This window comes from Scyliorhinus torazame, chromosome 13, assembly GCF_047496885.1.
Source record: "Scyliorhinus torazame isolate Kashiwa2021f chromosome 13, sScyTor2.1, whole genome shotgun sequence".
NCBI lineage: Eukaryota > Metazoa > Chordata > Chondrichthyes > Carcharhiniformes > Scyliorhinidae > Scyliorhinus > Scyliorhinus torazame.
In genome coordinates, this window is record NC_092719.1 from 196528378 (window position 1) to 196761217 (window position 232840).

General features: G+C 47.8%; 3 protein-coding genes and 3 non-coding genes across 12 annotated transcripts; 3 read left to right on the forward strand and 3 right to left on the reverse strand.

The window, feature by feature from the left end:
• Positions 1-8120: 8120 nt before the first annotated feature.
• On the forward strand, positions 8121-8192 carry trnap-ugg (transfer RNA proline (anticodon UGG)). Its single transcript has one exon. It is a non-coding gene; the product is annotated as a tRNA-Pro (tRNA).
• A 169-nt stretch (positions 8193-8361) lies between these two features.
• Positions 8362-8433, reverse strand: trnap-ugg (transfer RNA proline (anticodon UGG)). Its single transcript has one exon. It is a non-coding gene; the product is annotated as a tRNA-Pro (tRNA).
• A 208-nt stretch (positions 8434-8641) lies between these two features.
• On the reverse strand, positions 8642-8713 carry trnap-ugg (transfer RNA proline (anticodon UGG)). The gene has a single exon. It is a non-coding gene; the product is annotated as a tRNA-Pro (tRNA).
• Positions 8714-12042: 3329 nt separating this feature from the next.
• On the reverse strand, positions 12043-81421 carry tada3l (transcriptional adaptor 3 (NGG1 homolog, yeast)-like). Of its 5 annotated transcripts, none has more exons than XM_072472775.1 (9): positions 81267-81421; positions 37163-37399; positions 28208-28458; positions 27296-27401; positions 25321-25462; positions 22561-22658; positions 20521-20630; positions 18729-18914; positions 12043-14230 (listed from the first exon to the last, which is right to left on the reverse strand). In XM_072472775.1, the coding sequence occupies exons 2-9, from the start codon at positions 37367-37369 to the stop codon at positions 14038-14040; spliced, it is 1293 nt and encodes a 430-aa protein (XP_072328876.1). In that variant the 5' UTR covers positions 37370-37399; positions 81267-81421; the 3' UTR covers positions 12043-14037. The 5 variants fall into 5 exon arrangements, with proteins under 5 accessions (XP_072328876.1, XP_072328877.1, XP_072328872.1 ...); XM_072472776.1 differs by lacking the exon at positions 81267-81421 and adding an exon at positions 45715-45735; XM_072472771.1 differs by lacking the exon at positions 81267-81421 and adding an exon at positions 39511-39580.
• Positions 40074-65459, forward strand: arpc4l (actin related protein 2/3 complex, subunit 4, like). Its single transcript, XM_072472777.1, has 6 exons — positions 40074-40124; positions 42818-42933; positions 45075-45186; positions 47137-47232; positions 50956-51126; positions 64166-65459. Exons 1-6 carry the CDS (start codon positions 40122-40124, stop codon positions 64169-64171), a joined length of 504 nt encoding a protein of 167 aa, XP_072328878.1. The 5' UTR covers positions 40074-40121; the 3' UTR covers positions 64172-65459.
• A 145-nt stretch (positions 81422-81566) lies between the features above and the next one.
• Positions 81567-232193, forward strand: LOC140388491 (uncharacterized). 3 transcript variants are annotated; one of them, XM_072472769.1, is made up of 15 exons: positions 81627-81704; positions 106082-106190; positions 121990-122050; positions 128814-128918; positions 138138-138250; positions 148479-148662; positions 158662-158720; positions 165144-165263; positions 169038-169152; positions 192443-192568; positions 204320-204509; positions 215050-215198; positions 219548-219791; positions 221264-221699; positions 229614-232193. In XM_072472769.1, the coding sequence occupies exons 3-15, from the start codon at positions 122020-122022 to the stop codon at positions 231423-231425; spliced, it is 3684 nt and encodes a 1227-aa protein (XP_072328870.1). In that variant the 5' UTR covers positions 81627-81704; positions 106082-106190; positions 121990-122019; the 3' UTR covers positions 231426-232193. The 3 variants fall into 3 exon arrangements, with proteins under 3 accessions (XP_072328871.1, XP_072328870.1, XP_072328868.1); XM_072472767.1 differs by having other exon boundaries at positions 106082-106172; XM_072472770.1 differs by lacking the exon at positions 106082-106190 and having other exon boundaries at positions 81567-81704.
• Positions 232194-232840: the final 647 nt, after the last annotated feature.

Here is a 232840-nt window from a genome sequence, read left to right on the forward strand (position 1 = left end):
GTCCATATAGACCACATCAAATACACTACCCTCATTAATGCTTGGTTACCTCCTCAAAAAATTTGATTACATTTGTCAAACAAATAATCTTGGAAGAATCAGTCCACACTCGGATCTGTTCCAAAAGTCAAAAGGTTTATTGATTACACCAGTGGGGAGTAAATGTTTGGTCAAAGCCAGGCTTCTCTCCACAGAACAAAAGAAAACATCATCCTTTATACATTTTCAAATAATTAACAGCCCACCGTGGTTGGACATGATCCAATCATTGTGATTATAGATTACATACATTGACTATTAGATCCAATGAAAGTTGTTATTAGGCAGCCTGGGCCTGCCTGATCAGCTCATGGACAGTTGGAAACTCGTGCATGGTCGTCTGATGTTTTCCAGACCCCCTTATCTACTGTCCTTGTTTCTTTGTACGTACACTCCCCCAATCGTAACCTTGTTCCTGACTGGAACCATTGTCCGTATTCGTAACGGCTGTCTGGGGATTGCTGATAAGGGATGTTTGTCTGTGTTTCTGTATAAATCTGCCTTCCTAAAGAATGTGGCCAAGTTAGCTGGCTAGTCCCATTATGACTCGCGAACATTTCACTGTTAACAGAGATTTGTATGCTTATATTACTGTTATGCTTAAAGAATACTGTTAGTACTTGCTGCAGGTGCCTCTGTCCAGGGAATACACTTCCCTCAACAAATCCATGCTAACCATCCCTGATTAATCTGTGTCTATCCAAGTGCAGATATATTCCGTCCCTCAGAATTCTTTCTAGTAACTTCTCCACCACCAAGGTTAGACTGACTAGTCTATAATTTCCTGATCTATCCTGACCTCTCTTTTTTTAATGGTGTTTTTTCATAAAATTTATAAAATTATCTTTTACACACATGGGATGAGGTCATCAGTCGATAGGCCAGTAATAATTGCCCGTCCCTAACTGCCCTTGGGAATGTGGTGGTAAGCTGCCATCTTGAACCGCTGAGGTCCTGTGGTGTAGGTATATGCAGGAATTTGACTCAGCGACTGTGAAGGAATGGCGATATATTTCCAAGCCAGGATGGTGAGTGGCTTAGAGGGGAATTTCCAGGTGGTAATGTTCCCATGTGTCTGCTGCCTTTGTCCTTCCAGATGGATTTGGAAGATGCTGTCTAAGGAGCCTAACATTGAACCATAGAATACCTGCAGTGCAGAAGGAGGCCATTCGGCCCATTGAGTCTGCACCAACCCTCTGAAAGATCACCTTGCCTAGGGCCACCCCGCCCACCCTAACCTGCACATCTTTGGATACTAAGGGGCAATTTATCATGGCCAATCTATTTAACCTGTACATCTTTGGACTGTGGGAGGAAACCGGAGCACCCGGAGGAAACCCACGCAGACACGGGGAGAAAATGCAAACTCCACACAGTCACCCGAGACCGGAATTAAACCCGGGTCCCTGGTGCTGTGAGGGGCAGTGCTAACCACTGTGCCACCGTGCCATCCCATGACTGTTCAAACTTGACATAAGGCGCAAACCAAATCAGCTTATGTTGCTACATTAATTAAGATGAATATCAAACATCTGTATTTACGATGGAGAAGGACGATGTGGGTATAGAAAGCAGGGATTGTGATATAACTGAACAGATTAGCACGGGCTGAAAGTAGACAAATCCCCAGGCCCAGGTGAGATGTATCCTAGGCTGCTGTGTGACACAAGGGAGGAGCTTTTAGGGGCTCTGATGCTAATTTTTAAATCATCTCTGAATACAGGAGAGGTGCCGGAGGACTGGAGGACAGCTCATGTGGTGCCATTATTCAAGAAGAGAATCAGGGCAAAACCAGGCCAGTGAGTCTAACATCAGTGATCGGGAAATTATTGAAAAACATTTGAACGGCAGGTTTAATCTCCTCTTGGAGAAGCAAGGATTAATCAAGGATAGTCAGCACGGCTTTGTCAAGGTGTGATCATGTCTAACAAATTTGATTGAATTTTTTGAGGAGGTGATTAGGTGTGTAGATGAGGGCAGTGTAGTTGATGTAGTTTACATGGACTTTTGACTTTTGACAAGGTCCTGCATGGGAGACAGATCAAAAAGGTAAGAGCCCGAGGGATCCAGGGCAATTTAGCAAATTGGATCCAAAATTGGCTTCGTGGCAGGAGGCAGAGGGCAGTGGTCGAAGGTTGTTTGTGCGACTGGACGCTTGTGGTCCAGTGGTGTACTGTAGGGAGCGGGGCTGGGTCCCTTGCTCTTTGCAGTGTACATTAAGCATCCAGATGTGAATTTGGGAGGTTTGATCAGTAAGTTTGCAAACGACACAAAAATTGATGGTGTGGCAAATAACGAGGAGGAAAGCCTTAGATTACAGGATGACATAGACGGGCTGGTCAGTTGAGCAGAACAGTGGCAAATGAAATTTAACTGTGAAAAGTGTGAGGCAATGCATTTTGGGAGGACTAACATTGCAAAAGAATACACAATGAACGGTAGGATGCTGGGAAGTATAAAGAGTCAGAGGAATGTCCAAAGATCTCTGAAGGCAGCAGGAAAGGTAGATAAGATGATTAAGAAGGCATATAGGATACTTACTTGCCTTAATTAGTTGTGGCATAGAAGATAAGAGCACATAAGTTATGATGGAGTTGTATAAAACATTCATTAGGGCACTGCTATGAAATGAAATGAAAATGGCTTATTGTCACAAGTAGGCTTCAAATGAAGTTACTGTGAAAAGCCCCTAGTCGCCACATTCTGGCGCCTGTTTGGGGAGACTGGTACGGGAATTGAACCTGCGCTGCTGGCCTTGTTCTGCTTTAGCAAGCCAGCTGTTTAGGCCACTATGCTAAACCTGCCCCAGGTACAGGAATTGAGCCATGCTGCTGGCCTGCCTTGGTCTGCTTTAAAAGCCAGCGATTTAGCCCAGTGTGCTAGAGAGTACTGTGCAGTTCTGGTCTCCGAACTATGGGAAGGGTGTGTTTGCACTAGAAAGGGTGCAGAGGAAATTCACCGGGATGTTGCCTGACCTGGACAATTTCAGATATGAAGACAGGCTGAATAGGCTGGGGTTGTTTGCCTTAGAGCAGAGAAGGCTGAGCGGGGACCTGATTGAGTACAGAATTAAGAGGGACATAGATAGGAAGAAACATTTCCCGTTAGAGGGGTCAATAACCATTGGGCATAGATTAAAGCCAAGGGGCAAGAGATTTAGAGGGGAGTTGAGGAAAACCTTTTTCACCCAGCGGGTGCTGGGAATCTGGAACTCAGCCTGCAAGGGTGGTAGAGGTGGGAGCCCTCACAACACTTAAGAAGCATTTAGTTGAGCAATTGAAATGCCGTAGCATACAAGGTTATGGATCAAGTATTGGAAAATGGGATTAGTGTAGATAGATACTCGATGGCTGGTGTAGACATGGTGGGCCAAAGGGCCTCTTTCTATGCTGTAAAACTCTATGACGATAACATACAGCCTGGGGCAACACGGTGGCGCAGCAGTTAGCACTGCTGCCTCATGGTGCTGAGGACCCGGGTTTGGTCTGAACCCTGGGTCATGGTCTGTGTGGAGTTTGCACATTCTCCCTGTGTTTGTGTGGGTCTCACCCCCACAACCCGAAGGATATGTGGATTGGCCATGCTAAATTGCCCCTTAATTGGAAAAAAAGGAATTGGATACTTTAGATTTATTTTTAAAAAACATACAGCCTAGGAGATTTTACTCAGTTTCCAGGGTTAATGATTCCAGCTAATGTTATTAATGGACAAATCAGATCCCAAGATGGAATCTGGCTTGATAGATCCTTTGCTTAGATATTTAGACTTCACAGGACTGCTGATGAACTCTTAAGAAAAGAATAACATTTATTAAACAAGAATAGATGAAGTATAATGCCCCCATTATACCTCTCTCGATATAGAACATACAGTGCAGAAGGAGGCCATTCAGCCCATCAAGTCTGCACCAACCCACTTATGCCCTCACTTCCACCCTATCCCCGTAACCCAATAACCCCTCCCAACCTTTTTGGTCACTAAGGGCAATTTATCATGGCCAATCCACCTAACCTGCACGTCTTTGGAAGGAAACCGGAGCACCCGGAGGAAACCCACGCAGACATGGGGAGAACATGCAGACTCTGCACAGCCAGTGACCCAGTGGGGAATCAAACCTGGGACCCTGGCGTTGTGAAGCCACAGTGCTATCCATTTGTGCTACCGTGCTGCCCACAAAAATGGGGCTAATCTTGGATTTGAACCCAGAACCTCTCCGACCCAAAGCAAGAATCATACCCCTCGACCAACAAGTCGCTGTTAAGCCCAACAAGCCGCTGTTAATAATAATAGTTTATTGTCACAAGTAGGCTTTAATGAAGTTACTGTGAAAAGCCCCTAGTCACCACATTCTGGCACCTGCTCAGGGAGGCTGGTACAGGAATTGAACTCGCACTGCTGCCTTATTCTGCATTACAAGCCAGGTATTTAGCCCAGTATGCTAAACCAGCCCCTGTTGTACTCAAAGTTGCCACCCAGGTTGATAGGGTTGTTAAGGTGTATGGTGTGTTAGCTTTCATTAACAGGGGGATTGAGTTTAAGAACCGCGAGGTTTTGCTGCACTTTTATAAAACCCTGGTTAGACCACACTTGGAATATTGTGTCCAGTTCTGTTCGCCTCATTATAGGAAGGATGTGGATGCTTTGGAGAGGGTGCAGAGGAGATTTACCAGGATGCTGCCTGGACTGGACGGCATGCAATATGAAGAAAGGTTGAGGGAGCTGGGACTTTTCTCACTGGAGCAAAGAAGGAAGAAGGAAGAGAGGTGACTTGATAGAGGTGTACAAGGTGATGAGAGGCATGGATAGAGTGGATAGACAGAGACTTTTCCCCAGGGCGGAAATGGCTGTCACGAGGAGACGTAATTTTAAGGTGATTGGAGGAAGGTATAGGGGAGATGTCAGAGGTAGGTTCTTTACACAGAGAGTGGTGGGTGTGTGGAATGCACTGCCAGTAGAGGTGGTGGAGTCAGAGTCATTAGGGACATTTAAGTGACTCTTAGACAGGCACATGGACAGCAGTAAATTGAAGGGGTGTAGGTCAGGTTGATCTTAGATTAGGATAAGTGGTCGGCACAACATCGTGGACTGAAGAGCCTGTACTGTGCTGTACTGTTCTATGTTCTATGTACAGGTTTGTAAAGATAACATAGGTAGTAACATTTATCTTAGACTCTAATGTTCTCAGTAAGCACAACTTCTGCAGATTACATCATTCCCTGTCAGATAATTGTCCCACTGCGAGCAAATTGTTCTCACTGGAACTCGGTCTTCCACACGAATGTTTCCAATCTGTGCTCCCGAAGAACACACCTTGGAATCTTCTCCAAAACATTTTCTCTCCGATGCCTTCACCAAGGGACACAAATTGCAAGCTTACTCCGATTAGCCAAACCTTATTTCTAACACTCACAAAAACAAATCTAAATTATTTAAAACTACTTCTATTTCCCGGCAAACATCAACTGGGCTGGGATGGGTTTTACCGTGCAGTCCCTCACTATAATGACTACTCTCTCAGGGGGTTGCTGCTTGGCATTTTGATACACAAATTCCAGATGGGCCATCTGGCCTGAAATGAGTCTTGCCCACGTGTGAACTTTCAACATCTTTATAAATCTGGGGTGGGGGTAGAGAGAGGCAGACTGTGACTTTTATTTAGCTTGTGTCATGATATGCAGATACACACATAATGATATACAGACAAGCAACTAATGGACACAGAGAACAGGACATGACCAATAAGCAGGCAGGACACTCAGGGGTGGGATCTGACTATAAAAGACACAAGGCACTCACACTCTGCCTCTTTCCACTGATGAACATCAAGAGAATCAGTCAAGGGTGTTGTTACAATCTCACACCTCCACCTCGTGGCTAAGAGCTAGTCTGGTTCAGTCAGACAGAGTAACCACACTTAAGTTAGCAGAGAGTCGAACTCACAGAGAACTGTGCTAACTGTGCTATTAGTTCAGTAAACCTGATTGAACTAACTTCAAGGTCTGGAGTATCTTTTTGATCTATGCTGCATCCAGTTGCAGCCAGTGTGATACCAGTGTACCTAACACGACAAGGCCCACGCAGACACGGGGCGAATGTGCAAACTCCACACGGATCGAACCCGGGACCTCATCAGTGTGAGGCAACAGTGCTAACCACTGCACCACCGTGCCGCCCTGTCAGTAAACCTTTTTAAATAAAATAAACAAATGGCTTCACGATAGGAGCAGAGGCATGAATTTCAGAGGAATATTTAATGAGGCAGATTTCCCTCTCTGAACCGCTGTGATCATTGGTAGATTGAGCGAAACCCACAGCAGAGAGGGCCGAAAGCCACCAAGAAACCCTGTCTAACTTTGCTCCATTCATCAAGGGTTTGTTTATTTTTTTAAATCAATTTCCTTCACAACCAAGGGACGAATTATGGGAAAATGTACAATCAATCATCGCTAGGAATGCGAGCATTAGCAGGTGATTAAATCTTTACAGATCCAGAGATGGGGTAACCCCAGGTTAAAGAGGTGTGAATTGTCTCAAGCCAGGACAGTTGGTAGGATTTCGCAGGCCAGATGGTGGGGGATGAATGTAATGTGACATGAATCCCAGGTCCCGGTTGAGGCCGCACTCATGTGTGCGGAACTTGGCTATAAGTTTCTGCTCGGCGATTCTGCGTTGTCGCGGGTCCTGAAGGCCGCCTTGGAGAACGCTTACCCGGAGATCAGAGGCTGAATGCCCTTGACTGCTGAAGTGTTCCCCGACTGGAAGGGAACATTCCTGCCTGGTGATTGTTGCGCGATGTCCGTTCATTCGTTGTCGCAGCGTCTGCATGGTCTCGCCAATGTACCACGCTTCGGGACATCCTTTCCTGCAGCGTATGAGGTAGACAACGTTGGCCGAGTCGCACGAGTATGTACCGCGTACCTGGTGGGTGGTGTTCTCACGTGTAATAGTGGTATCCATGTCGATGATCTGGCACGTCTTGCAGAGATTGCCATGACAGGGTTGTGTGGTGTCGTGGTCACTGTTCTGAAGACTGGGTAGTTTGCTGCAAACAATGGTTCGTTTGAGGTTGCGCGGTTGTTTGAAGGCAAGTAGTGGGGGTGTGGGGATGACCTTGGCAAGATGTTCATCGTCATCAATGATGTGTTGAAGGCTGTGAAGAAGATGACGTAGTTTCTCCGCTCCGGGGAAGTACTGGACGACGAAGGGTATTCTGTCGGTTGTGTCCCATGTTTGTCTTCTGAGGAGGTTGGTCCAGTTTTTCACTGTGGCGCGTTGGAACTGTCGATCGATGAGTCGAGTGCCATATCCCATTCGTACGAGGGCATCTTTCAACGTCTGTTTCTGGAACAGACCTCTTCATTCACCTGAGGAAGGAGCAGCGCTCCGAAAGCTAGTGACATCGAAACAAACCTGTTGGACTTTAACCTGGTGTTGTAAGACTTCTTACTGTGCTCACCCCAGTCCAACGCCGGCATCTCCACATCATGGAAACCTTTAGAGTGATTGGGGGTGAGGGGGTGAAATGTGTTTGTGTGGAGGTTACAAGGGGATTCATGTCAAGCTGCAAGCAGGCTTCTTCCTGTACAGGTCCGATTGGATGGCCTTTGCCCAATCAGACTCCAGCCTGCTGGTGTGTGTGTGACTCCATCCCTGTCTTTTCTGAATGAAATGTTGCAATTTGCAGCCGGGCGCCCCCTGCCGGCCCCGCTGGAGAAGTGGCGGCTTCCACTGGAAACACTCTCATTGAGGAGGGCTGCAGCTCTCAGGCTGCACCCAGTGCAGGGAACACCCCAGGACCCCCCAGCCCGCACCCCGCAGACCCCGCACCCCCAGCAGACCCCACAGCCGGCTGCATTTGTGGCTGTTATTCAAATGCTCGGTTGTACTGATCTGCGGCTCTTGCTCTCTTCCCGACTCACCAAGGTGCTGGAGGGGAATGACAGATGGATAAATACCCGAGGGGAGCTGCACTGAGAGGCGGCGGCGGCTGCAGGGGCGGAAAACAACAAAGTAGAAGAATTGTGAGGCTTGCGGGCCGGCAGCGGCCTTGATCTGAGTTGGTTCCGCGTCTCCCTCCCGTCGGCTCGTTGGTCTAGGGGTATGATTCTCGCTTTGGGTGCGAGAGGTCCCGGGTTCAAATCCCGGACGAGCCCTGTATTTTTTTTCTGCCTGAAACTTTTCACATTGTTCCTCTCCCCCCCGGTAAGTTTTAAGTGTCCAAAAAGGCTAAAATGGACGATTTTATAAGAAATGGGCGGCCCCATTCTGTTAACCTAAAATTGGTCTCCAACGTAAACAGCATTGGATCGTGCTGGAAAAGTAGGGCTCGTCCGGGATTTGAACCCGGGACCTCTCGCACCCAAAGCGAGAATCATACCCCTAGACCAACGAGCCTCCATACGAATGGGGCCTTCGTTTGTTTAGATGAAGTTAACCAGAACACATATTTTTAAAATTTAGTTTTTCCAGGCTCACGCTGCAAATTTTTCTTCCTTCGCCGCCACCGGGTTACCGACGCCCCTATTTCGATGTCCCATCGACCGATTATCAGCGGAAGTCACCCATCTCTTTTGCCAAGTATACTTCTCGCGTGATAAAAATGGGGCTCGTCCGGGATTTGAACCCGGGACCTCTCGCACCCAAAGCGAGAATCATACCCCTAGACCAACGAGCCGCTGTTGTTAAAGTTGAGAAAAGTTACTTATTTCATATATATTACCCATTTCAGTTTGGGGCTTCTGTCTCGTTTCAATCTCATACATTTCCCCACCTGCCTTTTCCTGACATCCACTCAGGAATTAATAGAACGTGTACTATAACTTAAATAGTAGGTAAACAGGTCAGCAGGAGGCCATTCAGCCCATCGTGTCCATGTCAGCTCTCTGCCAGAGCAACAGGGCATCAACTTCCTCACCTTTACCCACACCCTTGCATTTTATTTATTTTTGGATAGTTCAAGCCTCTATTGAATCTGCCTCCACCACACTCTCAGGCAGTGCATTCCTTATTCTAACTCATTGTGCAAAGTAGTTCCCCCTCAGATCATCAGGGCTTATTTTACCTTGGTAAGAAGTCTTACAACTCCAGGTTAAAGTCCAACTGGTTTGTTTCGAATCACTAGCTTTCGGAGCGCTGCTCCTTCCTCAGGTGAATGAACAAACATGTTGGACTTTAACCTGGTGTTGTAAGACTTCTTACTAAGCACCAAGGATAGCACTGTGGCTTCACAGCGCCAGGGTCCCAGATTCGATTCCCGCTGGATCACTGTCTGGAGTCTGCACGTTCTCCCCGTGTCTGTGTGGGTTTCCTCCGGGTGCTCCGGTTTCCTCCCAGTCCACAATTTGCAGGATAGGTGGATTGGCCATGATAAATTGCCCTTTGTGACCAAAAAGATTAGGAGGGGGTTATTGGGTTACGGGGATAGGGTGGAAGTGAGGGCTTAAGTAGGTCGGTGCAGACTTGATGGGCCGAATGGCCTCCTTCTGCACTGTATGTTCTATGTTCGTACTGTGCTCACCCCAGTCCAACGCTGTCATCTCCACATCTTTTACCTTAAATCAGCTTCCTCTGATCATCAATCCTTCCATCAGCCTGTGCAATCTTTCACATTGCTGGGTAGATGCCAATGTTGCAGCTGTACTGGAACAGCATGGCTAGGGGGCACGGCACGTTCTGGAGCACAAGCCTTCAACACTATTGTTAGAATACTGTCAGGGCCCATAGCCTTTGCAGTATCCAGTGCCTTCAGTAGTTTCTTGATATCAAGAGGGGTGAATCGAATTGGCTGATGACTGGCACCTGCGTTGCTGGGGTCCTCTGAAGGAGACCGAGATGGATCATCCGCTTGGTACTTCTGGCTGAAGATTATTGCGAATACTTCAACCTTGTCTTTTGCAGTGATGTGCTAGGCTCCTCCATCATCAAGGATGGTGATATTTGTCGAGCCTCCTCCAGTGAGTAGTTTAATTGTCCACCACATTCACGGCTGGATGTGGCAGAACTGCAGAGCTTCAATCTGGCCCACTGGTTGTGGGATCACTGATCTCTGTCTATCACTTGCTGCTTATGTTGTTTGGCACACAAGTAATCCTGTGTTATAGCTTCACCAGGTAGATACCTCATTTTTAGGTGTGCCTGGTGCTGCACATGGCATACCCTTTTGAACGCTTCATTTTACCAGGGTTCATCACCTGGCTTGGTGGTAATGGTAGAGTGGGAGATATGCCGGGCCATGAGGTTAGATTGTAGCTGAGTACAATTCTGCTGTTGCTAATGACCCATCATGGATGCCCAGTCTTGAGTTGCTGGATCTGTTCTGAATCTACCCCATTCAGCTCGATGCCACACAAGACAATGGAGGGTATCCTCAATGTGAAGACGGGACTTCATCTCCAGATTGATGGTGCTATAGTCATTCCTACCAATACTGTCATGGACAGATGCATCTGTAGCAGGCAGGTTGGTGAGCATGAGGTTTTTCTCTGCTCATGGTGGTTCTCTCACCATCCAGTCCAGCAGATATGTCCTTTAGGACTCGGCCAGCTCAGTCAGTAGTGGTGCTATCGAGCCACACTTGGTGATGGTGCCCTTGCCACCCTCAGTGCTCCCTCCATGTGGAGGAGTACTGATTTGTCAGCTGGCAGTAGATGGTACGTGATAATCAGCAGATTTCCTTGCCCATGTTTGACCTGAAGCCATGAGACTTCATGGAATCCAGAGTCGATGTTGGAGGACTCCCTGAGAAACTCCCTCCCAACTGTATACCACTGTGCTGCCACCGGGACAAGACATACCCATGGTGGTGATAGTGGTGTCTGGGACATTATATGTAAGTTATGATTTCGTGAATATGACCATGTCAGGGTGTTGCTTGACTAATCTGTGAGTCAGCTCTCCCAATTCTGGCAGAAGCCCCAAGATGTCAGTAAGGAGGACTTTGCAGGGTCGACAGGTCTAGGTTTGTCCATGTTGTTCCTGGTGCCGAGGTCGATGTTGGGTTGTCCGTCAGGTTTCTTTCCTTTTTATTAGCTTTGTGCAGTTTTATTACAACGGAGTAGTTTGCTAGATCATTTCAGAGGGCATTTATGAGTCAACCAAAATAGCTGTCACATGTAGGCCAGACCAGGTGAGGTCTGTTTCCCCTAAAGTTACGGGAACCAGCTGGATTTTTTTACAACAATGGTTTCATGGTCATCATCAGACTTCCCGGTATGGCAGGGGTTGAACCTGGGTCCGCAGAGTATTCCCCTGGATTACTAGTCTTGTCCAGTGACAACTATGCCACCACCTCCCCTCCCTTGTGTGACTAGAGCCATACGGCCCAAAATATATATATATTTTAATTTTCAATTAAGGGGCAATTTAGTACGGCTAATCCATCTACCCTGCAACGGACCCAAAATGTTAACTGTTTCTCTCTGCACATATGCTGCCAGACCAGCAAAGGGCATTTTTTAATGATGTAGACCTCTTATGACCTGCTATGTTTTCTAGTATTGTCTGTTTTATTTCAGATTTCCAGCATCCAAAGTATTTTGACTTCATATTATGTCTCATTACCAGTTGTTGTTATTAAAATTCTGATTGGAGTGACTGGGTTATGTATTGCATAGGAGAGTGGGTGAGTTCATAGGGAGACTGTTTTATTTTTGTGGGGGGGGGGGCAGTATAGCTTAGTTGGCTGGACAGCTGGTTTGTGATGCAGAGCGAGGCCAACAGTGTGGGTTCAATTCCTGAGGTTAGTCATGAAGGTCCCCTGCCCTCTCAACTTTGCCCCTTGCCTCAGGTGTGGTGACCTGCAGGTTAAATCACCACCACCAGTCAGCTCTCCCCCTCAAAGGGGAAATGGTCATCTGGGACTATGGTGAATCAAAATACCTTTTCCCCATTACAATCAAATATAACCAGATCATTTTTTACCTCACGCTTTGAAAAATATTACAATAATATTGCAAAGCTGTACTATACTGCCTATTTAATACATATTTCACACTGAAGAAGTGCAGGAATCAAGTTGACATTTATTGAAAATTCATTACCGGACCAGTTAATCATCAGTACACTACTGAGGATTTAACATCATGAATGATGAAACTTACACTTGCTTCATCTTTAACCCATAAATTAGCTAGTGGACGTCTGATTTGGGGGACATGCATGGGGTTCAGTGACTGATGTTTACCATTAGGATTCTGCTTATGGGTTGGGCTGCAGAATATGTCCGACTGATGATTGGGGCAGGTAATCAGGGTTGTTTTTATATGGAACTGGGATTACCAAAGGATGTTCAATCACAGCAAGGTAAAGATAACTCAAAGCAAGACTTGGGTCTTGGATTCTGCTGGTTCTTTGCACTTTACATTTAATAATAATCGCTTATTGTCACAAGCAGCCTTCAATCAAGTTACTGTGAAAAGCCCATAGCGCCACTTGTTCGGGGAGGCCGGTATGGGAATTGAACCCACGCTGCTGGCCTTGTTCTGCATTACAAGCCAGCTATTTAGCCCACTGTACTAAACCAGCCCCATTTCACACCATAGTGTCAGTGGGGTAAAATTATTGTACTTTTTGGAAAATATGTTTCCACCAGCACTTTCTCATTTCTCCTGTCAATTCCCACCCCCTCCAAACTTCTTTCTTTCTCTTTAATAAATACCGATTCATGGGTGTTGAGTCATGTCTCAAAGTGCTTCCGCAGCCCTCGGTTACCTTCTCCATGTCGAGATGTTTCACCCATAAATCCAGATCATGGGTTTTAGTAAGCTATTCAACAAGAAGGGGTACTGAGACTGAAACTGATTCTGTCCTCATCCACTAACTGGGAGGGAGGAAAGGCCATCACCCTTGGACTTAAACCGATCCTCCAGACTGTCCATTTTCCAGTTAATGTCCCAAAGACGAGTGGATTGCGTGATATATGGCAGAGCGCAATCGCACAGGGGCACGTAATCAGATAGTTTCCCTTTGTACTAACAAATTAAATTGCGGAATGGTCACCCCATACAAAACAAAAGTGGAAACAAATGTAAAAACGACATCCACTAATCCTGGAAGGCACCGGGTGTGTTAGGTGGCACCCACTGAATTGAAGGAGAAAACCTCTCGTAGGTATTGGCGTCACTAGCCAGGGACATTCAACTCAAACGGGCACCGTTGCCACTACTAAGCTGAACAACCAGCGAACACTGGAGAAGGAACCTGATTGCCTAAAATCCCAGAACACCAGACAGGTTGCTTAGCCAAAAGGGCACTGGCAAAATAGCTTGAATCTTTGCAACTGTTGTGATACCCTGAGGTTTGTAAAAAGGCATCGTACCTACTGCCCCCTCGGCTGCACAAATCTCAAGTGATTTTCTTTAAACTGTAAAAAGATTTCTTTTGCTCAAAAAGGTTTTTTTGACATCAGAAATTGGCAGTAGTTTAATACTTCTTCACAAAGCATCACACGGCCCAGAGGAAAATACAGAAAGATTTGAAATAAGATTACGAGCCCCAACTCGGGGCAGGTTGGATTGGGAGCGGAGGGGCAGAGAAGGTGTGCAGGGGGAGAGGGAAAAGGACAGACTTTGGGCACTAGAGATACCCCCACATCCATTTCTAGAAAATGTCATTGGGGTGGGGATGTAAGTGAAGAGAAATCTTTCGGAAAAGCTATAAAGTGTCAGTTGTTAATGTCACATTTGGAAGGACTGGCAATGGCACAGCTGTCCAGGAATGCTACACTCTATCGGAACACACAGCAGTAACACATTACTCTCACATACAGTACAAACCCAAACTAGCAAAAAACACAACATCCAGATTTCTGAAAGACAAACTTCCATCTTTTGCACACAAGATTAGCAAGTCCCAACAGAGACAGCCTGCCACAGTGGAATGTCACCAGTTGAAAACGGGCAGGTTTCAATATTGCTCCTTTTGTCAGTTCAGCTCGGGAAAGACGAACATTAAGCCAATTTTTCAGAAGTAACAGCGTCCAGCGTGTTTGCACAGTTGGGTTTAACTGTCCAACAACTTTAAGATACTCTCCCTCTCCTTCAGTGCCTTCCACGCTTGATCTTTCTCTTTCTTTGTAGGTGTGCGTTTCTTCTGGCGAGCTGCCATGATCTTTCGGAAAGCATCCATGACTTCATTGTCCGCTATTCTCACTCGCTGTCGTAACTCCTGTTTTTTCAACTCCTCTTTGGCAAGTCTGAATTTTAAAAAAAAAATAGTGGTCAGTGAGTAGGATTAGGAAGGAGGGCGAGGACACTTGGATCAATTCTCACCCATTGCTTCCCTCAAGACCTGGGCTGAACCTTTTTCCTGGAGGAAGGGGCGTTTGGGAGCGCACTTAACAGACTCAGCAAAGCGACTTGAAAATAATCTATTTTCCAAACAGGAATTTCTCAATATTGTTCAAATAGAAACATCATCGCATCAATTAATCTAACAATTCAAAGAAAGCAAATGAAGACATAAATGTCAGGTCAGACAGAAAGCTCCAAAGCCCGAGCACTGGTTATGTGTGACAAGTCCATCAATAACCTCCCTACTAGTCCCTTGTAATACGCCGGGAAGCATTTAGTAGCACAAGTCCAATGAATCATTTTTCACAACTTCAAGAGTAGGGCTGCCTTGCTCCAAAAGGAACAGCTGATCTTCTAGGTTTTCAATTGACCAAAGGCACGAACTTTCAAAAGGAATGGTCCGATTCAATCAAATCCCCCCAGGGATTCAACAGGAAATCCTATTGACAGCAGCGGGTCCAGATGATCCCGCCTCCGGCCAACAACAACGGCCGCATCCTGCCACTGAGAAACATACTGCAAGGGGCGTGGAAAATACCCCCAGGTGTTTCAGATTCCTATGAAGCCCCAAATCAGCCGAAACGTTAATTCACTTTCTCTTTCTGCTGTCTGACCTGAGTATTTCCAGCATTTCTTGTTTTTAATCAAGGAATACTCAACCACGTGTATGATGGAGGCAGAGCTTTAGACATGCATCAGATAATACACGGGTTTACAGGGCACGGAAACAGGCCATTCAGCCTTCCAGTCCATGCTAGCATTTATGCTCCACTCGAGCCTCCTCTCAACTGTCCTCATCTAGATCTATCATAACTCGCTATTCCCAGCTCCCTTATCGGCAAAAGAAAACACTTTTTATTTTAGATCGAGAGGAATTGGCTAAAGATTGGCTTTAGATTAGCAGCATCTAAGTCTTTCTTTATCTCTGCAGCAAATGAATGTGCAATATGTGAAACTCTCGCAATGCAACCGCATTTCAAAAGGAGTTATCGTATAGTCAGTTTCCCTTAGTGATTCAGAAGTTAATTGTGTCATGAAATTTCTTTGATGTCCAGAAGAGTTCCTTTGGGAGGTGGGAATTGGCAGAGTGGGGGGAAAGATGACAAAATTCATTATCTTTAATTTTTTTAAAAAAAAGTAAAATTAGAGTACCCAATTCATTTTTTCCAATTAAGGGGCAATTTAACGTGGCCAATCCACCTACCCCTGCACATCTTTGGGTTGTGGTGGCGAAACCCACACAAACACGGGGAGAATGTGCAAACTCCACACGGACAGTGACCAAGAACCGGGATCGAACCTGGGACCTCAGCGCCGTGAGACTGCAGCGCTACTCACTGCGCCACCGTGCTGCCCAAAATTCATTATCTTTAATGTCGGGGGCATCAAGTTATTGATGTGAAAGTGTCAAAAGCAAATGAAGCAGCATGTGATTCCTTACAAAACAATCACTAGAAAAGGCTTAGCTCTTAATGCCAGACCATTAGAAAGGATACTCTTGAACTTCAAATGAGCTTGCTTGAAACTTAATTCACAACTGTACAACATGCAGCTGACAGGAGTTCTAGTGCCCCAGTCCCTGCTTCGCACAGGGTTCTCCTACGCAAGGTAGCCTGAAGGGAGTCGTAGAAACTTGGAAAGATTGGCAGCTTGGAAAGAGGCCATTTAGCCCATCATGTCTGTGCTGGTCAAAAAGAGCCAACCAGACTAATCCCACATTCCAGCTCCATGTCTCTGGAGTCATTTCCCATGTAAATGTTTCAAAAGAGAGCATCAAGAAATAAAAATAAGAAATCTCAGTATTTCTGAGAAAGGAGACATGCTGTCAAAGCTTTTCATCTCGCACTCATCAGGACAGATTTACAGATGTCTCTTTTAAACATAGAAACATAGAAAATAGGAGCTGGAGGAGGCCATTCAGCCCCTCGAGCCTGCTGCGTCATTCATTATGAACATGGCTCATCATCCAACTCAATGGCCTAATCCCACCTTCCCCCATATCCTTCCCATTCACCCCAAGTGCCATATCTAACTGCTTCTTGAAAACAAACAATGTTTTGGCCTCTGTGGTTGCGAATTCCACAGACTTGCCACTCTTTGGGTAAAGAAATGTCTCCTCACCTCTGTTCTAAATGATCTACCCATTATCCTCAGACTATGGCCCCTCGTTCTGGACACCGCCAATATCAGGAACATCATTCCTGCATCTATCCTGTATAGTCCTGTTCGAATTTTACAGGTTTCTATATCATTGTTCTGCACTCCAGTGAATACGATCCTAACCGACTGAATCTCTCCTCATACATCCATCCTCCCATCCCAGGAATCAGTCTGGTAAATTTTAGCTGCATTTTTTCTATAGCAAGAACACCCTTGTTCAGATAAAGAGACCAAAACTGCACACAATATTCCAGGTGTGGCTTCACCAAGGCCCTGTACAATTTCAGCAAGACATCCCTGCCTCTGTACTTGAATCCTCTCACTATGAAGGCCTGCATACCATTTGCCTTCTTTACCGCCTACAGTACCTGCATGCTTCTCTTTAGTGACTGGTGTACAAGGACACGCAGGTCTTGTTGCACATTTTAGTTTATAGCCATTCAGATATTAGTCTGCCACACCGTTTTTTGCGATCAAAGTGCATAACCTCGCATTTACCCAAATTATACTGCATCTGTCATTCATTTTCCCACTCACTCAACTTGTCCAAATTACACGGAAGGATCTCTGCATCCTCCACACAGCTCACCCGCCCACCCAACTTTGTGTCATCTGCAAATTTGGAGATATTACATTTTGTTCCCTCATCCAAATCATTAATATATATTGTGAATAGCTGGGGTCCCAGCACCGATCCCTGTGGTACTCCACTAGTCGCTGCCTGCCATTTGGAAAAAGACCTGTTAATTCTTACTCTTTGATTCCTCTCTGCCAACCAGTTTTCGTCCATCTCGATACACCATCACTAATCTCATGTGTTTTAATTTTACCCTCTAATCTCTTACGTGAGACTTTGTCGAAAGCCTTCTGCAAGTCCAAATAAACCACATCCACTGGCTCCCCCTCTTCGACTCTACTAGCTACATACTCAAAGAATTCCAGTAGATTTCTCAAGCATGATTTCCCCTTCTCTGTTGACTCTGTCCGATCCTGCCACTGTTTTCTAAGTGCTCTGCTCTAAAATCTTTGATAATGGATTCTGGAAGTTTTCCTATTACCGCTCAGGCTGACTGGTCTATAATTCCCCGTTGTCTCTCTACTCCCGCCCCCCCCCCTTTTTTTTGTATTTCTCAGAAGTACTCAAGTTCTGTGCTACCAAGTGAAAAATAAACCGGTTAAGAGTTTAGGCTTTTTACTCATTTGCAACAGCTTACGTGGAATCAAATGTTTATTTCTAGCTTCTTCCTGCATTATTCTTCTGTGCAACTATATTACTGGTAAATAAATCTGGCTTTTAGTTTAAGCGTAAATGCAAACTCAAATGTGAAATGTGGCACCTTTTGGGAGTGAATGGTCCACCTGCGCTCATTATCCCATTCATACAAAAGGATGTAACCTTAGTGTACTTTTCAGTCTCAAATTGAGCTTCTAATCTCCACTGCAGATTACCCACTTCCTCTTCTGTATTAGCGCTTGCTATCACACTTCCCTCAGTCCAACTGTTGCTGACATCCGTGCCCTTGTCACCTCCATACTCAACAACTGCAATACTGCCCTCGCCAGCATCCAAAATTTCAGCTCACCTGAATGCTTATGCTGGAATCCTATCTCTGATTTAAGCCCCTCTCAACCATCACTCCTATCCTCGCTGACCTACATTGTTTCCTGGTCCTCTAAACCCTCTAATTGTGGGTTCTCATCTTAATGTGCAAATCACTCCACGGCTTATCTCCTTCCCATCTCTGGAAGTTCCCTCAGCACAACAAACCCTGCAAACTCTCCATTCTGGTGTGCTCCCTCTTACTACCACTGGCAGTTGTATCTTAAACCACTCAGAACCCATGTCTTCAAATTATTTCCTTAAACGCCTCCATCGCTCAACCTTCTTCTCCTCTTTTAAGATCTTTCCTAAATTCAATCTTTTTGACCAAGTTTTGTTAACTCATACTGTCCCCTACTTTGCCCTGGAGTCCAGGTTTCCCCCTGTGTCTCCACGCGTAATGTTTCTCCATGTTAAAGGCACAACATGAAAGCAAGTTATTGAAGCTGCAATAGCTCTCAGCTAACAGGAAATCAGCTTCTTATGGAACCAAATTTGTTGTCATTCCTGGAACAGGTTCACCCGAAAATGAAGATCTGAATAAAGGATTTGCCACATTAGATTGAATAAAAAGCCCATTCTTTAAATCTTATTTCTTATTCCAACTCATCCCAAACTATTGACCAGTTCTTTTCCCGTACCTGAGAAGTTCCTGCTTCTTTGCTCGATTGTGTGTACTGATGGCTTTCAATTCAGCCTGACGTTTGCGCAGTTCAGCCAGAACTTCATCTTCAGAGTCTTCAGTGGGTCGGTCCTCAGAATCTAGCAGACCCTGAGCAATTAGTTCTTCCTTAATTCGTGCTTCTAGAGACTTTGTGTGAGGTACGCTACAACAGAATAGATTGAATATTTTAAATACATCACCACCTGGAAGTTCCCCTCAATCCATTCAACTTCCTGACTTGGAAATATATCGCTGTTCCTTCTCTGTCACTGGGTCAAAATCCTGGAACTCTCTCCATAACAGCACTGTGCATGTACCTACACCACATAGACTGCAGCGGTTCAAGAAGGCAGCCCACCCCCACCTTCCCAAGAGCAATGGGGATGGGCAATAAATGCTGGCCTGGCCAGCAAATCCCACATGAATGGATAAGAAATAAAATAAAATGCATTACACATCAGCCAATAGATCAACAGGACAAGTAACTAATGCAGGTAATGGACAAAACAACTGCACCCCCTGGAGAAATCATGGGCCAGATCTTCCAGTCTCTGGATCGTCATGACCGGACATATGACACACGGGCTTACATGGGAATTGCCTGGGAATTCTTAAACAATTCCCCTGCTCCCTGGGACTTCCTTTAAATGTCTCAGACTCCAAGCTGGAATCGTAAACTTCAGACAGTTCCATGGTGTGTACCTGGATAGTTAACCAGATAGATGAAAACCTAGTCCAACATCTGGATAATCACACAATCGATGCTCTCCAATCCCCAACAACCTTCCAGACTTCCCCCCTGACTTCCCCAGACCATCCAACTAGCCCCAAACCCACCTGACTGCCCCCTGGCCAGACATGACTTATTTAATGCATAAGCTGCTCTCACACCACAGGGTCTGCAGCCGGTCCAAGAAGGCATCTCACCACCACCTCAAGGGCAATTAGGGATGGGCACCTAACACTGGCCCAACCAGAGAAGTCCACGTACCCATGATTGAATAAAAGAAAATAATTTTAAAAACACACCAATGGCAGGCAGTAAATTCAGGAGAGATTCCTGGTCAGCCATGTGACAGAAAGAAATTAGAGCCTCCACCATTGCGATCCATAGCTCGAGGCTACAACACTCTTGGAAAGTGTATGTTGCCGAAGCAACTCGGACTCGGTGGGCAGCGAGTTGGCTCAGTTGCCTGGACGGCCGATGTGGATCAGATTGGTGCCAACAGCAGGTGGCTCAATCCCTGTTCGGGCTGGGGCGGATTTGGGACCTGTTTCCTTGCCGTACCTGTTGGAGATCGTGGCACTGTGGGTTGGACCTGCCTTTGGGCAGAGAACTAGAGAAGAAGAAAGTTCCTCTGAAAGCAGGTGAAATGATCTGTTGCAAATAGGCAGAAAAATCTTTATCTCAGGCTGTTCATTAGGCTACAGAAGTTCCAGTTAAACGGTGACGAGCTTTCCATTATGAATTGTTCTATATTATGATATATAACCGGCCGTGATTGATGCTTCATGCAAGAGAGAAAAATTCTTCACTCATTCCTCCCCCTCCACCCCTCCCACACCCACCCCCCCACCCTCACCCCCACACCCCCACACACCCTCACCCCCACACCCCCACACCCCCACACACCCACACACCCACACACCCACACACACGTTATGTTTTCTCCCAGGGCATCAGAAAGCAAGAATGCAAAGGAACGTAGCAGCCCACTTGAATCTCTCTCGCCTGTGGTTAGTGCAACACTATGGTCCAGAGAGCTCACCTGAATGCCTTATTCTGACTTCGAGGGGAGGTGCTTGCTCCATCAGTTCCAACATCTTTCCCAGTCATCTCCGGTATGGGAGAATCTTCCATTGGTGAAATTATGTTCTCCTGGGAAAGGAGAGAAAAAATACAAAATCTTAAGAATGAAGGAGATACCAGGCATTAAGTTAGTCCTTAATGAAGGCAGAAGTCCTTTAAACATAATGAAAAAGTATGGAAATAAACCTTCTTTTGTACAAAGTTTGAGGAATCACTAATTAAAAATGGGATGGGGGGGGGGGCGGCACGGCGGCACAGTGGTTAGCACTGCTGCCTCACGAATCTGAGGACCCGGATTCAAATGCCCCTTATTTGGAAAAATTGAAAAAAAGAATGGGATGGGTGGCATGGGCAGCTCAGGGATCAATTTGTTATAAATAAATTATCATCAGAGTGTCACAACGGTCTAATTTCTTCAATTACACAGCTGGTTAAACCATCAGGGGCGGGATTCTCCGACCCCACGCCGGGTCGGAGAATCGCCGGTGGCTGGCGTGAATCCCGCCCCCACTGTGTCCCGAAGTCTCCGCCACCAGAGATTCGGCGGGGGCGGGAATCGCGCCGTGCCGGTCAGCGAGGATGGGAATCGCACCGCGCTGGAAGGCGGGTCCACCCCTGCCGATTCTCCGGCCCGCGATGGGACGAAGTCCCGCTGCTGGACTGCCTGTCCCGCCAGCGTGGATTAAACCACCTTTTGAACGGCGGGACAAGGCGGCGCGGGCAGGCTCCGGGGTCCTGGGCGTGGGGCGATCTGGCCCCGGGGGGGTGCCCCCACGGTGGCCAGGCCCGCGATCGGGGCTCACCGATCTGCAGGCGGGCCTGTGCCGTAGGGGCACTCTTTTTTCTTCCGCCTTCGCCATGGTCTTCACTATGGCAGAGGCGGAAGAGACCCCCTCCCCTGCGCATGCACGGGGATGCCGTGAGTGGCCGCTGACGCTCCCGCGCATGCGCCGACCCGCATCGCCCGGCGAAGAGCTTTCGGCCCCGGCTGGCGTGGCGCCAAAGGCCTTTCCCGCCAGCCGGTGAAGCGGAAGCCGCTCCGGCGCGGGCCTAGCCCCTCAGGTGAGGGCTTGGCCCCTAAAGGTGCGGAGACGTCCGCACCTTTGGGGCGGCCCGACGCCGGAGTGGTTCCCGCCACTCCGTTACACTGGAACCCGTCGCCCAGCCGGGTAGGGGAGAATCCTGCCGCAGGAAACAGATTTAAAAGGTTCCAGCTTTTAAACCCCAACCTGTTAATGTGTTTTTTATAAATCTAGAGTACCAAATTATTTTGTTTTTTCCAATTAAGGGGCAATTTAGCGTGGACAATCCATCTAACCGGCACATCTTTGGGTTGTGGGGCAGACACGGGGAGAACGTGCAAACTGCACACGGACAGCGGCCCAGGGCCAGGATTTGAACCCAAGTCCTCAGCACCATAGTCCAGTGCTAACCACTGCGCAGCATGCCACCCCCCCCCCCCCCCAAACCTGTTAATATAAGATAGGTATTTTGGGGGGGGGGGGGGGGGGGGGGGGGGGGGGGGGAAAGAGATGTGGACTTGGAATGTGTTTCTCGCATTCACTTTTTTACTATATATATTTTTTAATTATTGCAGTGCTTCTGATGACCTTGTTTCTGAGATTACACTGTATCCCTGCCATGTCTCACACATTGCAGAGTTACCATCAGACAGAAAACGGTTTTACTTTCGAATTCCTAGTCGGGCAATCTGTCCCACAGGGTGGTCCTGTGACAGCTTTCCCACCTCACTGAACTAGCAATCTAGTCAAGCCCAATGAAGCGAAAGTATCGCCTCCATCCCCACTCCCAACCTTGAGCTCTCCCTGTGATTCAGTAGGTAAATGCATCGTGTAGCGTGGGACAAAATTAAAGTTCAATTATAGATGGGCAGGATGGACCTTTGTCCTGGATGTGAGTTGACTGAACTTCTGTAAATATCCTTTCCTTCAACAGTAAAGATTATTCCGATTTGGGCCACATTGGTTTTGAGTCTCACCTCCACCAAAGCCTGGAGCAATCGCTGCGTGAGGGGTCCAAAAGGAGATCCATCCTCAGGCTGATCGTGCTGCTCTTTCTTCAACAAAGCATCCACGTCTAAACAGGAAAACAGCAAATTAAACATGCACAGTTACAACAAAAATGTGCATTTGTATAGTACCTATAAAGGCAAGAAATGGCGCATACCTTTCACAAAGAGAAGTAAATGAATAGATACAGAGTCGGCCAGAGAGAGGGTTGCCAAATATTTGGCCAGTTGGGGAAAGTTATTAAATGGTGTAGCAAGAGCTTGAGAGAGAAATCCAGTGAGAGGCTCCATCAGCAATACAGGTCCAAAAAAGGTTCAAGTACATAAGAAAGGGTCAAGAGAACAGCCCATTCAAGAATCATAGAACTGTACATCACAAAGAGGCCACTGGCACCACTGTCATCTCTGGTGTTTTTGAAAAGCAACCCAGTCAGTCACACTTCCTCACTCTTTCGCCATATCTGTACAATGTTTTTCGTCATGAAGTCTTTTTTATCCAATTCCCCTTTGAAAGCTCCCATACAATCTGCATCCACCACTCCACCACACTATCATGCAGTATATTCCAAACTCTAACCACCCTTTACACAAAAATATTTTTCCCCCGTATCATCTCTGGTTCTTTTGCAATCACTTTAAATCTGTGCCCTCTGCTAATCGACCTTTCAGCCATTTGAAGCAGTTTGTCCTGTTTTTCTCTACCCAAGCCTTTAATGATTTTGAATAGCTCTGTCAAATCCTTGGCACACTGTGGTGGCAATGACAGCTGTTGGCTCAATTTATTTTTAAAACGGCCAAATTAACCCCATCTACACTCGGACATCATACACAGCTATCCATGTGGGTCAGTTTTGGCGCAGTTGGCGCACTCTTGCCTCTGAGGCAGAAGGTTAAAGAGGATGACGTGAGCACAAAAATCAAGGTTCGCACCCCAGTGTAGTACTGAGGGAACGCTGCACTGTCAGAGGTGCCGGCATTCAAATGACTATTTAAACCCAGCCCCACCTGCCCTCTTAGGTAGATGTAAAAAACCAGAGGACACTTTTGAAGGCAGGCAAGAGAGTTAATCCTGTATCCTGGCTAATGCTTATCCTTCAATCACATCACAAAAACAGATTAGCTGGTCAATATTACATTGCTTTCTGTGGACTTTTGCTCTGTGCAAATTGCTGCCACGTTTCTTACGCTATGACAGGGACTGCATTTCAAAAAGCACTTGATTGGCTGGAAAGTGCTGTGGGGAATCCAGTGGTTATGAAAGGCACTATGTAAATGCAAAACAAGGAAGGGCAGCAGACACATGAGAAAAGCACCACCTGGAGGTTCCCCTGCAAGTCACTCACCACCCTGACTTGGAAATATATCGCCATTCCTTCACTGTCGCTGGGCCAAAATCCTGAAACACCCTGCTAACAGCACTGTGGTTGTACCTACACCACATGGACTACAGCGGTTCAAGAGAGCAGCTCGCCATCACCTTCTCAAGGGCAATTAGGGATGGAACAATAAATGCTGGCTTAGCGAGTGACACCCACATCCCATGAATGAATAAGAAAAAACAAATTCTTCAGTGCTACAGATCAAAAGCTAGACGGTGGGATTAGACTGCAAAACTCTTTTTTTGACCACCACATACACAATGGGGTTCTTTCAGTGTTGTAAATCTTTCTATGCTCTCTGTTAAGCATCTCTATTGAATCTCCACTTAACCATCTCTGCTCATTAGAAACATTCTAGTAAATCCCTTTCCAAAGCTATCATGTTCTTCCCAAAGTGTGGGGCCCACAATTAGACACCAGACCCCAGTTAGGGCCAAACTAGTGTTTTATACAGGTTTAGATTTGGTGCTAAATGCCTTGGTTTATAAAGCCCAGAAAACCATAAGTTTTATTGCTTAAATCAATGCTGCCACCTTCAATGATTTGTGCACAGATATCCCAATTCTTGCAACCCTTTCAAAATTGTATCATTTAGCATAAATGTGATACTTAGCAAGAGTCGGCACAGCATGAGGAAGGGTACAGAGATGAAGTGTGGTGAGGCTCTGGAGAGATGCAGAGATATGGATAATAATTTAACTATCTGTATGGGGAATCAATGTAAGTGAACAAGAAGGGGTAATGGGTGAATGAGACACATTGCAGGACAGGATATCATTGGCGCAGTCTTAGACAGTTTAGAGTTGAGGCAGAATCACTTAAGATGGTGGATGAGATTATCTGGCCGCCCTGCGGAGAGTTTCTCAGTGGTGGGATCTTCCTGGTCCTGCCGCGGTCAGTGGGATTTCCGACTGAATACCCGTACACCGTGGGGAAACCCATGGCGGGCTGCGCCATCAGTGGGACCAAGATCCCACCGGTGTGAACAGCTGGAAGATCTTGCCCTCAACTTTTTCCTAATTAGGAATTGAGGGGGAAAACAGAAAAAGCTTGGATAACGAGATTTGAAGGGTGACGCTGGTTGCCAGTAACTGGGTTGGGAATTATGTCAATCCCTGCTCAGTTCGTGGCAGTCAGCCAGATGCAGTCAGATGTATCAAGCAGAGTTTGGTGAGTTGGTAGGCCCGACAAGATAATTTTCCAGGAGACCATTTTAAAAACCAAACATGAATTGAATTCCCAGCAAGGAATTCAATAAACAGAGAAAGGAGAAGGACTGAGAAGCATGCTACTATTAAAGGTCCAAAATGCAATCCTGTGGTTTTATTTGAATGGAGGGCCCTTCATTCACCTTTTGAGTCAAGTTCAGTTAAAGCTCCCAGCATTCCTTTCTTCTTCTCTGCAGCAGCCGCAGCACGGGCACCTTCCTTCTGTTCCTCAAGGAGGTCCTCCTGCGCCCAACGCTGGGAATAATGCTTCCCTAGCGGAGGGATCTGTGTAGAAAGGAATTCAATGAAAAATGATTGAGATAAAAACAGAAGGGCTCGAATGTTAGTGACTCGCACTCCGGCAGAACATGTGCACAGCTGAGCCATTCCTCCTCAACCAACGTCATTCTTCTCTTGATCACAGCAGCACAGTGGTAAGTACGGGCCTTGGATGGCTGTCTGTGTGGAGTTTGAACGTTCTCCCTGTGCCTGCGCGGGTTTTCTCTGGATTTCCAGTTTCCTCTCACAGTTCAAAGATGTGCAGGTTAGCTGGATTGGCCATGATCAATGCACAGGGTTACGGGGATAGGGCGGGAAAGTGGATCTAGGTAGAGGGTCAATGCAGACTCAATGGGCCAAATGGCCTGGTTCTGCAAGGTAGGGAATCTATGGATTATGGTTTCGCTCTGTCATTCAAGATAATAATAATCTTTAACAATAATAATCGTTATTGTAGGCTTACATTAACACTGCAATGAAGTTACCGCAAAAAGCCCCTAGTCGCCACACTCCAGCGGGTACACGGGGGGAATATTCAGAATGTCCAAATTACCAAACAGCACATCATTCAGGACTTGTGGGAGGAAACTGGAGCACCCGGCGGAAATCCACGCAGACACGGGGAGTCCGTGCAGACACTGCACAGTGACCCAGCCAGGAATCGAACCTGGGACCCTGGCGCTGTGAAGCAACGGTGCTAACCACTGTGCTACCGAGCCACCCTAACACCTCTTACCATATGTTTCGTGTTCAGCTATGCTGTTTCACTCTGGCTACTTCTCTAATAACTACTTGGTTGCCTCATTTTCTCTCCTCCCTTGCCAAATATAATTCAAGAAGAATTATAATCGACAGTGGTGGGTTCTAACACCAAGAGTCCAGATTAGAGATTGGGGGGGGAGCAAGTACTCCTAACTTCCCTGTATATCATGGCATCATAAGGTATGTTCACTGGGAGTTTACTTGAGGTGGTGTGGAGGGGAATGTGGGCACTTCTTATTCCATGCTCTACCTCAGCTTTTAGCTCACAGTGGCTTCAACAGGGCCTGTCACCAGGATTCCAGCCTGCCTTCATCAGATAGGAATGGCGGCAAAAGGCGAGACACCATCTTTTATTTTGTTTTGATGCTTATTTAAAATTTTGGGGGTTGGTTTTTGGGGTGTAAAGCGAGTGGAAGCGGAGGATAACCATATCATTAATAGATGCTAAATCCAGTTCCCTTTTGTTGAGCTGATTCCATCATCAGCAACCAAAAATGAAAGAAGAATGAAAAAAGCAAGTAAAAGAGAGATTAATAATAACGATTTATAATCACTTTTAATCCAACAGTGGGAATTTGATTGTCAAGCACTTACATATGGCCCCATACATCTGGACCGCCCAAGCTCTTACTCTGGAGTGCTCAATAGTGCGGCTAATCCTCTGCCCAATAATTTTTATTTTTTGCCTTTTTTAAAATTTAGAATACCCAATTATTATTTTTTTCCAATTAAAGGGCAATTTAGCGTGGCCAATCCACCTAACCTGCACATCTTTTGGGTTGTGGGGGTGAAACCCACGCAGACATGGGGAGAAGGTGCAAACTCCACACGGACAGTGACCCAGGGCCGGGATTCGAACCCGGGTCCTCAGCGCTGTAGTCCCAGTGCTATCCACTGCGCCACCATGCGGCCCTCTTGGCCCAATAGTAGCTATGCCTCACAAACACATGTCTACCCTCATACCACATATATAAACCTTCCTCATCCTTCCCTCAAAGTGTATCTCGCCAAAAGCCTCTTTCAATACCGCTTTTGCCCAACGACCCTCTCTTTGCTGGATTTACATTGGTCATTCACCTTGTAATACTCTGCCTCATCTTCGGGAGGTTTCAGTAGGTCCTCAAGCACACGGATCTCCTCATTGGTGATGTCGGCACAGTATGGTTCTACCGATGCCCAAAACCTGCAGCGGAAGAGGCTAAGTTACTTATAACTTACTGCTGTCATCCAGTAATTGTGAAGCTGTTGTCCGAAAGGTTACTCAAAAATGGGCACGCAGCATCTCAAGGTCTTTAGATCCTAAACAGAGATTATTTTAACTTCTGTTTCAATCACTGATAAAGTCAAATTGAACAGCCGTATGGAGTTGTGTCACCCGTCCATGTGTCTACTACATGTCCATCTGATTAAAGGCAGCAATGAACAGTGAAAGGAACTACTGCAGGAAAATTGTGAGCAATGGCTCGTGGAATTGAATTAATTTGCATTAAAGTAAAATAGGATAAGAGCACATAATCCACATCTCAAAATGGTTAAGACCTGAATGATGTAGACACAAGTCATTTAACTGAAAAGATGGTTGCAGAATTGCAGGATTTCACTATAGCCTTAAGGGAGACAAGGATTCAGAATACAAGTGCATATTCTCCTCCTGCTGGCCACATCTGAGCAACTAGATTGTAATATAAAATGCAATGCGCGGGCCATCAATCCCAACACCTTGGAGGGGTTGGAAGCAATTTCAGACTTTCACTTGTTGCAATTATTCCTTGTGCTTGCTCACCACCCTCAGGAGATGAAATAATTTGGGCAGAGAGAAAGAGATTGTATAAACAGTAGACAGCTTGATGGAGTGTAGATATAGCACTGTTTCCTCCTGCGACATGTTCCAAATCAGAATGAAAGAAAGTTAAGCCTTTCCTAACCTGCAGTCCCAATCTGACAAAGATACAGGACGGAACATGTGCTACGAGTATAGTGCGATCCTACCTGTTAGGGGCATCATTCTTTGGAATTCTGGGAACATCTAAGGGATCATCTGTAAATTCATATTCCTGTATTTTGGGCTGCAAGTTTTTCGATTTGGGGCGTCCAGGGCCCGGTCCAGTTCCATGACTGCCTTTCCCATCGATTTTCTGCTTCTTAGGTTTTCCGTGTTTCTGTGGCGCTCCATGTTCGTGCTCCTTCCCAAATTTTAATAGCCTCTTATCTCCCTTTTTATCCTGCCAGTCAGTGAGGATCTGAAATTAACAGTTTAAAGGCTCTTGAAAGGAAATGAAAATGTATCAACAGACATTCATGACTTGGGTTCAAATGCACTCCCAACTTAGTTCCCTCAGTCAGAGAACACAGGTGTAGGAACGAGAGCTTTCACAGTGGTGAAATTGGGTGTGCTTCTCTGAAGCTGGTTAAAGGTTCAGAGTGAGCATTTTAAAAATTATTCGGCCATGTGGGCATCACCGGGCGGGCCAGCATTTATTTGCCATTCCTGAGGGCAATTAAGAGTCAACCACATTGCTGTGGGCCAGACCAGGTAAGGACAACAGATTTTCTTCCCTAAAAGACATTAGTGAACCAGATGGGTTTTTACAACAATTGACAATGGTTTCGTGGTCATCAAATTTTTATTGAATTCAATTTACCACCTGCCAGGGCGGGATTTGAACTCGGATCCCCAGAGCATGGCTCTGGGTCTGAATTACTAGTCCAGCAACAATGCCACTACGCCACTGCCTCCTTACCGTTCATCGCCCTGGTTAAAGTAACGATTCCAAACAGTACAAACAACTTCATTCTGAGGGTTGTGCAGGGGGCAGAGAGGTTAAGACAAGTGCTCCATCCACCTACTTCCCAAAAATGTTAAATGTTTGGCTTTACTATGCAAAACCAGAGGCAAATAGGAATAAGAAAAGGTATCTGCATACCTACGTTGCCCTTTTATTTCGGTCCAAGATTAGAGTGTGATGAATGTAGGAGATTTTAATATAGATTCCATTACGTATCTGTTGCAGTAATATTTTTTTAAATCCTGGTTTGGCATACAGGTGTCAGCAAAAGGGGCAATTAAGGTATCGTAAAAGTGAGTTAATCATTCATTCCACCATGTACTTGTTTACAAAGAGATGCCAAATGGAACTTTGTTTTGATTGTTGGAGATTCCCTGGAGTGTAAATAATTTAGACATTGGGCGAAATTCTCCATTTGCGAGACCAAGTGTTGACACCGGTACTGAATTACGTGCAGTTTGCATTCTCCTTGGGGCTCTATTTATAGAGAAATTTATGACTTGCTAATGGCCCAGTACTTTGCCCAAGTGAATCTAGAGCAACTCTCATTCCCATAGGCGTCAGATTCCACACACACTCTTAGTCCAGCCAAGAAGATGGCTTAGAGGAGAGGCCACCCCCTGTTTAGGATGCTAGAAGCAGTGGAGCAGAGGAGGCACACCCTCTTCCCCAGGGTGGGCAGGAGGCTCCAGCCTGCCATCATCAACCGGGCCTGGGCGGAGTTGGCCAAGGCAATCATTACTGCCAGCCTCACCAGGCAGACAGGCAAGCAGTGCCGAAAAAAAGATGAATGACCTCCTCAGGGCAGCTTAGGTGAGCCACCACCTCTGGTTCCCCTGACATCACTCCTGTCCCTCGCTCCTCACATCACACCCCCACTCCCGTAGAAGCCAATCAGCACACACTTGCACACACATTTGCTTGCATCTCCCTCACAGCACCCCCTGCACCAAACTCCAACCTGTATCACCCTCTTTGGCCAGGTGCCTTGCACACACATGCCACCAGCTAGAGACCCCCCGCCCCCCTGTGTAACTCACCTCAATGCATCTCACCATGTCCTTTATGGGTCCCCTAGGAAAAGAGAGGAGCAGGAGTAGACAGGAGGGGGTGTCCCACACCTCAGGGTTCTAACCGCCACAGAGCAGAGGGTGAAGGAGTTAGCCAGGGAGGTGCAGGAGAGGGCTATCTCCGAGGCGAAGGTCAGCATCCGTCAATGCAGAGTGATGCCCCAATAGCTAGTGAGTCACCCCTCTCCCGCAGACCACTCCTTCCCAAGATCTCACTTGTCTTGTCTTTTGTTTTGCAGGATCACCAATAAACCAGGCCGGCCTGTTTGGGGTACCTCACCCCCAGCATCCCCCCAGCATCCGCCCCCCCCGCCCCCCGATTACCAGTCCAATGAAGACATCGACTTCTCGCCACTGCGGTCACCTGAACCCTCCACCATCCCAGCTACTAGCTACTATCACCTCGGTGGGTCATTGTAGTGAAGAGGCTCTTGGGTCACCTTCTTATGCTGCAGCACATCGGGTGGAGATAGGGACAGCCAAGGGAACACACAGTCGGAGGGCTACCTGATCCCAGGAAGCAGCAGCAGTCCAGACAGGTATCGCGTATCTGGAAAGCATGATCCTGTCACTGGCGGAGGTGCAGACACCGAGCCAGGATCTATAGGAGGGGAATCAGCAACATTCCAGCCACTGCAGGTGCAGCTGGAGGTGTCCAAATGCCTTCAGGTGCAGTAGATTGTGCCGACAATGCGTAGTACCCAGGCCAACACTGAACGGTGCCATCTGCGGTGGAAGTCCTGGGTCAAAAAGTGACAGCAATGGGTCATGTGTCCAAGGCTTGGGGTACACCGTGTGGTCGATAGCTGAGGCTCCAGACAGGGAAGCCCAGTCACAGGCAGCCATGTACCGGGCCCACATGGACATTGCTGCCGTGCTCCAGAGCTTGGCCCAGTGACAAAGGGTCATGGCTGGGCCCCGTGGGATGGAATGACCAGCACACATGCATGGATGACCCGAGTGGACCGTGGAATGTAATCCTGAAGGCAGGAGTCAGACTTTGTCAAACGATGAGGCCCACCAGAGCTCTTCTCACAGCGAGTCGGCATCATCCTCTGTCCTGTGGACAAGACCCGCTACGGTAGCATTGTGGTTAGCACAATTGCTTCCCAGCTCCAGGGTCCCAGGTTCGATTCCCGGCTTGGGTCACTGTCTGTGCGGAGTCTGCACATCCTCCCAGTGTGTGCGTGGGTTTCCTCCGGGTGTTCCGGTTTCCTCCCACAGTCCAAAGATGTGCAGGTTAGGTGGATTGGCCATGTTAAATTGCCCTTAGTGTCCAAAAATTGCCCTTAGTGTTGGGTGGGGTTACTGGGTTATGGGGATAGGGTGGAGGTGTTGACCTTCGGTGGGGAGTTCTTTCCAAGAGCCGGTGCAGACTCGATGGGCCGAATGGCCTCCTTCTGCATTGTAAATTCTATGATACTGCCTGCCCAGGGCCAACACCCTGTAGTGATGCTGGTAGAACCCTCAGAGAGGGTGGGGGAGCTGGAGTGGTGGGATTCAGTAAAGGGAGGAGGGACAGGGAGGATGTGAGCAGCTATGGGAAAAGAGGCAACACGTGGAAGCGGATGGCGGGGGGGGGGTCTATCCTCGTCAGATGAGACCTGCCATTCTTTCTCCTTCTCCAACATGTCCGTCCTCTGTTGCGATTTGTGCAGGACACATCAGGCCAGCACAATGTCAGAGACCCTCCTGGGGCTATATTGGAGCACCCCACCTAAGTGGTCCAGGCATCGGAAGTGCATTTTGAGAAGGCCAATGCACCGCTCAATGGCACGCCTGGTTGCTGCATGAGCGTCGTTATAACAGGAACCTGTGTCCGTCATTAGCCAAGAACTCAGCAGGTAATCCTTGTCGCTCAAGAGCCAACCCCTCATCCGAGGAAGAGCCTCGAAGGCACCAGGAAACGATTAATGTGCCAGGATGTATGCGTTGTCTGGGTATCGGGTACAGGCGTGCATGATGTGCGGCTGGTGGTCACACACCAACTGCACATTCAGGGAGTATAACTCCCTCCGATTGATGAAAGGCATTTCCTGACGAGCCAGTGCCATCGATCACCCCCTGGAGTTAGGGCACGCCAGGGATGGCGGCAAATCCTGTTGCCCGGGCATCATGGTGTGCCTAGTGCAGACTTAAGTTTATATAGTCCGCTGCCCGGGCACATAGGGTATTCGCCACAGCATGGATGCATCTGTGTGCAGATGTCTGCGAGATCCCAGACAGGTCCCCGCTTGGTGCTGGAAAGACCCCGAGGCATTAAGGTTCAGGGTGACCATCACCTTGACAGCAACTGGGAGCAGGTATCCTCCTCCATACCCCCACGGTGACAGGTATGCCACCATCTGGTTTGGGGGGGGGGGCTGACAGGTATGCCACCATCTGGTTTGGGGGGCTGGTGGAACATATGGTATCTCTGTACACGGACGATTTATTGTTCTTTATATATATATATCTCAGAATATGATATCTATGATAACGGAACTTCTTCGAAGTTTTGGGTCTTTTTCAGGATATAAATTAAATCGGGAAAAGGGAATATTTTGTGATGTCGCGGCTGGGAGTGTGGGCTGAAGTGGGAGGGCTGCCATTTCACAGGGTGGCAACACACTTCAGGAATTTGGGGGTGCAGGTGGCGCGGGACTGGTTTCGGGGTGGGGGGGGGGGGATGCTGGCAATTAAAATGAATGTGTTGCCGCGCTTTCTCTTTCCTTTTCAGTGCCTGACGGACTTTTTGCCGAAGGCATTTTTTAAGGAAGTGGACAAGTCGATCACTTTGTTTATTTTGTGGGGGGGGGGACGGACGAGAGACAGGAGCCTCTGTTAGGAAGATGGTCTATGTAGGGGGTCAGGATTACGGCCGTTGGTAACAACGCCGCACTCAATGGCCCCGGGCAAGTACTCTGGGAGTCCAGTGGTGGTGGCAACACTGAATATTTGGAGGTAGTTGAGGCAGCATTTTAAGATGGGGACTGGATCAGGGGAGATAGCGATTTTATGGAACCATTGATTTGAGCCAGGGAGGCTGGATGGGAGGAGAGAGGGATCAGTGTTTTAAAAGATCTGTTCCTGGGGGGACGTTTTGCGAGGTTGGAAGAGTTGGGGGAGAAATATGGACTGCGACAAGGGCAAGGGTTTAGGTACCTGCAGTGCCGAGACTTTGCTAGAAAGGAGGTTCAGGGCTTCCCCCAAGCGCCAACTCCCTCATTGTTGGAAGAGGTATTGACAGCAGGGGGAAGGGAGAATGGGGTGGTGTCAGCGATCTACGGGCTGGATTTTGGGGAGGCTATGGAAGACTGTTTGTGGTGTGAGGTGCTCCGGAGGGTGAACGTCTCAAACTCATGCGCAAGGTTGGGGCTGATACTGTTGAAGTTCGTTTATAGGGCGTACCTCACGAGGGCGAGGCTGAGCCAACTCTTTGAGGGAGTTGAGGACGTATGTGAGCACAGTGGGAGGAGCCCTGCAAACTATGTACATATGTTTTGGTTCTGCCCGAAGCTGGAGAAGTATTGGAGGGAGGTTTTCAATGTCATCTCGGGGGTAATGCACATGAACTTGGAACCAGGGTCCCTAGAAGCCATTTTCGGGGTGTCGGACCGGCCCAGGCTGCAGGCGGGTGCGGGGTAGGTGTTTTTGCCTTCGTCTCGCTGATTGCCCAGAGGCGGGTCCTGTTGGGGTGGAGGTCAGTTTCTCCGCCCTATGCCTAGGCTTGGCGGGGGGACCTACTTGAATTTTTGACCCTTGAGGGGGTGAAATTTGAGCTGAGGGGGATGAAGGAGGGATTCTACAATTCATGGGGACTGTTTATTATGCACTTGTGAGAATTGGTTGCCATCGAACATTTGGGGGGGGGGGTTGGTTATTGTTGACTTTGATTACACTGTTTGCTGATTGATTGTTAATTTTGTTTTTTTACCTGGAATGTATGGGTGGCTGTATTGGTCTATATATTGAGCGGAGTGTTGTTTTTGTTTGGGGGATTATTATTGTATTTGTTTGTTATTTATTTGATGAAAATGTTGAAAATGAGGAGAATAAAGAGATTTTTTTTTTAAAAAGACAATAGTAGTGTGGTCATCATTAGACTTTTAATTCCAGAATTTTACCGAATTCAAATGTCACCACCTGCTGTGGTGGAATTGAAGACTGGGTCCCTAAAGTACCCAGAGTCTCTGGGTTACTAGTCCAGTGATAACACCACTATGCCACCACGTATATGAGATGTTATGTTATTAATAGAGACCAAATAATGGCATGTCTACGGTTTCCCTTTCAAGAGGTTCGCCCCTTTGTGAACATTGTGGTCCCCATCTCCCCTGTACGAATATCCCTTTAAGGGGCAGCACAGTGGCGCAGTGGGTTAGCCCTGCTGCCTCACGGCACCGAGGTTCCAGGTTCGATCCCGGCTCTGGGTCACTGTCCCTGTGGAGTTTGCACATTCTCCCCGTGTTTGCGTGGGTTTCACCCCCACAATCCAAAGATGTGCAGGGTCGGTGAATTTGCCACGCTAAATTGCCCCTTAATTGGAAAAAAAGAATTGGATATTCTAAATTTATAAAAAAAATTTAAAAGAATATCCCTTTAAGAACTTTGTTTCTCCTCCCCCCAACAATGTCACAGGGCTTGATCTCACTCATTCTTAAACGAGGGAAGGACCCGGAACATTGCGGGTCATACAGGCCGATTCCACTTTTAAACGTTAATGCCAAATTGCTACCTAAGATTATGGCCACAAGAATTGAGGATTGCGTCCCAGGGGTGATAGAGGAAGACCAGACTGGGTTTATTAAAGGCAGACAACTCAATACCAATGTCCGGAGACTTTTGAATATTATGATGCCCTCAGACGGAGGGGAGGCGGAGGTGGTAACAGCGATGGACGCAGAGAAAGCCTTTGACCGGGTAAAGTGGGAGTACCTGTGGGAAACGCTGGAGAGGTTCGGGTTTGGTGAGGGCTTTATTGGCTGGGTGAAATTGTTGTACCAGGCGCCTGTAGCAAGTGTATGAACAAACCGGCTGAGGTCGGGGTACTTCGAGCTTCACCGGGGAACGAGGCAGGGGTGTCCCCTCTCCCCGTTACTGTTTGCCTTAGCTATAGAACCGCTAGCCATGGTGCTGAGAGCCTCGAGGAACTGGCGGGGACTGGTTCGGGGGGGGTTGGAACATCGGATCTCGCTATACGCGGATGATGATTGGCTCCTGTACATTTCGGACCCTGTGGAGGGGATGGGGGTGGTTCTGTGGATCCTGAGGGATTTGGGTAGTTTTTCAGGGTACAAACTGAACATGGGAAAGAGCGAGTTGTTGTGATCCAGGCCAAGGGCAGGAGGAGAGACTGAAAGAGCTGCCGCTTAGGATGGTAGAGAAAAGTTTTCGTTACCTGGGTGTACAGGTGGCCAGGAAATGGGATGCCCTGCACAGGCTCAACCTGACCTGGTTGGTGGAGCAAATGGAAGGGGACTTTAAAAGGTGGGACATGCTCCCGCTGTCACTGGCAGGGAGGGTGCAGACCATGAAAACGACTGTCCTCCCCAGATTTTTGTTTGTCTTTCAGTGCCTCCCCATCTTCATCCCTAAGGCCTTTTTTAAGCGGGTGAGTAGGATCATTACGGGCGGCGTGGGAGCAGCTGGAGGCGGCGTCATGTAAAGGTACTAGTCTGGGAGCTTTGATAATGGCTCCTTTGCAGTTCTCGCCGACCCGTTACTCCACATGTCCTGTGGTGGCGGCGACACTGCGGATCTGGGGACAGTGGAGGAGGTACAAGAAGGTGGAGGGAGTGTCGGTCTGGACCCCGATATGGAACAACCACAGGTTTGTCCCGGGTAGGATGGATGGTGGGTTCCAGAACTGGCAGAGGGCAGGCACCAGAAGGATGGGAGATCTGTTCATAGACGGAAGCTTTCCCACTTTGAAGGCGCTAGAGGACAAATTTAATCTGCCGCCAGAAAACGCCTTTAAATATCTGCAAGTACGAGCCTTCCTGAAAAAACAGGTAGTGGCCTTTCCACCACTGCCGCCACTGAGGATACAGGACAGGGTGGTCTCCGGCACCTGGGTGGGGGAGGGGAAGGTGTCGGATATCTACCAGGAACTACAGGAGGCGGAGGAAACCCCGATGGAGGAGCTCAAGGGCAAGTGGGAGGAGGAGCTGGGTGAGGAGTTGGAGGCGGGTCTGTGGGCAGAGGTCCTGGACAGGGTTAATTCCTCCTCATCATGTGCCAGGCTCAGTCTGATTCAATTTAAGGTGGTCCACCAGGCACACATGACGGCAGCGAGAATGAGCAAGTTTTTTTGGGTAGAAGACAGTTGTATGACGTGCAAGGGCAGCCCTGCAAACCATGTCCACATGTTTTGGGCATGCCCGGAGCTTAGATAGTTCTGCCAAGGGTTCGCAAGGGCAATGTCCAAGGTGCTTAACACACGGGTGGTGCCGAGTCCAGAGATAGCGATGTTTGGAGTGTCAGAAGACCCGGAGTTCAGGGGGTGAAAGAGGCCGACGTCTTGGCCTTTGCCTCCCTAGTAGCCCGGAGACGGATTTTATTAATGTGGAGGGACTCGAAGCCCCCCCGAGTGTAGAGACTTTGGTTAACAACATGGCTGGGTTTCTCAGCCTCGAGAAAATAAAGTTTGCCTGAAGAGGGTCTACGCTAGAGTTCTCTCGGAGGTGGCAGCCGTTCATCGACTTTCTCGGGGAAAATTAAAATGTCAGCAGCAGCAATCCGTGGAGGTGGGGGGGTGAGTGCTTCATTGGGATGGTGTGGGAAGACTGAGTCGCTTGGGGTAATGTCTATTTAATTGTTAATGTATATTCTCTTTTTGCACTATGTTAATGTTCACTCTAGTTTGTTTTGTTATTATTGTTACTACTGTTTTATTATGAAAAATTCTGCAAAACCTTAATAAAAATACTTTTTTTTAAAAAAGAACGTTATTTCTTTTTCTGCTGGGAGCATGAAATTAATCAAATATTCAAGTCATTGTTTTGCAAACAAATTTTTTATGTGCAATATTCATAATCTGGCAGAAGAACTCTGGTCAGATAACACACAAACCAGTGGAGCCAAACAGGTTGCTGCACCATTCCTACCTGTGTTTCTGCCTCTAGGATACGCAATCGCCGGCTTGCCGAGGATAACAGTGTCTCCAGCTCCAGCTGTAATGTGTCCAGTTCCTCAATTCCAATTCCATCGTCCTCAGAACGCGAAAGCACAGCTGCATAACGGGGACACATCTTCACGTGGTCTACTGGCTTGAAGTCATGGAATTGCAGTGGGCAGTCTTTTAGTTCGCTCATCTTGAGCCAGTGGAAGGTTTTGTCTAAAATCTGCCACGAAAACCAACCAGACTCAAATTAAATACAGTATTTCTCATTAATAACTCATATAGCAGGTGAAAAACTGGTTATACACATGCAAGAAATAAATACTATTGTGAAAGATTCTTCAGCCTACCAGCGGAGCTGATGGCTTGCCAACAAATTGAAAATGCAGTAATTGAAATAAACTCTTCAAAATAATCCAAAAAGACCAGAGGATCAACAAGTATCCTTTGGCTCAAGGCCACTGTCTTGCTAAGTGATAGCATTATTAAAGTGAAGTTCCATTAAAAATACATTAGAAATGCCACCAATTTTGTTTTCTGTTTACTCCAGTAAACCTGTTTATTTGCAGAGTATTGTATCACTTACTTCAATTGGGCTTTCTTGTCAGTAGTTATATATACTAAACCAGTTTACCACTTTCTTTCATTACAAAGAACAAAGAAATGTACAGCACAGGAACAGGCCCTTCGGCCCTCCAAGCCCGTGCCAACCATGCTGCCCGATTAAACTACAATCTTCTACACTTCCTGGATCCGTATCCCTCTATTCCCATCCTATTCATGTATTTGTCAAGATGCCCCTTAAATGTCACTATCGTCCCTGCTTCTACCACCTCCTCCGGTAGCGAGTTCCAGGCACTAACTACCCTCTGTGTAAAAAACTTGCCTCGTACATCTACATCTCATTGACCCGAGATGTGCGTGCTAGCTCTAAGGTGCTTACGACCTCAGGTTGCCAGTGGCTCAAGATTTGCCTGCCTTCTGTTTCAGACCAATCATTCCTTTGTTTCAAGCCGACCATTCCATTACTTTACCTTCGGGATCTTTTCCATTGAAACAATTAATTCCATTTTTGTTTTTTAGTGATTTCTTGTGCTCATCAAAGGATGGAGATTGGAGCACTTTTTGCTATTGCAGGCACGCAATGTCAGCCTCTGATACACAGATCAAGTTTAGCACAGACTATTGCAGAACCAATTTCCCTTTACTCCAACAGTGTGTTAGAACATAGAAAAATACAGCACAGAACAGGCCCTTCGGCCCACGATGTTGTGCCAAACTTTTGTTCTAGTTACAATATACACACCTCGTGACCTCTGACTAACACATACAATTTTGTATTTTTGCCATTAAGCATGGGATTTGGACTGGTCAACCCATTTCACGTCGGATCCTTACAGTAAGCTTTCAAACTATTAGACTAGGTTAGATTTAAGGCAGGTTAAAGGAGAGTGTTAACCTATTCCACCACCCAAAAATACCTATTATTTAAAAATCAGCAGAACAAATGAAAAGTCAGGAACTCTCATCGAACCAAAAGCAAAATGAAAAACATTGTGTAAACATCAGATTAAAGTTAGAAACAAATTGCAAGCACAATAAAAAGCAGCAAATAATTCAGAAACAAGACTAGACTGTTTAAAAAAAATTAATGAGTTTGTTGCATAAAAATCGTGTGGAGATGTAAAATCACATTCGGTATTCATCTTCTAGCAAGGGATAACACCCATTCCAGACTTCTCAGCTGTTAATGACAGGAGCAGTACTGTTTCCCCTGTCCTACTTACTATCTATCTAACTTACAGAATAAGTCACCATCAGATACAGGAAGGATGGGGCATTAATGCAGCTGCAAGATTAGTTTTGTGTCAAAAAGCCCAATTTACAATTCCATCTCCCAAATACGCCTTGTGCTTGCCAGGGGTGAGTAACAGTGCTGTTCCCCTGGTCTTAACCATTAGATTCCAACATCTGAAATAAAGCCCTTTTTAAAAAAGAAAAATCCAGAATGCGCCCACCCCCGCAGTGACTGAGGCAAAAAACTACCTCTGATTTCAAGCTGCAGTGCAATGAGGAGCAGCAACTATGGGTTGCATTGAGGTAGCTAAGGGAACAGTCAGAGAGTTGGTTGCCAGGTCCTGGTATCCCTCACATTTTCACCCAGACTTTGTTACATTTACCTGGGAACAGGCTCCATCAGCAGCTTTACCACTGCTGAGGGGGAAGGAGGGGCGCCTGGCACACAGTCAATCACTTTCCCCGCACACAGGCAGCCATCCACCCTTTCACCCTCATCCTTTTCCAATTGTTTTACTATCAATATAGGAAACGTACCCAACAGAGAGCAAAATCGCCCGAACGGCGCACCATTCATCGGTCTCCCCACCTCGTCTCCCCCCCCGCCCACTCCCACCTGGTGGTACAGCCCACGTCCTTTTCCGGCGCTTCGGACCAACCCACGGTCGCACGCAGAGGAGGGGGGACAATAAACAAAACGGTGCTCGAAATCTGCCTGAGGTGTCAAGAAGCTAAAATGTTAGACCAAAACAAATAAAAAATTGTAATTGCATCTGCTGAAGCAGACCACAAGTGGTATTAACATAAAATCCATGTCCATTACATAGTTAAATTCACGGGTTCACCCCCATTCCAGTGTCAGTAAAGTGCATGTGAGCCTGGGGAGACAAAGAATCGACAATGTTCACAAAGAGGAGGGTCTCTCGAACGAAAAACCGAAGACAAGCCGTTATTTGGTTATAAACTTTAATATGTCATCTGCACATCGCCCAACTGAAATTACAGCAAATTACACACAGAGAAATATTAGATCATTGTTGCCGTTCCCCCTCCCCCCTTGGTAAGAGGCGGAATGGTACATCCCATAACCGGGGAGGGGAAGCTCAGCCGCGCATGCGTGCCACACATTTCCGCCTTCCGGGGAGACGATGGTAACCGGCGGGGGGGAGACGCTGAGAGGGTCCCGCGTTGGCGAGTCAGTGTGAGGGCGGCAGGGCCCCTTCTCGCCCCAGGGGAGGTGCGAGGGAAGCACCGGGGGTTGGGGGGGAACTCTGGAGTCAGCCGGAGTAACGGGTGGAGGGAGCGTGAGGCGGGCCCCGCCCGTCCCCCGAGGGCAGGGATGGATCCGCACCCAGCGCTTCCTGTCTGCAGGTTGTCACTGGGCTGGCGCTGATCCCCGGGCCGGGGATACTCTCTCGCTGTCTAATGGTCACTGTCACACCGCTGCAGCACACACCACCGGTGCAGCCGGCCCGAGATGCCTGGCCTTGGGCCAGCAATCCGCGACCTCCCCCGTCCCTGCAGCTTCCTCAGTGGAGGGGCGGAGGAGGGTCATTATGTGGCCCGTCCTAGTTTTATTTTTAGTATTTGGGCACAGTTAGCAACGCCTAGTTCCCAATTTACAATGTGTGCACCTCCGCCTGGGGATTGGCGATTCCCCCTTCCACTTTATGTCTGTCTTTCGGGGACTGTGTGCTTTGTCATGGTTCTTTGTGGTTTAGCATCTGACACCTAATTTCACAGGGCCTAATATAGGTATCAGGTTTGTATTTCCCGTTTGTGAAGCTGCGCTGGGGGTGATCTTTTGGTTGATGCTGAGTGCCCAGTTGATTGATAGATTGCAATTTAGTTTCAGTTATCACTTCATTAGTATAACGCAGGATATCGATGTTGCACTTGGCAGAATACTTTATTAATGTTCAGTTATAGTGAATTAACCATTGACTCAAGTTCTCGGTGCAAAACCACTTTGAGTGCCCAGATAGGTTTCCAACGTGAAGAATATGCTTCACATGTATGGCAGCAGATTGATTACGTTACTGGCATAGTGACCCAGAATCAAGGGCAAGAAAACTCCAGAGAATGTTTAAATCTCATTATCGCAGTTTGAGAATTTGAATTCCGCTTTCTTTTAAAACTGGAGAAAAATCTGATACTGGTAAATGTGACTCATTATAAATTTTCATTCATGACCTTCGGAAAAGTTAGCATTATAAAAGAGTAAAAATTATAGATAATTCATAGGTGTATCCAAGTTCAATTAAATTCCAAATGTTCCTAGTGTCCATATTGACTGTCTTGCTGGTCACTATTTTGTGACAGATGTACAGTGAGTGTTGGATGGTTTGCATTTGGGATATCTGCACCTAGGTTTCTAATAGGTTCTCACCATTACACTTTGTTATAGACTAGTTATAGCTAATTCTTACATCATTACTTATTGTGAAGTGTTTTAGAAAGTTGCTTTATACATAATTTATAGTTTCTTGGGTGTCATGTCAGCTGTAAGGGTAAGATAGAGGATTGGCTGACTGGCAGAAGGCAAAGGGTTAAAAGGATAAAAAGGTATTTTTCTGGATGGCAGCCGGTGACTAGTGGTGTGCCGCAGGGGTCTGTGCTGGGACCTCAACTTTTTACAATATACATTAATGATCTGGAAGAAGGTAATGAAGGCACTGTTGCTAAGTTTGCAGATGATAGAAAGATCTGTAGAGGGACAGGTAGTATTGAGGAAGCAAGGGGGCTGCAGAAGGACTTGGACAAGCTAGGAGAGTGGGCAATGAAGTGGCAAATGAAATACAATGTGGAAAAGTGTGAGGTTATGCACTTTGGAGGGAGGAATCTGGGCATAGACTATTTTCTAAATGGGGAAATGCTTCGGCAAGCAGAAGCACAAAGAGACTTGGAAGTCCTTGTTCACGATTCTCTTAAGGTTAATGTGCAGGTTCAGTCGGCAGTTAAGACAAATGCAATGTTGGCATTCATGTCAAGAGGGCTAGAATACAAGACCAGTGATGTACTTTTGAGGCTGTATAATGCTCTGGCCAGACCCCATTTGGAGTATTGTGAGCAGGTTTGGGACTCCTATCTAAGCAAGGATGTGCTGGCCTTGGAAAGGGTCCAGACGAGGTTCACAAGAATGATCCCTGGAATGAAGAACTTGTTGTATGAGGAACGTTTGAGGACTCTGGGTCTGTACTTGTTGAAGTTTAGAAGGATGAGAGGGGATCTTATTGAAACGTACAAGATACTGCAAGGTCTGGATAGAGTGGACGTGGAGAGGTTGTTTCCACTTGTAGGAAAAACTAGAACCAGAGGACACCATCTCAGATTAAAGGGACGATCCTTTAAAACAGAGATGAGGAGCCAGAGGGTGATGAATCTGGAACTCTTTGCCGCAGAAGGCTGTGGAGGCCAATTCACTGAGTGTCTTTATGGCAGAGATAGATAGGTTCTTGATTAATAAGGGGATCAGGAATTATGGGGAGAAGGCAGGAGAATGGGGATGAGAAAAATATCAGCCATGATTGAATGGCGGAGCAGACTTGATGGGCCAAGTGGCCTAATTCTGCTCCTATGTCTTATGGTCTCGTTTTGTTTACCTATTTTCATTTTTGTTCACTAACTATCTACCCATTAGTTAAAGGAAGGGGATGAAATGATCTAGTCCACTGCCTGACAGCAGTGACACTGCAATTGTGCTAACAAGAAAAGCGGTGTTTTATAATAGATTTTAACATACTGATTAAACTGGGGTGTTTCCAACCTAGAGTCCCTGAGAGGTGCATCTAAAGGATTTTCTAAGCTTCATTATTTTAACTTTATTTATCTCTCCTTTCAATAGGCGACACTCCGTCCGTACCTGAATGCGGTTCGTGCCACACTTCAAGCAGCACTCTGCCTGGAAAATTTCTCATCACAGGTGGTGGAGCGCCATAATAAACCAGAGGTGGAAGTGAGGTAGGGTACATTTGGCTTGTAAATATGGTGGGCTGGCTTTCAGATTTCTCAGATAAAGCACCATCTTGGGGGGAATAAGAAATCTGCAGTTCAGTTGGCCGTCTACTTCTCGGAATAAATGTGTGTACGTTTATTTTTAGATTGCCTGTCTATATGACTTTGAGATGATCGCCAGCAATACATTTATGCAAGTGAGAAGCTTAGTTCTCTGGTAGAGAACTGGAAACAAGATTTTCTGAATGTTCTGTTTGAGAATAATACATATGTACATCCATACAATTTTCAAAAGAAATTGTTGACACTCCGAATCATAGAATTGTTACGGTGCAGAAGGAGGCCATTTGCCCCATCATGTCTACACCAGCTTGCTGAATGAGCAACTCGCCTCATTCCATTCACCTGCCTTATCTCCATAACCCTACACATTCTTCCTTTGCAGATAACTGCCTCATTCCCTTTTGAATGCTTCAATTGAACCTGCCTCCACCACACTCTCAGGCAGTGCATTCCAAACCCTCGCTGCATTAAATAAAGTTTCTCCTCCTGTCATATTAGCTTCTTTTACTAATTACTTTAACCTATGCCCTTTCATTCTCGATCCTTTCGGGAGTGGGAACAGTTTTCCCCTACTCTGCCCCAGACCACTCATGATTTTGAATAACTCTTATCAAATCTACTCTTCGCCTTTGACGAAGAGTCATTCAGACTTCAAAGGTTAGCTCCGTGTTCTCTCCAGAGATGCTTATCAAACCTGCTGAGATTTTCCAGCATTTTCTGTTTCAGATTCCAGCTTCCAGCATCTGCAGTAATTTGCATTTATTTCCTCAACCTCATTTTCTCTAAGGAAAACAGTCCTAACTTCTCCAGTCTACTTACATAACTGAAGCTCCTCGTCTCTGGAACCATTCTCATCTTTTTTGCACCCTCTCATGCCTTCACATCCTTCCAAAAGTGTGGCGCCCAGAACTGGAAGCAATACTCTAGCTGAGGCCAAACGACTGACATGTATAAATTCAACATAACCTCCTTGCTCTTGTACTCTATTCCTCTATTAATAAAGCCAAGGATAATGTATGCTTTAATTGCTCTTGCAACCTGTCCTGCCACCTTCAATTATTTATGCACATATATACTCGGGTCCCTCTGCTCCTGCACCCCCTTTGAAGTTGTAACCATTTTATATTGTCTTTCCATGTTCTTATCAAAATGAATCATTTCGTATTTCTCTACATTGAACCTCACCTGCCACCTGACCACCCATTCCACCAACTTGTCTATGTCCCGTTGAAGTTCCACACTATCCTCCTCACAGTTCACAATGCTTCCAAGTTTCTTATTGTCTGCAAACTTTGAAATTGTGTCCTGCACACCAAGGTCTATGTTAATATATATCAGGAAAAGCAAGGGTTCCAACACAGCCCTGAGGAACTCCACTATAAATTTGCCTTTAGCAGGAAAAACATCCATTAACCACTCCTCTCTATTTCCTGGTGGTCAGCCAATTCTGTATCAATGTTTCTACTGTCCTTTTATTTCATGAGCTATAGCTTTGCTTACAAGTCTATACGGCAGTGTATCAAATTTCCTTTGGAGGTCCATGTACAGTATTGTCCTCATCCACCCTCCTTGTCAAAAAACTCCCAAGTTAGTTAAATATGAATATCCCTTAACCAATCCATGCTGGCTTTTCTCAGCTAACTAGCATTTGTCCATTGTTTCTAGAAGTGTGTGCGTGTCCACATTTAAATTGATTGGTTTGTAGTTGCTGGGCTTATCTTTACACCGTTTTTTGAACAAAGGTGTAACATTTGTAATTATCCAGTCCTCTGGCATCACCCCTGAGTCTAAGGTAGACTAAAATATTATGGCTAGTACCTCTGCAGTTTACACCCTCTTCCCTCTGCATTGTTGGTCCCCGGTACCTGATCAACTTTCAGTATAGATGTTATGGTACTTGCAGGAATGATAATAGATATGGTACTTGCAGGAATGATAATGCCTGTTGTATCATCTGTGCAGCGTTTAAGAATATTATTTCACAAACATCCTTAAACACAAATGTGTACAAGTAGTTGGTGAGATCCTAGGATACATTTTTATTATTTGATAGTGATGGACAACTTTTTCTTGGCCAATAACAGGAGCAGTAAAGAGCTGCTGTTGCAGCCTTTGATCATCAGCAGGAATGAGAAGGAGAAAGTCCTCATTGAGGGCTCAATAAACTCTGTACGAGTCAGCATTGCAATCAAACAGGTCAGTATCTAGTTTGGCTTTTAATCCATACTTGTAATTAGTAAGGCCTGGATGGTCATCTCTTGGAGTGGAAGCTAAGATAGTGAGTGACGATTGATTACCCCTCCTCAATGAGGGCAAGGAGGAAATAACATCTTTCTTGCTCTCGTGTCAAATGGTCAACAAAACTCTATTTAATGATCGATCAGATGTCCTGGAAATTTTTATTTGGTTACCTTTTAGGGGCTGGGGAGAAATTTGTCTTTTCCTTTTCAGATTTAAAATGGAGGTCCTTTAATGGTGCAATCTTATACCGGAAGCAATGAAAATAATCTATCTTCTTATTCCAACCCACTTAAATTTTCTAATTCCAATAAATTGACTCCCACTCTTTTACTTTTATTTTACTGTAGCAAACTATAATCAACTATGATTAAGGAAGATGATTAACTTGCTCCAGACCCCTGTCAATGGCTTGCTTTGTCTCAGTATTGAATCTGGTCACTTCTTTCAGTCCTGATCCCCTTGTACAACAAAGCATGAACTTACCAAAGTCAATTTGGAGGGTGGGGTGACTGCAAATGCCAGAATTCTGAAACCAGAGATAGATCTGGTGGAAATGCACATTAGATCAGTCAGCCACTATAAAGAAAAAATATGGTTTAATATTTTGATATAACCCCCTAGTCGGACATTTTCTAAAGTTTTAGCCTAAAATGTTAACTGCTTTGTGTCTTTGGAGATGTTGGCTTACTTGCTGTGTATTTCCAATATTTGCTGATTTAATTCCATGACCACATGGAATTAAAGTGTTCCAATGATGGGTTTATAGTATTCCCTAGCTTGAATGAGGGCACCTCCAACAACACTCCGGCTTGACACCATCCCCAGGACAAAGCAGCCCACTTGATTGGCACCCCATCAACAAACATTCACTCCCTCCACCACCGACACACAGTAGCAGCAGCATGTACCATTTACAAGGTGCACTGTAGGAATTCGCCAAGGCTGCTTAGCATCTTAAACCCACGACCACAACCATTTAGAAGGGCGAGGGCAGCAGATACGTGGGAACGCCACCACCTGAAAGTTCCTTTCCAAGCCACTCACCATCTTGACTTGGAAATATATCGCCGTTCCTTCACTGTCACTGGGTCAAAGTCCTGGAACTCTCTCTCCCTAACACAGTGGGTGTACCTACACCACAGGAACAGCTGTGATTCAAGAGGCAGCTCACCACCATCTTCTCGAGGGCAATTAGGGATGGGCAATAAATGCTGACCTTGCCAACGATGCCCACACCCCTTGAATTAATAAATTATCTGTACACCTCTGTTTGGTAGTAACAACTGTGTGATGATTCTCTCTCTGATCTTCCCTACTTCTGTTGCTACATAGGGTTGACTGAGTATGTGGCTAATGTTAGAAACTCAGTTTAAGTTGGAACCTGCATCCTCACTAGCACTAAATGTTGATTCTTCAACCTCTTAGTAATTTCACTGAACAGCGGCCAACATCTGTTTAAAAATAAATGTGGGAGAATATTCATTTTTTCAGATTTTAATTGTTTGGCTCTTTCTTCCCTTCTGTCACTCCCCATAATCCGTTTTCAGTGGCATATTGTGTGTGCGTGGGTTACCTCCGGGTGCTCCGGTTTCCTCCCACAGGCCAAAGATGTGCAAGCTAGGTGGATTGGCCATAATAAATTGCCCTTAGTGTTGGGTGGGGTTACTGGGTTATGGGGATAGGGTGGAGGTGTTGACCTTGGGTAAGGTGCTCTTTCCAAGAGCCGGTGCAGACTCGATGGGCCGAATGGCCTCCTTCTGCACTGTAAATTCTATGATAATCTATGATATTGACAATTCTGCATGTGGTACCCTTGTTTATTAGCTGCCCTCAAGTACTTTCAGTAATGAGCTATAGGTAGGTTAGAGTTTGTACCTGTTAAAAGTTTTGTGTTTTTAATTTTAGGCAGATGAGATTGAAAAGATCCTGTGTCATAAATTCATGAGGTTTATGATGATGCGAGCAGAGAATTTCTTCATCCTCCGGAGGAAAGCTGTTGAGGTAATGTTAATACACAGAACTTGCACTTTAGTTTAAGACGTATTTTCAAGTGGTATCTGTCAGTCCAAGACCGTATTATAGACCTGAGGCCATTTGGAGACTTTTGATCTGCAGATACCTGATGTTTGACATTTCCCCCAATTGTTCTCCATTCCTGTCCTGCTGGAGGCAGAGACCTCTGTCTATGTATGCTTCAGAATGTGGCAATGCAAGACGTTGCAGCACGCACTGTGCTGGTGTATGCATTTTAGAATGTGCTCAATGGGTCAAAAGTGTAAATAGAAATTTAACCAGAACATCCCATCCGTTACAGATCTCTTTCTTCCAGCCCATTTGAAAGTTCTTTTTTTAAAAAAAAAGAAATTTCTTCAATGTTGAGCACCTTCCATGAGCCCATTGGTGATATGCTCAGTTTTCTGAGTGAGGAAGTGGGCAGGCAAGAATCTGTATCCAGTGGTCTGCATGAGGTTTGAAATGAAATTTGAGCCTCATCCTAGGTATAGCCCATGTCCCGTCCCTTGATGTTACACTGTGAAAGTTTATCATTGAGATTTCAAACTTAAACACTTTTATTCATTGATGTGGGTGTTGCTGGCAGGGCCAGCAATTATTGCCCATCCTTAATTGCTCTTTCAGGTGGTGTTGAGCTACATTTTCTCGAACCGCTGCATTGAGACTAGTGAAATTACTCTTATTGTGCTATTAAGACCAGATGACATAGGAGCAGAATTAGGCCACTCGGCCCATTGAGTCTGCTCCGCCATTCAATCATGATATTTCTCTCATCCCCATTCTCCTGCCTTCTCCCCATAACCCCATATCCCCTTATTAATCAAGAACCTATCTATCTCTGTCTTAAACACACTCCGTGATTTGGCCTTCACAGCCTTCTGTGGCATGTTCCACAGATTCACCACCCTTGGGCCGAAGAAATTCCCTCTCATCTCTGTTTTAAAGGATCGTCCCTTTAGTCTGAGATTGTGGCCTCTGCTAGTTTTTCCTACAAGTGGAAACATCCTCTCCACGTCCACTCTATCCAGGCCTCGCAGTATCCAGTAAGTTTCAATAAGATCCCCCCCCCTCATCCTTCTAAACTCCAACGAGTACAAACCCAGATTCCTCAACCATTCCTCATACGACAAGCTCTTAATTCCAGGGATCATTCTTGTTAACCTCCTCTGAACCCTTTCCAGAGCCAGCACATCCTTCCTTGGATACGGGGCCCAAAACTGCTCACAATGCTCTAAATGGGGTCTGGCCAGAGTCTTATATAGCCTCAGAAGCACATCCCTGGTCTTGTATTCTAGCCCTCTTGACATGAATGCTAACATTGCATTTGCCTTCCTAACTGCCAACTGAACCTGCACGTTAACCTTAAGAGATTGTGAACAAGGACTCCCAAGTCCCTTTGTGCTTCTGATTTCCTAAGCATCTCCCCATTTAGAAAATAGTCAATGCCTCCATTTCTCCTTCCAAAGTGCATAACCTCACATTTTTCCATTGCATTTCAGTTGCCACTTCATTGCCCACTCTCCTAGCCTGTCTATGTCCTTCTGCAGCCCCCCTGCTTCCTCAATACTACCTGTCCCTCTACTGATCTTTGTATCATCTGCAGACTTAGCAACAGTGCCTTCAGTTCCTTCTTCCTAAACATTAATGTATATTGCGAAAAGTTGTGGTCCCAGTACCAACCCCGGAGGTACACCACTAGTCACCTGTTGCCATCCTGAAAAAGACCCCTTTATCCCCACTCTGCCTGCTGCCAGTCAGCCAATCCACTATCCATGCCAGGATCTTACCCTTAACACCATGGGCTCTTAACTTATTTAACAGTATCCTATGTGGCACCTTGTCAAAGGCCTTCTGGAAATCTAAGTAATTATGTAAGAGATTGCAAGATTTTAAGCCAGTAACAATGAAAGGATGACGATTTTTTCCCAAGTCCGGATGGTGTGTGACTTAGAGGCAGTTGGTGTTGTGTCCGTGTGCCTGCTGCCTTTGTCTTTCCAGGGAGTAGGGCTTACGTGTTTGAGAGGGCCTGTTAGGAGCTTTGGCAACATACAGTAGTGAATCTCACAGATAGTACACACTGCAGCGAATGTGGCTCAGTGGTGGAAGGAATGAATGTTTAAGGTGGTGTGTGGGTGGTCTGCCAATCAAACAGGCTGCTTTGCTCTGGAATGTTTTGAGCTTCTGAGTGTTTTTGGAGCTGCACTGATCCAGGCGAGTGGAGAGTGTTTCATCACATTTCTAACTTGAGCCTTGTAGATGGCGGTCAGGCTTTGGGAAGTCGGGAGTTACTCACCTCGGAATGTGGCAGGACTGCAGAGCTTTAATTGATCCATTGGTTGTGGAATCATTTGGCTCTAACTATAGCATAGCCATTTTATTTTAACATTCATGTAGTCTTATGTTGTGGCTTCATCGTTTCTAGGCACACCTGATGCTCTTGGGATGTTCTGCTCCACTCCTTATTGAACATCCAGGCTAGTCCCTCAAAGCCATATCCCTAAGGATATGCAATGTTCTGAGGTTATTGATTTTGGTGGAATGTAATTCTGCTGCTACGGATGGCCCACAGCACCTCATGAATACTCGATTTGAGTTTCCAGGTCTGTTCTAAATTTCTTGTGTTGGCATGATATTCCCTGTGTGAAGACCGGAATTATAGGGCAGCACGGTGGGGCAGTGGTTAGCACTGCTGCCTCACGGCATCGAGGACCCGGGTTCGATCCCGGTCCTGGGTCACTGTCTGTGTGGAGTTTGCACATTCTCCCCGTGTCTGCATGGGTCTCACCACACAACCGAAAGATGTGCAGGTTAGGTGGATTGGCCACGCTAAATTGTCCCTTAATTGGAAAAAAAATAATTGTGTACTCTTAATTTTTTTTTTTTAAAAAGACCGGAATTGTCTCCCTAAAAGTTATGCAATGGTTACTCCCACCAATACTGTCATGGTCAGACACATCTATGATAGGTAGATTGCTTAGGGGCGCCTTCTCTAGACCCAGTTATATCCTTGAAAGGGCCAGCTTAGTCAGTTGCGGTGTTACTGAGCAACTCATGGTGATGAGCATTGAAGTCTCTCACCCTGAATATATTCTGTACTCTTGTTACCTTCTGTGCTTTTTCCAAGTGGTGTTCAACATGGAGGAGCACTGATACACCAGTTGATGGAGGATGGCGGGAGATTTCCTTGTCTGTTTTTTATCTTGATGCCATAGAACTTGTGGGGCCCAGCATCAAATGTCGAGCTTTAAGGGCTGCCCTATCTGAGTGAGATAGCAGAATGTGGTCTTTATGTACTCCATATGCATAAGAGATAAATACTGAATGTTAGTTTGTTTTATTTTCGCATTTAGATTTTTAGATTTTCTTAAATATGGTTGAAGCGACTGGATTGTGAAGTGAGTTAGTATTACTAAGGTCTTAATGCTGTGTTATGGATCTGAACCCAGACCCAATTGGATAACGTATCACCTTGATCAGAATAATATTCACTAAAGACTTTTACGAAGGTTAATGCCAGAAATATTTCATAGGAAATTTCCAGAACTCAGCTCAAATTTTATATTTGGTTACTATGAAAATATCTATGAAGGCAAGTCACCAATTCTTTGATATTGGTTTGAGATAAGGTATTATTCCTGTCCCCTATGAATTGCCAGTCTGTAACTGATAAATGAGATTGACTATTGCCCCCTTGATTCCTTTTCCTGGCAGGGCTATGACATCAGTTTCCTGATCACCAACTTCCATACTGAACAAATGTACAAACACAAACTGGTTGACTTTGTCATTCACTTCATGGAGGAGATTGACAAGGAAGTCAGTGAAATGAAGCTGTCACTGAATGCCAGAGCTCGCATCGTCGCAGAAGAGTTCCTCAAAAATGTGAGTCTTTCCTTGTTCTTTCCCCACCACCAAAATCAGCAGATTCAGAGTATAGGGCTCAACTGTTCTCTATGCTAATGCTTTACTCAAATTATCAGGGAAGGAGAAAATTGCAGCTCAATTGTACGACGGTGTGAGGTTGTTGGGTCTGTCAGCATTGCATAATTTATCTTGATTCAGTATTTTCTGTGCAAATCTTATTTTGCAGTTGGTGGTTTTTGTTTCTCGGAAGAGGAGTTCCTCAAATGTGTTTGACTTCTTTAAATGGGGCTGCTTTTTTCCAAGCATCATTGCTTTTATATAGTGCAGTGACTTCATTAAAAGGGAAGTGTGTTGAACCAGTCCGCTGACTCCCTGCTTTCCTTTATTTGTTCTCAAGACGTGGCTGTCACTGGCCACATTTATGGCTTATCTCTAGCTACGCAGAGGTGGTGGACCTTCTTGTGTTACTCCAGTTCTTGTGATGAAAGCGTTCTCACAATGTTAGGCAGGGAATTAATTCCAAGACACTGAGCCAGCAACATCAAATCAATGATGGTATATCATCTAAAAACTAATGGACAGGAACAAAAAATTATGAAAAAGGCTAATGGAATGTTATCTTACAACTCAAGAGGACTGGAAAACCAAAAGATCGAAGTAACGCTACAGATGCACAAAACTTTGATTCGACTCCACCATCTGTATTCAGTTCTGGGCACCACATCTTAGGAAGGATACAGTGACCTTGTAGAGGATGCAAGCGCAGATTGACCAGAACGATCGCGGGGCTAACGGCATTGAATTGAGGACAGATTGCGTAGACTAGGCTTGTTTCCCCTTGAGCATAGAAGATTAAAGGGTGAAATAATTGAGGTATTTAAGTTGGTTAACATATCTGATAGGTTAGTTAGTGTCCTAGGCTGCTTTATCTTCAGCTGCTTTATCAGTGACCTTCCTTCCATCATAAGGTCGGAAGTGGTGATGTTTGTTCATGACTGCACAATGTAATAATAATCTTTTAGTGTCAGAAGTAGGCTTACATCAACACTGCAATTGAGCTACTGTGTTCAATATCATTCGCAACTCCTTAGATAATGAAGCAGTCCATGTCCAAATGCAGCAAGACCTGGACAATATCCAGGCTTGGGCTGACAAATGGCAAGTCACATTCGTGCCACAGACGTGCCAGGCAATGACCATCTCCTAGAAGAGAGGATTTAACCATCGGCCCTTGACATTCAGTGGCATTACCATCGCTGAATTCCCCACAATCAACATCCTGGGGGTTACCATTGATCAGAAACTGAACTGACTAGCCATGCCCTGTGTCTGCGTGGGTTTCCTCCGCGTGCTCCGGTTTCCTCCCATGATCCAAAGATGTGCAGGTTAGGTGGATTGGCCATGCAAAATTGTCCCTTAATGGCCAAAAGGTTAGGTGGGGTTACGGGAACAGTGGGGACTTGGGCTTAAGTAGGGTGCTCTTTTTGCTGGTGCAGACGTGTTGGCCGAATGGCTTTCTGCACTGTAGGGATTAGTATGATTACTATGATATTAATACTCAGGCTACCAGAGCAGGTCAAAGGCTAGGAATCCTATGACGAGTAACTCACCTCCTGACCCCCCCCCCCCAGAAGCCTGTCCACCATCTACAAGGCGCAAGTCAGGAGTTTAATGGTATACACCCCACTTGCCTGGATGAGTGCAGCTCCAACACTCAAGCAGCTCGACCATCCAAGACAAAACAGCCCGCTTGATTGCTCCTCCTCCCACAAATATTCATACCCTCCACTACCACCGACGAACAGTGGCAGCCATGTGTGTCATCTACAAAATGCACTGCAGTAACTCAACCAAGGGTCCTTAGCACCTTCAAACCCACGACCTCTACCATCTAGAAGGACAAGAGCAGCAGATACCTGGGAACCCCAACACCTGGAGGTTCCCCTCCAAGTCACTCACCACCATGACGTGGAAATATATTGCCGTTCCTTCACTGACGCTGGGGCAAAATCCTGGAACTCCCTCCCTAACAGCACTGTGGGTATACCTACATCTCAAGCACTGCAGCGGTTCAAGAATGCAACTCACCACCATCTTCTGAAGGGCCACTAGGGATGGGCAATAAATGCTGGCCTAACCAGCGACACCCATATCCCATAAATGATTTTTAAACATGTTAGTACAAATCCGTTTCCTCTGGAGGGGAAGTCCAAGACAAAAGGGAACAAAACCTTAAAATTAAAGCTAGGTCATTCAGGGGTAATGCCAGGAAGCACTTATCACAGAGTATCTAATGAAAAATTTAAAAACATTTCCTCAAAAGACTGTTGAGGCTAGGAATGTAGAATATTTTAAAACTTAATGATAGATTTTTGTTAGGTAAGTGCATTAAGAGATGCAGAGCCAAAGCAGACATTTATTTTATTCAAGGATGTGGGCCTCGCAGGCTCGGTTGGCATTTGTTGCCCATCTCTAACTGCCATTGGGAAGGTAGTGAGCCGCTTCTTGAATTGCTGCAATCTGCATGATGCTGTTAGGGGAGGAGTTCCAGGGTTTTGACCCAGTGACCGTGAAGGAACGGTGATATATTTCCAAATCAAGATGGTGAGTGACTTGGAAGGGAATTACCAGGTGGTCGTGTTCCCATGTATGTGCTGCTCTTGTCCTTCTAGATGGTAGTGATTGTAGGTTTGGAAGGTGCAGTCTAATGTGCCTTGGTGAGTTCCTGAGGTGCACAGACTTGTTACTGTGCATCAGTGGCAGGAGGGAACGAATGTTTGGATAGCCAATAAAGTAGGCTGCTTTGTCCTGATGGTGTGGAGCTGGAGTGTTGTTGGAGCTGTCAAGGAGAGAGTATTCCACTGCACTCAATTGTGTCTTTTGGATTATGTCAAGTACTGGGGAGTAGGAAGATGAGTTATTTACTGCAGGATTACTCTCTTCTGATCTGTTCTTGTAGCCACCGTATTTATATGGCTAGTCCAGTTCAGTTTCTGGTCAATGGTAACCCCCCCAGGATGTTGATAGTGGGGGATTCAGCAATTATGCCATTGAATGTCACGGGGAGAGGGTCATGTTTCCTCTTGTTGGAGATGGTTATTGTCTGCCACTTGCGCAGCACAAATGTTACTTGATACTTGTCAGTCCAAGGCCAGATATTGTCCAGGTCCTGCTGCATTTGGGCATGGACTGCTTCAGTATCTGAGGAGTTGTGAATGATGCTGAACACTGCAATCATCAGTGAACATTCACAGTTCCGGCCTTAAGATGTGAGAAAGGTCATTGATGAAACAGCTGAAGTTGGGCCTAGGATGCTACCCTGAGAAACTATGCAGTGATATGCTGGAAATGAGATGATTGGTCTCCAATTACCACAACCATGTTCCTGTGTGTTAGGTGTGACTCCAACTAGTGGAGAGATTTCTCACTGACTCCAGTTTGCCAGGGCTCCTGAATACCGCACTCGGTCAAATGCTGCCTTAATCTCAAGCGTAGTCACTAGCACCTTGCCTTTGGAACACAGTTCTTCTTTTCCATATTTGAACCAAGGCTGTAATGAGGTCAGGAACTAAGAGGCTCTGACAGAACTCAAACTGAGCGTCAGTGAGTACGTTATCGCCATGCAAGTACCAAGGGATTGCACTGTTGACCTCGTCCATTACTTTAATGAATGTCGGGTGTAGGCTGATGGGGTGGTAATTGGCCAGGTTGGATTTGTCCTGTGTTTTATGTACAGGACAAACATGGGCAATTTTACACATCACTGGATAGATACCAGTGTTGGAATAGCTTGGCTAGAGATGCAGCAAATTCTGCAGCACAAGTCTTCAGCATTATTATCAGAATAACGTCAGGGTCCATAGCCTTTGCAGTATCCAATGCGTTCAATTTCTTGATGTCACATGGAGTGAATCGAATTGGCTCAAGACTGGCATCTGTGATCCTGGGGACCCCTGGAGGAGGCCGAGATGAATCATTTACTTAGCTCTTCTAGTTGAAGGTTATTGCGTATTCTTCGGCCTTATCTTTTGCACTGATGTGCTGGGCTCCTCCATCATTGAAAATGGGGATATTTGTGGAGCCTTCCTCTCCCACTGAGTTACTTAAATGTCCTCTAACATTCATGGATGAATGTGACAGGACTTCAGGCCTTAGATCTGATCCGTTGGTTGTGGAATCGTGTAGCTCTATCACTTGCTTCTTATGTTGTTTGGCATGCAACTAGTCCTGTGTTGCAACTTTACCAGGTTGATACCTCACTTTTGGGTATGCCAGTGCTGCTCCTGTCATGTCCTCTTGCACTCTTTATTGAACCAGGGTTGATCCCCAGCTTGGTGGTAATGGTAGAGTGTGGGATATGCTGGGACATGAAGTTACAGATTGTTGCTGATTACAATTCTGCTGCTGCTGATGGCCCATATGCCTCGTGGTTTCCCAGTCTTAGATCTGTTCAAAATCTATCCTATTTAGCACGGTGGCCACACAACACGACGGAGGATATCGTCAATGTGAGGATGGGACAATGTCTCTAGAAGGACTGTGCAGTTGTCACTCCAACTGAAACTGTTATGGCCAGATGCATATGTGGCAGGCAGATTTGTGAGGATGACATCCAGTTTGATCCCTCACCAACTGTCACAGACCCATTGTAGCACCCATGTCCTTGGGATTCAACCAGCTCAGTCAGTTGTGGTGCTACCAAACTACTCTTGGTGATGGACATTGAAATCTTCCACCCAGAATATATTCTTCATCCTAGCTACCCTCCATGCTGCCTCCAAGTGGTGTTCGACATGGAGGAGTACTGATTCATCAGCTGACAAGGGGTGGTACCTGGTAATCAGCAGGTCTCCTTGCCTATGTTTGACCTGATGCCATGAGACTTCGAGGTCTGGAGTTGATGTTGAGGACTCCCAGAACAACTCCCTCCACTGTTCCACCACTGCTGGGTCTGTCCTGCAGTTGGACAGGACCTACACAATGGTGGTGTTGGCTGGGACATTATCTAAACGGTATGAATATGACTATGTCAGGCTGTTGCTTAAGTAGTCGGTGAGACAGCTCTCCCAATCTTGGCACAAGCCCCAGAAGTTAGTAAGGAGAACTTTGCAGGGTTGACATGGCTGAGTTTGCTGTTGTTATTGCCAGTGCCTAAGTCAATGCTGGGTAGTCCGTTTAGTTTCATTCCTTTGAGACATTTTAGTGGTTTGATACAACTGAATGTCTTACTCGGCCATTTCAGAGAGTAATGGAGTTTAGGTACAGATCAGTCATGATCTAATTAATTAGCAGAACAGGCTCAAGGTCGAATGGCCTACTTCTTTTTCTATGTCCAAGTCAGAGTGGTGTATGACTGGGAAATGGTGTTCTCATGACACTGCTGCTATTGTCTTATTTGTCAAAACCATTGTGGTTGAGCTGTTGCAGTACATTCTGTAGATCATCCATATTGCAACCATAGTGCACCAGTGGTGAAAGGGACGGACATTGATATCGGTGGTAGGGGTGTCAATTAAACACACTTTTGTTTTGGATGGTACTGAGTGGCATGATTGTTTCTTTTTATTAAACATTTTATTGAGGTATTTTTGGTATTATAGCAACAACAAAATAAACAATGTACATGAAACTATAAACATAGTGCAAAAGCCGACTCCCTCCTGACTGACCCAGCCTTTCCTCAATCTAATCTGGTCAGTTACTTTAAGGTGCGTCTCCTGCAACATTACCACATCCGCTTTCAGTCCCCTAAGATGCGCGAACACACGTGCCCTCTTGACCGGCCCATTTAACCCTGAACATTCCAGGTGATCAGCCTAGTTGGGGGGCTCATTGCCTCCCCCCTTCGCCGATCAGCTATCCCCTTTTTTGGGCCCGCCCGCAGCCCATGCTCCACGCCTCCACCGGCCCACCCCCAGGCAGCCTCCGCCCCCAACCTCCTCTCTGTCCCTTAGCCCAAGTCTCCCTCGTCAGCAGAACATTTCCCCCCTCTTTCCCACCCCCGCCCCAGTAACAACACTCTGTAAACCAGCCCCTTTAATAAACCTAACATATGCACACCCCCCCACTGCGCTTCCGTGAGCTAGCCCGCCCAGCTAGCTTGGTGGCCCCCATCCCTGGCACCAGATAGTCTCCCACCTATTGTTCCCTCCCCACCCTCGCCCCCGCTCATACAAACAAACTCCAACATCAAACAATCCCCACACAATTGCCCGACAGAAAAACACCAAGATCTAAACAGGCACACCTCCATCCCCCAACAATGCAAATGAAAACCTTAACTCACACTTTTTTTAAAAGAACAGAAAAACAAAAACAACATGAACGTTGCAGCAAAGTTCAAAAGTTCTCCGTCCACCACCAGTCCTTTCCTTTTCGCGAAGTCCAGCGCGTCCTCAGGCGACTCGAAATAAAAGTGCTGTTCCTCGTGCGTGACCCAGAGACAGGTCGGATACAACATTCCGAACTTCACCTTTTTCTTAAAAAGGATCGACCAAATCTGGTTGAAGCCTGCTCTTCTCTGGCCACCTCCACACTCAGGTCTTGGTAAACCCACAGGATACTGTTGTCCCACTTACAGCTCCATATCTGCTTGGCCCACTGTAGAATGCGCTCCTTATCCAAGTACCTGTGGAATCTCACCACCATTGCCCTCGGGGCGGGGCGGGGGGGGGGTCTCCCATTCGCGGCTTCCTCGTGAGTGCTCTGTGAGCCCTGTCCACCTCCAAGGTCCGGGAGAATGCCCCATCCCCCAGCAGCTTCTCAAAACATGTCTGCGATGTATGCCCCAGCGTCCGCTCCTTCGGACCCCTCCGGGAGCCCAACGATTCTCAAGTTCTGCCGGCGGGACCTATTCTCTAGGTCCTCCACCTTCTCCAGGAGCTGCTTCTGCTGGTCTCTCAGCATCTCCAACTCCACCGCAGTTTGATGTTCCTCCTGCTCAGCCAGCGCCTTCTCTACCTTCTGGATCGCCTGATCTTGGGTGTCCAATCTAAACTCCAGCCTCTCAATTGACTCTTATCGGGTCCACGCAGTTCTGTTTCTGCTTAGCAAAGCCTTCCTGAATGACTTGCATCAGCTGCTCCGATGACCGCTGGGTCGACAAACCAGAGGTCCGGTCCTCCGCCATGCTGTCTCCTGCTGCAGCTTCAGCCCAAGCCTTCTCTGTCTTTCTGTTTCTGCCTTTACGAGCACTTCTAGTCCTCCTCTCCATGCACCGGTGTGGCTCTCCATGCACCGGTGTGGGAATTCAGTAAACAATTGCCTCTGTCATCAGTTTTACAATTCAAGTCCGGTAGAAAGGTCCAAAAGTCCGACCAGAGTGGGAGCCACCAAATGTGCGACTTACTCCTTCATAGCAGCCACCCTAAGTCCGAGTGGTATGATTGTTGTTGCAAATCAACCCTTCCAAACAGTTGGTATATGTTTCATTATACTCCTGACTTTGTAGATGGTAGCGAGACATGGATGTGTCAGAAGATGTCATTTGTTGTAGAACAACCAGCCTATCTGCTCTTGTAGATATGGGTCCAGTTACCCTCAATAATGGTGTACAAAGATTGCTGGGTTTTTTAATATTCTTCCACAGAATATGCGCTTCGCTGGCTAGGCCAGCATTTGTTGACCATCTCTTATTGTGTTTGAAGGAGATGGTGAGCTTCCTTCTTGAACTGCTGCAGTCCATGTTGTGCACCATGGTACACCCATAGTGCTTTTCATAGAATTTGCGGTGCAGAAGGAGGCCATTCGGCCCATCGAGTCTGCACCGGCTCCTGGAAAGAGCACCCTACCCAAGGTCAACACCTCCACCCTATCCCCATAAGCCAGTAACCCCACTCAACACTAAGGGCTATTTTGGACACTAAGGGCAATTTATCATGGCCAATCCACCTAACCTGCACATCTTTGGACTGTGGGAGGAAACCGGAGCACCCGGAGGAAACCCACGCACACACTGGGAGGATGTGCAGGCTCCGCACAGACAGTGACCCAAGCCGGAATCGAACCTGGGACCCTAGAGCTGTGAAGCAATTGTGCTATCCACAATGCTACCGTGCTGCCCCATGGGGAGGCAGTTCCAGGATTTTGACCCAGCAACTGTGAAAGAACAGCGATATATTTCCAGATGAGGGTGATGTGTGACATCATAGAATCCCAACTGTACAGGAGACCATTCGGCCCATCGCATCTATACTGACCTCCAAATGGGCACTCTACCTAGGACCAGTCTCCCATCCTATTCCTTCAACTCCTTAACGCCCAAGGTCGCATTGGAACCCGGGTCTCTGGCGCAGTGAGGCAGCAGTGCTAACCACCGTGCCACTGTGCTGCCCTTGCAGGTGGTGGTGTTCCCAGGTATCTGGTACTCTTGTGCTTCAATGTGGTAGAGATCCCAGGTTCGGGATGTGCAATTGATGGAGCCTTAGTGAGTGCAATTGATGGAGCCCTGCTGAGTTCATAGAATCCCTACAGTGCAGAAGGAGGCCATTCAGCATCGACTCACCAATCCTTCAAAAGTGCTCTCTACCCATGTCCATTCCCCCATCCGCCCTACCTATCACCGTAACCTGTGCATCCCTGGGCACTAAGGGGAAATTTAGCACCGCCAATCCACCTAACCCGTACATCTGTGGACTGTGGGAGGAAACCTACATTGACACTGGGAGAAAGCCAGCAGAATACTTGCACAGCAGCTTAGGAAGAGGCGGCCAGGGAAATAGGGACGGTAGTGGACGGGGCAGGAAACCGGGTTGGAGACCCGGCAGGATTGAACAGGGTATTCAGGGACTTTTGCAGCAAGCTATAAACCTCAACCCCCCACGGGGCCGGAGGGGATGAGGCGCTTCTTAGATGGGCTGACCTTCCCAAAGGTGGGCAGGGGGATGGTAGAGAGGCTGGGGGCCCCGATTAGGGCTGAAGAAGTAATGGGGGGCCAGAAGGCCATGCAGTCGGGTAAAGCTCTGGGGCCGGATGGGTATCCAGTGGAGTTCTATAAAAAGTTCTCGGGGATAGTGGGACCGGTGCTGGTTAGGGTGTTTAACGAGGCGAGGGACAAGGGGGTATTACCCCCGACGATGTCGCAAGCCACCATCTCGCTGATATTAAAACGGGATAAAGATCCGGAAGCCTGTGGGTCCTATAGGCCAGTCTCCTTGATTAATGTTGACGCTAAACTACTGGCCAAGTTCCTGGCGTCCAGAATCGAAGACTGTGTACCGGACGTGATTGTGGAGGACCAAACGGGGTTTGTAAAGGGCAGGCAGCTGGGAGCCAACCTAAGAAGGCTACTCAATGTGATTATGATGCCCCCGGTGGGCAGAGAGGTGGAGGTAGTTGTGGTAATGGATGCCGAAAAGGCTTTTGACCGGGTGGAGTGGGACTATTTATGGGAGATGCTGGGACAGTTTGGGGAAGGCTTTGTGGGCTGGGTTAGACTGCTATATCAGGCCCCGGAGGCTAGTGTAAGGACGAACCGGACGACATCTGAGTATTTGTGACTATACCGTGGGACAAGACAGGGATGCCCGCTCTCCATTGCTGTTTGCGTTGGCCATAGAACCGCTGGCAATTGCTCTGAGAGCGGCATGGGGATGGAAGGGAATGGTGAGGGGGGGGGGGGGGGCGGGGGTTAGAACACAAGGTCTCGCTCTACGCGGATGACCTGCTTTTGTACGTGTCGGATCCAGTGGCAGGGATGGACGGGATTATGGAAATCCAGGGGAATTTGGCCGGTTTCCGGGGTACAAGTTGAACATGGCAAAGAGCGAGCTGTTTGTGGTGCAGGCGAGGGGTCAGGAGAATAGGCTGAGGGAGCTACCATTTAGGCTGATTGGGGAAAGTGTTAGGTATTTAGGGATACAAGTGGCGCAGGACTGGGGCAGGATGCATAAGTTGAACTTGTCTAGGCTGGTGGAGCAAATGAGCGAGTTTCGGAGATGGGATGCGCTCCCGCTGTTACTAGCAGGGAGAGTACAGACAGTGAAGATGACGATTCTCCCAAGATTCCTGTTTATTTTTCAGTGTCTCCCTATTTTCATTCCGCGGTCCTTCTTTAAAAGGATCAATAAAATCATCCTGGGATTTGTTTGGGGGGAGAAGTCCCCGCAGATAAAGAGGGGGATGCTGGAGCGGAACCGTAGCGGGGGGGGACTGGCGTTGCTGAACCTCAGCAACTACTACTGGGCGGCTAACATAGCCATAATAAGGAAATGGATGGTGGGTACGGGGTCGGTTTGGGAACGGGTGGAGGCTGCTTCGTGCAGGGGCACCAACTTGGCAGCCCTGGTCACGGCCCCTCTGCTGCTCCTGCCGGCCAGGTACTCCACCAGCCCTATAGTGGAGGCGGCTCTGTGGATTTGGGGCCAATGGAGGAAGCATGCGGGGGAAGTGGGAGCGTCGGTCTGGTCCCCAATATGCGACAACCACCGATTTGTCCCGGGGAAGATGGATGGCGGGTTTTGAGCGTGGCGGAGGTGGGAAGGATGGGCGACTTATTCCTGGAAGGGAGCTTCGCAAGCATGAGGGCGCTGGAGGAGAAGTTCGGGCTGGCAAGGGGAAATGACTTTCGGTACTTGCAGGTGCAGGATTTTGTACGTAGACAGGTCCCGTCCTTTCCGCGCCTTCCACCAAGGGGATCCAGGACAGGGTAGTTTCCAGGGGAGAGGTAGGAGAGGGGAGAGTCTCAGATATTTATAAGGAGCTTATGGGAGCGGAGGACACAGGGACCGAGGAACTGAAACTCAAGTGGGAGGAGATTGGTGGGGAGTTGGAGGAAGGCATATGGGCAGACGCTCTGAGGAGGGTAAATGCAACCGCAACAAGTGCCCAGGCTCGGCCTGATTCAGTTCAAGGTAGTTCACCGGGCCCACATGACGGTGGCCCGGATGAGTAAATTCTTTGGGAGGACAAGTGTGCTAGATGTGCGGGAGGACCAGCGAACCATGTTCACATGTTCTGGGCGTGCCCAAAACTCGGGGTACTGGCAGGGATTTGCGGACATATGTCCCGGGTACTGAAAACAAGGGTGGCGATGAGTCCAGGGTTGGCGATTTTTGGGGTGTCAGAGGACCCGGGAGTCCAGGTGGGGACAGAGGCCGACGTTGTGGCCTTTGCTTCCCAGGTAGCCCGGCAACGAATACTGTTGGCCTGGAGGGACTCAAAGCCCCCCAAAGACCGAAGTATGGCTGTCGGACATGGCAAGTTTTCTCGGCTTGGAAAAAATCAAGTTCGCCTTACGAGGATCACTATCAGGTTTCGCCTGGAGGTGGCAACCATTCATCGACTTCTTCGCGGGGAACTAATCGTCAGCACCGGGGAGGGGGAGGGGCACACTAATGTATATTGTTACTGTTTACAATGCCAAAAGTACCGCAATAAAATTGTTTGTTTAAAAAAAATAAGATTAGAATGAACTGTGTGACTAGTAACGCCACTCATTTACGAACAGCATAAATCTCTTTAGTATTGGCATGCTGAGCAGTTCAGCAATGGAGAAAAGGGGAGAATGTGAATTTTGAACAGATCTAATACCAAGGTACAGTATAAAAAGCATGACAAATACTGAGACAGGAATTAAGTATGACGAAGATAAAATACATTAAGCAAGACTTGCTATTAGCAAATATTCTAATGCATTGCTTTTAAGTCATACAAAATCTTGCTTCCTGTTATCTTTAGTTTGTCCTGTGTCTTTTTCTTGGTCTGTTATTTCTGGTGTCTTTATACATTTTTGCTTTTGTGTCGCTGAGTTTTGTTTTGCTTTTATTTCTTATGTTTTCTTTTCATTTATATTTTGTCTCCATACAATCTGCATTTTTGTTGTTGTTTGAAGTTGTTGGTGGAATGTATAGTGGCTGGAGAGGGATCCAAATAGGGCTGCAGGGACATTTTGGGTCACTAGCCCGATATGGATGGATGTGGCCAGGAATTCAAGTAACATAAGTGCGTAGCGGTCTCAACAGCTTTGTTCCATTTTGCTCTACAATCGTACAATTTATTCATACCCATAATTTTTCACTTGGTCACCTGCTCTACATGGCTGCTCTTCCTTGATTCATCTCCATTCTCAGCAATGCTTTTATTTATTGCTCCTTCATTGCATCTCATCAGTCTGTGGTATCCTTTTCAATGCTGCATATTCCCTGATTCACATTTTACCATTGGTACTCCCCTTGCCCATCACCTGTCGGTCTCCTTCAACTTCTTACATTCTTTCTTTCCCTTCATTCCCTTCCTGTCTTTTTATGATGTTCTTCTCTGTCCCTATCTTGCTCTCTATCTTTCTCATTATCTCCCTCCTCCACCCCTGTTGTTCCCCATTTTTCCTTCTCAATTTACTTCTTGCTTGTTCTATATTTACAATTCCATATGGAACATAGAATTTTCAGTGCACAAGGAAGCCATTCGGCCCATCGAGTCTGCACTGGCTCTTGGAAAGAGCAGCCCACTTAATTTCCAAACCTCCACCCTAAACCCGTAACCCCACCTAACCTTTTTTGGACACTTAGGACAATTTAGCATGGCCAATCCACCTAACCACATCTTTGAACTATGGGAGGCAACCGGAGCACCCGGAGGAAACCTATACAGACACAGGGAGAACATGCAGACCCCGCACAGATGGTGACCCAAGCTGGGAATCGAACCTGGGACCTGGGCGCTGTGAAGCAACTGTGCTAACCACTGTGCGGCCCAATGGAGTTGAAACTGTTTGAAGGGGGAAAGATACTCAAAGGTATAGAATGCCAGGAGCTTGTGCCTTCCAAATCACTGCTAAGTCCTGTTCTCAGCTGTGCCTCTCTAGAGGAAAACCAGGAGGGACAGCTATATTGTGCCACTTTTAATGACTCACCAAAGAGTCATTTGCAAAGTCAATAGTTTGTGCCCTCTACCTGATTTGAAATGTTAAGTTCACAGGAAAGTTGTTCTAAACCAGATGTGCGGCAAATAAAAGTGGCAGTACCTGGTACTGAAAATACTTTCGCCACCAAGCATTCTTCCTCTGTAACTCAAAGCATACTGAATGTGATAACAATACTGTTTTTTTTTCTTTTTGCAGTTCTGATCCTTGTTGCATTTGCTGTTATCGAACGAGACCAAGGTTACGAGGAACTATGTGAAACTGCACTGCTGGAAGGAAGCTTGGGGCGGGGGTGGGTGTAATCGTCTGCTGAAAGGGGACACATACAATAACCTGACCAGCCTGCTGGAAGGGGCTTGTAAAATAACCCAACCAGACTGCTGGCTTTAGTATTATCAGATCATTTTTCAACTGATACTGTATTTACAACAGCATAATTCCTGCTGTCATTAGGTCTTTCACAAATCGAAGGGACCGAGTTAATGCATTTGTATTTTGAAAAATAAAACAAAATTCCATTTGTAGTTTGTGTCACAGCCTCTCTGACTTTACTCCTTAATCCACATCTTTAAAAGACAGTACACTTTAACGTTTAAGGCAGTAAATGCATGCAATAAAACCTGTCAATAATGACCATCCAGAATTCCTGAATAATGGAAAGAGTGAAACCTAAAGCAAAATATTGCAGATGCTGGCAATCTGAAATAGCAAATGTTGGAAACGCAGTCGGTCAGACAGTATCTGCAGAGAGGAAGGTATGATTAACACATCCGGATGATGACCTGTCAGAACTGACGATAGGTCATTGACCTGAACCGCTTACCCTGCCACTGTCTCCACACCAATTGCCTGAGCAGCTAAGTGTTTCCAGCATTTGGATTCTACTGGTGCTTGCTTTGTCTTTCCCAAATTACACTCCAGTTTGAAACAACAGTCTCTAATTAATTCATCATTTGTATATTTCCACCATAGTGTCAATTAGGCAGGAAAGTCCACATTCTTAGTCATTTAGTTATTCTGTTTTTATTCCATTACTTGTATATTAATGTTTTAATTGAGGTAAAATAGATCATATTGTAACTGTGTTTGGAATCACATTATGAATTTTGTTATACTGTGAGTGGATGGAGATTTTGTCGCTTCTGTGACTTTTTATGGCAGCAAATGATAGATGACCACTGGAATGAGTTTCACAGTAATTGTGAAAAGGTGTCATTTCTACTGATCTAGGACACTTTGGCATTGAATGGTCAGGTTGCCATCTGTACTACTGCTCTTTACATTGGTCAACAGGGTGCTTTTAAACACATGTACTAGGGCAGCACATCAAAGTAAGATGGAGACTCTCACATGAGTTCCCAGTTTCAACTAAACCGTTAAAAAATTAATTGAAAGGGAAAAATTAAACCTAGATATGTTAATCTTATTGCTGTTATTGCCACTAATATGTAATGCCTTATGCTTTTCAATATTAAAAACCTTTTGCAGTTCATCTGCCCAGTTGTCATCATCTGTGGATTGTATTGAATTTTACCTGTTTGCTCTGAACATTGTAACTTTACATCATCGACAAACGCGCACATGAGTTTTAACAACATCATTAGTTTTGTGTGACTCTTGCTTCTGTGAAGTGTCTTGGAATGTTTTACTACTTTGAAGGTGCTTTATGAATACAAGTTATTATAGCTTGCGAACAGCAGAAGACCCAGCACTGATTCCCTGGAGTACCCTACTGCCCACTGTTGCCTGGTTAGAATTTAGCTTTTGAATGTTATGTTTTATTTCCTGTTATTTAATCAATTATCCATTTGCTTTCCAACTCAAACGTCTTCATTTTGGCACGAGTCACTTGTTATGTGCTTCTACTGCTTCACTTTAATATCCTTCGGAGATTTTCAGTGTAAATGTGAAGTTAATATGTCAAATTGCATGCTGTTGAGCTTTGTTTAAAATTAGAACAATAGCTTATTTTGAATTTTTTGTTAACTTTAAATGAATAAGTTGTGAAAGATTTCAGTCATTTTTTTTGGTTTCCTTCAAACTGTTGTGTGCAGCATTTAGTCATATCCAATGAACATTTAAGTATTCCAGTTTTTGATTATTAATAAACTAATAAAGGTAGGTAATTACATTGTCATGAAAGACGAGATAAGGCTAGGATGTACAAAACGAGCAAAATGGAAGATAAGCAAACAGCTGTAGTAATTACTGGGGTGGAGAAGATGGTAACAAGGTGGCAGTTAAATTACACCACAAATCTAATCATTCCCCACACATTCCATATCGAATGAATACCATTAAAATCTTGCTACTTCTACTGAGCCAACCGATCTCAGCCACAGCAGCTATATAGCCACTACAAAAGGGCAGAAAATAATTCAAGCCATCTAGTTGAATGGTGGAGCAGCCTTGAGGGGCCGAATGGCCAACTCTTATTTCCTATGCTCTTACTTTAGGAACAAAGAAACTAAGGGATTTCCCTACTCCTCTGGTGACCTCTTGAACATATATGTACACACGTGGGCACAGAATTAGATTCTGTTCTCATGGCATCAAATAGCCTACTAACACTGGTCCAGGATCACATGGATAACGGCCTCGTGCTTGAGGTACTGATGCCTATGGAACTGCATCTGAGTCAGAAGGCTGTGCCTTGAGAAGAAGCTCTGGATTTTTCTCTCAACTCGAGGTCACTGTGGCTAATTGTAACATATCAACTCATTCTAAGATCAGCTGCGGTTCAGCTTGGGTCACTGTCTGCGGAATCTGTATGTTCTCCCTGTGTCTGCGTAGGTTTCCTCCCGCAGTCCAAAGATGTGCAGGTTAGGTGGATTAGCCATGCTAAATTGCCCTTAGTGTCCAAAAAGGTGGGGTGGGGTTATGGGGATGGAGATGTAGGGTGCTCTGTAAATTCTTTGACTTTAGGAAATTCTACAGACTATACGAATCAGTATAGTGCATTTAATGTTAGACCATTAGAGGGGTTTATTACTTGGAAAAATTAGTAACATAAGTTGACTAGTGCTGCATTGTTCCCAGCCTTATGTGTCAATGGTTCAAGTGTGTATTAAAGCTCTAATTGCATTTTATCAAAGAGGACAATGTAACTCAGGTTCTTGTCAAAATTCCTCACAATACCACCAGAAACAAACTAACCGTCACATGGATACTCTAGCCCTATTATATCCATTCCCCTCAAATTGGTCATTGCCCTAGTACAGCCCTGATTTTTCTCCCTTTAGTCCATAAGGAAATTTGGCATGTCCACATTAACCCTTACCAACTTTTACAGATGCACCATAGAAAGCATCCTATTGGGCTGCATCACAGCCTGGTATGGCAACTGCTCGGCCCAGGACCGCAAGAAACTTCAGAGAGTTGTGAACACAGCCCAGTCCATCACATGAACCTGCCTCCCATCCATTGACTCCATCTACACCTCCTGCTGCCTGGGGAAAGAGGGCAGCATAATCAAAGATCCCTCCCACCCGGCTTACTCACTCTTCCATCGGGCAGGAGATACAGAAGTCTGAGAACACGCACGAACAGACTCAAAAACAGCTGCTTCCCCACTGTCACCAGACTCCTAAATGACTCTTATGGACTGACCTCATTAACACTACACCCTGAATGCTTCATCCGATGCCAGTGCTTATGTAGTTACGTTGTATATGTTGTGTTGCCCTATTATGTATTTTCTTTTCTTCCCATGTACTTAATGATCTGTTGAGCTGCTCGCAGAAAAATACTTTTCACTGTACCTCGGTACACGTAACAATAAACAAATCCAATCCAATAAGATGTGGACCTGAATCAATATAGCTAAAAGTTTAACTATTGACTACCAGATCTGGTTGCACGTGCAAATTGCTACTGGATTCTGATGATCTGCTGAATTTACCCAACCTTCCAAAATCATCTTGTAATGCAAAGATAACCCCCAGCTTCGTTTCTCTACCGAAATCCATCTTTTTAACCCCCCACTCCCACTGCTGCACTGTTTCCATCACCTTCAACAGCAAGGGCAAAATTTCCTTTCAAGTTCCACCACTGAGCCCTTAACATGTATCTTTCTTCAGTTTCTCCCCCATCTCCAATCATGCCCTCTCTAAGCTTACATTATCCATGAGACCCATCCTTTACATATTTGACCCTAGTCTCACTAAACTACTGACCAACTAATTTTCCTTTCTGGTTTCCATGATAGCCGTTATTAATGGTTCTCTCGGGTACTGACCCCATCTCCTTCAAACCTGCCAGTATCACTCCTCTCCTCAAACACCAACCCTTGACCACTCCGTCATGCCAAACTACCATCTCATTTCCTCTCAACTGCGCTGTTGGCTCCCACGTCCTCACACATTCTTCTTGAAATTCCATGTTTGAATTCCTCTGATCAAGTTTTTGATTCTGGATGGGTATCAAAATGCCTATTAACAAAGTCACAAATTACATTGATGTGACTGACAGTGTAAACTATCCCTCCTCATCCTTCCTGGTCTGTCTGCAACCTTTGACATGGTTGATCACAACATTCTCCACGACTGCCTCTCCACTGTCATCCAGGGACTGCTACCTGGTTCCATCTAATTGTAGCCAAAGGTTCACGTGCTTGTCTTTCTGCAGTGTTACATCTTGTGCTCCTTTAACCCCCTATTTCTCATATACATGCTGTCTCTCGGTAACATAATTTGAAAATAATGTCAGTTTTCAGATATACCTTAATGATTCCCAGTTCTACCTCATCACCTCTTTCAAACCCTCTACTGTCTATAACTTGTCAGATGCTTGTCCAACATACAGTACTAGATTTCTCCCACCAAATTCCACTCCTGAGAAACTGACTCCATCTCTCCTGGGCAAATGTCTGAGCTTAAATCTGATGGTTTGCAATATCGGTGTCACATTTGACCCCAATATGTACTTCCAATGACAGAATCTACCATAACTAAGAACATCCGTAACATTGCCCATCTCTACCCCTGCCTCAACACATCTGCTGCTGAAACCCACCTCCGTGCTATTGCAATCGAGAGACTTGCCTGTTGCATCAACCTCCTGGCCAGCCTCCCAGGTTCGACACTGTAGACTTAATCTCATTCAGAACACTGCTGCCGCTGTCCTAACTCTCACAAAGACCCATTGCCCATCTGCTCACTGACCTACATTAATTCCAGTTTAAGCAAAGCATTGATTTAAAAATTCTCATTCCCATTTACAAATCCATCATGGTCATGCCACTGCCTGTCTTTTTAAGCTCCAGATCACAGCCCTCCCCCATCTCCAAACATGCCCTCTCTGGGCTTACATTATCTGCACTCCTCTAAATCTGGCCTCAAGCTCTGGTTTTAATTTGATTCATAACGTTCTTTGTAGCTGAGAATGAGTCTGGATGGCTGAGTCACCAGCCTGGTGCCAGGGCTTGCAACATATGATCAGGGTTGAAGAAGGAACTTAAGGTGGGAGGGGGAGAATCCAGTCGTCATGGCCCACGTAGTGCCAACTATATAGGCATAATCAGTATGAGGAACTAGGCACCAAATTAAGAAGCAGAACCTCAAAGGTAACAATCTCTGAATTATTACCTGAGCCATGTGCAAATTGGCATAGGGTGAATAAGATTAGAGAAATGATTGTGTGGCTCAAAGACTGGTTCAGAAGAAGTGAGTTCTGGTTTCTGAGGCACTGGCATGGGTATCGGGGAAGGTGGCATATGTACCATTATGATGATTTTCACACCAGCTTAGCGGCACTCGTAATGGCACCTCTGCCGTTCTTGTCGGCGTGCTACTCCAAGTCCGGTGGTGGCGGTGGCACTAAGGATCTGGGGACAGTGGAGAAGGCACAGGAAGGTGGAAGGAGCCTCAGTGTGGACCCCGATACGCAACAATCACAGATTTGTTCTGGGCAAGATAGATGGAGGGTTTCAAAGCTGGCATAGGGTAGGTATTAAAAGGATGGGGGACCCATTACCTTCATCCAATGCCAGTGCTTATGTAGTTACATTGTATATGTTGTGTTGCCCTATTATGTATTTTCTTTTATTCCCTTTTCTTCTCAAGTACTTAATGATCTGTTGAGCTGCTCGCAGAAAAATACTTTTCACTGTACCTCGGTACACGTGACAATAAACAAATCCAATCCAATCCTGTTCAGAGACAGGCCTTTTCTCATCTTGAAGGAGAAATTTAATCTGCCCCCTGGAAATGCCTTCAGATGGCTGAGGGGGTGGGGTTGAGGAGAAAGGGGTTAGGAATTGAGGGGAATTGTGAGGGGTTTCAGTGACTGGGGAAATATCGGGGGGCCTGCGAGTATTGGGAACTGGGGGAGGGGATGGGGGAAACTGGGGGAGGGAATGGGGGAATTGGGAAGAGATGGGGGAACTGGGGGGAGGGGGTGGGGGAACTGGGGGGTGGGGGAACTGAGGGGAGGGGGTGGGGGAACTGGGGGGAGGGGGTGGGGGAACTGGAGGGTGGGGGAATTGGGGGAGGCAGTGGGGGAGGGGGTGTGGGAACTGGGGGAGGGGATGGGGCAACTGGGGGAGGGGATGGGGCAACTGGGGGAGGGGATGGGGCAAAAAAAAAAGGAAATGCCTTCAGATACCTTCAGGTACGCGCCTTTCTAAAAAAACAGGTGGTGGCATTTCCGTTGCTACCCCCACGTAGGATACAGGATAGAGTTCAAGAAGCGAAAGAGGCCGAGGTTTTGGCCTTTGCCTCCCTGGTAGCCCGGAGACGGATCCTTTTAATGTGGAGAGACTCGAAGCCCCCCGAGTGTGGAGACCTGGGTTGGTGACATGGCTGGGTTTCTCAGTCTTGAGAAAATAAAGTTTGCCTTGAGAGGGTCCATGATGGGGTTCTCTCGGAGGTGGCAGCTGTTCCTCGACTTTCTAGGAGAGCATTAAAATGTCAGCAGCAGCAGCAATCCGGGGGGAGGTGGGGAAATGTTTACTTACTGCATATTCTTTTTTTTCTTTTTATAATGTTAACGTTCACCTTGTTTTGTTAAATGTTGTTCATGGTTATGTAAAAATTTTGTTTCGATAAAAACCTGAATAAAAATAATTTTTTTAAAAGGATGGTTTTCACCTGAACCATGTTGCATAGCTAGGGAAGTAGAGGGTTTTTTTAAATAAATAGCACGGGAAAGGGATCATATTTGGGAAGATGTGGCATATCAAAGCAGAAACAAGTCAAGAGAGAAAGGTATTAATATGGAAAATGATAAAACAGAATGTGACAGGAAGGGATAAAGAGTACAAACCTAAGAGTAAATCAGCAGTCAAGTCTAGGTGTAACAAAAATAATAAAACTAAAGGCTCTGTACTTGAATGTACACAGCATTCAAAACAAAATAGGTGAATTGACAGCACAAATACGAATAAATAATACAACCTGATAGCCATTACAGAGATTTGGCTGCAGGATAATATAAATTGGGACCCGAGTATTGAAGGGTACATGGCACTTAAGAAGGTTAGGAAGATAGGAAAAGGTGGAGTGTGTCTCTGTTAATTAATGATAATTAAGAATTAATAATAATATTAGCATGTCAGTTTGAAAGAAAGATGTAGAAGTAGTTTGGGTAGAGATGAGAAATTATAAAGTCAAAAGATACAGGCCGCTAACAGTAACCACACAGTAAGATAGAGTATAAAGAAGGAGATCATGGGAGCTTGTCAGAAAGATACATCGATAATCAAGGGGAATTTTTCATCTATGCATAGACTTGAAAAATCAGATGGCAAAGGTACCTTGATGAGGAATTCTTGGAATGTTTTGGGGATAGTTTCTTATAATAGCATTTCCTGAATCAACCAGAGAGCAAGGCTATATTAGACCTGGCATTGTGCAACGAGGTAGGATTAATAGTGACTTCATAGTGAAGTTTGCGCTTTGTAGCAGCAATCATAAAATGATTGAATTTTACATGTTACAGAATTTTACAGAGTGGGTCCAGAATTAGTATTTTAAACTTAAATAAGGGTAATTATATGGGCATGAAAGCAGAGCTCACTAAAGTGAACTGGCAAATTAGAACATACAGTGCAGAAGGAGGCCATTCGGCCCATTGAGTTTGCACCGACCCACTTAAGCCCTCACTTCCACCCTATCACCGCTAACCCAAAAACCCCTCCTAACGTTTTTGGACACCAAGGGCAATTTCAGCATGGCCAATCCACCTAACGTGCACGTCTTTGGACTGTGGGAGGAAACCGGAGCACTCGGAGGAAACCCACGCAGACACGGGGAGAACGTGCAGACTCCGCACAGATTTCCCCAACAGGGAATCGAACCTGGGATCCTGGTGCTGTGAAGCCACAATGCTAACCACTATGCTACCATGCTGCCCTCATTAGATTAAAGAATAGATGAATAGAGATGCAATGGCAGACATTTAAGAGGATATCTCAAAATATACAGAATAGATACATTGCAATGAGAAAGAAAAAATTGAGGGGAGGACCAGCCATCCATGGTTAACTAAAAAGTTAAAGATCGTATCAAACCTAAACAAAAAGGCATATAATTGCGCATAGACTGGTGGCAGATCAAAAGTTTGGACAGAATATAAAAAATAGCAAAGAATGACTAAAAGATTGATAGGGAGGGGAAAACTAGAGTACAAGGGAAAGCTAGCTAGAAAATAAAAACAGTATGAGTTTCTGTAGATATTTTTAAAAGAAAAAAGTGAACAAAGTGAATGTTGGTCCTACAAAAAGTGAGTCTGGGGAATTAATAATGGAAAATAAGGAGATGGTAGATGAATTGGATGGGTCTTTACCTCAGGGTATACAAATAACATCCCAGAAATAGCTGTACTTCAGGAAATGGAAGAGAGGGAGGAACTCCAGAAAATTACAATCACCATGGAAGTGGTACTGAGTAAATTGTTGCTACTGCAGGCTGAAAAATCCACTGGTCCTAATGGACAATATCCTACGGTTTTAATCAGTGAGTGAGATAGTTGATGCATTGGTTTTAATTTTCCAAAATTCAGAGAATGTTCCATTAGATTGGAAAATCGTGAATATAACTCCTTTATTCAAAAAGAGAGGGAGACAGAAAAAAGGAAACTGCAAGTCAGTTAGCTTCACAAGCCTGTCAAATGAAATTGTTAAAAGCTATTATTAAAGATGTTATAACAGAAAACTCAGAAAAAATTCAAGGTAACCAGGCAGAGCCATAATAGTTTTGTAAGTAGGAAATCATGCCTAACCAATTTATCGGAGGTCTTTGTAAAAGTAACATGTGCTGTGGATAATGGGGAACAAGTGGGTGTACTCTACCTAGATTTCCAGAAGGCATTTGATAAGGTGCTATGTCAAAGGCTATTGCAGAACTTAAAAGCTTGTGGTATAGGGGGTAACATATTGGCATAGCTAGAAGATTGACTAGCTAACCGGAAACCAAGAGTAGGCTTAAATAGGCCATTTTCTGGTTGGTAAGATGTAACGAGTAGTATACCACAGTTTTCAGTGCTGGGGCCTCAACTGTTTACAATTCATATAAATTACTTAGATGAAGGGACCGAAGGTATGGTCGCTAAATTTGCTGACGACACAAAGATAGGCAGGAAAGTAAAAGTGGACATAAGGCTGCTCCGGTTTCAGGTTAGGTGGATTGGCCATGCTAAATTGCCCATTAGTGTCCAAAAGGTCAGGTGGGTTACTGGGTTATGGAGATAGGGTGGAGGCATGGGCTTAAATAGGGTGCTCTTTGGAAGGGCCAGTGCAGACTCGATGGGCTGAATGGTCTCCTTCTGCACTGTAAATTCTATGATTCTATACAAAGGAATATAGATAGGTTACGTGAGTGGGCAAAGACCTGGCAAATGGAGTGTAATGTGGGAAAATATGAAATTATTCATTTTGGAGGGAGAATAAAAAAGCATATTATCTAAATGGGGAGAGATTGCAGAGCTCTGAGATGCAGAGGGATCTTGGTGTCCTAGTTCATGAGTCGCAAAACTTAGCATGCAGGTACAACAAGAAATTATGAAAGCTAATCGAATGTTGTGGTTTATTATGAGGGGAATTGAATATAAAAGGAAGGATGTTATGCTTCAGTTATACAGGGCATTGGTGAGACCACATCTGGAGTTCTGCGTACAGTACTGGTCTCCTTATTTAAGGAAGGATCCAAATGTGTTGGAAGCAGTTCAGAGAGTGTTTGCTAGATTAACACCTGGAATAGGGGGGTTGTTGTATGAAGAAAGGTTGGACAAGCTAGGGTTGCTTCTGCTGGAGTTTAGAAGAGTAAGAGGCGACTTGACTGAAACATAAGATCCTGAGGGGTCTTGACAGGGTGGATGTGGAAAAAATGTTTCCTCTTGTGGGAAATCTAGAACTAGGGGTCAATGTTTAAAAGTAAGAGGTCACCCATTTAAGACAGCTGAGGAGAATTTTTCTCTCTCAGTAGGTTGAGTCTTTGGAACTCTTGCTGCAAGGGTGGTGGAAGCAGAATCTTTGAATATTTTTAATAATAATAATCTTTATTAGTGTCACAAGTAGGCTTACATTAACACTGCAATGAAGTTACTGTGAAAATCGCCTAGTTGCCACACTCCGGCGCCTGTTCGGGTACACTGAGGGAAAATTCAGAATGTCCAATTCACCTAACAAGCACGTCTTTCAGGACTTGTGGGAGGAAACCGGAGCACCTGGAGGAAACCCATACAGACACAGTGAGAGCGTGCAGACTCCGCACAGTGAACCAAGCTGGGAATCAAACCCACTGGTGCTGTGAGGCAACAGTGCTAACCACTGTGCTGCCGTGTCACCCATAAGACAGATAGATAAATTCTTGGCAGGCAAGGGGGTGAAAGATTATCAGGATAGGTGGGAATGTGGAGTTGAGGTTAAAATCAGTTCAGCTTGGGTGGCACAGTGGCGCAGTGGTGAGCACTGCTGCCTCATGGCACCGAGGACCCAAGTTCGATTCCGTCCCCGGGTTACTGTCCGTGTGGAGTGATGCACGATCAATGACCACTAAAGCGAGGTTGTATTCCAACTGAAGGCTTTAATAAGCTAGATGTTTCCCCCCCAGCAGCTCAGGAAAGAAGGCTGCTGGGGCAGCATGGGCTCTTATACCCCACCTTGCAGGGCGGAGCTACCATACAGCTTGACCAATAGGAAACATACAATATCTACCAATGGTGTTCCAGCATTACCAGGTACCGTAATACCTCTGAACAGACTACCACATTCACCCCCTGTTTTAAAAGAGTCCGGCAGGGGTGGTGGCTTGATATTACAACATGGTAAAATGGTAGAAAGTATAGTTATGGAGGTACTGTAATGCCTCCGTACAGCATTTTGTAACTATTTACAGATTCACAATTAACTATATGCAGTTTAAAATGAAGCAATCAGTCGATCCTCTGTGGTCGTCGAAGCTTTGGTGGTGACGTGGTGGAGGTTCAGGCGTGTGTGACTCCGGGAGCGTGGCTTCGATCTCTGTGGCAGCTTCAACACCCCTAGACAGCGCTGGTGGGGAAAACAGTTGACCTGGGAAGGGAGCGTCTGCGGGGTGCGTCGGTGGGTGGGGGGGCCGGCGGAAGGACCAATCCTCCTGTAAGGTGCACCGGTGGGAGGGAGAGTGGGACTGGTGGCTGGTGTGTGCGTGAGGATCTGGCGGGCGCCAGGTCTCGTAGGGAGACCGTATCTTGTCGGCCGTCGGGGTTCGCCACGTAGGCGTACTGGGGGTTAGCGTGGAGAAGATGGACCCTCTCAACCAACGGGTCCAACTTGTGCGCCCGCACGTGTTTTCGGAGCAGGATGGGTCCGGCAGCTGCCAGCCAGGTCGGGAGTGAGGTCCCAGAGGAGGACTTACTGGGGAAGACAAGATGTTCGTGAGGTGTTTGGTTGGTTATGGTACAAAGCAGTGACCGGATGGAGTGGAGGGCATCTGGGAGGACATCCTGCCAGCGGGAGACTGGGATATTCCTGGACCATAGGGCCAGTAGGATGGTCTTCCAGACCGTTCCGTTCTCCCTCTCTACCTGTCTGTTACCCCGGGGGTTGTAACTGGTCGTCCTGCTCGAGGCGATGCCCTTGCTGAGCAGGAATTGACACAGTTCGTTGCTCATAAAGGAAGACCCCCTATCACTATGTACGTAAGCGGGGAACCCGAGCAGTGTAAAGATGCTGTGGAGGGCCTTGATGACGGTGGTTGCGGTCATGTCGGGGCAGGGGATGGTGAATGGGAACCGGGAGTACTCGTCAATCACGTTCAGGAAGTACATGCTGCGGTCCGTGGAGGGGAGGGGGCCTTTGAAGTCCATGCTGAGGTGTTCAAAGGGACGGGAAGCCTTTATCAGGTGCGCTTTCTCTGGCCGGTAGAAGTGCGGTTTGCACTCCGCACAGATTTGGCAGTCCCTGGTGGCTGTCCTGACCTCCTCGATGGAGTAGGGCAGGTTGCAGGTCTTAATAAAGTGGAAAAAGCGAGTGACGCCCGGGTGGCAGAGGTCCTCATGGCGGGCTCGGAGGCGGTCCACTTGTGCGTTGGCACATGTGCCGCGGGACAAGGCATCAGGAGGCTCGTTTATCTTCCCGGGACAATACTAGATCTTGTAGTTGTAGGTGGAGAGTTCGATCCTCCACCGCAAGATCTTATCGTTTTTTTATCTTGCCCCGCTGTGCATTATCGAACATGAAAGCAACCGACCGTTGGTCAGTGAGGAGAGTGAATCTCCTGCCGGCCAGGTAATGCCTCCAATGTCGCTCAGCTTCTACTATGGCCTGGGCCTCCTTTTCGACTGAGGAGTGGCGGATTTTGGAAGCACGGAGGGTACGTGAGAAGGCCACGGGTCTGCCCGCTTGGTTGAGGGTGGCCGGCAGAGCTACATCAGATGCCTCGCTCTCGACCTGGAAGGGGAGGGACTCGTCGATGGCGCGCATCGTGGCTTTTGCAATGTCTGCTTTGATGCGGCTGAAGGCCTGGCGGGCCTCTATCAACAGGGGAAAAACTGGATTGGATCAGGGGATGGGCCTTGTCCGCATAGTTGGGGACCCACTGGACATAGTAAGAGAAAACCCGTAGGCAGCGCTTCAGGGCCTTGGAGCAGTGAGGGAGGGGGATCTCCATTCAGGGTTGGGGCCTATAACTCCATTTCGCACTACGTAAGATGGCTAAGCGGTCGGTGCTAAACACGCATTTATCCTTGTTATATGTAAGGTTAAGGATCTTTGCGGTCTGGAGGAATTTTCAGAGGTTGGTGTTGTGGTCCTGCTGGTCGTGGCCGCAGATGGTGACATTATCGAGATACGGGAATGTTGCCCGTAAACCGTACCGGTCAACCATTCGGTCCATCTTGCGCTGGAAGACCGAGACCCCGTTGGTGACACCAAAGGGAACCCTTAAGAAGTGGTAGAGCCGCACATCTGCCTCGAAGGCAGTGAATTTGCGGTAATGCGCGATCCTGTTTACCAGGTCGGATATGCGGGGGAGAGGGTACGCGTCCAGCTGCGTAAACCTGTTGATGGTCTGACTGTAGTCGATGACCATCCTATGCTTCTCCCCGGTCTTTACCACCACTACTTGAGCTCTCCAGGGACTGTTGCTAGCTTCAATGACTCCTTCCCTCAGTAGCCTTTGGACCTCTGACCTAATAAAGATCCGATCCTGGGCACTGTACCTGTCTGCTCCTGGTGGCGACGGGTTTGCAATCCGGGGTGAGGTTCGCAAACAGGGAAGGCGGATCGACCTTGAGGGTCGCGAGGCTGCAGACAGTGAGGGGGGGGTATAGGGCCGCCGAATTTGAAAGTTAGACTTTGGAAATTACACTGGAAGTCTAACCGTAGGAGTGTGGCCGCGCAGAGGTAGGGAAGGATGTAGAGCCGGTAATTTTTAAACTCCCTTCCCTGGACCGTGAGGTTTGCTACACAAAACACCTTTAGCTCTACTGAGTGTGAACCGGAGGCCAGGGAGATTTTTTTGATTAACGGGGTGGACGAGGAGAGAACAGCGCCTTACCGTGTCGGGATGTATGAAGCTCTCCGTGCTCCCAGAGTCGATTAAGCAGGACATCTCGTGCCCGTTGATTAGTACTGTTGTTGTAGCAGTTGAGAGTGTTCGAGGCCGGGACTGGTCCAGGGTCACCGAGGCTAATCGCAGCAGTTGAGTGTTCTCTTCCGGCGGTGTGCGGTCAGCCGAGTTGGGGTCCTGGGAGTCCATCCAAGATGGCGGCTCCCATTGGTCGCACATGGCTGGGGGTGCACAAAATGGCGGCGCCACTCCATCGAACGTGGCGTCCGCGGGACAAGATGGCGCCGCCCGGGGGCCGCACGTGGCCCTGGAGGAGGAAGATGGCGCCGCCCGTTGGCCGCACGGGGACCGTGGAGAGGTTTGTGGTGGTGGTCCGCATTCGCCACCGGAGACCGCGACAACCTCACGGGCCTGGCAAACCACCACGAAGTGGCCCTTTTTACCACATCCCTTGCAGGTGGATGCGCGGGCCAGGCAGCACTGCCGGGGGTGCTTGGCCTCCCTGCAAAAGTAGCAGCGGGGCCCCCCGGGGTTGCCAGGTCGCCGTGCAGCACAAGCTTGTGGGGGGACGGGAGATGTCTTGGGGTCGGCTGCCGAGGGGTTCCACACTGCCCAGGAGGCTGCCGCGTGGTCGGGAACGTAAGCACGGGCGTTTTGGGAGGCCACATCCAGGGAGCCTGCAAGGGCCCATGCCTCCTTGAGGCTTAGGGTGTCTTTTTCCAGCAATCGTTGGCGGATTAGGGAGGACAGCATACCTGCCACAAAAACATCCCGGATCAAGAGTTGTGTGTGGTCGCTCGCCAAAACTTGTGGGCAGCTGCAGTTCCTCCCCAACACCAGAAGCACACGGTAGAATTCTTCCAGCGATTCCCCAGGGGTTTGTCGCCTTGTTGCTAGCAGATGTCGGGCGTAGACCTGGTTTACCGGGCGAATATAATGTCCTTTTAGCAGCTCGTTTGCTGCATCAAAGTCGTCCGCGTCCTCGATGAGGGTGTAAATTTCCGGGCTCACCCGCGAGTGCAGGACTTGCAATTTCTGTTCTCCCGTGGGTGTGTTTTCGGCCGTTCCGAGATATCCTTTAAAACACGCCTGCCAGTGCTTGAAGGTTGCCGCTGAGTTTGCCGCTTGGGGGCTGAGTTGCAGACACTCCGGCTTGATTCGGAGCTCCATCCTTTTAAGTCTAGCTTATTAAATTGATGCTAAAGCGAGGTTGTAGTCCAACTGAAGACTTTAATAAGCTAGATGTTTCCCCCAGCAGCTCAGGTACATAAAGAAGGCTGCTGGGGCGGCACGGGCTCTTATACCCCACCTTGCAGGGTGGAGCTACCATACAGCTTGACCAATAGGAAACATACAATATCTACCAATGGTGCTCCAGCATTACCAGGTACCGTAATACCTCTACACAGACTACCACATGGAGTTTGCACATTCTCCCAGTGTCTGCTTGGGTCTCACCCCCACAACCCAAAGATGTGTAAGACAGGTGATTGGTCACGTTAAATTGCCTCTTAATTGGATTTTCTTTTAAATCAGGTCAGCCATGATCTTATTGAATGGTGGAGCAGGCTCAAGGGGCCAAGTGACCTACTCCTGCTCCTAATTTGTGTTTATGTATGTTCATATGTATGTAATCACTCCACCATTGGTGGCCATATAATTCAACAGTCTTGATACTATGAAATTCTCTCCCTAAGCAATTTCACCTCTCCATCCTGCTATTCTCCATGAAGAAACTCCTTACAAACCTCTCTAACCAAGCTTTTGGTCACATTCCCTAAAATCTCCTGATGTGGATTAATGTTATATTTTGTTTTATAAAGCACCTGTGAAGTTGTTTGGGACATCTAATTTAATTAAAGTTGCTATATTAATACAAGTTGTATTGCATCGATGCTTTTACGATATTGACATACAGAAAACAGGGGCTGGTTTAACACACTGGGCTAAATCGCTGGCTTTTAAAGCAGACCAAGGCAGGCCAGCAGCACGGTTCAATTCCCGTACCAGCCTCCCCGAACAGGTGCCGGAATGTGGCGACTAGGGGCTTTTCACAGTAACTTCATTGAAGCCTACTCGTGACAATAAACGATTTTCATAAGTGCAGTAGTTAATTAGAAAACAAAGCAATTCATTGGCCGATATGCTATATGCTTCCAAGAGAAGTTAAGATAGAGCAATGATGGTATTATAAAGTACAGCAAAAAGCTATTTGTCTCATTGCATCTGTGCCAGCTATTTGAAAGAGCTATCCAATGCATCCCATCCCTTTGTTCTTTAGCCACAGCCCTGCAAATTTCTCCTTTTTAAACATATGTTCAATTCCCTTTTGAAAATTACTATTGAATTTGCCTCCACCATCTTTTCAGGCCATGCATTCAAGATTATAACTCACTGCACAGCAGATATTTTCCTAATTTCACTGCTAAATTTAATTTCCTTGGTTACAGTGCTGGCTTGTGTAAAATAGCAGATACTCATCAGCTGTCCATGGAATACATGGGGATATATGCAGGCTTGGTAAGGTATCTGTGTAATTTACATTGTTTCCCCCATTTAATAACGGGGTTGTGGGTCTCAATTTTATAATTTGTCTGCGGGAGTCTCACCATTGATAGCAACACTGCCCAACCTACTGGCTTTCTTTTATATCCCCACCCTTGTTTGCTGTAACTACTGTATCCTGGTAATACCAAAACTAATAATCTTCCATTGTATTTTTCGTGCGTAATCCAGTTGTACCCACACTGCACCCATGTGTGTGAATGCTTGCCTTCATTTGATGGGCTTCATCACAACACATGGTGTAATGCCGACAGCTCAAATGAAGAATCCCTTCCTTGTCTATTCCCTTCCCAGATAGTAGTCGTCCGGCCTGCTCAGTGTACGTTCCCAGCCTTTCCTCTTCTATGCTTCAAATTTCCAACGATTCGATTTTTGTTTGTCGGGACAATAATAATCTTTATTAGTGCCGCAAGTAGGTTTAGATTAACACTGCAATGAAGTTACTACGAAAATCCCCTAGTCGCCACATTCCAGCACCTGTTCGGGTACACTGAGGGAGAATTCAGAATGTCCAATTCACCTAACAAGCACTTTTTTCGGGACTTGCGGTAGGAAACCAGAGCACCCGGAGGAAACCCACCCAGGTACAGGTAAAATGTGCAGACTCCGCGCAGACAGCCAGGAATTGTACCCGGGTCCCTGGCGCTGTGAAGCAACAGTGCTAACCACTGTGCCGCCCATAATTGCCTGGGTTGGAGCTAGGAGAGAAGGAGGGGGAGCAGGTTTTGCAATGGTGAGACACCTACCTTCCCCACCAACTAGCCTGTGTGACTCATGAGCGAACTCAAAATGGGGGGAGGTCGCTGAGACTGTCGTGTGAGCGAAGGTTTTCTCCTCTAGTGGCAATTGCCAGGCAGGGGGTTTGTCAGAGCGGGCTCTCCATGTTCTCCGGACCATTAAAGCACGTCGCGCAGAAAGTGCCACTGCGTCCGACGGGAGGTACTGGCCGGCAAATCACCGCGGGGAAAGCGAAAGGTTGAAGTTGAAGGCCGGCGGGTGTTTGACGTGAACAATGCCGCGGTTCCGAAGTGACGCTGAGCGGCCGCTCTGCTTCGGCCAGCGGCAGGCCTGAACAAAGATGGCGGCTGACGTCGGGCCACCGTCCCCATGGCAACCGTAAACAGACCGCCTCCGCGCCTGCGCAGTGGACGGCAGGCTGCAGGACGGTCCAGAGGGAGCCCCAGGTAAGCTGTGGGCGGGGAGGGGGGGTCAAAACCGCCAGAGAGGGCAAAGAGCCGCACCGAGCCCCCCCCACCCCCTGCCAGGAAGAGTGAGTACCTGAGGGGAGAGGGAAGGGAAGGGGGGAGATCACACATCGAGAGACCACGAACGGTGGCTGTGGTGGGGTGCTTGCATCAACAACACAAGATGTACAAACAAAGTACAATACAGTACAGGAACAGTCCCTTCGGCCCTCCAAGCCTGTACCGGTCATGATACCACCCTTGGCCAAAACCCTCAGAACTTCCTTGTGCCGTATCCCTCTATACCCATCCTATCCATGTATTTGTCGAGATGCCTTTTGAACGCCATTAATGTATCTGCTTCCACCAACCTCCCCTGGCAACGCGTTCCAGGCACTCACCACCCTCTGCGTAAACCTGCCTCGCACATCTCCTCTAAACTTTGCCCACGGACCTTAAACCTATGCCTCCTGGTGACTGACCCCTCCCACCCTGGGAAAGAGTGCCTGCCCACCCACTCTATCCATGCCCCTCATAATCTTGTAGACCTCTATTAGGTCGCCCCTCAACCTCCGGCATTCAAATGAAAACAGTCAGGGTCTATTCAGCCTATCCTCATAACTAACAGCCTCCAGACCAAGCAACATTCTGGTAAATCCGCTCTGCACCCTCTTAGCTGCAGTTAATCCACGCCTCTCCAAAAAAAAGGCTCGGCAACTATGCAAGGGGGTGGAAACACAAGTGGGGGCTGCTGCATGCATTCTAGACAACAAGTGGTGAGCCTATTTGGTAACAGATCAGTAGTCAATCGCTGTCTTAAATGTCGCCGACCTGCTTTGGAAACATGGTGTCACATTCGATCCTGAGATGAGTTTCAGACCTCAGACATGCATCGTCGCATACCCCCTGTTTAAACCTCATCCACAACTTTGCTGCCCCTGTCATAATTCAAATTGATCAACACTGTGCTCACTGACCTGCATTGACTCCCAGTCAAGTAATGTCTTGATTTTAACATTCTTATCTGCTTTCAAACCCCTCCAGGGCTTTTCACCCACCCACCACATCCTCTTATCTCTGTAGACTCCTCCAGCCTCACATCCCTCATAGATATCTGCACTTTTCTAAGTCTGCCCTCTTGAGTATCCCAATTTTAATCCTCATAATTGATAACTGTGCCTTTAATTGTCTGGGTTCTAAGTTCAGGAATGCTCTCTCTCTACACTTCTCCATTTCTCTACTTGATTTGCTCCTTTTAAGAGACTCCTCAAAACTGGCTTCTTTGACCAAATTTTAGTTATCTCCTCTAATATCTCACTTTGTGATTCAAAGTCATATTTTGTTTTATAATACTGCTGTTAAATATCTTGGGACATTTTATAATGTTAGAACATACAAACAAAGTCTCACGGCTCCGAGGACCTGGGTTCGATCCCGGCCCCAGATCACTGTCCGTGTGGAGTTTGCACCTTCTGCGAGTGTCTCACCCCCACAACCCAAAAAGGAGTGCAGGGTACGTGAATTGGTCATGCTAAATTACCTCCCAATTGAAAATAAGAAGTGGGTACTCTAAATTTATTTTTAAAAAATGAACATACGAACAAGGAAGACGAAGGAGCAGGGGCGTATCCGGGTAACTAGGGTGATTGGTGCCGGTGCCGGGGGAGGGGGGGAGCTAGAGGGGGGCATTGTCAGTGTCGGCAGCCGGTGCGGGGAGAGGAGTGTCGGTAGAGGGGGGGGTGTCGGTGGGAGAGTAGCGGGTGCCAGGTCTCGCAGGGAAACTGTGTCTTGCCTTCCGTCGAGGTGCTCGACGTAGGCGTATTGGGGGTTCGCATGCAGCAGCTGGACCCTCTCAACTAGAGGGTCCGTCTTATGGCTGCTCGCGTGCCTCCAGAGTAGAACTGGTCCCGGAGTCGTCAGCCAACGTGGAAACGAGACCCCAGAGTTGGACTTCCTGGGGAAGACAAACAAGCGATTGTGAGGGGTCTCGTTCGTGGCCGTGCAGAGGAGCGACCTAATGGAGTGTAGGACATCGGGTAGGACCTCCTGCCAGCGGGTGGTTGGGAGACCTCTTGACCGTAGGGCTAGAAGGACAGCCTTCCAAACTGTTGCGTTCTCCCTCTCCACCTGCCCATTTCCCCGCTGGTTATAGCTGGTCGTTCTGCTAGAGGCGATGCCCTTGTTGAGCAGATACTGACACAGATCATGGCTCATGAACGATTTACCCCGGTCGCTGTGGATATAAGTGGGGAAACCAAACAGGGTGAAGATGCTGTGCAATGCCTTGATTACGGTGGCCGAGGTCATATCGGGGCAGGGGACAGCGAATGGGAAGCGGGAGAATTCATCGATGACAGTGAGGAAGTAGATGTTGCGGTTGGTGGACGGGAGGGGCCCTTTGAAGTCCACGCCTAGCTGCTCACAGGGCCCAGAGGCTTTCACCAGGCGAGCCTTGTCAGGTCAGTAGAAGTGCGCACAGATCTGGCAAGCCTTGGCCATGGCCTTGACCTCCTCTGTGGAGTAAGGTAGATTGTGGGACTTGATGAAATGAGCAAGCCGGGTGACCCCAGGATGACAAAGGTCATCGTGGATGGCCCGCAGATGGTCTTTCTGCTTGTTGGCGCATGTGCCGTGGGACAGGACATCTGGGGACTCGTTGAGGTTCCCCAGACGATATGTAATATCGTACGCGTAGGTGGAGAGTTCGATTCTCCACCTCAACATTTTATCATTTTTTGTTTTGCCCCGTTGTGCGTTATCAAACAGGAAGGCTACCAACCGTTGGTCGGTGACGAGGCCGAACCTCCTACCGGCTAGGACCTCCAATGCCGCACGGCCTCCACAATGGCTTGTGCCTCCTTCTCGACTGCAGAGTGTCGAATTTCCGAGGTGGTGAGGGTTTGGGAGAAAAATGCTACTGGCCTGCCTGCCTGGTGTTGCTCGTTTTAGCCTTAGTTTACTTTATTCTTATTCTGTCACTTTTGCTCATGAGTCGCCAGGTATCTTTCTGATACTGCCACGTGGTTCAAGTCCAAGTAATGATTAATAATGCAACACACCGCTTAGTAAGAGTTAAATCAACGCTCATTTATTATATACAGCAATTGATACTTATACAATAATCTTACTTCTAGACTACTACCTACCACTAAAGGCCAATACTTAACTTTGGAAATGGCCCACCAGGTCAGGGAAACGAATGGTCTTTCGAATTGGTTCTGAGCCTGCGGGATTCAAAAGCTGGTACAAGTCGATAGTCAGGAGCGCCTATCTGGTAGCGATCGCTGGAGTAAGACTTACAGTTTTCTTGTAGAAGGGTCTCGAAGGTTGCGAATAGGAAGAGAAGGGTCGAGTTGAACTTGGCCCCTATTCTTATAGTCCCCAGGGGCTTCCCGCCTCTCGGGGCGGACCTTGTACCTGGTTCCAAGTGATTGGACTTGGTCCCAATCACTTGGTTCGACATGCTCCAATATTGGAGCGATTCCTTGATCGGGGGGTGGTCGTTTACCTTTCTTTGTGTTAGCCCCTGCTGGCGCCGAAAGGTCTGGGTCGGCTTTCAATTGCTAATTTGTAGCAATTGTTCCTGGGGATGGCTGATTAAAATGCAGATGGCTGGGCTGTTGTGATGTTGATGGCTGCAGGTATCGGTCTGGACTAACTTCCCCAGAGGCGAATACACTGTTTTACCTGCAGCTGTCCGTTTGAGTCCTGTTGGCTGATTGTCCCATCAGCCTCTTCCGTTCGCCATTTTAAATCGGGGTTTGACCATTCTAATCGGGAATCAGCCATTTTACGTGGCTACATTCCCTCCTTGTGATCCTAACGCGAAGCGTGAAGGATCACATCACTTTGTTACTTTCCATTCCCTGACCGGGGGGACACACCTCCTACATGGCCTCTGCTCTGACCCTAGCTATGCACAAAAATTTTACCTAACAATTCTAAGGGCGCTATGTCAGACAGGGACATGCATTACAAAATAACAAACTTGGAACCTCTAATTTATCCTTATTACACTACCCTCGCTAAACATTCCATTATTCTATCTTCCCTAATCATACAGCAAAAAAAAAATCCCAACATTTCATATAATCTTTCCTGGCTTGGCAGTCAAGCTCAGGATCATACATTTTTTTTTGTTCATGAAAAGGTTTGTACATCTCTTTATTTACAACAATAAACGCAAGTGAATGCACTTTATTATTTTATTATAGATCGCGGGGGTCGGGGGTCTGGTCGTAGCCAAATATAGGGGATCTGATCCTATAGACCGGGGTTCGAGCGCGGTACGCTCTCCTTCTCCATTTACGTAGGCACATAGTCTGCACTACACAGCAGAGTATCGCCAACACTAACAGTGCTTCGATCACGTAGGACAGGGAGTACCGGGTTTTGGACCTGGCACACCAGGAAGATGCAGTGTCACTGGTGACTGGGCTTTGGGTACTGCGGGGCAGTGAAACATTAACGGCTGGGAGGTTTGAAGTCATGGGGTTCGCGTTCCCGCGCAACCAAATGTCCAATAAAAAAATGTTGATCACGATGAAGGAAGTCCTCATGGCTATCCTCTTTCCTTTTCTTTCTTTGAGTTCTCTTTATTTTTTCCGATCCTGGAGCTTCTGGAGTTCTGTAAAAACAAGCATAGTATCTGAAACTATCTTTGTTTAATATCCGGTATGCTACTGTGTCTGTCCTTTGGTGCCAGTTATACCCTTATAATTGGTCACTATGTGTGACTCCCCCATTTTTTTTTCAAAAAACAAATGTTAGGACTCGGCACACTTCCCAATGACTGACCAGTGCTTATTTACCATCCAAATGATCCAGGATGTAAATAGCTGATGGCGGGCAACCTAAAGGGTCCCTAAACAAACCAAAAACTTTTTGAAATGAAAAATGTCAAATGAGGTGCGTATGGGCCGCGACGGGTAAGATTTGGATGGGGTCCCCGGGTAGGACGGCTACCAATGCCGTATCTCCCCTACCCGAGCATGATTGACCAACAGGGGGGTCCCCAGGCAGGGTGGGTCTCACGCCGTTTCTCCACTGCCTGAGCAACCGACAAGAACGGGCAAAAATGTAGTCATCGTGGTGGGGCTGCCATAGTGGTTCTATCCCTTGAACCAGAAGAGCAGTTACGATCGGGCGTCTGATACCCGAACAAGTATCAGCTGAAAAGCTAGTTCCACTGAACAAGCGTGTGGTCTCTTGACCAGTGTCTGTAGACAAGCTAGTTCCGCTGAACAAGCGTGTGGTCTGTTGACCAGGTATCTGCAGATAAGTTGGTACCGCTGAACAAGCAGCTGGAAAAAAAATTCTCCTGTCAGACGTACAAACATACGAAGAACATAAAACATCCTGCAGGTTCCATCAGGATAGGGGACATCGTAAATCACATTTGGGCTGGGGTGTAATTAGCATATGGAGGGAATGCAGCGTGACCGAAGAAGAAAGGAAGGAGGAGTGAAACAAAAATGAAGTGGCTTTGCTGAGGTAACGCTGCCATGAGAAGTGGTGGGTAAGCGCTCCCAGTTTGCATGGGGCAGCTGGGACCTTGTAGCTGCTGTGGGTGGTGTTCTCTTTCATATCTGGGGGCTAGTCTAGCTGGTGGGGGTCTCCTGCAATCTCGGGCGAAGTGTCCTGGCTGCCCACAGTTGTAACATGACCCCTGGGGCACATAAGGTGGAGCAGGCTCTCTGGTGCATTGTTCCCTTGGGTATGGTTCCCTGGGTGGGGGGTCGGGGCTGTTGGTGTCTTCGCTGGTTCGGGGGGCATTTGTGGGCTGATCCAGTTGCTGTTTCAGGGGGGCTTGACATTCTCGTGCGTAATGTCCTAATTGTCCGCAATTATAACATTCCGGTGGTTTCTGGGGGGGGGGCTGTTGCTTCCTTCGTTTACCCATGCGGGGTTCTGGTGCGTTTTAACTGGATGCATGCCTGCCTGCTCTTCCTCGGGTTCCCTAACTGTGGGTTTGTCTGCTTCTGCCTGCTGTTCTTCGGGATTTTTAACTGTGGGTTTGCTTTGTACAGACTGCTCCCAGGCGCGGGACAATCTTTTGAAAACCCATTTCTCATTGTGCGCTTCCTCTGAGGGGTCATAATTCGTACAGGCTTTTTGTCCTGCCTCTGTGGCATGGGAGATAAGGGTGCGGGTCCATTTGGCCATACCGTCTTGGGACAAATGGGCGCGTTCTAAATTACCGAAAACTGCTGTGAAACGCTGTCCAGCAAACGCTGTGGGGTGTTCTGTCTTTTCCTGCCTGCACTTAGTGAGGCCATCTACGGGGTCACCCCGGTTATACCCGATCGCATCCAGGATCGCGGTATGCATTTCTGCAAGGGTGCCTCCTACAGTCTGTGGGTCAGGAAGGGCTGCTGCAACCAACAGATCTAAACTTAAAACCATGAGCTTTATATGCTCTCTCTCATCCAGGCCGTACATGTTCGCCTGATGTCTAACTGTAGCAAAGAAATGATGGGGGTCTGCGGCGGGGAGGAACGGTGTGATCTTCTCGCACACGTCCCGTAATTGGGTCACTGTTAAGGGGGTGGAATATAGGTATTCCGCATCGTCCGATGTGGCCGTGCGGTGGGTGGTCACAGGGTTCATTGGAGCCTGAACTACCTGCTGTGTGGGGGGTTGGGGTGCTTTTCTCCTTTGGGGCTTTCCCTGCGCACATGTTCCCTGAACATATCTCTGCGCTGTTTCTTGTAACTCTTCCCAATCAGGGCCGTCTTCCTGGTCTAACTTTTCCCCAAAGGTTTCCTGAAATCCTTTCTGGACAGAAAGCAGTGATTGCAGGTCTGCAATCTGCTTCCGGCACTTTGCATGGTCTATTGTGCTCTGTCTTTGTTCTGTGGTGGCAGCGTGGAGCGCTCTCAAGGCTGCCTTGCGATCACTACATTGTTTCTGTAGCGTCCCCACCTGCTTTTCGGTTTCTTTCCTTACCAGGACTGCGCGCTGTGTGTCCTGATAGGCATTTTCGTACTGTGATTGGAAACTGCTTAAATGCGCCAGACAAGACTGGTGACCCCGTTTGGCGTCAGCCCCCTCTTCATCCTTTGCTGCCAATTTCCTCCTTAACTCTAAATTCTCTTTCTCAACCTCGCATACATCGACTTTACTCGTCCGATGTAGGCCCTCAACTTCTTTGCGGAGCGTCTTGACGACCTCCTCTGTGCCTCACAATTGTGCCAAACAGGACACGATTGCCATCGGCGTTTGAGCTTTCGCTAAGCTCTTTTTATGTATCTCACTCATGTTCTCCCACCGAGTATGCCCTATACTTCCGGGACCTGATTCGTTATTATCGCAGAAATCATTCCACATGGGCCATCCTTTGCCCTTGAGATATTTCCGTATTTCCTCTTCCCAAATGGGACACTGTCCCACTCTACTGCTGCTGGTCGCTGCGACCGCAAATTCCTCAGGGTTCATGAGGCGCTGCATTGCCTGCATGGCCATCTTTCCTATCCGCTTGCTTCGTTTAAATTTGGAACAAGGGGCTAAGGCGGTGTCGTAGATGCGGGTAAGGCTTGCGCTAATTTCCGAAAATACAGACTTCCGACAGTTTTGACGCAACAAAAATCTATCAGTTTTACCTTATAGCCCTGTTAGTTACGCATGCATACACACACTTCCGAATTATGACTATTAATCAGAACTGCTTGAACACTTGTGGTTTTTTTTGTTTCCAATTGGATTCTAATTCAAAATTTCTTGGGTTCTCCCGGAGTGGTTTTCCACTTCTAGATCGGGTCCCGTCAGGATGTCGCCAAAATGTTGCTCGTTTTAGCCTTAGTTTACTTTATTCTTATTCTGTCACCTTTGCTCATTAGTCGCCAGGTATCTTTCTGATACCGCCACGTGGTTCAAGTCCAAGTAATGATTAATAATGCAACACACCGCTTAGTAAGAGTTAAATCAATGCTCATTTATTATATGCAGCAATTGATACTTATGCAATAATCCTACTTCTAGACTACTACCTACCACTAAAGGCCAATACTTAACTTTGGAAATGGCCCACCAGGTCAGGGAAACGAATGGTCTTTCGAATTGTTTCTGAGCCTGCGGGATTCAAAAGCTGGTACAAGTCGATAGTCAGGAGCGCCTATCTGGTAGCGATCGCTGGAGTAAGACTTACAGTTTTCTTGTAGAAGGGTCTTGAAGGTTGCAAGCAGGAAGAGAAGGGTCGAGTTGAACTTATCCCCTATTCTTATAGGCCCCAGGGGCTTCCCGCCTCTCGGGCCGGACCTTGTACCTGGTTCCAAGTGATTGGACTTGGTCCCAATCACTTGGTTCGATATGCTCCAATACTGGAGCGATTCCTTGATCGGGGGGGGGGGGGGGGGGGTCGTTTACCTTTCTTTGTGTTAGCCCCTGCTGGCGCCAAAAGGTCTGGGTCGGCTTTCAATTGCTAATTTGTAGCAATTGTTCCCGGGGATGGCTGATTACTATGCAGATGGCTGGGTTGTTGTGATGTTGATGGCTGCAGGTATCGGTCTGGACTGACTTCCCCAGAGGCGAATACACTGTTTTATCTGCAGCTGTCCGTTTGAATCCTGTTGGCTGATTTTCCTATCAGCCTCTTCCGTTCGCCATTTTAAATCGGGGTTTGACCATTCTAATCGGGAATCAGCCATTTTACGTGGCTACACTGGTTGAGGGTAGCAGCCAGGGCAACGTCTGATGCATCGCTTTCTACCTGAAAGGGGATGGTTTTGTCCACCGCGTGCATGGCGGCCTTGATGATATTGGCCCTGATACGACTGAAGGCCGACTGGGTGTCAGCCATCAGGGGAAAAACCGTTGTCTTAATGAGTGGTCGGACTTTGTCCGCATATTTGGGGACCCACTGGGCATAATAGGAAAAAGCCCCAAGCACCGTTTGAGTGCCTTGAGGCTACGGGGAAGGGGAAGTTCCTTAAGGAGGCGCATGAAGTCGGGGTCTGGGCCTAGGACCCCGTTTTCCACGACGTAGCCAAGGATGGCTAGTTGGGTTGTGTGGAAAATGCATTTCTCTTTGTTTTAGGTCAGATTGAGGGCCCGGGCGGTCTGGAGGAACTTTTTTAGGTTTGCATCGTGGTCCTGCTGGTCATGGCCGCAGATGGTGACATTGTCCAAGTACTGGTCCACCATTTGATCCATCGCCCTTTGAAAAACGGAGACCCCATTTGTGATGCCAAAAGGGACCCCAAGGAAGTGAAAAAGCCGACCGGCTGCTTCGAAGGCCGTGTAGAGGCGGTCTTCCGGGCGGATAGGGAGCTGATGGTAGGCGGATTTTAGGTCAGCCGTGGAGAATACCCGGTACTGGGCGATCTGGTTAACCATTTCTGCTATGCGGGGAAAGGGGTACGCATCGAGCTGCGAAAAACGGTTCATGGTCTGACTATAGACCATCACCATCCGTTTCATTTCCCCAGACCGGACTACCAATACTTGTGCTCTCCAGGGGCTGTTGCTAGCCTCTATGACCCCTTCTTTCAGCAACCACTGAAACTTTGACTTGATAAAAGTCATATCTTGGGCACTGTACCGCCGACTCCTGGTGGCCACGGGTTTACAGTCGGGGGTGAGGTTCGCGAAGAGGGCCGGTTGTGCAACTTTAAGTGTTGCCAGGCTACATACTGTGAGTGGGGGTAGGGCTTCGCCGAACTTCAGTGTCAGGCTTCGGTGGCTACACTGAAAGTCCAGACCGAGCAGTAGGGTGAGGGAGGATATAAAGTTTGAAACGGGCGTATTCGGTGCCCTGGATCGCGTGGTTCGCGACACAATACCCCGTGATTTGGACCGAGTGGGACCTGGAGGCGAGGGCGATAGTTTGGGAGGCGGGATAGGTGCGCAAGGAGCAGCGCCTTACCGTTTCTGGGTGGATAAGGCTCTCCGTGCTCCCGGAGTCGAAGAGGCAGGGGGTGTCGCTCCCATTGATTTGGACCTGCATTATAGAGATCCGCAGGTGTCGGCCGTGATTGGTCGAGGGTGATCGCTCCCAGTTGCGGGTAGTCAGAGTCCTCAGCTGAGTCGGACTCACAAAATGGCCACCCGGAGTCACAAAATGGCCGCCGCCGTCGGTCACACGTGACAGCGATCTTGGCGGCGGCCAGATTTTGAAGATGGCCACCGCCAAGATGGCCACTCCCATGACTCGCAGGAGGCCGATGATGCGTCACAAGGCGGCGTGTCCGACCGGCGCGCAGCCGCGTTGCGGGGCCTGTGGGCCTGGGAGCTCGATTTTTGGGCCCGATGAGACTTTTGTTTCTGGGCCTTGGGCACCGCCAGGCAGACCTTTGCGAAATGCCCCTTCTTTCTGCAGTCGTTGCAGATAGCGGAGCGGGCTGGGCAACGCTGACGTGGGTGCTGGCCTTTCCCACAGAAATAGCATGGTGTGCCCCCGGCGTGAGCGGGTCGCCGCGCGGCGCAGCCCTGTAGCGTGGCCGAGTCTGGAGGGGACCGAGTGGGGCTCGCAGGGTCTGTGGAGTACGTGCGGAGATTATGGGGGCCACTTCCAGAGAGGAGGCGAGCGTTACCGTGCCTTGAACGTCTTTTGCTCCGTCTTCGAGGAGTCGCTGCCTGATGTATGTGGATCGTATACCGGACACGAAAGCATCTCGGATGTGCAAGTTCATATGGACTTCTGCTGTCACCTCCTTGTGGTCGCAGTTCCTAGCGAGTGCGGTGAGTCTTTCCACGTACTCGTCTAGCATTTCACCGGAGTGCCGCTGGCAGGTTGAGAGCAAATGCCGGGCGTGTACCTCGTTTATTGGCTTAAGGAAGCACTTCCGCAGGATTTCGACTGCCACCTCGTACATGGTGGCCTTCTCGATCGCAGAGGAGAGTCTGTGGGCCACCCGGGCGTGTAGTAGGCTCAGCTTGCGAGGTCCTTTGACTGTAGTGTCCGAGGAGTCCAGGTAGGCCTCAAAACACCAAAGCCAGTATTTAAACATTTCTGCGGCCTCCGGCAACCGAGTGTCCAAATTGAGCTTCTCCGGCTTTAGACCGCTGTCCATCTTGAAGTAGTCTGCTAATTAAATTGAGATACCCTCAATTACAACTCGAGAGAGATGAGTGGTAATACAAAGGCTTTAATTAGCAAAGAAGCAGTCAGCTACCGAGAAGTATGCTCACTGCACACTGCCTTATATATGGCTCCCTGGAGGGTGGAGCCAGAGGCGGAGTCCCCCAGGGTTCCAAACCCGGTCTTAAAGGGATCATTACATTAAAGGTGCAGTAACCATTCATCACACGTCTTAAGGCTGCTAGCCTTTCCTCTGGGTTGCTGACATCCTGCATGGCCTGGTGAAGACAGGTGGGCCGAAGAGAGTGTACTGGTCTAGTATTTAAATATGGCACTGGGACCTTCAAACCCATCAGCTAAGAGCGGGTGGACAAATCAGTTGCCGGCCCACCAGGAGAATCAGAAGGGAACTCACCTGTGCATAATTAATGAGGTTCCAAGTGCAAAATCTGGCGCGGGATCCCGCCATTGTGATTGGTGGGTCAGGCACTACTGGAGCCTGCCACCGCACTTAGTTTCAGAATGAGAGAATCCTGTCCAAAGACTGCTTCCACTGCCTTTTGAGGAAGGGAGTTCCAAACACTCAACTACTCTGAGGGAAAAAAAATTCTTCTCATCTCTGTTTTAAATGGGCAACCCCTTATTTTTAAATAGTGATCCCTAGATTCTCCCACAAGATAAAACATTCTCTCCACATTAACCCTGTTAAGACCCTCAGGATCCTAGATGTTTCAATCAAGCCACTTCTTGCTCTTCTAAAAGTGCTATGTGAGTATACATTGTTGTAGCGGTGATTAAGAATTATTGGGGTTAGTTAAGATTAGTCAATTTACCACTTTAATGATTAAAAATAAGACCACTCGATTAATGTTCCGAATACCAATCGATGTGATACAATGTGTTGGTGGCAGTAACAGCTAAAAGGGTAAAGATGAGCATATTTTTCACAGTCTCTTCTAGTCAGACTAGCCCTCAAACGCCTTTTTAATGCAAAAATATTTTCTCCCAATGCCAAAAGTACAAAACAAAAGCTAGGACCATAATTCTGCAAAGAACAAAAGTTTCCAAAATTGAATTCATTACACAAAATGCAGTGGGGGGAATAGCTGATACCAGTAAAATACATTTTGAAACTATGGGTTTACTAATATCCTCACGGAAGTAATCCAACTCTTCTTACCTGGACTGGTCCATCCAGATCCACACTAATGTGGACCGAACATCCTGTAGAAGTGATCGAGAAAGCAGTTCAGTTTTTATAAGTACCAGCTACAATTTCACAGTTCCTATATTGGGACAAAATACACAATGTGATTCTTTTTCTTTAATTTCAGGAAATTACTCTTTATCTTCACATGATTAAAATTTTATATTTAATTTCATGGGTTTGATATCCTCATATGGAGCTCCAGTATGAACCATGGGCGGGATTCTCCAAAAATGGGGCTATGTCCCCACTCCAGCGTGAAAACACGGGCGAACCACTCTGGACTTTCCTGGAGAAAATCCAGGGTGATTCTCCTACCTGGAGGGGGCTAGCAGGGCCCCGGAGTTGTCCCCATAGCTCTGGCTGCCGATATGGGGCCCTGCACTTCCGGTCGGGGTCCGTGCATGCGCACGGCGGCAGCCTGTGGCAGCCGCCCCGCGTGACATGACAGGCCCACACTGCGCACTGGCACCAAAAAGATAGGGCCCCCCCGAGATCACGCACGCCCGCGGATCGGTGGCCCCCGATCGATAGCCTGGCCGTCTGTGAGGCCCCCCCCCGCCCGGTGAAGAATCCCCCCTCCCCCACCAGGGCGGCCTCGGACTGAGTCCGTAGCCGCCATGCCGAGTTCCCGACAGGTAGGACCATGAGAGAACCACGCCGGCGGGAACTCGGCCAGTTACACTTGGAGAATCGGCGCAGGGACCGGAGAATCACGGGAGCGGCGTCGCACCAGATTTCGGCGTCGACGCCCATTCTCCACCCCCGCACCGAAAAAAGCTCGCAGAATCCTGCCCCATGTCTTTAAATTTAAAAAAAACATATACTAGACAAAAACATACCTATGTACAGTATTACAATATATGTAATATGTAAAATAATATGTAAACAGTATGTAGAGTCAAGAATTATTTAGAAGTGCAAAAAACAAAAAAAAACGAAAGAACAATGTCCAAAATGGCATACCCTTATTAGAGAAAAAGGCCTATACTGCACTAACTCCTTAAAAGGCCATGTGCACTTAGTATTGGCACAAGCTTTGAAGTTTATTGAGGTCAAAAAGCTGTCTCAGTGGCCTTGAGTAGTTATAGAACATAGAACATTACAGCGCAGTACAGGCCCTTCGGCCCTCGATGTTGAAGATAATTTCAGGATCAGGCAGCATTAAAGAAGATCTGTGGCGGCATGTGACACAGTGGTCAGCACTGGGACTGCGGCGATGAGGACCCAGGTTCGAATCCCGGCCCTGGGTCACTGTCCATGTGGAGTCTGCACATTCTCCCTGTGTCTGTGTGGGTTTCACCCCGACAACCCAAAGATGTGCAGGTTAGGTGGATTGGCCACGCTAAATTGCCCCTTAATTGGAAAAAACATGATTGGGTACTCTAAATTTCTAAAAAAAAGAATAAACAAGATCTGGATGAAGCAGGGAGGGAATGGCTTCCTTCATGTGGGGTGCAATTCAGTGACTGCGTTGCGCAGATCGGGGCACGCTGGGTGAATAGAGGGCAAAATCAAGATTTGGGGTGAGCGCAAACCATTTTGCGATTCACCATGCCCACTCCCGATGGCAAGTTCCTGATCACACCCTCATTTGCATTCATTCAACCTCATTAACGAGATTGAAGTCGAATGCATGGCCTCCTGGGAATTACCGACTCCCCAGCGGGAAGTCACGCGGGCTTCGTTTAGTACTCCTTTTCAAAAACGTGGACCAGGCGCAATGGCTGCTGAGGGGAAAGAGGAGGTGAATAGCCATTTCTATTTTACGGCATGCAGCTCAAGGAAAGGGGCGGGGTTGTGAACCCTATTAAGGGGGTTTGGTTTGGCCAGGGGCTGAAGCGTTCAGGTCAGGGGCCGTCCCTGGGCCAGGGGAGTGTGAGGTGATTTGCGGCTGTGAAGCTTGCAAGCCGTCTTCAAATGTTGTGGAGATCCATAACAGGACAACCATAGCTGCAGCCTGTCTATCCTACCAGGCTCTTCCAGGACTTGCTGTGGCTTCTATCCCAAAACTCAATTTCACTCCCTTTGACTGTGAGCAGCCTCTAGCTTCACAGCTGAAAGCTATTTCAAATGAGCAATTAGCCTTGGTAGTTGTGTCAGCACTTCATGCTCTTCAACTCTCAACTGCCTCCACGAGGGTACAAGTGCCATGTGCCAGAGGATGGTTAGTGCATTGCATGTCCAGCAACCTTTGATGCCTGAACAATGTGCCTGTACTCTAGGAGTGTCAGTACCATAGAGGAGGCTACCAACAATCAAACATTAAAGAGCAGGACTTCAACACTGAGGATCTTCTCGCGACCAAAGGGTAAGTGTGTGGATGAGCAGAGGGTAGCTGATCACGTCCTCCCTAATGCTCCCGGCAGAGGTCTGGGGTCCAGGAGCTCCTAATATGGCCGAGATGAGTGTGCAGAGTGAAGTTTGCCAGTACAACTGTCTCACTGGATGGCACTCTGAGAGAAGGCAGGACAGTCATGGTAAGGGTGGTGAGGAATAGTGGAAGTTGAGGATCCCGGGATGGAAGCCCTAACTGATTGTCGGTCTCTCTCCTTCTCCAATTCCTTGCAGATATAACTATGTTTGCTGGAGTTGATCCCATGGAGGCTGCCCTCGCCTTGCTTGTGGCAGCCGAGGCGGACAGACACCGTAGAAGGCAACAACAACAACACAGGCTGAATGCGGCACACCATGTGCAGGGCGCCTCCCCACACTCTGAAGACCCAACCACTCATTAAACTGAGGAGCGACCCAAAAGGGGACGCCAGTAACTGCCCAAGTTGTGTAGGCATCATTGGTTATTTAATGAGCTGATGGACACCCTGTGCCACAGAAGACTGCGTCTCAGAGGGAGAGAGTGCAGCACCTGCACATCCTTGCGGACATGATAATCCATGGAGGAGGAGGACACCTGCTCCCAGTAGCCGTGAAGGTTACTGCCCTAAACTTCTATGGCATCGTTCCAGGGCTCTGGTGGTGCATTGTAGTGTCCCCCCCCCCCCCAAGGTCCCCCGCTTTGTGGTGGTCTGCTGTGCCCTCCACAATCTGGCACAGCAGCAGGGCAACATGCTGGAGGTGGAGAAGGAGCAGGAGGAGGCGGGAGGCCATGCAGCCTTAACTGAGGAGAAAGATGAGATGGTCCAGGATGGGCTGGAGGAAGGGCCTGTGGAGGAGCCGGAGGATTGAGGATAGGCAGCAGCAAGGGTGGACCATGGAGAACCTCACCATCTCCAGATTTCCCTAGGACAATGCTGTGACTGTCAGCTCAACAACCCCCACCATTTCTCTCCCTCCCCTCCACGACCACCCTGATCGCCCTTCCAAGGGTCTGTGTAACCACTCCAGGGAGATGGGCCTGAGTCGGCACTGTCAGAAGGTCACCATACAATGCAGGAGAGTGATGATAACTCACTGTGAGGAAAGCTCTGGTGTCTCTCAGTTTCCGCTAAAGTCTGACTCCTGTTTTTCTGCTGACAGCACATTCACACACACCCTCTGAATTGGGTCTGCATTGAGGAATTTCGATCTTGGACACTGTGCCCGGGAGCCGACATACCGGTGTCCCTGGCACCACCCTGCCACCCTGTCCTGCCCGCTACCTTTGAGATTCACCGGTGTCAGGAGGGAGGGACTTGGAAGAAACTGAGACCGCCCCAGTCTCCTAGGTGGCAGGCCCCAGTTTGCCTCCAATGCTTCCTCCTCCTTCACGGTACTTTGGTGGATTCCATTGGGCAGAGGGACAGCTAGAGTGAGCTCCAGGACTAGCACGGCTAAATGGCTCAGAGGGAATGATCATTTTCTTTGACATGAATAACTCACTTGAGACAGGTTATCTGGGTGGAGGCAGTGGATCCTTATCTCTCTAGTGCAGGCCGACCTCGCTGTCGGTGATTGCTCTTTCCTAGGGCCTGTTTCTCTCAGGGGGTGAGAACTCAAATCTCTGGGATTCCTCCATCCCCGCCCTTCCCATCTTAGCCCTTTCCCATTTATTATGGGCTATCTTCTCCTGCTGGGACACAGGCAGATCATTGGGAGCTGCACGCTTGATGGATCAGGGGGGTCTGTAGCAGGTGGTATGCGTGAGCACCGCACCTGGACATGAAGGGGTTGTGCTGGTAGGTGCCAGGGAGTTTGCAAGCACGATGATCGGATGTGGGGAGGGTGCGAAGTGTCATCCAGTCTATTGGGGGGGGGGGGGGGGGGAGAGGGTATTTAGAAACTTGAGGGCTGGCAGGTGAAACTGATGCCAGGAGAGAGGTGGTAACTTACCCTTGCTTTGGGGCAGCACGGTAGCACAAGTGGATAGTACTGTGGCTTCACAGCTCCAGGGTCCCAGGTTCGATTCCCTGCTGGGTCACTGTCTGTGCGGAGTTTGCACGTTCTCCCCGTGTGTGCGTGGGTTTCCTCCGGGTGCTCCGGTTTCCTCCCACAGTCCAAAGACGTGCAGGTTAGGTGGGTTGGCCATGATAAATTGCCCTTAGTGACCAAAAAAGGTTAGGAGTGATTATTGGGTTACAGCGATAGGGTGGAAGTGAGGGCTTCAGTGGGTCGGTGCAGACTCGATGGGCCGAATGGCCTCCTTCTGCACTGTATGTTCTATGTTCTTGCAGTTCGTTGGAGGGCGCTCTCTTCCAACATTGGACACCGATCCTCATGTCATGCTGCCCATACTGATAGCCACTGCCATAGCCTCCCAAGCAACATTGCTGACCCTGCTGCTGGTTCTCCGACCCACTCGGGTGAAGATTGTGCCCCCACCCCTTCCTTCCTCCCCCCCCCATCCACATCATCGAGAAGTCTTGTGAGGTCGGCATCCCCACAGCGAGGAGCAGGTCTGCGCGCTGCCATGTTTATGCTGTGACAGGGAGTGAGTGGCGAGGGAGCGTTTAAAAGCAGCTCCCCCTTGTTAGCAGTGGGCTGCTGAGGCACGAGTTGGGCGAATCGGCAAGGGAACCAGTAATGTTGGGTATCTATTGGCGGCTCATTTTTGGCATTAAGTGCCATTGAATACAGGCAGCGATCTCGTCAGCGCAGCCGTCGTGAGACTTCCCGCCAAATGGGCCCAAAACCAGACTATAACTTGAGTCTGCTGAATCGCATCTGTGGTCATTTTCATGTTTCCTTGGTTGGGACCACACTATTGACATAGTCACTCTCCAACAATACATTTTCCTGAGAGGAATATAGATAGCTTAAATGGATGTGCTAAAAATTGCAGATGGAGTATAATGTGGGAAAATGTGAACTTGTCCACTTTGGCAGGAAGAATAGAAAAGCAGCATACTGTTCAAATGGTGAGAGATTGCAGAACTCGGTGGTATTGAGGGATCTGGGTGACCTTGTACACAAATCACAAAAGGTTGATATGGAGATATAAATAGAATGTTGCTCTTTATTGGAAGGAGAATGGAATCGCAAAGTAGGGTTGTTTTAATGCAGCTGTACAGGGCATTGGTGAGACCACATCTAGAATACCATGTACAGTTTAGGTCTCCTTACTTGATAAAGATCTGGTCCATAACTTCCAAGCTCCAGGACAGTGCATCTGTGAAGTACCCCAAAGATGCACTGGAGGACACCGCCAGAATTGGAACTATTTGCTTGTATCAGCATGGACTAGATTGTTTGAAATGCCCATTTTCATGCGGTAACGTTTATGTATTTTTATGTACAACCAGTGTTATGAGTGTGTGGGTTTTTTTTACAAAGAAAGATATACAATTTCTCATGCCTTTTTTTCTGGCTGAATATTTACTAAATTGTAATCCCATGAAGACAATTGAAGACTGCTAGCCAGCTGACTACACAACGTGCATTCTCCATCCTCTGGAAAGCGTGAAAAATTCCATCTCCTGTTCTCCTATTGACTTTTATATTTCTATTCCACAAAAGTTTCTGAAATGAGACATCAAAAATGTAATTATCTACTCTACAACACACCTCTGGAATATACAGCCAGCAAGACTTTTTCAAACTGTTTACCGAGCGAGACATTGAAAGGATATACTGAAAGGCTGCCATGAACCGTGTCTCTCTGCCTCTCTCTCAGAAGAATTGTGCATGAATATTGCAAATTAATCAATCTAAGAAGAGAAATGTACTTATCTTTTAGGGATAAAAAGTGGAAATCTGCTCCATTCAGATACAGCTGGGTAGATTATCGAACAAAACAGATGCAACATGCAATCACTACATCGAGACCATCCAAAGGACAATTAACTTTCTATTTCTTTGTTTATTTTCTTTATTAACTGTAATAAATCTTTGAGTCTATCCTCATATCCTATCGTCTGTACCACTATATGTGTGAGGCCCAGAGAATGTGTATGATGTACGAATGTTCAAATAGTAGGGTCAATAAACTTATCTTGATATTTGATTTAAACTCAGAAAACCAGTCCGATTAATTCTTTATAATCTGAAAGTGTACGTAGTGTGGCTCTTTTTATTCATTCATGGGATGTGGGCATCACTGACTAGACCAGCATTTACCAGTATTTATTGCCCTTGAGAAGATGGTAGTAAGTTGCCATCTTGAACCGCTGCAGTCCATATGGTGTATGTACACCCTCTGTACTGTTAGGGAGGGAGCTTCAGCATTTTGATCCAGCGACAGTGAAGGAACAGCGATTATTTCCCAAGTCAGGATTGTGTGTGGCTTTGAGGGGAACTTGCAGGTGGTGGTGTTCCCTTGTACCTGCTGTCCTTGTCCTTCTAAATGGTAATGGTCATGGGTTTTGAAGGTGCTGTTTAACGAGCCTTGCTGAATTCCTGCAGTGCATCTTGTAGGTGTACCCACTGCTGTGACTGTGCATCAATAGCTTTGGAAGGGAGGGGGGGAGGAGGAGACGGACTGTTCCTTCACACCTCCTGGATCGTAGAGGCTGACTAAAATTCTCACAATATAAGCCCAGGAAAATGATCCAGGGGTGGAATGGAGGTGGGAAACCCCTGGCACTCCTACCAGCCATGCAATATTCCAAACTGGTCTCTGAGCTCACTCCTGATGGGACCTAAAAATTCAGCCTTTTAACAGGCTGTGGTCCAGCATACAGTTCTCCTTGGCTGGGGAAGCTTCGATCCACTAATCCGGTTCTTCAGTTGATGCAACAAGTTCTGTTCCATTATCACTTGTGGTCTACATTGGCTCCCAGTTTGGAAAAATATATTTTATTCTAAATAATACAGAAAATTCCACAAACATATGAAATGCACTCAAATATATTACAGTTTGTCATTTTTGTTTTTATAAACTAACCAATTATAACCCCGAAGGGTCAGTATTGGGACCCTTGCTTTTCTTGATATGCATTAATGGTCTATGTGTGGTGTGCAGGGAGGAATTTCAAAGTTTCCAAATGACGCAAAACTTTAAAGTATTGTAAACTGTGAAGGGGATAGTGCAGAACTTCAAAAGGGCACAAACAAGTTGATGGATTGGGCAGATAGGTGGCAGATGAAGTTCAATGCGGAGAAGTGCGAGGTGATGCATTTTGGTAGGGAGAACATGGAGAACATAAAATAAGGGGGAAAAGTCTTAAAGGTGTGCAGGGGCAGAGGTACCTGGGTGTATATGTGCATATGTCATTAAAGGTGGCAAGACAGGTGGAGAGAGCAGTTAATAAAGCATATTCTGTGCTTTATTAATTGGAGCAAGAGCAAGGAGGTGATTTTGAACTTGTATAAGACACTAGTTAGACCTCAGCTGGAATATTGGGCGCGATTCTCCGCTCCCGTGCCGGTTGGGCGAATCACCTGGGTCGCCAGATTTTCCCGCGACGCCGGTCCGACACCCTCCCAAGCGACGAGAACGGCCCCGTCGGGTTCCGCGCGGCGCAGGCCGGAGAATCGCCGGAGACACCCTAAATGGCGATTCTCCGGCACCCCTGCTATTCTCAGGCTGGATGGGCCAGCGGCCAGCCCAAAACGGCGGGTTCCCCCCGGCGCCGTCCACACCTGGTCGCTGCCGGCGGGAACAGCGCGGGAACGCTGGGGGGGGGCGGCCTGCGGGGTTGGAGGGAGGATCCTGCACCAGGGGGGGGCTCAAATGGGATGTGGCCTGCGATCGGTGCCCACCGATCGTCGGGCCGTCCTCTCTGAAGGAGGACCTCCTTCCGCAGCCCCGCAAGATCCGTCTGACATCTTCTTGCGGGGCGGACTCGGAGAGGACGGTAACCACGCATGTGCGGGTTGGCGCCGGCCAACTCGCGCATGCGCTGGTGACGCCAGTTATGCGGCGCCGGCCGCGTCATGTATGCGGCGCCGCCTTTACGCGGCACCAAGGCCTGGGGCATGTAAATGACGCGGCGCCGCTCCTAGCCCATTATCGGGCCCTGAATCGGTCGGCATAGGGGCCGTTTCGTGCCGTCGTGAACCTCAACGGCGTTCACGACGGTGCGAACACTCTGCCTCCATTTCGGAGAATCCCTCCCATTCTGTACAGTTTTGGGCGCCACATGATAGGAAGGATGTGAATACATTGGAGAGAGTGCAGAAGAGGTTTAAAAGAATGGTTCCAGGGATGAGAAACTTAATTGGAGATTTGATAGAGATGTTCAAAATCTTGAAGTGGGGGGAGGGGCTGTTAGAGTATAAACTGTTCCAACTTATGAAAGGATCAAAAATGGAGAGCACAGATTTAACAAAATAAGCAAATGTGGTGTGAGAGAAAACTTTTTCACTCAACAAGTAGTTCAAGTCTGGAATGCACTGCCGAGAGTGTGGAGGCAGGTTCAATCGAGGCATTCAAGAGGGCATTAGATGATTACTTGAATAGAAACAATGTGCAGGGGTACAGGGAAAAGGTACGGGAATGGCACTAAGTCATGATCCTCGTTCGGAGAGTTGGTGCACCCTCAATGGGCCAAATGGCCTCTTTCTGTTCTATAGCAATTCCGTGATTCTTAAAATCCACCTCTGAGCTAACATCTACTTATGATAATAATAATCGTTTATTAGTGTCAGAAGTAGGCTTACATTAACACTGCAATGAAGTTATTGTGAAAAGCTCCTCATCGCCACACTCAGGCGCCTGTTTGGGTACACAGATGGAGAATTCAGAATGTCCAAATCAACTAACAGCACTTCTTTCGGGACTTGTGGGAGAAAACCAAAGCACACGGTGGAACCCCACACAGACACGAGGAGAACGTGCAGACTCCGCACAGACATTCTGCCAATCAAACCCGGGTACCTGGCGCTGTGAAGCAACAGTGCTAACCACTGTGGCTCAGTGTTGTACAATGCTTCTGCTAAAGTGTTGCGGGACGTTTCATTTTGTCAAATATAAGTACTTGTTGTTAATGCTGCTCGTCAAAACTCAGCAGTCTGCACTTCTTACTATGGCATACTTAACATATTATGGTAGTAGGTGACCGTATTCCTTTATTAAAAGCTTGTTTGTGGTGTTTTCAAGCCACCATTGCTGCAACATTGCACAGAAAAGCATATATTTCAAACTGCTTATCGAAGCTTTGTATATAAGGCTTTTATAAACAATGAAGTTGGTATATACATTGGTTTTACGGAAACATTGCTATGATTTGCATCTTTTTTAAATGTCAGTTGAAGTAAATAGTAGAGGTGTAGTAGAGGGGGAAGTAAGAAAAATAAATCTGTCATCTTTTCTGTCTCCATGCAGTTTTTTCATTTCCCATTTGATGTGTAGGTTTGAAAACCATAGCAACCTTATTTTTATCTTGAGGATATATCTACTACATTGACTTGAGGTGGCTTGACTTGTTACAACAGGGAAATAAAATGCTCCACATAATTTGTATATTCTACCATTTATCGGATGTAAATTTAGAATAAGGCCCTATTGTTTGTTGCCCACATTGTCCAGCACAATGCAGTAATGAAAATTATCATATAAATGCATGATTCTGTGCATACTCATTTTCTAACTGTGTCACATTTTAAAAAGATGACTGCAACTGCTTTGGTTATAATCCGTTGTTGTTCTTGGGGCCTGGCCGAAATATGACCAGCACTGGTGAAATGTGCAATGTAATTAAAATGCAGCTGATTGTTGATAATTCAAAGTTGTTCTTTTGCGCAAGGACTAAAATTATCCACCAATTAAGAAGTATAAAGAAAACTTCTGACTGGTAATTTAGAGCTGAATGTTTTAATTATCAGATAATTTGAATGAAACAACTTTACAATAAAAGTAGATTCTGTGTAATATAACTTGTTCTCGTTGCATTTTCTCCATAAGTTAGTGAACTGGTGAAATATACATTAACATTTGTGAATTTGTACTAAGGCTGTAAGGCAAATGTCTAGACTGCATTTTTCCAAATGGTAATAAATGGGTGTAGTCTTGAGTAGAGGCCTCAAAGTGTGAAATTGAAATAGAATAACAAAAGACTGAGGTTGCAACTAATGGAAACAGAATGTTCAACACAAATTAAAAATAAGACTGAAAATAACAAGCAACAGCAATAAGGAGAGAAACTAAGAATGGAGCGATAACAGAAAGATATCAATCTTCTGCAGATTAGTCTTCAATTCTTGGTAATTCCAAGACAATATGGGAGGTTCAACAACTCTATAACAAAAATGCATACCGATATAGGATATATTGTAACAAGATATGTTGCTCTTATTAGCCTTAGTTTTATTAGCTCTAATTCTGTCACCTTTGCTCACGAGTCGCCAGGTATCTTTCTGATACCGCCACGTGGTTCAAGCTCAAGTAATGATTAATAATGCAGCACACCGCTTAGTAAAAGTTAAATCAACGATCATTTATTATATACAGTAATAAATACTTATACAATAATGCTACTTCTAGACTACTACCTACCACTAAAGGCCAATACTTAACTTTGGATATGGCCCACCAGGTATGGGAAACAAATGGTCTATCGAATTGGGTCTGGGCCTGCGGGATTCAAAGCTGGTACAAGTCGATAGTCAGGAGCACCTATCTGGTAGCGATCGCTGGAGTAACACTTACAGTTTTCTTTGTCGAAGGGTCTCGAAGGTTGCGAGCTGGAGAAGAAGGGCCGATCTGAACTTGGCCCCTATTTTTATAGTTCCCAGGGGCTTCCCGCCTCTCGGGGCGGACCTCGTACCTGGTTCCAAGCGATTGGACTTGGTCCCAATCACTTGGTTCAATATGCTCCAATAATGGGGCGATTCCTTGATCGGGGGGTGGTTGTCTACCCTCCTTTGTGTCAGCCCCTGCTGGCGCCGAAAGGTCTGGATCGGCTTTATGTTGCTAATGTGTAGCAATTGTTCCCGGGGATGGCTGCTTAGTATGCAGATGGCTGGGTTGTTGTGACGTTAATGGCTGCAGGTATCGGTCTGGGCCTACTTCCCCAGTGGCGAATACACTGTTTTACCTGCAGCTGGCCATTTTAGATCGGGGTTTGACCATTCTAATCGGGAATCAGCCATTTTAGGTGGCTACAGATAGCACACAAGATTATCAGAGACAACAAAACTGGCATGTTCAATCCTTGTTTGTTAAACAGTAGCTGCAGCCATACCTCCTGGATTCAACACACAAAATGAAAATGACTGAGAACCTGTTGGGTTCAGCGATTGTAGGGAATATCTTCTAGTCAATATTAGTACTGGTTACCTGCGAAATAAACATTCTGAGCCATTTCTGAACACAGGTACAATTTATTATTTCTTTTTATATTGTTGACTTTAGTATTTACTTTTTCTGTTCCTTCCAGAAAGGGAAAGATTAGTTCCAGCTACAGGTTAGTATATCAGAACCGCCATGAATTAGCTAGCAGGGGTCTCGCCTATAGTTTGGTGAGTGAATCAGTACGGTTAGTGATTTCCCTGACCTCATCTAAGACACTCCACCAATGTGAAATGGCTTTCTATCAACGCAATAAAGAGCGGATGACACTAGCAGACAGACTGAAATGACGAAAAGGCATTGATGGGACTGAAGAAACTCGCTCACCCTGGCTGCATCAATTGTTTGCTTAATTTCCAGTTTCTTTTTATTTAAATCTTCAATATTTCATTTTGTTTTAAAATTACATGCAAATAAAAACTAATTTCCATATCACAAAACGTTTTCTCCACTTTTCTTTACGTTTGAATTTTTAAACTTGAGTTTTACTTTTTTATGTACATGTTTTCTGACTTTACTTAAGTAAGATAAATATCTTGTACTTGTAGGTAGTATACCAGAAGAAGATGAACGAAAATGCTGCATCCATATTGGACACCGTCACCGTGTCCAGCTGAAAAAGACACATAAAACCAAATGGTGTGAGAATCAAAAAAAGTGAGGTTTTTTGGGGGGGGGGGGGGAATTATGCGTGTTGAGAAATTTGGCAGTTCTCTGGATCTGATTGTACATACTGTACAATCAGAGATTTTATTAATAACTGAAAAGAAAATTCACAACTGAAAATGGTGAATCTAATTTGGCTGTCTGGTTTGATCCAGGGGCACTGTAAGGGAAGTCTATTTTCCTTGAAACTCAAACATGTATTCTATTGGCCATGCAGATCCTACCTAAATTGCAGCTCAGATTATTATGTATTTCGAAGGATGGTAAATGATTGGCAATGATTTCCCAACACACTCAGCCCTGCACTCCTGCACATTCTTGATTTTCATCACTCCCTCATTGACAGTCATGTATTAGGCTCAAAGCTTTGAAATTCCCTCCATAAACCTCTCCACCCCTCTCTCCTTACTAACTCTCCTGACAACCTACTTGGTTGGCCAACTTTGGTGACTCTGTGTCACATTCTTTTTGATAACTGCCTTGGCATGTTTTGCTACATTAAAGACACAAATTCAAGTTCCTTTTGTAGTTTACATCAGGTTCCTGCTCCCGATCAGCTAGTGAGTGTTGTGTTATGCTGCATCGGATAACACAGGCTGCTACTTGATGCAGACTTAACTAAAGGATGCTCCAGACTCTGAAATGAGTTCAACGTGTTTATTGAACTATTAACACAGTTCTCAAATGAGTTCGACTCTCTGCTAATCTAACTGTAGTAACTCAGTCTTACTGTACCAGCTTGCTCAAAGCTGGGGTGTGATGCTGCTAATCAACCCTGTCTAACTCTCTAGATGTCTGTCTGTGGAAAGAGGCAGGGTGTGAGTGCCTCATCCCTTTTATAGTTTTTATGTCATGCCCCCTTGTGGTGATGCCGCCTCTGAGTGTCCTGACTGCCCATTGGTTGTGTCCTATTACGAGTGTTCATTGGTTGCATGTTTGCATATCATGACAGTGAGTATGATGCTTGGTTGACTGTGAAGTAGGAAAGCAGTGACAGTAGCAGGCATGTCTCCAGCATTTTTCATTAGGTTTGTAGTTGCCATCGTCATCACCAAAATAATTCAAAGCCCAGAAATGTTGCGGGCGGGATTCTTTTTTCTGGGGACTAAGTCCCAACGCCGGCGGGAAACCCGGCGCGAACCACTCTGGCATCAACAGCCCCCGAACATGCGGAATTCTCTGCCCTTCTGGGGGCTAGATGGACGCCGGAGGGGTTGGCGCCACGCCAGCCGGCGCCGAAGGGACTGCGCGAGTCCGTGCATGCGCCAAAGGGCCGGCGTGGTCCCGCATATGCGCAGAACCGCCGGCGTGTTCTGGAGCATGCGCAGGGGTTCTCTTCTACGCGCCGGCCATGGCGGAGTCCTACAGGGGCCGGCACGGAAGGAAGGAGTGCTCCCACGGTATAGGCCCGCTCGCAGATCGATGGGCTCCAATCGCGGGCCAGGCCACCCTGGGGGCCCCACCCAGGGTCGGATCCTCCCGGACCCCCCTGAGGACTGCCCTCGCCGACTTATCTGCCAGATCCCGCCATGAGGGACGATTGTCTAACCCACGCCGGCGGGACTGGCCAAAAACAGACAGCCGCTCAGCCCATTGGGGCCCGGAGAATTGCCGGGGGGACCGCTGCCAACGGCAGCCAACCGGCGTGGCGTGAACCCCGCCCCCGCCCAAAAACCGGCGTCGGAGAATACAGCAGCCGACAGCGGGATTCGGGCCGCGCCCGGGGATTCTCCGACCCGGCGGGAGGTCAGAGAATAACTTTACAAAACATGAACCATATTTACAATCCAGTTTCCTTGCAGTCAGGGAGGGTAACCACTCCACGGCTACAGTATCAACTCATATCAGAAATACTGTCAACCACATACAAACATATGGTTGCTCATCATAATTCTCTGAACTGACTGTAAAGGAATCTGATAATGTGATTCGCCATTGAACACAAATGGTGTGTGAAATAGATCAAGCTTTAATCCTTGGGCGAAATTCTCCGGAAACGGCACGATGTCGGCCGACTGGCGCCCAAAACGGCGCAAATCAGTCGGGCATCACGCCGCCCCAAAGGTGCGGAATGCTCCGCATCTTTGGGGGCCGAGCCCCAACCTTAAGGGGCTAGGCCCGCGCCGGACGAATTTCCGCCCCGCCAGCTGGCGGAAAAGGCCTTTGGTGCCCCGCCACTGGCGCGGAAATGACATATCCGGGCGGCGCATGCGCGGGAGCGTCAGCGGCCGCTGACGGCATTCCCGCGCATGCGCAATGGAGAGAGTCTCTTCCGCCTCCGCCATGGTGGAGACCGTGGCGAAGGCGGAAGGAAAAGAGTGCCCCCATGGCACAGGCCCGCCCGCAGATCGGTGGGCCCTGATCGCGGGCCAGGCCACCGTGGGGGCACCCTCCGGGGCCAGATCGACCCGCGCCCCCCCCAGGACCCCGGAGCCCGCCCGCGCCGCCTTGTCCCGCCGGTAAGAGAGGTGGTTTAATCTACGCCGGCGGGACATGCATTTTAGCGGCGGGACTTCGGCCCATCCGGGCCGGAGAATCGCGTGGGGGGGGGGGGCGCCAACCGGTGCGGCACGATTCCCGCCCCCGCCGAATATCCGGTGGTGGAGAATCCGGCAACCGGCGGGGATGGGATTCACGCCAGGCCCCGGCGATTCTCCGACCCGGCGGGGGGTGGGAGAATCTCGCCCCTGGTTCAAGCAACATATGTATAACTGAGAATTTTAAATGTAGGTTCATGCAAACCACGAATTCAGCATAAAGAATCTTTTCAGATTATATGGCAGGTGTTGCCAAATGACAGAACAGAAAGGTAGCACCTCCCATTTTATCCACCACCATAATCTGAAATCTGATTGACGAGCTGAGAGGCTGTCACAAGTGAAATGGTTCTCAGTGTTGTTAGATAAACCCACACTGGGGTAAACAAAGAACAGAACCTGGCCCGTCGATACCATGCAGCCCTTTTTGTATCTTTACGAAATGTGGGTCAAAAGACTTTACTTTTTAAAAGATTTTTTATTTACTTTTTCAGCAAAGGTCCCTTCATGTTTAAGTTGGGATCTTGAAAACTACTTGAAAATCCTACTGGGTCCTCAGCAAAACCTCCCAGGTCCCACAGAAACGCAGCTTTCTGATGCTACTTTATATTAAGAGTGGTACACCATTGGACTAACAGGCGCTTATCCTTGACAGTGCTTCTTCGGCTGTTGTGAACCATAAAAACAGGCCTGCAGTTGTCCTGCGCCTAGCACTGTGCCAGTTTCATTCCCAAGCTAACAGGAAGAGCCCTTGTCTCAATTCAGCACACCCATATAGAAACAGATGTAGTGGGGAACTTGTAGCAGGAGTCAGAATCTTGTATCCGCTCATCCCCTAATACCTAATTTTGAAAACGTATTCCTCAAGTTCAGAACCTTGGTTGAAGAACCAAGATTCCGAGCACAGAAAACCACTAAGCTTGAAAAGAAGAAACAAGATAATGTGAAGTAAATTTCAAAAGTCATGATTGGGCCATATTATTAAATATTTCAAGGAGGCAGCATATAGGTCTGTTCTTCAAGCCTGCTTTGCCCTTCAACTCGGTCTTGGCTGATCTGGTTGTGGTCTCAATTCCACTTTGCTCCCCCCACAGTCCATTACCCTTGACTCCTTTGTCTAAAATTTGTCTAACTCTGCCTTGAAAAACTCAATAATCCAGCCTACACTGCTTTCTGGTGAAGAGACCTCCACACACGAGCAACACTGAGAGAAAAGATTTCACATCTCTGTCTTAAATGGTAAACCTTTTATTCTTAAACTGTGCCCTAGTTTTAGTCTCTCTCATAAGTTGAATCATCATCGGGAGGCAGTGGCTTAGTGGACTTGTCATTGGTCTAGTAAAGCAGAAACCCAGAGTAATCAAGAAGTGGTCAAGAAGGCATATAGCATGCTTGCCTTCATCAGACGGGGTATTGAGTACAAGAGTCAGCAGGTCATGATATAGTTGTATAGGACTTTGGTTAGGCCACATTTGGAATACTGCGTGCAGTTCTGGTCGCCACATTAGCAGAAGGATGTGGATGCTTTAGAGAGGGTGCAGAGGAGGTTCACCAGGATGCTGCCTGGTATGGAGGGTGCTAGCTATGAAGAAAGGTTGAGTAGATTAGGATTGTTTTCATTGGAAAGACGGAGGTTGAGGGGGGACCTGATTGAGGTCTACAAAATTATGAGAGGTATGGACAGGGTGTATAGCAACAAGCTTTTTCCAAGAGTGGGGGTGTCAATTACAAGGGGTCACGATTTCAAGGTGAGAGGGGGAACGTTTAAGGGAGATGTGCGTGGAAAGTTTTTTACGCAGAGGGTGGTGGGTGCCTGGAACGCTTTGCCAGCGGAGGTGGTAGAGGCGGGCACAATAGCATTATTTAAGATGCATCTAGACAGATATATGAACGGGCGGGGAACAGAGGGAAGTAGATCCTTGGAAAATAGAAGATAGGTTTAGATAAAGGATCTGGATCGGCGCAGGCTGGGAGGGCCGAAGGGCCTGTTCCTGTGCTGTAATTTTCTTTGTTCTTTGTTCTAATATCTGGGGATCCAGGTTCAAATCCCGCTACTACAGATGGTGAAATTTGAATTCAATTTAAAAGAAAATCTGGTTTAAAAGTCTAATGATGACTATGAAACCATTGTCAATTGTCGTAAAAATAGCACAGTGGTTAGCACCGTTGCTTCACAGCGCCATGGTCCCAGGATGGGTTTCTGTGCTGAGTCTGCACATTCTCCCCGTGTCTGAGTGGGTTTCCTCCGGGTGCTCCGGTTTCCTCCCACAAGTCCCGAAAGATGTGCTTGTTAGGTGAATTGGACATTCTGAATTCTCCCTCATCTTACCCGAACATGCGCTAGAGTGTGCTCAGTTTGTGTTCCGCCAGGGTCACTCAGCTCCTGACCCAGGACATCACTCTGCAGGAGTTGCTCAGGGTACTTCAACTGTTTCATCAATTACCTTCCTTCCATCATAAGGTCAGAAGTGGGATGTTTTCTGATAACTGCACAATGTTCAATCCCATTTGTGACTCCTCAGATACTGAAGCAATCCATGTCCAGATGCAGGAAGATCTGGACAATATCCAGGCTTGTGATGCCAAGAGGCAAGTAACACTCATGCCACACAAATGCCAGTCTATGACCATCTCCATCAATAGAGAATCTAACCATTGCCCCATGATATTAAATGGCATTCACATTGCTGAATCCCCCAGTGTCAACACCCTGGGAGTTACCATTGACCAGAAATTAACCTGGACTAGCCATATAAATACTGTAGCTACCAAAGCAGTTCAGAGGCTAGGAATTGTGCGGTGAGTAACTCAAGTGCAGACTGTTGTTGAAAACTCACCACTATTCTTAGAAGTCACCCTATACCAAAAAGGGCCGACATTCTAAATGGTGAACAGGGATTCTCACTCCCTGACTCCTATGCAGACATAGATGGGTGCTATTCAGGTCAAACTATGTTTTCAAGTTATCCCCCGGTATAACCCATATCATCTTAGAAGAATTTTACCTACTTACCACTTAGTAGCATCGATGTCCTGGGTCCTGCGTTGCTAAGTAAGTAAAGGAGGCTTAGGAATAACCACTGTTTCAGGTTAAAACTTTGAAGTTATTTTATTATTATATTTTTTCTTTTAAAAGCTGCAATCACTGTCTACACAGAAAGGTAAAAAGATCTTGCTTCTGGACCCTCCTGGTTGGTTGAAGAGGCCTTCAGGCCCACCTTGACAATCAATCTTCTTTGAAGTCTGGTCTTCTTTAGATGTATTCGCTGGTTAGCTCGGTTGCTATGTCTTATCGATCCCATGTACCGAGCTATGAGAGCTGACTCTGCTGACTCTGCCCTCTGCCTCTGAGCTGACTCTGCCTCCTCTTTTTAGCTTTTGGAGGTCTTTCTCAGATAGATTCACTGTTCCGCTCGGCTGCTTTTCTCTGTCCCTTTCCCATGACCGAGCTATGAGAGCTGACTCTGATTCCTTCTCTGCCCCTTTCTCGGGGTTTATATATTTTTCTAACATTTATTAAGTTTTTATGACTTTATTGTAAAGTAACTTTTATTTCACTTGGATTGTAAAAGGTACCTTTAATCTAAATGTTTCTAACACGACTAAGTATTCATTTTGGGCATGACCTCAGCCCATAGATGTGATTACATTGTGTCCTTTGTGATGCTCAAAATACTTTGATTTCAATAAGGGTGTGAATTTTGGTTCCTGTCATTTCTATAGTTTTATTATCGAATTGTGTCCCCAGCTCATAATTTTGACTTTGATTTGGGTCTAATTTGTGTTCTTGTAGACAGGTTGTCTCCAGTTTTCTTTAATTTACCTGATGTCAGCAGAGCTTCACACCTATACATTGTCACCTAATTCAACTGAAAACCTCATCCATTCTTTTCCAACTGCTTATTTAACTTCAATGAAGGTGTGAAATATTGCTTTTAGCTTTATACTAAAGATTCACTGATTGTGTCTTGAAAGACCTGCTTGGTTTGTTTGCTAAGCCTGCTTGACCATGGCTATCTGCATTTTACAATCTTCTCCTGGCAGCTGCTGTTAACCCATCGTGAGATTTTTCCCTACATTCTCTCATGTTTCTTAAATTAGGTATTGCCAGACTTCCATGTTTCAAATGACATATCTTTCCATATTTTCAATTACAAGACCCCCCAAAGCCTGTCAACCAATTACAAGACATAGATCAGGAGTGTGATGGAATACTCTCCATTGCCTGAACGAGAGCATCTCCAACAACACTCAAGAAGCTTGATGCCATGGGGCGGCATGTGGCACAGTGATTAGCATTGCTGCCTACGGCACTGAGGACCCGGGTTCAAATCCCGGCCCTAGTTCACTCTCCGTGTGGAGTTTGCACATTCTCCCCGTGTCTGCGTAGGTTTCACCCCCACAACCCAAAGATGTGCAGGTTAGGTGGATTGGCCACGCTAAATTGCCCCTTAATTGGAAAAGAAATAATTGGATACTCTAAGCTTATTTCAAAAACTCTACTGCATGTCTAACGTCCTCCCTTTTAACCTAATTACCCATTCACTTTAGCTAGGTCTGCTTTCATATCCTCCAAATTACCTTTATTCAGGTTTAAAACACTTGCCTTTGACTCACACATTTCTCCTTCAAACTGAACATGAAATCCTCTCACGTAATGATCGCCGTCAACTAGAGGCTCCTTTACTATGAGATTAGTGATTAATCAAGTCTCATTGCTCATTACCACCTCCAGGTTAGCCTGCTCCTTGGTTTCCTTTCGAACATACTGTTCCAAGAAATTATCCCAAATATGTTTTAAGACTTCCTGTTTCATGCTACCTTTGCAATCTTATTTGCCCGATCGACATGTAAATTAAAGTCACCCAGAATTATTGCAGTGCTTTCTATATGCCCCATTTATTTCTTCACATATATCCTGTCCTACCGTGTAACTACTGTTAGTCGGCTTATAAACTACTCCCAGTGACCTCTTTACTATTTCTTAACTCTGCCATAAATTGATTCTACGTCTTGCGCTTTCAAGCCAAGGTCATCTCTCACTCGGTACTAATAAAATCCTTAATTAACAGAGCTACCTCACTATCTATTCCCAGCTTCCTATCTTTTAAAAATGTCAAGTATGCTTCAGTATTTAGGTCGTAGTTTTGGTTACCCTGAAACTATGGCTCTGGAAGAATGAAAGGAGTGAGGAGTTCCACAAATTCTAAGTCTTGGAAAGAAATGTTTTATTTTTAAATTTATTCTCAATATGGACAGACTGCATTTATTGATCCTAGTTGCCATGAGATCGTGGTGATGAGACCTCTCCTTGAACTTCTGGTGCTTCCACACCCCAAGGGCAACAGACACATGGGAACACCACCACCTGGAAATTTCCCTCCAGGCCACTCACCATCCTGATTTGGAAATATATCGCTAATCCTTCACAGTCGCTGGGTAAAAATCCTGGCATTCCCACCTTAACAGCACGGTGGCATACTTACACCACATGAACATTAGGGGTTCAAGAAGGCAGCTTACCACCACCTTAATGGCAATTAGGGATGGGCAATGCATGCTGGCCTAGCCAGCGACACCCACATCCTGTAAATGCATTTACAAATGTAGTGTTAACTAGGGAAGATATTGATCCAGTGGCAATTACAGAATAGTAAGATGGGGGTCAAGTAAGGCTGGTGTGGTATGGGGAGGGACACTCGGATGTGATGGCTGTGGTAAACCACTGTTACACCTGTATTAGGTGATGTACGGTCGGACCTGTAGTACCAGTTCGCCGGTAATCCCTGCCTGCTGGCTCCGCCCAGGAGGCGGGGTATAAATATGCATGACCTCCAGCCAGCAGCCATTTCGCCAGCTGCTGTGGGAGGCCACACATCTGATAGCAATAAAGCCTCAGTTGGATTCAACTATCGTCTTTGTCTAATTGATCGTGCCTCAATTTATTGCTATCAGTTTCTAAGGATGGACCTCCGTATCAAACCGAATCGCCTGCAGTTGGATCCGTACTCAAGCGACGCCAGAAAGGACTTCCAGCACTGGCTAGCTTTCTTCGAGGCGTATATCAATGCGGCACCTACCCCTGTTCCGGAGGCTCAGAAGATTCAGATTTTATATTCCAGTTTGAGCTCCAAAGTCTTTCCGTTAGTCCAGGACTCACGAACTACGCCAAAGCCATGACTCTACTCATGGACAACTACGCACAGAAAACGAACACGCTCTTCGCCAGGCACGCACTCGCTACTCGCTCTCAACTCCCTGGTGAGTCCATAGAAGACTTCTGGCGGGCCCTAATCCCACTAGTCCGGGACTGTGACTGTTAGGCTGTTACGGCCACAGAACAATCAGACCTCATTATGTGGGATGCTTTTGTGACTGGAATTGGGTCAGATCTCATATGCCAGCGGCTCCTAGAAGGGGCCACATGCGACCTTGCAGAGACTAAAACGCTAGCGCTTTCCATGACGGTCGCCCTGCGCAACGTCCAGTCTTACACTCCCAGCCGCTCGGCCCACCCCTCCTACGCTTCATGGACCCCACAGACAGCCACCCCAGTGGGGGCGCTGCCCACCCAATACTCCTGTCCGCACGCCAGCCAGCAAACCCTGGGGGCCCCCAATGCTATTTTTGCAGCCAACAGAAGCACCCCCGCCAACGCTGCCTGGCCCACACTGCCCTTTGTAAAGCCTGCGGGAAGAGGGGCCACTTCGCCACAGTGTGCCAGGCCCGCTCAGTAGCCGCTATCGCCCCCACCCCCCTCGGTCAAGGACAATGGGCGCCGCAATGCAACATCCAGAGCCTAACTCTGAAATTCGGCGGGCCCTTACCACCCCTTACTTTGTGCGGCCTCGCGACCCTAAAGGTCGACCCACCGTCCCTCTTTGCCAATCTAACTCCAGATTGCAAACCCTTCGCCACCAGGAGCAGAAGGTACAGCACCCAGTACAAGACCTTCGTCAGGTCCGAAGTCCAGCGGCTGCTTCGGGAAGGCATCATCGAGGCCAGCAACAGCCCCCGGAGAGCTCAAGTGGTAGTAGTTAAAACTGGGGAGAAACACTGAATGGTCGTGGACTACAGCCAGACCATCAATCGGTACACGCAGCTCGACACGTACCCCCTCCCACGCGTATCTGACATGGTTAACCAGATTGTGCAATACCGGGTCTTCTCAACGGTAGGCCTGAAATCCGCCTACCACCAGCTCCCCATCCGTAAATCGGACCATCCATACACCGCCTTCGAGGCAGACGGCCGCCTATACCACTTCCTTCGGGTCCCCTTCGGCGTCACAAACCGGGTGTCGGTCTTCCAAAGGCAGATGGACCGAATGGTCGACCGGTACGGGTTGTGGCCCACCTTTCCATACCTAGACAACGTCACCATCTGCAGCCATGATCAGCAGGACCACGACGCCAACCGTGCTAAATTTCTCCACACCGCTACTCTCCTAAACCTCACTTACAACAAGGAGAAGTGCGTGTTCCGCACGAACCGCTTAGCCATCCTCAGCTATGTGGTCCATAACGGTGCTCTGAGGCCCGATCCCGATCACATGCGCCCCCTCATGGAGCTCCCACTGCCCCAAGGCCCTCAAACGCTGCCTGGGGTTCTTTTCGTACTACGCTCAGTGGGTCCCAAACTATGCGGACAAGGCCCGCCCACTCATCCAGTCCACCCAGTTTCCCCTGACGGCCGAGGCCCAACAGGCCTTTGCCCGGATCAGAGCTGATATTGCCAAGGCCATAATGCACGCTGTAGATGAGACACTGCCCTTCCAAGTAGAAAGCGACGCATCAGACGTCGCCCTTGCTGCCACCCTCAATCAGGCAGGCAAGCCTGTGGCATTCTTTTCCCGCACCCTTCATGCCTCAGAAATGCGGCACTCATCCGTCAAAAAGGAGGCCCAAGCTATCGTTGAAGCTGTGCGGCATTGGAGGCATTACCTGGCTGGCAGGAGATTCACTCTCCTCACTGACCAATGGGTGGTAGCCTTCATGTTCAACAACACACAGTGGTGCAAGATCAAGAACGATAAAATCTTGAGGTGGAGGATCGCGCTCTCCACCTACAATTACGAGATTATGTATCGCCCCGGCAAACTCAACGAGCCCCCAGACACCCTATCACGAGGTACATGTGCCAGCGCACAGGTAGACCGATTCCGGGCCCTGCACGACAGCCTTTGTCACCCAGGAGTCACACGGTTGTACCACTTCATTAAGGCACAAAATCTGCCCTACTCCATCGATGAAGTAAGGACAATCACCAGGGACTGCCAGGTCTGTGCAGAGTGCAAGCCGCACTTCTACCGGCCGGACCGCGTGCGCCTGGTGAAGGCCTCCCGCCCCTTTGAACGCCTCAGCGTGGACTTCAAAGGCCCCCTCCCCTCCACCGACCGTCACACATATTTTCTCAGTGTGGTCGACGAATACTCCAGATTCCCCTTTGCCATCCCATGCCCCGACATGACTTCTGCCACCGTCATTAAAACCCTCAACACAATCTTCGCTCTGTTCGGTTTCCCTGACTACATCCACAGTGACAGGGGATCCTCATTCATGAGTGATGAGCTGCGAGAGTTCGTCTCCAGCAGAATGACAAGCTATAACCCCCGGGGAAACGGACAGGTAGAAAGGGAGAATGGGACGGTATGGAGGGCCGTCCAGCTGGCCCTACGGTCCAGGAACCTCCCGGCCTCCCGCTGGCAGGAGGTCCTCCCTGATGCACTCCACTCCATTTGCTCATTACTGTGCACTGCCACTAACAATACACCCCATGAATGTCTTTTTGCCTTACCCAGGAAGTCCACATCCGGGGTGTCGCTCCCGACTTGGCTCGCAGCTCTGGGAACCGTGCTTCTCTGTAAGCACGTCAGACTCCACAAGGCGGACCCGTTGGTGGAGAGGGTGCACTTGCTCCACGCAAACCTCCAGTACGTTCTCCGACGGCCGGCAGGATACTGGCACCAGCACGGACCTGGCACCAGCAGGTTCCACCCCACACCCCCTCCCCCACTGGTGCCACTCTCCCCTCCCTCATCGCTCCCAACAGCACGCCCCCCAGGACCATCCGTCCTCCCCCTGCCCACACCCGACGATGAAGAGGATTTTGGCACGCTCCCGGTGCCACCATCGACCAGATCACCATCAACATCACCGACACCACTGCGTCGCTCCCAGAGAAACGTCAAGGCCCCTGACCGGCTAAACCTCTGACCGGTCCAGACATCAAAGGACATTTGTTTGCTCAAATCTTGTAAATATGAACTCATTGTTGTATATAGTTATCCACCACCCCCGCCGGACTCAATTTTTTACGGGGTGAATGTGGTAAACCACTGTTACACCTGTATTAGGTGATGTACGGTAGGACCTGTACTACAGGTTCGCCGGTAGTCCCTGCCTGCTGGCTCCGCCCAGGAGGCGGGGTATAAATATACGTGTCCTCCAGCCAGCAGCCATTTCGACAGCTGCTGTGGGAGGCCACACATCTGATAGAAATAAAGCCTCAGTTGGATTCAACTATCGTCTTTGTCCAATTGATCGTGCCTCAATGGCATTCGCACAATAATTGCCTGTCTTGTCCTTCTCAGTTATATGGGCAGCAGAGCTAATAAACATGGTGAATTGCTGCAGTTGATCTTGCAGATTGTACATACTGCAGCCACAGTGTGCTGTTCAGAATTCCATTCCAGTGGTGGTTACAGTAAAATATGGTGCAATGAATCTTGATTTCATTACAGGAAGGAAGAACTTGTACAAAAATAGTTTAACAGTAATTGAAGGGAAAACAAATGGAACATTGTGTTATATATGTAGAACAGAGTGGAGGTTTGATAGTATGCTGGAGAACTGCGTTCCAATTCTGGCCATCAAGTCAAAATAATAACGAGGAAGATTTTACAATTTATTCCTCCCAATGGAAGGCTTTAGCTGACAAGAATGCGAATTGTGAATTTGTGGAGGGCCAGTGTCCGATTTAATGTCTCAAATCGGTGTGATGGTGCATCTGCAAGAAGATTATATTCCTCTGAGATGTTCCGGCTGTTCACGCCGGCGGCGCACCCCCACCTCGGGTTTCCCGGTGACGAGGGTTGCATTCAATGGGAAACCCCGTAGACATCGGCAGGACCAGAAAATCCCGCTGGCGGGCCGACCCCGCCACCAAAAAACACGTAGTGGGTTGGTCAGTAAATCTCGCCCCTGGTCAAGCGCATGAGCTGCCTCCTGTGGTAAAGGACATAGAAGTAAATGAAAAAGGACAAATATTATACATGGTCTTGACGTACAGAAAGAAGGAAGAAGAGTTAGCAAGTTAGTATTTTGAAATGACAAGTGCAGATCCGGGAGGTTTGTGTTTTGAGAGATGGGGAAGAAGCAAAATGGAATGAAAATGGAAAAAAATCATGAATCAAAACTCAAAGTGAACAAGGAGCGCTGGAAGGAGCTGGTGGTAGTGCACGTTTCTACCATTTATCATCAGTGCATTGACTTTATGGTTATTTATTGATAAGGAACAGATTGATTCAACACTGCAGTGCCATATGGAATATTGAAAAACTTGGAATTGACATACTTACTGTGATACTGATATGGGATGGCTGGATTAATTGTAATTAATTACATTTTTTGAAAATGTTGAAATTCAGATTGCTGGTGCATGTGTCCATTTCTTTCTTTGCAAATCTTTAGTTGCACTGTGAACTGTATTTGTGTTTGTTTTCACAGCAATTTACCATACCTGTGAAATATTTTAGTATCATTCAACTTATTTACAGTAAACTCTGCAGGATGTCAGCAACTCACAGGCAAACCTGGAACACAATCACTGACCAAACATGGATTTTAGAAGCTACTTAGTTACCTCCCCCATCTCAGCCACCTGAACTGAGCCAAAATGTTTGACAAGTCGTAACAATCTCTTCCTCTCACATTAGTCTTATTAGGCACAAAAAGAAAGTACATTCTTGCTAGTGTTGCACAGAAAGTCAAGATCTCTAACAATTAGCAAAGTGTTTTTAAAGGAAGCAATAATTTCCTATCTTTCATCATACAATTATTAATTTAGCTGGCACTCTCAATCTGTAGCAAACATCCCTCAACCTGATCCAGCAACCCAGTTTCATTTACACTAACTGGTAGGAAGCCATAGGCTACTTTGGCAGGGTAGCACAGTGGTTAGCACTGTTGCTTCACAGCGCCAGGAACCTGGGTTCGATTCCCGGTTTGGGTCACTGTCTGTGCGGAGCCTGCACGTTATCCCCGTGTCTGCGTGGGTTTCCTCCGGGTGCTCCGGTTTCCTCCCACAAGTCCCGAAAGATGTGCTTGTTAGGTGATTTGGGCATTCTGAATTCTCCCTCTACCCGAACAGGCGCTGGAGTGTGGCGACAAGGGGATTTTCATAGTAACTTCATTGCAGTGTTAATGTAAGCCTTCTTGTGACACTAAGAAAGATTATTATAAGTCCCTTAGCCACCAATACTCCTTTCAGGAAGAAAGAGAACTAACTTATAACCGTAGGCTTCAGACTGTGCCATTGGATCTTTACATGTACTTAATCGACTGGAATAGAGCCTGAGAGCCTAGACTGACCTCTAAACTAAAAGAGAGTGGACCAGCTTATCACTAGCAAGGTGAGTAGCTAGAGATTTCCTGACTTGGCAGAAACACCTAGGTTTCAAGAGCTCTGTTATATTATGGGGAGGCAGTGGCATAATGGTATTGTCACTGGACTAGTAAACCAGAGATCTAGAGTAATGCTCTGTGGACCCAGGTCAGATCCCGCCACTGCAGATGGTGAAATTGAATTCAATAAAAATCTGGAAAAATCTGGCGACCATGAAACAATTGCCAATTATCTTAAAACCCCATAATCTGCTGTCCTTGCCTGGTCAGGCCTACATGTGACTCCAGATCCACAGCAACTTGGTTGACTCTTAACTACCCCCAAGGGCAATTAGGTATGTAAGAAATGCTAGTCCAGCCTGCGATGCCCAGATCCCAACAACTAATAAAATTAATTAAATAAAGTGAGGCCCGCTATCCCCAGAAGCAGATCGTCGGTGGTGAGTGAATGTCAAGATAGGCTGGTTAGTAGGCCGCTTGGTTCTCTCAAATTTTGTGCCACTTATTTTAGACCCTCTACACCCATTTGTAGATCTTCCAAAAATTGCAGTTCCTACAGCTCTTTAAAATGTCAATCAATCAGTAATCAGTACCACTTCTCTCTTGTTAATCTTGTCCAAATAAACATTCAGATATTGGCACAAGTGATTACAGAAAAATAAGTTATTATAACCACATAAAGAGGTCAATAAAGCAAAGCAAACCCTCATTCAGATGTCAAAATAGAACATCTGGGCTAATGCATCTCAAAGCTCAGTCATAATGGTCACATGTGGAGAACCCAGATGTCTGGCCATTTGTTACTACTGAAACATGATGCATACTGGGTAAATAGGCATGCACGGGACATAGAGGGGACATGAAGGTGGCATGGGTCCATGGAAGTAACATGGAGGGTATTTAAGGGGTCTTGGTAAGACCCATATTAATTTACCTTTCAAAAGGATTGAAATTCAGACTATCATTCATGATACCTCTCAGTGGCCATGAATGAATCATGGAGAAGGTGACCCAATGCCACAAAAATTGCGGAGGTCTATGACATGCCTTTCCCCACTTGGAAGTCTTGGAGCTTGAACCTCAGATCTTCTGACTTGGAAATGAGAACACTACCAGTGCTTGCAATCTACCACTTGCAGTTTTCTTTTCAGCCCATCCAGATTAATTCAGATAATGTACTGTGTAAACTATCAATTATACTAAGTACAGAATCTCAAGGAGCGCAGCCAAATTAGGACATTCAAGCCAAACAAGCCAGATTCTTCTACTGGACCTAACTAAAGGGAAGGTGCTATGGGTTTCTCGAATTAATATATCTTTATGGGAATGAGATGGGGTAACAGAGGTAAACATGCATGTGTGTTAAATAAACTTGAATATATGACCAATCAATTTATTTAATTAGTGTTTGACTGATGGCCCAAGCCTTTTTTTGGAGGAGAAATGTAGTAGTATTTAGCTAAATCTATTAAGAAAAACAATTACACTCAGGAAGTCTTTAGCTACCTTCCATTTTTGGACAGAACATTGTGACAAAAATTTCCCACGGAACACAGTTTCTTATATTATCAACCTTTAACGATTGCAGCAGTTCATAACTGTGACTAAGTTATGTTCCTTTTATAACAGAACAAAAATATCTACAGGATCAAGGACAAGATGGCCGGTGGCAGCTGTCCCCAAGAGAATGGTAAGATGCAAAGCATTGTGGTATGTTGCAATGTGGGTTTAACTGCTCTCTGAATTTATCAAAACATCACTTTGTTATTAATTCCACCATCAACCCATCAGATGTCTTTGGGAAGCTTTTGCAAAGTGTAAGTGCTGTACGGATTCAAATTAAAATCATTTTAAAAAGTAGAAAAAAATCATAAGCACAGCAGTATTTTGGTCAAGAAATTTTATTTTAGGTGATGATTCGGTCAACACAAGATTTCTACGACAGAGGGCAGCACAGTGGCGCAGTGGTTAGCATTGCTGCCTCACGGCGCTGAGGTCCCAGGTTCGATCCCGGTGCTGGGTCACTGTCCGTGTGGAGTTTGCACATTCTCTCTGTGTTTGTGTGGGTTTCGCCCCCACAACACAAAAGATGTGCAGGATTAGGTGGATTGGCCACGCTAAATTGCCCCTTAATTGGAAAAAATGAATTGGGTACTCTAAATTTATTTTTTAAAAGATTTCTACGACAGGCAAATCCAGAGTGGGATTAGCTGTGTGCTTACTGTGGTGGTTTTTAAACCGGGGAGAATGGTTGTTTGCACTGTGTTGTATTCGATGTGATTGCTTGCATTATCGTCTACACCATCCCTGAACCCAGCCTCATTTGAGCTCAAGTCATGATATTCAGATAAACATCATGGTGCAAACACACATGCACACTGATGGACAGATCAACGGACCAATCAACACACACGCAACATCACAGCAAATCACAAGCAAGGGCACATGCACTATAAAACAGGGAACACCACAGTTCCCGCTCATTCCAGCAGGAGACAGCTCGGGGCACAGAGCTCACAGCAAGCCACTCAGACATTCACCATGTGCTGAGTGTCTCTCCAAGATAGTGTTAGGGCTGGGTCCACAGGTTAAAGGGTAATGAACGAACCACAGTAACAAGTTTACAGATGTTGTTATTGATAGTAATAAAACAGAGTTGTACCATCTGCAACCGTGTTGGTTCGTCTGTGTAGCAGAGCACCCAACACGACATAGTACCAGGATTGGAACCCAGCAACTGTGAGACCTACCTACACATCTTCAGGAATCCGCCATCCTGCGCCATGGACACTATCAGCCCGCCGCAACCGCTCCAAATCACTGGAAACCTCGGCGTTAACTGGAAGCTGTTTAAACAGCACTTCCAGTTCTTCCTAGAAGCCACAGAAAGGGAGAATGCTTCGGACACCAGGAAAATTGCCCTCCTCCTCTCCACGGCAGGGCAACACGCCATCCACATCTACAACTCCCTGGTCTTCGTGGAAGGTGAGGACAAGACGAAGTACAAGACGGTCCTTCTCAAACTCGAGCAACATTTCAGCGTCGAGGTAAATGAGAGCTTCGAGTGGTGCCTCCTCCAGCAGCGCCTGCAGGGTAAGGATGAGCCTTTTCAATCTTTCCTAACACACCTCCGTATCCTCGCGCAGTCCTGCGGTTATGAGGCCACCTCCAATTCCATGGTTCGGGACCAGATAGTTTTTGGGGTCACCTCGGGCACCCTACACCAGCAGCTCCTCAAAATTAAAAGCCTCACCCTAGCCACTGCCATCGAAGCCTGCGTCCTCCATGAAAACGCGACCAGCCGCTACTCCCAATTCCAGGTGGCCAAATCGGCACAGCAGGGGTCCTACGCGGCCGAATCGGCAAGGTAGGGGTCCTACGAGGCAGAGCGGGTCCAGACGATCGAATTCCTCCCGGCCCACGGCCCGGATGAGGGCGGCCACTTTGCGCGCTTTCCGTGGCCTCCCGCGCCTGTACGCGCCAAAAGAGACGTCGACGCAGAGGGACGTGACGCGCAGGCGCGCTCTACGCAGGACCAAACTGTGCATGCGCGATGGCGCAACGAACGCCATGACGACACGACGTGCGGCAACTGTGGATCCGTACATTTAAAGCGGCAATGTCCAGCAAAGAACCGACAATGCCTCCGCTGTGGCAAGATGGGCCACTACAGTGCCTGTTGTCGAGCAGCTCAACCTGCCAACACTCCCCAATTCCGCCAGCCTCGCAGGGACGTGCGGACCATTCAGCCTCCATACACCGAGTCATACCCTGACGATATACAGACCGGTGATACAGACGACCGGGAAGCCTTCCGTGTTGCGGTCATTGACAGGAACCGGATGTCCCCAAGCAGGACCCACCAGCCGGTGCCAGTGAACAGTGTCAATCCGGGTGATGAATGGTGTGCCATCCTAACGGTCAACCGATCACCAATCACATTCCGTTTAGACACTGGTGCCTCCGCCAACCTAATAGCATGGTCAGCCTTCTACGCCTTGAAGGTCAGACCACCGATTCGGCCATCCCGTTGTAAGATGGTCAACTACAACGGAAAAGTCATCCCGGCCATGGGATCCTGCCAGCTCCAGGTGACACACAATGCATACACAGCATCACTGTCCTTTGAGATAGTTGGATCATCGAAGGACTCCCTGCTAGGCGCACAGGCGTGCAATGTTCTCCACCTCGTTCAGCGGGTACACGCTCTGTCTCCAGAAGGCACGTCAGACTTCCCGGATGCAGAATTTAGGGCACAGCTCCACTTGCTCCTCACCCACAACCAGGAGGCATTCGAGGGCATGGGCACACTGCCCTACACTTACAGAATACGGCTCAAACCGGATGCCACCCCGGTCATTCACGCACCTCGTAGAGTCCCAGCACCACTCAAAGACCACCTCAAGCAGCAGCTGCAGGATCTCCAGGACCAAGGAGTGCTATCCCGGGTCACGGAGCCCACGCCATGGGTCAGCTCCATGGTGTGTGTTAAAAAGCCCTCTGGCGAACTCTGGATCTGCATCGACCCGAAAGACCTAAACAACTACATCATTAGGGAACACTACCCCACACCCAAACGGGAAGAGATTACGAGCGAAATGGCCCGGGCTAAAATTTTTACAAAGCTTGATGCCTCAAATGGTTTTTGGCAGATTCAACTGGATCAGTCCAGCAGGAAGCTGTGCACCTTCAACCCTCCTTTCGGCAGTTACTGCTACAACAGAATGCCGTTTGGCATCTGAGGTATTTCACAGAATCATGGAACAGATGATGGAGGGCATCGAAGGGATGCGTGTCTATGTTGACGACGTCATCATCTGGTCCACCACACCACAGGAGCACATCAGTCGTCTCCAGCGTGTCTTTGCTCGGATACGAGAACACGGCCTGCGCCTCAACCGAGCCAAGTGTTCTTTTGGCCAAACTGAGCTAAAGTTTCTGGGGGACCACATATCCCGGAGTGCGTCCGGATGCAGACAAAGTGAGCGCCATTACTGTCATGCCGCAGCCGACAGACAAGAAAGCAGTGCTACGCTTTCTCGGGATGGTCAACTTCCTGGGGAAGTTCATTCCCAACCTTGCCTCCCACACAACGGCTCTTCGCCACCTAGTGAGGAAGACGACGGAGTTCCAGTGGCTGCCAACACACCAGAAGGAATGGGAAGAGCTCAAAATTAAGCTCACCACAGCCCCGGTATTGGCGTTCTTCGACACCTCTCGAGATACGAAGATCTCGACTGATGCCAGCCAGTCCGGCATTGGGGCGGTACTCCTGCAACGGGATGACACTGCATCATGGGCCCCGGTCGCCTATGCCTCGCGGGCCATGACCCCCACAGAACAGCGCTATGCGCAGATCAAGAAGGAGTGCCTGGGTTTGTTAACCGGCATAGATAAGTTCCACAACTACGTGTATGGTCTCCCTCAGTTCACCGTGGAAACCGACCATTGCCCCCTGGTCAGCATCATACAAAAGGATCTGATTGAGATGACCCCTCGCCTCCAGCGCATTCTGCTCAAGCTCCGGAGGTACGACTTCCAACTGGTCTACACCCCGGGAAAGGACCTCATCATCGCGGATGCCCTATCCAGAGCAGTGAGCACACCGCCCGATTTGGAGGGGTTCGTCTGTCAGGTCGAAGCGCATGTGGCCTTCACATCGGCCAATCTGCCAGCTGATGATTCAAGTCTGGCCCGTATTCGCTGGGAGACTGCGGCTGACCCCCTTCTACAATGTGTGATGCGCCACATGACGGGAGGGTGGCTCAAAGGACAGTGCCCACAATTCTACAATGTCCGGGACGACTTGGCCGTCATTGACGGTGTCCTCCTAAAGCTGGACCGGATTGTGATTCCACACAGGATGCACAGGCTGGTCCTCGAACAACTGCACGAAGCTTGATGACAACTGAGAAGTGCAGACGGAGGGCCCAAGAAGCTGTCTACTGGCTGGGCATCAGCGACGACATTGCCAACATGGTGCTCAACTGCCCCAGCTGCCAAAGGTTTCAGCCGGCGCAGCCCCCTGAGACGCTTCAAGCCCAATGAGTTGGTGACGTCCCCCTGGGCGAAGGTGGGTGTGGACCTTTTTCATGCGCTTGGCAGGGACTACGTCATCATCATAGATTACTTTTCGAATTGTCCAGAGGTCATACGCCTGCACGATTTGACATCGTCCGCTGTCATCAGGTCATGCAAAGAGACCTTCGCTCGCCATGGCATTCCGCTTACTGTCATGTCGGACAATGGGCCCTGTTTTGCAAGCCAAGAATGGTCTTCTTTTGCTGCTTCGTATGGCTTCACACACGTGACCTTCAGTCCTCTGCATCCCCAGTCCAATGGCAAGGCGGAAAAGGGCGTTCATATCGTCAAGTGGCTCCTCTGCAAGGCTGCTGATGCTGGATCTGACTTCTGCTTAGCCCTGCTGGCCTATCGCTCGGCCCCACTAGCCACTGGCCTCTCACCGGCCCAGTTGTTGATGGGTCGCGCCCTCAGGACCACTGTGCCATCCATTCTTGTTCCTACACCCGACTATGCTCCAGTACTGCAAAGGATGCGACAGCAGCGTGCTCAGCAGAAGGTGGCACATGACACTCGGGCAACTGATCTTCCTGCCTTGGCGCCTGGAGACAACGTCCGCATCCACCTACCAGAGGGTGGCTGGGCGGCAACTGCCGAAGTTCTCCGACGCGTGGCTCCCCGCTCGTTCCTTGTTCGCATGCCTGATGGCTCCATTCGCCGGCGCAATCGGCGGGCTCTTCGCCTGTTTCCGCGCTCACAACGTGATCATACACCAGTGCCACGCCCTCCTGTTGTTCCTGATGTTGACTTCATGGAGCTTCCTGCCACCATGCCCATTCCTCTGTCGCCTGTGGCCAGGCCCATTCCTCAGCCGGTGGATCCTGACCCACCCTTGAGGCGGTCAACCCGAATTCGTCACCCACCTACTAGGCTCGACGTATGAGCCTGTTTGAACATTGGACTCACTAAAGTTTTATGCCACAATGTTAATATGTTTCTCTTTTTGTCATTACAGGAGTTCGTTTTGATGCTTGATGTTTTGTTTATGGTACAACCTCGTTGCTATGTTGCACCTGACACCTTCCTATGTATATAGTTTAGCCTCATGTACATGTTGGAGATATTGCACACACACATTCAACTGCGCTCAGTACACATCTATATTTATTAACAGATAGGCACATATTTTTGTAAAAAAAGGGGGGATGTCATGATATACAGATAAACATCATGGTGCAAACACACATACACACTGATGGACAGATCAACGGAACAATCAACACACACGCAACATCACAGCCAATCACAAGCAAGGGCACACGCACTATAAAACGGGGAACACCACAGTTCCCGCTCATTCCAGCAGGAGACAGCTCAGGTCACAGACCTCACAGCAAGCCACTCAGACAGTCACCATGTGCTGAGTGCCTCTCCAAGATAGTGTTAGGGCTGGGTCCACAGGTTAAAGGGTAATGAACGAACCACAGTAACAAGTTTACAGATGTTATTGATAGTAATAAAACAGAGTTGTACCATCTGCAACCGTGTTGGTTCGTCTGTGTAGCAGAGCACCCAACGCGACACTCATTTCATACTGCCTGTGGTTATGATGACAGAATAAATTTAGGAGACTAACTAGATGCAAACTATTATTTCTTGAATTAGAGAAGAATGATTAATCCAAAGGATGCATATCAGTCTGAGGCACCATAGCGTTTGGTAAAAGGCAAAGCAAAGACACGTAGGGGCAGCACGGTAGCATTGTGGATAGTACAATTGCTTCACAGCTCCAGGGTCCCAGGTTCGATTCCGGCTTGGATCACTGTCTGTGCGGAGTCTGCACATCCTCCCCGTGTGTGCGTGGGTTTCCTCCAGGTGCTCCGGTTTCCTCCCACAGTCCAAAGGTGTGCAGGTTAGGTGGATTGGCCATGCTAAATTGCCCTTAGTGTCCAAAATTGCCCATAGTGTTGGGTGGGGTTGCTGGGTTATGGGGATAGGGTGGAGGTGTGGACCTTGGGTAGGTTGCTCTTTCCAAGAGCCGATGCAGACTCGATGGGCCGAATGGCTTCCTTCTGCACTGTAAATTCTATGAAATCAAATTAACGTAGAACACTCCTCTCAGCCCCTCCACTGAACCAGCAGATTTGAAAAGCAACATGGTTACCCTCAGAATGCATTAATTGCATCTGTATGTACACCATGCCTAATAGGAAACAAGGCTTTGGACTCCTTTTAGACAAGTGAGTCAGAGTAATATGCAGGTCCCAAACTGATAAAAGTCTGCTGCCAAGGATAATTTTAGAGGAACCACAGGAAGTGACACAAATCAAAGAGTTAAGAGAAACACTTCCCTTGCGTGACTTAGATTTCACAGAACTGAGAATCCAGAGAGTGCCCATGTTTTAATTAGATTTTCTCTTTTGTTGACCTAGTTCCTCAGAAACAGGATAACACAGTTCAAATCATGGATGGAATCAGTTTGAAACAGAATTGCAAATCCCAGTACCCTGAAGCCAAAGGGACAAACAAGTCTTGCGGTGAGATAATGAAGATAGAGCTTCAGTATTGCTGTAGCCATGTCATCTACTCTATTAACTCATACTGACTTTGTTTGCATATTTGCTATTCACACTGTCTCTGAAATATATTTGTGTCTACAACTCTTGTAAGGGGCTGTTTAGCACAGGGCTAAATCGCTGGCTTTGAAAGCAGACCAAGGCAGGCCAGCAGCACGGTTCAATTCCCGTAACAGCCTCCCCGAACAGGTGCCGGAATGTGGCGACTAGGGGCTTTTCACAGTAACTTCATTTGAAGCCTACTTGTGACAATAAGCGATTTTCATTTCATTTCATTTCTTTAACACTAAAGGCACAATTCTCCCAAAAAATTCCCAAGTTAATTTGTGGTAGGTTTTCAGGGAGTTCCCCACCGCTATTCAATGAGTTAGTCACTTTTTTGGGGCCTGGGGAATTTTTCACTGGTTGAGCCCACGCTTAGAATTTTTTTTAGTACTGGGGAGCTGAACTCCGAGATCGGGCCGCCATTTTGAAAGGGTACCCCGATCTCTAAGTGAGCTTGTGGGTCCCCAACCCATGGGCAATATCACCCCCCACACACATGGGCACTACCCAAACCCCACAAGCGAGGACACCTGCTATGGAGTCCCTGGGCCCCCCCCCCACTTAAGGCTAATCCCCTCACCCACTTACAGCACCCACTCCCTTCTAGGACCCCCAACCTCCCAAAGGCCCCTACTTACCAGCCCTGCACACCCCACTCTTCAAACCCCCTCTACCCTCCTTTCATGGGCATGCCCCTCCTCGGGCCCTGACCCTTAGCAGCGCCATGCTGACACAGACAGTGCTCCAGCCAGCTTGGCAGTGCGACCGGGGCACCTTGGCAGTGCTTGGGTGGCAGTGCCAAGGTGCCCTGTTCCAGGGGGGGGGGGGGCAGCAGGCCACCCTGCACTGACCCTGAGCACCTAGGGTTCTCCGACGGCCGGGGAGACCTACCTCCCCGAGTGCCGTTCCGACTTGTCCATGTTTGTGTGGACCAGCATTGATTGGTGCCCTGCTGCGGCCTCCTTGGGGTGAGACCTACTTCCAGGAATGGCAGAGTGCCAACTCCAACATCTCGCAGACTTTGGTGAATCCCACGAGGCGCAAAGCGCAGCCACAGAATCGCGCCCTAAGTTTGTCATTCACACTGCACACTTGTCACGAACACTGTACTTATACAATTCACGGTGTATTCTCAGGCTATTTGTACTTGCCTCTGTACCTCCTACTCTGTATCGTACAAACAACTTTCACAAGTGACACTTGTTTTGCTCGCACTTTGACTGTATCTCTATGTATTGTTCAGACGTACTCACACTTACTTTGTAATAATAATAATCTCTATTAGTGTCACAAGTAGGCTTACATTAACAATGCAATGAAGTTACTGTGAAAATCCCCTAGTCTCCACATTCCGGCACCTGTTCGGGTACACGGAGGGAGAATTCAGAATGCCCAATTCACCTAACAGCATGTGTTTCGGGACTTGTGGGAGGAAACCGGAGCACCCAAAGGAAACCCACACAAACACAGGGAGAACGTGCAGACTCCGCACAGACAGTGACCCAAGCCGGGAATTGAACCCGGGTCCCTGGCGCTGTGAAGTGACCATGCTAACCACTGTGCTACCGTCCCTGTGACTGAGCCTGTACCCCTGTAATGCATTGGTATGTTGATTTTGTATGGTACACCTGTATTCTTCTCTTGTATCTTTTATTTGAACCATGTCACTGGGTGCAATTCTCCTGTTTTCAGACTAAGTACTGCCAGTGGGAAAACCGGAATGATTCCTGTTGGTGCTAGGAGCGTCACGCAGTTGGGTTTGCCCCACATGCTAAAATATTCATATCAGAAGCACGCCCGTCAGTCCGCCTTTACCCATTTCGGGGCTCCATTTTTAAAGAACATCGCCATTTCCACAGACATTGTTGATACAAGTCTGGGAGCTTCAAATACATTCCCATTCTCCACATCTGCTCACTCAGCCCCATGCATTTAACATGCATTTTATTCAAGTCGCTGAGCCTTCCTAGAATGCTCACAACCTTTGAAAAGCTTTGTTTTCATTTAATTTCATGGTGCAGTAGTACCTTTAATCACCCATCGAGTGGGAGAGTCCCAAGGTCAACCCCTTGCCCCCAGCCTGACCCCACCCAAGCCCAGGACATTCAGAGACCCTCACTCTGAAGTAAGATAGTGGCAGAAGGGCACATAGGCACTGGACTTACCTCCTTGACCCCCCCCTCCTCGGAGTCCAATGCACCAGGTCTAAGCGTGTCGAGGCTTACACCAAAGCCCGCCTGGTGGAGTTCCCTTTGGGGGGGTGGGACATCACGGGATGGATTAAGATCAGGGTTCAAGCCGCTAAAGATATTTTAAAAAGGAGTTTTGCATAATTATAGCGTTCTCGCCCACTCTGGGCGGGAAACCCATTATGGTGAAGAGGCAAGACTGGAGACTTCTGACGGATCTGACGCCCTGGTCCAATCCCGATGTGGGATTCTCCTTCTGTTCGTGATCCGCAATTCTTGGTGGGGGAGCAGAGAATCTTGGCCACTATCTGCATTATTGTACATCTGCTGCACACACCGTGCCTATGTCATTTATGATGTGGAGATGCCGGCGTTGGACTGGGGTGAGCACAGTACGAAGTCTTACAACACCAGGTTAAAGTCCAACAGGCTTGTTTTGATGTCACTAGCTTTCGGAGCGCTGCTCCTTCCTCAGGTGAATGAAGAGGTATGTTCCAGAAACACATATATAGACAAATTCAAAGATGCCAAACAATGCTTGGAATGCGACCATTAGCAGGTGATTAAATCTTTACAGATCCAGAGATGGGGTAACCTCAGGTTAAAGAGGTGTGAATTGTGTCAAGCCAGGACAGTTGGTAGGATTTTGCAGGCCAGATGGTGGGGGATGAATGTAATGCGACATGAATCCCAGGTCCCGGTTGAGGCCGCACTCATGTGTGCGGAACTTGGCTATAAGTTTCTGCTCGGCGATTCTGCGTTGTCGTGCGTCCTGAAGGCCGCCTTGGAGAACGCTTACCCGGAGATCAGAAGCTGAATGCCCTTGACTGCTGAAGTGTTCCCCGACTGGAAGGGAACATTCCTGCCTGGTGATTGTTGCGCAATGTCCGTTCATTCATTGTCGCAGCGTCTGTTTCTGGAACATACCTCTTCATTCACCTGAGGAAGGAGCAGCGCTCCGAAAGCTAGTGACATCAAAACAAACCTGTTGGACTTTAACCTGGTGTTGTAAGACTTCGTACTATGTCATTTATGTATACTTAATCATATTTGCCTACTAGATCAATATTCTTTAATTAAAAGGTCTCCCACTGTAACTTCCCAAACTTATTTGAGCAGGATATCTGCCCACTCCATCGCTATCTGGAGGGGCTGGTTTAGCACAGGGGTTAAATAGCTGGTTTGTAGAGTAAACCAAGGCCAGCAGCGCAGGTTCAATTCTCGTACCGGCCTCCCCGAACAGGCACCGGAATGTGGCGACTAGGGGCTTTTCACAGTAACTTCATTTGAAGCCTACTTGTGACAATAAGCAATTTTCTTTCATCTGGAATCACTGGTCTGACACCCCGAATTAACACATAGCAAACATAGCAAATATATACACCCCCTCAGATCCCCCAGTATAGACAGACAAAAATAAAATAGACCCCCCCCCCGGGTTGCTGCTGCTGACCATTGTCTACCGTTCTGCCAGGAAGTCCAAGAACGGCTTCCACCGCCTGAAAAACCCTTGCACTGATCCCCTTAAGGCAAATTTCACCCTCTACATTTGATAAACCCCGCCATATCGTTGATCCAGGATTCCACGCTTGGAGGTCTCGCATCCTTCCAGTGAAGGAGAATCCTTCATCGGGCTACCAGGGACGCAAATGCCAGAATACCGGCCTCTTTCACCTCCTGCACTCCCGGCTCCCCTGCAACCCCAAATATTGCGAGCCCCCAGCCCGGTTTGACCCTGGATCCTACCACCCTCAACACCATCCTTGCTACGCCCTTCCAAAACTCCTCCAGCGCTGGGCTTACCCAGAACACATAGGTGTGGTTTGCTGGGCTCCCTGAGCACCTAACACACCTGTCCTCACCCCCAAAAAACCAGCTCATCCTTGTCCTGGTCATGTGTGCCCTGTGCAGCACCTTAAACTGTATGAGGCTGAGCCTCGCGCACGAAGAGGAAGAATTCACCCTCCCAAGGGCATCTGCCCACGTCCCCTCCTCGACCCCCTCCCCCAACTCATCCTCCCACTTACCATTCAGCTCCTCCACCGAGGCCTCCTCCTCCTCCTGCATCACCTGGTATGTTGCCGAGATCTTCCCTTCTCCAACCCACCCCCCGAGAGCACCCTGTCCTGTACCGTGCGTGGCAGCAGCAGCGGGAATTCCACCACTTGCCGCCTGGCAAACGCCCTTACCTGTAGATACCTAAAGGTGTTCCCCCAGCTCACCCAGGCTCGCAAACTTCCCACCCACAAACAGGTCCCCCAACCTTCTTATCCCTGCCCTGTGCCACCCCGAAAAACCTCCATCTATTCTCCCTGGGACAAACCGGTGGTTCCCCGTATTGGGGTCCACACCGAGGCCCTCACATCCCCCCTATGCCGCCTCCATTGCCCCCAGATTTTGAGGGTAGCCGCCACCACCGGGCTCGTGGTATACCTCATTGGAGGGAGCGGCAGTGCGCGGTTGCCAGCGCCTCCAGACTCGTACCCTCACAAGACGCCGTCTCCAGCCTCTTCCATGCAGCCCCCTCCCCCTCCATCACCCACTTGCGCACCATCGCCACATTGGCGGCCCAGTAGTACCTACAGAGGTTGGACAGCGCCAGCCCCCCCCCCATCCCTACTCCGCTCCAGGAACACCTTTCTCACCCTCGGAGTCCCTCGCGCCCACACAAACCTCGTTATGCTCCTGTTGACCCGCCTAAAAATGGCCTTCGGGTTAAGAATGGGGAGGCACTGGAACAGGAACAAAAACCTTGGGAGCACCGTCATCTTGACTGACTGCACCCTACCCGCCAGGGACAGCGGCAACGCGTCCAACCTCTTAAACTCCTCCTCCATTTGCTCCACTAGCCTCGTGAAATTAAGTCTATGCAGGGCCCCCCAGCTCCTGGCCACCTGGACCCCCAAATACCTGAAGCTCCTCTCTGCCCTTTTTAGTGGGAGCTCGCGAATCCCCCTCTCCTGGTCCCCTGGGTGAACCACGAACAATTCACTCTTCACCATGTTGAGCTTGTACCCTGAGAAATCCCCGAACTCCCTGAGGATCCTCATTACCTCCGTCATTCCCTCTATCGGGTCCGCCGCATATAGCAGCAAGTCGTCCGCATAGAGCGACACCCTATGCTCCTCCCCACCCCGCACCAACCCCCTCCAGTTCCTCGACTCCCTCAGTGCCACAGCCAGGGGTTAAATCGCCAGTGCGAAGAGCAGGGGACACACCCTTGCCTCGTCCCTCGATGCAACCGAAAGTACTCAGACCTCCTCTTGTTCGTAGCCACGCTCGCCATCGGGACCTCGTACAACAGCCTAACCCACCTGATGAACCCCTCCCCAAACCCGAACCTCTTAAGCACCTCCCACAAGTAACCCCACTCTACCCTTCTCAGCGTCCATCGCCACCACTATCTCCGCCTCTCCCTCCCTCGCCGGCATCATAATAACGTTCAGGAGCCTCCGCACATTCGCGTTCAACTGTCTTCCCTTCACGAACCCCGTCTGGTCTTCGTGGATAACCTGCGGCACCCAATCCTCAAGTGGCTAAGACCTTCGCCAGCACCTTGGCATCTACATGTAACAACAAAATCGGCCTGTAAGACCCACACTGCAGGGAATCCTTGTCCCGCTTCAGGATCAAGGAGATCAGTGCTCGGGACATCGTCGGGGGCAAAGCCCCCCCCCCCCCCTTGCCTCATTGAAGGTCCTAACCAGCAACATGCCCAACAGGTCCACATATTTTTTGTAGAATTCGTCCGGGAAACCGTCCAACCCCGGTGCCTTCCCCGCCTGCATGCTCCCTATCCCTTTGGCCAGCTCCTCCAGTCCGATCGGGGCCCCTAATCCCGCCACCAGTCCCTCCTCCACCTTCGGGACCCTCAATTGGTCCAGAAAGCAGCCCATCCCTCCCTCCTCCAGTGGGGGCTCGGACCGATACAGATCCTCATAAAAGTCCTTGAAGACCCCATTGATGCCAACCCCACTCCGCACCACACTCACTCCTCTATCCTTAAATCCCTCGATCTCCCTAGCTGCGTCCCGCTTCTGAAGCTGATGTGCCAGCATCCGGCTTGCCTTTTCCCCATATTCATAAACCGCCCCCTGGGCCTTCCTCCACTGCGCCTCTCCCTCAACAGTCCCTCCTCAGACACCTCCGCGTACCTCCTGTCTACCCTCACCATCTCCCCCACCAGCCTCTCCCTCTCCCTCTGCTCTCTCCTCTCCTTGTGGACCCTAATGGAGATCAGCTCTCCCCTAATCACCGCCTTCAGCGCCTCCCAGACCATCCCCACTCGGACCTCCCCCTTATCGTTGGCCTCCAGGTATCTCTCTATGCTTCCTTCAACCCGCTCGCTCACCTCCTAGTCCGCCAGCAGCCCCACCTCCAAGCGCCACAACGGGCGCTGGTCCCCCTCCTCCCCCAGCTCTAGATCTACCCAATGCGGGGCGTGATCCGAAATGGCTATCGCCGAGTACTCAGTATCCTCTACACTCGCTATCAGCGCCCTGCTCGATAAAAAGTCGATCCGGGAATAGGCCTTATGAACGTGTGAGAAGAATGAAAATTCCCTAGCCCACGGCCTTGGAAATCTCCAAGGGTCCACCCCTCCCATCTGTGCCATAAACCCCCTCAGCACTTTAGCCGCCGCCGGCTTCCTACCCGTCCTAGACCTGGAGCGGTCCAGTGCCGGATCCAACACCGTGTTAAAGTCCGCCCCCCCCCATTATCAGGCCCCCCACTTCCAAGTCCGGGATCAAACCCAACATGCGCCGCATAAAACCTGCATCGTCCCAGTTCGGGGCGTACACGTTGACCAGCACCACCCTCTCCCCTTGCAGCTTACCACTTACCATTACATACCTACCGCCATTGTCTGTCACAATGCTCGATGCCTCGATCGACATCCTCTTTCCAACCAAGATCGCCACCACCCCCCCGATTTTTGGCATCCAGCCCCGAATGAAACACCTGACCTACCCACCGCTTCCTCAGTAATACCTGGTCTGCCACCTTCAGGTGTGTCTCCTGAAGCATGACCACATCCGCCTTCAGCCCCTTTAGGTGCACGAACACCCGGGCCCGCTTAACCGGCCCGTTCAGTCCCCTTACGTTCCAGGTTATCAGCCGGATCGGGGGTCTACCCGTGCCCCCTCCCCCGCCGACTAACCATAACCCCTCCTCGGCCAGCCACGCGCCCGCACCCGATGCCCGGCCCGTTCCCCACGGCGGCAGACCCCCGTCCCAACCCCCTCTACTCGCTCCAGCTCCCCCTTGATCATATCAGCAGCAACCCGGTTCCCCCCCACCTACCCCCCCCACCCCCCTCCAGCTAGGACCCCTCCTAGCTGCTTTGCTCCCCCCATTGTACTCCCGCAAGTCAGCTGACTCCTGATGACCCCGGCCACTTACCGCCTTTCCATCGACTCCTCCCATTGCGGGACTTCCCCTCCCCGTCCATTACCCACCAGCAGGCTCTCCGCCTCCCCCTTCCATCTCAAGCGCGGGAAACCACCCGCGCTTCCCGGCCCCGCCCCCTCCTGCCTTCAGCGCGGGAAAAAGCCTGCGCTTTCCACCTGCCCAGCCCCGCCTCCTCTGGCGCAGCTCCTTTTACAGGCCCAGTCCCCTCACCCCGACTCGGGCCTCACCTCCCCCGTGGGGCCCCATCCCCCCTACCGGCCATCCACCCGTACTCTGTTTACTTGCCCCCCTCCAAGAACCCACCCGACAGACCCAACCAAAACAGTGCCCAACCCACCCTAACCACCCACACCGAACCAAAACTGAACAAGAACAAAGAACCCCCCTCAAAATGTAGCACAACAACAGCAATCCCCGACCACCCATCCCGACCCTCAGTTTGTATCCAGCTTCTCGGCCTGAACAAAGGCCCACGCCTCCTCCGGGGACTCAAAATAATGTTGCCGGTCCTTGTAGGTGACCCACAGTTGCGCCGGCTGCAGTATACCAAACCCCCTTCCTGTGCAGCACTGCCTTCGCCCGGTTGTACCCGGCCCTCTTCTTCGCCATCTCCGCGCTACAGTCCTGATATATTCGAACCTCAGCGTTCTCCCACCTGCTGCTCCTCTCTTTCTTGGCCCACCTGAGTACGCACTCCCGATCAGCGAACCGATTAAACCACACCTGCACCGCCCGCGGTGGCTCGTTAGCCTTGGGCCTCCTCGCCAGCACTCTATGGGCCCCTTCCAGCTCCAGGGGCCCCTGGAAGGACCCAGCTCCCATCAGCGGGTTTAACATGGTGACCACATAGGCCCCCATGTCCGACCCCTCCAGCCCCTCCGGGAGGCCCAGGATCCGCAGATTCTTCATCTCCTCAAACCGTTCCTGCCATTTCTTGTGGAGCGCCTTGTGCGCCTCCACCTTTACCGCTAGGTCCAAGATCTCATCTTCATTATCTGAGATCTTTTGTCAGACCTCACGGATCGCCACCCCCTGGGCCGTCTGGGTCTCCAGCAGCTTATCAATAGAAGCCTTCATCAACTCTAGCAGGTCCGCATTGAGCTCCCTGAAGCAGCGCTGGATAACCTCCTGCTGCTCCTGCGCCCACTGCATCCACGCTGCCTGGTCCCCGCCCGCCGCCACCTTGCACTTCTTCCCTCGCACCTTCTTTGGGTTCACCACCACTTTTTTAGTCACCCCGCTCCTGGTCCAAGCCATACACTGTCGGGGGACTGTTGCAGTCTTCTTCCCACACCGGGAAATGTTGAACAAATGCCGTTGGGTGCCCTGAAAAGAGCCCAAAAGTCCGTTCCAAGCGGGAGCTACCGAACGTGCGACTTAGCTCTGCATAGCCGCCACCGGAAGTTCCATGGAAATGATTTCTAATTGACTAGGGAGAAGATTATATTACTGATTTCTGCAATTTGCCAGTGTATTTAGTTAGACCCAATGCAAGTTGATGTGAAATTTAAGAATTTCCTTTTTTAAATTTCAGAGTCTATTGTAACCAAAGAGATCAAATTCTACAAACTTCCATGTGTGACTGGGTCAGAGGCAAATCTCTACAGAATGAAAAACTGCAAACGCCTTGTGGAAAAAGCTGTTAAGGTAAAAGAAATAAATTGGCAAAGTTTGAAACTATTTTGCCCAGAGCTGAATATTCAACATGTCAAAGAGAAAATCGGGGTCATAACACCTTCTGACTGCATTTCTTCAAAGCCAGCTACATTTATACCAGAACTTTCTATTCTATTCTATTTTGTTACAAATCTAAAATTGTAGGGTAAACCCAGAATCGTAATCAGACCTGACTCTGGACAGAAGCGGTGTTACACTCCTTGGAAGGGTTGCCTCACGCCACTTGTGTTTAACGCTGTATGGAGTGTGACCAGATTTAAAAAGCTTTGGGTCCTGTGCATCTCGTGAACACATTCTATACACAACTGTGATTTAGTTAAATGATTAATTATACAGCATCGATGGGGCCGCTCACAATCTCTAACCATTTAAATTATAAACCTCTGGGGAAGTTTCTCTAATGCCCCTAACCCATTCTGGGGCATTGGAGACTAACAGCTTATCTATTGACCAGCGTTGCGCTGGTCAAGGAGACACAGCCTGAGTGAGTGAGACACAGACAGAGTGAGAAATTGAAACTTGGTAATTTGGTGCAGTGAGGCAATTCGGTGCAGAGTGGGAGAAGGTGCTTTTTCCCTACTGTTTTGTTCTCTCTCTTTCTTCGGGCCAAATTTCGGGAGCCGTTCAGAAGAGGAGGAGCAGTCTCTGTGAGTATAAAAACCTAACGGTAACTTCCTGTTTTCCAGTTTTTTTTTCCAAAAGTGACGTCAGAGGGAAGCTGTGATCTGATTGATCGATAGCAAATCTGCCCCAAATTAAAAAAAAACACAGCTAGCTAAACTCGTAAACGTAAATTAAACTAATTAATGAATTAGAGATGGCTGGTCAGGTGATGTGCTTGAGCTGCTTGATGTGGGAGCTGGCAGATCCCATTGCGAGCTGCAGCGACCACATCTGCAGTAAGTGTTGGCTGCTTGAAGAGCTCCGGCTCAGAGTTGATGAGCTGGAGTCTGAGCTTCAAACACTGAGGCACATCCGGGAGGGAGAGACTTACCTGGACACTGTGTTTCAGGAGGCAGTCACACCTGTCAGAGTAAGTAGTTTAAATCCTGCCAGTGGCCAGGGACAGCAGGGTGTGACTGCAAGTCAGGCAGGTAAAGGGAACCAGCAGTCAGGAACTCAGGAGCCTCAGCCCTTGACCCTGTCCAACAGGTATGAGGCACTTGCTCCCTGTGTGGATGGCGAACAGGGCTGCAGGAAGGATGAGTCAGCTGACCAAGGCACCATGGTTCAGCAGGCCATTCAAGGGGAGGGAGTAAATAGGCAAGTTGTAATTGTAGGGGATTCTATTATCAGGGGGATAGATAGTATCCTTTGTGAGCAGGATAAAGAGTCCCGCATGGTATGTTGCCTTCCCGGTGCTAGGGAGCGGGACATCTCTGACCGGCTTGAAAGGATACTGGAGAGGGAGGGGGAGGATCCAGTTGTTGTGGTCCATGTCGGTACCAACAACATAGGCAAGTCTAGGAAAGCGGACCTGTTTAGAGATTATAAAGAGCTAGGATTCAAATAAAAAAACAGGTCCTCAAGGGTCATAATCTCCGGATTACTGCCCGAGCCACGTGCAAATTGACATAGGGAGGCAAGAATAAGGGAAGTTAACACGTGGCTGAAAGAGTGGTGTGGGAAAGAGGGGTTCCTTTTCATGGGACACTGGCATCAGTTTTGGGACAGGGGGGACCTATACCGTTGGGATGGTCTCCATCTGAACCGAGCTGGGACCAGTGTTCTGGCGAAAAGAGTAAATAGGGTGGTCAATAGGACTTTAAACTAGAGATTAGGGGGGGAAGGGAAAGTCAGGGAACCAAGAGGTGAAGTAATCAGTGGGAAGCGTAGCTGCTTAGGAATACAAAAAAGCACGAAAAGACAGAACTCAGGAGAGGTTACGGTAGTCCCCATCTCACAAAATATGACACCGTGTATGGAAAGGCTCAGTAAACCAAGGTACACCACACAAAGAAAACAAAAAGGGACGGTCAATAGAGAATTAAAGGTGCTATATTTAAATGCGCGCAGTGTACGGAACAAGGTAGATGAGCTTGTGGCCCAGATTGTGACTGGCAGGTATGATGTGGTAGGCATCACAGAGACGTGGTTGCAGGGGGTTCAGGACTGGCATTTAAACATCCAGGGATTCACAACCTATCGAAAAGATAGAGAGGTGGGCAGAGGGGCGGGGTTGCCTTGTTAATTAGGAATGAAATTAAATCAATAGCACTAAACGACATAGGGTCAGATGATGTGGAGTCTGTGTGGGTAGAGTTGAGGAACCAGAAAGGCAAAAAAAACATAATGGGAGTTATGTACAGGCCTCCTAACAGTGGTCAGGACCAGGGGCACAAAATGCACCACGAAATAGAAAGTGCATGTCAGAAAGGCAAGGTCACAGTGATCATGGGGGACTTCAATATGCAGGTGGACTGGGTAAATAATGCTGCCAGTGGACCCAAGGAAAGGGAATTCATTGAATGTTTACAGGAGGGCTTTTTGGAACAGCTTGTGATGGAGCCCACGAGGGAACAGGCCATTCTGGACTTAGTGTTATGTAATGAGCCAGACTTGATTAAAGATCTTAAAGTAAGGGAACACTTAGGAGACAGTGATCATAATATGGTAGAATTCAATCTCCAATTTGAAAGAAAGAAGGTAGAATCAGATGTAAAGGTGTTACAGTTAAATAAAGGTAACTACAGGGGCATGAGGGAGGAACTGACAAAAATTGACTGGGAGCAGAGCTTAGTGGGAAAGACAGTAAAACAGCAATGGCAGGAGTTTCTGGGAGTAATTGAGGACACAGTACAGAGGTTCATACCAAAGAAAAGAAAGGTTATCAGAGGGGGGATTAGGCAGCCATGGCTGACAAAGGAAGTTAGGGAATGCATCAAAGCAAAAGAGAAAGCCTATAATGTGGCAAAGAGTAGTGGGAAGTCAGAAGATTGGGAAGGCTACAAAAACAAACAGAGGATAACAAAGAGAGAAATAAGGAAAGAGAGGATCAAATATGAAGGTAGGCTAGCCAGTAACATTAGGAATGATAGTAAAAGTTTCTTTAAATACATTAAAAACAAACGAGAGGCAAAAGTAGACATTGGGCCGCTCCAAAATGACGCTGGTAATCTAGTGATGGGAGACAAGGAAATAGCTGAGGAACTAAATAAGTACTTTGTGTCAGTCTTCACAGTAGAAGACATGAGTAATATCCCAACAGTTCTGGAGAGTCAGGGGGCAGAGTTGAATATGGTAGCCATCACAAAGGAGAAAGTGCTAGAGAAACTAAGAGGTCTAAAAATTGATAAATCTCCAGGCCCAGATGGGCTACAGCCTAGAGTTCTAAAGGAGATAGCTGAAGAAATAGTGGAAGCGTTAGATATGATTTTTCAAAAGTCACTGGAGTCAGGGAAAGTCCCAGAGGATTGGAAAATCACTGTTGTAACCCCCCTGTTCAAGAAGGGAACAAGGAAAAAGATGGAAAATTATAGGCCAATTAGCCTAACCTCGGTTGTTGGCAAGATTCTGGAATCCATTGTTAAGGATGAGATTTCTAAATTCTTGGAAGTGCAGTGTCGGATTAGGACAAGTCAGCATGGATTTAGTAAGGGGAGGTCGTGCCTGACAAACCTGTTAGAGTTCTTTGAAGAGATAACAAATAGGTTAGACCAAGGAGAGCCAATGGATGTTATCTATCTTGACTTCCAAAAGGCCTTTGATAAGGTGCCTCACGGGAGACTGCTGAGTAAAATAAGGGCCCATGGTATTCGAGGCAAGGTACTAACATGGATTGATGATTGGCTGTCAGGCAGAAGGCAGAGAGTTGGGATAAAAGGTTATTTTTCGGAATGGCAACCGGTGACGAGTGGTGTCCCGCAGGGTTCAGTGTTGGGGCCACAGCTGTTCTCTTTATATATTAACAATCTAGATGACGGGACTGGGGGCATTCTGGCTAAGTTTGCCGATGATACAAAGATTGGTGGAGGGGCAGGTAGTATGGAGGAGGTGGGGAGGCTGCAGAAAGATTTAGACAGTTTAGGAGAGTGGTCCAAGAAATGGCTGATGAAATTCAACGTGGGCAAGTGTGAGGTCTTGCACTTTGGAAAAAAGAATAGAGGCATGGACTATTTTCTAAACGGTGACAAAATTCATAATGCTGAAGTGCAAAGGGACTTGGGAGTCCTAATCCAGGATTCTCTCAAGGTAAACTTGCAGGTTGAGTCCGTAATTAAGAAAGCAAATGCAATGTTGTCATTTATCTCAAGAGGCTTGGAATATAAAAGCAGGGGTGTACTTCTGAAGCTCTTTAAAGCATTAGTTAGGCCCCATTTAGAATACTGTGAGCAATTTTGGGCCCCACACCTCAGGAAGGACATACTGGCACTGGAGCGGGTCCAGCGGAGATTCACACGGATGATCCCAGGAATGGTAGGCCTAACATACGATGAACGTCTGAGGATCCTGGGATTATATTCATTGGAGTTAGGAGGTTGAGGGGAGATCTAATAGAAACTTACAAGATAATGAATGGCTTAGATAGGGTGGACGTAGGGAAGTTGTTTCCATTAGCAGGGGAGACTAGGACCTGGGGGCACAGCCTTAGAATAAAAGGGAGTCACTTTAGAACAGAGATGAGGAGAAATTTCTTCAGCCAGCGAATGGTGGGTCTGTGGAATTCATTGCCACAGAGGGCGGTGGAGGCCGGGACGTTGAATGTCTTTCAGACAGAAGTTGATAAATTCTTGATTTCTCGAGGAATTAAGGGCTATGGAGAGAGAGCGGGTAAATGGAGTTGAAATCAGCCATGATTGAATGGTGGAGTGGACTCGATGGGCCGAATGGCCTTACTTCCGCTCCTATGTCTTATGGTCTTATTATCAGTATAGATGCTTTGATGATTGTTTACAGGCATGAACACCTTGCACCTTCTTCCTATTGAAATAACCTGGGCTCCCCTTTCATTTTTGACACCCAAGCCACCCGAATTGCTGTCAGCAGAAATCAGAACAGGTCGCATCACCCCCTTCATTCCTCCATTTCACCCTAAATTAAAGACACAGTCCTTGTGTCATTTATTTACATAGCAGTCTTCTAAAACATCATATTTGTTAAAACATAAAATAATAGGCTAATAGTGAGTGTCACATTTTTGATTTGCGCTTTCAATGCATAGCAAAGAGCATTTCCCAGAGGGGACAAAGAACAAAGAACAAAGAAATGTACAGCACAGGAACAGGCCCTTCGGCCCTCCAAGCCCGTGCCGACCATGCTGCCCGACTAAACTACAATCTTCTACACTTCCCGGGTCCGTATCCTTCTATTCCCATCCTATTCATATATTTGTCAAGATGCCCCTTAAATGTCTCTATCGTCCCTGCTTCCACTACCTCCTCCGGTAGCGAGTTCCAGGCACCCACTACCCTCTGCGTAAAAAACTTGCCTCGTACATCTACTCTAAACCTTGCCCCTCTCACCTTAAACCTATGCCCCCTAGTAATTGACCCCTCTACCCTGGGGAAAAGCCTCTGACTATCCACTCTGTCTATGCCCCTCATAATTTTGTATACCTCTATCAGGTCTCCCCTCAACCTCCTTCGTTCCAGTGAGAACAAACCGAGTTTATTCAATCGCTCCTCATAGCTAATGCCCTCCATACCAGGCAACATTTTGGTAAATCTCTTCTGCACCCTCTCTAAAGCCTCCACATCCTTCTGGTAGTGTGGCGACCAGAATTGAACACTATACTCCCAAGTGTGGCCTAACTAAGGTTCTTTACAGCTGCAACATGACTTGCCAATTCTTATACTCAATGCCCCGGCCAATGAAGGCAAGCATGCCGTATGCCTTCTTGACTACCTTCTCCACCTGTGTTGCCCCTTTCGATGACCTGTGGACCTATACTCCTAGATCTCTTTGACTTTCAATACTCTTGAGGGTTCTACCATTCACTGTATATTCCCTACCTGCATTAGACCTTCCAAAATGCATTACCTCACATTTGTCCGGATTAAACTCCATCTGCCATCTCCCCGCCCAAGTCTCCAGACAATCTAAATCCTGCTGTATCCTCCGACAGTCCTCATCGCTATCCGCATTTCCACCAACCTTTGTGTCGTCTGCAAACTTACTAATCAGACCAGTTACATTTTCCTCCAAATCATTTATATATACTACAAAGAGCAAAGGTCCCAGCACTGATCCCTGTGGAACGCCACTGGTCACAGCCCTCCAATTAGAAAAGCATCCCTCCATTGCTACTCTCTGCCTTCTATGGCCTAGCCAGTTCTGTATCCACCTTGCCAGCTCACCCCTGATCCCGTGTGACTTCACCTTTTGTACTAGTCTACCATGAGGGACCTTGTCAAAGGCCTTACTGAAGTCCATATAGACAACATCTACTGCCCTACCTGCATCAATCATCTTAGTGACCTCCTCGAAAAACTCTATCAAGTTAGTGAGACACGACCTCCCCTTCACAAAACCGTGCTGCCTCTCACTAATACGTCCATTTGCTTCCAAATGGGAGTAGATCCTGTCTCGAAGAATTCTCTCCAGTAATTTCCCTACCACTGAAGTAAGGCTCACCGGCCTGTAGTTCCCGGGATTTTCCTTGCTACCCTTCTTAAACAGAGGAACAACATTGGCTATTCTCCAGTCCTCCGGGACATCCCCTGAAGACAGCGAGGATCCAAAGATTTCTGTCAAGGCCTCAGCAATTTCCTCTCCAGCCTCCTTCAGTATTCTGGGGTAGATCCCATCAGGCCCCGGGGACTTAACTACCTTAATATTTTTTAAGACACCCAACACCTCGTCTTTTTGGATCACAATATGACCCAGGCTATCTACACCCCCTTCTCCAGACTCAACATCTACCAATTCCTTCTCTTTGGTGAATACTGATGCAAAGTATTCATTTAGTACCTCGCCCATTTCCTCTGGCTCCACACATAGATTCCCTTGCCTATCCTTCAGTGGGCCAACCCTTTCCCTGGCTACCCTCTTGCTTTTTATGTACGTGTAAAAAGCCTTGGGATTTTCCTTAACCCTATTTGCCAATGACTTTTCGTGACCCCTTCTAGCCCTCCTAACTCCTTGCTTAAGTTCCTTCCTACTTTCCTTATATTCCACGCAGGCTTCGTCTGTTCCCAGCCTTTTAGCCCTGACAAATGCCTCCTTTTTCTTTTTGACGAGGCCTACAATATCACTCGTCATCCAAGGTTCCCGAAAATTGCCGTATTTATCTTTCTTCCTCACAGGAACATGCCGGTCCTGTATTCCTTTCAACTGCCACTTGAAAGCCTCCCACATGTCAGATGTTGATTTGCCCTCAAACATCCGCCCCCAATCTATGTTCTTCAGTTCCCGCCTAATATTGTTATAATTAGCCTTCCCCCAATTTAGCACATTCATCCTCGGACCACTCTTATCTTTGTCCACCAGTACTTTAAAACTTACTGAATTGTGGTCACTGTTACCGAAATGCTCCCCTACTGAAACATCTACCACCTGGCCGGGCTCATTCCCCAATACCAGGTCCAGTACCGCCCCTTCCCTAGTTGGACTGTCTACATATTGTTTTAAGAAGCCCTCCTGGATGCTCCTTACAAACTCCGCCCCGTCTCAGCCCCTGGCACTAAGTGAGTCCCAGTCAATATTGGGGAAGTTGGAGTCTCCCATCACCACAACCCTGTTGTTTTTACTCTTTTCCAAAAGAGTAAAAGACATAAAGTTATCCCTGCATTTGACACTAAAATGGCAACCATACTCCGAAAGGGCATGAAGATTTTTTTTAAAAAAAATATTTTATTAAGGCATATATAATTTTAACAATTTTCAAGAGGGAAAAACAACGAAACGAATAACACCCACCCAACCAACAACCAAACCCAGCCAACATAGCTTATACGCACAGTTTCCCAATCGCCCATTCCCACTAACTATTTCCCCCTCTCAACCAGCCCCCCATGCCTCTCCCTTTGCCTTTACCCACCCCCCCCCCCCCCCCCACTTCTATCTGCTGACAGCTTAATTTTCCCCAAAGAAGTTGATAAACGGCTGCCACCTCCGGGCGATCCCTAGCATTGATCCCCTCAGAGAACTTGATCTTCTCAAGCCTGAGAAATCTGGCCATGTCACTGATCCATACCCCTGATTTCGGGAGTTCCAAGTCCCTCCATACCAATATGATCCGTCTTCAGGCTACCAGGGAGGCAAAGGCCAACACATCGGCCTCTCTCGCCCACTGGACTGCCGGGTCTTCCGACACACCAAAAATCGGCACCTCTGGACTCGGAACCACCCGTGCCTTCAATACTGTGGACATGACATCGACAAATCCTTGTCAAAATCCCCTACGCTTCGGACATGCCCAAAACATGTGGACATGAATTGCGAGCCCTCCCGCACACCACCCCCACCTATCCTCCACCACTTCAAAGAACCTGCTCATACGGGCCGCAGTCATATGCACCCTGTGGACCACCTTGAATTGTATCAGACTGAGACTGGCACATGAACAGGACGCGTTGACTCTACCCAGGGCGTCCTCACATAACCCTGCCTCTAATTCCCTGCCCAATTCTTCTTCCCACTTTCACTTCACCTCCCACTCCATCAGCTCCTTATAAATTTCTGAGACCTTCCCCTCCCCCCTCCCGTTTTCGACATTACCTTGTCCTGTATCCCCTGGGGCGGTAGGTGCAGAAAAGTCGAGACCTGCCTCCCCGCAAAGTCCCTCGCCTGCAGGTATTTCCACCGGGCAGCTCAAACTCCGCCTCCAGATCCACCAAGCACACAAAGTTGCCGTCATTAAACAGGTCCCCAAACCACTCGATCCCAGCTCGCTGCCAGCTCCGGAACCTCCCATTCACCCCCCCCCCCCCCCCCCCGGGGCAAACCGCTGGTTGCCACAAATAGGTTTCCATACCGTCGCCCCCTCCACTCCCATGTGCTTCCGCCACTGTCCCCATACCCTCAAGGCAGCCACTACCACCGGGCTTGTAGAGTACCGAGCCGGCGAGAACGGCCGAGGTGTGGTTATCAGTGTCCCCAAACTTGTGCCCCTACATGAGGCCACCTCTACCATCTCCCACACCAACCCCTCCCCCACTACCCACTTCCTAACCATTGCTGTGTTCGCCACCCAGTAGTAGTTCCTGAAATTCGGCAGGGCCAGCCCCCCCGCCCCATAACCCCAGTCCAACTGCTCCTTCTTTACCCACGGGATTTTACCCACCCACACAAAACCAGAGATCACCGCATTCACCCTCGTAAAGAAGGCCTTAGGGATAAAAATAGGCAGGCATTGAAATGCAAACACGAACCTCGGGAGAACCGGCATCTTTACCGTCTGAACCCTCCCCGCCAGTGACAACGGGAGCATATCCCACCTTCTAAAGTCCCCCTTCATCGGCTCCACCAACCAAGCCAAATTCACCTTGTGTAGCTACTTCCACTCCCACGCTACCTGGATTCCCAAATACTGAAAGCTTCCTCCCACCACCTTGAACGGCATGCCCCCCAATCTCCTTTCTTATCCCCTCGCCTGTACCGCATAGACCTCGCTTTTGCCCATATTCAATTTGCACCCTGAAAACCGGCTTAATTCCCCATAGAATCCCCATAATCTCTCCAATCCTTCCCCCCCCCCCCCCCCCCCCCCCCCCCTAAGCGGGTCAGAAATATACAAAAGTAGGTTGTCCACATATAGCGAGATCCTATGATCCCCACTCCCCCATACTATCCTCTGTCAGTCCTTTGACACTCTCAGCGTATCGCCAGTGGCTTTATGTAAAGGACTTGAAGATTGTTAGTATGAAAAGATACACACTTTTAATGGAGTGATGGGTAGGGTGGACTGTGTGCAATTGCTCCTTTCTGTGTTACAGTAGACCTGAAGGAACTTACATAGATACATAGATCTATGTATCTATGTAAACTTGATACTGAAACTAGAAAACAAAAGTGGAAAATAGACTCCTCTGCCTAGCCCATAATGGAGATCAATTTTTCAAATAAATTGAAGACAACCTTGCCAGAGAAAGGAAGGAGCTGTGCTTTGCAGAGGAGAAAATGGTTGACCTGGTGGACAAATTATGCTCTGCATGAGGCATGTTGTGAGCTAACATTGCCATTTTCTGTGTACAAAGTGAGTAAGTTAAATATAATTTGACCAAATAGTAAGTAATTGAACAACGTTTTCATTACTTAGCTAAAAAAGATATTTACCATCTACGGTCCATATCCAATGATCCGACAAAGTCTGCGCAACAGAGGGTGGTTGGAGAAGAAGATGCCTAAACCCCCGAAGAGCCCTCAGAAAAAGGATAGGATAATCAATGGGGAAAATGACCTAGATGATTGTGTTGGTGATTCTGATGGTTGCGATTTTGATGGTAAGCAAGATTTTGTACAAGAATGAAACATTGTCCTGGTAGGTTTACAGTATTTCACATAGATATTTCAGTATAGTTCCTCTAATTGTATACAACTTTCACTATGTGTTTTCACAGAGTATCCTATACATAAAACGCAGTAACCACAAGAATTTTCACACACCATCACATTTAGCGGAACATCAAATGCACTATCTTGTACAAACAATGCATTGATCCTGTGGCTTTTCACACCCAATCACATTTACACATAGCTGAATTATCATGATGTGGAGATGCCGGCGTTGGACTGGGGTGAGCACAGTAAGAAGTCTTACAACACCAGGTTAAAGTCCATTGGTTTGTTTCAAACACTAGCTTTCGGAGCACTCACCTGAGGAAGGAGCAGTGCTCCGAAAGCTAGTGTTTGAAACAAACCTGTTGGACTTTAATCTGATGTTGTAAGACTTCTTACTGAATTATCATGTGCTGTTTCACAGAAAATCTTCTACACACAACAAAGCATGCAAATGGTGTTGCATATACTGTGCTGAAAATGCAATGAAGCACGCCCATTCATGTGCTACCCTGTAGAATTAATGCAGTTAGCACATGTAACTTGAACTGTTTCTGTGAACTGATGCTTTTCTGCACCCACCACCTCCCCCCAACCCCCCCAACATGCATGGATACCACACACAGTACATACACACACATTTCACTCTTCTCTTAAATCTTTCCTGGGCTATGGCTCTGTGGGTATCAACCTTAGATCATAGATCATTGATCATAGAATTTACAGTGCAGAAGGAGGCCATTCGGCCCATCGAGTCTGCACCAGTTCTTGGAAAGAGCATCCTACCCAAGCCCACACCACCCTATCCCCATAACCCAGTAACCCCACTCAACCAACACTAAGGGCAATTTTGGACGCTAAGGGGAATTTAGCATGGCCAATCCACCTAACAACTTATTGGCAATAAGTTTTGACAAGTGCTTCATTTGTGGGAAATATCAAATCAGATCTTGCCCTCTGGAGGTCCCCAGCATCACAAATGGCAGTCTTCTACCAATTTGATTCATTCCACGCAATATGAAATGAAATGAAATCACTTATTGTCACAAGTAGGCTTCAAATGAAGTTACTGTGAAAAGCCCCTAGTCGCCAGATTCCGGCGCCTGTTCGTGGAGGCTGGTACGGGAATTGAACCCGCGCTGCTGGCCTCTGATTTACAAGCCAGCTGTTTAGCCCACTGAGCTAAACCTGCCCCTCAAGAAATGGCTGAAGGCACTGGATATTGCAATGGCCATGTGCCTTGACCACATTCCAGCAATAATATCGATGACTTGTGCCCCAGAACTGGTCATATTCCTAGCCAAGTCCAGCTGCAATACTGATATCTACCTGGCAATTTGGAAAGTTGCCCAGGTTTGTTCATTTCACAAAAAGAAAGACAAATGTAACCAAGTCAATTATTGCCCCATCAGTCCACTCTCGATCATCAATAATCTTGGCATTAAGGAGCCCGAGCAAAACTGGAGTCAGTGGGACTCGGGGAAAACTATCTACTGGCTGGAGTCATTCCTGGCACAAAGGAAGATGGTTGTGGTGGTTGGATGTCAGTCACCTCAGTTCCAGGACATCACTGCAGGAGTTCCTCAGGGTAGTGTTTGAGGCCCATCCACCTCTATCTGCTTCATCAATGATCTTCCATTATATATCTTTGTGGCTGCAAAGAGAAACAGTATGGAGGCGCCCACACTCTGGATTCTTGTAAAACACGATGAGAGGTTCACTCAGGGTGTTGCTCAGACAATCAAGTTGGTGATCTGCTCAAAGCCTGCGTAAACAGTCTGCTAATGTCACCACACATCACATAACGCATAACTAGCAGGAATGTATTCACAGGTACTTAACACCCCTCCCTCTTTACTTCATTAGTGCAACGTGTCATGAGAATGTCACTTTAAGAAATGTTTGGCTGCTCATGTTACTGCAGTGATGTCAGAGTGTGGGTGGAGCTGAGCTCTGGTTCTGCTTTTTAGTTTAACTTTGAGAAAAGCTTGGGTGTGTCTGTGTCTTTTTGGTTTAGTTTTTCAGTGTATTGCAGCTGAAGTCAGACAAAGCAGCTGTACTGTTGAGCTCTCTGCCATGAAAGGCTATCTCTGGATCATTTGGTGAATTCACAATTATAAATGTTCTCCGTAGTGAATGTAAACCCTGATGTGCTTCTGTTTAAAGGTTTGTTAAGTCTTCTGGGTGTTAAAAAGGACAGTTTACAGATTACTTAGGAGGGTGTATTTGATTTATTGGTTGCTAAGTATGGCTCTCTAGAAGGACAAGGACAGCAAAAACCTGGGAATACCTCCAGCTGCAGGTTTCTCTTCAAGTCTCTCACCATCCTGACTATCGCTTCTTCTTCACTGTCACTGGGTCAAAATCGTAGAATCATAGAATCCCTACAGTGCAGTAGGGGGCCATTTGGCCCATCGAGTCTGCACTGACCCTCTGAAAGAATACTCCACCCAAGCCCACTTCCCCCCCAAATTCCTATAACTCTTTTGTCATGTGAGAGTACCCTTTAAAAAATGAGTGTTTACAAAATGTACCTTTAAGAAATGGAGCTGCTCATGTTACTGGAGTGATGTCACAGTGTGGGTGGAGCTGAGCTCCACTTCTGCTTTTTTAGTTTCAGTTTGAGAAAGCTTGGGTGTGTCTGTGAGCTGCACTGCTGTTGATCTCTGCCATGAAGGACTATCTCTTAATCATTTGGTGAATTCAGAAGAATTATAAATGTTTTCAGTCTTGAATGTAAACCCTAATGTGCTCCTGTTTAAAGGTTTGTTAAGCCTTTTGGATGTTAAAAGGAGAGCATACAGGTTACTTAGTGTTGTATTCTTTGGGGGGGTGTATTTGATTTACTGGTTGCTAAGATATTCACTATTTGTTTTAAAAAGGTTAACTTGAGTTCATAGAATAAACATTGTTTTGTTTTAAAAACCACTGGTCCATTTTCTGCCATACCATACCTGTAGAGTGAGCTGTGTGCTCCCCATACCACAATCTATTAAAAGTTGTGGGTCAGGTGAACTCCATGATACACTTTGGGATTCTCTAAACCCTGACCCATAACACTTTCATCTAACTTACACATCCCTGGACACTGAGGGATAATTTAGCATGGCCAATCCACCTAACCTGCACATCTTTGGACTGTGGGAGGAAACCGGAGCACCTGGAGGAAACCCTCACAAATTCTGAAGTTCCCTCCCTAATAGCACTGTGGTTTAACCACACCTCAGGGACTGCAGCGGTTCAAGCAGGCAGGTCACCACCACCTTCTGAAGGGCAACCCGGGATGGGCAATAAATGCTGGCCTTGCCAGCGAAGCCCACATCCTGTAAAAATGCATTTAAACAAAAATATTGGAAGGGGTCATCAACGGTGCTATAAAACAGCACTTGCTTAGCAATAACCTGCTCACTGATGCTCAGTTTGGGTTCTGCCAGCATCACTCAGCTCCTGACTTCATTACAGCCTTGATTCAAACATGGACAAAAGACCTGAACTCCAGAGATGTGGTGAAGAGTGACTGCCCTTGTCATCAAGGCAGCATTTTATGAGTATGGCATAAAGGCGCCCAAGCAAAATTGGAGTCAATGGGAATCAGGGGGAAATCTCTCCACTGGTTGGAGTCATGCTAGGCACAATTTTTGTTGTTGGAGGTCAATCATCTCAGTTCCAGAACACCATTGTAGGAGTTCTTCACAGTAGTGTCCTCGGCCTAACCATCTTCAGCTGCTTCACCAATGACCTTCCTTCCATCATAAGGTCAGAAGTGAGGACGTTCACTGAAGATTGCACAATTTCCAGCACCATTTGTGACTCCTCAGATACTGAAGCCATCCACATCCAAATGAATCAAGACCTTGACAATATCTAGGCTTCAGCTGACAAGTGGCATGTAATATTAACGCAAGTGGCAGGCAATGACCATCTCCAACAAGAAATAATCTAACCATTGCTGAATCCCCCACTATCAACATTCTGGGATTCATTGACAAGAAACTGAACTTGACTAGCCATATAATACTATGGCTACAAAAGCAGTCGAATGGTTCTGAATCCTGTGGTGAGTAACTCACCTCCTGACAGTACCCCAATCTCCCTCCGTCCTCCAAATAAAAAAGGAGAAATCAAAGGTCGCACACAATTCCCGTGCATGTGCTGTACTCTTTCCGCTTGATGGCACGAGTTGGTTGCACCGAAAGAGATGAAGTCAGTATCTGATTCCCTGTCGGGAGGGAAGCCACTTATCCCCCGACAGACACACGCAGCCATCTACAAGGCACAAGCCGATAATGTGATCGCTAATCTCCACTTGCCTGGATGAGTACAGCTCCAACAACACTCAAGAAGAAGCTTGACATTATCCAGGGAAATATAAACAGGGGTTGTTTAGCACAGGGCTAAATCGCTGGCTTTGAAAGCAGACCAAGGCAGGCCAGCAGCACGGTTCAATTCCCGTACCAGCCTCCCCGAACAGGCGCCAGAATATAGCTTTTCACAGTAACTTCATCTGAAGCCTCCTTGTGACAATAAGTGATTTTCATTTCAATTTTCATTTTCAAATGCAGTCTGCTTAATTGGCACCCCAACTGGACCCGGGGCTAGATAGATCCAGCTCAAGGACCGGAAGAAGGCCGGCAGCGGCCAAGGTACTTAAGGGGTTTATGGACCAAATGGGGGGAGTGGATCCATGGCGATTTCTTAGACCTAGGGCTAGGGAGTATTCCTTCTTCTCCCATGTCCATAAAGTGTACTCCCGGATAGATTTTTTTGTTTTGGGAAGGTCGTTGATCTCTAGGGTGGAAGAAGCTGAGTACTCAGCCATAGCGGTTTCGGATCATGCCCCACATTGGGTGGACCTGGAATTAGGAGAGGAAAGGGAGCAGAGAACACTCTGGCGATTAGATGTGGGACTGATGGCGGATGAGGGAGTGTGTGCAAGAGTGCGGGGGTGTATTGAGAGATACCTGGAGGTCAATGACGACGGCGAGGTCCCTGTGGGAGTGGTATGGGAAGCACTAAAAGCGGTGGTCAGAGGAGAGCTGATCTCCATTGGGGCCCACAAAAGGAAAACAGAGGCCAAGGAAAGGGAAAGATTACTGGGGGAGATTTTAAGGGTGGATAGGGAATTTGCAGAGACCCCGGAGGAGGAATTGTACAGGGAGAGGAGACGACTCCAGACGGAATTTGACCTTCTGACCACCAGAAAGGCGGAGGTACTGTGGAGGAAGGCACAGGGGAGGAGGTTTGAATATGGGGAAAAGGCGAGTCGCCTGTTGGCTCATCAATTGCGAAAGAGGGCAGCAGCGAGGGAAATAGGAGGAATTAGAGACGAAAGGGGAGACACGGTGCGAAGGGCAGGAAAGATAAATGAGGTGTTCAAGACCTTCTATGAGGAACTGTATAGGTCTCAACCCCCAGAGGGAGAGGAGGGGATGCGGCAGTTCCTGGACCAATTGAGGTTCCCGAAAGTGGAGGAGCGGGGGGTGGTAGGCCTGGGGGCACCGATTGGGGTGGACGAGGTTATTAAGGGACTGGGAAGCATGCAAGCAGGGAAGGCCCCAGGACCAGACGGGTTCCCGGTGGAGTATTACAGAAAATATGTGGACTTGTTGGCCCCGTTGATGGTGAGGACGTTCAATGAGGCCAGGAAAGGGGGGACTCTACCCCCGACGATGTCGGAGGCGACGATATCGTTAATTTTGAAGAGGGATAAAGATCCGTTGCAGTGCGGGTCCTATAGACCCATTTCATTGTTGAACGTGGACGCCAAATTGTTGGCAAAGGTACTGGCATCGAGGATAGAGGACTGTGTCCCGGGGGTGGTGCACGAAGATCAGACAGGGTTCGTAAAAGGGAGACAACTGAATGTTAACGTGCGACGACTATTAGGGGTGATAATGATGCCCCCAGTGGAGGGGGAGGCAGAGATAGTGGCGGCAATGGACGCAGAGAAGGCATTTGATAGGGTGGAGTGGGAGTATTTATGGGAAGTGTTAAGGAGGTTTGGGTTTGGGAACGGGTTTATTAGCTGGGTTAGACTTCTTTATGGGGCTCCAACGGCAAGCGTAGTTACAGGTCGACATAGATCGGAGTATTTCCGACTATATAGGGGAACAAGACAGGGATGCCCGCTGTCTCCATTGTTGTTCGCGTTGGCAATTGAACCTCTGGCCATGGCGTTGAGAGACTCCAGGAAATGGAGAGGGGTGATTAGAGGGGGAGAAGAACACCGAGTCTCGTTATATGCGGATGACCTATTGTTATACGTGTCGGACCCAGCGGGGGGAATGATAGAGGTTATGCGAATTTTGAGGGGGTTCGGGGATTTCTCGGGGTATAGGCTAAACATGGGAAAGAGTGAATTATTTGTGATACATCCAGGGGATCAGAGTAGAGAGATAGAAGGCTTGCCTCTAAGGAAAGTGGAAAGAAACTTCCGATACCTGGGGATTCAGATCGCTAGGAGCTGGGGAACCTTGCACAGACTTAATCTGACACGGTTGGTAGAACAAATGGAGGAGGACTTCAAGAGGTGGGACATGCAGCCTCTATCGCTGGCGGGCAGGGTGCAAGCAATTAAGATGATGGTCCTCCCGAGGTTCTTATTTGTATTTCAATGTCTCCCTATACTAATCACTAAGACCTTTTTTAATAAAATAGACAGGAGCATCACGAGCTTCGTGTGGGCAGGGAAAGTTCCGAGAGTAAGGAGGGGGTTCCTTCAGCGTAGTAGGGACAGAGGAGGATTGGCACTACCGAACTTGGGCGATTACTATTGGGCCGCCAATGTGGCAATGATACGTAAATGGATGATGGAGGGTGAGGGAGCGGCGTGGGAAAGACTGGAGAGAAAGTCCTGTAAAGGGACGAGTTTAGAGGCGCTGGTGACGGCGCCGCTACCGATCTCACCTAAAAAGTTTACCACGAACCCGGTGGTGGCGGCAACGTTGAATATCTGGGGACAGTGGAGGCGACAGAGAGGGGTGCGGGGAGCCCTGGTGGGGTCCCCAATCAGGAACAACCATAGGTTCGCCCCAGGAAGAATGGATGGAGGATTTCAGAGCTGGTTCCAGTTGGGAATTAGGAGGGTGGGAGATTTATTTATAGATGGGACTTTTGCGAGCTTGGGAGCATTGGAGGAAAAGTATAAGTTGCCCCGGGGAAATTTCTTGAGATATATGCAGGTGAGGGCATTTACTAGACAACAGGTGAGGGAATTTCCATTGCTCCCGACACAGGGGATACAGGACAGGGTGCTTTCAGGGGTGTGGGTCGGAGAGGGCAAGGTGTCAGAGATTTACCGAGAGATGAGGGAAGAGGGGGAGGAGTCGGTGGGCGAACTAAAAGGAAAGTGGGAAGAAGAACTAGGGGAGGAGATAGAGGAGGGTATGTGGGCTGATGCCCTAAGCAGGGTAAATTCCTCTTCCTCATGCGCCAGGCTTAGCCTGATTCAATTTAAGGTGCTACATAGAGCACACATAACGGGAGCAAGATTGAGCAGGTTCTTTGGAGTGGAGGACAAATGTGGGAGGTGTGGCGGGAGCCCGGCAAACCACGCACATATGTTTTGGGCATGCCCGGCACTGGAAGGGTATTGGAAGGGAGTGACGGGAGTGATTTCGCGGGTGGTGAAGGCCCGGGTCAAACCAGGCTGGGGGTTAGCTCTATTTGGAGTTGCGGAAGAGCCGGGAGTGCAGGAGGCGAAAGAGGCCGACGTTGTGGCCTTTGCGTCCCTAGTAGCCCGGCGCAGGATCCTACTCATGTGGAAGGAGGCGAAACCCCCCGGACTGGAGGCCTGGGTAAATGATATGGCGGGGTTCATTAAACTGGAGCAGATAAAGTTTGCCCTGAGAGGATCGGCTCAAGGGTTCACCAGGCGGTGGCAGCCATTTCTCGACTACCTAGGGGAACGTTAGAGGGAAGACAGATGACCAGCAGCAGCAACCCAGGGGGAGGGGGGGGGGGGGGAGGGGGGGTTTAGTTTAGGTCAAAGATAAAGGGGTTTTGTTACTTGTGTATTGTTTAAAATTTCTGTATTGTTATTGTTGCGTTTGCTTTGTAAGAGGGGAAAAATTGTTGTTTGGGAAAAAAATTTCAATAAAACATTTATAAAAAAAAAAAATAAAAAAAAAAAAAAAAAAATTAATTGGCACCCCAACCACATACATTCACTCCCTCCATCGCGAATGCACAGTAGAAGCAGTGTGTACCATCTACACGAGTCCTTCGGCAGCACCTACCCAACCCACATCTTCTACCATCTAGAAGGACACGGGCAGCAGACACATGGGAACACCATCACCTGGGAGTTCCCCTCCAAGGCACTCACCATCCTGACTTGGAAATATATCACTGTTCCTTCACTGTTGCTGGGTCAAATGCTGGAATTCCCTCCCTAACAGGACTATGGGCGTATCTACACCACAGTTCAAGAAGGTAACTCATCGTCACCTTTCCAAGGGCAATTAGGGATTGGAAATAAATGCTGGTCTAGTCAACGATGCCCACGTTCCATGAATGAATTTTTAAAAAAACTACTGCACTAATTTCTAACCAAAATTGTGATCAGGAGCCCATTCCACCTCGGGGGTACTGAGCTAGGCAACTTTAACTGAGATCAGCTCATCGATTACAAACCAGGGATCAAAGCTGGAATTTTCCTGGGCTGTATGGACAAATTCACCAAACCATTAGTGGAATTTGTGACTTTCCCGAATAAGCATTCATGACTTTGAGGAAAATTGTACCACTTTGCATGGCATGAAATAAGGTTCACACGAACAGTCTTCAAATTATTTGAACGTTAATACCCCAGGCTGGGGATAAAGGGGCCCGTCCCCTCCATGTCTCTTCTTTACACAGAGAGTGGTGGGTGTGTGGAATGCACTGCCAGCAGAGGTCGTGGAGTCAGAGTCATTAGGGACATTTAAGCGACTCTTAGACAGGCACATGGACAGCAGTAAATTGAAGGGGTGTAGGTTAGGTTGATCTTAGATTAGGATAAATGGTCGGCACAACATCGTGGGCTGAAAGGCCTGCACTGTGCTGTACTGTTCTGTGTTCTATGTACTATAAAAGTTGTAGGAAAGCCCAAACCCACTTGTCAATTTTGGCACCGGGACTATTAATTGGCTTGATTCAGGCCTCCCGCTGTATCAAGGGAGGATTAATTTAGCCTCCAGGAGCATCCAGCCAATCAGATGGCCAGCAGCTCTCAGGCCCCAGCAAAGCCACTGGGAGCTAGTTCCCAATAATGATCATTGATGGAGTCAAATGCAGAGGTAATTTTGGTGTTAGGGAGGGTGGACAGTGGGGTGGATGTACGTGTTGCCAGTCCCAGGCTAGCAGGCCCTGGGGACGTAACCAAAGGGGGGGGGGGGGGAGGAAGGAGTGGGTGGAGAGGGGGGGAGGGAGGGGGAAGGAAGGAGTGGGTGGAGGGGGGGGGGGGGGGGGGAGGAAGGAGTGGGTGGAGAAGGGGGGAAGGGAAGGAAGGAGTGGGTGGAGAGGGGAGACACTGGAAAGATCTTAGGCAGGGGGCAACTAATGGGCACAGGGAGCCTGAAAAGAAGGTTACCCCCATCTTAACATCCCACCAGCCTGAGACTTGAAAGCACACTTGGTATATCCCTCTCCCACTGGAAGTTAAATCTGAGCAACAGGAAGAGGCCACTAAATGATCATTAATTGACCATTTAAGAACCTCAGTTGGCCTATGAGTGGGTGGCCTCTTGATATCTCCTCCATTGCTGATGAAAGTGCAACATGGTTGGGTAGTTGGGTGCTGGGAATGTCAACCGTGGCAGTAAAATTCAGCCCCTTGTATGTCAAGTGTTTAAGCTTAGACTGCAGAGCGATCAACATTTGAAATGTTCCATATTTTAGGCTGATGCAAATAGAGCTTAAATGAGATTTACATTTAGCTGTAATTGTTTTGTTTTACATCACAGAGAAACAGGGCGATGAGAAAGACCACTCTGATGACCCAGATAACATCTATAACATCACGGTTAGTGTTGTATAGATATTAATCTTGCTAACATTACTGTCATCCTCAGGTTCGAGGACAATGGGCTTTATATTAATTTTAAAGGCTTATAGCTTAATGATCAATCTCAGGATGAGCAGACCAGTTAGTGCAGTTTTAATGGCAACAAGGAGGTCATGTGGTTAAACCCAATGGGTGTGCCCTGCGTGACCTTGGTTGGAATTGGCCAGCAGAAGCATACTATGTATCAGTGGAGCTATCCATCTCAGAGATACTAAAATGGCAAGTTGGTACCTCAACTAATGGGACATTGGTTATCAATTTAGCTTGGTTGATAGTGGGATTGAAACCTTTGTGGCAATGCTACGTTGCATCTCAATAACATTGGGATACCTTGGGGTAAGATAGTACATGGAGCTTGGGGCATCCAAATGCTGCATCTGGAGGTAAATGGGGGAAATATTATCAGAGCAGTTGCATATTAACCAGTTAATATCCAGTTCCTCAGATTATTCTGCTCTCCTGGGAAAATTGCAACCAACTGTAGACAGGATTTTAAAGACTAAATTGAGAGGTGACAGTTATAAAAAGACTCAAGAAGTTAAGATTTTTTTTCACAGGATGACATTCCTTCCAGATTATCAAAGTTTATGATAAAGTTAAAATGATAGATTGGCAAGATAGTACGAAAAGGACACAATTTTGAGATAATCACAAAAATGATATTGCAAGGTCAAAACAAATTTCTTGTATAGTGTGCGTTTAGAATATGGAAACCTCTGCCACAAACAGTTACTGAAGCAAAATCCATGATTTGTTTCCCAAAAGAAATAAAATAGTCACTTTCAAAAAAATAAGAAGAGCCAAGTGTATAGGGATTCGACAAGGTGACTTGTGGAGAAAAACACTGCTGTGAATTTGATGAACCAAATGGCCTGATTTTAGACTGCACTATTCTATGATTCTGCTTTTAAGCAGAAAGAAACAATGAATGGCAGAAATGCATGTGTTACCAATATGTGATGATTTAAAATGGAAACAGTGGCATATTCGTAATGTGACTGTCCCAGTAATCCAGAGGCCTGGACTAATGCCCTGGAGATAAGTGTTCAAATGCAACCCCGGAAGTGGGAAATTAAATTCAATAAATTAATAAATCTGAAATAGATAGCTAATGTCAGTCATGATGATCATGAAAGTAACAGATTATCATAAAAATACATCTGGTTCATTAATAGGGTGGCACAGTGGTTACCACTGATGCCTCACAGTGCCAGGGGCACGGGTTTGATTCCGACCTTGAGTGCCTGTGTGGAGTTTGCATGCTTTTCCCGTGTCTGCGTGGGTTTCCTCCGGGTACTCCGGTTTGCTCCCACAGTCCAAAGATGTGTACAAAATTATGAGGGGAAGAGATAGAGTGGGCAGGGTGAAATTGTTTCCCTTGGTGGAGAGTTCTCCAAGGAACATAGATTCAAGATAAGTGGCAGAAGGTGTAGAGGGGACATGAGGAAAAACATTTTTACGTAGAGGGTAATATGAGTCTGGAATTTGCTGCCAGAGTTGGTAGTGGAGGCAGAGACTCTAAACTCTTTTTAAAAAGTACCTAGATCTGCACCTTAAATGCTGTAAGCTACAGGGTTATGGACTGGGTGCAGGAAGGTGGGATTTGAAAGTGTACTTGTCTGTCCTTGGGCTGGTATGGACAAGATGGGCCAAATGGCTTCCTTCTGTGCTGTAACTTTTCTATGGTTCTATGTGCAGGTTAGCCATGCTAAATTACCCCTTAGTGTCAAAAAGGTTAGGTGGGTGTAGGGTGGGGGCATAGGCCTAGGTAGGGTGATCTTTCAGAGGGTTGGTGCAGACTCAATGGGCTGAATGGCACCTATCTGCACTGTAGTGATTCTATGCTCCTAATGTACTTCAGCGAAGGAAATTGGCCTCTTTACATGGTCTGGCCTACATGCAACTCTTAACTGTCCTGTGAAATTACCTTGCAGGCCATTCCGTTTTTCTAAACCACGACAGAAAAATCAAAAAAAGAACAAAACCAGTTTGAACACCCGACATTGATTTAAGCACTTTTAAAAATGTATTCTTTTACAGGATTTGGTCATCACTGGCTAGGCCAACATTTATTGCCCATCACTAATTGACCTTGAGAAGGTGCTAGTGAGCCGCCTTCTTGAATCGCAGTAGTCTATGTGGTGCAGGTAAATCTACAGTCAGTTAGGATGAGAGTTCCAGGATTTTGATCCAGTGGTCGTGACGGATCAGCAATATAGTTCAAAGTTAGGATGATGTGTGGCTTGGAGGGAAACATGAAGGTAGTCATGTTCATAGTCATCCAGGCATGAAACGTTAGCTCCCTTCCCTTGCCGCAGATGCTGCCAGACCTGCTGTGATTGTCTAGTATTTTCTCTTTATCTCCCCCTTGCATTGGTTGCCTTGTCTTTCTAGGTGGTAGGGGTTGTGGGTTTGGAAGGTGCTGTTGAAGGAGCCTTGGTAAGTTATTGCAGTGCTTCTTGTAGATGGTACATACTGCTGTCACTCTGAGATGGTGGTGGAGGGAGTGAATGTTGAAAGTGATGGATGGGATGCCAATCAAGTGGGCTGTTTTTTCCTGGATGGTGTCCAACTTGTTGACTGTTGTTGGAATTGCACTCATCCAGGCTTTTGGAGAGTATTCCATCACTATCCTGACTGTGTTCCAGATATTGGACAGGCTCTGGCGAATCAGGAGGTGCGGTAGTCACTACAGAATTCTCAGTCTCTGGCCTGCTCTTGTAGCTACAGTATTTATATGGCCTGTCCAGTTCAGTTTCTTGTCAATGGTAACCCCCTAGGATTTTGATAGTGGGGGATTCAACAATGGTAATGTGTTGAATGTCAGAAGGGTTAATGGTTAGATATTGTCTTGATGGAGAGTCATTGCTTGTGTGGCATGAATGTTACTTGCCACTCATCAGCCCAAGTCAGAATGTTGTCCAGATCTTGCCATATCTGCTTCAGAATCTGAGGAGTTGCAAATGGTGCTCAACATTGTGCAATCATCAGCAAACATCCTCACTTTTGACCTAATGATAGAGGGAAGACTGGTTAAGCAGCTGAAGATGATTGGGTCCAGGACAGTACCCTGAGAACTCCTGCAGCTACTCAGATTGATATGGTTGACCTTCAACAACCAAGCCATCTTCCAGCAAGTGGAGAGTTTTCGTTTGATTCCTATTGACTCCAGTTTTGCCACATTCAGCCAATTGCTATCTTGACATCTAGGCAGCCATTCTCATGCCACCTCTCAAATTCAGCTCTTTTTTCCAAGTTTGAACCAAGGCTGTATTTAGGTCAAGAGCTGAGTTGCATTGATAGAACCTTCTGATGATCAAGAGTAGACTGAAGAGGCGATATTTGGCCGGGTTGGATTTGTCCAACTTTTTCTGTGAACAGAACTTACCTCAGCAATCTTCCATATTGTTGGGTAGATGCCAGTGTTGTAGTTGTACTGAAACAGCTTGACTATAGGCACAGTTAGGTAGTTGGTTCTTGAGCACAGCTCTTCAGTACTATTGCCGGAATATTGTCAGGGCCCATAGCGTTTGCAGTAACCAGTGCTTTCAGCCATTTCTTGATATCATGTGGAGTGAATTGAATTGGCTGAAGACTGGAGTCTGTGATGCTGGGGACCTCAGGAGGAAGGCCAGATGTATCACCCACTCAGCACTTCTGGTTGAAGATGGTTGCAAATGTTTAAGACTTGTCTTTTACACTGATATCCTCATCATTGAGGATAGGGATATTTGTGAAGCCTCCCATCCAGTTGATTGTTTAATTGTTCAACACCATTCATGACTGGATGTAACAGGACTGCAAAGCTTAGATCTGATCATTTGGATGCTGAACTCTGTCTGTTACTTACTGCCTATGCTGTTTGGCACACAAGTAGTCTTATCTTGTAGCTTTACCAGGTTGACACCTCATTTTTAGGTTTGCCTGGTCTGCTCCTAGTATGCCTTCCTGCAGTCTTCATTGAAACAGGGTTAATCACCTGGCTTGAGAATAATGGTAGAGTGGACTCGGCCATGAGGTCACAAAATCTGGTTGAATACAATTCTGATGCTGCTGGTGACCCACAGCGCCTGATGGATGCTTTGTTTACGGATGCTAGATTTAAAAAAATAAATTTAGTACCCAATTATAATTTTTTTCCAATCAAGGGGCAATTTAGCGTGGCCAATCCACCTACCCTGTACATTTTTGGGTTGTGGGGGTGAGACCCACGCAGACACGGGGAGATGTGCAAACTCCACATGGGGCCGGGATCGAAACCGGGTCTTCGGTGCCGTGAGGCAGCAGTGCTAACCACTGCGCCGCCCCACGGATGCTAGATTTGTTTGAAATTTATCCCATTTAGCAAGGTGGTAATACCAACAACACGATGGAGTCTGTCTTCACTCCACAGACGGGACTTTGTCTCCACAACAACTGTGCGGTAGTCACTCCTACAGATACTGTCAGCTGCATCTGCGACAGGTAAATTGGTGACAGTAAGGTCAAGTAAGTTGTTCCTTCTTGTTGGTTCCCTCATCAGGTGCCACAGCTCCAGTCTAGCAGCTATGTCCTTCAGGACCCAGCCGGTTTGTAGTGGTGCCATTGGGCCATTAAAGTCCCCCTCCTAGAGTACTTTCTGTGCCCATACCACTCTCTGTGCTTCTTCCAATTAGTGTTGAACATGGAGGCGTACTGATTCATCAGCCTGGAATGGGCGGTCGGTGTTAATCAGCAATCTTCATTCATGTTTGACCTGAGACATCAGGGGATCTGGAATCAATGTTGTAGACTCCCAGGCCACTCCCTCCCGACCAACTGTATACCACTGTTGTCACCATTTCTGGTGGGTCTGGTTTGCTAGTGGGACAGACCATGCCCAAGTATCGTGATGGTCACCGAATCATACTTTACAAATAATGTCAGGCTATTGCCAGACTAGTCTGTGGGACAGCTCTCCCATTTTGGCACAAGCCCCCAGGTGTTAGTAAGTAGCACTTTGCAGGTCAGCAGGACTGTTGTCATTTCCGGTGCCTAGGTCGATGCTGGGTGGTCCATCCAGTTTCATTTCTTTTAGGGTTCATGGCAGTGCCTCGTTAGGCCATTTCAGAGAGCACTTAAGAGTCAACAAATTGTTTTAGGTCTGGAGTCATACGTGGGCCAGACCAGGTAAGGATGTCAGAGAGAACCAGATGGGTTTTGACAACAATCGACAATGCTTTCCTAGTTACCATTACTGAGGCTAACTTTTAATTCCAGATTTATTAATTGAATTTATATTCCACCACCTGCAAAGGTGGAATTTAAACCCTCGTGCCCAGGGCATTGCCAGTGACATTACCACTATGCCACTTCCTCCCCTGTAAATGGCAAAAGCACAATCTGACCAGTCGACCCTGTAAAGTCCTCTGTACTATTATCTGGATCTGTGAGAGCTGCGGCACAGGCTATTCAAGTCGCAGCTAACATAGTATCCCGGGATTCCCTCCCAAACAGCACTGTGGATGCGCCTACACCACATGGACTGCAGTGTCAACACAAGGTGGCTTGAACACCACGGGCGGGATTCTCCGACCCCCCGCTGAATTGCCGAATTCTCCGGCGCCGGGAATTTGGTGGGGGCGGGAATCGCGCCACGCCGGTCGGAGGCCGCTGGAGAGCGAGCCCCCCCAGGCAATTCTCCGGCCCACGATGGGCCGAGTGGCCGCCCGTTTTCAGCCAGTCCCACCGGCGTATATTACACCAGGTATCTGCCGGCGGGACCTGGCTGCGCAGGCGGCCTCCTGGGTCCTCGGGGTGGGTGGGGGGGGGGGGGGATCTGGCCCCGGGAGGTGCCCCCACGGTGGCCTGGCCCGCAATCGGGGCCCACCGATCCATGGGCGGGCCTGTGCGGTGGAGCACTATTCTGCCGCGTCGGCCGCTGTAGTCCTCCGCGATGGCCGACGCAGAGATGAACCCCCCTGCACATGCGTTGGGATGACGCCAGCACACGCTGGCACTCCCGCGCATGCGCCAATTTGCGCCGGCCGGCAGAGGCCCTTCAGCGGCGGTTGGCGAGGCGCCAAGCCCTTTCCCCGCTGACCCACGCGGCGCAAACCACTCAGGCGCCGGCCTAGCCCCTGAAGGCGTGGAGGATTCTGCACCTTTGGGGCGGCCCGACGCCGGAGTGGGTCACGCCACTCCTTCACGCCGGAGTTGCCCGCCCTGCCGATTCCTGCAGAATCCCGCCCCACCTTCTTAAGGGCAATACATACTGGCTTTGTCAGGGATGTCCCCATCACAGGAATGAATATAAAAAGAGAAAATACTGTGCATCAGTACAATTGGTGCAATATATTAATATCAATATATGTGTTTGTATTGTGGTATAAATATAGAAATACATTTAGTTTTCTATTGCAGTCCCGACTACTGAAGAATGAAACTACATTTTTTCTTTGGACAAATGGGACTGATGCTCAGAACCTGCAAAAAGATCAGATTTTTAACCATTTTGTTGGGGCTGGCTCTTTCACTACTAAGGTAGGCTCTGCCTTTTGGGATTGATCCCTGATGTGTTGGGTACTCTGCTACACAGACAAACCAACACGATTGCGAATGGTACAACTCAGTTTTATTGCTAACATTTATTTACAGTGGTAAACTGGTTACTGAGGTTCGATCATAACCCTAGAATCTGTGGACCTATTCCTAATACTATCTTGTAGTGGCACTGAGCACATGGCGGATGTCTGAGTGGCTTGCTATGAGCTCTGTGCCCTGAGCTGTCTCCTGCTGGAATCCTCAGGAAGTGTCGTGTTCCCTGTTTTGTACTGTGTATGCTCTTGCCTGTGATGTTTTGTGTGTGTTGATTGGTCCGTTGATCTGTCCATCAGTATGTATGTGCTATGATGTTTACCTGAATATCATGACATACCCCCTTTTGTACAAGAACATGTGCCTATGTGGTTATAAATAGAGATGTGTACTGAGTGCAGCTGAATGTGTGTGTTTGCAATATCTACAGCATGTACATGGGGCTAAACTATATACAAGGGGTGATGTCGGGTGCGACATAACAACGAGGTTTTACCATAAACAAAGAACGGGGAAATGTTGAACGACAAAAATGAACTCCTGTAACGACAAGGAAGAACAGAAACATATTAACACAGTGGTATTATGAGTTCAATGTACAAACAGGCTCATAAGTCCAGTCTAGTAGGTGGGTGACGAATTCGGGTTGACCGTTAGGGTGGCACACCATTCATCACCCGGATTGACAGTGTTCACTTGCAACGGCTGGTGGGTCCTGGCTGGAGACATCCGGTTCCCATCAATGACCGCAACACGGAAGGCGTCCCGGTCGTCTGTGTCACTGGTCTGGATATCGTCTGGGCACGACTCGTAGTAAGGAGGCTGAATGGTCCGCACATCCCTGCGAGATTGTCGGAATTGGGGAACATTGGCAGGTTGAGCTGCTCGACAGCAGGCAGCGTAGTGGCCCATCTTGCCACAGCGGAGGCATTGTCGGTTTCTTGCGGGACATTGCCGCTTCAAATGTGCGGCTCCGCAGTTGCCGCACGTCGTGTCGTCATGGCCACCGCGCATGCGCAGTTCGGTCTTGCGTCGAGCGCGCCTGCGCATCACGTCCCTCTGTGTCGACGTCGCTTTTTGGCGCGCACAAACACGGGAGGCCTCAAAAAGCGCGCAAAATGGCCGCCCTCGTCCGGGCCGCGGGCCGGGAGGAACTCGATCGCCTGGACCCGTTCGGTCTCGTAGGACGCCTGCCTCGCCGATCCAGCCGCGTAGGACCCCTGCCGCGCCGATTCGGCTGCCTGAAATTGGGAGTAGCAGCTAGTCGCGTTTTCATGCAGGACACAGGCTTCGATTGCGGAGGCTAGGGTGAGGCCTTTTATCTTTAAGAGCTGCTGGCGTAGGGTGCCCGAGGTGATCCCAAAAACGATCTGGTCCCGAATCATGGAATCGGAGGTGGTGTCGTAACCGCAGAACTGCGCGAGGATACAGAGATGCGTAAGGAAGGATTGAAAGGGCTCATCCTTACCCTGCAGGCGCTGCTGGAAGAGATACCTCTCGAAACTCTCGTTGACCTCGACGTTGAAGTGTTGGTCGAGTTTGAGAAGGACCATCTTGTACTTGGTCTTTTCCTCACCTTCCGCGAACACCAGGGAGTTGTAGACATGGATGGCGTGTTGACCTGCCGTGGAGAGGAGGATGGCGATCTTTCTGGTGTCCGAAGCGCTCTCCTTTTTGTTGGCTTCCAGGAAGAGCTGGAAGCGCTGTTTGAACATCTTCCAATTAACACCGAGGTTTCCAGCGACTTGTAGCGGCTGCGGTGTGCTGACGGTGTCCATGGCGCAGGATGGCAGATTCCGGAGGATCCGTAGGTAGGTCCCACAGTTACTCTTGGTACTATGATGTGTTGGGTACTCTGCTACACAGACGAACCAACACGGTTGCGAATGGTACAACTCAGCTTTATTGCTAACATTTATTTACAGTGGTAAACTGGTTACTGAGGTTTAATCATAACCCTAGAATCTGTGGACCTATTCCTAATACTATCTTGTAGTGGCACTCAGCACATGGCGGATGTCTGAGTGGCTTGCTGTGAGCTCTGTGCCCTGAGGAATCCTCAGGAAGAGCTGTGTTCCCTGTTTTGTACTGTATATGCTCTTGCCTGTGATTGGCTGTGGTGTTGTGTGTGTGTTGATTGGTCCGTTGATCTGTCCATCAGTATGTATGTGCTATGATGTTTACCTGAATATCATGACAATTCCTTCTTCACAAGCTGGTCTCTCCATTATTTACTCCATTATTTGACCAGTTTCTTTATGCAAAATTACGAATTCCATTATAGCTGGGTCTAACTATGGTGAAAGTGGGACCTTTGTTCATCTTCAAGAAGGAGAGAATTCATAGGAGGAGGGGTTCCCTCCCCACCCAGCCCCGTGCAAACATCAGAGTGGAGTTTGCCTGCGCGTTGCCAGTTTGCCCCGCAACCATCTAAAAGCTGACCGGCTTGGAATTGGCTTGAGGCAGGAGACCTCAATCGGAGAGGAAGTCCCCCCCCCTCCAAGAACTGCCACTTGTCCCAACTGGGAGTGGTGGTCACTGCTGGGACAGCATGCATTCCCGAATATGAGAGCTGATGGAGCCTGGACTTTCAGGTATGTCTGGGTCTCACTGGCGCCCGGCTGATGGCCCTGATGATGGGCCGGGGAGCTCAGATTGACAGGGCAGAGGATAAAAATTGTGTCGGTGGGAATTAGGTACCTTGGGGATGCCTCTGATGGGTGCCTGAACAGGAAGCCTTGCACCCACCCACTCTGCCACCTCCCCCAACTCCAGGCCTGTCCACAATGCTGCCAGGTTTCACCTATTCACTAGCAGTTTGGACATGGAAAAATCCCAGTAGCAGTGGGCAAGCATGCTGTAGATAAAATGCCCATGGGGTGAGTGGGATGTACAGGCAACTGGCACAATATTGCTGTTTTGGCAGCCAATACTATGCCCCCCTCCTGCTGTCACCTTGCGCAGGGAAGGGAGGTGGTAGGGGACAGTGGGAGGGAAATTCAGTCAATATTTTCTAGTGCTAAACGTGTATGCTGCAAATTCACAATTAGTGCAAACCCGACTCCAGAACAACACAGAGTCAAATGCATTTCCTCCGAGATAAGTCCGCTTTTCTCCAGTCAGAATGGATGGTAGCTTGAAACTTGGGCTACAGTAACACTAACTGAAGCACTCACGTGAAGTGAAAGTTCTTGTTACCAGAAATGCATGTAAATATTTCAGCTGTGAAACTGTTGTGTAATTTCAGGAACTGTGAAATTATGTAGCACCATTATTATTATTATTATCATTCTCATTTCTCAACGCCTATTAGAGTTTCTAAGTGTATTATAGTTGCATTGGGTGGGATTTTCTGGCCATTCCCACCAGCGGGATTTCCGCACCCACTGACGGTGACCCTCCCCGACGTGGATTTCATGGCAGCAGAGGGTGTGAACAATGGAAAATCCCATTGACAGAGGTGGAACTGGAAGACCCCACCTCAAGTCGCTCTAGTGGGCCACCTCTGCCGCCGTAAAACACAGTGGGGGCTGCAGAAAATTCCCCCCATAGTTTTAGTAATTACATAAAACATTCCCAGTTCTGTTTGACTGATGTCTTGCTGTGTGTTAATTGCTTAGAATTTTTGCAAAGTAAAACTTTTATTGTCCCAGACTATATATCCTCTTGTTAAGTGTGTCAGATTATATTGAAGTGAGTAATACTGCTATTTCTTTCCAGGCAGGACTTTGTGTAAATCTCAGAAATTTCCAGTGGTTTAATGGGGTGAATCCTGACACTTTCTTCCCACGATGCTACAGAATTGCAGTTGAAGAAGAAAAGCAATCATTCATTGGTATGTTATTAAGTCTATTGTCTTCCATCTGAAACATTCCAAAAGTATAATATTGTTAGATGACTTTTAGGAACACCGAGTGGGATGTGGTGGCTTAGTGGTAATGTCACTGGAGTAGTAATCCAGAGGCCCAGGATAATGCCCTATGGACACGGCATCAAATCCCACCATTGGCAGCAGGACAAATTTTAATTCAATTACTAAATCTGGTATTAAAGGCTCCTGTCAGTAATGGTGACCATTGTCGCGTGTTGTAAAAACCTATCTGGCTCACTTTAGGGAAGGAAATCTGACGTGACTTCAAACCCACAGCAATGTGATTCACTCTTAAACTTTGTACTTTAAAATGGTCCAGCATGCAATTCAGTTCTATCAAAATGCTATCAAAAGTCAGTAAAGAGTGAAACTGGATAGGCCACCTGGCATCGACCGAGGTATCAGAAATGACAACGGCACAACCCTGCAAAGTTCTCTTTACTAACATCTGGGGTTTGTGCCAGATTGGGCGAGCTGTCCCAGACTAGTCTAACACAACCTGACATAGTCATACTCACATAATGACACTTAACAATGTCTCAGACATTGCTGTCATCATCCCTGGACAGGTCTCACTGGCAGACCAAACCCACCAGCAACACAACTGTTTACAGTTGGGAAGGTGTTGGCTTGGGAGTCCTCAACATTGCCTCCGGACCCCAGAAGGTTATGGCATCAGGTCAAACATGGTCAAAGAAAACTCCTGCTGGTAACCACCTACTGCCAGTCCCCTAGCTGTTGAATCAGTACTCCTCCAGGTTGAACATCACTTGGAAGAAGCACTGAAGATGGGAAGGGCACAGAGTGTACTCTGCGTAGGAGACTTTAATGTTCATGGCCAGGAGTAGCTTAGTAGCACCTGTACTTACTACTTTGGCTGAATCCTGAAGGGCATAGCTGCTAGTCTGGATCTGCAGTAGGTGGTGACGGAACCAACAAGAGGGAAGAACCTACATGACTTTGACATCATCGACTTACCTGTCCATGACAGTATCTGTAGGAGTGACCACCACACAGTCCATGTGACAAGGAAGTCCTAACTTCACGTTACACTTGCTAAATGGGATAAAGTTCAGACAGATCTAGCAGCTCAAAACTGACCATGCTAGGAGCAGCACAAGACATACCTAAAAATGAGGTTCAACCTGGTGAATGTACAACACATAACTACTTGCATGCCAAACAGCATAGTCAGTATGCAACAGACTGATCTGAGTGATCCTACATCTAACGGATCAGATCTAAACTCTACTGTCCTGCCACATCCAGTCGTTAACGGTAGACAATTTAATAAGTAAGTAGAGGAGGAGGCTCCACAAATACCCCATCATCAATGGTGGGGGAGCACAGCACGTTGGTGCAAAAGACAAGGCTGAAGCATATGCAATATGCATGAAGCATATGCAATCATGAAGATGTGTGTCATCTGCAAGATGCACTGCAGGAACTCACCAAGGTTCCTTAGGCAGCAGCTTCCAAACTCACAACCACTACCATCTGGAAGGATGAGCAGCAGATACCTAGGAACGCCATCACCTGGAGGTCCCACTGCAAGTCATTCACCATCCAGACTTGAAAATATATCACCATTCTTTCATTGTTGCTGGGAAAATCCTGGAGCTCCCTATCTCACAGCACTGTGTGTGTACCTACACCTCAGGGACTGCAGCGTTTTAAGAAGGCAGTTCACCACCACCTTCTCAAGGCAACTAGCGATGGGTCTAGTTATAAATTCTGGTCCAGCCAGTGGCACCCACATCCCATAAGGGAATTAAAAAAAAATCATCTTCAGTCAGAATTTCCAAGTGGATGAATCATTTTGGCATCCTCCTACGTTCCCGAGCATCACAGTCCTCAACCAATTTGATTTGCACCACATGATATCAAGAAACAACAGACGGTACTGGATACTGCAAAGGATATGGTCTGTGACAACACTCAAGCAATAGAACTGAAGACTTGTGCTCCAGAACTAGCCATGCCCTTAGCCAAGCTGTTTCCGTACAGCTGCAACACTGACATTTACCCAGGAAAATTGCCGAGGTATGTCCTGCCCACAAAAAGCAGGACAAATCCAAACTGGCCAATTATTTCCCATCAGTTTACACTTGGTCATCAGCAAAATGATGGAAGGGGTCGTCGACAATACTATCAAGCAGTAATTAAGCAGTAATAACCTGGGTTCTGCCAGGGCCACTCAGCTCCTGATCTCATTACAACCTTTGTCCAAACATAGATAAAAGAGCTGAGCACAGGAGGTGAGGTGAAAGTGACTGCTCTTGACAAAAAGACAGCATGTGGGGGCATCAAGTTGCCCTAGCAAAATCAGAATCGATGGGGATCAGGGAGAGAATCGTCCACTGGTTGGAGTCATATCTAGCACAGAGGAAGATGTTTGTCATTGTTGCAGGTTAATCATCTCAATCCCAGGACATAGCTGCAGAGTTACCCAGGGCAGTGTCCTTGGCGGAACCATCTTCAGCTGCTTCAATGACCTTCCCTCCAATATAAAGTCAGAAGTGGAATATTCTCTGATGAATACACAAATGTTCAGCACCATTTGCAACTCCTCAGATACAGAAGTAGTGCATGTCCAAATATATAAAAGGTCCGGTTTTGCTCAGTGGGCTAGACAGCTGGTTTGTAATGCAGAACAAGGCCAGCAGCGCGGGTTCAACCCGTACCGGCTTACCCGAACAGGCGGCGGAATGTGGCGACTAGGGGCATTTCACAGTAACCTCATACTTGTGACAATAAAATATTATTATTATTATTATTAGAAAGACCTGGACAACATTCAGGCTTGGGCTGAGAAGTGGCAAGTAACATTTACATCACACAAGTAACAGGCAATGACCATCTCGAACAAGACATCATTTAATCATCTCTCCATTGACTTTCAATATCATTGCCTTTGCAGAATTCCCCACTATCAACATCCTGAGGGTTAGCATTAACCAGAAACTGAAGTGGATCAGCTATACTGTGTGGAATGTGGAAACACTAGAATTTCTGCCTGAACAAATTTATACCTTTTACTTCAATAGTCATTCTTGGTCATTTGTCCCCAAGTCTGATATTCATTAAGCAAAAATGGTCCACTGCCATATTAAACTACTTTCTTAGATGAACTCTGTCAATTTCTTTCATAATTGTCAAAATTGATATTACAGTAGCAAGAAAGTATATTCTTGATAATATCTTGAAATGTACACAGTTACAGGACTGCAATGGACAGCTTGCATATCAGCAAGATCGATGGCTTTGAATGTAGAGTGGTAAAGGTGGTAGAAGCAGGAACCCTCAACATTTAAGAAGCATTTTGATGAGCACTTGAAACACCATAGCATACAAGACTTATGGACCAAATGCTGGAAAATGGAATTAGAATAGATTGGCACTTGATGGCCAGCACAGACACGATGGGCCGAAGTGCCTCTTGCTCTGCTGTAAAAATCTATGATTCTTATGGACTGGTGATGGTCGAGCAGATAAGTATACATGACCCATGACTGATTAACAGCTCAGCTGGCTCCGATTTTCATCGAAAATATTGGATCTCTTGTCAGTGAACAACGAACCACGAATCTAGTTGAGGAGTTCTGGTAGCATTATATACAATGAATACCAAGTGCGTCTAATTCATGGGGCGGGATTCTCCGGCCTCCCAGTGTTTCTCGGTAGGGGGAGTCGGCGTGCCGTTCACTGGTGGCGGGATTCTCTGTTCCCGCCGCTGTCAATGGGAATTCCCATTGAAGCCACCCCACACCACCGTGAAACCGCGGGCGAGTGGGCGTTGCCCATGGGACCAGAGATTCATGCGGCGAGCAAGTGGGCAGAGAATTCCGGCCATTATTTGAAACAATTGAATTACTGCCTCCAATTCATTGACAGTATGATTAAATATAAATGAAAAATGTATTTTTTCATATAAATATTTTGTACGATTGCTGCGCAGTGTCGCATGACAGAAGGACACTCAGAATATCATCAACAAAACTTACTACCCAATAAATATTGCAGAATGGATTATTCTGGATGTAAGCACAAAGTCTCTCCACTTTAAAGCCTGCTCCACACACTTTAAAAAAGAATTTAGAGGGGCAATTTCGTGTGGCCAATTCACCTACTCTGCACATCTTTTTTGGATTGCGGGGTGAGACCCACGCAGACACGGGGAGAATGTTCAAACTCCACATGGACGATGACCAGGGTCGGGATCGAACCTGGGACCTCAGCGCCGTGAAGCAGCCGTGCTAACCACTGCATCACCGTGCTGCCCCTCCTCACACTTATAATATGGATTTTGTATAATTCTTAGAAAACAAGACGCTTCTACTATCCAATTGGAATCAACTTATAAATCATGCCATATTCAAGTATCTAATCAAATTTCTGAGATCTGCGTGCAACTCGATACAGTATGGTTCCTAGCAACTGCATACGTTCCTTACACACCGGTCGTTAGCTATGAACAATCTTTATCAGCTGTGAGTAGAAAAAGTTAAGATTACTCCAGTGACTTCTTGAGCCACAAAAACCACAGGCGGGTGTCTCCGTTGGCTGACACCTCAGGCAGAGAATATATTCCAACACAGAAATCGCGGCGGGTGCCTATTTGATGCCAAATCGCAATTATCCATCACCTCAACAGTGGCGTCAATGCATTCCGTAACGTATGTACAGTAAACACTGCATGTCATTAGCGGGCCTGGCCAGGTATTCTCCGGGTCTCTGCGATTCTCCGCCTCCGATGGGCCGAGATCCCAACAGCATGGTTCACTTATGCTTTTAAGAATCGTGAAACTGGTGAGTGGCTGATGAGGGAGAGAGCGAGGAGGTAGGACTCAGAGCTGCACGACTGTAGGCTGCCGAGCCGGACAATGGTCAGGCTGCCTGGGGTTGGATGGGGCCCTGCCAGGGCCACTGGAGGGGAGGGTGACGGGGGAACAGGCCGAATGGCCGGGGTGACCCCCCCCCATAGGGCAGGGGCGGTGTCCAGGGACGGACCGCCATTGCCACCCACCTTGGCCCCTGGTTCTGCAGAATGACACCAGGCATATGGGTGTCCCCCTCTCACTCCCCCACCCATCCCTCTGCCATACCCCCCCCAAACCGGCCGCCACCCGCCAGCAGGGCATCAGGCGGCCTACCCAGGGCAATGCCCATAGTAGCCCCTACAGGGCTGCTGGGCGGGGGCTACGGAGCAGATGGTTGAACGTTCATCGAGTCTAACCCCTTTCGGTTTGTATCGAGCGGCCTATCATCTGCAGGTGCTCGTAGGGGGACATGCATCCTATTGATCACCCCCTGGACCCAGGGTAAGGACAGTGCCAATCGAAGGTACCCCTGGCAGCAGGGATGGGCACCAGGGCCAGAGTCCCCATGATGTCGGGCAACGATGGGACCAGGGGTGCGGAGGTGAGTGGGGACACATGCGGGGGCAGAGCCCACGGTGCCAACTGAGGCCACCGTATAGCCCTTTTGATCCTGGTTGGGCACGGGGATACACACCATGCTAACATGTCAGCCTTTCACCCCCTACAGACAATGGACATTGGAATTCAACCAGCAATGGTGTCCTTCCTACTAGTCGCCGCAGCCCTGGGGGGTGTCCTGTGGCTGTACGAGCTGGAGCTGCTCGAGGTGGAGGAAGCTGCAACAGCGGAGCGTGCCGCAGAGGGACAGGAGGAAGCCACCCAGGATGGAGAGCTGGCCGCCCAACAAGCTGCGAAGGAGGAAATTGAAAAATTGAAATTGAAAATCGCTTATTGTCTCAAGTAGGCTTCAAATGAAGTTACTGTGAAAAACCTCTAGTCGCCACATTCCGGCGCCTGTTCGGGGAGGCTCCTGCTACCAGTGGCCACTAAGACGACGGTTGCCCTGAACTTTAGCCTGACGGAGTCCTTCTAAGCACCGAGTGGAGATCTGTACGGAAACTCAGACCTTGATGCATAAGTGCATCTGTGCCTTCAATATGGACTGAGCCCACAGGGTAGTAGGGTTTGCTGCCATCGAGGGATGCCCTGGGTCGAGGGGATCGATGGGATGCATACCCCTCTACGAGCACCTGCATATGACAGGCCACTTTACACAAACCGAAAGGGGTTCGACTCGATGAACGTGCAACCATCAGCTGCGCATCATTCACACCTTCACCCGATTCCCGGGCAGTGTGCACGATGCCTTCATCCTGGCACACTTGATGATTCCTGACATATTTGAGATGCCGGGGGATTGGCTCCTGGGTGATAGGGGTTATCCACTGCGGTTGTGGCTGATAACACCTATCCGGAGGCCACAGATGGACAGCGACGCTACAACGACGCCCATACAGCAACCAGGAGCATGATCGAGCGGTGCTTCGGACTCCTGAACATACAGTTCAGACACTCTGAAAGGCCCTCCAGTCTGATGCAGAGAAGATCGCCCACATCAGGGCTTCCTGCTGGGTCCTCCACAACATTGCGCAACAGAGGGGCGATGTGCTGGAGGAGGAAAGCCAGTCCTTGACCAATGAGGAGGATGCGTTGGAGGGGGAGGATGGGCAGGACATGGAGCCCAGACAGGAAGCCTCACGACATATGCGCCGGGGAAACGCACACGGGACGCTCTGATCGCCTCCAGGTTCATCAACTGGGGTGGGGGGGGGGTTACTGGCCAAGGGCACTGTGGTGAACCACTGTACACCTGTATTAGGGGATGTAAGGTAGGACCTGTACTACAGGTTCGCCGGTAGCCCCTGCCTGCTGGCTCTGTCCAGGAGGAGGAGTATAAATATGCGTGTCCTCCATTCAGCTGACATTTCGCCAGCTGCTATAGGAGGCCACGCATCTTACTGCAATAAAGCCACAGTTGTACCCAATCTGAGTCTTTGTACAATTGATCGTGCAACAACTTATTGCAGTAAGATTTTCTACAAGCTGGACATCCGAATCAAACCAGAACACCTGCAGCTGGATCCGCAATCGACCGACGCCAGAAAAGACTTTAATCACTGGCTAGCTTGCTTTGAGGCTTACATAAACTCAGCGAACACCCCACCGACGAAGGCTCAGAAGATACAGGTCCTATACTCTAGGTTGAGCTCAAGCGTGTTTCCGCTGATCCAGGACGCCCCGACCTACGCGGAAGCCATGGCGCTCCTCAAAGAGAACTACGCGCAGAGTGCAAACACACTCTTCGCCAGGCACATACTCGCCACTTGCTCTCAACTCCCTGGTGAGTCCACTGAAGACTTCTGGCGGGCCCTAATCCCACTGGTCCGGGATTGTGACTGTCAGGCCATTACGGCCACCGAACATTCTAATCTCCTCACGCGCGATGCTTTTGTAACGGGGATTGGGTCGGACCTCATCCGACAAAGACTGCTTGAAGAGGCCACGCTCGACCTAGCGGAGACAAAAAACTAGCACTCTCCATGACGGTCGCCTCACGTAATGTTCAAGCCTACCCCTCCAGCTGCGCGGCCCAACCCTCCTATCCCTCCTGGACCCCGCAAACGACCGCCCCAGTCGGGGCCTTACGCAACCAATACGCCTGCGCCACACGCCAATCCGCGCACCCCAGGGGTCACCGATGTTACTTTTGCGGCCAGCAGAAGCACCCTCGCCAATGCTGCCCGGCTCGCACTGCCATTTGCAAGTCTTGCAGCAAAAAGGGCCACTTCGCCGCAGTGTGCCAGGCCCGCGCAGTTGCCGCTATCGCCCCTTCCCCCCTGACACATGCACAATGGGCAGCGCCATCTTCACCTCCCCGGACCATGTGCATCCAGAGGGCGCCGCCATCTTCACCTCCTGGGACCACGCGCGGCCATTGGCCGCTGCCAGCTTCACCCCCCGGGGCCGCGACCGGCCATCTACCCCCCCCCCTCAGTTCATGTGCGGCCCATGCTGTTTAGCACAGGGCTAAATCGCTGGCTTTGAAAGCAGACCAAGGCAGGCCAGCAGCACGGTTCAATTTCTGTAACAGCATCCCCGAACAGGCACCGGAATGTGGTGACTAGGGGCTTTTCACAGTAACTTCATTGAAGCCTACTTGTGACAATAAGCGATTTTCATTTCATTTCATGGGCGCCGCCAACTTGTTCAGCTCCAGCAACGTGCGGCCCATGGGCGCCGCCATTTTGTCCCCCGCAGGATCTTCATTCGCCGTTGTCTTGTCTTCCCCACGAGGCATGGACGCCGACAACATTCCACGACCTGGGCCCCCCAAGCTCTCTGTCTTCTGCCACCAGTGATGATCAACCGCAGCTCGCCTCGATGACGCTAGACCTGTCTCATTCACACAAGCTGGCCACCACTTCGACTACTGTGAAGATCAACGGCCACGCAACCTCTTGCCTGCTGGACTCCGGGAGCACCGAAAGCTTCATCCACCCGGATACGGTAAGGCACTGCTCCCTCGCGGCCCACCCCGCCAATCAAAGGATCTCCCTGGCCTCTGGATCCCATTCCGTCCCGGATCCGAGGCTTCTGCACGGTCACTCTCACGGTCCAGGGCGTAGAATTCAGCGGCTTCCGCCTCTACGTCCTTCCTAATCTCTGTGCTGCACTACTACTAGGCAGTGCAATCTCCAGAGCCTCACCCTCAAATTTGGCGGGCCCCTACCATCCCTCACTGTGTGCGGCCTCGCGACCCTAAAGGTCGACCCCCCCTCCCTCTTTGCCAATCTAACTTTGGATTGCAAACCCGTTGCCACGAGGAGCAGATGGTACAGCACCCAGGACAAGACCTTCATCAGGTCCGAAGTCCAGTGGCTGCTTTGGGAGGGTATCACCGAGGCCAGCAACAGCCCCTGGAGAGCTCAAGTGGTAGTCGTTAAAACTGGGGAGAAGCATAGAATGGTTGTGAACTATAGCGAGACCAACAATCGATACACGCAGCTCGACGCGTACCCACTCCCACGCATATCTGATATGGTTGTTAAGTAATGGGTTAAGAGACATTGCAATTAGTTGTCTCATTTATGTTAAGTATCCATTAATTGACACTGATATGTAGATGTCTTCAGGTGGCCTCTGTCAGGTGATGTATAGTTAGAGTTTTGTGCAAAGGCTGTTGGAATGAAATAAATGTGTGTTTGTGAAAAAGGAACGGAACTTTAGACTCTTCATATCACAGCAAATAAAACGTCTAACAATTGGTAGCAGAGGATGGTTGCTGTGTAAATGTGAAGGGTTGAAAGATACAACTTTTCCAGATCAAACCAAGGAGTGAGTGAGAAAAGAAAAAAAAAGGGATATATGGCTGAACCGAGGATAAAGATGGCTGGATATGACTATCCTCCCTTATTTTCTGAAAGGGAATCGTACGACCAATGGAGAAGTGCAGTAGTTATGTGGAGTAAGGTAACTGCTTTGGGGTAGAGAAAACAAAGTATGGCATTGGCTCTTTCTCTACCATATGGCAGTAAAATCTGAAACAAAGTGCTTTCTGAGCGGAATTGGAAGAGTTAGACAGAAGAAGGTCTGGAGACTTTATTACATTATATGGATAAGATTTAGCAGAAAGATGACTTGTTAAGTGCGTATGAAGCATGGTCGGATTTTGATAAGTTACGGAAAATGGAGGATATCTCCATGGAAGACTATATAATGGAATTTGGTAGACTATATAAAAGGCTGCAGAAACACAACCTGGAATTTCCACAGTCTGTGTTGGCCTTTAAATTACTTGACTGTGCTAGAGTGAGCAACATGGATAGGCTCCTGGTTTTGACAGGAGTTCAGTTTACTAATAAGGATACCTTATTCGAACAGATGACAAAAGCTTTACAAAAGTTTCTGGGGAAACATTCGATTCCGATGGCTCTGATGACTCAAATAGGTCAGCCTGCAATAAGGCAGAATATGGAAGATACACTACTAACAGGATGGCAAAATCATATGGTTACGAACAGGGCTCAAGACTATAGAAGGAGACCGAGACAAGGAAATTATGAAGACAGAAACCCAGTTGGAACCTACAATAGGAAGATGAACCCCAGAAATGCACGGGGCATGATAAATCGATGTTTTCGATGTGACTCTCAATACCATTATGCTTTCAACTGTCCAAAACGTTATGATAGAGTGTTTGAAGCGACACATGATACGGAAGAGTCAGAAGAGGAAAAAGATAGTGAACAGAAAGAAGGCATTGTGTTATTGACAAGCAGTTTTACGCCGGTAATAAGGGCGTTGGTTGCAGAATCCTTCAACTGTGCTGTATTGGACAGTGGCTGCACATCTACTGTGTGTGGAATTGACTGGTTAAAATGTTACCTGGACTCTTGAATGCTGAAAATCATAACAAGGTTAAAGAATTTGAAAGTTCCATAAGTTTCAGGTTTGGGGATGATAATACTCTGAAGTCGCTGAAAAGAGTGGTGATCCCTTGCAATATTGCCGGAGTGAATCATTTCATTAGCACAGATGTTGTATCAAGTGAGATACCTTTGCTTCTGAGCAGACCGTCGATGAAGAAAGCACACATACATGAAACTGGATATGGAACAGGATAAGGCAACAGTTTTTGGAAAGACGGTGGACTTACAATTTACACAGTCAGGACACTATTGTATTCCATTACTGACAAATAATATTTCAAGTAGTGTGGTTAAGGATGTGTTAATGGCAGTTGAAAATGGAACTTTAGCTGATAAAAAGCTTGTGGTATTAAAACTGCATAGGCAATTTGCACATCCGTCTCCTCGGAGACTGAAAATGTTATTAAAGGATGCAGGGGTAAGGGATGACGACTATACTAAACTGATAAAACAGGTTAGTGACCGCTGTGAAGTTTGTAGGAAGTACAGAAGGACACCAGCACGACTGATAGCAACCCTACCTTTGGCCAGGGATTTTAATGACATTGTGGCCATGGACCTTAAGATCTGGGATAAAGCAAATAATATATTTATTTTGCATTTTGTAGATTTAGCAACCAGATTTAGTCATTCAACGATTGTACGAAGTAAAGAAAAGAGAGTAATTCTGGATCAAATCGTGGAAAAATGGATAGGGACAGGAATGGGTCCACAGGCAAAATTCCTTACAGACAATGGGGGAGAATTTGTGAGTTTAGGGATATGTGTGAAAACATGAATATCAGAGTTATGAATACAGGTGCAGAAAGCCCATTTCGTAATGGTGTCTGTGAAAGAAATCATGCTGTCATCGATGACATGCTTCGGAAAATTTTGGCAGATCAACCAAATTGCAGGCTAAATTCAGCTTTAGCATGGGCAGTACATGCAAAGAATTAATTGCAGATGGTTGGGGGCTATAGTCCTTATCAATTAGTGTTTGGTAGAAATCCTAAAATTCCATCCATTTTGGATGACCAGCCTCCAGCTTGGGAGGGGACTACAATTAGCTCTGGTTTTGCTGAACATTTAAATGCATTACATTGCAGTCAAAAAGCTTTTTTGGAAGCAGACGTCTCTGAAAGAATACGCAGAGCTTTAAGACATAACGTACGGCCATCAGATGCCGTTTTTCAGCAAGGAGGCATTGTATACTATAAGAGAGACAATTCTAATGAATGGAAAGGCCCAGGGAAGATCATAGGCATAGATGGCAAAACAATTATTTTGCAACATGGTACTCAAACTGTTAGGGTACATTCATCAAGGATAATGGGTACAGATTACAAATTTTCAAATTTAGACAGAGCAGACAGACATGACGAGGAACCAGAGTCATCTGGTACGCACGTGTTACAGAACTATGAGGATCAATTAACTGATATAGACAGGGTTTCTGTGGAGGAACACAACACTTCTGATGAATTAGAACAGGCCATTTTTCCGAAAGGGCAACTGCCAAACGTTGGTACAAAAGTTACATACTTGCCTGAAGGGTCTAGTCAATGGAAGGATGCAACTGTTATTAGTAGAGCAGGGAAGGCCACTGGAAAGTATAAACATTGGTTGAATGCACAGCATTCAGGAGAAGGAGTCAAGACAATGGATTGGGAAAACGAAGTTCAAAAATGGAGGGCACAGAAACGCAGTGCCAGTTCAGATAGTACATTGGATAGTGAACAGGTCTGCAGGAAAAGGTCGAGAACTATTGAAAGGACATCCCACAGCAGAAGGGAAAGATCAAGCAGTAGCAGTACAGAACGAGATACCAGGCGGGAGAGGGGACGTAGCTTATCAAGATCTCGGAACATGAGTAAGACTACGAATACTAATAGGAGTAGAAGCCCACATGCACGTGAGATTTTGGTGGCTTCAAATAAATTAGATGAAAAAGTTATCAAAGAAGCTAAACAGCAAGAATTGCATAGTTGGAGTGAATTTGGGGCATACACAGAAGTACCGGATAGGGGACAAAGAGCTCTATCCCACAGATGGACTTGCACGGAAAAGGTTCTTCCGGATGGAACTTATAAGGCAAAGGCCAGGCTTGTGGCAAGGGGATTTGAAGAAAACTTAGAAGATCAGTATTTAAGGGTAGATTCACCTACAGCAGGAAAGGTTATTTTAAAGATCTTCTTGGCTCTATTAGCCACAAAGGCATGGGAATGCAAATCTATAGATATAAAAGCTGCTTTTTTGCAGGGGCATCAACTCCAGAGAGACATTTTTCTCCGTCCTCCTAAAGAAGCAGCTAACACAGAAAGAAGGGGTACTGTGGAAGTTGAACAAATGTGTATATGGATTAAATGATGCATCTAGAGTCTGGTATTTTTCGGTAAGGTCAGTTTTGTTAAAGTTAGGCTGTTGCCAGTTGAACGCAGATCCTGCAATATTTTACTGGCACTATAAAGGAAATCCTTCTGGCATTTTTATGATCCATGTCGATGATTTTTTGTGGGGTGGGACTAGTGATTTTGAAGCTATTGTAATCTCTGGTTTGAAGAAAGAATTCAGGGTTGGAAATCAGGCTTCCAGTGCATTTAAATATATTGGACTGGAAATTGGACAGACTAAGTTAGGGGCAACTTTACGTCAGCAATTTTATTTGGGAAGCATCAGCCCAATAGCAATTAGTCATGGCCGAGTTTCACAAAAAGACGCAATGGTTTCAAAGATAGAAAAAGAGCAACTGCGAAGCTTAATTGGGCAACTGAACTGGTTAGGTAGACAGACTAGAACGGACGTGTGTTTGGTGTCTTAGAGTTGAGTACAAAAATGAATGATCCCAAAGTGGAAGACATAATAAGAGCAAATAAAGCGTTGGCCAAACTAAAAATGCAGCAGTGTGTTTTGAAGTTCCCGGTTTTAGGTGACCTTAGGCACTTGAAACTCATAGTTTATAGTGATATGTCCTACGCAAATTTATGGTATGGGGTTTCAAGCGCAGGAGGTTTTAAAATTTTCCTTTTGGGGAACAATGGTAAGTGTTGCTCGCTTGTGTGGAAAAAATAAAATAAGGAGAGTGGTAAAAAGCACTTTGGCTGCTGAGATGTTAAGCCTTGTAGAGGCGGTGGATATGGCCTTTTATACAAGTATGATATTGACAGAAATTTTGGGATTAGGGGATTTGGGTAATATACCTATTGACTGTCACATTGACAATAAATCCCTGTGGGAAAATGTGCACTCTACAAAAAGTGTCAATGATAAGAGGTTACGGATAGACATCGCAAGTTTGAAGCAGATGTTGGACAGAGGGGAAATAACAAAAATTAAATGGGTCAACAGGAGCTATCAACTGTCAGACTGTTTTACGAAAAGAGGGGCGAGTTCACAGAAACTTCTGGATATTGTTAATGAAGGGCGCTTGTTTCTGTGACTGTTTCTTTTTCTTTCTCGTCCAAACAAACAAGAAAAAGGGAAAATTATGTGTGTGTTTTTGAATTTCTTGAAATTTTGTTTTCACCTAATTATTTTTTTTCTCCAAGGAAGGGGAGACTGTTAAGTAATGGGTTAAGAGACATTGCAATTAGTTGTCTCATTTATGTTAAGTATCCATTAATTGACACTGATATGTAAAGGGGCTTCAGGTGGCCTCTGTCAGGTGATGTATAGTTAGAGTTTTGTGCAAAGTCTGTTGGAAGAAATAAATGTGTGTTTGTGAAAAAGGAACGGAACTTTAGACTCTTCATATCACAGCAACTAAAACGTCTAACAATGGTCAATCAGATTGCGCAGTACCGGGTCTTCTTAACGATTGACCTAAAATCCGCCTACCACCAGCTCCCCATCCGTAAATCGGATCGTCCATACACTGCCTTCGAGGCGGAAGGTCGTCTCTATCACTTTCTTCAGGTTCCCTTTGACTAACGGGGTCTCGGTCTTCCCAAGGGAGATGGACCGAATGGTCTACCGGTATGGTTTGCGGGCCACGTTTCTGTACCTAGACAATGTCACTATCTGCGGCCATGATCAGCAGGACCACGATGCCAACCTTGCTAAATTCCTCCGCACCGCCACTCTCCTCAACCTTACTTATAATAAGGAGAAGTGTGTGTACAGCACGACCCGCTTAGCCATCCTCGGCTATGTGGTCCAGAACGGAGTTCTGGGGCTCGATCCCAGCATCTAATGTGATGTATGACATGCAGGCACTGCACGAGTCTGAAATCCTCCCATTCCCAATTGGTGAGTGAAATCTTGTCCTCCCCGAAGACATTATACATGAAGTGAAAGAAGGGAAGAGCGGAGTGGAGGAGGAACAAGGAGGAGCGCAAGGAGTTGCTGGAGCAACCACTGGCTGAAGAGGGTAACGTAAAGGTGGTCGAGAAGCCAGCGGGGAAGGAGAAAGTGCTGGTGGCCGGTGAGGCTGCGACAAAGGAGGTGATTGACAAGAGGAAAAGGAACCGAGTCACTGCCAACCTCCTAAGCATGACTAGCAACCCTTCCAGCCCCAGCGGAGCCAAGCGTCGGCGGGTCTAGTGATGGCGATCAGCATCTCGACCGATTGTGGAGGAGGGGCCGGTGCCAGTTTGTCGATAAATTGGCACATTGGGAATCTGTGGAGCGTGAGAGGAGAGCAGCTCTTTGCAACTGGTAGTAACAACTGCAAAACAGTTGTAAAATGCTGGTGTGTAGCTGGCCAGCCGTTCATTCAAACTGTTGCAAAGTGAGTGCATAAAGAGCACAGATTGAACTGCCCTCAGCCCAAGAACAGTCACCTCTCATCATCCTCTTGATTTGATTCTTCAGGTACAGCAAAGTTGATGTTAACAGGATGCTCCGAGTGACCTTCTAATTCCGTTTACGAGTTCCGTTCCCAACGGCTGCAATGTCGAACCAGGAAATAACTTGTCGTGAACTGTTTTACCCCTTTCCCCAGAATTTTCAAAGTTGTGGGATGGACTCTTACGGGGTGCAGTCTTCCATTTTAACTTTATTCTGTTCATTCATGATTCCAACTTATGTTATATTTGTGGATCCAGTTTTCAAAGCGTTTCACATTAAAACCATGTTGAAAAAAAAAGTGAAAAAGAATTTAAATTTAAAAAAAAAACAATTGGGCAGCACGGTAGCATTGTGGATAGCACAATTGCTTCACAGCTCCAGGGTCCCAGGTTCGATTCCGGCTTGGAAACTGTCTGTGCGGAGTCTGCACATCCTCCCCGTATGTGCGTGGGTTTCCTCCGGGTGCTCCGGTTTCCTCCCACAGTCCAAAAATGTGCAGGTTAGGTGGATTGGCCATGATAAATTACTCTTAGTGTCCAAAATTGCCCTTAGTGTTGGGTGGGGTGCTCTTTCCAAGAGCTGGTGCAGACTTGATGGGCCGAATGGCCTACTTCTGCACTGTAAATTCTATGATAATCTATGATAATCCCGACCGCATGCGCCCCCTCATGGAGCTTCCCCTCCCCCACTGCCCCAAGGCCCTCAAATGCTGCCTGGGGTTCTTTTCGTACTACGCTCAGTGGGTCCCAAACCAGGTGGACAAGGCCTGCCCGCTCATACAGTCCACCCAGTTTCCCCTTACGGCCGAGGCACAACAGGCCTTCGCCCATATCAGAGCAGACATAGCCAAGCCGGGATGCAAGTCGGCGAGACACTGCCCTTCCAAGTAGAAAGCGACGCATCAGACGTCGCCCTTGCCGCCACCCTCAATCAGGCAGGCAGACCCGTGGAATTCTTTTCCCGCACCCTTCATGCCTCAGAAATTCGGCACTCATCCGTCGAAAAAGAGGCCCAAGCTATCATTGATGCTGTGCGGCATTGGAGGCATTACCTGGCCGGCAGTAGATTCACTCTCTTCACTGACAAACGGTTGGTAGCCTTCATGTTCAACAACATGCAGCGGGGCAAGATCAAAAATGATAAAATCTTGCGGTGGAGAATTGAGTTTTCCACCTATAATTACAAGATCTTGTATCGCCCCAGCAAACTCAACGAGCCCCCAGACGCCCTATCCCGAGGTACATGTGCCAGCGTACAAGTAGACCAACTCCGGGCCCTACACGACAGCCTTTGTCACCCGGGGGTCACACGATTGTACCATTTTGTCAAGGCTTGCAATCTGCCCTACTCCGTCGAGGAAGTACGGACAGTCACCAGGGACTGCCAGGTCTGCGCGGAGTGCAAGCCGCACTTCTACCAGCCGGACCGTGCGCGCCTGGTGAAGGCCTCCCGCCCCTTTGAATGCCTCAGCGTGGATTTCAAAGGGCCCCTCCCCTCCACCGACTGAAACACGTATATCCTCAGTGTGGTCCAGGTTCCCCTTCGCCATCCCATGCCCCGATATGACGTCTGCCACGGTCATCAAGGCCCCCAACACAATCTTCACTCTGTTCGGTTTCCCCGCCTACATCTACAGCGACAGGGGATCCTCATTCATGAGTGATGAGCTGCCCCCGGGGAAAGGGACGGTTTAGAGGGCCGTCCAGCTGGCCCTACGGTCCAGGAGCCTCCCAGCCTCTCGCTGGCATGAGGTCCTCCCTGATGCACTACACTCCATCCGGTCACTACTGTACACCGCTACGAATAACACACCCCATGAACGTCTCTTTACCTTCCCCAGGAAGTCCACATCCGGGGTGTTGCTCCCGACTTGGCTCGCAGCTCCAGGACCGGTCCTGCTCCGTAGGCACGTCCGACTCCACAAGGCGGAACCGTTGGTGGATAGGGTACACTTGCTCCATGCCAACCCCCAGTATGGGCATACCCTGACGGCCGCCAAGATACTGTCTCCCTCAGGGACCTAGCACCAGCAGGTTCCACCCATACACACTTCCCCGTCCAGGCGCCATCCTCCCCTTCTCCAGCGCTTCCAACATTAACCCCACAAGGCCCAACCCTCCTTCCCCTGCCCACGCAAGAGGATGAAGAGGATTTTAGCATGCTCCCGGAGTCATCCAACATCAGGCCGGCACCGATGTTGGCAGCATCGACATCGCCGCCACCGTTATATCGCTCCCAGCGGAACGTCATGGCACCAGGCCGGTTGAACCTCTAACTGGCACCGGACGTTCAAGAAGACATTTTTTTTTCCCTCACTTTGTTTTTAATAATACGCTGTACATAATGTTCAATAGTGTATCTAGTTCTACACCACCCCCGCCGGACTCATTTTTAACAGGGGGTGAATGTGGTGAACCACTGTACACCTGTATTAGGGGATGTAACGTAGGACCTGTACTACAGGTTCGCCGGTAGCCCCTGCCTGCTGGCTCCGCCCAGGAGGAGGAGTATAAATTTGCGTGTCCTCCATTCAGCTGCCATTTTGCCAGCTGCTGTAGGAGGCCACGCATCTTACTGCAATAAAGCCACAGTTGTACCCAATCTGAGTCTTTGTACAATTAATTGTGCATCAGGCATGTACACCGCATCCCACCCCCTCGCCTGCAATCCCCTCTGTGATACATACCTGCTGCATTACGTGGTAAGGACCCTGGTTTGGCAGTAACAGCGGGTCTGGTCCATGGCATGGAGGATGATGACAACCTGCTCTGCGATGAGCTCTGGTGCTCTGCATCGTTTGACAATGTCTGACTCCTCCCCACGATAGCACTTTCCACCATCCACCTGGGTGATCCTTGCATGTGAGCTGGACATTCCATCACACGGTCCTATCGAAACTCTGGGGTGACGGTGGTGGGGCCGGGGCGGCGTGCGGAGGCAGGGGGAAGAGTCCATGCCACCCACAAAGGGGGGGTGGCTCCCCACCAAGGACACCCACAACGTCCGGCCATTCTCCCGGCCAGCCCAGACCAGCCCATCCCTCACAGCCATCTGACCGTGCACCACGACAGCTTCTAACAGTGTGAACAGGTGTTTAATGTGACAACCTATATACAGATTTGTGCCCTAGCCCCTATAACTAAATTGTGCCCTGCACCTGTGCCAACTTAACTGGTATCTAACCTTCTGGCTTTACGGGCTCTAACGCCACGTCTTGGTGGTTTCCCAGATGGTACAGCAGGAGCGGAGGCGGCCTGCTGTGACTCCGACCTGCAACCTGGGTCCCCGTTGGTGGCATCTTGTGGGGCAACCAGACCTGGATGGGCCCGGTTGCTGCTCAGGTGTCTCAGCTGACGTTCTGCTACCCTGTTCTGCCCGCTGCCCACCAGATGCACCAGGGAGAGGGTGGGGGGTAGTTCAAGGTGCTGCGGTGTTCCAGTACCTCCACTGCGGGAGTCACCGGCAGGGGCCCCATCACCTCTGGTGCGCAGTCCTCCAGCCTTTTGGCTAGGGTTTTCATGGCTGCGTTTAGCGGCGAGATGGGTCTGTCGGACCCGTCTTCTGTTGGGTCTTTATCTTTCGTAGGTATCAGCGAGATTGAGGCTTGTGCTAACGTAGGCGGCAGTGTGCCCCTCGCCAGTGAGTCTGCGAACATCTCCCGCATGTTCGGGACCAGTGCTGTCGCGAATCTTGTGTAGAAGTCCGTCAAGAAACTGTCCGGTCCCAGCTCCTTCCCCACCTGCATGGAGCTGATACTCTCCATGATTTCTCCCAGTTCTAGCAGTGCTTCCTGGCCCCGTCTCCTATCCTCCCCCACGACTGGCATGTCCAGTCCATTGAGGAACTGCTTCTTACTCAAGTCCCCTGCTGGGAGCTTGGAGGTGTCTGTGCGGAGTCTGCACGCTCTCCCCGCGTCTGCATGGGTTTCCTCCGGGTGCTCCGGTTTCCTCCCACAGTCCAAAAATGTGCAGGTTAGGTGGATTGGCTTTGCTAAATTGCCCTTAGTGTCCAAAAAAAAAGGTTAGATGTGTTACTGGGTTACGGGGATATGGTGGAGGTATGGACTTTAGTAAGATGCTCTTTCCAAGGGCCAGTACAGACTCAACGGGCCAAAATGCACTGTAAATTCTATGAGCTATGATTCTATTAGCCTCCGGTAGAAGATCTCGAATGCCTCGTTGACCTTATCCGGCTCCACTACCAAGATGCCTTTGCTATCCCTAATCTGGGCTATTTCCCTCGTGGCTGCCTGCTTTGTCAGCTGGTGAGCCAGGTGGCTGGACTTGCCTCCGTGTTCATACAGGGTCCACCGTGCCTGGCGGAGTTGGTGCCCTGCTTTCCTCGTGGAGAGCAGGTCAAAGTCCATCTGTAGCTTTTTCCTCTCCGCCAGGAGCTCTACAGTCAGGGCCTCAGAGTATCGCTGGTCCTCCTCCAGAATGGAGACGACTAGCTGTTGCCTAGCCACCCTCTTTCCCCTGTCTCCCCGTGCTTTGTGAGCTATAATTTCACCCCTGATCACAGCCTTCAGCGCCTCCCAGAACGTGGAGGGCGAGACCTCCCCATTCTGGCTATTAGTAATATACTCGTCTATGGCATGTGATATTTTCTCACAGAAGGCCTTGTTGGCCAGGAGGGCCACGTCCAACCTCCATGGGGGAGTGTTGGGCACGGCCCGTCTCCAACCACAAATCCATATAATGTGGAGCGTGGTCGGAGATTACACTCACGGAGTATTCCACTCTTACATCGATTTTCCCACTGCAAAGAAGTCAATCCGTGAATAAACATTATGTACTTGGGAGACGAAGGAGAACTCCTTCTCCCCTGGGTGGGTGAACCACCATGGGTCCACTGCCCGCACCTGCTCCATGAATATGCTGAGTTATTTTGTCATGTTGGAGGTCTTTCCCGTTTTGGGGTTTGATCTGTCCGTGCGTGTGTCTGTACACAGTTAACGTCTCCCCCCATGATCAGTCGGTGTGTGTCTATGTCTGGGATTTCCGGCATGGTCTTCTATATTACCTCCTTGTCCTCCCGGTTGGGAACATACATGTTTACAAGGACTACCGGTGCCCCATCCAGAATATCGCTGACCATGTCGTATCGTTCCCCCTGGGTCCGTAACCGTCCTCATCGCCGTGAATGCCGTCCTCTTATTTAACACTTTGGCTACTCCCCCGGCCCTCGTCCTGTAACAGGAATGGTAGATCTATCCCACCCAGCTGATGCACAGCAATCTTGACCGCAGATTCTTAACTATTCCTCTGCAGTGGCCTAGTAAGCCATTCAGTTCAAGGATAATTAAGGATGGCCAACAAATGCTGAACTTGTCAGTGACACCCACATTCGTCAGAGAATTTATAGAAGTCCCTGGGCTCCATTGATGGAGGTATGGCAGCAGGTTGTCTATGTCCACTTTTGGACATAGGAAGGCCATAATCCACGGGGGGGGGGGGGGCAAAAGGGGGAAACACGCGGAACATTATCCTGCACTTTACTTTTTAACAAAATCAGAAGTAACAAATTAACATTGAAAGGAGAGTATTTGATCCTTTAGGTATAACAGTTATTTGGAGGAGTTCTGTCGGTGTAGATTGATTTCCTCATGCTTGACCAGTGTGATTCATTACAAGTTCAGGAAATGCTTTTAGAGCATAGCCGGGGAGATAAAAGAGTGAAGCCGGGAGGATAAAAGAGTACGAGAAAGAACGAGACTTAGAGGGGAGCTGGGAGGATAAAAGAGCACGAGAAAGAACGAGACTCAGAGTGGAGCTTGGAGGATAAGAGAGTGTGAGAAAGAGCAAGATTTAGAGGGGGGCTGGGAGGATAAAAGAGTGTGAGAAAGAATGAGACTCAGAGTGGAGCCGGGAGGATAAAAGAGTGTGAGAAAGAGCGAGATTTAGAGTGGAGCCGGGAGGGTGAAAAAGCACGAAAAAGAACAAGACTCAGACTGGAGCCGGGAGGATAAAAGAGCACGCGAAAGAACGAGATTTATAGGGGAACTGGGAGGATAAAAGAGTGTGCGAAAGAACGAGACTTAGAGGGGAGCCTGGAGGATAAAAGAGTGTGAGAAAGTACGAGACCCAGAGTGGAGCCAGGAGGATGAAAGAGTGTGAGAATGAACGAGACTGAGAGCAGAGCTGGGAGGAATAAAAAGTGTCTGAATGCAATAGTTGTAGTAGATTCAAATTTAAGGAGAATAGATAGGCATTTCTGTGACTGCAAACATGACTACAGAATGCCCCCTGGTGCAAGGGTCAAAGATGTCTCAGAGTGACTACAGAACATTCTGGAGAGTGAAGGTGAACAGCAGTGATCGTGGTACACATTGGTACCAACTACAATCGGTTTTTAAAAAAGGGATGTGGTCTTAAAAGCAGAATGTAGGGAGTTAGGAAGTAAGTTGAACAGGACAACCTCAAAGGTAGTGAGCTCAGGATTACTACCAGTGCCACATGCTAGTCAGAGCAGAATTAGCTGGATATATCAAATTAATACAAAAGGGGAATAAGAAAAGTGATAGGCAACGAAATCAAGGGCCAGAATCAAACAGGGCCACAATGAAAAATAATGGGAATGTTAAAAAGACAAACCTTAAGGTTTTGTGCCTTAATGCGCAAAGCATTTGTAATAAAGTGGATGAATTAATCACACAAGTAGATGTAAATGGGTATAATATAGTCGGGATTACGGAGATATGGCTGCAGGTAACCAGGGATGGGAATTGAACATCAAGGGGTATTCAGTATTTAGGAAAGGAAAAGGCAGTGGGTTTGCATTGTTGTTTAAAGAGGAAATTAAAGCAACAGTGAAGAAGGATATTATCCCCGACCATATGGAATCTGTAAAGGTAAATTTGGGAAACACAAAGGCGCAAAATACATTAGTGGGGGTTGCATATAGACCCCCAAACTGTAGTGGTGATGTTGGGAATGGCATTCATTAGGAAATTAGAGACACATGTGAGAAAGGAACACCTCTAATTATGGGTGACTTTAATCTGCATATAGATTGAGCTAATCAAATTAATAACAATACCATAGGGGACGAATTCCTGGATGTGTACGGGATGGTTTTCTGGACCAATAGATTGAGTACAGACCATCCTAGATTGGCTATTGTGTAATGAGAAAGGAATCAATTGGCAATCTGGTTGTGCGTGACCTCTTGGAGATGAGCAGCCATAATATGATAGAATTCTTCATCAGGATGGAGAATGACATAGTTGATTCTGAGACTACGGTCCTGAATCTAAATAAAGGAAACTAAGATGGTATGAGGCATGAGTTGGCTATGATGGATTGGGGAACGTTACTTAAAGAGATGACAGTGGATAGGCAATGGCAGTTATTCAAAGAGCGCATGGTTGAGCTGAAACAATTGCTTATTCCTGTCTGGCCAAAAATAAAATGGGAAAGGTGGCCAAACAATGGCTTACAAGAGAAATTAGAGATAGTATGAGATTTAAGAAAGAGGATTCAATTGGCCAGAATAAACAGCAAACCTGAGGTTTGGGAGCAGTTTAGAATTCAACAAAAGAGCACAAAGGGATTGATTAAGAAGGAGAAAATAGAGTCCGAGAGTAAGCTTGCAGGGAACATAAAAATTGCCTGTAAAAGCTTCTGTAGGTATGAGAAGACAAAAAGACAGGTGAAGACTAATGTAAGTCTCTTACAGTCAGAAACAGGGGAATTTATAATGGGGAAAAAGAAATGGCTGACCAACGAAATACATACATTGGTTTTGTCTTCACAAAGGAGGACACAAATAACGTACCCGCAAATTCCCCCTCACTGCCCACTCTCCCTCCCCATGGGGCTGCCTTGGGTACTCACCCTGTTGTAAACCCATCATGTCGGCGTGGTATGAATATTCATTGAGGGGGATCATGCTGCGGGAGGCTGTCTTGTCATATTAAAATTTATTTAAATCCATAAAAATGTGGTTCTCAGCCTTTCTGGGTGTCACCAGCAAGGTATGGCTAAAATCAGAAATGAGATCGCTCCAGATTTTCCACCTGCATCGCCATTCTCTCTGACAGCAATAGCGGGCTGAAGTCCCATGATTTATGTGCATTATAAAGTTTTACCAAAGCGAGTGTTAATATTCATTGATCTTGTTTAATTGTTCCTACTCAGAAAATGGGCTACTTTAATCATTATCCTTCATTATCTTCAGAGGATTTCAGAATGACAGCAGCCCGAAGCATTCTGAAGTGGGTGGTGGAACTAAAGAAGAAGAGTGACATGGCTAATAAAGGGCATGATTGGAGAGAAAGGACATCAAGATCTTCTGTGATGGAAGGTAGTAGAGAAAGGGACTCCCATTTTTCACTGTTGCAAAATATTGCAGAGAAAGGGGCCTTTTTAGGTTCATGACGACACAGGAACTAGAGACATGAAATTCCTAAGTTTACTGTTATATGAGGCGGAGGGGAAAAGGGAGCCTGGGATTCACCGTGATACAAAATTGCAGACATAGGCTCTTATACTACTTACTTTCACAGGAGAGAAATACATACAAAACAATGAATGGTGTGTTAGAAGAATCAAGTTTAATGACCATTTCAGTTCCATGCTTTCTAATATTCTCCACTTTGATGACCATAATGGTCTTAAATAAAATGCATTTGTGCAGTTTCAATCCAGTCCCTCTGGGCTGAGTCCACTGTATAAAGACAAAGTTAGCAGAAATATAAAAACTCCTGATAAGAGGCTTCTAAGTGGAAAATTAAAATGTCAGACCATTACACGATGCACTTCCAAGATTAGAGCTAAGTTACATTTTGGGAAGCAGTGCAGATGCACTTTTACCCTGTATCTAACCTTGTGCAATATCTAGCCTAGAAGTGGTTAATTCTCATTTGGGTGAAAAAAAGTGACAAATGATTGTCCCGCAATGATTTATCTGAACAGATGTCATTGGAGCCTGATGACTGCCTATTGATTGTCATATGTATTCCATCATTTTGATTATTTAATGGGAAATAATTGATCCCATGTTACAGCTGTAAATGCAGTGCATACCAGAAATGAATAATTTTAATTTGGCACATCTTTTCAATTGTATGCATAATTTCTGAAGAGGTACAAGTAGCGAGGTGTTCGAGAAGCCCAGATGAAGGTGAGATGTGGCATGACGGGTCCCAGTGGCATTATGAATACTAACAAACTCAATTTAGCAAATGGCAATATAGTTTAGAGTTTCTGCACATTAAAAAAAAATGCAGGTTGCATTTAATCTTTGCAACTACTGGAATTTGTTATGCAAGGATTCTTATTGTTACAAATGTGTGGGATTGCCTTGCTGAGTATATCCTTCACTTATTTGCTTCTTTTTCCATTATACATTCATTTAGTTATGGAGTTTTATAATATGATCTATCAGCATCATTACTTACCTTTTAAAATTATATTGGCAAGGACTGGATGGGCCAAATAATTTATGACCTTTTGGGTGTGAATATATCATGAGCCTGAGCCTATCTCTTAAACAGGTATATATTAGGCAGCATGGTAGCACAGTGGTTAGCACTGTTGCTTCACAGTGCCTGGGTCCCAGATTCGATTCCTGCTTGAGTCATTATACAGAGTTGGCACGTTCTCCCCGTGTCTGCGTGGGTTTCCTCCGGGTGCTCCGGTTTCCTCCCACAAGTCCCGAAAGACGTATTTGTTAGGTAATTTGGACATTCTGAATTCTCCCTCTGTGTACCCAAACAGGAGCCGGAGTGTGGCGACTAGGGGATTTTCACAGTAACTTCATTGCAGGGTTAATGTAAGCCTACTTGTGACAATAATAAAGATTATTATTATTGCTGTAATCCAATCCCAAATGAGTGAAAGCATTTCATAGACGATTGAAATGAGTGCACATCTGTCACTTCATCTGCCTCATTGTTAGAGGAATCTCTTTTAGATTTACTGGATCTCTAACTGGTGTCACGAGGCCAGGTCTCGGCGGCATCAGTTGCCTGGAACTGGCAACCTGGCATTTAACCAGGGGCCAGCACTCCAGGTAGGCCAATGGACCCTCCCAGCTTGCCTAGTTTCAGCTGTAACTGCAGACCACCCTGTAAAGGAGTTCCTCTGCAAAATAGTGGCCAGACTGGTGAAGTCATTTTTAATTTGAAGATAAAGAAGAGATGGTGCTTTCATCTTGGGCTGCTCTTTCTCTCACGTCCGAAAAGACAGCCTGCTACGTCTTCGGTGCTGGCCCTACTGAGAGCCTTCCCTCTAGACACTGTTGGAGACAATGTACGGTCCTGACCCCATGAAAGTGGCAATTCTGAAACCCCTGGGTTAAAGCCTGCCCATTCAGAAGGAATTCCAGAGCTTAGGGCATAGGCAGCTAAAGGCATGTGTGGTAAACCACTGTTGCACCTCTATTAGGTGATGTATGGTAGGACCTGTACTACAGGTATGTTGGTAGTCCCTGGCTGCTGGCTCTGCCCAGTAGGCGGAGTATAAATTTGTGTGTCCTCCAGGCTGCAGCCATTTCACCAGCTGCTGTGGGAGGCCACACATCTTAGAGCAATAAGCCTCAGTTGTACCCAACTCAAGTCTTTGTGCAATTGATCGTGCATCAATTTATTGCTCTATGATTTTCAAAAGATGGACCTCCGTATCAAACCGGATCGCTTGCAGCTGGATCCGCATTCAAGTGACGCCAAAAAGGACTTTCAACACTGGCTAGCTTGCTTCGAGGCATACATCAACTCGGCGTCCACCCCTGTCTCGGAGGCTCAGAAGATACAGATCCTGTACTCAAGGTTGAGCTCCAGCGTCTTTCCGCTAATCCAGGACGCGCCAAACTATGCCGAAGCTATGACGCTTCTCAAGGAGAATTACGCTCAGAAGCCAAACACGCTCAGAAGCCAGGCACGTACTCGCCACTCGCTCTCAACTCCCTAGTGAGTCCATAGAAGACTTCTGGCGGGCCCTAATCCCACTCGTCCGAGACTGTGGCTGTCAGGCCGTTACGGCCACTGAACATTCAAACCTCCTTATGCGGGACGCGTTTGTTACGGGGATTGAGTCGGACCTCATACGCCAGCGACTGTTAGAGGGGGCCATGCTCGACCTAGCGGAGACAAAGAAACTAGCGCTCTCCATGACGGTCGCCTCGCGCAACATTCAGGCCTACACCCCCAGCCGCGCGGCACACCCCTCCTACGCATTGTGGACCCCACAGATGGCCGCCCCAGCGGGGGCCTTACCCAGCCAATACGCCTGCGCCACGCGCCAGCCAGCAAACCCCGGGGGTCCCCGATGTTATTTCTGCGGCCAGCAGAAACACCCCTGCCAATGCTGCCCGGCCCGCGCTGCCCTTTGTAAGGCTTGCGGCAAGAAGGGGCACTTAGCCCCTTCTTGCCAGGCCCGTGCAGTCGCCGCTATCGCCCCCACCCCCCCTCGTTTACGGACAATGGGCGCCACCATCTTCAGCTCCCCGGACCACACACGATCAGTGGGCGCCACCATCTTCTCCCCCAGACCACACGCGGCCAATGGGTGCCACCATCTTCTCTCATGCCAAGCGCGGCCAGTGGGCGCCGCCATCTTCCCCCCAGAGCAACACGTGCGGCCCATGGGCACCGCCATTTTGTACTCCTCTAGATCTTCAGCCGCCATTTTGTCCTCGAGATCTTCAGGTGCCGCCATCTTGTCTCCCCCACAGCACATGGGCACCGGCGGCGTTCCAGGACCAGGGCCCCCCGGGCTCCCCGTCATCCTACACCAGCGACGACCGACACGACTTGCCTCAGTGACCATCGACCAGTCTCGTCCGCACAACCTGGCCACCGCATCGACCAGCGTTAAAATCAACGGACACGTGACCTCTTGCCTGCTGGACTCGGGGAACACCGAAAGTTTCATCCACCCGGATACGGAAGTCCACATCCGGGGTGTCGCTCCTGACTTGGCTCGCAGCTCCAGGACCCGTTCTGCTCCGTAGGCATGTCCAACTCCACAAGGCGAACCCGTTGGTGGAAAGGGTGCAATTGCTCCATGCAAACCCCCAGTATGCCTACGTGGCGTACCCCGACTGCCGCCAAGATACTGTCTTCCTCAGGGACCTGGCACCAGCAGGTATCACACACACACCCCTCCGACCCGGCACCACCCTCTGCTCCCCCGACGCTCCCAGCAGCAACCTCCCCGTGACCATCCGTCATCCCCCTGCCCACGCTCGAGGATGAAGAGGATTTTGGCACGCTCCCGGAGGCTCCGGACATCAGACCAGCATCGGCATCGCCGCCACCACTACGTCGCTCCCAGGGGCACATCAGTGCCCCGGACCGGTTAAACCTCCAACTGGTCCACTGGACTTCAGAAGACATTTTTTTTCCTCTCTATCAAAAATTGTAAATGTAAATGTAAAAAGAAAACCATTTGTTGTATATAGTTCTCCACCACCCCCAACGGACTCAATTTTAACAGGGGGCGAATGTGGTAAACCACTGTTGCACCTCTATTAGGTGATGTATGGTAGGACCTGTGCCACAGGTACGTTGGTAGTGCCTGCCTGCTGGCTCCGCCCAGTAGGCGGAGTATAAATATGTGTGTCCTCCAGGCTGCAGCCATTTTGCCAGCTGCTGTGGGAGGCCACGCATCTTAGAGCAATAAAGCCTCAGTTGTACCCAACTCAAGTCTTTGTGCAATTGATCGTGCATCAGCATGGCTGCCAAGGATAGAGTAATAAAAGTGGACAGTGCTCAAGAGGCCAGAACTGGGAGGGCACAGATCTGGTTTGGGTGTGTGGGGTTATTGGGCTGAAGGAGATCTCAAGGACAAGGCTATGGAGATATTTGAAAACAAATGAGAATTTTTAAATCCAGGCATTGCTTGATGAGGATTCAGTGTAAGCACAGGGGAAATCAGTTAGCTGGACTTGATGCAAATCAAAACATCGGCAGCAGAGTTCTGAATTACTTTAAATTTGCGGCGGTCTGAACATGGAAGGCCAGCCAGGAGTGTATTGGAATAATCAAGGAAACAGTGGATTAGGTGAGGGTTTCAGCAGATAATCAGTGGCAAGGGTGGAATTCAGCAACATTAGTAAAGGTAGATGGTTCTAGTGATGGTATGGATGTGTTGGTAGGAAGCTCGTCTTTATATCAAATTTGGGGAGATGGTGGTGCAATGGTAATGTCACTGGACTAGTTACCCAGAGGACCATGCTCTGGGACACCAAGAATATTTGAAATTGAGGTGCCAACCTGGGGAAGCTGCAACGGAGTATATTCATGTTAAATGGTGGACGCAGCGTGCTGCAGGCAGCTTAGCAACCCCACAACCAAAAGATCATGTAGGACTTTTAATTTCTTGCCAGATCCAGTCACGGGCAGTGGTGAAACAACTAACAGGAGGAGGAGGCGCCATGAACAACCCCATCTTCAATGATGACAGAGTCCCTCAGTCAATGCAAAGATGAGGATGAAGTTTGCAACACTTTTTAACTAGAATTACTGAGTGGAAGGTCTATCTCTGTCTCCTCCTGAGGTTCCCATTGGCACAGCTGCCAGGCTTCAGTTAATTTAGTGAACATCATGCAATATCACGAAATGGCACACTAAATGCAGACAAGGCAATGGTTTCCAATAACATTTAGTGTTGAAGACCTGTGCTCCAGAATTAGTCGTACCTGTAGCCTAGCAGTTCCGATACAGCTACGACACTGGCATCTACCTGACAAAGTGGAAAATTGCCCATCTAGGTCATGTTGACAAAAAGGAGGACAAATCCAACCTGACACCACAGACCTTTTCGGAATCATCAGCCAAGAGATGAAATGTGCCATTGACAGCACTATCCGCACTTAGAACCATCGCCAAGTTATGGCACAGAAAGAGGCCATTCAGTCAATTGTTTGCGCCAGCCAAAAAAAAGAGAAAAAGAATGAAGAATGAAATTTTAATCTCACCTTCCAGAACCTTGTCAGTAGCCTTGCAGGTTCCATGTCCAGTGCAGATCCAGGTACCTTTCAAATGAGTTGAGCATTTCAGCCTCAACCACCAATTTGGGCAACGTATTTCAAATGTTTTTCCTCATGTCTCCCTATTCCTTTTACCAGTCAGCTGAAATCTATGCCCCCTGAGAAATCGACTCTCACTCAGCATTAACCTGCTCAGTAATGCTCAATTTGGATTCTGTCAGGACCACTTAGCTCTCGACCTCAAAGATTCAAATCTGGAGAAATGAATTTAATTCCAGAAGTGAAATGGATAGTGCCTGCCCTACCATCAAGGCAGCATTTGTCTGAGTGTTGCACCAAAAGGCCCTTGTAAAACTGAGGTAAATTGAACTGGAGGAGAACCACCCCCATCTGCTGAAGTTACAAATAGCACAAAGGAAGACATTGTGCTTTTTGGAGGCCAATCACCTCAACACCAGCACATTGCTGCAGGAATTCCTCACGGCAGTTTCTGAGGCCTATTAACCTTTAGCTGCTTCATAAATGTCCTTTTCATTATAAGGTCATAAATAGAGATATTCACTCCATGGTTGCACAACATTCAGTTCCATTTGCAATTCCGCAGATAATGAAGCAGCCCATACCTGCAAGCGGCAAGATTTGGCCAACGTTCAGGTTTGGGTTAATAAGTGGCAGGTAATATTTGCACCATTCTAATGCCAAGCAATGGCCATTTCCAACAAGAGAAAGTCTAACCACCTATCCTTGACATTCAATGGCATTACCCTACCATCAATATCCTGGAGGTCTCTATTGACCAGATACAACAGATAGGGCCTAGTTTCAGGAGCCGTTCGGAGGAGGAGCAGTCTCTGTGTGAGTATAAAAACCTACTTTAACCCGGGGATCGCGGCCTAGTTTCGGGAGCCGTTCGGAGGAGGAGGAGCAGTCTCTGTGAGTATAAAAACCTAATGGTAACTTCCCGTTTTCCACTTTTTTTTTCAAAAGTGACGTCAGAGGGAAACTGTGATCTGATTGGCTGATAGCAAATCTGCCCAAAATTTAAAAAAAAAACACAGCTAAACTCGTAAACTTAAATTAAACTAATTAATTAATTAGAGATGGCTGGTCAGGTGATGTGCTTGAGCTGCTTGATGTGCGAGCTGGCAGATCCCATTGCGAGCTGCAGCGACCACATCTGCAGTGAGTGTTGGCTGCTCGAAGAGGTCCGGCTCACAGTTGATGAGCTGGAGTCTGAGCTTCAAACACTGAGGCACATCCGGGAGGGGGAGACTTACCTGGACACTGTGTTTCAGGAGGCAGTCACACCTGTCAGAGTAAGTAGTTTAAATCCTGCCAGTGGCCAGGGACAGCAGGGTGTGACTGCAAGTCAGGCAGGTAAAGGGAACCAGCAGTCAGGAACTCAGGAGTCTCAGCCCTTGACCCTGTCCAACAGGTACGAGGCACTTGCTCCCTGTGTGGATGGCGAACAGGGCTGCAGGAAGGATGAGTCAGCTGACCAAAGCACCATGGTTCAGCAGGCCATTCAAGGGGACGGAGTAAATAGGCAAGTTGTAGTTGTAGGAGATTCTATTATCAGGGGGATAGATAGTATCCTTTGTGAGCAGGATAAAGAGTCCCGCATGGTATGTTGCCGACCAGCTAGGGCGCGGGACATCTCTGACCGGCTTGAAAGGATACTAGAGAGGGAGGGGGAGGATCCAGTTGTTGTGGTCCATGTCGGTACCAACAACATAGGCAAGTCTAGGAAAGAGGACCTGTTTAGAGATTATAAAGAGCTAGGATTCAAATTAAAAAACAGGTCCTCAAGAGTCATAATCTCCGGATTACTGCCCGAGCCACGTGCAAATTGGCATAGGGAGGCAAGAATAAGGGAAGTTAACACGTGGCTGAAAGAGGGGTTCCTTTTCATGGGACACTGGCATCAGTTTTGGGACAGGGGGGACCTATACCGTTGGGATGGTCTCCACCTGAACCGAGCTGGGACCAGTGTTCTGGCGAAAAGAGTAAATAGGGTAGTCAATAGGACTTTAAACTAGAGATTAGGGGGGAAGGGAAAGTCAGGGAACCAAGAGGTGAAGTAATCAGTGGGAAGCGTAGCTGCTTAGGAATACAAAAAAGCACGAAAAGACAGAATTCAGGAGAGGTTACGGTAGTCCCCATCTCACAAAATATGACACCGTGTATGGAAAGGCTCAGTAAACCAAGGCACACCACACAAAGAAAACAAAAAGGGACGGTCAATAGAGAATTAAAGGTGCTATATTTAAATGCGCGCAGTGTACGGAACAAGGTAGATGAGCTTGTGGCCCAGATTGTGACTGGCAGGTATGATGTGGTAGGCATCACAGAGACATGGTTGCAAGGGGGTTCAGGACTGGAATTTAAACATCCAGGGATTCACAACCTATCGAAAAGACAGAGAGGTCGGCAGAGGGGGCGGGGTTGCCTTGTTAATTAGGAATTAAATTAAATCAATAGCACTGAACGACATAGGGTCAGATGATGTGGAGTCTGTGTGGGTAGAGTTGAGGAACCACAAAGGCAAAAAAACCATAATGGGAGTTATGTACAGGCCTCCTAACAGTAGTCAGGACCAGGGGCACAAAATGCACCACGAAATAGAAAGGGCATGTCAGAAAGGCAAGGTCACAGTGATCATGGGGGACTTCAATATGCAGGTGGACTGGGTAAATAATGTTGCCAGTGGACCCAAAGAAAGGGAATTCATTGAAAGTTTACAGGAGGGCTTTTTGGAACAGCTTGTGATGGAGCCCACGAGGGAACAGGCCATTCTGGACTTAGTGTTATGTAATGAGCCAGACTTGATAAAAGATCTTAAAGTAAGGGAACACTTAGGAGGCAGTGATCATAATATGGTAGAGTTCAGTCTGCAATTTGAAAGAAAGAAGGTAGAATCAGATGTAAAGGTGTTACAGTTAAATAAAGGTAACTACAGGGGCATGAGGGAGGAACTGACAAAAATCGACTGGGAGCAGAGCCTAGTGGGAAAGACAGTAGAACAGCAATGGCATGAGTTTCTGGGAGTAATTGAGGACACAGTACAGAGGTTCATCCCCCCAAAAAAGGTTATCAGAGGGGGATTAGGCAGCCATGGCTGACAAAGGAAGTTAGGGAATGCATCAAAGCAAAAGAGAAAGCCTATAATGTGGCAAAGAGTAGTGGGAAGTCAGAAGATTGGGAAGGCTACAAAAACAAACAGAGGTTAACAAAGAGAGAAATAAGGAAGGAGAGGATCAAATATGAAGGTAGGCTAGCCAGTAACATTAGGAATGATAGTAAAAGTTTCTTTAAATACATAAAAAACAAACGGGAGGCAAAAGTAGACATTGGGCCGCTCCAAAATGACGCTGGTAATCTAGTGATAGGAGACAAGGAAATAGCTGAGGAACTAAATGTAGCGCACAAAGACTCACGAGAGACGAATAGAGATGAAGTCGATGAGGCTTTATTAAGCGTGACTTGTTCCCCGCCGTTCAGCAGCAGACTGGCCTGCGGGGGAGAACTCCTCGTTCTTATACTCCGCCTTCAGGGCGGAGCTAGAGATCAACAGCCAACCAGGACCCGGGATCTGTCAGCCAATGACATCACGGCTTCACAGTCCCACATGACCCCTAATGCATACTACCACACTAAATAAGTACTTTGCGTCAGTCTTCACAGTAGAAGACATGAGTAATATCCCAACAATTCAGGAGAGTCAGGGGGCAGAGTTGAATATGGTAGCCATCACAAAGGAGAAAGTGCTAGAGAAACTAAGAGGTCTAAAAATTGATAAATCTCCGGGCCCAGGTGGGCTACATCCTAGAGTTCTAAAGGAGAAAGCTGAAGAAATAGTGGAGGCGTTAGTTATGATTTTTCAAAAGTCACTGGAGTCAGGGAAAGTCCCAGAGGATTGGAAAATCGCTGTTGTAACCTCCCTGTTCAAGAAGGGAACAAGAAAAAAGATGGAAAATTATAGGCCAATTAGCCTAACCTCGGTTGTTGGCAAGATTCTAGAATCCATCGTTAAGGATGAGATTTCTAAATTCTTGGAAGTGCAGGGTTGGATTAGGACAAGTCAGCATGGATTTAGTACGGTGAGGTTGTGCCTGACAAACCTGTTAGAGTTCTCTGAAGAGATAACAAATAGGTTAGACCAAGGAGAGCCAATGGATGTTATCTATCTTGACTTCAAAAAGGCCTTTGATAAGGTGCCTCACGTGAGACTGCTGAGTAAAATAAGGGCCCATGGTATTCGAGGCAAGGTACTAACATGGATTGACGATTGGCTGTCAGACAAAAGGCAGAGAGATGGGATAAAAGGTTCTTTTCCGGAATGGCAACCGGTGACGAGTGGTGTCCCGCAGGGTTCAGTGTTGGGGCCACAGCTGTTCTCTTTATATATTAACGATCTAGATGACGGGACTGGGGGCATTCTGGCTAAGTTTGCCGATGATACAAAGATAGGTGGAGGGGCAGGTAGTATGGAGGAGGTGGGGAGGCTGCAGAAAGATTGAGACAGTTTAGGAGAGTGGTCCAAGAAATGGCTGATGAAATTCAACGTGGGCAAGTGCGAGGTCTTGCACTTTGGAAAAAAGAATAGAGGCATGGACTATTTTCTAAACGGTGACAAAATTCATAATGCTGAAGTGCAAAGGGACTTGGGAGTCCTAGTCCAGGATTCTCTAAAGGTAAACTTGCAGGTTGAGTCCGTAATTAAGAAAGCAAATGCAATGTTGTCATTTATCTCACGAGGCTTGGAATATAAAAGCAGGGATGTACTTCTGAAGCTTTATAAAGCATTAGTTAGGCCCCATTTAGAATACTGTGAGCAATTTTGGGCCCCACACCTCAGGAAGGACATACTGGCACTGGAGGGGGTCCAGCGGAGATTCACACGGATGGTCCCAGGAATGGTAGGCCTAACATACGATGAACGTCTGATGATCCTGGGATTATATTCATTGGAGTTTAGGAGGTTGAGGGGAGATCTAATAGAATCTTACAAGATAATGAATGGCTTAGATAGGATGGACGTAGGGAAGTTGTTTCCATTAGCAGGGGAGACTAGGACCCCGGGGCACAGCCTTAGAATAAAAGGGAGTCACTTTAGAACAGAGATGAGGAGAAATTTCTTCAGCCAGAGAGTGGTGGGTCTGTGGAATTCATTGCCATAGAGGGCGGTGGAGGCCGGGACGTTGAGTGTTTTTAAGACAGAAGTTGATAAATTCTTGATTTCTCGAGGAATTAAGGGCTATGGAGAGCGGGTAAATGGAGTTGAAATCAGCCATGATTGAATGGTGGAGTGGACTCGATGGGCCGAATGGCCTTACTTCCGCTCCTATGTCTTATGTCTTATGGTCTAACACGAGCTCCAAGCTCCCTTCCAAGTCTCACACCATCCTGATTTGGATATATATCGCCATTCGCTTATTGCTTCTGTGTCAAAATGTTGAAATGCAGCACTGTGGAGAAGCTTCATCTACAGACTGAAGCTCCCCACCTTCTCAAGGGCATATAGAAAAGGGCAATAACTCTTGGCCTTGCCAATGCTGCTCACATCTGTGAATATTTTTTTTTAAATCCTGTTATGCACTGAGTTAACTAATGTCAGACAAGACCAAAAATAGATATCAGCTTCTCTGGATTAGGAAGTAACATCAGTCAAGTGCCTCGCTTCTGATTGCTAGCCACTGATTCCCTGCTTGAAATTCACACAGAAGGATTCTCGGTAAGCAGAGGATAGAGCTGAGTTGTGATGCCTGCCACAGCCGAATAACACTAATTGCATAAGTCACATAAGAATGGCTACTTCAATTGTGCACCATAGGGCATCGGTGCCTGTAGAATTGTTTCCAGCAGAGTTCTCCCTCTGTGTACCTGTACAGGCGCTGGAATGTGGCGACTAGGGGCAATTCACAGAAACTTCATTGCAGTGTCAATGTAAGCCTACTTGTGACAATAAAGGTTATTTATCATTAATCAAATGCCTTCCAGAGGGAAGAAGGTAGAGAAACTGACAGTGAAAAAGGGGGAAAATTTAATGATTTTGAATTTTGTTTTTAACTATGGATACACTTAGCTTGTGACACACAGAAGACACGTTTGTCTTTTTCTTAGCTTTTCACAGACACACTCAAAAGAAGGGAGGTGTTGTTCCAGTTCAACTGGTCGAGACAGCACTCCGTGCCTGTGAGGAGTATTTAAACGCCATGGACCACAAGGATATTGATGTGAGTCTCGATACACCACCAGCAGTAACAGAAAGATGCTGGGAAGAGACCATCCAGCAGTACTACGAGGTCATTCAGTAAGTATTATTGATTTATCCGGCATATAAATTATGCCTGATATATTCTGTCCCACGTCTTAAAAAAAAACAATTTTTTAATACTGATGCTATTCCTAATGATTTCATATTGACTTTGAAAGTCTCTGTTGTTTCTATTAGAATGCAGTTTGCAAAGCACATTGGCAACACAGTGTGGTAATACCAGGTATTGCGGTACCAGAGAGAGGAATAACCATTGGCTAGACTGCGGGGTCTACCATTGGGCAATGTACATAGCCCCGCCCTGAGAGGCGGGGTATAAGAACCAGTGCCATCCCCAGCAGCCTTCACTTCTGTAACTTCGATGCTGGGTACAGTTTTATCTGATTAAAGCTGAATCGATATGACTCCACGTGGACTCAAGCGTATTGATTGTGCATCAATTTAATCAGATAAGTACTTTTGAAGGATGGATCTCCGCATCAAGCCGGCGTGCCTTCAGCTCAGCCTGCACGCAGAAAACTCCACCGAGATTTTTAAGCATTGGCTGGCATGCTTCCAGAGCTACCTCGAGACGGCTGCCGACACCCCCACGGAAAGGCAGAAAATGCACCTCCTACGCTCGCGGGTCAGCCTGGCCATCTACCCCCTGATCGAAGGGGCGGCGAACTATGATAAAGCCATGGAACTGCTCGAAGGACGCTACATTAGTCCACTTAATCAGGTCTACGCCCGTCACCTGCTGGCAACGAGATGGCAGAGCCCAGATGAGACGCTAGAAGAGTTCTACAGGGCGCTGATCATGCTGGGCCAAAACTGCAGCTGCCCAGCAGTGACGGCGAACGAGCACTCCGAACTTTTAATTCGAGACGCCTTCGTGGCAGGTATGATATCCCCCGCTATTCGCCGAAGGTTGCTCGAAATGGAGATGCTGGGCCTCGCCGAGGCCCGGGCCCTGGCAGGGTCTATGGACGTGGCGTACAGAAACGCCCTGGCGTACGCCCCCGTGCGCACCGCGCCACCCTGGGCTGCATGGCACCCCGCCGCAGCAGCCCCCCCGACTTACCCGCCTAACCCCCAGACTTACCCGCAAACTCCGCAGGCCTGCGCGGCAAGGCGCCCCGCTAACGCCGCCGGCCAACGCTGCTTCTTCTGCGGCCAGGCGAATCACTCGCACGCGCGCTGCCCGGCCCGCACCGTCACCTGCAAAGGGTGCGGCAAGAAAGGCCACTATGCCGCGGTCTGCCTCGCCCGCGCGGTGAACGCGGTGTCCAGTGACTACCCTCAGCCATTCCTCCAGCCGCCCGCCGCGCAACCACAGCCGTTCCTCCACGCCCCGACCGTTCCAGGCCCACCGCTGCACTCCCTTTTCCCGGCCCCGCCGGCCCAACGCGCACCGCAGTTTTTGCCCCGCCAGGCAACCTTTCTTCTCCACGGCAACCACGCTGGAGGAGTACGCGCAGCCATTTGGTCCCTCGCCGACCCAATCGTCGGGGTCTCCGTCCCCGAACTCCATGGGCGACCCCTGGCCGGCGCCATCCTGGATGGCGCCATCCTGGACGGGGCCTCAAGCCCCCAGCGTGGCTGGCTACGCGCTGCCGGGCCAAAACCCCTCGCTGCAGCTGGCCTCCGTCACACTGGAGCAGCATGCGCCGCTAGTTTACTCCTTCCCGCCCAAAACGCCGCAGCTCCAGGCCCCGACCGCTCACCTCTCCCCGCCCCGCGCTATGGCCGCGGTCTTCTGCGCACCCGGAACGACGCAGCACGCCCCGCTCCGGGCCCCAACCGGCCAGCGCTCACCGCCCAAACGCCGCGGCCCGCCCCGCTCCAGCGCTCACCTCCACCCCCCCGGGCCACGGCTGACCCACGGGCGCAGACTTTCTGGCTGGTCCCGGCCGTCCAAGGCCCACCTCCGCCAGTTTGCTCCTCCCCGCCTCCATCTTCTGAGTCCCCGGACTCCACGTGCGATCCATGGCCGGCGCCATCTTGGATGGGGCCTCAAGCCCCCAGCGTGGATTGCTACGCGCTGCCCGACCAAAACCTGTTGTTGCAGCTGGCCTCCGCCTCGTGGGAGCAGAGTGCGCCGCCATTTTGTCCCTCCCCGCCGCCATCCTCGGAGTCCCCAGACTCCATGTGCGAGCCATGGACGGCATCATCTTGGATGGGGCCTCAAGCCCCCAACACAGCTGACGATGCGCTGCCCGATCTTCACTCCTTGCTGCAGCTGGCCTCCGTCACCCTGGACCAGAGTCGGCCCCGAACGCTAGCAAAGGCCACCATGACGATCGGCATCAACGGCCACGTGATGTCATGCCTCATCGACTCCGGGAGCACGGAGAGTTTCGTCCACCCCGACACGGTAAGGCGCTGTTCTCTGGTCACCTACCCCACCCAACAAAGGATCTCCCTGGCCTCCGGGTCACACGCGGTGCAGATAAAAGGGTTTTGCCTCGCGAACCTCACCGTCCAAGGCAGGGAATTCCGCAATTTCCGCCTATACGTGCTGCCGCATCTCTGCGCAGCCACCCTTCTGGGACTGGATTTCCAGTGCCACCTACAAAGCCTTACTTTTAAATTCGGCGGCCCATTACCCCCTTACTGTTTGCGGCCTCGCGACCCTTAAGGTCGATCGCCTTCCCTGTTTGCGAACCTCACCACGGATTGCAAACCCATCGCCACCATGAGCAGACGGTACAGCCGACCTGGTGAACAGGATCGCGCAATACAAAGTCTTCTCCACGGTGGATCTCAAGTCTGCCTACCACCAGCTACCCCTCCGCACTAGTGACCGCCAGTACACTGCCTTCGAAGCAGATGGGCGGCTCTTCCACTTTTTAAGGGTTCCCTTCGGTGTCACAAACGGGGTCTCGGTCTTCCAGCGTGAGATGGACCGAATGGTTGACTGGTACGGCTTACATGCAACGTTCCCGTATCTTTTTTTTAAAAATATGTTTTATTGAAATTTTTTTCCCAAACAACAATTTTTCCCCTCTTACAAAGCAAACGCAACAATAACAATACAGAAATTTTTAACAATACACAAGTAACAAAACCCCTTTATCTTTGACCTAAACGAAACTAACCCCCCCCCCCCCCCCTCCCCCCCCCCCCCTTCCCCCTGGGTTGCTGCTGCTGGTCATCTGTCTTCCCTCTAACGTTCCCCTAGGTAGTCGAGAAATGGCTGCCACCGCCTGGTGAACCCTTGAGCCGATCCTCTCAGGGCAAACTTTATCTGCTCCAGTTTAATGAACCCCGCCATATCATTTACCCAGGCCTCCAGTCCGGGGGGTTTCGCCTCCTTCCACATGAGTAGGATCCTGCGCCGGGCTACTAGGGACGCAAAGGCCTCAACGTCGGCCTCTTTAACGTTCCCGTATCTTGACAACGTCACCATCTGCGGCCATGACCAGCAGGACCACGACACCAACCTCCGTAAATTTCTCCAGACCGCGCACCTCCTGAATCTGACCTACAATAAGGAGAAGTGCGTGTTTAGCACCGACCATCTAGCCATCCTAGGCTACGTAGTGCGAAATGGAGTCATAGGCCCCGACCCCGAACGCATGCGCCCCCTTATGGAGTTCCCATTCCCTCACTGCCCCAAGGCCCTAAAGCGCTGCCTCGGCTTCTTTAGCTACTATGCACAATGGGTCCCTAATTACGCCGACAAGGCCCGACCCCTAATCCAATCCACGACTTTCCCCCTGTCGACGGAGGCCCGCCATGCCTTCTGCCGCATCAAAGCAGATATCGCAAATGCCACGATGCGCGCCATCGACGAGTCCCTCCCCTTCCAGGTCGAGAGCGACGCGTCTGACGTAGCTCTGGCCGCCACCCTCAACCAAGCAGGCAGGCCCGTGGCTTTCTTCTCCCGCACTCTCCATGCTTCCGGAATTCGCCACTCCTCGGTCGAAAAGGAGGCCCAGGCCATAGTGGAAGCTGTGCAGCACTGGAGGCATTACCTGGCCGGCAGGAGATTCACTCTCCTCACGGACCAACGGTCGGTGGCCTTCATGTTCGATAATGCACAGCGGGGCAAGATCAAGAACGACAAGGTCTTGCGGTGGAGGATTGAACTCTCCACCTTCAATTACGAGATCGTGTATCGTCCCGGGAAGCTGAACGAGCCTCCTGGTGCCCTATCCCGCGGCACTTGTGCCACCGCACAAGTAGACCGCCTCCGAGCCCTCCACGAGGACCTCTGCCACCCGGGAGTCACCCTGTTCTTCCATTTTGTTAAGTCCCGGAACCTGCCTTACTCCATCGAGGAGGTCAGGACTGTCACCAGGGACTGCCAAACCTGCGCGGAGTGCAAACCGCACTTCTACCGACCAGAGAGTGTGCATCTGATCAAGGCTTCCCGTCCCTTTGAACGCCTCAGCATGGACTTCAAAGGCCCCATCCCCTTCACCGACCGCAACACGTACTTCCTTAACGTGATTGATGAGTACTCCTGGTTCCCATTCGCCATCCCCTGTCCGGATATGACCACAACCACCGTCATCAAGGCACTCCAAACTATTTTTACACTGTTCGGTTTCCCCGCATACATCCACAGTGATAGGGGGTCCTCCTTTATGAGCGACGAGCTGCGCCAGTTCCTGCTTAGCAAAGGCATCGCCTCGAGCAGGACGACCAGCTACAACCCTGGGGAAATGGGCAGGTAGAAAGGGAGAACGGAATGGTCTGGAAGACCGTCCTGCTGGCCCTTCGGTCCAGGAATCTCTCAGTCTCCCGCTGGCAAGAAGTCCTCCCAGTGGCCCTGCACTCCATTCGGTCACTGCTATGTACTACCACGAACCAGACACCTCATGAACGTCTCCTCGTTTTCCCCAGGAAGTCCTCCTCAGGGACCTCGCTCCCAAGCTGGCTAGCAACACCTGGAACTGTTCTGCTGCGGAAACATGCGAGGGCGCACAAGTCGGACCCGCTGGTCGAAAGGGTCCACCTGCTGCATGCCAACCCCCAGTACGCCTACATAGCGTTCCCCGACGGACGCCAAGATACGGTCTCCCTCCGGGACCTGGCGCCCGCCGGAGCACCACGCGCGCCCGAGCCACTGCCACCCCCCACCCCGTACCTGACCGGAGGGTCAGTACTGCCGCCAGAACCCCGACCCGGAGCCGAGCAGGCACCGACGCCCCCTTCAGGCACCCCTTCCTTCTGCCCATCCTTCGACCTTACAACGCCGACTAGGGGTGACAAAACTGCCTGGGAGGAAGACACCACGTTCCCGGAGTCACTACTGCCGGGGCCCTCACCAGGATCGCCGCCGAAACTTAGACGCTCCAGTAGGACGACCAGGCCGCCCGATCGTCTGATTGCAGCACCATGAAGAAGAATTAACAACGCAAGAACTTTCTCCACAACCCTCGATAGCATGGTACCTGCAATACCTGGTCCTACCAGAAAAAGGCGACAGCAATACTGGCCATCGCCCCCCTGGCTCCTTTTTTAACAGGGGGTGAATGTGGTAATACCAGGTATTGCGGTACCAGGGAGAGGAATAACCATTGGCTAGACCGCGGGGTCTACCATTGGGCAATGTACATAGCCCCGCCCTGAGAGGCAGGGTATAAGAACCAGTGCCGTCCCCAGCAGCCTTCACTTCTGTAACTTCGCTGCTGGGTACAGTTCTATCTGATTAAAGCTGAATCGATATGACTCCACGTGGACTCAAGCGTATTGATTGTGCATCACACAGCATTGCAATATAGCAAACCTATCTCTTGAGCCTGGATAATTTAATCCAAGTATTGAATCTCTGTATAGTATACTGTTGATAACACCCATATATTCTTGATACATGGAACTTTGATTCAACTATACTACCTCAGTGCACCATCCTTATTAAGTAGGCTAATTGATCCAGGCATGAAATTCGAAAGTAACAATCCATACTCTATTACAGAAGGTTTGATCTAAGGGCACAGACACGAAATGACTACCTTTCATAATTCCTGTTGTATAGAGGGTTAGACCTAAGCACAGCATCTCAAGGTAGCACATTACTGAGAGGGTGATCCAGTCTACATAATCTTAATATGCCTTCCCTATAATCCCTATTACAAAACGGCATGATCCACTTACCAATTGATAGAGTCATTTTAATTCCTGCTCTTACTGCTCAAAAGATAACAATTTTGTGATGCGATGACATTGGTTATCGAGCTAGCGGGCGGGATTCTCTAAGCCCGCGGCTGGGCCGGAGAATCGCCATGACCGGCGCAAATTGCACCACGCCGCCCCGATGCCGGGACGCGATTCTCCGCATGTGGTCGGTGCGGCGCCGGCCAGGGAACGCTCTATGGGCCCCCACCTTCTCTGCCCGGGATGGGACGAGCGGCCGTACCAAAAAACCCGAGTCCCACCGGGGGCGTTCTAACCTGCTCTTAGCCGGCGGGACCTCGGCGTGGAAGGGTCTGGGGGCAGCCTGTGGGGGTGAGGGGAGGTCCGACCCTAGGGGGGTCTCCGCTGTGGCTTGGCCCGCGATCGGGGCCCACCAATCGGCGGGCCGGCCTCTCGGGCTGGGGGCCTCCTTTCTTCTGCGCACGCTCCTGTAGCCCTACCCCATGTTACGTCAGGGCCGGAGCAGAGAAGGGAACCACTGCGCATGCGCGGGTTGGCGCCAGTGCCACCACATGCGCGGACCCCGCGGCGCCCAGTTGACGCCGGGATCAGCAGCTGGAGCGGCGTGGGTCACTCCAGTGCCATGCTGGCTCCCTGTAGGGGCCAGAATTGCTGATCCTGAGGCCATATTGACGCCGTCGGGAAATGCGACGGCGTTTACGACAGCGTCAACACTTAGCCTCAGGATCAGAGAATCCCGCCCCCCCATGTCTGCATGGCAGGACCACACAGAGATGTCAGAATCATCTCTTCAGGAGATATTCATTGTCCCCTAACAGTCCTTCCATGGAGTTTCTCGGATGTCATGGAGCTGCAGCGCCTGCGATTTCCTGAAGATGATGGAATCATGGCAGCTGCCAGAATGCCCTCCACACACTTACATGAAATGATTGTCGAGGTTGGAGACCATTTGCTCACTTATCAGCCCAAGCCTGAATGTTATCCAGGTCTGGATAACATTGTTCATGAGCATGGACTGCTTCAGTATTTCAGGAGTTGCAAATACTTTTGAATATTGCGCTAATCATCCCCACCTCTGACCTTATGATGGAGACAAGATAATTGATGAAGTAGCTGAAGGTGGTTGGGCCTCAGACATTAACCCGAGGAACTCCTGCAGTGATGTCCTGAGACGGAAATGATTGACCTTCAACAACAAAAGCCATCTTCCTTTGTGTGAGGTGACCCCGATTTCAATTGATTCCAGTTTTGTTGGTGTACCTTGATACCGTACTTTATCAAATGCTGTCTTGATGCCAAGGGCAGTCACTCTCACGTTACCTCTGGAATTCAACTCTTTTGTCCATGTTTGCACCAAGGTTGTAATCAGGTCAGGAGCTGATTGGCCTCGGCGAACTCAGGGTGCAGCTATATCTGGAGCACAAGTCTTCGGTGTTCTGCTGGAATGTTGTCAGGGCCCAGAGCCTTTGCAGTACCCAGTGCCTTGAGCCATTTCTTGATATCACATGGAGTGAATCAAATTGACTGAAGACTGGCATCTGTGGTGTTGGGGGCCTTACATGGTGGAGACCAAGATGGGTCATCGACTTGACACTTCTGGCTGAAAGTTTTTGCACATGCTTTAGCCTCATATTTTGCACTGATATTTTGGGCTCCTCCAGTAATGAGGCTGGGGATATATCTGGAGTCTGTGAAGAACCCCGTTGATGTTAAATGTGACAGAATCCCAAAACCCAGAAGGATAACTTGGAACATTGGTTCCTAGTGGGGAATATTTTCAATTTGGTATACTGTAAGAAAAGATATGCAAACCAGGGAGTAATAGTTCAGTCATTATGCGATCATTTGATAAGGAATATTTATTAACGTAAAAGAAAAATCGCATGACAAGAAACACTATAATGCACCACAACACTTAATTACACTGATGACTATACAGACATAGTATTACATGAAGTTACTCCTTGGTTCCCAATTACCTACTTTTCCTGAACTCTCAGACATCGCTTTGTTCTCAAACAACATCCAGTATTGTTTAATTCTTAGAGCTAAATCCAGCAGATAATTACCATGCACAGGTTATTTGGCCACGTTTGGGAAAACCATCTTCATTTTCAGTGAAGGTGAGTGAAATCTTCAAGTTTTGAATCTTAACTGGCTGCCCGTTTAAATAACTTCCATCACAAGGATGGGTTTGTTGGCGAACTAATGCTGAAATGTGGGGGTAAGTCATATGATGAAGCTTCCAGGAATACTTTTAAACACGGTTGGCAGCTCTAGTGAGGCAGCAGTAGACCTGACCACGCAATTCCACCCCCCCCCCCTATTCTTTCTGCCACTATGGATGGGATGGTAAATTAAAATCTGGCCAATGTTTAGATAGTTTGAGCAGGCACAAGCTCATGGAAATTGCCCTCAGCTTGTACATACGGATCCACTAAAACACGCAATCACTAAATGCTGCTTGGAGATGCACATGGCCACAACATCAGCTATTTTTCACAATGGGATAATTCTAACCCTTTAAGGTGGGTTTGGATTGGGTGAGAAGTTCAAATTTGTGTTTGAAACTTTTTAAAATTTAAACCTTCAAAGACAAACTTAACTCACCTCAAATTCACCCGCATGGTTTTAACAGGTAGATCTGAGGTTCCAACAAGAGCGAATCAGAGAATCTGACCATCTCTCCTTGGCATTCAGTGGCATTACCATCACTGAATTCCACACTGTCAACATTCCGGGGGTTACCACTGACCAGAAACTGAACACCTTTACTACAAGAGCAGGTCAAAGGTGGGAATTCTGCAGAGAGTAACTCACCTCCTGACTCCCCAAAATCTGTCCAGATTTGATTGATTGATTGATATTTTATTGTCATATGTACCGAAGTACAGTGAAAAGTATTTTTCTGTGGCCAAGGGAATGTACACAGTACGTTCATAGTCAACAAATTTTTAAAAAGAATTTACAGAGTACATTGACAAATGGTACATCAACAAATAGTCATTGGAGAGCAGCATAGGACGTCCTGAATAGTGTTCTGGCACAAGTCAGGAGTGTGATGGCATATTCTCCTGGAAGAGTGCAATCCCAACAACACTCAAAAAGCTCAATGCCATCAATGACACAGCAGCCCGTTTGTTTGACACCCCATTGACCATTCACTCCCTCCATCACAGTGACAACAGTGCAGCAACTCACTAAGACGCCTTTGACAGCACCTTTCAAACCAGTGACCTCCACCACCTCGAAGATCAAAGCTGCAAATTCATGGGAATGCCAGCAGCAGCAAGTTCTCCTCCAAGTCACATACCATCCTGACTTGGAACTAAATTGCCATTCCTTCACTGGGTCAAACTCCTGGAACTCCCACCCTAACAGCACTGTGGGCACACCTACACATCAGCTGCAGCAGTTCAAGAAGGCAGCTCACCGCCACCTTCTCAAGAGCAATTAGGTACGGGCAATTAATGCTGGCCTAGCCAGCGACACCCACATCCCATGAAAGAATGAATATAAGTTGGGAATGCTGGGGAGGGAGTACAGGGGGTGGTTGCAGTTGTCCCAACCTCCTCTCAGGGAGGGTCCCTCATCTCCCAACAGATTTTTTTTCTACGTTCAATTTGGCCTGTCTGGGTTTCAGGCCCCTGGGGAGCCCAGCATGTGAAGGTAGGCGAGGACTGCTGGAATGAATAATTAAGTGCCTTTCCTGCACTAGTATTGGATCAGGAGGAGCACGAGTGATCCTTTGAGGAATCCACTGAGCCTTTGAGGAATCCTGTTAACAGATTCCACACATGCTAATCAAGTCCTGCCCATTAACTTCCCTTAGGATCCGAGGGAAACCCATTCTTCCAAACTTCCTGACCACTAAACTGCTACCAATGCCTCTCTGCCTCCCTCTAAACATCTTTCTTGCCTCTAAATTTGCAGCAAGGAATTTGGGGGAAAGGGCCAATCAAAGAGTTTATGCCATTATCATTTGAAAAATGTGAAGAAATCAAGGTAATCATATAATTAGTAGTAAGATAATGTAAAATGGGCTTCAAAAGCATGCAGATCGCAGGAGAAAAGGAGAACAAAGGAAGTTAAAAATTGTGGGGTCAGGGAAAAGATTGAGCTAGTGTAGGAGGTAATGTTAATGATCTTAATATATTGACGCTTCAGGAAGAAGAGTGTTAAGAAGTCATCCAAGTCATTTCCATACATCAATAATTAAGTGAGATAAAACAAACTTTCCCCAACGTAACAGATGTGCTGAACCAAGCATGGAATTCCAATGTTCCATTCCGATTACTAAAACTAGGCAATAGAGTTTTCTGAAAATAATAAGTCATCACAATATGATTTGTCTTTTCCTGTTTACTTCCAGGATATTCTTAGTCATAAAATGCTGTAGTGCACCTGCCCCAGTGAAAGTCTGCCCGAGTTGGTTCTGGAAGCTGTATTTTGTACTTTTGTATTGCACTGTCATTTGTCTTTATCTCAGTGAGGGAGCAACAATTCAGAACTGGAAGATCTACGCTGCTGTTTGTGAAAATATGCTGAAGCAGCTACAGGAGGCAAATTCACAGCTGAAGATGGAAGGAATGCATAACATCTGGATTGTAAAACCTGGAGCCCAGTCTCGCGGTAGAGGTACGAGAATAAAATCAGAAATTCAAAGTGACTTCTAAGCTTGATAGCTTGAAACAAAGCTATAAAATCTCGTCTGGAAACCCTTATGTTATGAGAGGAGAGAAAGCATAAATAACTTACACGCCACACACCATGTATTGGAAAGAGTCTCAATTGCCAATATACCCTTTTTATGGTCTTTGTATGGGGGGGGGTTAACATTACCGATACACACTTATCTTTTCCATTTACAGGGAGCAGTTTACATTACCGCTACATCTGGTTATCCTTTAGGCTTTTTCTTAGCATGCCACGGTGTTCATGGATAAGATTGAGTCAATACATAAACATTTTCAAAACCAGGAGAAATACTGAAACTTTGTGATTCTTTATAATAGTAACAAGGCTCGAGAAGTTTCTGCATTTTCTTTTTTTAAAAAATATTTTTATTAAAGTATTTATAAACGTATATACACGCATAAAACACAATGAAAACCAAAAAGAGAACGAACAGGGAATCTCACAAGTAAATAACACCCACTGCCCCACCCTCCCTGCTGTTCCTCTCCACCCATCCTGCCTCCCCAGTTTTTACCACCCCCCCCCCCCCCCCCCCCCAACTGCTGACGTCTTAACTATCCTTGAAGAAGTCACTAAACGGCTTCCATCTCCGGACAAACCCTCTCAATGATTTTTTTCCAGCCTAAGGAATTCCACTAAGTCGCTCACTCACATCCCCGGCTTCGGCAACCCCAAGTCCCTCCACTCCAACAAAATCTATCTCCAGGCTACCAGGGAGGCAAAGGCCAAAACATCAGCCTCTCTCGCCCCCTGAACTAAGTTTGTGCATTTTCAATGCATCTTAGGACGGCATGGTGGCGCAGTGGTAAGTACTGCTGCCTCATGCGCCAGATTTGTTCCCGGCCCCGGGCCACTGTCCATGTGGAGTTTGCACATTCTCACCGTATCTGCGTGGGTCTCACCCCCACAACCCAAAAGATATACAGGGTAGGTGGATTGGCCATGCTAAATTACCCCTTAATTGAAAAAACAATTCGGTACTCTAAATTTAAAAAAGAATTTCAATGCATCTTTCCTGCTGCTGTAAAACCGTGTGCTAATAATCCAGGAAATGAGCACCCAATAATTGTCTTGTTTCTGGCCATGCCCTGTTAACATAGAACATAGAACAGTGCAGCACAGAACAGGCCCTTCGGCCCTCGATGTTGTGCCGAGCATTGTCAAAAACCAAGATCAAGCTATCCTACTCCCTGTCATTCTGGTGTGCTCCATGTGCCTATCCAATAACCGCTTGAAAGTTCCTAAAGTGTCCGACTCCACTATCACAGCAGGCAGTCCATTCCACACCCTAACCACTCTCTGAGTAAAGAACCTACCTCGGACATCCCTCCTATATCTCCCACCCTGAATCTTATAGTTATGCCCCCTTGTAACAGCTACATCCACCCGAGGAAATAGTCTCTGAACATCCTCTCTATCTATCCCCCTCATTATCTTATAAACCTCTATTAAGTCACCTCTCATCCTCCTCCGCTCCAAAGAGAAAAGCCCTAGCTCCCTCCAACTTTCCTCATAAGACCTATCCTGCAAACCAGGCAGCATCCTGGTAAATCTCCTTTGCACCCTTTCCAATGCTTCCACATCCTTCCTATAATGAGGTGACCAGAACTGCACACAATACTCCAAATCTGGTCTCACCAGGGTCATGTATAGTTGCAGCATAACCCCGCGGCTCTTAAACTCAAGCCCCCTGTTAATAAACGCTAACACACTATAAGCCTTCTTCACGGCTCTATCCACTTGAGTGGCAACCTTCAGAGATCTGTGGACATGAACCCCAAGATCTCTCTGTTCCTCTACATTCCTCAGAACCCTGCTGTTGACCCTGTAATCCGCATTCAAATTTTTTTCTATCAAAATGAATCACCTTGCACTTATCAGGGTTAAACTCCATCTGCCATTTTCCGGCCCAGCTCTGCATCCTATTAATGCCTCTTTGCAGCCTACAACAGCCCTCCACCTCATCCACTACTCCACCAACCTTGGTGTCATCAGCAAATTTACTGACCCACCCTTCAGCCCCCTCCTCCAAGTCATTGATAAAAATCACAAATAGCAGAGGACCCAGCACTGATCCCTGTGGTACACAGCTGGTAACTGGTCTCCAGTCTGAACATTTTCCATCCGCCACCCTCTGTCTTCTATGTGATAGCCAATTACTTATCCAATTGGCCAAATTTCCCTCTATCCCACACCTCCTTACTTTCTTCATGAGCCGACCATGGGGAACCTTATCAAAGGTCTTACTAAAATCCATGTATACGACATCAACTGCTCCACCTTCATCTACACACTTAGTTACCTCCTCAAAGAATTCAATCAAATTTGTGAGGTAAGACCTCCCTTCACGAATCCGTGTTGACTATCCCGGATTAAGCTGCATCTTTCCAAATTGTCATAAATCCTACCCTTCAGAACCTTTTCCATTATCTTCCCGACCACCGAAGTAAGACTAACTGGCCTATAATTACCAGGGTCATTCCTATTCCCTTTCTTGAACAGAGGAACAACATTCGCCACTCTCCAGTCCTCTGGCACTATCCCTGTGGACAGCGAGGACCCAAAGATCAAAGCCAAAGGCTCTGCAATCTCATCCCTTGCCTCCCAAAGAATCCTTGGGTATATCCCATCTGGCCCAGGGGACTTGTCGACCCTCAGGTTTTTCAAAATTGCTAATACATCCTTCCTCAGAACATCTACTTCCTCCAGCCTACCCGCCTGAATCACACTCTCATCCTCAAAAACATGGCCCCTCGCCTTTGTGAACACTGAAGAAAAGTATTCATTCAATGCCTCTCCTATTTCTTCTGACTCCATGCACAAGTTCCCACTACTGTCCTTGACCGGCCCTACCCCCACCCTGGTCATTCTTTTATTTCTCACATAAGAGTAAAAAGCCTTGGGGTTTTCCTTGATCCGACCCGCCAAGGACTTCTCATGCCCCCTCTTGGCACTCCTAAGCCCTTTTTTCAGCTCATTCCTTGCTACATTGTAACCCTCAAGCGATCCTACTGAACCTTGTTTTCTCATCCTTACATACTCTTCCTTTTTCCTCTTGACAAGACATTAACCTGGAAGGAATAAAGGTGACAGATTCAATTAGAATAGAGTGAGTTACCTGGCACTGAGTTAGAAAATGATTTACCATACCGCCACTGAGCAACGGAATTTTTCACATAACCTATGATTTTTTTTTTTTTAATTTGCCTTTGTCAAAGCAATTTAAAACCATGTCAAATGAAGAGGTTTTGTGTCATGCACTGCACAGGGTGTCCCTTAAGGAAGGTTCAACTCTATGGTACACATCCTCTTGTATTTTCCTAGTACATTGAGTACATTATGTATCTTCAGTGATACCCTTGTATAAAGGATGATTTACATTACTGATCTGTCCTTCAGTGAATCCTTGTGTTGAAGGATGTTTATTTTTCAGAACAGAGGGAAGTACAAAGTTGTGTTCCCCAGTGTTTGGTAGTTTGATGTAAATTCATGACCTGGAGGTGGGTACACAGTGCATCATTTCAAAATTTGCCGATGGCACAAAACTGGATACAATTCGTGAGGACATTGACAGAGTGGTAAGGGCAGACATGGCAGATGAAATTTAATTGAGAGACTGAGAAATTATAAATTTATGCAGGAAGAATAAGAAGATAATATAAACTAAATGGTATAATTTGAAAGAGGATGCAGCAACAGAGAGATTGTGATGACGGCTAAGTTAAGAAGGCTGTTTAAAAACATGACCCTTGGCTTTATAAGGTCATTGAGTACAAAAGTGAGCAAATTATGCTAAACCGTTATAAAACATTGGTTAGAGTTCAGCTGAAAGATTGGTTTGGATACTAACTTGGAGATGGGGTACATGTCGATTAACATTTTTGATGCTGTTTCCCAGTGGCAGCCAGCCAGATTGGAAAACTGGTCGCCTGTCAGACAATTAGCCTTAAGCACCAGCCTTAAAAGGTGCCAGAAGCAGATTCAGCAGTAACTTTCCGAAAATAATTAATTAAGTACCTGAAAGAAATAAACTTACAGGTCTATGAGAAAGAGGATTACTTAGGATCGTTCTGCCAAATTTCTAACATAGGCACAATCAGACAAAGGACCTCCATCTATGCTGTATTATTGTGTGATTCTTTGATTTTATTTATTGGAGGGTAGCAAGTGTATATTACCAGTAGAATCCTCAGTGTATTCTTTGTTCATTCCCCCCACAATGTACCAACAATTTGCCTGAAATGTAGTTTTAGTGAGGTGGAAAGAGTTTTAATTGTCTATCTCTGCAGGAATCATCTGCATGAACCGTTTGGAGCAGATCGTGAAGCTAGTTTATGGCCAGACAACTCTCATCACAGATGGCAAGTGGGTGGTGCAGAAATACATTGAACACCCGCTACTTATTTATGGGACAAAATTTGATATGCGGCAGTGGTTTCTAGTGACAGACTGGAACCCTGTGACGATCTGGTATTATAAGGACTGTTACCTGCGCTTCTCAACTCAAGCATTCTCATTGGACAATCTGGACACGTATGTATCACCACAACATCACAGGCAATGCGTTTTGAATGGTAATTCACTGCAGAGTTATAAGTGAGGAAAATATGCACTCAGAGTGCCATCAAAGGGTTGGGAACATTGCGATGTTAAGCAAGTTGGGATGCAAGTGATGTAATATTCTTGACCTTCTGGCAAAGTTCAATATAATAATCAGTAGTTGTACCAGCCTCAAATGGTGGCTGACATACAAGTTATACAGATTTATCAATAATTGCCTTTCAGGATATCGCAAGTCATTTTCCAAGGAAACCTTTCTATGAGTATCATTGGCGGGATTCTCCGAACCTCCGCGCCGGAATCGCGTCCAGCACGGGGGCGGAGAATAGACATTCACGCTGGAAATCGGCGAGACAGTGCTTCCGCGATTCTCCGCAGACCCGCCAGTCGCACGCGCGCTGTTGGCGTCGCGCGGTCGTTGAAAGCGTCCCCGCAGTGATTCTACCCGCTCGACAGGCCGAGTCCCGCCGGCGTGGCTCACATTTGGTCCCACTCGGCGGGACGTCGGTGTTCTGGCTGCAGGGGCCGTCCTGGTGGGGGGGGGGCGGAGGGATCCGACTCCGGGTGGGGCCTCCACGGTGGCCAGGCCCGCGATCAGGGGCTACCGATCGGCGGGCGTGCTCATTCCGGGGGGGGGGGCCTATGTTCCTCTGCGCCGGGCCCCTGTAGGGCTCCACAATGTTGCGCGGCGGTTGGCGCGGAGACGGTCGTTGCGCGTGGGTGGACTCGCGCCGGCCGTGCAGGGCCGCCTTTCAGGGCCGGAACAGCGTGCAACACTCCGGCACCGTGCTAGCCCCCTGAGCAGCGGTGAATTGCTGGACCAGGTGGCCCGTTGACGCCGGCATACACCACTCCGGTGTTTACGCCGGCGTCAACACTTGGCCAGGATTTTGGAGCATACCGGCCCACATCTCTGAAACTCTGCACTTAATTCTAACTTTGTTACCCCTTCTCAGCCCCATCCGATGGAAAACAGGCAGGAAGAGGGACACAAAATGGAGTCTGGAACTTTCCCTCACCTTTTTCACTCAAATATGACTGACTTGCAATTTAAAGTTAGAAATGGCAACACATCACAGGTTCCAGTGTATATGTGAAAATCAAGTACAATGATGGCATCAGGGGCCAATATCATGCAATTACACTTTGCTGTCTGTCAATGTAAATGTGTGCAACACATATCTTGCAGATTTACTGTACTGTTTAGCCTGTTGTATTATGCTTCATTCTTATGGTCAGTTATGGAATTTCTGCCTTAACATATTCCACATCAGGCTGTAAGTCAGGCATATCTTACAAATATTTTCCCTCATAATGCAAAAGCAATGTTTTATTGTGCACAGTTCTGGCAAAATTGAAACACTCCATGTAAATGCACACATTTAAAAATAATAGTAGTCCATCATTTTGCACTTGACACATTTCTTTCTCTTTGTGTCTTTTAGAGCAATTCACTTGTGTAATAACTCAATCCAAAAACACTTTGTGACCTCCTCTCACCGTCACCCATTGGTTCCAAGAGACAACATGTGGTCAAGTTCACAGTTCAAAGATTATCTGAACAAAAATGGCTTTGAAAACATCTGGGAGGATATCATCTCCCCTGGCATGAAGAAGGCAATTGTGAATACCATGCAGGTAATGCAGGACATTGTGAAACCTCGCAAGAACAGTTTTGAATTGTATGGTGCTGATTTCCTATTGGGAGAGGACTTCAAACCTTGGCTGATTGAAATTAATTGTAGCCCCACAATGTCAGCCTCAACACCTGTTACAGCCACATTGTGCAGCAACGTTCAAGAGGACACAATAAAGGTTGTTATCGACCGAAAGAATGAGAAGACCTGTGACACAGGAGGATTTGAGCTTCTATATAAACAGGTACTGTAAAACGTCACCGCATAAAGGGTTACCCCGTTTAGAGAGATAAAAGAGGTGATTGCATGCTGCTCAGAATACTCCACCCCTTTTACAATGAGAAAAGGATGTGTTCCCTGGTTTCTGGCCCTTCTACCAGTGTAAATAGATCCCCTTTATTGACTCTATCCAAACTACTCTTATCTTTCTTTGCACTAAGCAGAATAACCTCAAATTCTCTAGTTCCAATACATAGACCCACTGTGTGAGTTTCCTCCAGATGCTCCAGTTTGCTCCCACAGTCCAAAGATGTGCAGGTTACGTGGATAGGCTGTGCTAATTTGCCCCTTAGTGTCCAAAAAAGATGTGTAGCTTAGGTTAAGGGATTATTGGGATAGGGCAGGGAGTGGGCTTGGATGGAGTGCTCTTTCAGTAGGTCAGTGCAGACATGATGGGCTGAATGGCCTTCTTCTACACTGTAGGGATTCTATGATTCTAAGACAACAGAAGACTGCTGTTCTTGGTACCAACCGAGTAAATCTTTCTGCACCCTCTGCAAGGCCTTGACATACTTCCTCAAGTGTGGGGGCTAAACTTGAACACAATGAGCTGTTTTTTGTGGAGTCGGGGAGACTATGGATATTTAAAAATGATGTCCGGGACCTGATTCCGGGATTGAGCAATTGAGAAATAGATCCAAGAGATAAAACTCGAACTAGCAATGTTTTCCCTTTGACACAGCTGTTTCAATGGACTAATAGATGTCTGGGCCCTCAGCTAAGAATGGCTGATACAAATCAACAGGCTAGCAGAATGGGCAGACAAGTGGCAGATGTTCTGTAGCACAGAGAAGTGTGGGGTATACATTTTGGCATATGGAATAAGGAGGGACAATATGTACTAAATGTCACAGTTCTAAAGAATGTATGGGGACAGAGGGGACCTATGGGTTCATCAACCTTTGATAGTGGCAGAACATATTGATAAAGTAGTTAGCAAAAGCATGTGGAATCTTGGACTTCATAAACAATGATGTTGAGTGCAGAAGCAGGAAAGTTATGCTGAGTCTTTATAAAGGTTTGGTAAGGCACAAAACAGAGTATTGCATCCAATTATGGTCACTGCTTAGGAAGGACGTTAGGACATGAGAGGGTGTGCAGGAAATTTACTGGAATGGTCCCAGGGATGAGGAATTTTAGCAACAGGGTTTGGTTGGAGAAGCTGGAGTTGTTCTCCTTGGCGAAGAGGACATTCAGAAGAAATTTGATGGAGGTAAACAAGATGATGACAGGTTTAGATAAGGTAGCCAAAAAACACTTCTCATTAGCTGATGTTACATGGACTAGGAACACATTTTAAAAATTTGGCCCATGGATACAGGTAGGTTATGAAGAAGAACATCTTTATGCTGCAAGTGGTAATGACCTGGAACTTACTGCCTGTAACTGTTGTGGAAGTGTGGACAATGAATGATTTCAAAAGTAAATCGTATAAGCGCTTGAGGGACATAAACTTATAGGGCCACAGGGAATGGTACTAATTGGAGTACTCTACACAGTGGGCTCTATGACCTAAATGGCCTTCTGTGTTTTAAGACTGTGATAATTGCACTGCCTTAAGCATCTTAACATCTCACTTCCCACCCTGTTCTCTTCCCTCTGTTCTATCGGCCCAGGCAATTTCATGGGAGAAGCATACCAAAACAAATAGGGGTGCAATTCAACGGCCTCGTCGCGACAGACTTGTTTTGGTCGAGGCTGTTGAAACTCGCAAGAGGCCACTCGCGCGATTTGCGACACTCGAAACGTCTTGCGAGATTTAATGGAGTCTCGCGAGACATCACAATCTAGATCTTGCTCTTTCTGGGCGAGATACAGATATGCACAATTAAATTCGCCGGTTTCTCCCGGGGCCTGGGAATCACCGGACACGCCTGGACGACATCGGCAGGGTGCAGTTCAGTACCGATCCACACAAACGTGGACCAGTTGTAACGGCACCTAAGGGTGTCTCCCAGGTCATTGGAGACCCCCGGGTGGTGGGCATTGGACAGGGTAGTACCCTGGCATGCTTGCTGGCACCTAGACACCTTGGCATGGCCAGCCTGGCCCTTGGCACTGCCACCTGGGCGCCCTGGCAGTGCCACCCTGGAACTTGCTCATAAGAGGTGGGGTGAGGAGGTTTCGATAATCTTGGAAGAGGTAAGTTGGGTGAAGTGGGGTTCCAGAGGCTGCGGTGGGGGAGTCAAAAGATCGGGACTGCCTTTAAAAATGACGTTGTGCTCCGCCAGTGCAGGAAATAACGTAAGTGTGGCTTCGATGGGGAGCTCCTCAGCAAGGCCAAATAAACCTGGCAAAGTGCCATTGACTAGCGGGGTCTTTCTCAGCGCTGCAGGTGCCAGGAAACCCCCCCTAAATGTGGCCAAAAATGGACGTAGAAATGTTTTAGTTGAATCGGGCCCAAGGTCAATCTAAAGAAAACAAAATTGGAACTTTTTTCTCTGGCCAGTTCAGGCCACCAAATTATTTTTTTTAAAGTATTTTTATTCAACAAATTTTGAACAAATTTACAAAAGAACACAACCCCATTAAAAAGCTCCCAGCCCACCCAAACCCACCCCTCCCGCAAAAGTCAATGGTAACCAACTCCCGAAAATGCATGATGAACAAACCCTAACAATTTTGGAACCCATCACTTGCCCCTTCAGAGCAAACTTCACCTTTTCCAGGGTGAGAAACTTCAGTAGGTTCCCCCCGCCATGCCGTGACACAGGGTGGAGAAGCTGACCTCCATCCCAACACGACCCACCTATGAGCAGTCAGCGAGGCGAAGGTTAAAGCACCTGCCCCCACTCCCGCCTGCAGCCCTCGCTAATCTGACACCCCGAATATGGCTTCTTGGGGACTGGGCTCCAAGTCCACATGTAGAACCCCTGAAATGGTGCTGAACACATCCTCCAAAACCTTTCCAGCTTCGGGCAGGACCAAAACATATGTACATGATTCGCAGGGTCCCTCCCACACCGTTCACAAACATCCTCCAACCCTTCGAACAGCCAGCTCATCCTAGACTCTGTGAGGTGCGCCCTGTACACTACCTTCAGCTGTATCAACCCCAGCCTCGCACACAAAGTTTACCCTCCAAAGCACTACAGACCCTACTCCAGCACCACCCCCAACTCCTCCTCCCACCTCGTCTTAACCCCCTCCATGGACAGCCTGTCCTCCTCCAAGATCCTCTCATAAATTGCCGAGACAAGCCCCTCTCCAAACCCCCCCCACTGACAGAACCGTCTCCAATAGTGAGGAGGCAGGCACTTTCGGGAAGGTCGGAAAGACCTTCCTCGCAAAGTTCTGCACCTGCATATACCAAAAGCTTTCCCCCTGTCCCAGCCCAAACATCGTGCCCAACTTCTCCGAACTCACAAATCGTCCTCCGAGAAACAAATCTTTCATTTCCTTAATACTCCTCTCTTCCCATCCCCGGAACCTTGGAACTACCCTCACCGGCTCAAATCCATGATTCCCACTGATCGGCAACCTGACCGACCCAGATCCCAACCTAAAATGCTGTCTAAACTGTCTCCCGATCTTCAACGTGGACACCACCACCGGACTCGCCATATACCTCCCTGGGACCAGCGAGAGTGGCGCCGCTGCCAGCGCCTACAATCCTGATCCCCCTGAAAGAGCCCGACTCCAACTTCAATCCCAAAGCCCCGCCCCTGCTCCAGCCACGAACCTTCTCTGCATTTGCCGCACAATAATAATACAACAAATTTGGGAGACCCACTCCCCCCACCCCCACCTGCTGTCCCCTCTGCAATATCACCTTCTTAATCTTTGCCACCTGCCCCACCCAAACAAACAAGGAGATCAGCCTATCTACCCTCCCAAAAAAACGCCTTGGGGAAAAGACAGGCACTCATTGAAACAAGACCAGGAATCGCGGCAAAACATTCATCTTTACTGCCTGCACCCGGCCCGCCAAAGACATGGGGAGATGCCCCACCTCAGCAAATCCACACCAAGCTAGTGAAATTAAACTTCTGAAGCCCTGCCAATCCCCCAAATACCTAAAATGAGTCGCCGCCAGGTGGAATGGCAGCAAACCTCCCCCCCCGCCCGCCCCCCCCCCCCCCCACAATCCCCGCTCTCACTCCCAGAGGGGAGACCACAAAATATTCACTTTTCCCTAAATTCAATTTGTACCCTGAAAATGTCCCAAATCATTAGAGCATTCATTATACTCCCCACCGAAGATCTTGGCTCTGAAATATATAGCAACAAATCATCTGCATAAAAGGATACCGAATGTCCCCCCCTCCTCTACTATCCCCTTCCACAATCCCGAGCTCCTCAGCGCAATAGCCAAGGGCTCTATAGCCAGTGCAAACAGAAGGGGGAGCGTGGGGCATCGCTGCCACACATGGCGATGTAATGGAAAATGCCCGCAGTTCATACTATTTGTGCGCACACTCGCCATCAGTTCCTTATATAGCTGCTGCGCCCACGCCACAAACTTCGTCCCAATCCCAAATTTCTCCAATACCGCCGTCAAATAACTCCACTCCATCCTATCAAATGCCTTCTCCGCATCCAGCACCACCACCACCTCCACCTTCCTCCCCCTGCCGGAGAAAGCACCACATTCAACAGCCTCTTCACATTCAGGACAACTGCCTTCCCTTTACAAACCCCATCTGATCCTCCACAATCACCTATGGGAGGCGAAAGTATTTGAAAGTATTTTTATTCAACAAATTTTGAACAATTTTACAAAAGAACACAACCCCATAAAAAGCCCCCAGCCCACCCAAACCCACCCCTCCCGCAACAGTTTCTCACCCTGGAAAAGATGAAGTTTGCTCTGAGGGGGGCAAGTGATGGCTTCCACAATTGTTAGGGTTTGTTCATCATGCATTTTCGGGAGTTGGTTACCATTGACTGTTGCGGGAGGGGTGGGTTTGGGTGGGCTGGGGGCCACCAACCTGAACGCCAGCACCTTTGCCAGTATCTTGGCGTCTGCATTCAGCAGAGATATGGGTCTATACAACCCGCAATCCACCGGATCCTTGTCCTCCTTTAACAACAGCAAGATGGAAGTCTGCCCCATTGTTTGCGGCAAGACACTCCCTACCCATCGCATCCTCAAACATTCCCACCATCAACGGCGCCAACTTGTCCTTAAATCTTTCGAAAATTTGACCGGAAACCCATCGGGCCCGGCAGCCTTCCCTGCCTGCATCCTCCCAATCACCACTTTCACCTCCTCCTCCACCACCGGCTCCTCCAACCCTGCCCTCGCCGCCTACCCCAACCTCGGACACTCTAGCCTACCCAGAAACTCCCTCATCTCCTGCTCCTCCTATGGTGGCTCCAAACTATACAGGTCCCTATAGAATTCCTCAAACACCTTATTAATCTGTCCCGGAGCCACCACCAACTCCCCATCCTATCCTGCGCCTGAACTATCTCCCTCGCTGTGGCCTCCCTCCGGAGCTGACCTGCCAACATATGCCCTGCCTTCTCCCCATGCTTATATATAGCTCCTCTCGCCCTTCTCAACTGATGCACCCTTTCCCCGTGGCCAATAGGTCAAACCTCAACTGCAACCACGTCCTCTTTGCCAGGAGACCCGGGTCTGGGACACCGCGTACCTCCCATCCACCTCCAAAATCTCTTATATCAGTCGTTAGCGTTCCCCCCTATCTACCTTAGTCTTAAACGAGATCACCTCCCCTCTCATCACCATTGCCTTCAGAGCCTCTCAGGCCACCGGCCGTGAGACCTGCCCTGTGCAATTAAACCCCACATACTCCTCAATCACCTTCCCTATCTTGTCACAGAAGCTCCGGTCCACCAGTAACCCCACATCCATTCTCCAGTCCGGCCTCTGATCTGCTCCCTTCTCCAAAACACATCGATCCAATACGAGTATGATCCGAGATCACAATTGCCAAGTACTCCGATCTCTTAACTCCCGCCAACAGCGCCTATCCCACCAGAAAGTCAATCCTCAAATACATCTTGTGCACTGGGGGAAAAAAACAAATATTTCTGTTCCCTTGGGTGTAAAAACCTCTGCGGGTCCATCCCCCCCACCCCCCCCCCCATCTCCTTCATGAGCCCCACCAATGCCTTTGCCCCCCAAGACTGGGTCAGCGAGTGCGGCTGGGTCCTGTCCACCTTCGGTTCCAGCACTTTGTTCCAATCCCCCCTACTATAAACTCATGAGTGTCCAGATCCCAGAATCCCCCATCCACTTCCTCTTGTAAACACGTCACCCAGTATCGATTCCATCCCCCCATCATTCACACCTCCCAGGTCCATTGAAACCTGCTCGATAAGGCTCTAACGACTGCAGACTCTCCCGCCACACACTCCCATTTACTAGCCAACCTTTGTTGCCTCATGCGTTGACTCCTGTGAGACTCCCTCCTCCCCACCCACTCCACAGTAACCCGGTCCCACATATCCCCAAAAACCTGGGATTCTCAGATACCTCCCTTATATCAAAGAACAATACAAAACCGCACCCGCAGAAAAACTGAAAACTAAAACAAATGTAAACAAAACCCATTCAAGAAACAGAGAAACAAAACCCCAGTCAAATAGAAAACTGTACATAAGAAAAACACCTTCCCTGTCCCCACCAACCAAGTCCGAAACCCAACTCTCTTCCCAGTCCCAGTCCTTCAGCCTTAATGGACGCCTCCATTAAAATAAAAATCCTTTGAGTTGTGCGTCACTCTCAACTTCGCAGGGTAGACCACTCCAAATCCCACTCCGCTGCCATACAATGCCGCCTTCGCGCCAGCTCCACTGTCAGGTCTTGGTATATTCGTACACCAACACCTTCCCACTTCACCTCTCGTCTCTGCTTTACCCAGCTCCAAGACCTTCTTCATGTGGAACCTGTGAAAGCAAACTATAACCGCCCTTGCTGGCTCATTCGCTTTAGCCTTTGGCTTGAGTAGCCGATGTGCCCTGTGCAACTCATAGCGGGAGGAACTTTCCCCCTCCACCATCAGCTCCACAAACATCTTTCTAAAGTACTCTGCCGGCCTTGGGCCCTCCACCCCGTCGGGCAGGCCCATGATTCTCAGATTTTGCCTCCTTGACCTGTTCTCCAGGTCCTCTATCTGAGTCCTTTGTTGGCCTTCGCCACGCTCCGCAGTTCCTCAGCCATCAAGGTGAACTGATCGCTATGTTTCCACAATGCCTTCCCCACCCCGTCCAACGTCACTCCTTGCTCCTGCACCTCGGCTGACATCTTCATCACTGCCGCCTTCACTGGGGCAATCGCCTCCTCCACCCACTCTTTCATCGCAGTCATCAACTCCCTCCAAAGCACTTCCAAATGCTTGGCAAACAGCCTCTCGAACACCCCCGACATCACCTTGGTCAGAGTTCCCACTGTGAGGTGAGTGGCCCCACCCGTCGATCCAACCCCCACCATCTTTCTTCCTGCAGGACTCACAGCCTCACGCAACAACGGACTTTCGCTCGCCCACTTCTTTCCAGCACCCTTCTTCTGGCCCTTCAACATTTCACATCTTCCTTAAAACTACACACACCAACTCATTCACAAATTACTACTGAAACCGGTCATAAAAATCCAAAAACCAGAGACTCTAGCAGGAGCCACCTAACGTGTGATCTCATGTTGCCACTGGAAGTCCTCAGGCCGCTAAATTAAGTGTGATTTTATATTACTAGTATCCCACCTACCTTCTGCTTACAACAATCTATATTGACTCAAGAACTGGTCCTGCTCTCTTTTCAAGGTGCAGCAAATCCAATAATTCCATTATTTTCTGATAAAATTATCTAAAACCATGTCCCAATATCACCAATGTCCAAATAATATACACAGCCATGAATGCTGATGATGCAAACTTGCTTGGTTTTTGATTTGATTTACTTTGTATTGCAGTGCACAATGGCCATTCCTCTGTACCTGGGAATAAATCTGCTGGTTGAAGGTTCAAGCATCAAGAAGCCACCTGTGCCCATTCAGAGGAGCCAGAGCAATGGTCTGCGCAACATCTCCGAAACTGTGCAAAAGATCTGTGGTCTCGCACCACAAAACCACCCAGACATCCTGAACGATGATATAAACAAAGCAGACAATTTTGAAGATTTCAAGAATAGAGACTGTCCAAAAATGTGCAGCAGCCTAGGCAGATCAAAGCCGTCCGTTCTTGACAGCATTCCAGAATTTGCAAAGCGTTCTCTGCATTCCAACAATGACACAATTGCAAAGGGTTACACTTCCAGCAATATAAAGAACCTAATCAATTTGGGTAGTGAAAAGAACCCTTTAATTCCCAATCATCATAGTATTGCAAAGATTCACTTTAACCCCAGTAATTCCTGCATTTCAAAGAATGTGCTGAATTTCAATAATTTGAATCTAGTAAAGAATTCTTTAATTCCCAGTAACTTCAGCCTCATGAAAAATATATTATATGCGACTAGTTCCAACTGTACAAAAGAGCTGTTAAATCCCAGTCATTGCAGCTCTCCAAGCAAGTCTTTGAATCCCAGCAATCCCAGCACTGCAAAAAATCAATTAAATTTGACTAAATCCAGCTCTCTAAAAAGTCTTTCAAATTCAAATAATTCCAGCACTCCAAGCAATTCTTTGAATTCCAATAATTCCAGTGGTGCAAAAATTCCATTGAATTTGACTCATCTCAGCACGGCAAAACAGTTAAATTCAAATAATTCCAATGCTTCAAGTGATTCTTCAAACCCAGATAATTCCAGCGTCACCAAAAAAACATTAAATGTGACTGATTCCAATATTGCAATGGATCCATTAAATCCCAGCGATTCTAGCATCGTAAACAGTTTTATAAATCCCAAAGAGTCTAGCCATACAAAGAATTCTTCCGTTTCCAGTGATTCTAGTGATGTAAATAATTCCACAGCTCCCAATCCTAACGTTGCAAAGAATTATAATAATATTTTCCTAGATCCCAACAATATTCTCCAAGACAATGGCAGTTCCGACAATTGCAGCAAAGAGAAAAGGCTTGACGTTACCACCAACTCTAGCAAAATCAAAGTTTCCAGTGTTTCCAAGCATTTGCACAAGACAAGAAACACTACTTACAATCGTAAAAAGGCTAGAAAGCTGAGCAGTCCCAAAGTTCTCGGCACCAGTATTGTAAAGGCATGGGACGAGATGCAGGAAATGAAAAATAACATCGCTGAAACAGCTCAGGCTACTGAGTGTGAAAATGATACTGACTCTGATGACAAGGTGGAGCAGGATTATGAAGTGCCAAGGCTTAGCAAGACCGAAGGGATTAGAAAAACTGGCAAGCAGCGTTTACAGCCTAAATCCAAAATCTCACAGATGAGCATGTCCATGAAGCACCTAATCTTGCCCAATCGACAGATACTCAGAGATCCCTTCCATGTAAATTTGAAATGTTTGAGTCTTGACATGTTGAACTTTAAAGACAGGCAACACTCAAGATCCTCAACTGCCTCAGATTCAAACAGAGTCAAAGCTATTCATGAGAAATCTACTTCATTGCGTTACTCATACAATTCACCACGGCTGCAACTAAAAGATCAGAATATTCCACAGCTCCATATTACTGGCTTGCAGCCTCCATTTAAAGCTTCAAGTGTTATCAGCAGCAAGTATATTGAAACACATAAGAATGCAACTAGTCATCTGTTCAACATCAAGAAGCATCTTCTGACAAGCTCTTTCCCTCTCTTTCAGTAACACAATTGCTGTGCTGACCAGTTCTTCCAGTTCCTCCAATAATTTGAAGGTGTGTCTGATAGGTGCATTGTGCTACCTCAGAAAAAGGACTTTGCAGATCGGTCCTTTCCAATTCTTTCACTAACGCAAAGGCAAACTTTCTACTGTTGCAGAGTTGTCCCTTCAAAAATCATCTTTACATCAAATGCCGTTTTTTACCCTGAAGGTAATTGGCACTATTAGACAGCAACTGTGGTTTGATAAGAAAAAGGCTCCTTTTGAAAGATAATGGTTTATAAAAATTTAAAGGGCAACTGTCAGGTTAAATAGCTGGAAAATTGAAAATGATTTTAATAATGAATCGGACATTGTTCTCATCATTGATTATATCATGAACTGTTGTTTCTCTCTACTTTATATAGTTTAAAAAATCCTACCTCTGCTTTTGTCAATCTACCAGCTAAATTGAAAACATCAGAGGCAAACTGAAATACACAAATACTAAATCAACAGTACATGTGGAATGGATCAGACATATATTGATAATATGCAATCAAGTACAATAAATGCTGAATATCACAAAGTATGAGTCAATCTGACAGCATATATAATGTTAATCTTATGTCTGTGTGATTTTCCTGTATACAAAACCTTATTTTCTAATGATGTATTATTGTCACAATTCTGTCTCAATAGGTTACTATGACCACATTTATAAGGAAAAGTACCTGTGTAAATTTCCCACTGTGTAATTGCACTTCTCATCAATGATGATGCTTCAGCACCTCAGTTTTGAGTCCTTCAATTCCTCAGTTCATATGTTGAGAATCTGCTGTGCTCCAGCTGACATTTTTTACTTACCAAACTGTCATATTTTGCTAGTTAATGATTAATAATGATATTAATAATTAGTTAATGATCAAATCAAAGTAAGGAATGAATGTATGATTGTAAAATGAGACTGAAATATATCTACACATCCTGGTCAAGTTATGCCCTCCTCCCATACCCCATTTCATTTGACCACTATACTTGGTCATGACTCCTGTGTACAAAGATATAGGTGACCAACTAGTATACACTGATTACCTCAGATTATTAGGGTTCAGAGACAATCAGTACTCAATATAAGTTGAGTGGTGCTGCTCATTTGAATTCCAGCACCCTTTAATATAGACCAGGAAAGTCTGATTTGCCAAATGTTCAGTTGCTTTGTCTCCTCACATCAACTGCATGAGTAGTTAGGAGGCCACAGGTCCTGAAGCCTCTGCCTCAATCCCTGAGTTGGCTGATAAGAGAGGTGTAAAAGTAGACCAAAGATGACATTTCCAATATTTTATTTCCCAATGGGGTAGGGAGGGGAGGTGTAAGACAAAACGACAAGAAGCACGACACAATTGATAAATTTGGCACAGGTTTCTATATTTTTCTCAATA

What these genes read in the sequence shown, in the direction of transcription:
- tada3l (XM_072472771.1), bottom strand. Translation starts at nt 39,546, where the DNA reads ATGGTGCGCCGTTCGGGCGATTTTGCTCTCTGTTGG. An exon ending in TCCTAGAGGCAGAAACACAG is followed by an intron (nt 28,459 to 37,162) that starts GTAGGAATGGTG and finishes TGTTAATTTCAG; the next exon opens with ATCCTCACTGACTGGCAGGA. An exon ending in TGCTCCAGGCTTTGGTGGAG is followed by an intron (nt 20,631 to 22,560) that starts GTGAGACTCAAA and finishes CTCCTTTCCCAG; the next exon opens with GAGAACATAATTTCACCAAT.
- arpc4l (XM_072472777.1), top strand. An exon ending in TCAGCATTGCAATCAAACAG is followed by an intron (nt 45,187 to 47,136) that starts GTCAGTATCTAG and finishes TTTTAATTTTAG; the next exon opens with GCAGATGAGATTGAAAAGAT. An exon ending in TCCGGAGGAAAGCTGTTGAG is followed by an intron (nt 47,233 to 50,955) that starts GTAATGTTAATA and finishes TTTTCCTGGCAG; the next exon opens with GGCTATGACATCAGTTTCCT.
- LOC140388491 (XM_072472767.1), top strand. An exon ending in AGAAAAGCAATCATTCATTG is followed by an intron (nt 169,153 to 192,442) that starts GTATGTTATTAA and finishes CATTATCTTCAG; the next exon opens with AGGATTTCAGAATGACAGCA. An exon ending in AGCCCAGTCTCGCGGTAGAG is followed by an intron (nt 215,199 to 219,547) that starts GTACGAGAATAA and finishes CTATCTCTGCAG; the next exon opens with GAATCATCTGCATGAACCGT.